Raw genomic sequence first — 288,358 nt, 5'->3', positions numbered from 1 at the left:
CACTATAGTCTATATTTAAGTATCTACATCTCGATACATCTCCTTTACACTCGTATTGTGAATGCCAAATTAGGGTTTGGGATATATGGTTACCTGTTCTCGTAGTCTTAATGCATACCTCACAGCTAGGAGTGTCGGTACCTCTACCTTCCTGAATATAAAAACACATATAAATAAACACTATCAAAAGCACATCTTTCGCCGTCATCCTCAGTCTTCGTCCGTGCGATGGCGCCTCAGCTTCCAGGATGTGAGGGGCTGCAGGGAATGGAGTTCTGCTCATCTTCACAGGTGTCCCTTCGAGACTTTCCTGGCTTATACACTATGTGATGGTAAGCGGACAGGCTTTATTATGGCCTTCTCACTCACACCTGTAACAATAAAATTTGTAATCCACAATAATTCCTCGTTACTCCGACTGAGTAGTGCGTTTTAACCGGATCTTGCAGGGATTCTCTGGATCTGCTGTAACTTGCCAAGAATCGACTGCTGCTGGTTTAACCCTGGAGTGATGTATCCACGGAGTCACTTCTGCTACTTTTATTGCTGTAGGGGTAGACAAAAGAACAACATAAGGACCTCTCCACTTGGGCCCTAACGGTACATTATTCCACTCTTTAATCCACACTTGATCTCCTGGATGATAACTATGAACAGGGGGATAAATATTCACAGGTAATCTATCTTGTACCCATTTCTGTACCTCCTCCATAGTCTTACCCAACTCTACAACCTGCTGCCGGGTAATTCCTTCTCCCAACTGACTCAAGTCCCCCCTTAAGTTACCAAGTACGGGAGGTGGTCGCCCATACATGATTTCAAAAGGAGAGAGGCCCATCCTTCTGGTAGGGGTACTGCGGATTCGCAATAAGGCTATAGGTAAGAGAACGTTCCACTTAAGTTGGGTTTCCTGACACATTTTAGCCAACTGGTTCTTTATAGTTCTATTCATTCTCTCTACCTTACCAGAACTCTGGGGTCTATATGCAGTATGAAGCCTCCACTTTATACCAAGCATATGAGTCAGTTGTTGTAGGCACTGGTGAACAAAAGCTGGACCATTGTCCGATCCTATAGAACAGGGTAGTCCATATCGGGGTATTATTTCTCGTAGCAGGAATCTCACAACTTCTCCTGCTTTCTCTGTACGAGTAGGACATGCTTCTACCCAGCCTGAATAGGTGCACACAATTACCAGCAGGTAACGATGTCCACCCGATTTAGGCATCACTGTAAAGTCTATTTGTAGATCGGACATGGGGAGTCCCCCCATAAACTGAACTCCTGGTGGCTTTACTGGTCCTTGTCTTGCATTATTCTTAGCACACGTTACACATCTGCGTACAATGGCCTGAGTCAAGTTGGACAATCTTGGTATGTAGAAATGTTTTCTAAGAGATTCTTCAGTACTGTCTCTCCCAGAATGTGTCCCGTTGTGATAATTTTGGACAATTTCTACCGCTAGCGATGCTGGTATAACTATTCTTCCATCTTCTAGCTGATACCACTTGTTCTCCAGATACTTTCCCGGTTCAGTCTTTAACCACTCCTCTTCTTGAGCTGTATAAACTGGAGTCCATTGGGACAGTGGAGTTGGTATAAGAGCAGCTATATGCCCTACATACTCCTGTCTTCCTGATTCAGCAGCACGCTTAGCTGCACTATCTGCCATCCGATTTCCCTTGGTTACATCACCATCTCCTCTCAGATGCGCTCGACAATGTATGATACCGACTTCTTTCGGCTCCCACACTGCTTCCAATAGTTGTAGGATTTCAGCTGCGTACTTGATTTCTTTGCCTTCTGAATTCAGTAGTCCTCTTTCTTTATACAAAGCTCCGTGGGCATGAGTGGTTAAAAACGCATACTTAGAGTCCGTATAGATATTTACTCTTAAACCTTCAGCCAATTGTAACGCTCGTGTTAGTGCTATTAATTCTGCCTTTTGTGCTGATGTTCCTTTCGCCAGTGGCCGAGCTTCTATCACCTTGTCTATTGTTGTCACTGCATATCCTGCATAGCGGATCCCTTCTTTCACATAACTACTGCCGTCGGTGTAATATTGAACATCGGGGTTCTGGATGGGAAAATCACGAAGATCTGGTCTACTTGAGAATACTTCATCCATTACTTCCAAACAATCATGTTGACTTTCAGTAGGTTGTGGCAAAAGGGTAGCTGGATTTAAGGTGTTTACAGTCTCTAAATGCACTCTTGGGTTTTCACACAACATTGCTTGATACTTGGTCATACGGCTATTACTAAACCAATGATTTCCTTTGTAATCCAACAACGTCTGTACTGCATGTGGGACTCGTACATAAAGTTCTTGACCCAGAGTGAGTTTATCGGCTTCAGCTACTAGCAGGGCGGCTGCAGCTACGGCTCTTAGACAAGGTGGAAGTCCGCTGGCCACTGCATCCAGTTGCTTAGACATGTAGGCAACAGGTCTTTGCCATGATCCCAAGTACTGTGTCAATACTCCCACAGCCATTCTTCTTTGCTCGTGTACATATAAGTAGAATGGTCGTGTGTGATCAGGTAGACCTAATGCTGGGGCACTCATCAAAGCCTTCTTCACATCTTCAAATGCCGTTTGCTGTTCTTGGGTCCATAAGAAGGGGTCGTGCTCTGTACCTTTGATAGCTGCGTACAGAGGTTTTGCCAGTATCGCATAGCTGGGAATCCATATCCTACAGAAGCCTGCTGCCCCCAAGAATTCTCGCACTTGTCTTCTATTCTTGGGTATTGGTATTTGGCAGACAGCCTCTTTTCTCTCTGGCCCCATAATTCTTTGACCTTCAGAGATATGGAATCCTAGATACTTGACAGTTGGCAAACACAACTGAGCCTTCTTTCTAGACACCTTGTATCCTGCCTTCCAGAGAATGTGTAGTAGATCGTGCGTTGCTTGCTGACAGATTTCTTTTGTAACTGCTGCTATCAACAAGTCATCTACATATTGTAACAATACACACTCTCCTGGGATGGACTCGAAATCCAATAGATCTTGACTTAGGGCTGAACCAAATAGGGTAGGTGAATTTTTAAACCCTTGGGGCAGTCTTGTCCAAGTCATTTGGCGTTTTGAGCCCGTTACAGCGTTCTCCCATTGGAAAGCGAAAATACATTGACTTTCTGCGGCAATTCGGAGGCAAAAGAAGGCATCTTTGAGGTCTAAAACTGTGAAGTAAGTAGCCCCGCCCGGAATTAAAGCAAGCAGGTTATATGGATTGGGTACAACTGGATGTATGCTAACAACCGCATCATTGACTGCTCTTAAGTCCTGCACAGGTCGATACTCATCTGTGCCGGGCTTTTGAACAGGCAGCAATGGGGTGTTCCAGGGGGAAGTACAGAATTTTAGGATACCATACCGTATGAACTTATCCAGATAGGATTGGATGTTCTTCTTAGCCTTCTGCGGAATGTGATATTGTCTTAGGCTCACTGGATAAACCCCATGTTTCAGTTCAATTTTTATTGGTGGAATATTGCGGGCCAGTCCTGGTGGGTTGTTCTCTGCCCAAACTCCTGGTATGTTAAACAATGTCTCATCACTCCTAGGGTTTTGGCTAGTCAACACTGTATAAAGTCGCCACTCTTCTTCCTTTGGTACGGATAAAGTCATAATACCTGAAGGTCCATTAAACTTTAAAGATGTTGTTCCATCTGGTAGGAACGTAATCTGCGCTTGTAATTTGGATAGCATATCACGTCCCAGCAATTGGACTGGACATTCAGGCATATAAAGGAATTGGTGTTTTACTACGTGGCCTCCCAATGTACAGAGTCGACTTTTAAGAACCGGTCTTTCAGCACTTCTTCCAGTTGCTCCTATCACAGTAATAGTCCTTCCAGATGGAGGAGCAACTAGATTAGTCACCACTGAATGTTCAGCACCAGTGTCGATCATGAACGCACTCCTTTTCCCCCCTATTGATACATCGACCATAGGCTCCGCTCGACCAAGGGGGATGGAGCCCGGTCGGTATCAATAGTCCTCCATGACCGTGTCAGCCAATCCTACAAAGTCCCTACCTTCTCTATCGCGAGACCTTTGCGCTGCTGGAATATACCTGTCTTCCCTAACACTTCCTCTGTTCCCATTACTCCCTCTATAACCATTACTCCCTCCGGGACCTCCTCTACCTCTCGCTCTGCCTCTAAAGTTTCCGTAGCCTGCCCTGGGTTGGTCTCTCTCGTACTGCTCTCTTTGCGGACATTCGTTCCTCCAATGCCCTTCTTCCTTGCAATACGCACACTGATCCCTACTCAAAGGCTCCCTACTCCATCTATTATTGCCTCTATCTGGGCCCCGTTTATCTACGCCTGCGATCGCTACCGCTAGCATATCAGCCTTTTTACGCATCTTGCGCTCCTCCTCTTTCTTGCTTTCTGTTTCCCTATTCATATAGACCTTATTAGCTACCTCCATTAGTTGGGAGATTGACATACCTGCAAACCCTTCTAACTTTTGTAGCTTGCGCTTAATATCTCCGTAAGCTTGGCTGACAAAGGCGGAGTTAACCATTCGGGAATTGTCTGCGTCTTCCGGATTAAAGGGGGTGTACAAGCGGTACGCCTCCAATAATCGGTCATAAAAGACACTGGGCGCTTCATCGCTTTTCTGGATCACCTCAACTGTCTTCGACATGTTAATGGCTTTCTTTCCTCCGGCTTTCATGCCAGCAATTATAGCGTCTCTATAGGCTCTGAGTTGAACCATATCAGCACCATTTACGTTCCAATCGGGATCAGTGTTGGGATAATGTGTTGCGGCCCATGCTGCTGGATTAGCTTGGTTCAAAGCACGGGCTCTATCCTCTAATGCTTTAATGGCTGCTTGATTTATTCTTGTCCTTTCCTCATTGTTAAATAAAGTCATTAATAACTGCTGGCAATCAGCCCATGTCGGATTATGTGTCTGTACTATTGAGGTGAACAGATCAGTCATGGCTTGTGGTTTCTCAGTATACGAGGAATTATGGGTCTTCCAGTTTAAAAGGTCGGTAGTGGTGAAAGGGACATATACGAAGACAGGGTCAGCGTGTGCCATTTGACCTGCGGCATCGATATAAGCTGACCCGGGATTTAAGCGAAGAGGCATCTGATAGTGCTTTAATTGTTGGGCACCAGTCAACTGTCGGGTTTGGATGGGGCTACGTAGGGAAGCGTCAGTCATGGGTTCCGGTCGGGGAGATATAGGGTATGGGGATGTGGGAGGTTGGTTTTGGGAAAAGGTAGTGAATAGAACACTTCGGGCCGAGCTAGATGAAGCTTGACCGGAAGTCTGAAGTGGCGCCAAATCAGGATATTCGTTTCTAATGGGGGTGGGTTCTGGTTCCGGAAGGGGAGATTTAGTATGAGGGGGGGTGGATCCTGTACTGGAGGAGGAAGCGGAAGTGGATGAGGGTAATGAGGGAAGGGTTACAGGACTTCCTGTATTTGCGTCACTTCCTCTTACCGGAAAGTAAGGGGGCGGCAAAGGGATCTCGGACTCAGGGGGCGTGTCCAAAATGGGCCTAACACCAGCCCTAGTGGACGAACAAGTCCTAGCTACCATGAGGCGACACTGTTCCTCGTGGCATGTCCGGAGCCATTTTGGCGAGTCATTTACGGCCTGTCTCCAACAATCAATATAAGGAAACTGGCCGTAAAGTTCAGGCCTACCTGATACAGCCACGTGTAAGCGCTGTACCAGAGTTGGATCCAAACTGCCACGTGGCGGCCATGCCGCAACCAAAGTAGGCCACTCCCTAGTGCACAAAGTGACCAAACGTACAGGGGACATCTTAACCCCAAAATCACAAACTTTGAATCCCTTTTTAAAATTCTTAACCATACATCCTAAGGGATCCGGAATCGTTGACTGCGACGCACCCATATTTAACAGTGGAACGTCGTCGACAACGATTACTATACACGCGTACTATTCAACAGTCACACCCGTTTCCTCTGGCAACAGCACCACGTGGTATGGTTACCAAGTGAAACGTACACAATAACAATAAACACTCAGGGAATTCCCATACACACACAGCTGCTACACCAGTCACTATATAATCAATATTATGCCCTTTGGCGTAACTACACAGTCACCCACGCTATAATTCTCTATATACGAATTACCCGTCTATAACACACCCCAGTAACATCGTCTTTTACAAATAGCGGTTACAGTACGGTTAGCATAGGTCAAAGCACAAGTTAAGGTCACAATACAATTATTAGTGGTTATGGTGTTAAACATGCAATGGACGACAATGATTAGTACTTATTATACAGTGTCAGTAAATATACAGGGTTATGGTACCGTGCACTATAATACAGCAACACACTATTAACACTCTCGCTAGACGGCTGAGCTCGCGCTATCTAACAAGATATACACTTTACTAAACAATCATTAACACATTTACAATTCCCAACTAAACTATTGGCCAGTACCTTGAATGGACTACCTAAAACTATATACACCCGTTTTGGTTAGCCACACTGCCCAATCACCACATATACATAGCGAGCTAGAGAACCGAATTTACACAGGCGCCTCTTAGTCGCACTATACAACGAGCTAGAGATCCGAATTTACACAGGCGCCTCTTAGTCGTACTATCAAAAGTCTAGTGGGTTCCAAATTTACACGCCTTCCCACTTAGCCCAGATAGGATGAGAACTAGCGAACCGAATTTACACAGGCGCCGCTTAGTCTCCCGGTCCCTCCGACCTAGCGAACGTAATATACACCCTAGAACGCTAGTCTAGACAAGACACCGGTGTCCGGCTAGGGCTATTTACACCAGGACCCCGCCTGACTAACCAAATCAAACGGTCTGACTAAAGAGCGTTCGATCGAGCGGTGCGCCTTCGCTCCTTCCCTCCGACAGAGGGGGCAGATACAGATTCAAAAACCCCTTTGGGCCTACCGCACAATCGGTATACCCCTAGCGGGTCCTGCCGTCTAAAACAGCAGTTATCTTACCTCCTCGTTCCTGAACCTGAGTTCACACTCATCGACGGGGACACCCCAGCACTTCTCACGTAGAGGCCGATGATCTCCTGGACAACAGACCAGTGGCGCCGAGACGAAGGGAGGTCCACGCAGAAGTTCAGGGGTGCAGCCGTAGAGAACGTGGGCAAAGATAGACCGTCTCACGCCTCTGCCTCTCAGCTACCGTTGAACGATGAGCTTCCCGGCCAATGCACCAAATGATACCGGAGAAACTGACGGAAGCCAAGCACAGAGAGATGGACACAGGTTTCTTCAGGAAGGAAGAGATTCTTTATTGGATCACCGATCGGGACTCAGAGGGACTAGCGTCACCAAAATACAGCAAAGTCTGAGTACTGAATACATAGAGTACATTCCTTATATAGCACTGTAGCTCCTCCCACAATTAACTACACCCACACATACCCTTAACCTATTTAATGAATAGAGTCTAAACTCATCCATCCGGTCTAACCACGTGGCTCATCTGATACAAAGGAGAGGGACGCGTAATTCCAGTTCTTACATTCCTGCACCTGGTCAGTACAGTGATGACAGTATCTTAGCTACGTGTAATTAACCAACTGATACTACAAACACATATACATACATATGCCTTGTGGCAATCTTAGCCTGCTAAACTTGTATTTTACTGGAATTACATCACATGCTGTGTACTAGTACTATGCAAAGAATGCTTTATCACTCTCTGATTGGCCTCCTTCTAGGTTGGGGGCTGCACAAAGAGTCTGTTTGTCAGCCTGGCATGATTGACACATCCCTTCATTATGGGCAGGGCATCGCCAGTGATGCAAGCTGTATCACTGGCAACACCCCCTCAAGACCAACCTACCTTTCCTGAACTCATGAATTCCACTATTGATAGGCATGTGAAAACAGAGTATAGCATCAAAGATTAACACAAGTTTTAGATGATTTTCAATCGTTTATAGAGTTATATCATTTTTACAGAAGTGACATTACCCTATTAATTATTTTTAATGCATGCTTGCAAGGCTACCTTCAGTATAAGTAGACCTTTTTCATAAACAACTTTTAGGGTTATCATATGCAAGAAAATACCAGACAGGTTGTGGACGCTGAATACTTCTATGACCCACAAGGGACTACTTCCAAACATGTGGCTGGCATGTTTGTGGCCAGGGCGGGGTTAAGAATTAAAAACAACTTTAAGATATATAACAAATTTCATTAATAGCAACAGCACACATATTTAGGGAATAGTTTAATTAAGGTAAAAGTGGTGAGTCACAGCATACTGTTTGGTTGAGATGAAAGTAAGAAAAAGCTTAAATAAACAAAGAACTTTAGCTTAAAAATACTAGAATAAATATGTAATAATATACAGTTGATCTTGTTGTTAGTGTACTTATCGAAATCACAGTGTGGCGAAACCGACCTCGCCACGTGTCCTTGGAGGGGGCTGATTGCCCGCCTCTTGCCTTTGGACTATGGACCAGACTTTATGGGAATGTGATACCCCAGATAGCCATACCATGGAGCCTATTCATATAATGAAAGACTATGGGAAAGACTTTAGCTCCATGGCAATTGTACTGTGTGAGTAGGATCTGCGCGCTATTCGGTAGTTTTGTGCGTGCAGATCCCAGCTATCTGGGGATAGGTGAAATGTCTGTGTGTTATGTGTAAATGTGACTTTATGTATTTTAAAGTGTTTTATGTCGTTTTGCAACCATGTGGTTAATGGAGTCTGCCTTTAGTCCTGGGTAATTGGATTACTTCTCCAATTAACTCCAGGGCAGAAGGGAGGAAACCAGGGTGCATTGTGGGGATGTTTTTCTGCCAGCCAGAAAGGAACAAAAGATACTTTTAGTAACTTTTGAACCCCTGGTCGGATTCATGCCATTTTTTAATATGTTGTTCCCCTGAATGGATTGATTGTGGATATGTATTTTTATGTGAATGTGATGTATGGTTTTAAAGTTATGAAAGTTGTGTAAAAGTATATTTTACACTGTATGCATAATGGGATTATGTGTCACACTAAGGGGAGGGGATGTGTGGGAGGTAACATCTATGCCATTGGTTCTTTTATGCCTCCCCCTGGGTGTGGCCTGTATGTGTGAGTTGGAAATAAAAGCCAGGCTGGATGAGCCAGTCCAGAGTTCCTGTTTTACCCTCAAAGTGATGTGTCGTCTCATTATTGGGGGAAGGATTTAATGTATGCTGTTCCAGTTGACTGCTAGGAGTACAAGCCTATTCGTATGGTTCCTATTCAATGGTCTACAGCATTCATACGCTTGGGAGAATTTAAAGGTTTCTCGGATTCGGTGATTATGGTGTCTGCCAGAGTGCTTGGAGTCCTCAGGAAGCACTAGGAGCATCCATTAACGGAGGTACCAAGTCGGGGTGCCAGGCGATCCGTTACATTGGTGGCAGCGGTGGGATGGCATCCTAGTGTGAGGTAAAGCAGCTCGGAGACACAGTTCGTTTGGATTACAAAGGGAGGGCAACGCTAGTACCCGTACAGCGCCCCTATCTACAAAAGAAGCAACGTCGGCAGGGCAAGCATGGCGCCCAGTTACAGTCAACAGGAGTTTGACGCTATGATGAAAATGCTGCTGGCTTTCTTTGGACCAGAACCCCCGGAGGAGAAATACATACAGAGCACAAGGAAAGTAGCGGCAGCGTATCTGCAGGGTCTAGCAGACAAAAAAGCAGCTGAAGGTGTCGTCCTTCCTCCCCAGCGGCAGTCTACGGTTCAGGGAGAGGAGCCAGTTATCCCCTCTCCCCAGCGGCTGAAAGTGTGTAAGGGAGAGGAGTTTGTTACCCCCTCTCCCCAGCGGCAGCTTAGCACACCAAGGGGAGATAGTAAGCCCCTCACCAGCGCAGATGGGACCGTGGTCTCTGCGCCCAAGTTACAGGGAGCTGAAGGGGCCATCCTTGCTCCCCAGCGGCAGGTTACAGTTCAGAGAGAGGAGCTTGTTACACCCTCTCTCCAGCGGCAGCCTAACCCACCAAGGGGAGACCGTACGCCCCACACCAGCGCAGATGGGACCGTGGTCTCTGTGCCCAAGTTACAGGGAGCTGAAGGGGCCATCCTCGCTCCCCAGCGGCAGTGTGATTTGTTGGGAATTGGGAGCCCAGTCTCCATTCCCCAGCGGCAGAGTATCCAGCAGGGAATGGAGAGCCCAGCCCCCTTTCCCCAACAGCAGGACTCTGTGCTGGGAGGAGAGACAGTCGGTCTCCCTCCGCAGAGACTGGAAGTATGTATGGGAGAGGAGATTGTTACCACCTATCCCCAGCGGCAGATTATTAATGTACAGGGAATTGGGAGCCCAGTCTCCATTCCCCAGCGGCAGAGTATCCAGCAGGGAATGGAGAGCCCAGCCTCCTTTCCCCAACAGCAGGACTCTGTGTTGGGAGGAGAGACAGTCGGTCTCCCTCCGCAGAAACTGGAAGTATGTATGGGAGAGGAGATTGTTACCACCTCTCCCCAGCGGCAGATTATTAATGTACAGGGAATAGAAAGCCCAGTCTCCATTCCCCAGCGGCAGAGTGTTCGAATGGGAGAGGAGCTGGTTACCACCTCTCCCCAGCGGCAGCTTAATGTACCAGGGGGAGACTGTAAGCCCCACACCTGTGCAGATGGGACCGTGGTCTCTGCACTTCCAGCACAGGGGGTAGGGACGGTCGGTCCTGCCCCCCCACAACAGGGCTGTTTAGCCAAAGGGAAGACAGTCTGTCTCCAGCAGCAGAGCTGTGTAACTAAAGGGGAGACAGTCGGTCTCCAGCAGCAGAGTTGTGTAACTCAAGGGGAGACAGTCGGTCTCCAGCAGCAGAGTTGTGTAACTCAAGGGGAGACAGTCGGTCTCCAGCAGCAGAGTTGTGTAACTCAAGGGGAGACAGTCGGTCTCCAGCAGCAGAGCGGTGTATTTAAAGGGGAGACAGTCTGTCTCCAGCAGCAGAGCGGTGTAACTCAAGGGGAGACAGTCGGTCTCCAGCAGCAGAGTTGTGTAACTCAAGGGGAGACAGTCGGTCTCCAGCAGCAGAGCGGTGTATTTAAAGGGGAGACAGTCGGTCTCCAGCAGCAGAGCGGTGTAACTCAAGGGGAGACAGTCGGTCTCCAGCAGCAGAGCGGTGTATTTAAAGGGGAGACAGTCTGTCTCCAGCAGCAGAGCTGTGTAACTAAAGGGGAGACAGTCGGTCTCCAGCAGCAGAGCTGTGTAACTCAAGGGGAGACAGTCGGTCTCCAGCAGCAGAGCGGTGTAACTCAAGGGGAGACAGTCGGTCTCCAGCAGCAGAGCGGTGTATTTAAAGGGGAGACAGTCGGTCTCCAGCAACCAGGCTCCAACCAGACTACTCCCGTGGTAGTGCTGGCAACAGGACAGAGTACCGCTGGTCTCTGCCCCCTCAGCAACCTACCAAGGCAGCCTACCAGTCCCCCACACAGCCGTGGTGAGGCACCTGAACCTGGACAAGATTCTCCCTCACCCAGGTGTAGTAACTGTTTATTGTGGGTGGGCTGCTCTGCTGTTTCTGTCTTGTGGGTGGGCTGCTGGACTAACAAGGGCACTGACCGGCAGGAGGTCAAGTACCCTGTTAGTCTGGGGGGTAAAGGGGAGAAGTGTGGCGAAACCGACCTCGCCACGTGTCCTTGGAGGGGGCTGATTGCCCGCCTCTTGCCTTTGGACTATGGACCAGACTTTATGGGAATGTGATACCCCAGATAGCCATACCATGGAGCCTATTCATATAATGAAAGACTATGGGAAAGACTTTAGCTCCATGGCAATTGTACTGTGTGAGTAGGATCTGCGCGCTATTCGGTAGTTTTGTGCGTGCAGATCCCAGCTATCTGGGGATAGGTGAAATGTCTGTGTGTTATGTGTAAATGTGACTTTATGTATTTTAAAGTGTTTTATGTCGTTTTGCAACCATGTGGTTAATGGAGTCTGCCTTTAGTCCTGGGTAATTGGATTACTTCTCCAATTAACTCCAGGGCAGAAGGGAGGAAACCAGGGTGCATTGTGGGGATGTTTTTCTGCCAGCCAGAAAGGAACAAAAGATACTTTTAGTAACTTTTGAACCCCTGGTCGGATTCATGCCATTTTTTAATATGTTGTTCCCCTGAATGGATTGATTGTGGATATGTATTTTTATGTGAATGTGATGTATGGTTTTAAAGTTATGAAAGTTGTGTAAAAGTATATTTTACACTGTATGCATAATGGGATTATGTGTCACACTAAGGGGAGGGGATGTGTGGGAGGTAACATCTATGCCATTGGTTCTTTTATGCCTCCCCCTGGGTGTGGCCTGTATGTGTGAGTTGGAAATAAAAGCCAGGCTGGATGAGCCAGTCCAGAGTTCCTGTTTTACCCTCAAAGTGATGTGTCGTCTCATTATTGGGGGAAGGATTTAATGTATGCTGTTCCAGTTGACTGCTAGGAGTACAAGCCTATTCGTATGGTTCCTATTCAATGGTCTACAGCATTCATACGCTTGGGAGAATTTAAAGGTTTCTCGGATTCGGTGATTATGGTGTCTGCCAGAGTGCTTGGAGTCCTCAGGAAGCACTAGGAGCATCCATTAACGGAGGTACCAAGTCGGGGTGCCAGGCGATCCGTTACACACAGTTCAAGGAATAAAAACATAATTCTAAAAAAGCATTAAAAAGAATTGTGAATATTTTTGATTTCACGTTATAGTGTTTTTTTTTTAGGTTTCACAATAAACTACTGCAGAACTCTGAACTAGTAGTAAAAGGTGAATTTAAGAACGTTATGATCCTTAACAATATGCATGCTAACTAAAATGATGCTACAAGTAAAAGTACTGTAAAAGTATTTCCGATAACCATTTTTAACTCTTAAAAAATGACTGTTAGCAGGGCTGGCGTATGTCTAACATGGCTGCCTTAGGGTACCACACGAGGGTGGGAACACAAAAACTGTTAGTGTGAGATCCAAACAGTATGTGGTGAACAGTGTAGAAGTGTGAAGTTGGAGTGGCAAAATGCATCTTTGTCTATGTAGGAAAAACTCCTTGCACCAGCCCTGATTATATGAATTGTTACAATGAACTATTACGATTTTTCTGGGGAAATTAGGACAAAATAGCCATATTGGCCAAAGGAGCTGATGAGTTTACCAAGGGATGCAATATAAATTGAGAACAGTAGGGGACCATGGACAGAAACTTGGGGAACCTCAACAGAGAGGGGATGAGGAGAAGAAATAGAGCCAGAGAAAGAAACACTGAAAGAGTGCTGGGAGAGGTAGGAGGAGAAACAGAAGAGAGCAGAGTGTCAAAGACTAAGATTACGGAGTATGAAAAAAGTTGTTGATGATCAACAGTGCAACAGAAAGGTCAATAATAATTAGGAGAGATTTAGCAGCAATTGAAATAATTGGATACTTTGATTAGCGTCATTTAGACATTTCAAATTAAAAGTGCGGAATTCAGACTGGAGTGGGTCAATCAGAGAGTTAGATTCAAGGAAGTCGGTCAATCTTGCGTACACTATTCTCTCAAGGATTTTGGTCATAAACATTTGTAGTGAAATAGGTCACTAGGTGGAGGGTTGATACCTCACTCATACAGCTCATTGAGAAGTCTGTTAATGGACAGCCACAGAAAGTATTTTCTGGGAAAGAGGAGGAAGGGGTTAGAGTAGGTGCACATATTAGATCTGCAGCTATAGCAAGAAAAGATTTTCTATAACCCCAAAGTAAGCATGAAAAACTAATTACGAGTATTAAGGCTATCTCTACTTTTTTATTTTAGATATATATTATTATATAGTATTATAGATGCAAAAAATAGATACAATTTGTATCTTGTAATACCTTTTTTATTGGACTAACAGATTTTTTTAATGACAAGCTTTTGGGAGAACCTCCCTTTCTCAAGTGTGAAGCATTTCTGAGCAAGAGGACACATAGAATACAAAGTTGAGTTGTGATACAGGGGTTGTCTTGCTCAGAAATGCTTCAGACTTGAGAAAGGGAGGTTCTCGCAAAAGCTTGTCATTAAAAAATTCTGTTAGTCCAATAAAAAAGGTATTACAAGATACACATTTTATCTGGTTTTTACATCTACATCACTGGACTAATACGGTTGCAATCACTACTTGAACATTATATATATATATATATATATATATATATATATATATATATATATATATATATTATTTTTAATTGGAGTGTTCCTTTAACAACAGTCTATTTTTTAGAGGCTCAGATTGCAACCTTATACTGATTACCCCTAAAGCAAGATACGTTTTGTTTACACAATGAATTCCCATCAACCAATGCCAGTCCTTTTTGCTCCATACCTCCCAATATTTCAAAGGTTGGAAAGACATACTCTGTGTTACTTGCATGCCATTCCCTTATCTTCTCCTTCCTAATTAGTATCCCTAGTGCCGTCCCGTACCTGCATGTTGGTACCCTTGCCCTCTATTCCTTGCATGCCAGTCGCCATATCCTTCCATGGCATATATTGCTCTTTAAAGGACCACTATAGTGCCAGGAAAACATACTTGTTTTCCTGGCACTATAGTGCCCTGAGGGCTCTGGGGAGAGGAAAGGGGTTAAAACTTACCTTTCTCCAGCGCCGGGCGGGGAGCTCTCCTCCTCCGATCCTCCTCCTCTCCTCCCATTCGGCTGAATGAGCACACGCGGCAAGAGCTGCACGCGCATTCAGCCGGTCTCATAGGAAAGCATTATCAATGCTTTCCTATGGACGCTTGCGTGCTCTCACTGTGATTTTCACAGTGAGAATCACGCAAGCGCCTCTAGCGGCTGTCAGTGAGACAGCCACTAGAGGATTTGAGGGCTGGATTAACCCATTTATAAACATAGCAGTTTCTCTGAAACAGCTATGATTATAAAAAAAAAAATGGGTTAACCCTAGCTGGACCTGGCACCCAGACCACTTCATTAAGCTGAAGTGGTCTGGGTGCCTATAGTGGTCCTTTAAATGTTTTAGACCCCTTATTCTGTCCCCAACCCAATCCACTTATCTGCCACTCAATATATGCCAATGCCTAACTCCCAAGTGTCCCTATTCAGGAGGGATTGGATCTATTATGAAACCAAATGCCTCTGCCCACTTTTCTATCATAATATCCCTCTTTTCTAGGAGCTCTATATTGTTGGCGTGTCTGAGTATAAAACAGAGTTCCACAGGAATAATATTCCCAGTAATGTGTCTTTAACCCCTTAAGGACACATGACATGTGTGACATGTCATGATACCCTTATCTGTATGCCTATATTCTTCTCCTCCCCCAATGTAAGTCACTTTACCCTGCTCTCCCAGCATGCCAGTAATCATATTCTTCCATCTTTGCATACCAACATTCCTATTCTCTTTTTATTATCATTATTTGTTATAAGACTTCTGTTCACATGTGGGAAAATTATTGTTTTCTGTGTGGTTTTGCAATAGTCGTATTCCAGACAGCCCTGACTTTCCAAGCAGTAAAATCAATAAGCTACTTTCCTATTCTAGGCATGTTTATCCAATTTCAACAAGACAAGACAGCATATGCACATTTTAGAAAATGTCAAGTTTAGAGTACAAATATTATTTTATCAAGAAATAGGATGTGCATTGGGAAAATGACAATCAAATTATATTGAGCTGTGAGACACTGCCATCTAGAGTAAACATATATGACAATCAGATCCCAAGGCAAACATTGTAAATGGTATTAATACACATTGGTAAATACATCCAATGAATAAAGATAGGAATTATGGCACAACTAATCTGGTTCACTATTATATACAGGATGGCATTGTGAGCTTACTGATCTTGTTAAAACAGATATGCTGTCAACACTTTGACAGCTCTATTGCCTAATGCACCAACTGTAGGGCTGTGATGTAATTCCAGTAAAATACAAGTTTAGCAGGCTAAGATTGCCACAAGGCATATGTATGTATATGTGTTTGTAGTATCAGTTGGTTAATTACACGTAGCTAAGATACTGTCATCACTGTACTGACCAGGTGCAGGAATGTAAGAACTGGAATTACGCGTCCCTCTCCTCTGTATCAGATGAGCCACGTGGTTAGACCGGATGGATGAGTTTAGACTCTATTCATTAAATAGGTTAAGGGTATGTGTGGGTGTAGTTAATTGTGGGAGGAGCTACAGTGCTATATAAGGAATGTACTCTATGTATTCAGTACTCAGACTTTGCTGTATTTTGGTGACGCTAGTCCCTCTGAGTCCCGATCGGTGATCCAATAAAGAATCTCTTCCTTCCTGAAGAAACCTGTGTCCATCTCTCTGTGCTTGGCTTCCGTCAGTTTCTCCGGTATCATTTGGTGCATTGGCCGGGAAGCTCATCGTTCAACGGTAGCTGAGAGGCAGAGGCGTGAGACGGTCTATCTTTGCCCACGTTCTCTACGGCTGCACCCCTGAACTTCTGCGTGGACCTCCCTTCGTCTCGGCGCCACTGGTCTGTTGTCCAGGAGATCATCGGCCTCTACGTGAGAAGTGCTGGGGTGTCCCCGTCGATGAGTGTGAACTCAGGTTCAGGAACGAGGAGGTAAGATAACTGCTGTTTTAGACGGCAGGACCCGCTAGGGGTATACCGATTGTGCGGTAGGCCCAAAGGGGTTTTTGAATCTGTATCTGCCCCCTCTGTCGGAGGGAAGGAGCGAAGGCGCACCGCTCGATCGAACGCTCTTTAGTCAGACCGTTTGATTTGGTTAGTCAGGCGGGGTCCTGGTGTAAATAGCCCTAGCCGGACACCGGTGTCTTGTCTAGACTAGCGTTCTAGGGTGTATATTACGTTCGCTAGGTCGGAGGGACCGGGAGACTAAGCGGCGCCTGTGTAAATTCGGTTCGCTAGTTCTCATCCTATCTGGGCTAAGTGGGAAGGCGTGTAAATTTGGAACCCACTAGACTTTTGATAGTACGACTAAGAGGCGCCTGTGTAAATTCGGTTCTCTAGCTCGTTGTATAGTGCGACTAAGAGGCGTCTGTGTAAATTCGGTTCTCTAGCTCGCTATATATGTGGTGATTGGGCAGTGTGGCTAACCAAAACGGGTGTATATAGTTTTAGGTAGTCCATTCAAGGTACTGGCCAATAGTTTAGTTGGGAATTGTAAATGTGTTAACGATTGTTTTAGTAAAGTGTATATCTTGTTAGATAGCGCGAGCTCAGCCGTCTAGCGAGAGTGTTAATAGTGTGTTGCTGTATTATAGTGCACGGTACCATAACCCTGTATATTTACTGACATTATATAATAAGTACTAATCATTGTCGTCCATTGCATGTTTAACACCATAACCACTAATAATTGTATTGTGACCTTAACTTGTGCTTTGACCTATGCTAACCGTACTGTAACCGCTATTTGTAAAAGACGATGTTACTGGGGTGTGTTATAGACGGGTAATTCGTATATAGAGAATTATAGCGTGGGTGACTGTGTAGTTACGCCAAAGGGCATAATATTGATTATATAGTGACTGGTGTAGCAGCTGTGTGTGTACGGGAATTCCCTGAGTGTTTATTGTTATTGTGTACGTTTCACTTGGTAACCGTACCACGTGGTGCTGTTGCCAGAGGAAACGGGTGTGACTGTTGAATAGTACGCGTGTATAGTAATCATTGTCGACGACGTTCCACTGTTAAATATGGGTGCGTCGCAGTCAACGATTCCGGATCCCTTAGGATGTATGGTTAAGAATTTTAAAAAGGGATTCAAAGTTTGTGATTTTGGGGTTAAGATGTCCCCTGTACGTTTGGTCACTTTGTGCACTAGGGAGTGGCCTACTTTGGTTGCGGCATGGCCGCCACGTGGCAGTTTGGATCCAACTCTGGTACAGCGCTTACACGTGGCTGTATCAGGTAGGCCTGAACTTTACGGCCAGTTTCCTTATATTGATTGTTGGAGACAGGCCGTAAATGACTCGCCAAAATGGCTCCGGACATGCCACGAGGAACAGTGTCGCCTCATGGTAGCTAGGACTTGTTCGTCCACTAGGGCTGGTGTTAGGCCCATTTTGGACACGCCCCCTGAGTCCGAGATCCCTTTGCCGCCCCCTTACTTTCCGGTAAGAGGAAGTGACGCAAATACAGGAAGTCCTGTAACCCTTCCCTCATTACCCTCATCCACTTCCGCTTCCTCCTCCAGTACAGGATCCACCCCCCCTCGTACTAAATCTCCCCTTCCGGAACCAGAACCCACCCCCATTAGAAACGAATATCCTGATTTGGCGCCACTTCAGACTTCCGGTCAAGCTTCATCTAGCTCGGCCCGAAGTGTTCTATTCACTACCTTTTCCCAAAACCAACCTCCCACATCCCCATACCCTATATCTCCCCGACCGGAACCCATGACTGACGCTTCCCTACGTAGCCCCATCCAAACCCGACAGTTGACTGGTGCCCAACAATTAAAGCACTATCAGATGCCTCTTCGCTTAAATCCCGGGTCAGCTTATATCGATGCCGCAGGTCAAATGGCACACGCTGACCCTGTCTTCGTATATGTCCCTTTCACCACTACCGACCTTTTAAACTGGAAGACCCATAATTCCTCGTATACTGAGAAACCACAAGCCATGACTGATCTGTTCACCTCAATAGTACAGACACATAATCCGACATGGGCTGATTGCCAGCAGTTATTAATGACTTTATTTAACAATGAGGAAAGGACAAGAATAAATCAAGCAGCCATTAAAGCATTAGAGGATAGAGCCCGTGCTTTGAACCAAGCTAATCCAGCAGCATGGGCCGCAACACATTATCCCAACACTGATCCCGATTGGAACGTAAATGGTGCTGATATGGTTCAACTCAGAGCCTATAGAGACGCTATAATTGCTGGCATGAAAGCCGGAGGAAAGAAAGCCATTAACATGTCGAAGACAGTTGAGGTGATCCAGAAAAGCGATGAAGCGCCCAGTGTCTTTTATGACCGATTATTGGAGGCGTACCGCTTGTACACCCCCTTTAATCCGGAAGACGCAGACAATTCCCGAATGGTTAACTCCGCCTTTGTCAGCCAAGCTTACGGAGATATTAAGCGCAAGCTACAAAAGTTAGAAGGGTTTGCAGGTATGTCAATCTCCCAACTAATGGAGGTAGCTAATAAGGTCTATATGAATAGGGAAACAGAAAGCAAGAAAGAGGAGGAGCGCAAGATGCGTAAAAAGGCTGATATGCTAGCGGTAGCGATCGCAGGCGTAGATAAACGGGGCCCAGATAGAGGCAATAATAGATGGAGTAGGGAGCCTTTGAGTAGGGATCAGTGTGCGTATTGCAAGGAAGAAGGGCATTGGAGGAACGAATGTCCGCAAAGAGAGCAGTACGAGAGAGACCAACCCAGGGCAGGCTACGGAAACTTTAGAGGCAGAGCGAGAGGTAGAGGAGGTCCCGGAGGGAGTAATGGTTATAGAGGGAGTAATGGGAACAGAGGAAGTGTTAGGGAAGACAGGTATATTCCAGCAGCGCAAAGGTCTCGCGATAGAGAAGGTAGGGACTTTGTAGGATTGGCTGACACGGTCATGGAGGACTATTGATACCGACCGGGCTCCATCCCCCTTGGTCGAGCGGAGCCTATGGTCGATGTATCAATAGGGGGGAAAAGGAGTGCGTTCATGATCGACACTGGTGCTGAACATTCAGTGGTGACTAATCTAGTTGCTCCTCCATCTGGAAGGACTATTACTGTGATAGGAGCAACTGGAAGAAGTGCTGAAAGACCGGTTCTTAAAAGTCGACTCTGTACATTGGGAGGCCACGTAGTAAAACACCAATTCCTTTATATGCCTGAATGTCCAGTCCAATTGCTGGGACGTGATATGCTATCCAAATTACAAGCGCAGATTACGTTCCTACCAGATGGAACAACATCTTTAAAGTTTAATGGACCTTCAGGTATTATGACTTTATCCGTACCAAAGGAAGAAGAGTGGCGACTTTATACAGTGTTGACTAGCCAAAACCCTAGGAGTGATGAGACATTGTTTAACATACCAGGAGTTTGGGCAGAGAACAACCCACCAGGACTGGCCCGCAATATTCCACCAATAAAAATTGAACTGAAACATGGGGTTTATCCAGTGAGCCTAAGACAATATCACATTCCGCAGAAGGCTAAGAAGAACATCCAATCCTATCTGGATAAGTTCATACGGTATGGTATCCTAAAATTCTGTACTTCCCCCTGGAACACCCCATTGCTGCCTGTTCAAAAGCCCGGCACAGATGAGTATCGACCTGTGCAGGACTTAAGAGCAGTCAATGATGCGGTTGTTAGCATACATCCAGTTGTACCCAATCCATATAACCTGCTTGCTTTAATTCCGGGCGGGGCTACTTACTTCACAGTCTTAGATCTCAAAGATGCCTTCTTTTGCCTCCGAATTGCCGCAGAAAGTCAATGTATTTTCGCTTTCCAATGGGAGAACGCTGTAACGGGCTCAAAACGCCAAATGACTTGGACAAGACTGCCCCAAGGGTTTAAAAATTCACCTACCCTATTTGGTTCAGCCCTAAGTCAAGATCTATTGGATTTCGAGTCCATCCCAGGAGAGTGTGTATTGTTACAATATGTAGATGACTTGTTGATAGCAGCAGTTACAAAAGAAATCTGTCAGCAAGCAACGCACGATCTACTACACATTCTCTGGAAGGCAGGATACAAGGTGTCTAGAAAGAAGGCTCAGTTGTGTTTGCCAACTGTCAAGTATCTAGGATTCCATATCTCTGAAGGTCAAAGAATTATGGGGCCAGAGAGAAAAGAAGCTGTCTGCCAAATACCAATACCCAAGAATAGAAGACAAGTGCGAGAATTCTTGGGGGCAGCAGGCTTCTGTAGGATATGGATTCCCAGCTATGCGATACTAGCAAAACCTCTGTACGCAGCTATCAAAGGTACAGAGCACGACCCCTTCTTATGGACCCAAGAACAGCAAACGGCATTTGAAGATGTGAAGAAGGCTTTGATGAGTGCCCCAGCATTAGGTCTACCTGATCACACACGACCATTCTACTTATATGTACACGAGCAAAGAAGAATGGCTGTGGGAGTATTGACACAGTACTTGGGATCATGGCAAAGACCTGTTGCCTACATGTCTAAGCAACTGGATGCAGTGGCCAGCGGACTTCCACCTTGTCTAAGAGCCGTAGCTGCAGCCGCCCTGCTAGTAGCTGAAGCCGATAAACTCACTCTGGGTCAAGAACTTTATGTACGAGTCCCACATGCAGTACAGACGTTGTTGGATTACAAAGGAAATCATTGGTTTAGTAATAGCCGTATGACCAAGTATCAAGCAATGTTGTGTGAAAACCCAAGAGTGCATTTAGAGACTGTAAACACCTTAAATCCAGCTACCCTTTTGCCACAACCTACTGAAAGTCAACATGATTGTTTGGAAGTAATGGATGAAGTATTCTCAAGTAGACCAGATCTTCGTGATTTTCCCATCCAGAACCCCGATGTTCAATATTACACCGACGGCAGTAGTTATGTGAAAGAAGGGATCCGCTATGCAGGATATGCAGTGACAACAATAGACAAGGTGATAGAAGCTCGGCCACTGGCGAAAGGAACATCAGCACAAAAGGCAGAATTAATAGCACTAACACGAGCGTTACAATTGGCTGAAGGTTTAAGAGTAAATATCTATACGGACTCTAAGTATGCGTTTTTAACCACTCATGCCCACGGAGCTTTGTATAAAGAAAGAGGACTACTGAATTCAGAAGGCAAAGAAATCAAGTACGCAGCTGAAATCCTACAACTATTGGAAGCAGTGTGGGAGCCGAAAGAAGTCGGTATCATACATTGTCGAGCGCATCTGAGAGGAGATGGTGATGTAACCAAGGGAAATCGGATGGCAGATAGTGCAGCTAAGCGTGCTGCTGAATCAGGAAGACAGGAGTATGTAGGGCATATAGCTGCTCTTATACCAACTCCACTGTCCCAATGGACTCCAGTTTATACAGCTCAAGAAGAGGAGTGGTTAAAGACTGAACCGGGAAAGTATCTGGAGAACAAGTGGTATCAGCTAGAAGATGGAAGAATAGTTATACCAGCATCGCTAGCGGTAGAAATTGTCCAAAATTATCACAACGGGACACATTCTGGGAGAGACAGTACTGAAGAATCTCTTAGAAAACATTTCTACATACCAAGATTGTCCAACTTGACTCAGGCCATTGTACGCAGATGTGTAACGTGTGCTAAGAATAATGCAAGACAAGGACCAGTAAAGCCACCAGGAGTTCAGTTTATGGGGGGACTCCCCATGTCCGATCTACAAATAGACTTTACAGTGATGCCTAAATCGGGTGGACATCGTTACCTGCTGGTAATTGTGTGCACCTATTCAGGCTGGGTAGAAGCATGTCCTACTCGTACAGAGAAAGCAGGAGAAGTTGTGAGATTCCTGCTACGAGAAATAATACCCCGATATGGACTACCCTGTTCTATAGGATCGGACAATGGTCCAGCTTTTGTTCACCAGTGCCTACAACAACTGACTCATATGCTTGGTATAAAGTGGAGGCTTCATACTGCATATAGACCCCAGAGTTCTGGTAAGGTAGAGAGAATGAATAGAACTATAAAGAACCAGTTGGCTAAAATGTGTCAGGAAACCCAACTTAAGTGGAACGTTCTCTTACCCATAGCTTTATTGCGAATCCGCAGTACCCCTACCAGAAGGATGGGCCTCTCTCCTTTTGAAATCATGTATGGGCGACCACCTCCCGTACTTGGTAACTTAAGGGGGGACTTGAGTCAGTTGGGAGAAGGAATTACCCGGCAGCAGGTTGTAGAGTTGGGTAAGACTATGGAGGAGGTACAGAAATGGGTACAAGATAGATTACCTGTGAATATTTATCCCCCTGTTCATAGTTATCATCCAGGAGATCAAGTGTGGATTAAAGAGTGGAATAATGTACCGTTAGGGCCCAAGTGGAGAGGTCCTTATGTTGTTCTTTTGTCTACCCCTACAGCAATAAAAGTAGCAGAAGTGACTCCGTGGATACATCACTCCAGGGTTAAACCAGCAGCAGTCGATTCTTGGCAAGTTACAGCAGATCCAGAGAATCCCTGCAAGATCCGGTTAAAACGCACTACTCAGTCGGAGTAACGAGGAATTATTGTGGATTACAAATTTTATTGTTACAGGTGTGAGTGAGAAGGCCATAATAAAGCCTGTCCGCTTACCATCACATAGTGTATAAGCCAGGAAAGTCTCGAAGGGACACCTGTGAAGATGAGCAGAACTCCATTCCCTGCAGCCCCTCACATCCTGGAAGCTGAGGCGCCATCGCACGGACGAAGACTGAGGATGACGGCGAAAGATGTGCTTTTGATAGTGTTTATTTATATGTGTTTTTATATTCAGGAAGGTAGAGGTACCGACACTCCTAGCTGTGAGGTATGCATTAAGACTACGAGAACAGGTAACCATATTTCCCAAACCCTAATTTGGCATTCACAATACGAATGTAAAGGAGATGTATCGAGATGTAGATACTTAAATATAGATTATAGTGTGTGCCATTTAGGAGTAGGAGAACCTAAGTGCTTCAGTCCGGAGTATCAGCCTCGTACAATTTGGTTGACTCTCAGGAATGGAGATCCTCAGGGGACCCTAATTAATAAAACGGTGTTAGAATCCGTACATTCTTCGGGTGTTCTGCTATTTGATGCGTGTAAAGCGATATCGAGTGGTAGAAAGCCGTGGAATGTATGTGGGGATCTTAGATGGGAGAGGACGTATGGGTCTAACGATAAATATATTTGTCCCAGTAGCAAAAATAAATATGTAAGTCCTAGATGCCCAAATAGAGATTATAACTTTTGCCCATATTGGTCTTGTGTGGGGTGGGCAACTTGGGGACAGACAGTAGACAAAGACATGATAGTGACTAAGTTGCCGACTAGCCCTTATTGTAAGTCTATGGAATGCAACCCAGTCCATATACTCATTAATAACCCCGACAAGTTCTTAGATAAGTATGGAAATTTATTTGGGTTTCAAATATACGGGACGGGTTTAGATCCTGGGACATTATTGTTTATAGGAATAGAGACTGATACGGTATCCTCCCAGACTCATCAAGTATACCATTCCTTTTACGAAGAGATGAGTATAGATAATAAGATCCCCCATAATGCTAAAAACCTGTTCATCGATTTAGCTGAAAGTATTGCCGGTAGTCTTAATGTTACCAACTGCTATGTGTGTGGAGGTACTAACATGGGAGACCAATGGCCTTGGGAAGCAAAGGAGGTAATGTCCGGTTCTGAGGCAGTTGACCAATTAATATCTACACAAGCCGATTATCATATGAGTGTTAGAGGTAAATCTGAGTGGAGATTAAAGACCTCCATCATAGGTTATGTTTGCATAGCAAGGAAAGGAATAATGTATAATACTTCTGTAGGAGAATTAACTTGTCTAGGGCAAAAAGCTTATGATGATGATACAAAGAATACAACTTGGTGGTCGGCTTCAAATGTCTCAGAACCATCTAACCCGTTTGCTAGATATGCCAATTTAAAGGATGTGTGGTTTGATCTATCCATCACATCTACTTGGAGAGCCCCAGCAAATTTGTACTGGATCTGTGGTAAGAAAGCCTATTCGGAGCTGCCACAGGACTGGGAAGGGGCATGTGTGTTGGGTATGCTCAAACCATCCTTCTTCTTGTTACCGATTGAAACAGGTGAGACTTTAGGTGTTAAAGTGTATGATGTGAATCATAGGAAGAAAAGGGGACCCATAGAGATAGGCGCCTGGGAAGATGATGAATGGCCTCCCCAGCGTATTATAGATTACTATGGGCCAGCCACGTGGGCTGAGGATGGTACCTTTGGTTATAGAACCCCTATTTATATGCTCAACCGTATTATAAGATTACAGGCGGTGGTTGAGATTATCACAAATGAGACATCACAAGCGCTCAATCTTCTAGCGAAGCATAACACCAGGATGAGGACAGCAGTCTACCAAAATAGATTAGCCTTGGATTACCTTTTGGCAGTAGAGGGAGGTGTATGTGGGAAGTTTAACCTAAGTAATTGCTGTCTTCAAATAGATGACGAAGGGCAAGCAATAGCTGAGCTTACTAGCCATATGGTTAAACTAGCGCATGTGCCTACTCAGGTATGGAAAGGGTACAATCCAAGTAGTTGGTTTGGTAGCTGGTATGAGTGGTTTGGAGGGCTTAAGGCAGTGGTAGGTGGAGTCCTACTGATTTTACTGTTGTGTCTACTCCTACCGTGTCTTATACCCTTAGTAGTTAGGTCTGTGCAAAGCCTGATAGGAAGTATAGCAGAGAGGAAGGCTGCTGCACAGATAATGGCGATATATAAGTATAAGGCTCTAGATCAGGGAGAACCAATGCAAGAAGATGAATGTTGAAGATTCACATCATAAGATAAGTCTGGTCTGGTTCATGGTAACCTGAGGTATATGCAAACCAAGGTTAAGTGATGCCTCAAGTAATTGTGAAATATCAGAGGCATCAAAGGGGGGAATGTGATGTAATTCCAGTAAAATACAAGTTTAGCAGGCTAAGATTGCCACAAGGCATATGTATGTATATGTGTTTGTAGTATCAGTTGGTTAATTACACGTAGCTAAGATACTGTCATCACTGTACTGACCAGGTGCAGGAATGTAAGAACTGGAATTACGCGTCCCTCTCCTTTGTATCAGATGAGCCACGTGGTTAGACCGGATGGATGAGTTTAGACTCTATTCATTAAATAGGTTAAGGGTATGTGTGGGTGTAGTTAATTGTGGGAGGAGCTACAGTGCTATATAAGGAATGTACTCTATGTATTCAGTACTCAGACTTTGCTGTATTTTGGTGACGCTAGTCCCTCTGAGTCCCGATCGGTGATCCAATAAAGAATCTCTTCCTTCCTGAAGAAACCTGTGTCCATCTCTCTGTGCTTGGCTTCCGTCAGTTTCTCCGGTATCAGGGCCTTTTAGAAAAACTGAATTGTGGGATAAATGCACTTGAACGTGAGGAGTAGTTAATTGAAGTTTTTAAAGAGACGCTCTAAGCACCAAAGTAATTTCATGAGCAGTTTTGGTATATAGATCATGCATCTGCAGTCTCACTGCGCAATTTTCTGCTGGTCAGGAGTTAAAGCACTTTGTTTTTTATTTTTATAGCACATTAAATTTACATTAGAAGTTCTTATCTCCTGCTCTGGTTAAGTTCAATCACACACAGGGGCTGCTTTAAGCTCAAGCAGGCAATCAAGAGATCAGGAGATATGAAATTCAAAATTAAACACACTAGCAATAAAGGAAGCCGAAAAAAAATATACTATTATTCAGGAAGTGTGTAGAAAGGCTGTGTGAGTCAGGGGAGGTGTGGCTAGGGCTGCATAAACAAAGTGATGAAACTCCTAATTGGCAGAAAAGTAAGCAGTGAGACTGCAGAGTAATGATCAGGCCTGCACTGACCCAATGTCCATGGGTGGAAGCCCACAGGGGCAATCACAGGATCTAACCTGACAGATTTATAAATTCTTTATTTTTATAGTGCAAATGCGGGCAGTTAGACAGATTCACAGTTTTTCACGTGTGATTACTTTGAGACATCTTAGCAGTACAGTACATGTAATTTGAGAAACGTGCACCTTTTTATACTGCAATTAAACATATATTGCGGTCTAGCTGAACCTGCCAGATTTATATAAACACAGTAATAATTCTCCCCTCCTCTCCCCCCTTTGCCGACATCAAGAGCAGAAGGGGGAGGGGAGAAGAGGGGCAATGGTATTGCTAGGTGGGCCAAATGGTGTCCTAAAATTAGCTGAGTCTGATTTTGGCACCCTTTGTTTGTGGACAGATGAATGCCCTTCCCCATGCCCCCACTAGGGTACGAATCAGCACAGGGACATTCTGGCACCCTTTAACCCCTTAAGGACACACGACATGTCTGACACGCCATGATTCCATTTTATTCCAGAAGTTTGGTCCTTAAGGGGTTAAAGGACCAGTCCACACACATAAAGCACTTTACCTTGAATAAGTGTTATATGTGTCTGGAGTCGGTCATATTTACATGCAGCTTATAAAAGTGCCGATTTTAATAAAAGTAGGCACTGTTGTCATTGGGTTCAGAAACAGACCGGGGTGTTCTTTTGCATTGGTTAGGTCCACAGAGGTAAAGAAAACATTGCCTGCTTTCCAGGGCCAGGGCGTGTTGTGGCCGTGACTTAAATATGAATATTAATATTTTATTTAAAATAAAATAATTAAGCAATAAGTAACAACATTAATATTTTTTTATAGTTTGTGGTATTATGGTCGAATATGTGGATAGAAAATACACAAAGCGTTGTAATGTTAAATGTATATTTAATATAATTATAATAACAAGTAAACAATGCTAGCAAAATGTAAGATTACTACAATAATTATACAATATAAAACTACAACATATCCCTTACAATGGGCTATAACAGTTGCTAAATGTTACAATGGATTCATATTACTTAAAACAGAGCTGGTACTACATCTTAGGTTCAGTCAGGTAAGGCAAATAGCCTGATTCCTTCCTACATCTGGGTTTTATTCAGTGTATTCCTAAGTAGGCTGGCCTGTGATGTCACTGCCAGAAGCACATGGCTTAAGGATTCCTACACATTGCCCATAGTGGTGCCTCTAAAGCATTAACCTCATTATGCTTTATTTTATGACATAAATAATTATAATAATACCATTACAGGGCGCAAGAGCAAGGGGCCTCGAAAATCTGAATCCTAAGCCATTGGCACGGGACTCAAATTTTTTGATAACTGCAGCCTACCTCACTCTCCATACTTTCTGACTGCTCAGAACAGAGATGTAGACAGTGCCACCCTCTCGTGATGATGTTCAGGAGGTCTGCATGACTTCCTACTTCCTACCTCCCCCAGATTTCCCAGCGGTCCTGCCACTGATTGGGCAGGTATCCTTCTGCTAGCATCCTGCGGAGTCTGCAGATGAGCCAATGAGCTGCTTTAAAAGAAGAGGGAGGCCCAGCAGCTTTCTCCAAACAAGCTCGGGAAACCTTCTCCTCAAGAGTGTCCACATTCCCACAGCGGGCTCCCTGACCTTATATTACCCAGGTTCTGGGAACAGCCCTGCAGTCCTGTCCTGAAGTAATGTTGTAGTGCAATCTCAGATCCTCTTCCTATGTTTTTCTTAGCGTTGTTGTGTCACTCTATCACTCTAATCCCCTGTCCCACTAGTCACTCTGTCCCTTCCCTGTGTCAGTATTTCACAGTAATCCCTTATCCCCCTAATCCTTTGCCACTCTATCTTCCATCTTCATAGGGTGGGTAGGTTGTTTAATGTTCATGTTCATTATACCCAGCTATTCATTTTATTAAGCTTGCTGTAAATGTGTCTGCAATTTACAATTAAAAAAAAAAGTTACTTTGGCACTATCCCAGATCCCCATGCATATTTTAATTACTGGAGGTTTTTTGGTACCACTCCAACTGCCATTAAAGTGTAAACTCACCTGCTAGTTAGAATTATATTAAATGTACAAAGGGAATTTGTATAGTGCACAAGTAACGTTTTTTGTTTTTATTGTATTGTATGTGTACTATAGTCATTGCTGACACTATTGTCAGCCATTGAATGCAGTTTTGTATCAGACTTGTGTAGTTCACTGAAGAGAAGACATCCATCAGAAAAAGTAAAATGAAGCACAAATGGCTCTAGAAGGTCTTCAAGGCATTCTTGGCACCATAACCACTATAGCTGTCTGTAGTAGCTCGGAGTATTCCTCTAATGAAGCATTATGGTCCTTCCATACATGTTGTAATCTGTGAGGATATTTATAGGGTATTAACTATTAAAAAATTATATTTTTATAAAAAATATCAAAAATTTTATATTGTTATTAATATAAAAAATTTATATTTTGACACTGTTTCCCCTTGATTGATTTAAAGCAAATAATTGCCCACTATTTTAACTCTTTTAGACTCTGGAGTATGTTTATTAGAGGATTTCTGTGACAGTATACCCTCCTGAAGATGGGTTAATACCGCCTGTGGTCCCCCCTTCCATTGTGATTAGCTAAAGAGTGATTATAGCTGCCAGTGATTCTAGGTATCGCCGAAGGGGTAACCGCGGTATCACCGCGGTATCACCCAAACACAAGCCAAGGCTTAGTGAAGAGTGAAGAAGATCTGTTTATTTATTTATACAAAACTGGATAGAGTAGACACACCTATGACACCCCAAAATACAACCATAAACACTCCCATACAGTCAGTGGCGTACACACAATCCATGGGGCTCCGGTGCGAGAACTGATCCGTGCCCCCCCCCCCCCCCCCCGCATTTACACTGTGCGGACCAGGGCCGGACACCTGGTCACAGGGGTTGCAGGGCTGCAACCCCTGAGACCGCAGTATGTATGCCAGTGCATGCAGATACACATACACTTAAAGGACCATTATAGGCACCAAGACCACTTCAGCTCAATAAAATGGTCTGGTTGCCAGGCCCCTCTAGTTTTAACACTGAAGCTGAAAACATAGCAGTTTCCGAGAAACTGCTATGTTTCACTGAAGGTTAATACAGCCTCTAGTAGCTGTCCCACTGACAGCCGCTAGAGGTACTTCCGCGATTCTCACTGTGAAAATCACAGTGTGAAGACACTGAACGTCCATAGGAAAGCATTGAGTAATGCTTTGCTATGGGCGGTTTGAGTGAACGCATGGTTCTTGCTGCGCATGCGCATTGGAGCTGAGAGGCGGATCGGGGCGGATCCCGGCGCTGGAGAAAGGTAAGTGCTGAAGGGTAGAGATGTCCCGAATAGTTCGCTGGTGAATAGTTCCTGGCGAACATAGCTTGCTCGCGTTCACCACAGCGGGCGAACATTTGCGATGTTCGGTCCGCCCCCTATTCGTCATCATTGAGTAAACTTTGACCCTGTACCTCACAGTCAGCAGACACATTCCAGCCAATCAGCAGCAGACCCTCCCTCCCAGACCCTCCCACCTCCTGGACAGCATCCATTTTAGATTCATTCGGAAGCTGCATTCTTAGTGAGAGGAGGGACAGTGTAGCTGCTGCTGATTTAATAGGGAAATCGATAGCTAGGGTAGTGTATTCAGTATCCACTACAGTCCTGAAGGACTCATCTGATCTCTGCTGTAAGGACAGTACCCCAAAAAGCCCTTTTTAGGGCTAGAACATCAGTCTGCTTTTTTTTTTCCTGTATAATCTAATTGCAGTTGCCTGCCTGCCAGCGTGTTAGTCAGGCTCACAGCGTATACTGTGCCCACTTGCCCAGTGCCACCACTCATATCTGGTGTCAAAATAGCTTGCATTTAAAAAAAAAAAAAAACGTTTTTGACTGTAATATAAGAGCAGTCAGTTTCCCTCACACATGTGCGTTTCAGGGCCTGCCAGGGCACAGTGTCACACCAGTGCAACTCATATCTGGTGTAACAGTAGTGTACATTAAAAAAAATAGAAATTTGACTGTGAAATAATAGCAGTCAGTTTCCTTCAAACGTGTGCATTTCAGGGCCTGCCAGGGCACAGTGTCACACCAGTGCAACTCATATCTGGTGTAACAGTAGTGTACATTTAAAAAAAAAAGAAATTTGACTGTGAAATAATAGCAGTCAGTTTCCTTCACACGTGTGCGTTTCAGGGCCTACCAGGGCACAGTGTCACACCCGTGCAACTCACATCTGGTGTAACAGTAGTGTACATTTTTAAAAAAAAAACACTTTTTTGACTGTGAAATAATAGCAGTCAGTTTCCTTCACGCGTGTGCGTTTCAGGGCCTGCCAGGGCACAGTGTCACACCAGTGCAACTCATATCTGGTGTAACAGTAGTGTACATTTAAAAAAAAAAGACATTTGACTGTGAAATAATAGCAGTCAGTTTCCTTCACACGTGTGCGTTTCAGGGCCTACCAGGGCACAGTGTCACACCAGTGCAACTCACATCTGGTGTAACAGTAGTGTACATTTTAAAAAAAAAACACTTTTTTGACTGTGAAATAATAGCAGTCAGTTTCCTTCACGCGTGTGCGTTTCAGGGCCTGCCAGGGCACAGTGTCACACCAGTGCAACTCATATCTGGTGTAACAGTAGTGTACATTTAAAAAAAAAAAAAACTAGAAATTTGACTGTGAAATAATAGCAGTGAGTTTCCTTCACACGTGTGTGTTTCAGGGCCTGCCAGGGCACAGTGTCACACCAGTGACACTCATATCTGGTGTAACAGTAGTGTACATTAAAAAAAAACTAGAAATTTGACTGTGAAATAAGAGCAGTCAGTTTCCTTCACACGTGTGCGTTTCAGGGCCTGCCAGGGCACAGTGTCACACCTGTGCAACTCATATCTGGTGTAACAGTACTGTACATTTAAAAAAAAAAAACACACTTTTTTGACTGTGAAATAATAGCAGTCAGTTTCCTTCACACGTGTGCGTTTCAGGGCCTGCCAGGGCACAGTGTCACACCAGTGCAACTCATATCTGGTGTAACAGTGGTATACATTAAAAAAAAATAGAAATTTGACTGTGAAATAATAGCAGTAAGTTTCCTTCACACGTGTGCGTTTCAGGGCCTGTCAGGGCACAGTGTCACACCAGTGCAACTCATATCTGGTGTAACAGTAGTGTACATTTAAAAAAAATAGAAATTTGACTGTGAAATAATAGCAGTCAGTTTCCTTCACACGTGTGCGTTTCAGGGCCTGCCAGAGTCCAGTGTCACACCAGTGCAACTCATATCTGGTGTAACAGTAGTGTACATTTAAAAAAACAACACTTTTTTGACTGTGAAATAATAGCAGTCAGTTTCCTTCAAACGTGTGCTTTTCAGGACCTTCCAGGGCACAGTGTCACACCAGAGCAACTCATATCTGGTGTAACAGTAGTGTACATTTAAAAAAAACAAAACACTTTTTTGACTGTGAAATAATAGCAGTCAGTTTCCTTCACACGTGTGCGTTTCAGGGCCTGCCAGGGCACAGTGTCACACCAGTGCAACTCATATCTGGTGTAACAGTAGTGTACATTTAAAAAAAATAGAAATTTGACTGTGAAATAATAGCAGTGAGTTTCCTTCACACGTGTGCGTTTCAGGGCCTGCCAGGGCACAGTGTCACACCAGTGCAACTCATATCTGGTGTAACAGTACTGTACATTTAAAAAAAAATACAATTTTGACTGTAATAGATTGAATAGCAGTTAGTTGTCTGCAAGCGTGTGTGTCAGGCCTACAGCGTCTACTCTGCCAACTTCTGCCAGTGCACAGTGCCACTCATATCTGTTGTCACAGTAGCTTGAACGCATAGTACCACTAATCGAAAAAAAAATGACAGGCAGAAGCAGGCCACCCCGCAGGGGCCGTCATGGTCGTGGTGCTGTGATTCCCTTTGGCCCTAGAATAATGCCCAGTGTTCAGAGGCCACGTACCCTGAACTCGAAAAGTTCTGAGGACATAGTTGACTGGCTAACACCGGACATCCAATCTTCTACAGCTTCCGCTCGGAACCTTGACGCGCCATCCTCCTCCAGCTTAGCTTCGGGCACCTCTCAAGTTACCACTCGCCCGCCTGCCGCCACCACCAACACTAGCACCACAGCCGCTTCACTTGATCTGTCAGAGGAGTTATTTACACATCAGTTGGAAGAAATGAGTGATGCGCAACCATTATTGCCAGAGGATGTAGATAACAGGGATATGTCTCAGTCAGGCAGCATTACACACATGGACGTACGGTGTGATGATGATAATGTTGTACCCGCTGCTGCTTCCTTTGCTGAGTTGTCAGATACAAGTGAAGCGGTTGATGATGACGATGCGTCCGTGGATGTCACGTGGGTACCCGCTAGAAGAGAAGAAGAACAGGGGGAAAGTTCAGATGGGGAGACCGAGAGAAGGAGAAGATGAGTTGGAAGCAGGGGGAGGTCATCGCAAGGAGCTAGTGGCACAGTCAGATAGCATGCATTGGCACCCGGGGTCAGACAGACAGCACGCCAATCAACGCATGCTGTTGCCACCACCAGAATGCCGTCATTGCAGAGCTCAGCAGTGTGGCATTTTTTTTGTGTGTCTGCCTCTGACAACAGCGATGCCATTTGCAACCTGTGCCAAAAGAAACTGAGTTGTGGGAAGTCCAACACCCACCTAGGTACAACTGCTTTGCGAAGGGACATGATCGCACATCACAAACACGTATGGGATCAACACATGAGTACAAGCAGCACACAAACTCAAAGCCGCCATCCTCCTCCTGGTCCAGCATCTTCAGCCACGTCAACCACTGCTGTCCTCCTTGCCCCCTCTCAACCATCCGCCACTCCGTCTCTCGCCTTGAGCAGTTCCTGCTCATCTGCCCACAGTCAGGTGTCTGTCAAGGACATGTTTGAGCGTAAGAAGCCAATGTCACAAAGTCACCCCCTTGCCCGGCATCTGACAGCTGGCTTGTCTGAACTCTTAGCCCGCCAGCTTTTACCATACAAGCTGGTGGAGTCTGAGGCGTTCCAAAAATTTGTAGCTATTGGGACACCGCAGTGGAAGGTACCCGGACGAAATTTCTTTGCACAAAAGGCAATCCCCAACCTGTACTCGATTGTGCAAAAGGAAGTAATGGCATGTCTGGCACACAGTGTTGGGGCAATGGTCCATCTGACCACTGATACCTGGTCTGCAAAGCATGGTCAGGGCAGGCATACCACCTACACTGCGCATTGGATAAACCTGCTGACGGCTGCCAACCATGTAACTGGTGACACCGCCACGACTTGCAGGCAGGCCTGCTGCCACCTCCTCTACTCCTCCTACTCCATCCTCTTCCATAACCTCCTCGGCTGAGTCCTCTTCTGCTGCTGCGTCTTGCTCCACATCAACGGAACCCCCCTAGCTCCCCAGGTACTATTCCACATCCCGGATACGGCAGTGTCACGCCTTGGGGTTGACTTGCCTGAAAGCAGAGAGTCACACCGGATCAGCACTCCTGTCCGCCCTGAACGCACAGGTGGATCAGTGGTGACTCCGCACCAACTGGAGATCGGCAAAGTGGCAAAGAAATTTGTTGGCGGCATTGAATTTGGGCATGGCACATGTGTGTAATCTGATCGTACAACGCTTTGTGCATAAGTACCCAGGCTTACAAGACGTCCTGAAGCAGGCCAGGAAGGTGTGTGGCCATTTCAGGCTTTCCAACACGGCCATGGTGCACTTTTCAGATATCCAGCGGTGAAACAACATGCCAGTGAGGCACTTGATTTGCGACAGCCCGACACGTTCGAATTCAACACTCCTAATGTTCGACCGCCTGCTCCAACAAGAAAAAGCCGTTAACGACTATTTGTATGACCGTTAATGACTATTTGTTACTGGACGCTCATGCGCAATGCCTGTAGGCTCATGCGTCCTTTTGAGGAGGTGACAAACCTTGTCAGTCGCACCGAAGGCACCATCAGCGACATCATACCATTTGTTTTCTTCCTGGAGCGTGCCCTGCGAAGAGTGCTGGATCAGGTCGTAGATGAGCGTGAAGAGGAAGAGGAAGAGTTGTGGTCACCATCACCACCAGAAACAGCCTTATCAGCATCGCTTGCTGGACCTGCGGCAACGCTGGAAGAGGATTGTGAGGAAGAGGAGTCAGAGGAGGAATGTGGCTTTGAGGAGGAGGAGGAAGACCAACCACAACAGGCATCCCAGGGTGCTCGTTGTCACCTATCTGGTACCCGTGGTGTTGTACGTGGCTGGGGGGAAGAACATACCTTCAGTGAGATCACTGAGGACGAGGAACGGGACAAGAGTAGCTCGGCATCCAACCTTGTGCAAATGGGGTCTTTCATGCTGTCGTGCCTGTTGAGGGACCCTCGTATAAAAAGGCTGAAGGAGAACGACCTGTACTGGGTGTCCACGCTACTAGACCCCCGGTATAAGCAGAAAGTGCCTGAAATGTTACCGAATTACCGCAAGTCGGAAAGGATGCAGCAGTTCCAAAATAAATTAAAAAGTATGCTTTACACAGCGTATAAGGGTGATGTCACAGCACAACGGGAATCTAACAGGGGAAGAGGTGAAAGTAATCCTCCTCCTCCCACGACCACGCCGGCAAGGACAGGACGCTTGACAGACGTGTTGTTGATGGAGGACATGCAGAGCTTTTTAAGTCCTACGCATCGCCACAGCCCTTCGGGGTCCACCCTCAGAGAACGACTCGACCGACAGGTAGCAGACTACCTCGCCTTAACTGCAGATATCGACACTCTGAGGAGCGATGAACCCCTTGACTACTGGGTGTGCAGGCTTGACCTGTGGCCTGAGCTATCCCAATTTGCGATAGAACTTCTGGCCTGCCCCGCTTCAAGTGTCCTGTCAGAAAGGACCTTCAGTGCAGCAGGAGGTATTGTCACTGAGAAGAGAAGTCGCCTAGGTCAAAAAAGTCTAGATTACCTCACCTTTATTAAGGTGAATGAGGGATGGATCCCAAAGGGACTGACAGTGGGCGATACATTCGACTAAAAAAGGCCTGATGAGGGGCACGTAACAGGGATTAAACTGATAAGAATAGTACTACTTAACACACCACTCCTATCTGGTGGTACATTAGATTACACGCGCAGTGCCCCAAATTTGAAGTAGGAGGACCAACAAAGCATCTTTTTCCATCTCCCGGTTCCTAAAATCGATGCCATATACACGTCCCCTGATAGGGGACGTAACAGGGATAAAACTGATAGGAATAGTACTACTTAACACACCTTATAATAATGCAGAGAGAGGCAACGCAGAGAGAGGAGTCTGAAGAAGAGGAGTCAGAGGAGGAAGGTGGCTGTGAGGAGGTGGAAGACCAAACACAGCAGGCGTCCCAGGGGGCTTGTTGTCACCTTTCGGGGACCCTTGGTGTTGTACGTGGCTGGGTGGAGGAAGAGACCTTCAATGACATCAGTGAGGACAAGAAACAGGACATGGCTAGCTTGGTATCCAACCTTGTGCAAATGGGGAGTTTGCGGTTGTGCAAATGGACTGTTTGCGGTTGTTTGCGGTGCGTTAAACGGAGAGTTTGGTCTGTCACTGTGAAGCGGGCATAACCCTTACACTACCTGATTGATACAACATCATACCTGATGTTTTAAAGCACGTTATTCCAAACAATTTAGGAATGTTAGGTGATTTATGCCCTTTATGGATTAAAACCAGACTCTGCATCAACTATGTAATTTTCCATGGGAGTTTTGCCATGGATCCCCCTCCGGCATGCCACAGTCCAGGTTTTAGTCCCCTTTAAACAACTTTTCCATCACTATTGTGGCCAGAAAGAGTCCCTGTGGGTTTTAAAATTCGCCTGCCTATTGAAGTCTATGGCGGTTCGCCCGGTTCGCCCGTTCGCGAACATTTGCGGAAATTCGCGTTCGCGAACGGAAAATTTTATGTTCGCGACATCTCTACTGAAGGGGTTTTAACCCCTTCAGCCCAGCGGGAGGAGGCCACAAGGGTGGGGGAGACCTAAGGACTATATAGTGCCAGGAAAACAAGTTTGTTTTTCTGGCACTATAGTGGTCCTTTAATGACAAACATTCAGATACACATAGAAAAGATACAAAAGAGAGCGCATATACCGTATTTATCGGCGTATAACACACACTTTCTCTCCCTGAAAATAGGGGGAAAATTATGGGTGCGTGTTATACGCCGATAACACATATTTACTTACCTGTCTTGAAGCGTGGGCCGGTGTTCAGCGCGCACCGCGGTACTGGAACTTCAATTTCAGGTTCCGGTTTCCGGCGGGACAGAAAGGAAGTGTGCAAACTTCCTTTCAGTCCCGCCAGAAACCGGAACCTGAAATTGAAGTTCCAGTATCGCGGTGCGCGCTGTGAAGCCGGCCCACGCTTCAAGACAGGTAAGTAAATATGGGACAAGAGGGAAAGTGCACTAGGGGACACTATGGGAGGGGGGGGATACTATGGGAGGGGGGGAAGAATACTATGGAAAGGGGGGGAAGAATACTATGGAAAGGGGGGGAACACTATGGAAAGGGGGGGGAACACTATGGAAAGGGGGGGAACACTATGGGATGAGGGGGGAACACTATGGGAGGGGATGGAGAATACTATGGGAGGGGGGGAGAATACTATGGAAAGGGGGGGACACTATGGGATGAGGGGGGAACACTATGGGATGAGGGGGGAACACTATGGGAGGGGGTGGAGAATACTATGGGAGGGGGGGAAGAATACTATGGAAAGAGGGGGAACACTATGGGATGAGGGGGGGAACACTATGGGAGGGGGTGGAGAATACTATGGGAGGGGGTGGAGAATACTATGGGAGGGGGGGAGAATACTATGGAAAGGGGGGGAACACTATGGGAGGGGGTGGAAAATACTATGGGAGGGGGTGGAGAATACTATGGAAAGGGGGGGAACACTATGGGATGAGGGGGTGAATACTATGGGAGGGGGGGAAATTTCCTGGAATTTCCTTCTGAAAATGAGGTGCGTGTTATACGCCGGTGCGTGTTATAAGTAGATAAATACGGTAATAAATAAAAACCTGCGTTATCGCTAATATATGATCTGACTAGATCACCTCTCGTCCTTCATAGCAATAAAGATATAGCGAGGTAATAGAAATAGTACCCAATGTACCCTCTAGATGTTAGCAGCTGAAACAAAAGAGAGAATTTTCCCAAATCCTATATTTAAATGCTAATCGATATTGTCAGCGCTTAGAAGATAATCCCCTTGAAATGTAACAAGGGTGCACACATTTTAAAAATGTATCTTAAAAACTGTAACAAAAAAACAATATGAATGTCTCTAAAAAGTCCAAAGTCTGTTCAATTAACATATAAGTTCCTTTGTCGGAAAGTCCAAATTCTTATTGTAGCAAATGAGGACCCAAAAGTGTACTGGAAATTCCTTAAGGCAAAGAGAGACAAATAAATATAGTGCAACTCTGTAATATTTATTGCCCCAGTACAGAAGAAAATCCCCCCAATACAGGAACTCTTACAAAAGTAAAATATGGTACTTATCACTAAGGACCACGCAAAAGGCTCTAGTAACTGCTCGTTCTCCTGAAGTCCCACAGGATTGTCCGGTTCCCCAGAGGAGACAGCGTCTGCCTCGTGCACTAAGGTGATAAGTACCACATTTTAATTTTGTAAGAGTTCCTATTTTGGGGGGGATTTTTTGTTAGTTTTTAAGATACATTTTTAAAATGTGTGCACCCTTGTTACATTACAAGGGGATTATCTTCTAAGCGCTGACAATATCGATTAGCATTCAGATACACATACAGACAAACAGATACCCATGCAGACCAAGAGATACACATACAGACCCACATACAGGCACACACATACACACATGCAGACACACACAGAGATACACATACATACACAGACACACACAGACAGACCTACATACACACTCACTGACAAACACATATACACTCTCACTAACAAACACACTCTCACTAACAGACAAGCATACACACACACACTCACAAACAGACACACACACACTCTCACGAACAGACGCATACACACTAGTTAACAGACACACACATTTGCTGACAGACACACACTCAGTGACAGACAGACATACACACTCACTTACAAAACATACTCTCACTGGCAAACACACACTCACTAACAGACAACAAACAGACTCACTAACAGACACACACAAACTAACACACTCAGTAGCAGACACACACACAGTAACACACTCACTGACACACACACACTAACACACATACACACTCATATTTTTTTATTTTTTTATTTAATCCCGCAGCCTCCCTTGGGAGTGCTGAGGTGATTCTAGCTTTCCTTGGGGTCCAGTAGGGCTGCTAGGCGGCCAATCACTGCAGGCAGCAAGGGAGCACCGATCCTCCTGTTCAGCTCCCTCGCGTGCCGCTTACTGATGCTGGAGTGACGTCATATTCCAGCTCTAGCATCATTGCGGTGAGCGCAACGGAAGCTGGGCAGAGAGAGCTCAGGGGAGAATGCTCCCTCGCGCACCCATCCGCCCGCCCACAAAGTGACGCCACTGCCACCCTGAGGTGGCCAGCTCCTGGGCGCCCCAGGAGAATAGGCTGGAAAAATGCGGCCGTGGCCGCACTGGCGTACATACCCGGGACGCAGGGCAGCTCCGACCCCTGCGACCGCGGTATGTACGCCAGTGCATACAGTAATCATAAAAGTGCATTGTCATCGTGACTCAGCAATATTTACAATAACAGGCAAAATATGCATAAATCAGTCCTAAATCACAACATCAGGTATATCTTCCGAAAGGTCTATTCAGAGCCTCCCTTGTGTCCAAAAAGCGCTCGGATCTAGCGCTGGCTAGACCAAATTAGGCGGATGGTATCAGTTTAGCGATATTCGGCTAGCGGCCTGTTGCAGACCCTGGGTAACCCGGTTGGTTACCTCCGCTATTAATAAACGAACAGACCCATTTCCCCTTCAGTAACTGGATGACACACAGTTCCACAGTGTGCCAGGGGTACAACAACAACTTTATGGGCCACATGCAGCTTTATATTTTCCCCATGCAAGGGGTGTAACACACATGAAGACAATGTCCCCTCCCATGGTCCTCCCCCACCCAGGGAGCCGTATAACGGAACTGGAACCCCAGTCCCTTTGGCCCCTGTTCCCGCCACTCAGTGTCCCCTCCCAGGGTCCTCCTGAGTTGCCAACATTCCAATTGATTGGTGTGAACATTCTAATGGATACCGGGGTGGTCCTCGTTCGGGAACCGAACGAGGTGGGAAGCAGTCCGCGAATGCTCTCCCTGGATGGCGTTCATCTAAAAAACAGGCTGCCACCCAGTCGAGGCACTCGCCGAGGCTTTCCTTGCGGTTTGTGGTTTTGACACCTCATTGCAAGGTGCAAACGTTCTAAATAAGATTTCATGGTGGTCCCCATTCAGGAGGTTAATGAAGTCCCATTCGTGGCGGTACTCCCGAATGGGGAGTAGGCAGTTCTACAGTTCTACAAACACAAAGAATGAAACACAGGGTCTAGTTGGGAAAAACACACAAAAGGGATGTCAGTACCATAACACATATTGCAGGGTAACCGGGGCAATTCAGGGGGTTCTGCTACACGCCTGATCCGGCGTCCAGTTCCAGGAGTTGGAGCAGTTCGGCTTGGTGATTTCTTGAACTGTAGGAAACTCAGGTTCTATACGTTGATTCCCCACGAGCTTGGTGTCATTAGATGCCTCACAACCTATACGCCAATCTGGTCAAATAGCACTTTAATCCATAAACCAGAGCCGAAAAGCGCTGTGTTCACAAATTCACCGGTTTGGGGTTTCCGACTGAGCGGTAGATGAGTTACAGGTGGTTTCGGATATCCTCCGCTCCCACCCCCTTTTCCTGTATTGGCTAAAAAACATATAGCGGACACACCCTGATGCTTGGGTTCATCACAATTTGTATTTCACACACTAATTACAACTGATTATAAAAATATAATTTATTGTGACAAATAATTAATAATATGTAACCTGCATGACAATATTCAGTGAATATTTAGGTATAACAATAGTTTAAAATATGGATACAGTTATGGCAACAAATAACCACAATAAAGATAATTTCTAAATCACTTAAGGATGATGAGATTCTTAGTCTACATAGAAACTATCCACCAGTATACTTATGCAAATATTAGTACACATTTTCAAGACACATAAATAATAGCTTATTAGCAACAGTATCCAGCAACATAGATTAATTTCCAAAGAAGTTACATGCAAAAACTACAAATAATTCCTCTAGAATTTAATTAACAACTATTTTAACTGCAGCAATCTTGCAGGAATCTTTCAGCTCAGCTTAAGAATTCCTTTACATCCAGAATGTAACAGAGGGCATTAGCAGCACAGCTCCAAGTCGTAAAAGCTAGATGCTGACAGGCAGTTAGAATCAGCACAAAGAGAGAATCACGCAGCACCAAGTCGTAAAAACTAGATGCTGACAGGCAGTTAGAATCACACAGAGAATCACACAGCACCAAGTCGTAAAAACTAGATACTGACAGTTTGCTAGAATCAGTACACAGAGAATTAACTCACTCACTGCTGGCTACAATTGTCACAGACTAAACACTTAAGCATTGCAATCAAAATATACAATGTTTCTCACACAAAAAGTCAACTTAACTATTTTCTTTTCCGTCCAGCAATCAAAAGAACATTTCTAAGTTCTCAACACTGCAGATATTTTCTGATTAAATATTAACTATTCTTAAATTCAGATAGGTCAATATCTCTGGATAATAGCTTGATATGCTAAACTTGGCAAATTACCAGTGAATTTATAGGATTATCTCATTCAGCTGCAGCCTGAATTTAGAATGATATAAATGCTAAATATGATTTAAAAAGTAATTAAATCTGACCAGCATTATACAGGTGTATTTCTTTTAGTAAAAATTAATTAAATTAACCAACATATTTACCAGCTTTCTTGGTAGAAAATTATTTTGTGGGTTGAAGATATAATCCCATAGATGGTGAATGCTAGAGAAAGAATTAAGTAGAAATATAGATAGTTCTGTTATGGCTAACAAATAAATTTAACTAAGCCCTAGCTCAGTTGGAAAGACAAGAGTGTTAGAGTGGTGTTCCTTTGTCTGGTGTGATCTGATGATGCTTTGATGATCTCCTGAATTCCCTATTTCTGAATCTTGCATCCAACCTTTAAATCACACTTGGATTTGGCACGCTAACAGTGTTGTGTTTTCATTTTTAAAGAATTCTTTATCTTGAATTTCTTAACGTCACCTTTTTAAAGTGACAAATGGGATTAGGTGTGTGTACCTTCTTCTAATGATTGCCTTATAGATATTCATCAGTAGATGGAGTTGTTGCATCACAATAAATTTTCATCACTAATTCCAACTACCACTTTGTCAACTTGTCTTATGTCTATGGCCAATCCAACAAGAATGAATGTCATACTTCAAGAGATATTTGTAGACTACCAATCTCCTTTTTATGCCATAAAGTATCTTTTTGACAAGTCTAGAGTTTGGTTCAACTCACTCTTACAATGGCGTCTTATAGAAGTCCCATTGAATTGGAAAAGTAAAGTTAATTATTGCCAGGGAGTATCTCTTTTTGATAATTCTAATCTGTGTCTATTTTTTTATCAGTTACACAGTTTTATTGTATGAGCTAAGTATGTCTGTACTATTGTACTATTGTAATATGTGACAACACATGTCTTTTACACACATTTAGCTGCTAGTTTTAATAATAATAAAATCTTTTCATTAGGTTCTACCTATGAATATATTAAAATTATTAGTGTAGGTACTATTTGTATATAATTAAACATAATAATATGGTTAATATATACACTGAACAAAATTATAAACGCAACACTTTTGTTTTTGCCCCCATTTTTCATTAGCTAAACTCACATATCTAAGACTTTTTCTATGTACACAAAAGGCCTATATCTCTCAAATATTGTTCACAAATCTGTTTAAATCTGTGTTAGTGAGCACTTCTCCTTTGCTGAAATAATCCATCCACCTCACAGGTGTGGCATATCAAGATGTTGATTAGACAGCATGATTATTGCACAGGTGTGCCTTAGGCTGGCCACAATAACCAAAAAAAGGGCACGTATACTTCCTTACATACCATACTCATCCCCTACCACCAATGTACTACATGTATAAAAAGCTGCGATAATAAAATTACACTCAGCTCTGCAGGTCACACGAGCTCTAGTGATGACCAATCTATCCCCTATTTGATACCCTCACCGGTGACCGCCGGATCATAAGCCCCTAGGAGCCGTGACAAATGAATTACACCTGGGGACTAGGATTCTTAACCTATACCCTAGGGGTAGACACGAATCTCCAACTCTTGTCACGTTGACACTTAGCTTGCCTACCTGAAAGGTGCGCAGGCAGTTCTTCTACATTGCTTAAATACAAAATTCCATGTTCTTTTATCTCGCATACTATACTAACTTTTGTTAAGTTTCATTTAATTTTTACCTTTAAGTGCAGTTTAAAATAGCTAAATACTACAAGGCAGGAATGATCTTGAAAGATCACTCGCTTTACATATAGTCTCAGGATACTTCATCTCCTACAGAAACCACACCAGGGATCATATCGCTGATTGCTAAATTACTCTGTGTATACTATGTCTTTCCATATAGTGTTGTTGAATGTAAGGGGTCTGAACATTCTAGAGAGGAGGTACGCTGGGGTTCCTCTACTAATGATTTTACCTTCTACTCCCACCCCAGCGGAACCTATACACGTATAGACTCGGTATACATACCACATAGATTCCTACATCTGATCCACAAATCATACATAGGACCAATCACCTGGACCGACCACGCCCCTGTTCATGTCATTATGAAACTACCTATACGTGGAACTGGAGACTCAATGAGTCCTTACTCGATAGCCAACAAGCTAAAACACAACTACAGGAATTGATTCTAAATTACTTCCACGAGAATCCCTCAACAGACACCAGACCACAGACCACCTGGGAGGCGCACAAATGTGTAATAAGAGGACATCTCATTCAAATAGGGGCTAGAATAAAAAGAGAAAGAGAGTCCAAAATCCAAGCCCTCCTCACGGACATACAGGCCCTAGAGAGCGCGCATAATGCTGACCGGGACCCTAACACACTCAGGAAACTCACACTTACGAGAGAAGAGCTCTCTAAAATCTTACATCACAAAGCCAAGAGAGCCCTGATACTCACACAACACTCTTTCTATGCACATGGGAACAGAAGCGGCAAACTGCTAGAAAACGCACTACGACAAAGGCTAAACAAGTCATATATACCCAAAATAACTGACATACAGGGTAAAACACACCAGTTGACAGATGACATAGCTAAATCCTTCCACCAGTACTACGCAGCACTATATGGCCTTGCAGCCCCCAGAACGACAGACACCGATAGACATGATTATATACAAAAACACATAACGAGCAGATTGACTCCCAAAATGCATGATTCGCTCAATAACCCATTCACATCCCAAGAGCTGATTGCAGCAATCAAAGCAGCCCCCAATGGAAAGAGCCCAGGCCCGGATGGGTACTCAAACAAATATTATAAAATATTCACCCCCCAACTGGACCCACACATGCTGCAAACATTTAACTCACTGACGTCAGGATCTACTTTCAGCCCCCAGGCGCTGGAAGCCACAATCACTCTGACCCCAAAGCCAGACAAGGACCACACTGAATGCAGCAACTATAGGATAGCAACTATAGATCTCCCTCATCAACAATGACATTAAAAAATGTTATCGTATGCTAGCCAACAGACTCAAACCCTTACTAACGAGATTAATACACCCAGACCACGCAGGCTTCACCCCAACAGAAAAGCAAAAGACAACAGCATCAAAATAATCAACATCATACATAAATCAACAGCCCAAGAAAACCCAACACTGCTCATCAGTATAGACGCCATAAAGGCATTTGATAGGGTGGACTGGGCCCTACTCTTCGAAGTGTTGGAGGACATGGGGTTTGGTGACAAGTGGATGATGTGGGTCAAGGCACTACACTCCCAACCACAAGCAAGGGTGCAGGTCAATGGCACATACTCCGACCCTCTGCTTATTCTTAATGGCACGAGGCAGGGTTGTCCACTCTCCCCCTATTATTTATACTGACCCTGGAACCATTCCTTAACGCGGTAAGGTCAAATGAGAACATACACAGCATTCAAGGTAGACAAACCCACTACAAGATCTCGGCTTACGACCTCCTATTCACCACTACAGACCCGGATACCTCCTTACTCCACCTACTATTCGAGTTATCAAATTACTTGAACGTATCCAACTTTAAGGTGAACTATGATAAGAGTGAGATACTCCCAATAGCGATTGCAGACCAAATGTTTACTAAAATTAAAACGACATTCCCCTTCCAAATCGCCCAACAAACATTATATATCTATCGATCAAAATCACTCCATGTCTATGAGACATATACACCCTAAACTTTCCACAGCTACTCCAAGCTCTTAAAATAGACACCGCAAAATGGAACAAACCACACTTCTCCTGGATAGGCAGGATAAACATTAGTAAAATAAACACCCTCCCCCGAATGCTCTACCTGTACCAACACCACCCATAGAAGCCCCCCCCCCCTGTTTTTCGCCTCAGTACGGAAGTGTCAGGATCGGGACAGGGATCCAACACGCAGCGTACAAACAGTAGCCAGATACGTATACCGGACCTTAGAATGGCCGGACTAACGTAAGTAGTACTGAGAGAATAGTCAAAGACAAGCCGAGGTCGAGGGTAACAGAAGACAGGAGAGCGAGAGACAAGCCGAATCAAGGATACAGAGGTAAGCAGAGTAGAATAAACAAGCCGGGTCAAAACCAAAGGGGATAAGCAGAATACAAGCACTGAGTGACTAGAACAAGCTAGAACCACGACAGGGCAATGAGCTGGCGAGAGAAGCTCCGTTAAATACCCTGTTCAGAAAAGTAACCACGCCTCTGAGGCGTCCTGATTGGTCCTGCAGCACTTGACTGACAGGTCGTTCCGGTAGTGTCCTGACGTACTTCTGGACGTGATGCTGTAAAAGGCAGTCACTCCCTCGCGGCCGGCTTTGCACGACCGGATAGACCGCGAGGAAGGAAGCCATCAGACCGTCCGGATGGAGGAACTGCTAAGTCTCTACCTCTTTCGGAGGTAGAGACCACAGGTACCCTGACAGTACCCCCCCTCTCAGATACGCCCACCGGGCGGAAGACACCAGGGCGAGAAGGGAAGCGAGAGTGGAACGCCCTGCGGAGACGGGGAGCATGCACCTCCTCCTGAGGTACCCAACTTCTCTCCTCAGGACCATAACCCTTCCAATCGACCAGATACTGCAGTCTCCCTCGGGAGACTCGAGAATCAACGATGGAATTGACCTCATACTCCTCCTGACCCTCCACTTGCACAGAGCGAGGAGGGGCGATCGTGGAGGAGAACCTGTTACATATTAGTGGTTTTAGCAAGGAAACATGAAATGAATTCGGAATGCGTAAGGCATTAGGCAACGCTAAACGATACGCAACTGGGTTAATTTGAGACAGTACCCTGTAAGGTCCAATATATCGAGGAGCAAACTTCATGGACGGCACCTTTAACCGAATGTTTCTAGTACTTAACCATACTCTATCGCCTGGAACAAACACCGGTGCTGCCCTTCTACGTTTGTCAGCGTGTTTTTTAACCAGCATGGAATTGTGCAGGAGGATTTGTCGAGTCTGATCCCACAACTTCCTTAAATTGGCAACATGAATATCCACCGACGGTACCCCTTGAGAAGAAGACTCCGAAGGAAGGATGGAAGGATGAAAGCCATAATTCAAGAAAAAAGGGCTAGACTGCGTAGAATCACAAATGAGATTGTTATGTGCAAACTCCGCCCAAGGAATCAAACCGACCCAATCGTCCTGGTGTTCAGAAACGAAACAACGTAAATATTGTTCAACTTTTTGGTTAGTGCGTTCAGCAGCTCCATTGGACTGAGGATGATAGGCAGAGGAGAAATTCAATTTGATGCCTAGTTGGGAGCAGAAAGATTTCCAAAAACGGGAAACAAATTGGGAGCCTCTGTCAGAGACAATTTGGGAAGGTATCCCATGCAAACGGAAAATCTCCCTAGCGAATATCTCCGCTAATTCAGGCGAAGATGGGAGTTTAGGTAAGGGAATGAAGTGAGCCATCTTAGTAAATCTGTCCACCACAGTGAGGATAACAGTCTGCTTTTTAGAGATAGGCAAATCAACAATGAAGTCCATAGCCAAACAGGACCATGGCTTTTCAGGGACCTCTAAAGGATGCAGAAATCCGCATGGGAGCGAATGAGGTTGCTTAGTCTTGGTACAAACCTCACATGCCCCGATGAATTCTTTAATATCTTTACGTAAGTCAGGCCACCAAAAATCTTTAGAGACCAGAGCATATGTTTTGCGGATGCCCGGATGCCCCGCCACTTTGCTGTTATGGAGACAGCGTAGCACCTCCAGTTGGAGAGTGGCAGGAACGAAGTGTCGATCCCCAGGAGTCTGTTTGGGTGCCAAATGCTGAGACTTCATGATCTCGGAAAGCAATGGAGAGTGAATCCTAAGATTCGTGTTTGCGATGATATTTCCCTTAGGAACTATGGAGGACAGGACTGGTTCAGTTATAGTGGATGGTTCATATTGACGAGACAAAGCATCGGCTTTAGAGTTCTTAGAACCAGGTCTATAAGTAAGTACATAATTAAAGTGAGCGAGGAACAAGGACCAGCGAGCCTGTCTGGCGGATAAGCGCTTAGCCTCCCCAATATAAGACAAGTTCTTATGATCCGTTAATATAGTAACAGGGTGTAATGTCCCTTCCAGTAAATGTCTCCACTCCTTTAAAGCCTTAATGACCGCTAACAGTTCCCTCTCCCCGATGTCATATCTGCTCTCAGGCCCAGATAATTTCTTAGAGAAGAAACCACAAGGGTGTAACGGTTTATCCACCCCTAACCTTTGAGATAGAACAGCCCCAACTCCTGTCTCAGAGGCATCGACCTCGAGCAAGAAAGGCAGAGTCGTATCAGGATGAACTAGAATGGGAGCCGAGGCAAAAAGTTCTTTGAGAGTCTTGAAAGCAACAAGAGCCTCCTTAGACCAGACCTTAGTATCAGCCCCTTGTTTGGTCATGTTGGTAATAGGCGCAATGATAGAGGAGTATCCCTTAATGAAGCGCCTATAGTAGTTGGAAAAACCAATAAACCTCTGGATAGCCTTGAGTCCTTTGGGCAAAGGCCATTCTAAAATAGATTGGAGTTTTTCAGGGTCCATTTTAAAACCTTCCCCAGAAATCACGTACCCAAGAAAGTCTGTCTAAGACTGATCAAAACTGCATTTCTCCAATTTGCAGTATAGACCATGTTGCAGAAGTTTGTGTAATACCTTTCTGACCTGTTTATGGTGAGTCTCAATCTCCTTAGAGTGTATTAGTATGTCGTCCAGGTAAACAATAACACAATCATGTTGAAACTCCCTAAGTACCTCATTAATCAAATCTTGAAATACTGCAGGAGCATTGCAAAGTCCAAATGGCATAACCGTGTATTCGTAGTGGCCATACCGGGTATTGAATGCCGTCATCCACTCGTGACCATGCTGGATTCTCACCAGATTGTATGCCCCTCTAAGATCTAACTTGGTGAAGATCTTGGAGCCCTTAAGACGATCAAATAACTTGGTAATCAGTGGGATAGGATAGGCATTTCTGACAGTTATTTTATTCAAGCCTCGATAATCGATACAAGGTCTCAGCGTGCCATCCTTTTTCTTAATGAAAAAGAACCCAGCCCCGGCCGGAGAAGAAGACCTCCTAATGAATCCCTTTTCTAAATTCTCCCGAATATACTCCTCTAGAACCGAGTTTTCCTGAACAGACAAAGGATATACATGGCCCCTCTGAGGCATCGTCCCTGGTAAAAGCTTAATCTTACAATCAAATGACCTGTGTGGCGGCAAAGAATCGGCATTCTTCTTGTCAAATACTGCCTTTAAGTCTAGGTAAAGGTCTGGTATTTGTCTTTCTGTGAACTGAGTAGGATTCTCTGGTATGTTAATATTAGCTAAGGGAGAAACCTTGCTTAAACACCTATCCTGGCAGCCCTGGCCCCACGAGAGTATCTCCCCTAACTCCCAATCAATAATAGGGTTATGTTTCTTCAACCATGGGTACCCTAGAACTATGGGAACGGAAGGGGACGAAATGAGCATAAGAGATAAATTCTCCACGTGTAGGATACCAACATTTAAATCAATGGGTATGGTTTCACGAAAGATAACAGGGTCTAGTAGTGGTCTACCATCTATGGCCTCAACGGCCATGGGTGTCTCCCTTAGCTGGGATGGGATGTTGTTCTTAATCGCAAAGGCCTGGTCGATAAAATTCTCCGCAGCACCGGAATCTATCAATGCCATAGCCCTTACTACTTCCCTCTCCCAAGTCAAGGAAACTGGTAGCAGAAGCCTGTGATCTTTATAATTAGGAGTAGAGGACAAAATAGAAACACCCAAGGCCTGTCCTCTAGAGAGACTTAGGTGCGAGCGTTTCCCGGACGGTTAGAACAGTTCGAGAGTAAATGACCTTTGGCTCCACAATACATACACAAACCCTCTCTTCTTCTGTACTGTCTTTCCTCCTCAGAGAGGCGGGTATACCCTATCTGCATAGGTTCAGGAAGCAAAGATACCGTGGAGTCAGGACTTGGAAAAGAGGGAGCTAACCTAAAAGAAGGTCTCCGGTTCCTCTCTCGAGTGTTCTGTCTCTCTCTTAAACGTTCATCTATACGAGAGATGAACGAAATTAAATCTTCTAAATTCTCAGGGAGTTCTCTAGTAGCAACCTCATCAAGGATTACATCAGATAGGCCATTCAAAAATACATCCATATACGCCGGCTCGTTCCACTTGACTTCTGACGCCAGAGACCTGAACTCTAGTGCATAATCCACAAGTGTTCGGTTCTCCTGTCTCAGGCGCAACAGTAATCTGGCTGCATTAACCTTTCTACCTGGAGGGTCAAATGTTCTTCTAAAAGCAGCTACAAATGCGTTATAGTTATATACTAATGGGTTATCGTTCTCCCATAGTGGATTGGCCCATCTCAGAGCCTTCTCAATAAGTAGGGTGATAATAAATCCTACCTTTTCCCTATCTGTAGGATAGGAGCGAGGTTGCAATTCAAAGTGGATACTAATTTGGTTTAAAAAACCACGACACTTCTCAGGCGCCCCACCATAGCGTACTGGGGGGGTAATGCGAGAAGAAGCACCCACTGTGGCTACCTCTAAACCTGAACTGACAGGAGAAATAGGGGTATTACGTATCTCCTCTGGTGGGTTATTGGCACGAGATAATTGTGCCTGTAGCGCAAGTGCCATCTGATCCATTCTGTGATCCATGGCTTCAAACCTAGGATCAGGAGAAGCAAGCTGACTGTTTGTACTTGCAGGATCCATTGGCCCTGTCGTAATGTCAGGATCGGGACAGGGATCCAACACGCAGCGTACAAACAGTAGCCAGATACGTATACCGGACCTTAGAATGGCCGGACTAACGTAAGTAGTACTGAGAGAATAGTCAAAGACAAGCCGAGGTCGAGGGTAACAGAAGACAGGAGAGCGAGAGACAAGCCGAATCAAGGATACAGAGGTAAGCAGAGTAGAATAAACAAGCCGGGTCAAAACCAAAGGGGATAAGCAGAATACAAGCACTGAGTGACTAGAACAAGCTAGAACCACGACAGGGCAATGAGCTGGCGAGAGAAGCTCCGTTAAATACCCTGTTCAGAAAAGTAACCACGCCTCTGAGGCGTCCTGATTGGTCCTGCAGCACTTGACTGACAGGTCGTTCCGGTAGTGTCCTGACGTACTTCCGGACGTGATGCTGTAAAAGGCAGTCACTCCCTCGCGGCCGGCTTTGCACGACCAGATAGACCGCGAGGAAGGAAGCCATCAGACCGTCCGCATGGAGGAACTGCTAAGTCTCTACCTCTTTCGGAGGTAGAGACCACAGGTACCCTGACAGGAAGATATTCACCGATTTTATATGGTTTGGCCGCAGACCCAGACTGTCATTCAGTACCCTTACAAGGCCCAAAGACAGGGGGGACTGGAACTACCCAACCCCTTCCAATACTTTTTATCCACCCAATTCACCAGAATATGGGAATGGTGCCGCAGGGATAGCCGCAAACAGTGGAAAACACTGGAACAAGAGTGGGTAGAGGTGCCGCTGGCCTCCATACAGTGGCAGAAAAAGGTGGCACCTTCCGGTATCTGCCCCAAGCCACACCCCACTATAAGCCCTCTGATGCATTTATGGAAGAAATTTGCCCACAAATACTACCTGATAGGAACTACATCTCCGCTACTACCTATATCCCACAACCCAGCATTTCCAGCTGGCATGTGAGGTGCTCTATGGTCCGAGCCCATACAACTCCCCTATGTAACCATAATGGATGTGATGGATAGGGGGAAAATCAGACCAATCACGGAGCTATCCCCAGAGGGCAGCCAACATTCATGGACATGTTCTGGTATCACCAACTTACCAAATTCATATCAACAACATGGAACAATCCTGTATCAATACCCCCACCTCATTTGAGACCCTGTGCTCAGAGCCCCACATCATAAAAAGACCACTCTCCACACTTCACTCACTCCTACAGGACTCGGCCTGCAAAACCCTGCCAAAATTCACGGAGAACAGACAGAAATACTCAAACCGCTGGAGTGATCCAGGCTGGCCGAGTATACAACTGGATATGATAGGAAAATAAATAGAATAAATGCAATCTAGTAGAAACACCAATAAATAATAGTAAAAAACTTGCCTAAATGGCTCACCTCTATGTATATCAAGTGATACCTAAGTGCCTACAGAGCTCCATATAGTGCTAACTGGCTAATGACTTTATTGAGTAGAAGAATGGTCAAGTCCAGAGCTAGGAGCGTAGAGAGTAGGTGTATGTCCTTCGACTGACATGGGTATCTGGGGTATGGTCACGAAAGTATAACCTCAGACGGTTCTTATGCCGTGTAGCTGGTGAATGACTCTAACTCTTAATAGTCTATAAGTATGCAGTATCAGAACTGTAGTGCACTGAGTCATAGACCAAGCTGGCATATGGGGTAGCATATAGCAATTCCTTGTATGTAATGAAAGGAAGGAATCTAGCATATGGGAGGTAGTAAAAATGTCCCCCTAAATCAATAGCTAGGTAACTGTAACGCTAAACAAATAATGGTTGCAGTATATACACTGGAAACCCCAACTTATTGTTTCTGTGAGAGAGAATGCTCAACAGACAGTTAAAAGTGACCAAAACCCCAAGTAAGAAATAGAGGTGAAAGAGACAAAGATTAAAGTGGCTCCATGTGCAGAACCATACTTAGAATGTTGGTTGCCTGCACATGGTGATAGATAGCCCTAAGTGAAATAAAGTGAACGAAAAGAGCCCATAGAGCCCGACGCGCGTTTCGGTGCTTGCTTAGATGCACCTTCGTCAGGGGCTAATTTGAGACTGGTTCATAGTATCCTTTTGTATGTATTCAGGTCTCAGTAACTTAGAAACTGACCAATCAGACAACCGATATCGAGCGCCAAAAATACCACGTGGGCATATGTTAATGACCTGGATTGAGCCAGCCAATCAAATGCCTTGTATTCTGACGTTTTTCCAAGTCCGTTAACCCAATATGTGCCGAGAGGGAGTCATAGGTACATAGCTGCTAGTGTTGCAGGAGACATGTGGAACTGTAGCAGCTTAGCTTAGCTACAGTTCCCTCATAGAGTATCAATATTAACTCTCTTTGATATCTCTCAGCAGAACTACTACGGATTCAGCCGTACTTGAAACAGTGTGTCTGTTTAGTACGTCGGCATATGGTAATGAGCTGGTCTATTTCAGCCAATCATAGGCATTATGTTCCGACGTTACTCCGGCTGAGTATTAACCTGTTAGGTGCTGAGAGGGGATCGGATGATTCCAGTGTGTTGCTGATGTGGGATCCCTTTGGAGCTGTGATGGCTTAAAATCGCCACTGTTTATAAATCCAATATCGGGTGTCCTTCACTTAGACATTTACGCAGCTTGCCGGCTCCGGGTTCAGCCGTATGGTAGAATGTTGGCCGTTTGGTTTACGCAGTACATATGGGTAATGGTGAAATAGTGTGGACCAATAAAGTATATTAACGGTGTACTGTTACTCCATAGATTCCTTGAAATGCTATATGGTTACTCTAAACCCCCACTCGTTCATGAGGTGGATGTTGATATTGTGCACCTCTAGACAGGAATGGGGAAGAATCTATATAGTACAGATTATGGTCATCCTAATATATTCCATCTATGGGAGTAAAAAGGATATCTGATCACCTGTCTCCTGGCATATTACCGATAATTCTTGGGTTATCACTTTGTACTTAACCCATTGTGTGCCGAGAGGTAGTCAAGGAACAGAGCTGCTAGTGTTGTAGGAGGCATGTAAAGCTGTAGTAGCTTAGCTTAGCAACAGTTCCCACATAGAGTATCGATATTCACTCTCTTTGGTATCTCTCGGCAGAACTACTACGGATTCAGCCGTAATTGATACAGTGTGTCTATTTAGTACGTCGGCATAAGCTGATGAGCTGGTCTATTTCGGCCAGTCATAGGCATTATGTTCCGTCGTTGCTCCGGCTGAATAATAGCCTGTTAAATGCTGAGAGGGGATCGGGTGACCCCAGTATGTGGCTGATGTGGGATCCCTTTGAAGCTGTGACGGCTTAGAATCGCCACAGTTAATAAATCAAATATCGGGTGTCCATCACAAGGACATTTACGCAGCTTGCCGGCTCCGGGTTCAGCCGTACGGGTAGAATGTTGGCCGCTTGGTTTACGTAGTACATATGGGTAATAGAGTATATTCATAGTATTTTATATAGTATACTGTTGCTCCATAGATTCCTTACAATGCCATATGGTTACCCTGATCCTCCACACGTTCATGAGGTGGATATTTGATATTTTGCACCTCTAGACAGGAATGGGGGAATATCCATGTAACGGATCACCTGGCACCCCGACTTGGTACCTCCGTTAATGGATGCTCCTAGCGCTTCCTGAGGACTCCAAGCACTCTGGCAGACACCATAATCACCGAATCCGAGAAACCTTTAAATTCTCCCAAGCGTATGAATGCTGTAGACCATTGAATAGGAACCATACGAATCGGCTTGTACTCCTAGCAGTCAACTGGAACAGCATACATTAAATCCTTCCCCCAATAATGAGACGACACATCACTTTGAGGGTAAAACAGGAACTCTGGACTGTCTCATCCAGCCTGGCTTTTATTACACTAATCCACATACAGGCCACACCCAGGGGGAGGCATAAAATAACCAATCACATACATGGTTCAGCCCACACATCCCCTCCCCTCAGATAACATTAAACTCAATTATCCGGTACACTTTTTCAGCCAAGTTCTGGATGTACCCCAAAACCCGGGGGTACACCTTTAAATCCAGCATCGCTGGATAGCCCTTATTCAGGGGGACAACATATCCAAAATTCAAGTAATTCGGATGAATGGTTCGTGAGATATGGGGTTCCAAAGATTTGACCGACCGCATGGGTAAAGTATCCGAAAACAGTTCCATGCATTTTGGCCCTGCGGTCGGTCACAAACAAGGGAATGAAAACAGGCGAATTGCCTGTGTTATAGAGCCTGGAGAGGGTTTGAATGAATTCCCTTGTTTATGGGGCTCTTTCTACCGAACGGCGGGTCATTCGGTAGTTTCCATACGAATTTCTGGAAGTATGGAGGTCTCAGCGGTGTTTGCCTAGTCAAGTGTCCGATTTTAGTTCCAGACACTCGACGGCAAAACACCGCTGTTCGGTAGTTTAAGATGGCCGCCGCCACGTGTTTGTTTCCCGAATGGCGGCCACCCAGAGGACAAAGACCACACTGCACTGATTGCCAATTACCTGTTTGCAACATTGTTGCAAACGGTAATTGGAGGCACACTCATTCCTGGGTGGTCTGGTTGTTCGGTAGTTTCACTCAATATACTGAATGGAGTGATTCTACCGAACAATCAGAATGCTGCATACAAATCACCCAGGATAAACTTAACACATCTATAAATACATATATAATATTACAGGCAGTACACTTGAATATGCTTCACAGTCTTAAAGGGACAGTAGTCCCAAAAGTCCCAATATGTCCATAGATGCTGTTAAAAGGGCCAGTAGCAGCAATATACAGTACAATATGCCCCAAATAACCCAGGGGCCATAGTCAGTAGGTAGGAGGCTAGCAAACAGGCTTCTCCAGGGCCCAGTGGCGAGGTTGGTTTCGCCACATTTCTCCCCTTTTCCAAACATACTAACAGGGTACCTGACCTCTTGCCGGTCAGTGCCCTTGTTAGTCCAGCAGCCCACCCACAAAACAGAAACAGCAGTACAGTCCACCCACAATGAATGGTTACTACACCTGAGTAATGGAAAAACTTGTCCAGGTCCAGGTGCCTCACCCCGGCTGTGTGGGGGACTGGTAGGCTGTTTTGGTGGGTTGCTGAGTGGGCAGAGACCAGCGGTACTCTGCCCTGGTGCCAGCACTACTACAGGAGTAGTCTGGTTGGAGCCTGGTTGCTGGAGACCGACTGTCTCCCCTTTAGCTGCGCAGCTCTGCTGCTGGAGACCGACTGTCTCCCCTTGAGTTACACCGCTCTGCTGCTGGAGACCGACTGTCTCCCCTTGAGTTACACAGCTCTGCTGCTGGAGACCGACTGTCTCCCCTTTAGTTACACAGCTCTGCTGCTGGAGACAGACTGTCTCCCCTTTGGCTAAACAGCCCTGTTGTGGGGGGGCAGGACCGACCGTCCCTACCCCCTGTGCTGGAAGTGCAGAGACCACGGTCCCATCTGCACAGGTGTGGGGCTTACAGTCTCCCCCTGGTACATTAAGCTGCCGCTGGGGAGAGGTGGTAACCAGCTCCTCTCCCATTAGAACACTCTGCCCATTGATGATCCGCCGCTGGGGAGAGGTGGTAACAATCTCCTCTCCCATGCCTACTTTCAGTCTTTGTGGAGGGAGACCGACTGTCTCTCCTCCCAATTCAGTGTCCTGCTGCTGGGGAACGGAGACTGGGCTCTCTATTCCCAAAAAATCACGCTGCTGCTGGGGGGTAGGACCAACTACCTCTGCCCCCTGCAACTCAGCCTGCCACTGGGGAGGGAGGACGCTGCTCTCCTCTCCCTGCACTTCACACTGCCTTCCCGGCATATCACTCTGCTGCTGGGGGGTAGGACCAACTACCTCTGTCCCCTGTAACTCAGCCTGCCACTGGGGAATGGAGACTGGGCTCCCAATTCCCTGCAATTCACACTGCCGCTGGGGAATGGAGACTGGGCTCCCAATTCCCAACAAATCACACTGCCGCTGGGGAGGGAGGACGGCCCCTTCAGCTCCCTGTAACTTGGGCGCAGAGACCACGGTCCCATCTGCGCTGGTGAGGGGTTTACTGTCTCCCCTTGGTGGGTTAGGTTGTCGGTGGGGAGAGGGGGTAACAAACTCCTCTCCCTTACACACCTTCAACCGCTGGGGAGAGGGGATAACAGGCTCCTCTCCCTGCACCGTAGACTGCCGCTGGGGAGCAAGAACGGCACTTTCAGCTCCCTGTAACGCACACTGCCGCTGGGGATCTGGGCCGACTGCCCAGCATCCCTGTAGGGCCGGTAGAGAGACCGCAGTCCCATCTCCACCTGCCATCTGTGGGTCTTCCCAGGACCAATCCGTGAGGCCCCGCAACATTTGTGAGTAAGGGCCCGGTGGAGAGACCTTGGTCCCATCTCTACCTGCCTGTTGTGGTTCCTCACAGGACCAGTCTATGAGGACCCCCACTTCGGGTTCCTCCCGCCGCCTCAGGGAAAGACGGCTAACCTCCTCGGATGCAGCCTCTACTCGGCTGCTGTACCGCTCCTGCTGCTGAGCATACTTCCTCTCTTTTGCCAACCGGAATTCTCGGTCCAGCCTTGTGTTTCGCTCAGCCATGACCTGGTTCCAGATCACCCGGCGTGTCTCCATGGGTATATCATCCCCATACTCGGCCACTCGCTGCCTCACCTCGGCCAGCCAATCATCTCCAGAGCCAGAACCTTCCATACTTGTCTGCTCCCAGGGGCGCTGCACGACTGCTAGCGTTGCCCTCAATTTGTAATCCAAACGAACTGTGTCTCCGAGCTGCTTTACCTCGCACTAGGACGCCATCCCACCGCTTGCCACCAATGTAACGGATCACCTGGCACCCCGACTTGGTACCTCCGTTAATGGATGCTCCTAGCGCTTCCTGAGGACTCCAAGCACTCTGGCAGACACCATAATCACCGAATCCGAGAAACCTTTAAATTCTCCCAAGCGTATGAATGCTGTAGACCATTGAATAGGAACCATACGAATCGGCTTGTACTCCTAGCAGTCAACTGGAACAGCATACATTAAATCCTTCCCCCAATAATGAGACGACACATCACTTTGAGGGTAAAACAGGAACTCTGGACTGTCTCATCCAGCCTGGCTTTTATTACACTAATCCACATACAGGCCACACCCAGGGGGAGGCATAAAATAACCAATCACATACATGGTTCAGCCCACACATCCCCTCCCCTCAGATAACATTAAACTCAATTATCCGGTACACTTTTTCAGCCAAGTTCTGGATGTACCCCAAAACCCGGGGGTACACCTTTAAATCCAGCATCGCTGGATAGCCCTTATTCAGGGGGACAACATATCCAAAATTCAAGTAATTCGGATGAATGGTTCGTGAGATATGGGGTTCCAAAGATTTGACCGACCGCATGGGTAAAGTATCCGAAAACAGTTCCATGCATTTTGGCCCTGCGGTCGGTCACAAACAAGGGAATGAAAACAGGCGAATTGCCTGTGTTATAGAGCCTGGAGAGGGTTTGAATGAATTCCCTTGTTTATGGGGCTCTTTCTACCGAACGGCGGGTCATTCGGTAGTTTCCATACGAATTTCTGGAAGTATGGAGGTCTCAGCGGTGTTTGCCTAGTCAAGTGTCCGATTTTAGTTCCAGACACTCGACGGCAAAACACCGCTGTTCGGTAGTTTAAGATGGCCGCCGCCACGTGTTTGTTTCCCGAATGGCGGCCACCCAGAGGACAAAGACCACACTGCACTGATTGCCAATTACCTGTTTGCAACATTGTTGCAAACGGTAATTGGAGGCACACTCATTCCTGGGTGGTCTGGTTGTTCGGTAGTTTCACTCAATATACTGAATGGAGTGATTCTACCGAACAATCAGAATGCTGCATACAAATCACCCAGGATAAACTTAACACATCTATAAATACATATATAATATTACAGGCAGTACACTTGAATATGCTTCACAGTCTTAAAGGGACAGTAGTCCCAAAAGTCCCAATATGTCCATAGATGCTGTTAAAAGGGCCAGTAGCAGCAATATACAGTACAATATGCCCCAAATAACCCAGGGGCCATAGTCAGTAGGTAGGAGGCTAGCAAACAGGCTTCTCCAGGGCCCAGTGGCGAGGTTGGTTTCGCCACATTTCTCCCCTTTTCCAAACATACTAACAGGGTACCTGACCTCTTGCCGGTCAGTGCCCTTGTTAGTCCAGCAGCCCACCCACAAAACAGAAACAGCAGTACAGTCCACTCACAATGAATGGTTACTACACCTGAGTAATGGAAAAACTTGTCCAGGTCCAGGTGCCTCACCCCGGCTGTGTGGGGGACTGGTAGGCTGTTTTGGTGGGTTGCTGAGTGGGCAGAGACCAGCGGTACTCTGCCCTGGTGCCAGCACTACTACAGGAGTAGTCTGGTTGGAGCCTGGTTGCTGGAGACCGACTGTCTCCCCTTTAGCTGCGCAGCTCTGCTGCTGGAGACCGACTGTCTCCCCTTGAGTTACACCGCTCTGCTGCTGGAGACCGACTGTCTCCCCTTGAGTTACACAGCTCTGCTGCTGGAGACCGACTGTCTCCCCTTTAGTTACACAGCTCTGCTGCTGGAGACAGACTGTCTCCCCTTTGGCTAAACAGCCCTGTTGTGGGGGGGCAGGACCGACCGTCCCTACCCCCTGTGCTGGAAGTGCAGAGACCACGGTCCCATCTGCACAGGTGTGGGGCTTACAGTCTCCCCCTGGTACATTAAGCTGCCGCTGGGGAGAGGTGGTAACCAGCTCCTCTCCCATTAGAACACTCTGCCCATTGATGATCCGCCGCTGGGGAGAGGTGGTAACAATCTCCTCTCCCATGCCTACTTTCAGTCTTTGTGGAGGGAGACCGACTGTCTCTCCTCCCAATTCAGTGTCCTGCTGCTGGGGAACGGAGACTGGGCTCTCTATTCCCAAAAAATCACGCTGCTGCTGGGGGGTAGGACCAACTACCTCTGCCCCCTGCAACTCAGCCTGCCACTGGGGAGGGAGGACGCTGCTCTCCTCTCCCTGCACTTCACACTGCCTTCCCGGCATATCACTCTGCTGCTGGGGGGTAGGACCAACTACCTCTGTCCCCTGTAACTCAGCCTGCCACTGGGGAATGGAGACTGGGCTCCCAATTCCCTGCAATTCACACTGCCGCTGGGGAATGGAGACTGGGCTCCCAATTCCCAACAAATCACACTGCCGCTGGGGAGGGAGGACGGCCCCTTCAGCTCCCTGTAACTTGGGCGCAGAGACCACGGTCCCATCTGCGCTGGTGAGGGGTTTACTGTCTCCCCTTGGTGGGTTAGGTTGTCGGTGGGGAGAGGGGGTAACAAACTCCTCTCCCTTACACACCTTCAACCGCTGGGGAGAGGGGATAACAGGCTCCTCTCCCTGCACCGTAGACTGCCGCTGGGGAGCAAGAACGGCACTTTCAGCTCCCTGTAACGCACACTGCCGCTGGGGATCTGGGCCGACTGCCCAGCATCCCTGTAGGGCCGGTAGAGAGACCGCAGTCCCATCTCCACCTGCCATCTGTGGGTCTTCCCAGGACCAATCCGTGAGGCCCCGCAACATTTGTGAGTAAGGGCCCGGTGGAGAGACCTTGGTCCCATCTCTACCTGCCTGTTGTGGTTCCTCACAGGACCAGTCTATGAGGACCCCCACTTCGGGTTCCTCCCGCCGCCTCAGGGAAAGACGGCTAACCTCCTCGGATGCAGCCTCTACTCGGCTGCTGTACCGCTCCTGCTGCTGAGCATACTTCCTCTCTTTTGCCAACCGGAATTCTCGGTCCAGCCTTGTGTTTCGCTCAGCCATGACCTGGTTCCAGATCACCCGGCGTGTCTCCATGGGTATATCATCCCCATACTCGGCCACTCGCTGCCTCACCTCGGCCAGCCAATCATCTCCAGAGCCAGAACCTTCCATACTTGTCTGCTCCCAGGGGCGCTGCACGACTGCTAGCGTTGCCCTCAATTTGTAATCCAAACGAACTGTGTCTCCGAGCTGCTTTACCTCGCACTAGGACGCCATCCCACCGCTTGCCACCAATGTAACGGATCACCTGGCACCCCGACTTGGTACCTCCGTTAATGGATGCTCCTAGCGCTTCCTGAGGACTCCAAGCACTCTGGCAGACACCATAATCACCGAATCCGAGAAACCTTTAAATTCTCCCAAGCGTATGAATGCTGTAGACCATTGAATAGGAACCATACGAATCGGCTTGTACTCCTAGCAGTCAACTGGAACAGCATACATTAAATCCTTCCCCCAATAATGAGACGACACATCACTTTGAGGGTAAAACAGGAACTCTGGACTGTCTCATCCAGCCTGGCTTTTATTACACTAATCCACATACAGGCCACACCCAGGGGGAGGCATAAAATAACCAATCACATACATGGTTCAGCCCACACATCCCCTCCCCTCAGATAACATTAAACTCAATTATCCGGTACACTTTTTCAGCCAAGTTCTGGATGTACCCCAAAACCCGGGGGTACACCTTTAAATCCAGCATCGCTGGATAGCCCTTATTCAGGGGGACAACATATCCAAAATTCAAGTAATTCGGATGAATGGTTCGTGAGATATGGGGTTCCAAAGATTTGACCGACCGCATGGGTAAAGTATCCGAAAACAGTTCCATGCATTTTGGCCCTGCGGTCGGTCACAAACAAGGGAATGAAAACAGGCGAATTGCCTGTGTTATAGAGCCTGGAGAGGGTTTGAATGAATTCCCTTGTTTATGGGGCTCTTTCTACCGAACGGCGGGTCATTCGGTAGTTTCCATACGAATTTCTGGAAGTATGGAGGTCTCAGCGGTGTTTGCCTAGTCAAGTGTCCGATTTTAGTTCCAGACACTCGACGGCAAAACACCGCTGTTCGGTAGTTTAAGATGGCCGCCGCCACGTTTGTTTCCCGAATGGCGGCCACCCAGAGGACAAAGACCACACTGCACTGATTGCCAATTACCTGTTTGCAACATTGTTGCAAACGGTAATTGGAGGCACACTCATTCCTGGGTGGTCTGGTTGTTCGGTAGTTTCACTCAATATACTGAATGGAGTGATTCTACCGAACAATCAGAATGCTGCATACAAATCACCCAGGATAAACTTAACACATCTATAAATACATATATAATATTACAGGCAGTACACTTGAATATGCTTCACAGTCTTAAAGGGACAGTAGTCCCAAAAGTCCCAATATGTCCATAGATGCTGTTAAAAGGGCCAGTAGCAGCAATATACAGTACAATATGCCCCAAATAACCCAGGGGGCATAGTCAGTAGGTAGGAGGCTAGCAAACAGGCTTCTCCAGGGCCCAGTGGCGAGGTTGGTTTCGCCACAATCCATATGGTGCAAATTAAGGTCATCCTAATGGATCCCATCTATGGGAATAAGAACGATATCTGATAACCTGTCTCCTGGCATATTAACGATAATGCTTGGGTTTGCACTTTGTACTGTTATATTACAGTCTTGGATATAGAGGTATCGGAATGCTATATAGCAGGGCGGATGGTCATAAGACCTAGAGATACAATACTTCTGATAGTAGAGATAGAAAAATAATAATAATAATAATAATAATGATAATTATGTCTTAATATTTACAGGTATTTACAATATATACATATATATTACAATTTGGTAATAGTGAGGATTAACAAAGCGTGCTTAAAAACTGGATATAGGGTATATAGGTGTAAAGCCACCTTTAGGAAATGATACGGATCATTGTATTGAGCATGCGGGACAAATGCCTGAAGGTACACAGGGAAACCAGTGTCAACTAGTGAGAGGAGCCATCTCTCTTCCCTTTATTAGTGGAGATAGTTCTCATATAAAGGAGGTATAAGAGAAGCCCTCATTAAGCCCATTTGGGGACAGGGTTTTTAATGTGAAAATCCAGTAACTCTCTCTTTGGAGAAGTTTACTGTCTATATCACCCTTTCTGGGACCTAGCTTTATCTTTTCGATTCCGTTAAACCGTAGGCCATGTGCTGAGCCTCCGTGTCTTAGTTTCAGGTGTCTAGAGATGACTGTATCGACTTGCCTGGTGGGGTTCACAGAGTTCACATGTTCGAGAATCCGGTTTTTAAACGGTCTAAAGGTCTTTCCTACATACTTTAGATCACAGCTGCATGTTAGAAGATAAATCAAGCCTGCAGTTTGGCAGTTAAAGAAAGTCTTGACCGTGTCTGGGTGTTTGTGGAATTCGAAAAGGTTTTTGAATTTCTGCGAATAAACTTACATGCCTTACATCGGCCGCATTGAAAAGTGCCTTTAGCTGGGGTTTTCAGCCATGTGCTTTCCAATTTAGGTAGTGAAAGGTGGCTGGGTACCAAAAGGTCCTTGAGGTTGCGACCTCTTCTGGCTGTAAGTGATACATGTGGAGTTAAAACTTCTTTGAGGTGTTGGTCTTGAAAAATGAGGGGCCAGTATCTGCCTAGTATCTGTTTTACTGGGTCCCAGCCAGAGTCAAAAGTGCCAATGCACCTGATTATGTTTTGAGGTTTATCTTTCTTGCGATTGTCTTCAAGGAGAGTTTCTCGTTCAGTCATTAGAGCTCTCCTATAGGCGGATTTAAGACACCTGTTCGAATAGCCCTTTGTTTTAAACTGAGATCTTAGGGCCTTGGCTTTACTTTTGAATTCCTCAAGAGTAGAGCAATTGCGTCTAACGCGCAAGTATTGGCCTACCGGTATGCCTTTCTTTAGAGTGCTGGGGTGATGGCTTTGCCAGTTCAGGAAGTTATTAGTGGCTGTGGGTTTCTTGAAAAGGGTAGTGGAGATATGATGTTCATCTTCTATGGTTTGTAGAGTCAGATCCAAGAAATTAATCTGTTTACCGCCCATCTCATGTGTAAATTTGAGGTTTAGATTATTTATGTTGAGTGCCTTCACAAATTCCTCAAAGCATTCATTGGAACCTGTCCAGACAATCAGCACGTCATCTATGTACCGCTTCCACATTTTAATGTGGCCATGGTAGTCTACAAATTCTTGACCAAAGACAACGTTATGTTCCCACCACCCCAGGTGGAGGTTTGCATAGGAGGGAGCACAAGTTGTCCCCATAGCAGTCCCTCTCACCTGGTGGTAGTGGGTGCCTTCAAAGAGAAAGTAATTGTGCATTAGGATAAATTGTAGGAGTTGCAGCACAAATTGGTTGTGGTCGTGTAGAGATGGATCTCGTGTCTGGAGAAACCATTGTGTGTTGTTGAGGCCTATCTTATGGGGGATGGAGCTATACAGCCCTTCTACATCTAGGCTACAAAGTTTCGCCTCAGCAGGTAATGTCAGGTCATTCAGTGCTTTTAAGGTTTGTTTTGTATCCCTCAGATAGGATGGGAGGGTCTTAACTAGTTCACTCAAGATACGTTCTACGTATATACTGCAATTCTGGGTAAGATTATTATTGCCCGATACTATGGGTCTACCCGTTAGTATTTTTTGTTGTTTGTGTATCTTGGGCAGTGAATAAAAGGTGGCTATGGTGGGTTTTTTATTGAGCATAAATTTATATTCGTCCATATTTATTAGTTCATTCTGAAGGGCTTGGTCAAGGATGTTTTTCAGTTCTAAGTAGAATCTTTTTGTAGGGTCAGCGGGGAGTGCCATATAGGTGTCCTTATCGTCCAGTATTCTGTGCACCATTTGGACATATTGGGTTCTGTCCAGTATCACCAGGTTACCACCCTTATCGGATGGTTTGATGATAATCGTCTCATTCCTTTTTAGTTTGCCTAGTGCTTTGGTTTCAAGGGTACTCAAGTTATTGGGCTGTAGACTGGACTGGGAGTCCGTGCCTAGTGCCTCAATTTCTTTGCAGGACAATTCTACAAATAGGTCTATATATTTGTAATCTGGTATATACGGTGTAAACTTGCTTTTTGGTTTTAGGTTGGTAAATGGTGCTACCTGTGTACTGGATGGATCATTGTTGTTGAGAAGCTCTACCAGGCTGTCTAGCAAGTTCATGTCTCTATCTTCTAAACCCAGTCTTGTTGCTTGTTTGGTTCTCTTAATACAATGGTATTTATGAAGAGCTAGTTTCCTAGCAAACAAGTGGATGTCTTTTGTCCAGCTAAACTTGTCGAATATAGGTGTTGGAACAAAGGACAGACCTTTTTTCAATAACTGAGTTTCTGGGGCGGTGAGTTGGTAGGAGGATAGATTAATAATTTGGCTCTCTTGGGTCAATATGCTTTCCTCCGTTGGAAGCCTCGAGTACTTTTGCTCCTTGTGTTCCTCTGCGGTTTTGCGTCTTGATTCGCTCTGGCTAAAAAATTAATCCCTTTCTTAAGGATGCTTTTGGGATTAGGTTCAGGAAGGGCAGAGGCACTATCAGAGCTGAGTTCTAATTCAGAGCCACTCGTATCGTACTCTGAGGTGGAGAATTGATCAAATTCTACCCTTCTACTTTGTTTAGATCTCTGATATATATTCCCTGTTTGGAAGTCTTTATTGTCTCTTATAAACTTAGAGTTTTGCGGGTTTTGATGGTAGATTGGAACCTTTCCAATTGATTTTTCAGTTTGATTTCTAGTTGTTCAAAACTACTCTCGGTTTTGAAGGTTTCGATTTTCTCTACCTCCTCATCCACTTCTTTATTGATTTTATCTAGTCTTTGTTTTTCGGATCTACATAGGATATCCATAAACTTGCGGGAACATGTACTTGCTGCCTCCTCCCACTCTTTAATAAATTCAATCCCTTCAATGTGAGGCCCTGGTATATTTTGGACTCTCAATCCCCTTGGTATTAGTTCTTTATTCAGATATTTTTCAAGAGAGGCGACCTCCCAGCCGGCCCTAATCTGTTGTTTAAACAGGTATGTAAGATGATTAAATGCTGAATTAATGTTAGTATACGTAACACTTTCATTCAGGTGCCCTTCGGAGAACACTGAGTCAATGTCTGTGTACCATGCTTCCCTCGTGGCTTTATCTGATAGAAATCCAGCCATGCTAGAGCTACGCTTTAAGGTGATGGGTATTGAAACCCGGTATTAAGTAAATATAACAAAAATTCCACCTGTGAGGATGGGTCCAAACGATAGGAACCGTTTCACTGGTGGAGGAACACCTTAATGGACACTCCAGTGGTGTCCTGGGGCTTAACCCCTATAGCTTCAAGAACAGACAGAAATACTCAAACCGCTGGAGTGACCCAGGCTGGCCGAGTATACAACTGGATATGATAGGAAAATAAATAGAGTAAATGCAATCTAGTAGAAACACCAATAAATAATAGTGAAAAACTTGCCTAAATGGCTCACCTCTATGTATATCAAGTGATACCTAGGTGCCTACAGAGCTCCAAATAGTGCTAACTGGCTAATGACTTTATTGAGTAGAAGAATGGTCAAGTCCAGAGCTAGGAGCATAGAGAGTAGGTGTATGTCATACGACTGACATGGGTATCTGGGGTATGGTCACGAAAGTATAACTTCAAACGGTTCTTATGTCGTGTAGCTGGTGAATGACTCTAACTCTTAATAGTCTGTAGGTATGCAGTATCTGAACTGTAGTGCACTGAGTCATAGACCTAGCTGGCATATGGGGTAGCATATAGCAATTCCTTGTATGTAATGAAAGGAAGGAATCTAGCATATGGGAGCTAGTAAAGTCCCCCTAAATCAATAGCTAGGTAACTGTAACGCTAAACAAATAATGGTTGCAGTATATACACTGGAAACCCCAACTTATTGTTTCTGTGAGAGAGAATGCTCAACAGATAGTTAAAAGTGACCAAAACCCCAAGTAAGAAATAGAGGTGAAAGAGACAAAGATTAAAGTGGCTCCATGTGCATAACCATACTTAGAATGTTGGTTGCCTGCACATGGTGATAGATAGCCCTAAGTGAAATAAAGTGAATGAAAAGAGCCCATAGAGCCCGACGCGCGTTTCGGTGCTTGCTTAGATGCACCTTCGTCAGGGGCTAGTTTGAGACTGGTTCATAGTCTCCTTTTGTATGTATTCAGGTCTCAGTCAATTAAAAACTGACCAATCAGACAATCGATATCGAGCGCCAAAAATACCACGTGGGCATATGTTAATGACCTGGATTGGGTCAGCCAATCAATTGCCTTGTATTCTGATGTTTTTTCAAGTCCGTTAACCCAATATGTGCCGAGAGGGAGTCATAGGTACAGAGCTACTAATGTTGCAGGAGACAGGTCTTCTGGGAGACCAACCAAGAGGAGAGCGGGTAAGACAACTTGAATACCTCGTGGAAAGGGAACTGAGCCCCAGCGACAACCTAACCCACCAAGGGGAGATGTTAAGCCCCACAACCGTGTAGATGGGACCATAGCCTCTGCATCTGCACCACCGGGTATAGAGACAGTCTGTCCTGTTCCCCAACAGCAAGGCAAAGTATTTGAAGGGGAGGCTGTCGTTCTTCCCTTACCACAAGAGAGGGTGTCGCAGGGAGAGGAGCCTGTTACCCCCTCTCTCCAGCGGCAGTTTACGGTTCAGGGAGAGGAGCCTGTTACCCCCTCTCCCCAGCGGCTGAAAGTGTGTAAGGGAGAGGAGTTTGTTACCCCCTCCCCCCAGCGGCAGCTTAGCACACCAAGGGGAGACAGTAAGCCCCACAAACGTGCAGATGGGACCGTAGTCTCTGCTCCTACACCACTGGGGATAGGGACAGTCGGTCCTGGTCCCCAACAGCACGACAAAGTATTGGAAGGGGAGACAGTCGTTTTTCCCCTACAGCAAGAGAGGGGGTCGCAGAGAGAGGAGCCTGTTACCCCTTTTCCCCAACAACAGCGTTGTTCAACCAGGGGAGAGGGCACCCTGGTTACTTTTTCCCCAAGCCATGAGTCTACAACTGGGCACAAGCGGCAGGGGGCCATATGGACAACTACACCCTTTGGAAACGGCCGGCCGACTATCAGAGCCCCAGAACGAGTGGAGGTCTGGAGTCTGGATAGTCTTAATGGGAAAGGGGAGAAATGTGTCGGAACCCGCCTTGATACTGGGTATTGGAGGGGCCTGGCTGCCTGCCTCCTACCTGCTGACTATGGCCCCTGGAAAATTGGTACGTTTTAAGAACTGTATTTGGGCCTAATGGATTGTATAATACTGTTCCTAGCCCTTTAAATACTTTGGGGAAAGATTGGTACTTTTTTATATGGCACTTCGGACACAGTCGAAGCTGTTGAAGCTGTCGAAGTGCCGAAGTTACCGAAGTAGTCGAAGTCGTCGAAGTGGCCGGCATCAGACAAAGGACCATGTGGTTGGTGGCCATTTAACTTCGAACACCGCCGACCCTTACCATCGACTCCACTTCGACACTTTGACTAAAGTCGAAGTACCGGCAACACTTCGAACGGGACTTAGTCGTTTTTATGCAGGAAATTGACCGACCGCACAGCCCAAATCCAAGGAACTGTTTTGGGCAAGAAAATGTGCTTGCGGTCGGTCATAAAAGAACTTCCGTGTAACTTTTGATATACAGGAGGGATTTGAACGATTTTGAGAGTGTTCCTAATTGAAGTAGGCTGAGTAAGAAAATGTATGTTTTATGTTTGTGACACGAATATTGTAGAAGTTATAGATATTGTGTAAAAAGTATATTTTAAACTGTATGAATAATGGGATTATGTGTCACACTAAGGGGAGGGGATGTGTGGGTTGCACCCGTGATGCTATTGGATATTTTACACCTCCACTGTGGGTGGTCTTATATGTGTGAGATGGAAATAAAAGCCAGGCTGGATGTGCCAGTCCGGAGTTCCTGTTTTAACCCTCAAAGTGAAGTGTCATCTCATTATTGGGGGAGGATTTATTGCATGCTGTTCCAGTTTGACTGCTAGGAGTGCAAACCTATTCGTATGGTTCCTATTCAACTGTCTACAGCATTCAGAGGCTTGAGAGGATTCATATGCTTCTCCGATATGGTGATTGTGGTGTCTGCCAGAGTGCTTGGAGTCCTCAGGAAACGCTAGGAGCATCCTTTTTTTTTTTTTATAATTCTTTATTTTTGGTTTTGTCAATGACAGATATAATTGCGATATGCAGTTACATGGCTTACGCAGAAGCCGCAGTATCATTCAGGCGGTTTATAAGACATTCCGTTAACATTGTTTGCATTAAACACCTGTCATTGTTTTTCAATAGTACAGTAAGAACAACACATATAACTTAACATGTAACTCTCAACTGTATATTTAAGTTGCCATCGTATTGTGGTGGCTTTGAGGTGTTGAACTTATAGGCTGGGTTACCGGTGAGCTCGGCCTAGGATTTGGGAAAAGGTAGGTAAAAGGCAGGGAGTAAAAAGGAGGGGGGTGGGGTGGGGGGAGTTCGTGAGGGGGAAGGGGGTAGTCTTGGACGTCTCTTGTGGTTTACTAGTCGTCTATATAGTTATCCCATGGTTCCCACACCTTAGTGAATGCTTTCATAGAGCCTCGTATTTGGGTCGTCAGTTTGTCCATGAGGTGACACTCTTTGATCTTGCTAATTACGGTAGTCATTGGGGGAGTGGTAGGCTGCAACCACGTTTGGGCTAGGGCCTTCCTAGCTGCTAATGCTATCTTGTTTAACAATTGTTGTTCTGGTCTGGGCCAATCGTCGAGGGGTCTGGCTAGGAGGAATGTCCATGGGTTTAGCTCTATCGGCCTATGTAAAATCTGTGTCATTAGCCTTTGAATGTTTTCCCAGAAAAGTTTAATTGTGGGGCAGTGCCACCACATGTGTGCGTAAGTCCCTTTTTCTCCGCAGTTGCGCCAACAGAGATCCGTGGGTGTTCTTTTCATGTGATATAGTTGGACCAGGGTAACGTACCATCTGAGCATCGTTTTATATGCCTGTTCCTGCATCGTGACGCAGATGGATGTTTTAGCATTGGCTTCCCATATATCCTGCCAGTCTATTCCCTCTAAGGTTTCTCCCAAGTCTGTTTCCCACTTGTCTGTGTATTGCAGGTCCCCCCACTCCCGTGTGGTGGAACAGAGGTGGGAGTAAAGTTGGGTTATCATGCCTTTTTGGTATCGTTCCGCTAGGCAGATGCGCTCAAAGAAAGTCGGAGTGGTTTTAGCGGCAGTTTTCACCGTCGCTTGGGTCGCATAGTGTTTAAGTTGTAAATATCGAAAAAAGTCGGCTGGGTTGAGGGTTGATCTGGATTGAAGGTCTGGGAAGGAGACTATCGTGTCGCCCACATATAGTTGGTACACTCTCTGGAGGCCGGCATGCTCTAGACCTTTAAAGTCCCAGGGTCTCATGCCAGGTGTGAAAGCCTTATTACGGTATATAGGGGTGAGAGGGGAGGTCGTAGTGGTTAGTTCATATTTGAGGGCTTGAGTGTCCCACAGTTGGATTGAGTTGGTGATGGCTGGGCACGCTGTCCTCGGGAGCGCTCTGTGCTCCTTTGGTGTCCAGATGTAGAATTGTGGGAGATCGGATCTCATTAGTGCTGATTCCAGATCTACCCACCTTCTAGTCTCCGGGGGGGTATGCCATAAGGCTATTTGAGCCATCTGTGCGGCTATGTAATAGAAATGGAGGTGGGGTAGACCCAGACCTCCTCTCGTTCTGGGGCGATATAGATGTAATAGAAATGGAGGTGGGGTAGACCCAGACCTCCTCTCGTTCTGGGGCGATATAGAGGAGTATCCTTTAACGGAGGTACCCAGTCGGGGTGCCAGGCGATCCGTTACATTGGTGGCAAGCGGTGGGATGGCGTCCTAGTGCGAGGTAAAGCAGCTCAGAGACACAGTTCGTTTGGAGTTACAAAGTGAGGGCGACGCTAGTGTTCATACAGCGTCCCTGTCTACATAAAGATTTGGGAAAATGGGGATAGTCTGGATAGTCTTAATGGGAAAGGGGAGAAATGTGGCGGAACCCGCCTTGACACTGGGCATTGGAGGGGCCTGGCTGCCTGCCTCCTACCTGCTGACTATGGCCCCTGGAAAATTGGTACATTTTAAGAACTGTATTTGGGCCTAATGGATTGTATAATACTGTTCCTAGCCCTTTAAATACTTTGGGGAAAGATTGGTACTTTTTTATATGGCACTTCAGACAGTCGAAGCTGTCGAAGTGCCGAAGTTACCGAAGTGGTCGAAGGCGGCCATTTTAACTTCGAACACCGCCGACCCTTGGCGGCCATTTTAACTTCGAACACCGCCGACCCTTACCATCGACTCCACTTCGACACTTTGACTAAAGTCGAAGTACCGGCAACACTTCGAACGGGACTTAGTCGTTTTTATGCAGGAAATTGACCGACCGCACAGCCCAAATCCATGGAACTGTTTTGGGCAAGAAAATGTGCTTGCGGTCGGTCATAAAAGAACTTCCGTGTAACTTTTGATATACTGGAGGGATTTGAACGATTTTGAGAGTGTTCCTAATTGAAGTAGGCTGAGTAAGAAAATGTATGTTTTATGTTTGTGACATGAATATTGTAGAAGTTATAGATATTGTGTAAAAAGTATATTTTAAACTGTATGAATAATGGGATTATGTGTCACACTAAGGGGAGGGGATGTGTGGGTTGCACCCGTGATGCTATTGGATATTTTACACCTCCCCTGTGGGCGGTCTTATATGTGTGAGATGGAAATAAAAGCCAGGCTGGATGTGCCAGTCCGGAGTTCCTGTTTTAACCCTCAAAGTGAAGTGTCGTCTCATTATTGGGGGAGGATTTATTGCATGCTGTTCCAGTTTGACTGCTAGGAGTGCAAACCTATTCGTATGGTTCCTATTGAACTGTCTACAGCATTCAGAGGCTTGAGAGGATTCATATGCTTCTCCGATACGGTGATTGTGGTGTCTGCCAGAGTGCTTGGAGTCCTCAGGAAACGCTAGGAGCATCCTTTAACGGAGGTACCCAGTCGGGGTGCCAGGCGATCCGTTACACAAACATTGGCCCATTCTTTTGGAGGATGAAATCTTAGGCCCTATACACCCTAAAAAAAAACAATATAATTTTTAGAAAAGGAAGGGATTTTAAAAACTATTTAGCACCCAGCACTTTTCTGAAGAACCAACCAAAAGGCCAGCCTAATAAATCTAGGGTTGGCTTCTATACATGTGGACTGTGTGAAGCCTGTAAATTTTTACCAAGCAAAACGTTGTCCTTTCAAAGCACCTCTACAAAAGATAAATTTAAAATAAAAAAAATGTTGCCTGTTCTTCCACACATGTTGTGTACCTCCTAACTTGTGGGCAGGGCCGGTGCAAGGATTTTTGGCTACACAGGCGAAGATGCATTTTGCTGCCCCCCAAACAAAAAAATGCATCTTCACCTTTGAGTCTCGTAGCCCCTTTTTGATTTTCTTACCCTCTTTAGTGCTTCATATCCCCTCTCTTTAATGTCTTGCCCTTTTGTTTCTTACACCCCCTTTAGTGTGTCTCTTATAACCCCTCTTGTTTATTTCTTACTTCCCCACGAGCCACATTCTATGTCTATTTCTTCCCCCAGCCCCTTTTTGTCTCTTTCTCCCATACAAACATAGATAAATGGGCAAAAATACATATATGCACAAAGACACAAAAATAGAAACACACAATCATACAGGCATACAGACCATTATTTAGGCACTCAGTGACAAAGATATACAGACACACAATCAAACAAACAAATGCATACAGACAGTCAAACAATCTACACTTACAGGTAAACTCATATAAATGCAGACATAGTCATACAGAGACATACAGACACAGTCATACAGAGACATACAGACACAGACATACAGTCATAGAGAGACATAAAGACACAAGCAGTCACACATGCAGTCACATGTACATATTTACATCTCAGGCCAGCGTTTATGTATTTGAATGTAAGCATGTTTTTGTATACAGTATGGAGTATGTTTATGTGAATGTAGGGGTGTGTTGTGTTGACGTTTGAATGCAGGGGTGTCTTTGTATGTAGTGTTGGCGTTTTACTGCTGAGATGTATGCACATTTACACAAACATTGCCACAAACACTGCGATACACATACACACATACATATATATATATATATATATATATATATATATATATATATATATATTATATATACTGGTACATATACAGATACACAGATTGACAACATACACACACACACACACTGACACACACAGACACAGTGACAGACATGCACACTGACATACAGATACAAACACCTACACACAGAGACATACAGATGCACATACTGACAGACATACAGATACACACACAGTCACACACTGACAGACATACAGATACACACACACACATTCACACACTGACAGACATACAGACACACACACAGTCACACACTGACAGACATACAGATACACACACAGATACACACACACATACATATGCTAATCATATATACTTTTATAGCCACCCTCCTGTTTCCTACCTTTTGGGTGCAGGAGGGTGGCTTCCCTGGAATCCAGTGTGAAGATGTGGCTGAGGTAGTTGGGAGTTATGGGCTGATCTCCTCTCCCAGCCCCTCCTCTCTGCTCTCCCACGCAGCTCCAACCATGTAGATCCGGAGGGGGCGGTATTTCCGGCTCCTGCAAGGAGCCAGCCGGGCTGTGTGCTACGCGGGGAGCAGGGATATGACGTGTTCATATCCCCGCCCCCTCCACACAGTCCGCGGCATGATGCAGGAAGAAAGGCTGGTCTGTGGGGATGCTGCCGCCGCCGCTCGGTCACGCTACAAGAAGTGACCGGCAGGAGAGGAGTGCTGTGTGCTTCTCTCCTGCCGGTCACCCGGACATTTGCGCCCCTGGGCCGGAGCGCCCTAAGGCGGCCGCCTGTGCCGCCTTCTGGTAGCGCCGGCCCTGCTTGTGGGTGCGGTGCACAATATGTTGGAAGAGCAGGCAGACAAGCAAAGGGGCGTTTTCTTGAACATTCTAATAACATTAGAAGACATTTACACACACATTCAGTCCCTTATCATTGCAATCAATGTCCATCCTTTGACCCACATAGGTTATCTGTCACTGTCATCGAACAAGTACATCTAGATGACAGGGGGGGGGGGGAGAGATTATGAACAATTAAGAAGAAGGGAGGGTTTTTGGATATATAAACTCCAAACCATGCAACTTAAGGGCTTGAATGTTGATTTCGACTTGGTGTATTTCTTATAATTTTTCAATTTTTTTTTTATTTTTTTTTATTTATGTGCAACGATTTTATTTTTTATATATGTTTTATTACCTAAATAAATTTTTTGGTCTTATATATTATAATGGATTAAATCACTCTTTTTTATTTTTATCATTTATATTTAAAAATATATGTAAGTATATTTTCGTTGCACATAAGGTTTTTTCTTGACCAAATTTTATACTGGTTTCTCATTGTGGCGAAACCAACTTCGCCACTGTGAACTGGAGAAGCCTGGTTGCTAGCCTCCTGCCCAGTGATTATGGCCCTGGGAGATTGGGCCCTTTAAACACAGTGTTCGCCCCTTTAATTATTATGGGAGAAGGATTGGCACTTACTAGAGGGCACTTCGGATGCAGCCGAAGTGCCGAAGTTGCCGAAGTGACCGGCATCGGACAAAGGACCACGTGGCGGCGGCCATTTTAACTCGAACACCGCCGACCCGTACCATCGACTGCACTTCGACACTTCGACTAAAGTCGAAGTACCGAACACACTTCGAACGGGACTTAGTCGTTTTTATACCAGGAAGGGACCGACCGCACAGCCCAAATCCATGGAACTATTTTGGGTAAGAAAAGGTGCTTGCGGTCGGTCATAAAAGGACTTCCGTGTAACTTTTTATTTACTGAAGGGATTGGTATGATTTTTGAGAGTGTTTATGTTTAAAGTATGCTGAGTCTGAATATGTGATTTTTATGTGGATGCGATGTATGGTTTCAAAGTTATGAAAGTTGTGTAAAAGTATATTTTAAACTGTATGCATAATGGGATTATGGGTCACACTAAGGGGAGGAGATGTGTGGGATGTAACATTTATGTCATTGGTTCTTTTATGCTTCCCCCTGGGTGTGGCCTGTATGTGTGAGATGGAAATAAAAGCCAGGCTGGATGAGCCAGTCCAGAGTTCCTGTTTAACCCTCAAAGTGAAGTGTCGTCTCATTATTGGGGGAGGATTTATTGTATGCTGTTCCAGTTTGACTGCTAGGAGTGCAAACCTATTCGTATGGTTCCTATTCAACTGTCTACAGCATTCAGAGGCTTGAGAGGATTCATATGCTTCTCAGATTCAGTGATTGTGGTGTCTGCCAGAGTGCTTGGAGTCCTCAGGAAACGCTAGGAGCATCCTTTAACGGAGGTACTCAGTCGGGGTGCCAGGCGATCCGTTACACAGTATTACACTATTTTTGTGCCTTTGTATAACCCTTTTGTAGATACCCTGCTGTTTGAATTTATATTGAGGTTTTTAGAGGATTTCTTTTTATCTACTAAGTGGTTCTAATTGAAAGGATAAACACCGTTTTCAATTCTATATGTGTGCAATACACGAGCACTGCACTTTTTGGTGAAATTAATTTTAAGTATTGTACTTATAAAGTACTGTCTAGAGTTGCAGAATCTTTTGACTGATAAAACCTCAGAAGATTCTGATATGGATGGAGCACACCTTTGTGAATAACTTACAATCTTGAGATCTACCATGACATCTAGTCAGATTCTAGAATATCCAGTTAAAAATGTGTTTGCTCCCAATGTCTCTATTGCACTTCACATACTAGTGACATTGCCGATATCTGTTGCCCCTGGTAAGCAAAGCTTTTCAAAGCTGTTAATAAATAATTATTTTCAGTTCTCTATGTCACAAGAGGAATAAGTGGGACTTGCAATGATATCTATAAAAAAAATCGAATTGCACAAAAGCAAGAAAGGTTACGTTTTTATAGACTACCATTCTTATTTTGTTGTGTGCAATATCTGTTGAAGCACTTTACACTTTAGGTAAATTCAAACTGATAGAGCACTTGCAGAATCCTAAAGCGTAAACTTGAATCATTCCATAAAAGTTATAATTATAGTATTGTTATGTATGTTAATGTTAAAGCACATGGATTCTAGTTGCACGGATTCATGCAGTTTATGTAATAGTTACTAGTTTTGCATTGATACTGCCTATTTTAGAATAGCAATGTTTGTTTTAAGAATATTTTGAGTTCTTACCCTAAGGTTGTTTTATTTCCCCCACTCATTCATATAAGGGAGGTATCTGGACATCTTGGAGTGAAAATCCATTTAAATGGAAGCATATAAGCTGTATTAGTGTGTGGCGAAAGTAAACTCGCCACTGGTTTTTGTAGAGGCCTGCTTGCCAGCCTTTTGCCCTGTAACTATGGCCTCTGGGGTGTATTGCCTTTTAAAAACACTATTTGTGCATATTGGGGCTTAGCACAATGCCCCTTTCAAACATGTGGCGGCGGCCATCTTAAATTGTCCAGCAGTGTTTTGTCGCCGAGTGTATGGAACTGTTTTGGGCATGGAACCATGTGCACGGTGGGGCAAAAATAAGACTTCCAGGAAATTCCTGAACCCCTGAACCGATCTGGGTGATTTTGGGATATGTTGTTCACCCAGATCGGAGCTCTCAGGGGATGTGACTTGTGGGGATATGTTGTATTTTGGGGTACTTTTGGGGGTTTGTAAAAATGTATGTTTTTTTCTGTTTAGAGTTAATTGAGTTAGCCCATTGTCTTTGTTAATTGTAGATTATGCTAGCTTTAGTGTACCTATAATCTTAATTTTATTAATGACAGGAGGCGAGTATTTGCTTAAGTCTCTCTTTACTAGAACTCCACAGCAGCACAGAAAAACAACCAATAAGAAAAAAGTTAGGTACTATAAAACTCCCCTCCCCATGCATCATTTCCTCTTTCAAGCTGCGACAAAACAGAACAAAAAGCAGAAGCAATGAATACAACAATGTCCACCATCCGAGAAGAACTGTCAAACCAGGTAGCGATGAAGGACTGTAAACTGAAACGAGAGAAAAAACAGAATCGAAAGGGTTGGTTAGCCAATGAAATGTACTCTGAACAAAACATGTAGTCACCCATTGTAACAACCAAATTCACCTTAATATGTAGATATCCCAACCCTACATATGAAAAACAGACATAAGAAACAAGTGACAGGTAGCAGAGACAACAAGCAGAGTTGCATACGTCCCTGATAAATCTAAACTATTAACATTAAACAAGGGAGTGACAAGAACAGGTGGGAAATACTCGCCTCCTGTCATTAATAAAATTAAGATTATAGGTACACTAAAGCTAGCATAATCTACAATTTTATAACATGACAGGAGGCTTCGTATTTGCTGTTTCAACGCTCAATTCGCCAATCCAACGCTGTTTGTGTCGCTGGTACCTATTCCAGGAGATCTCAGAGTAATCCTAATCGGACTTAACAACTGCGATAAAGGACAGAAGACGGATCAATGAAGATGCCAGTCGACAAAGCATCTCAAACACGGAAAAAAACACCATCCGCCGGTAGATCCATTGTACGTGGTGTTGCGATCTGTTTCCTAGCAGTCGGTCCATGAGCCGGCAATCTGACCTATCAGCCATTTTCCTGTAGTTGTAAAATATCGAAGGTCATTAGCGGACTTAGAGCCGCGAGAAGAAATTGCCACCATGTCTCAACTCTTGATCTGTAAGGTGGCCCCTCCGATCGTGCCAGGGTCATCCGGCGATGTGGCCTTGCAGGTAGATCTCCAATCTCAAGGAGTGCGCCTAAGTCCACCACCAATATCACAATAGAACCGGGTAGGATCTTTCGTTCCCTCATGACCTACCCGGTGAGAAGTCTCATCCTAGAATAAATAGTATGCAGGCAAGAGTGTGGTCAAACCCGCCGTATCTTAAGTGATTCCAATATATCAACTGGACTGTGTAATCCTCGTCTGCGGTAGAGAAAAGACTCCAAAAGGACGTCCATTCAGGGTTCTGAACTGAACTCGTGTGGATGAACTGTGGTCGACTAGTCTGGAAATAGAGAATCCCAGAAATATTCAAAGGCATGGGAAGCGTAAACCAGAGTGGAGATTTCCATCCAGATATGTCATCGTCTAAGAGTGAAAGATGTACGGATCCAATGGTGATTGGGACCTGGAAACCACGAAGAGTCCTCACGTGCTGTAGTGAGAGAGTGAAATAATCCGAATACCCGTAGCACGATCCAGTTCCATGCCAGACCCGTCAAAATTCGTGTAGGGGTTCCTGGTATACACGTCACCTACAAGATGGGTTATAATATAGCGAGACCCTTAGGTCCCCGTACCCCTGACTGTCCAGGCACGTAACTCCCAGAGTAGACCCTAGGACAAGGGACCCGGGAATGTGAGTTTGATAATTGAAGTCAAAGTCTCCCTATAGAGGGGTACCTCCCTTCTTAGCTTGGAGCCCCGTGAACACCTAGCGTTCTCCAATGCGCAGGCAAGGCGTAAAGTCCCCTCGCTCATGACAGGCGACTCCAGAGAGCAGATATAGTGAAAAAGAAGGGTCCAGCTTTGGCCGTCCGAAACATGTGATGACCTGTTAGAGAATGTCGGCAGCCCCGTCTGAGTCTGCCACCATCCTGAGCCATACTCCAGCGGTAGGACGTGACCCGACTTTGGTGTCTGTGTAGGAGTTGGGGCACACCAGGTACCGCCATAGAGACTCGTAGGTCTCCTTGACGGTAGTTGAAAAAGTGGGTTAGTGAGAATCCAAAACAAAACGGCTCCCTTGAGGGATATATAGAGTATAGATGGAAGGCCCACCATCTCCGAACCCTGGTCACCAGGTATGTGCTCCGAGGAGATGGGGCAGTACTGCCATCTTATCCCAAGATCGTAATGACCGGGGAACTCAAGACAACCGGGGTTTCCAGTCTTACCATGCAATCCATGCATACGGTTTACCTTCAGACCGTGTAGTACGCCTTCTCTAGTCTTGTTACCTGAGCAAGACAGAACCCGTCTGCTCCATGAAGGTCTCCGTATCTCCTGCCATCTTGATATGAGAGAAACTGTCTGCGCAGCTTGTGCGCAATGGTCTGGATATCCAAAACTGAAAGCAATTCTCTGATATATATGGTGCAGAATATATCAAAACCTGTACTCTCGTACTACCTGAGGCTCATCCGTTAGCCCTACCATCTCCAGGAGTGCGTGTGAATAAGTGGGAGTCTCCCACTGTATACCTCTGTGGGTATTTCTCGCGTGTGGTACAGTGGTCCGGGTCCAGTCGATCCATTACCGGAGATAATATAGAGGGATCCAGTCTAAATATGTATACCTTGCATGACCAGGCAGTCCTCCATAACGGGATCAGTAGCACGGACAACAGATCTAATAGAATGCCGGAGGGACGCCCCTCTATGCAGTCATCGATGTCTTGTACAGGTACAAGCCTGAGTGATGAACAAAAGGGACGGCACCGTAGAGCGTCGAGCGTATGAGAGAGCCGCGCCCTCTAATAATGTGATCAAACTCCATGATAGCGTCCGGTTGATAGCCTGTACGGGCCGCACCCGTGAATAACCACACAGAAGAGTCTACATCCGTGACCGGTTCTCTTTATGGGAAAGTGTCACCCCAAACATGTCCTCTGTATCCAGCTCAGTATCTGGCTGAGGTTGAGGGAGGGCTGCGCCCTCTAATAGCAAATCAGTGTCCGGGTCTGTATATGAGAGGGGTTCGCTCTCTGTTCCTGAAAATAAAATATCCTCGGATCAAGGTGATGGAGGGCCGCACCCTCTTGTGAGCCAAATTAGAGTCCCTAGAGACTTGGGGTGACCAACTGCAGGGTACACCAATTACTAATATCAGCATAAGGCTGAGGGCAACCTACGGAAACAAAGATGGAAAACTACCAACTGACCGTCCGGATCCCGTGCGCGCGCGAGGGGTCCAGGATGACCGTTGGTAGCCTGAGGAAAGCTGCAGACGTTCTCCGCAATCCACGAGCGCCTGGGAGGTCGGAGGAGGTCAAGTCAGGCCTCTCGACGACCCGAGCGAAAGGAAAAGGAAGCCACAAAAACAAAAACTAAAATAAATAGCGGGCCGGAAGGCAAAACAAGAAAGCCCCACTGAACAGGGCCAGGAGCTAACCTTACGCAGGAATAACTACCGATACCTATATGGATACCTGGAGGCAGATAGAGAGTTAGTTGGTAAAGACAAGGAAACACCGCGGTCCCCTGTAGGTATCTGAGTACCGGTCCTTGTCTGTGCGAAGTTCTCCTTGGAGACGTGCCGTCGCCGGTCTGGTGTAAACCGTGGATGTGTGCCCGGGGTCTTTAAAAGAAACCTTGCCCTTCAGACATGAGGTTTAGGGCCTTCACCCTTCCCACCGCACTCAGATGGTCGTATACTGGTGTCCTCTTGGACAGTATGGCAATGGTGTGTGCCTGGACACCTGCCTATCTCCATGACACTGGTGGGTACTGTGTTTTCCTCAGTGATATTCCCAGAAGGGCACAGGCCCAGCAGGCCAAACGAATGGACACAGAATAGTTGGCCAAGCAAATAGGCACAGACATAGCAGGCCATCAATTGGGCACAGACATAGCAGGCCGTATAATTGGGCACAGACATAGCAGGCCGTATAATTGGGCACAGACATGGCAGGCCGTTCTAATGGGCACAGACATAGCAGGCCGTTCTAATGGGCACAGACATAGCAGGCCGTTTAATTGGGCACAGACAAAGCAGGCCGTTTAATTGGGCACAGACAAAGCAGGCCATTTAATTGGGCACAGACAAAGCAGGCTGTTCTAATGGGCACAGACAAAGCAGGCCGTTCTAATGGGCACAGACAAAGCAGGCCGTTCTAATGGGCACAGACATAGCAGGCCAATCAATGGGGCACAGACATAGCAGGCCAATCAATGGGGCACAGACATAGCAGGCCAATCAATGGGGCACAGACATAGCAGGCCAATCCTGGTTGTGTATTATTATATTATTATTAATATGTTATTTATATAGCGCAATCCAATTCCGCAGCGCTTTACAATGGGTATTGAATGAGTAATGGGGACCTCTAAGTTGGGTAGAGTTCCAAACAAATCGTAGATCCTCAGAGCATCCTGTGACATAGGGCCCCCCAGACTCCAACCCTTTTAGACAGCATAATACTGTGTTAATAACATATAACTGGGACTAGTAGTCCCTAAATGCCCAGCAGGCAATAGTGGTCTAATGGGCACAGACAAAGCAGGCCGTTCTAATGGGCACAGACATAGCAGGCCAAACAATGGGGCACAGACATAGCAGGCCAATCAATGGGGCACAGACATAGCAGGCCAATCCTGGTTGTGTATTTGTGGCGAAACCAACTTCGCCACTGTGAACTGGAGAAGCCTGGTTGCTAGCCTCCTGCCCTGCGACTATGGCCCCTGGACATATTTGGGGCATATTGTATTTTATTGTGCGACTGCTGGCCCTTTAAGTACAGTGAATGGTATTTTATTGTACTGCTGCTGGTCCTTTAAGAACTGTCTGGGGACATATTGAGACTTTGGGTAACAATACCCTTTAAGACTATGGCCCCTGAAAACGTATGGACTTTTATTGGTGTGTATGGCCCTTTAAGAACCGTCTGGGGACATATTGTGACTTTGCTGAACAATGCCCCTTTAAGACTATGTCCCCAGACCTGTAAAATAACTTGTTCCTGGCTTTCCCCCACTTGGTTCAGTAAATAGGGCTTACTGAACCAAGTACCACACAGGCGGACCACCCAGAAGTTAAAGTGTGCAGGCAATTTACCTCCCAGGCTGTGAGGTTACTGCAGGTTAATTGCACGTGGCGGCGGCCATCTTTGTTCAGTCGAACGCGGTCAGCGGTGTATGCTAAAGATTCTGTGGAACTAAAATCGGCTACACATTTTACCGAACACCGCTGACCCTTACCTTCTCCCATACGGAACTTGCAGCTCCAGAGACTAAGTCCCGTTCGAAATGGGACTTAGTCGTTTTTTCGGCATGAAATTGACCAACCGCACAGCCCAAATCTATGGAACTGTTTTGGGCAGGAAATTGTGCTTGCGGTCGGTCATAAAGGACTTCCAGCTAACTTTTGATCCACTGGGGGGATTTGGCTGATTTTTGGAAGGGTTTATGTTTGATGTATGCTGAGTCTGAAATTATTGAAATTGAATGTATGGTTTTAAAGTTACAGTGTGTGTGTAAAAACTGTATTTTTATTGTATGTAATAATTGGTTTAACTGTTTATCTGAGGGGAGGAAATGTGTGGGCTGCACCAGATGTGTGATTTTATACCTCCCCCTGGGAGTGTCCTATTTGCATGTAACCTCAATAAAAGCCAGGCTGGATGAGCCAGTCCAGTGTTCCTGCTTAACCCTCAAAATGAAGTGTCGTCTCGTTCTTGGGGGGAATTGGATTGTAAGCTGACTGCCAAGAGTGTAAGCGGATTGTATGCTTTTCTTGTTCAGCTGTTCCAGTTCGGAGTGTTATTTCGTATCCAGATCGGGAGTTTGGTGTTCTGCAGTAGCTGTGCCTGTCTCTCAAAAAGGGGATTATCGCCTAAACTGATTTTTCCCCTTTTATGCTGAAACGGTCCGTTACAGTATTATTATATTATTATTAATATGTTATTTATATAGCGCAATCCAATTCCGCAGCGCTTTACAGTGGGTATTGAATGAGTAATGGGGACCTCTGAGTTGGGTAGAGTTCCAAACAAATCGTAGATCCTCAGAGCATCCTGTGACATAGGGCCCCCAGACTCCAACCCTTTTAGACAGCATAATACTGTGTTAATAACATATAACTGGGACTAGTAGTCCCTAAATGCCCAGCAGGCAATAGTGGTATCCCAGTTGTAATAGGTATAAACCGAAAATGTTCCAGTGATAACTGCGTCCATTAAAACGTGATGTAGTGATCAATACATAATAACTGAGAATAGGGTATGCACATGCACATCAGTCAGATTTCTTCATCCATAGTATGCATCATCAGCATGCTTCCAGAAGGTTATATTACCCATGGTATAACTTCAGGAATAGGGCAAAAATAATAGTCAACTCAATGCACCGTCTTATTGAGCTTGGAAGGGACCACCTTCCAATTCTACAAGTCACAGAATCTGATGGAATTGAATCAGTGTCAGCATAGACTGGTCTCCCATACCAGTTTGAGCCATGTCTGCTTAGCTTTGTAGATTTGCCATGGACAGAGCAAAGCATGCTAGAGGAGTTTTCTCTTTGACTGCAGAGAAGGATTAGGCACATATCTACTGTGTATAAGCATATGCACCAAAGAACTCTGGATAATAGTGCAATAAGCAGGTTATCACCTATTTGTTTTAAAACAAAAAAACCAACTGGTAGCAGAAAACTAATTCTGCTTATCCCTGAGCTCACTGGCAGACTGGCTCTGCATGCATAATGTTACAGAGCCAGAATGCCAGCGAGGAGAGCACCGCAGTCCGACCACCGCTTCTGGAGGAGGGGCTGTGAGTAGGTGCACCCTCCTCTCGCCGGTCGGCTGCACGTGGCTCCATGAAGAAGCCGGCCGAGGCGAGGCGGCCACGTGTGACCGCGAGTAACCCCGGGCGCCCAGTGGTGTATCCTGGTTTTGTGCTGCCCTAGGCAGGACAAAACTCAGGCGCCCCCCTCCCACCCACGCCACCCTCACCCCACCCGCGCCACCCCCACGAACCCTTCCCCCGTCCCGCCTTCTAAATACACACACACACACATTCACTGACAAATACGCATACACTAGGTAACAGAAACACACTCACTAGCAGACACACACACAGTCTAACAGACACACACACAGTCTAACAGACACACACTTACAGACACACACACTGACATACACACACACTAACACACACACACACACAGACCCACACACATACAGACATACACACACACACATACAGACATACACACACACATACAGACATACACACACACACTAACAGACACACACACAGACACACTAACAGACATACACACACTAACAGACATACACACACTAACAGACATACACACACAAACTAACAGACACACACACAGACCCACTAACAGACATACACACACTTACAGACATACACTTACAGACATACACACACACACACACACACTAACAGACATACACACACACACTAACAGACATACACACACACACTAACAGACATACACAGACATACAAACACACTCAATCACTCACATATTTAATACATTTTTTTTTTTTTTATTTAACCCCCCCAGCCTCCTTACCTTTGGGAAAGCTGGGGGGGGGGGGATATCTGTCTCCCTGGTGGTCCAGTGGCTGCTGGGAAGTGCGGGTAGGTGGGCGGCCGGCGAGGGAGCACTTCCTCTGAGCGGTCTGCTCAGCTCCCTCGCGCGCCGCAGAGTGATGCTGGGAGGCGGAGCCGGAATATGACGTCATATTCCGGCTCCCAGCCTCACTCTGCGGCGCGCGAGGGAGCTGAGCAGACCGCTCAGAGGAAGTGCTCCCTCGCCGGCCGCCCACCTACCCGCACTTCCCAGCAGCCCGCCGGCCGCCCAGCATGCCTTGTTAGCCGCAAGGCAAACAAGGCATTTGCCCTGGGCATTTGGGGGCGGCTTTTTTTGCCGCCCCCTGAAAAATGCCGCCCAAGGCAAATGCCTTGTTTGCCTCGCGGCAAATACACCCCTGCGGGCGCCGGCATGCTCACACTGGAGCTCGGGGAGACAGAGGAGGCAGCCAAACGGCTAGTCTCTTGCCTCCCCGAGCAGAGCGCCCGTAGCCCGCGGGAGGCTAATAGAAGGGCGCTAGGGAGTGGGGGGGGGGAAGGGAAGAGGTGCAAAACTGAAAGGATCCCCAGGAAACCCCCCTAAAACCACATGTAGGAAACATCCCCAATAACAGGGGGAGCAATGAGGAAAAAACGGGCAGTAAGCCCAAAGCCACTAAAAAACAAACTAAAATATATAAATAATAAATATAAAAATTAAATACAGTATATACATATAAAAACAAGAAATATAAGACTAAATATAATAAACATTAAATATATAAAAAGAAAATAATATGATATATAATAAATAACTAGATACAGTATATACATATATAATATATAAAAAATAAATACATAATATGGTAACTGAATAATATAAATATAAATCATAAATAAGTCATAATAAAACCCAAAGCCACCAACTATAAGCAGGAGGCAGTGGTACTCTGACCTGTACTGTCTGCAGAGCAGCAAAGAAAGAGGAAATGATGCATGGGGAGGGGAGTTTTATAGTACCTAACTTTTTTCTGATTGGTTGTTTTTCTGTGCTGCTGTGGAGTTCTAGTAAAGAGAGACTTAAGCAAATACGAAGCCTCCTGTCATGTTATAAAATTGTATCACAGGCAGAGGGGAGGGATTGTGTACATTATCTGGGAATGTTTAACTGTACAATACTGTTTTGATTGGTTTTGTGACTTTGTGTCCTGTGCTCCACAAGGTCCACCTGGGTGGTAACCTTGTGGGGAAAACTGTATAAAAGACAAGAAACCCTCAGACCTGCTGAGTTCCTGTTTTACCCCATAACACAGAGCCTCCTCTAATGTGTGGGGGAAAAGGCTGCATCTACACTGGGGGATTGCTATACTCTGTATACTCCCCTGGGGTATAATCACTAAGCTCTTTTAAGAGCTTGTTCCTGCTACTCTCTCTTGCAGGAGAGGTTCACCCACTGGAACCTGGAGCCTTGTCGTAGGTCCAGGGTGGGTAGAGAACGGCGAGTTCCCAGCCAAGCTGCGGCGGTTCGTGGGATCTGCAGTGCTTTTTGGTGTCTGGTGAGGTGCTGATGGTCCTTGGTAAGCACTAGGAGCATCGATTGACGGAGGGTCCGTCACAGTGTGTAATCCCTGATAAGGCTCATGGGCATTAGTGAAAAGTACCCATCAGCCAATTAGCATTAACTGGAAGTACATGACATCTAGTGAGACTAAGCAGGAGACTAGATGTAGTTATATCAGTCAAACTTTAGTAAGTACCGTACTCAACTGATACTAATATCTTCCTTTCCAGTAACATGTGAACACCTTTGCACAATTTCACACTCTTTCATTATTTTTTCATTGTTTGTAGTTTTATAATTTAGGTCTGTCGAATAAATGCTAAAAAAAAAAAAACTTTACAAAACCTCAGATTGTTCTTCTTTTTCTCTAAAGAAAATTTTTTTAAAGGAAAATTCTAACCACCAGAACCTCTATAACTTAAGGGAGTCGTTTTGGTGAAAAAAGCTTTTTCCCTGCAGTCTGACAAATGTAAACATTGCCTTTCCTATGAAAAGGCAGAGTTTACATTTGACAAACAGATCCAATATAACACCAAAAAGTGAAAAATAAAAAATGAAAGTATATATAATGATACTTAGCTAGGAATAACAAAGAGAACTATTCGGGATACGGCTGAATAAATCTACAAAGGGACATAAAATAAAATATATAGTGTAATACAGTAAGTACACAGAATTGTGCGTCAAACAAAAAACAGTTTGTTTTTTTCATGCAGGCTCTGTCAATCATAGCCAGGGGAGGTGTGGCTAGGGCTGCATAAACAGAAACAAAATGATTTAACTTCTAAATGACAGTGAATTAAGCACTAAAACTGCTTTATTTAGCTAAAGTAATTTAGGTGACTATAGTGTTCCTTTAAAACAATTTACAATGTAAACAACATGTAAAACAAACATCCAAAATAGTTTTATTTGCCTACCCTGAAGAAGTTTGTCTAGAACGAAACGCGTAGAACCTGTTGCTGCTTCTTTTATCCTATTCTTTACGGTGACTGGTCACTTTTTTACCAAATAAATCTACTGGGTTTTTATAACCCTCATCTGTTGAAGTCCTGTGTCGGATCTACTGCTTGGAGGTGGAGAGAGGGATCCTCAGCCCCCCACAATTTCGGGGGAGGTACCTTAAGAGAGCTTTTATTCGTCTCCATACACTATATTTTTTATTTTATGTCCCTTTGTAGAGTTTACATTTGGCCCAAGGACATCTATAGTGGCTGTCAATCAGTCACTCACTACAGGCATTTCTTATTATGGCCCTGTATCTTTGCAAGACCAGGCATTACTATGTCTCTCTGATGAGATGTTGATTATCAGTAACTGTAATCTCAGCTAGGGGAGAATGGCAGCTATAGCAAAACCGACACAATGTGAGATAAGAGAGTTAAATTACATTATCTCTTAAAGAGGGGGCCCTGTACCTAAAGGGACACTATAGTCACCAGAACAAATTCAGCTTTCTGTAGTTGCTCTGGTGAGTATAGCCAGTCTGTGCAGGCTATTTGCTGTAAACTAGGGCTCGACCGATATTGATTTTATTTTAGAGCCGATACCGATAGTCTGTGAACTTTCAGGCCGATAGCCGATAACTTACCGATACCGATATTCTGTACATTTACCATTTTGAAAAAATAAACTATTTCTACACAAATGCTGTTAACTGAACATGTTTATTATTTATTTGCAAATCTTTTTTTTTTTATTAAGGTAAATGCACAAAATATACATGCCAGTCACAATTTTTTATGTTTTCAGGAATATATGTGTGTGTAGTGGATGCAGTGAGATTATTTGATTAGTGAATGCAGTGTGTGTGTGTTTGTGTAGTGGATGCAGTGGATGTCTGTGCAGTGGATGCAGTGTGTGTGTTTGTGTAGTGTGTGTATAGTGAATGCAGTGTGTGTTTGTGTAGTGTGTATAGTGAATGCAGTGAGTGTTCGTGTAGTGTGTGTATAGTGAATGCGGAGTGTATTTTTGTGTAATGTGTATACAGTAAATGCAGTGTGTGTGTTTGTATAGTTGATGCAGTGTGTGTTTGTGTAGTGTGTGTGTATATAGTTAACACAGTGCGTTTGTGTAGTGTGTGTATATAATAAATGCAAAGTGTGTGTTTGTGTAGTGTGTATAGTGAATGCAGTGAGTGTTCGTGTATTGTGTATATAATGAATGCAAAGTGTATGTTTGTGTAGTGTGTGTGTGTATAGAGAATGCAGTGTGTTTGTGTAGTGTGTGTATAGTGGATGCAGTGTGTGTTTGTGTAATGGGTATATAGTGAATGCAGTGTGTGTTTGTGTAGTGTGTATATAATGAATGCAGAGTGTGTGTGTTTGTGTAGTGTGTTTGTGCAGTGAGTGTTTGTGTAGGTATGTAATGTGTGTAAAATGGGGTGGGGGCATTTTTATTTTTTAAAGTTTTTTTTTTTTTACATGTTTTAGTCCCCCCTCGCTGCTTCTTACCCCAGCACACTCTTACTTCCCTTCCAAGCAGCTCCCTTCATCTCCCCTGTCTAACTCTCGTGGCCTGCGTTCCGCGCGGAGCATTGCCATGGTAACCCGTGGTGAAGCTCTGACGGTCACGGGACTCGCGAGAGTTAGACAGGGGAGCTGAAGGCAGCAGCAGGGAAGGAAAGTAAGAGTGTGCTGGGCCCCCCAGGACCCTGATGGCGACCCTGGTCTGCATTATCAGCAAAATCTGTATATTGCTGAAAATACAGAATATCGGGCAAAAAGGCAGTGTTTACATTGCTGCCTAGGAACACCTCCAGTGGCCACTCCCCAGAGGGCAACTAGTGGTGCTTCCTGGGTCAGTGCTGATGTTTAGCATCCCTGCTGAATTTTCCCCATAGAGATGCATTAATTCAATGTATCTCTATGAGAAAATGCTGATTGGCCTGGGTGGTGTTTGGCTCCGCACCCCACCCCACCTCCATTTCTGACATAATCAAAATTGATCATGCCAGTCAATCCACTTATTTCTATAGGAAAACATTGTGATTGTCTGAGATCATCAATTCTGATGTCAGCCACAGAGGCGGGTCAGGGGCAGAGCCAGCACCAGGGGACCCACACACCACTGGAAAACAAGGTATGTTTTAAACTTAGTTAAGGGGATGCAAGGGGCCTAAATTGTTATTTTAACACTAAAGGATCAGGAATACACGTTTGTGTTCCTGACCCAAAAGTGTTCTTTTAAGTACCTCTAACGTTCAAAAAAGAAACGCTAAAGTTCTCATTTTAAATGACATTTAGCTATTCTATAGTTAAAGGAGCACCATAGTGCCAGGAAAACAAAATTGGTTTTCCTGGCACTATGTAGTTCTTAGGTACCCCCCCACCCTCAAAACCTCTTCAGCCACTTACCTTTCTCCAGCATCGGGCTCACTCGGCGCTGGGGAACTCTCCTCCTCCTGCCGACAGCCACTAGAGGCTGGATTAACCCTCAGTGAAACATAGCAGTTTCTCTGAAACTGCTAGGTTTACAGCTGCAGAGTTAAAACTAGAGGGACCTGGCACCCAGACCACTTCATTGAGCTGAAGTGGTCTGGGTGCCTATAGTGGACCTTTAAGTATTTTGTATGCTTGTGAAAATCTATATCCTTTACTATCCTTTTCTACACTATATAAAATAATACTATTATATTTAAAATTACAATCTAGAATTTTTTTTGTCACACCTCAAAAACATTTTGTTAAGAAACAGCAAGAAATATGCTGACATATTTTTGACAAATGGTAATAAATGAATACTCACAAGGAAATATACACCCAGTTTAAGATGGTGTGCAGCTCTCTAAGATTATAAAAGGATATTTTTAATTTTATTTTTTTCTCTCTTCCTCTTCCCCTTTTTTGGAAGGGAAGGGTGATTATAAAGATAAGGATCACGGTCACCGGTCACTCTTGATAGCTATATTGTCCCACCAAGTGTCATTATTTTGACACAAATACCGAGATATGGTAATTTAAGATACCATAATACAAAGACATAGATGGTTCCTGGGGGACGAGTTGAGAGACAACCTCCCAGGAGTCAGGTTGTGTCGGGCCAGACTGGGATTATTTCCCATAAGGTTGTTTTTGGTCTATGTGATATGGACTATTTGTGTTTTATGTAAAGCATTGCAATTCACTTGAGGACAGTGGCATTATTACTTTATGATTTGTAATGGTAAAGATGATCTCGGTTAATGTCCAGGGTCTAAACTCTCCTAATAAAAAATATCTGATATACAATTATATGCTAACAAATAAAGTGGAAGTAGGTTTCTTTCAAGAAACACATTGGACAGATATGGATAACCATGGTTGGGGTGGATCGAAATTCCCTACAGTGATTCACGCTTTATTAAGTAGCAAAAAAAAAAGAGGAGTGGCAATATTTTTTTCCCACACATTAAAAGTGGATATTATGCACTAAGTTAAAGATAAGGAAGGTAGATATGTTATAGTTTGCTGTAAATTAAATGAGATACCTTATACGTTGACAAATATATATCTCCCTAATGATTTTCCTGCTCCAAAATGTTTAGTTTTAGTTTTAGTGGAATCTATTAAAACAGGTATATGTCTGGTAGCTGGATTTTAATAGTGTATTAGACCCGGCACTAGATAAAAAGACAACCTCAATATTATAACATCATAAAAGAATAGATAAGTTAGCGAAATCTATTAAGAGAAATATGATTAATTTTGACTATTTTGATTTATGGAGAACGCTCAATCCTGATTCATTGGAGTATACGTTTTTTTCGCGTGTACATCTGTCTTACTCTCGAATAGACATGGTTTGGGGTAATGCAATTGCATTAACAAATATTAAATATTTTAAGATCCTTGATAATACCTGGTCAGACCATAGTATTAATATGTGGGAGATGAAAAACCAATGGATCAGGATTAATCGTGATACTTGGCGTATAGATCAGTGTTTCCCAACCCAGTCCTCAAGGCACACCTACCAGTCCAGGATTTAGGGGTGACCCAGTTGTGTCTAAGGTGTTTTTTCTTTTTTTTTCTAAAAACACCTTAGCCACTGCTATGTAATCCCTAAATCCTGGACTGGTAGGTGTGCCTTGAGGACTGGGTTGGGAAACACTGGTATAGATGATAATTTGTTAAAATCTAAGATTAATCTGGATTTATTGGATAAACAAATTGAAGATTTTTTTCTTGTGAACAATCCGAATGATACCTCACATATAAATAACTGGTGTGCATTTAAATCTACCATGAGAGGTAATATAATAAGTATACAAACAAGATACAAAGTAGAAAATAATAAACTTCTTCTGACGCTTCAAGAAGAATTAAACAAGGCCTCAATTAAGAATAAGCAGTCTCCCTCTAAGGAAAATGAAGGTGATGATGATGAAGGTGAATACTTGGATGAAGGTGAATACTTGGACCCCCAAAAAATAGGAGAGAGATTTAATAAGTATTATGAGGCTTTGTATAATTTAACTCCTTCGATAGCAATCGAGGAGGATTAGCTGAGTAAAATTGACACACCTAGTATCACGGTAGAACAAATAAATAAGTTAAATGCTCTTATCACAGTTCAAGAAGTGGAGGAGGCAATAAGTAATTTAAAAGCAGATAAGACCCCAAGTCCTGATGGTTTTGCAAATTTATTTTATAAATCCTTCAAAAATCGTATAGCTCTGCATTTAACTAATATGTTTAATGAAATAGCGTCGGTAGGTAAATTTCCCACCGAAATGTTGAGAGCAAATATCCTCCCAATCCTTAAGCCAAACAAAGACCCTTCAAAAGTGGAAAATTATAGACCTATTTCGTTAATCAATACAGACGTTAAGATCTTTTCATCAGTTCTGGCCCATAGATTAAAGGGAGTCATGACTAACATCATAAAAAAACTATCAAATTGGTTTTGAACAGGGGAGAGATCCAGTAGATAATTCCAGAAGATTGGTAGATTTAATAGACGCAGCTCGAATGAAATGAAAAATCTTTATTTCTATTGGCAGTGGATGCCGAGAAAGCTTTCGACAGGGTCGGTTGGTTTTTTTTAAGGAAAACTATGGACAAATTTGGTATACGGGGATGGATGCTTAATGCAATTCTTGCGTTATATGAAGGTCCAACGGCAAGAACAGTGGCCCCAAACATATGTGCAGAGTGGTTTACATTAAATAATGGAACGAGACAGGGTTGTCGTTTGTCGCCCACTTTATACATTATGACAATGGAGATCCTCGCTATCAATATAAGAAATAACTCCCGAATAAAAGGTTTTAGATATAGAGATAAAGAATTCAAACTTAATCTATATGCAGATGATTTAATTCTGACCTTAACCGACCCTGTCGAATCCCTCGGTGCCCTGATGGAAGAGGTAAATAAATACAGTTTGATTTCAAACTATAAAATAAACGTAACTAAATCTACCTTCTTAGCTATTAACATCTCAAGGGAATGCAGATTCCATATAAAAGAAAGATATCATTTTAATTGTAATAAAAATAAACTATCTTATCTGGGAATAATACTTACTGACGATTTAAAAGATACGATGCAAACAAATTTTATAAAAACATTTAGATCAACTCTCGAGTCATTAATAAAATGGAGACAAGTTGAACTATCCTGGTGGGGAAGAATTAATCTGATCAATTCGTATTTACTCCCCAAATGGTCCTATCTCTTTCGTATGATCCCCCTGAGAATGCCCCAACCATGGTTAGCTATGATACAACGAGATATAAACAATTTTACATGGAAAGGAAAAAGGCCAAGAATGAATAAAAAACTTTTGATGCAGAAGAGTAGGAATGGAGGTATAAATTTTCCAAACGTGAATATTACCTATTTAGCTAATATGATGTTCCATATACCGTATATACTCGAGTATAAGCCGACCCGAATATAAGCCGAGGCCCCTAATTTTATCCCAAAAAACTGGGAAAACTTATTGACTCGAGTATAAGACTAGGGTGGGAAATGCAGCAGCTACTGGTAAATTTCTAAATAAAATTAGATCCTAAAAAAAATATATTAATTGAATATTTATTTACAGTGTGTGTATAATGAATGCAGTGTGTGCGTATGTGTGTGTTTGTGAGTGCAGCGTGTGTGTATGAGTGCAGTGTGTGTATGAGTGCAGCGTGTGTGTATGAGTGCAGCGTGTGTGTATGAGTGCAGCGTGTGTGTATGAGTGCAGTGTGTGTGTGCATGAATGCAGTGTGTGTGTGCATGAATGCAGTGTGTGTGTGCATGAATGCAGTGTGTGAATGCAGTGTGTGCAGGGCCGGTGCAAGGATATTTGCCGCCGTAGGCAAAAAAATTTTTGCCGCCCCCTCCCCCCCATATGTCCTGACTTCCCCTCCTCCTCCCTCAGTGGTCCTTACCTCCCCACCCCCGTGTTCCTTCACTCCCCCCCCCCCAGTGGTCCTGACTCACCCCTCCCCTAGTGGTCCTTACCCTCCCCTCCCCTAGTGGTCCTTACTTCCCCCTCCCCTCCCCTAGTGGTCCTTACCCTCCCCTCCCCTAGTGGTCCTTACTTCCCCCTCCCCTCCCATAGTGGTCCTTATCCCACCCCCTCCCTCTCATAGTGGTCCTTATCCCCCTTCTCCCTCCCATAGTGTTCCTTATCCCCCCCCATCCCTCCCATAGTGGTCCATATAACCCCCCCCCTCCCTCCCATAATGGTCCTTATACCCCCCCTCCCTCCCATAGTGGTCCTTATCCCACCCCCTCCCATAGTGGTCCTTATACCCCCCCTCCCTCCCATAGTGGTCCTTATACCCCCCCTCCCTCCCATAGTGGTCCTTATACCCCCCCTCCCTCCCATAGTGGTCCTTATACCCCCCCTCCCTCCCATAGTGGTCCTTATACCCCCCCTCCCTCCCATAGTGGTCCTTATACCCCCCTCCCTCCAATAGTGGTCCTTATCCCCCCTCCCTCCCTCCCATAGTGGTCCTTATCCCCCCCTCCCTCCCATAGTGGTCCTTATCCCCCCCTCCCTCCCATAGTGGTCCTTATACCCCTTTTTTTTTTATTATTAATTTTTTTTTTTATTATTTTATTTCTTTTTTTTTTTTTCGTCCCCCCTCCCTGCTTGATATATGGCAGGGAGGGGGGCTCTCCTTCCCTGGTGGTCCAGTGGCAGTTCAGTGGGGGGGAGAGGGGGGCTGGCAGAGCTGTACTTACCTTTCCTGCAGCTCCTGTCAGCTCTCTCCTCCTCTGCGCCGTCCGTTCTGCTCTTCTGTCAGCTCCCAGTGTAAATCTCGCGAGAGCCGCGGCTCTCGCGAGATTTACACTGGGAGCTGACCGAGGTGCTGAACGGACCGGCGGAGGAGGAGAGAGCTGACAGGAGCTGCAGGAAAGGTAAGTACAGCTCTGCCAGCCCCCCTCTCCCCCCAGTCTGTATTATGGCAATGCAAATTGCCATAATACAGACTCTGACTCGAGTATAAGCCGAGTTGGGGTTTTTCAGCCCAAAAAATGGGCTGAAAAACTCGGCTTATACTCGAGTATATACGGTATATAAGACGCAACTCATAAGCTCTGAGGAAGAGGGCTGGTATCAATTAGAAATGGAGATGTCAGAAACGGAAAAATTGTATCAACTGATTTGGTTAACTAAACGAGATGAAAGAATTAAGAAAGTTTGTTCTTTAAATAATTGTTTGAAATCAATCTTGCTGTAATGGAAAAGGCTGAGGATTAACAGCGGAATAGATAACAAAATATTGGGAAACTCTAACTTTAGTATTATACAGCTAAGGATGAAAGATATTAATACAAGTGAGTGGACAGGAAAAGGTATTATTTATATAAACCAAATTATATCAGGAGATAAAATTAAGTCATTTGAGAACTTGACACAAGAATTTTTGCTACCTAGGAAGGAGTGGTGTAACTACTTAAGAATTAGAGGTTTCATTAAACAATTTTTGTTAGTTCGACCTATAGAGGGTACAGAAAATCTGACCGCTTTATTAAAGAATGAGAAAGTACCGCAAATGGCCTCAAAAGCAAGAAGTGCTCTTCTTCAAATTGAAGCACCAATTACGAATGTAAATATTCAGAAATGGAGCAAAGAACTAAATGTACAGATTTTTAAGACTGAATGGGACCAAGTATTAATGCAAACAAGTAAAATAGTTCATTGTTTGAGTCTTCTTGAGGTACTATTTAAATTAATGAACCGCTGGTATTTAGTCCCCACCAGAATGACTAAAATGTATACCTCCAATTCTCCAATGTGCTGGAGATGTAATTAAATGAAGGGGACTTTTGGACATATTTGGTGGTAATGTAGTAAGGTGAAAAATCTGTGGTATATGGCCTTTGAGACATTGGAATATATCATAGAGGGAAATATCCCTAGAGGCCATCATAATGGTTTATTCCATTTAAATCTACAATCACTTCAATTTAAAGAAAACTGTATATATGTCCACTTTGTGGCAGCGGTAAAAATAATAACTGCAAGGAGTTGGAAGAGTAGTGTGAATTTTACACAGGTCCAATTATACTCACAAGTCCAATATCAATTAACTATGGAGGCCTTGGGATACCAGTCAAGTAAAATTAGAGATGTCAGTAATTTTTGGAGAAAAAAAATGGAGAGTATAGATACACAAATCCCTGGACAGAGTAATTAGAATCACTTTTTTTTTTCCTTTCTTTATCGGTCCATTGAATAAAAGGTAATGAAATAGAGGGTCCACTGTTATTCCCCAAGTGGAATATGCAATGCATGTTAGTGTTTGTTTCTGTAATGTGAGTTATGTCAATTATAGTAATGAAGGTACATGAAGTCAACTAGCCAATATTATGGTGCTCTATATGCAAGTAAGAAATCGGGCTGTTTTAAATGGTTAACCCCTTAACGCCGTTACGGCGTTCTATGCCGTCGCGGCTTTAAAGCCGTTGCGGCGGCATAGAACGCCGTAACGGCTTGCAGCCCAGGAGGTCCGGCGGTACTCACCTCCGCCGCGATCCTCTTCTGGGGGGCTGCCTCAGAGCCCAGGCAGCCCCCCCACGGCAAATCAGGCCCCCGGGGGCCATGTGATCGCTCTCAAAGAGCGATCACATGGCCCCCTATAGCTGGCTGTGGATCTGCCAGCAGGGGGCCTGTCTGAAATATCAGACAGTCCCCCTGCTGGTGGGAAGAATTAAAAAAAATAATTAGACATGTGTAAAATGAAAATAAATGCATTTTTATATATATAATATATGTATATATATATTATATATAATATATATACATATTATATATATATGTAACGTCATGCGTAATGTATTTTAATAGTAATATTAGTATATATATTAGTATTAAAATACACTTAGAGTGACGTTACATATATATAATATGTATATATATTATATATATAATAGATATATACACATATATTATATATACGTATAATTACAATAATAAATAAATAAAATTATTAAATAAATAAATAAAATATTTAAACAAAAATTTAAAATAAATTATATATTCATATGTAATTTTATTCTAACTGTATTTTGTTATTAATATATATATATTGGTAACAAAATACACTTAGAATGACATTCTATATATATCTATCTATATATAAAATACAAATAACCGCAAATATATATAGAGAGATAAATACATATAATTACATAAAAGATTACATTAGTATACACGTAGAATTTAAATACCTATAAATGCATATATATTAAAATTCTACGTGTATATTTAAGTAATCTTTTAACATAATTATGTCATTTGATTAATTAAAATTTGATTGACATGCCTGACAACACAGGGAGAAAGTGCAGAGAATTTAATTTGCAAGCACTATATTTGACCCTGTAACTCTCCAAGACATCATAAAACCTGTACATAGGGGGTACTGTTTTGCTCAGGAGACTTCGCTGAACTCAAATATTACTGTTTAAAACTGGTAAATTATATTACAACGATGATATTTTAAGTAAAAGTGAAGTTTTTTGCATTTTTTACAAACAAACGGCACTTTTATGGACTATATTATTGTTGTAATATGTTTTACTGTTTTAAAACACTAATATTTGTGTTTAGTGAAGTCTCCCGAGAATAACAGTACCCCCCATGTACAGGTTTTATGGTGTTTTGGAAAGTTAGAGAGTCACATATAAGGCTTGCATTTCATTTTTTTCACATTGAAATTTGCCAGATTAGTTATGTTGCCTTTGAGACCGTATGGTAGCCCAGGAATAAGAATTACCCACATGATGGCATACCATTTGCAAAAGTAGACAACCCAAGGTATTGCAAATGGGGTATGTCCAGTCATTTTTAGTAGCCACTTAGTCACAAACACTGGCCAAATATTAGTTTTTTGCTTTTTCACACAAAAACAAATATGAACGCTAACTTTGGCCAGTGTTTGTGACTAAGTGGCTACTAACAAAGACTAAACACACCCCACGTTCAATACCTCGGGTTGTCTACTTTTTCACATGGTATGCCATTATGGGGGTAATTCTCATTCCTGGGCTACCACACCGTCTCAAAGGTAACATTACTAATCTGGCAAATTTCAATTTAAAAATGGAACATTCTATATTTGACCCTGTAACTTTCCAAAACACCATAAAACCTGTTAATGGGGGGTACTGTTGTACTCGTGAGACATCGCTGATTACAAATATGTGCATTTTTTTGCAGTAAAACCGTATTATGACATTTACAGCTAAAATGTGAGGCGGAACTACAAATTTTTAAAAAAAAATGTAACATTTCTCACAGTTTTTTTAATTTTATTCATAATAAATTAGGTTTCATATATAAATATTTGATATGGAATGAAAGCCCTGTTTCTCCTGAACAAAATGATATATAATAAGTGTGGGTGCATTTAATATGAAAGATGGGAACTACGGGTGAACAGACATATAGCGCAAATACCAGTTTTTGTTTACGTTTTGTTTTGATCAGAACGTGCACTATTGACTCCGTCCTGAAGGGGTTAAACACAATGCACTTTGATATTAGAGAAAAGGGTTGGTTAAAATATTGGCATGTTTGGTGATCATGTTATGTTAGATGGATTAATTTTATGTGATAACATTTCTGTGTACAAGAGAAGTGACTTGGAATATTCACTATTGGGAATCTTGCAATATAACAATTATATATGTTATATAATGTGAAGAAATTTTTATTTTTTTTTACTATTGTGGATGGAAATGTTTTGTATATGTGACAAATAAAAATGAAATAAATTGTGAAGAAAAAAAAAAAAGAAACAGCAAGAAAAATGTATGGGAGACAGCAAAACGCACCTTCGCCTGTGTAGACAAAAGTCCTTGCACAAGCCCTGCTGTCTTCCCCCTTCTCAATGAGCAGTAATATAACTAACTTGGAAGCACAGATAAGCCTTTCCCAAATGCTTTTCTCAATGAGAAGCCTCTGATTGGAGTATTTCCAAGCTCACACTCAAAATATGAGGGGAGGGCTTGCAAAATATGCAGAAACAAAAATGAGTATTCAAATGGAATACATCTTAGTTTGCCATGCATCCACATCAAGTAATATTTCAGGCACTGGGTACACTGGACGTAGACAACAGGCACTTTATTTGTCAATTATGTGCTGCTATCCCCACTGTAAAATACTACAGGACTACAGACTATGTTGCCGCCATATACATTCTTATGGTGTTATGCGCATTCGTGTCTCTGTATGGCTTCGATGTACTGTTCCTTAGCAGCAGCCAGCTCAATTTACAGACCCTTACTCGGTCTCTCTCACTAACAGCTGCCGGGTACGTGACGCACGCTTGCTTCCTCTCCACGTGTGCCATTGCGGAAAAGGGGCCCTCGGCCCTAAATGCTGTGTCCCGAGATATTGCCCGACTCCCCTCATTATTAATTTGTATTGTTTTTGTCCATCTCATTTAGCCGTTAATATCCCTGCATATCAAATCCTAACTTTCTGGCATTCCTTCGCTCTCACTGTTTCGTGTCTCTTAAAAAAAATCCTGAATAGCTTCCTTACATGACAGGCGGATAGCAGGGCAGCCCGATGACGCGCTAAAGCCGTGGATAGGACAGTGGAGGGGTCCTTTCCCTTGCCAGCCCGGCAGGCTGTTGCTGCTGTCAGTTGCCGAGTGAGTGAGGGGGGGAGAGAGGAGATTACCGGCTGTGTCTGGGGACCGGGGAGTGTAACACCGGCTGACTCCGAGGCTGTCCTCCCCTCCCAAGGCCATCTAACACCTCACATCTTCCAACGGAGCCGCCGATCCGCCATCGGAGTCACTGGGCCTAGCGGAGCGCAGACACTGCTAATATCCTGCATTATGGAGTGTGACATGCTGGAGAATGACGTGTTGGAGTCACTGGAAGACCTGGGGTACGGGCTGTGTGACAGGGCAGGTTACATTATCTGGGGGGGTGTACGGGCTGTGTGACAGGGCAGGTTACATTATCTGGGGTGTACGGGCTGTGTGACAGGGCCTGTTACATTATCTGGGGTATGGGCTGAGTGACAGGGCCTGTTACATTATCTGGGGTATGGGCTGAGTGACAGGGCCTGTTACATTATCTGGGGTATGGGCTGAGTGACAGGGCCTGTTACATTATCTGGGGTATGGGCTGAGTGACAGGGCCTGTTACATTATCTGGGGTATGGGCTGAGTGACAGGGCCTGTTACATTATCTGGGGTATGGGCTGAGTGACAGGGCCTGTTACATTATCTAGGGTATGGGCTGAGTGACAGGGCAGGTTACATTATCTGGGGTATGGGCTGAGTGACAGGGCAGGTTACATTATCTGGGGTATGGGCTGTGTGACAGGGCAGGTTACATTATCTGGGGTATGGGCTGAGTGACAGGGCAGGTTACATTATCTGGGGTATGGGCTGAGTGACAGGGCCTGTTACATTATCTGGGGTATGGGCTGAGTGACAGGACCTGTTACATTATCTGGGGTATGGGCTGTGTGACAGGGCATGTTACAGATAGAGCAGGGCTTCCTATGCATGGCCCCTACAGCCCAGTGATTGATAAAAACTGGCATGGCAGCTCTTCTGGGACAATCCTAATCAGTTCAAGCTATGTGGCTTATAATATTATATTACGCATGTTTGGTCCTCCATGCCCTTTGTAACTGGGGTATATTAGCAAAATGCAAAAATAATGCTTTCCTATGGACGCTGGCGCTGAAACTCACAGTGAGAAGCGCGGAGGTGCCTCTAGCGGCTGTCAATGAGACAACCACGAGAGGCTGGATTAACCCATTTGTAAACATCAAAGTTTCTCTGAAAGTGCTATGTTTACAGCAGGCCGGGTTAACCCTAGATGGACCTGGCACCCAGACCACTTCGTTAAGATGAAGTGGACTGGGTGCCTATAGTGGTCCTTTAAAGTTTACATTTATCTGCCATTTTGACCCTTTATGCCAGCTGCTATCTTGGAAAATACTCAATTTCCATGCTGCAATGCTTTCCTTTTCAGATTTTACTGACACTGGATGTTTTCATGCAGAATGTGAGGACGTCCAGCATCAGTTAGGCGGACAAACGTTGCATAGCAAGCAGGAAGTGCCTTTAGTGGCTGTCTGACAGCACTAGAGGCAGTTTTAGTCCTGCAATTTAATTATTACAATTCCTCTAAAACTACAATAACTTCCATTGCAGGACTGAGGGGCACAGGGACATTGCATCCAGACCACTTCAATGAGCTGCATGGTCTGGGTGATTATAGTGTTCCTTGAAACAGAATGTGCAAAAAAGGATATGTAAACATTTGATCTTTCTTTACAGGAAGTATTTAGGAAAGCTGTATAAGTAACATGTAGGGAGATGTGATTAGGGCTGTATAAACAAAGTAATTTAATTTGTAAAAGGCAGAAAATTGAGCAGTGAGAATACAGAGGCACGATCTGTGCACCAAAGCTGATTGATTTTAAACCTGGGTTACGCCGTGCGCCACTCCACCCTCCACTGCAATCATCGGAGAGTGGGAAGTTTCTAAGCAGGAACTTCTGTTTGCTCTCCTTATCTCATTGATTTAGAAAACTCTGGCAGTGGAGGCCAGGAGTTGACCCCGGGTAAGACTCTCTACAGTAGAGGGCACCATGAAACTCCTGGCACCATAACCTTTACAGAAAGTTAATCTTGTTATGGTGCTTGGAGTGTTTCTTTAATAGATCATTTCAAAAATAATAAACCATGTAGAGTATAATGAAGATAAATTTACCATTTCCTGATTTACAAGGTAGGCTTGCATGAGATATTTTCATGGTTAATCACTAAGCTCTGAAATACATTGAGTTAAAAATTGATTTGCAAGATTTAGGCCAAAATAGGTGATCTCAAACTTTTCTTGAACTCTGCTATGTCATAGCTTGACTATACCATTTGTACTTATTTTTCCTAGAATTCTGAGTTTCATGAGTAAACACCATTATTTGTCAAATACTTTTTTAAGAATAACATTGGCTGATCTACCCATAATCGCAACAAAAATTATTTAGAAATACGGCTTTCATTAAGCCTGTGCTGATCAAAAGTTTCTATTCCCTAAACTTCCTCAACTCCCCTACATTTGGTTGTTAAAGGATCCCTTTAGGCACCAGACCCACTACAGCTTAATGCATTGGTTATGGGGCAAAGAGCCTGTCCCTGCAGGCTCAGCAGTCTAAACACTTCCTTTTCTAGATTTGTGCACACATCCTTTTCAGCAGCACTGATCAAATTAAATGCCTGTCAAACTATGGATGAATTAATTGGTTCGTTCATATCTACCTTGCACCCAGTCTTAAAGGTTTAATCCAATGAAAACCATTGTTTTCCTAAGCAAACATAAGTAAACAAAATTAGGAAAAGAAGCTAAAACCTATCCCTTTTCGATTGCTGAGGTCAAATTCTCCCCTCAGCTGATTGTCCCTTGGCTGACTTCATGACCTAGCTGGAGGAGGAAGACATTCTAGGGGGTGCCTCTATTGGCTGTCTATTGCCAGCATGCTGGCATCAAATGCTCATTTTGCACAGAATTAATATTCGTTGGTAAATGACTCTCAATGAAACTGCTGCAGGTATAGTTACACTGCCAGCAGAAGATTGGTTGGTTACTCTGTGGTTGCAGTGTTTCTTACTGAAACAGACAGACATACTCATATAAACACCAGGCACCATGACCACTTCTCTGGAGTGGGTGGGGATCTTAATATTCGTTGGTAAATGACTCTCAATGAAACTGCTGCAGGTATAGTTACACTGCCAGCAGAAGATTGGTTGGTTACTCTGTGGTTGCAGTGTTTCTTACTGAAACAGACAGACATACTCATATAAACACCAGGCACCATGACCACTTCTCTGGAGTGGGTGGGGATCTTGGCGTAACCCGTTAATGTCAAAACCTACTGAAGTGAAAAGTCAGCTATACAAAGTAATCTGTGTTAACAGGCGCTTAAAATAATTTCCAAAATAAGGTGCTCTTAGTGCAGCAGCTCCCACACAAAAAATAGGAACTCTCCAATCCTATTATAATACAATACAATAAATCCACTATATACACAACCAATATGTGATAGTGAGAGTGTGTAGCGCTTAGTAATTAATCACTTACTCCCCAGCAATTTCTTAAGGGTATGTAAGATATCTGGGTAGTATTCGATCCGTTTGTTGTATGTTCCTCAAGAAAGAACAAAAAGAAAACAGGGAAAATTCGCCCTGGTGTTGAAATCCTTATAACTTTTGGTATCAGAAATAAAGGTGGAGGTATTCTTCTCACCTGAGTAAGAGCCCGTAACCTGGCTCTAAGTGTAATGGCCCGTGAGTCCTTTTTTAGGGATGACTCCTTCCCCCTTTCAGCAGGATAGAAGATGTACCAGATGCATGTAGCTCAATAAAGATTTATTCATACAAACATTTAAAACCATTTAAAATACATACAATATCCTGGTAGTTGTCCAAAACGCGTTTCGCCGATCTCACTCACCAATTGAGAAAGCCGAGTGAGATCGGCGAAACGCGTTTTGGACAACTACCAGGATATTGTATGTATTTTAAATGGTTTTAAATGTTCGTATGAATAAATCTTTATTGAGCTACATGCATCTGGTACATCTTCTATCCTGCTGAAAGGGGGAAGGAGTCATCCCTAAAAAAGGACTCACGGGCCATTACACTTAGAGCCAGGTTACGGGCTCTTACTTAGGTGAGAAGAATACCTCCACCTTTATTTCTGATACCAAAAGTTATAAGGATTTCAACACCAGGGCAAATTTTCCCTGTTTTCTTTTTGTTCTTTCTTGAGGAACATACAACAAACGGATCGAATACTACCCAGATACCTTACATACCCTTAAGAAATTGCTGGGGAGTAAGTGATTAATTACTAAGCGCTACCCACTCTCACTATCACATATTGGTTGTGTATATAGTGGATTTATTATACTGAAAAGTCAGCTGTTGCCCCCTTTAATATATCTAGATCTGAAAATTCTGTTGATGTTGAAATATTAAATTATTTATTTAATCAGTCATTTATAATTACTACAAAAATTCACAGCTATTCCCTTTATATAATGTCAGTTCTGGCAAGTCACCTGTAATGAAAGGGTTCATTTTGGTAATATTTTTTTTCTTTTTCTTTCTTCCTCAGCTATAAAGGTTCACTAATGGATGAAGGAGCCTTGATCCAGGCAGCCAGTCAGGGAGCCCTTTCTCCAGAATATACCAAACTCTGTGCGTGGCTGGTGACAGAGCTTAAATCGTTCAGCAAACTAGAAGAAAACGTGGAAGCCACTAACAGTATGTTTTTTTTTAAACTTTAATGTCTCTCCAAAAAGCACATTGTAATGCTGCAAAATCTATGACTGCAAACAAATAATTAGGCACATGGGAGGTCCTAATGTAATTACCTCCCCAAAAAGCATAATGTGATGCTGCAAAGGATCTTACTGAAAACAAATAATTTGGTGTATGCAAGGTTCTAATGTACTGGTTGTTTTAACTTGGGTTGCACTTATTGAGGAAAAAAGCTTGCAAAAAAAAAAAAGATAGACTTTCTATTTAGATCTTTACATTTTTCCATGCAGAGCAAAATCCTTAAAGGGAAACTATAGGCTAGGAATGCAAAATTGTCTCCGCCTTCGCTCCACCGACGTCAGCTGACCTCATGCACAGCGAGCCCAGTTGTATAACCCAACAGAAAAGCATTGAATAAATGTGATTTTAGCTGACACTGGACGTCCTAATGCATAGTGTGAGGAAATCTAGTGTCAGTTAGGCAACCAAAAGTCACCTAACAACCCGGAAGCACCTCTAGTGGCTGTCTGGAGGGGGAATTAGCCCTGCAAGGTAATTACTGCAGTTTCTCAATAACTTTAATAATTAACATTGCAGGGTCAAACTGACGGACAGTGCAACCAGACCACTTCAATGATTTTTCTTGGATAATTTCCTCTTATTTGTAATGCAAACAATACAGATTCCTTGAGAAAAGCACTGAAGTTGCATCAGATATTGCTTAGGAGCAAAAAGCATCTCTTACAGCTTAATTGTGAGACTCTATTTCCATGTTGTTTTAGCCCTCGATGCAATTTTGCTAGGCAAAAACTACATCCACATCCTGTATGGCATTGAAAAATGCAAAATCTCAGATGTATCTCACAGTTTATAATGAAAATATTGTAAGTTTGTTCAAGCTGGGTCCTCATTATCTAGTGTCAAAATTTGTAATAGTTTCTCATTTGCTGTTAAAAACCCCTTTATAATATTGTGAAGTGTGGCACAATATTTTGGCATTATATAAATATTATTGAAAAGGACACACTTTTTTCATGGATATGGATATAAATTATGTCTAATTTACTTGAGTAAATTGCTTGCAGATATACATTGCACATAAATGTTCAAACACAGGAGAATAAAATATTGCAGATAATGTTCTCTACTAGGTCTAAATCAGCCAGTGAATTTGTATTTTACTTTTAGAATTTGTATTATGTTTTTGGTGCCATATATGGTAAGTAAGATTGACCTTTAGATCCTCTTTTCTTTAAATGAATTATGCAGATTTGTCAGTAGTTATGATAATATTGTAACTTTGTCTCACTAGTTTAGCAGAAATAAATATATCAATATACCTGTCATTTGTTGCATCAGCTGGTATAGAGTAAATAAACAAAACGTCCCTGTAATGGAACGCTGATCTCTCACAGACTATTTCTGCTCGTAATCCTAGTGTGGCTCAGGAACCCATAAGTAACCCAGGAGAACATCTACAGTAATCAATAAAATAATCCAATAGAGTAGCAGGCACGATCAGTAATATAATCCAGCAATATCCCATCACGTTTCCCAATAACTGGACAACACACCGTATCAGGAGCAGAACTAGGACTTTTAATCAAACACTCTGCTTTTATGCACATTCTTACACAAGAGGACTGCCCATAGGGTTTTGAAGAACAACCAATCAATACGTTACAACACAGCTAAACACTCCCATTCATGACATCCGAAATCCTCCCCTTTGCCTGTGATACAATTATCTCAACACAATAGACTAACTTAATTATCACAGGCAGAAAATATACAGTTTTTACAAAATATTAATAACTTCCAAAATATACATGCCATTCACATAAAACATACATTTTCAGAATCAGCACACTTGAAATATACACGTACTCAAAAATCATGCAAATCCCTCCAGTAGTTCAAAAGTTAGTCGGGTGTCCTTGACTGACCGATTTCACACATGAAAAATGTCTAAGTCTCATTCGAATGCATGAATAGGCCCATTTGTGCAAATAGTAGAGCATCACCTGGCGTTCGAATTGTCGAACGCACTTCGACTTTAGCCGAAGCGTCGAAGTGGATGAGAAGGTAAACTTCAGCGGTGTTTGTGCTGTCGAGTAGCTGATTTCAGTTCCACGAAATTAACTGCAAAACACCGCTGATCACATGCGAATGAATTAAAATGGCAGCCGCCACGTGTTCGTCTGTTGAATGGTGGCCACTTCGATTACTTCGGCACTTCTGCTACATCCGAAGTGCCATAACAAAGCTGCAGGTCTTTTCCCAAAGTACTTTAAAGGGCCAGAAACAGTGCAGTACAATACACTATGCCCAAATACTGTCTTTAAAGGGCAATACCCCCAGGGCCATAGTCACATGGCAGGAGGCGGGCAAGCAAGCCCCTCCAAAAGCTCATGGCAAACTCTCTTAAAGGAGTGAGTTTGCTACAGTCCCCTTAAGGACGGAGGATGGAAAGACTCCGCCTATCACTAAAATTAACCCCAGACTACCGCGATCAGCATAGTTAGAAGTTAAAAGTAAAAAACGAGTTACCAAAAAATAGTTTTTTTAAAAAAGGGGGGAAAAATGCATATTACCTCTACACTTGGTACAAGCTAGCGAAAAAATGATCTCACCTAAGGCTAAAAAAAAAAAAAAAAAAAAAAAACAACTGTGGGGGCATGAACCCTTCAAAACCATCAATGGAAATTCACACTTAAAAATCTGAAATTGTCACGCCTCTTTTACAGCACTGTAACTTTACAAAATAGTATCTGTCATACATTGGGTATATTGTTTTGCTCAGAAGAGGTAACTGAGCATAATTTATGGGATTTTGTGACAGTGGCAAGTATCAATGTACGAAATATACAGCAAAAATGCAATACGTATGTAAAAATGGCGGCAAGTTAAGACTATATGCCATATAGGATACCCTGGAATGTCTGCTTTCTCAAATGGAAGGCCTCTGTGCAGGGCTGGATTTAGATAAAAAGAGGCCCTAGGCTATTCCACTTATGAGGCCCTTTCACCTCCCATTTTTAAGTTTGTAAATTACATGAGAGACAATAAAATACATCATTACTGTGATATATATCAATATGTTAAATGAAACATGTTGTGATTGGTACTAACCTTTATAAAAAATGTGGCACGGATAATACATTAAAAAAAAAAAGTCGAGATGAGGAGGGGGGGTGATTGTGAGAGGGGGCGGGTGATTGTGAGAGGGGGCGGGTGATTGTGAGACGGGGGCGGGTGATTGTGAGAGGGGGCGGGTGATTGTGAGACGGGGGCGGGTGATTGTGAGAGGGAGGGGGGGTGATTGTGAGAGGGAGGGGGGGTGATTGTGAGAGGGAGGGGGGGTGATTGTGAGAGGGAGGGGGGGTGATGAGGGGAGGTGATTGTGAGAGGGGGGTGACTAAAAAAATTACCTTAAATCCCTGGTGGTCCAGTGGGGGCTGCCTGATGATCCGGTGGCCCTCATTTCCGGTCTGCAGCTCCGCAGAGCTGCAGACCATGGCTCTCGCGAGACCCAATTAGAGCGTTGCCGTGGTAACCCGCAGCAACGCTCTGATTGGGCAGTGCACGCGAAATCCATGGTCTGCAGCTCTGCACATTGCGGAGCTGCAGACCGCCGGTCTCTGTGATCGCGGCAGGAGGGGCATTGCAGTTTGCCCCGGGCACCCCCCTAGTAAGTGGCACCCAGGGCGGACCGCCCCCCCCCCCACTCCCCCCTTAGTAAGCCACTGGTCATATCATATGCGTAGAATTTCTCCTTATTTTCGGTTCAGTGTTTTAGTGTTCACTGTTTTTAGAATAGTGTAATTTAAATTTTGCTAACAATTTGAATGTAGGCCCCTCTTGATCTTGAGGCCCTAGGCTGAAGGCAGAGCCTATAGGAGCCTATAGGAAAATCCGGCCCTGCCTCTGTGGGGTTATTTGACCAGGCAAATTGCTATAATGCCACAAAATCAGACAAAGGCTCATCAAATCCATCTATGAAAATTCTAACTATAGAAACTGAAATTGTCTGGCCTCTTATATTGCATTGCAGCTTCACAGAATAGTGGCACAGGCATATAATGGGGGAATCGTACTCTGCTGATGTAGCTGAACACAATATGGGGTTTTGCACATAAGCATTATGAAATCCACATTTAAAAAAAAAAAAAAAAAAAACATTGTTAAATGCGTGTATGTAGAAAAAAACTGGGGAAAAAACAAAACAATTACTACAATATTTAGCAGAGATTGGCGGTGAAATGGCTGTAAAAAGTGTCAGACAACCTTGGGTAAATAGCCTTGATGTCCTGTTTTATATAAATATATACTTTTGTGTGGCAATTTTGTTTTCTGTGATGGCTATTAAACTTTCAAGACAAACATACCAACTTCCAAGTTGTTACACATTTAAATGTTATTTTACTCCTTGTATTTTGTGACCTGTAACTTTCAAAATAAACTGAAATCCTACACATAATATGTACTCTATAAATCAAGACACATAAATTGATTTAGTTTTAATTACTTTTCCTAAGCTGAACATAATATGGACACGTTATTATTGCCCAAACTGTTTGGTTTTTTTTTTGGGGGGGGGGGGGGGGTGGCCATTATTATTTTGCTTTTTATATATATATATATATATATATATATATATATAATAAATGATCATTTATATATGTATATGTCACATCAAATTAAAGCCCTTTTTGTCTTCTAAAAAAGAAAGGTATATAATATGTGTTGGCACAATAAATGAGAGAGATGCAAATTGCAGGTGAACACAAACCGCAAAATGTGCAAAAATTGCTTGTGTCCTTAAGTGTATGTCCAGCTTCTGAAGCTGCATCCTTAAGGGGTTAATCTGTATCTGTCGTGACAAAAACAACTTCATCTTAAAGGGACACTATAGTCACCAGAACAACTACAGCTTATTGAATTTATTCTGGTGAGTAGAATCATTACCTTCAGGCTTTTTGCTGTAAACAGGCTTTTCAGAGAAAATGCTGTGTTTACATTACAGCTTAGTGATAACTTCACTGGCCACTCCTTAGATGGCTGTTAGAGATCCTTCCTGGGTCATGGCTGCCTAAAATACATCCAAACATTCAGTGTCTCCTCCCTCTGCATGCAGACACTGAACTTTCCTCATTGAGATGCATTGATTCAATTAATCTCTATGAGGAGATGCTGATTGGCCAGGGCTGTGTTTGAATTGTGCTGGCTCTGCCCCTGATCTGCCTCTTTGTCAGTCTCAGCCCAACATATGGGGAAGCATTGTGATTGGATCAGGCTACCACTTCTGCTGATGTCAGTGGGCAGGTCAAATGGAAACTGGGACAACGTAAACCGCTCCAGACTTGAATACAAGTAAGATTTTACTATATTTAGGGAGGCATGAGGGGAACAGGGGGCTAGATGGTGGTGTTAACCCTATAGGGTCAGGAATACATGTTTGTGTTCCTGACCCTATAGTGCTCCTTTAACCCCTTAAGGACACATGACATGTCATGATTCCCTTTTATTCCATAAGTTAAGGGGTTAAATGTGTGTACTATTTTTCATCTGGCATGATGAGATTGTGCCTTCAGAATTGTTGGCACATGTCTCAGTTAGTCTAAAATCTAAGATTAAAAAAACAAAAAAAAACTGCTTCCTTCACCTGTTACGCAATTCTGTCTGTACCATTTCAGAAGGCTTTGCTCTGCATGCCTGTTATCAGGGAAATGAACATCTCTGGGTGTCCCTCCTGCTTGACTTAAACCTAAAGGAAATCAATGCCTACAAGGGGAAAGGAAAGGGGGCAAGCTCTGTGTGAGAGCAGCACCAGCAGCAGAGAGAATGATTTATTGCAACAGCTGTGGACATTCAATTTGAGACTGGGCAAAGAGAGAGAGATAATGTCAACTTAAGTGTATGGAACTTTTAATCTGTTAATGGAAAACAAGTCTGCTTTCAAAACGAGGGTATGCAGGAGACGTGCGTCTTACAGCAAGTGTAACAACCACTGAAAACATGATTAATATTTTCAACAGGATACAGGGTTAATGGAAACAAACTAAAATAGGAGCTTTTACTATTATTAAGGGAATAAACACTCCGTTGTATAACGTGTCAAACCAGCTGGTTAATAAGCCTATATCTGTGCAACTAGTCCTGGGCACGCAACTAAAAATATCTCTGGATGTGCAGTGTTTCAAGCTAAATCACTTCACACCCAGACTCCTACCACCATGACCACTTCAAAATATCAGTAGTGGTCATGGTGGTTAGAGAAACCTTTTAAGTCATCAGTTGTAAGAGACTAAAACAATTGTAAAATAAGACAATCTACATGGGCATAATAAATCGATAACCCAAATGGTGATCCAAAAGAGACATCAACAAACAAATCAATTTAGGACTAATCCCACTATTGTCGGAAAAAGAGTGCAACCAGATGGGTCCTACTCTTGGCCCAAAGTGGTTATTACTGCCCACATCCCAAGAATGTTTTGCAGGAATATTCAGGTGTTTGCAAAGGTGAAGGATGCCTTTGTTCTCCACTAGAATAACTCTAGGAAATCCCCAATTTATGAAACACCCCACCACTTTTAAACAATGTGTGACAGCCCGGAAGGTTTGTCTCTAGCAGAGTGTATAGCGGAACAGGTCAAGCAAAAAGTGGGTCTAGAAGACTCAAAGGCTTTTGTGATTTTTCTCTTCAATGCAGCCATGCATGCCCTCAGTCTTATCAGAGATGGAGCCAAAGTAACAATAATATCGTGAGGAACAGTGGATGGTGCTGTGGGAGATTTAGCTATACAATCGGCCACATCAAAATTTAAGGTCTGACCTTTTTATGAGGTAGTATAGATGAAACAGGTTGCCTTATGTATTCAGGTTGTTCCCCTATTGTTATGTCATCTATGCAATACCACTGATCTGATATTTGGAATGCTGCTGCATGTGCAAAATTGTTAGGGTTGTTGTTTGTTGTGTTTGCCATAACTGTAGATCAAGTGTCCTCCTCTGTGGTTTTCATGCTTTTCGGAAGTGTATGCAATTTGCCAAGTCAGTAGTAATGTTTAGTAAAAGGTCTTGAATGTCCCTTTTAGTGGCTGAAGAACTTCTAGAGTTACCTGTGGGAGCCATCTTTTGCCTACCATCATGAAAGGATATTGCCAATGTCTAAGAGTTTCATTTTTTTATTTCTCTTATCATAATCTCCAAGGTTCGATATAAATAATAAACACTAATATACATGCCCGCTGTGCTTAGGAGTCTTTCTGCCCTCTGCAAATGTCTATTTTTAAATGCTTTGGGGTGACAAAACAGTCACACACACTGACAGGACTGCAAGCGGTTATAAAGTACTTGCAGGACAATTAAGTGATTGCCTAGTGCGAGTTTGATTGCTGAGGGGGCTGCAGGGGTGACAGAGCAGGCACACACACTGACAGGACTGCATACTGCTAAAATGCTTGCAGGGCATTGATGTGATTGCCCAGATGAGTTAGATTGACCAGCAATCGATCGGATTGACCCAACATGGCAACTTAACCAGCTTTAAAAAAAAAAAAAAGTTCACAATTTTTTTTCCCACAATGTAGTCATTGAGTAACCCGCCCATTGTTTTTATTAGTGATGCGTGTGATGTCCAAATGCGTACACTTTGCAGGTAATTCTACAGTGATTATAAATAATAAAGAATGATAATAAGCACAGAGCTCTCCACATAGAAATACTTACATGGCTTTGATCTCTATCCTCAAATTCCTGCACATGGTTCATTTAGTCAGACCAATGAATGACCCAGTAAGGCTTTAAGGACAACGATCCTTCTCTCTAACACAGAGGTAGGTTTTGTGTTTTTTTTTTTGTCTTTTTAAGTATATAAAATATTTTACTTTTTTCTTTCTTTCTTTTTCTAGAAGAAAGTCTAATTAGTTCAACTTGTAAGGGGTGTGAACTTAAAAAAAAACAAACCCTACTTGCCTAAGAGACTGAATTGTTCGTCATGATACTCTACATGTGCTGACACAAATAATTTCATTTAGAAACTTAGGAGACCTAGCGTAGACCTGGACATTGACAGGGTTATTCACTTAACTTTGAATTGTCCCTAATTAATTCTGCATAAAGAAAAAAAGAAAACCAGACATGTAAAAAAATCTCCAGCTTGGCAATAGTCACAACTGGCTTTTTTTTGTTTAGTTTTGGATTTCATTTGCAAAATTTGGGACTTTTGTACATTGCCCTTTGTCCTCTTTCATCGTGTGTGTGCTGGCTGGGTGTAGAGGCTGTGTGTGCTAGGTGTAGGTTGCGGTAATCGCTCTCTTGTGGTCCAGCGCTCATTAGTGAGTACAGGACTGCAATTGAACAATTACTGTTTTTTGCTCCTGCCGGAAATTTAAATCACACTCCGTAGCCCACTACTGTGTTAGGCCTGCTGTTTGCATGTTGCAGATCCTGTCTGGCACATAAAACTGCTGGTCCCAGGTGTCAGATGATAGGAATTATGTAGGGAGTGTGATGTGTGATGTATGCTGACTGCCTGGCTGTAGTGTGTATGCTCACTATCCTTGGCAACTTTACTCCCTGAAAAAGGTGTGATCTCCCCAAAAATTCAATAAAATGCTATCTTAGACTGGATTTAATTTTGTGCCATAACCTATATAGTCAAAACAACACAACTGTATATTTTACAGATGTGGAATTTTCCATGTTATTCCGGTGGTTTTTTTCACACATGCCAATTTTAATCACTGTTCAAGCAAAGTATTCTCAAAGTTAGTTTTGCTGTTATTGTTTAATAATGGGCATTGCACACGCCTTTGGCACAAATGTCATGTAAATATATATTTTCGTGCTGTATCTCAAAGTAATATCTTGACTGCTTTACAAAGAATATAAAAATTTTTATTTTGTCACAGGCCCTGCTGAATCGGAAGGATTCCAACTAGAAATGAGCGGTCTTTTAACCGAAATGAGCTGTCCATATGCCTGTCTAACATCAGGAGAAGTTACAAAACGCCTCCTGGACAAAAGAAATTGTCTTCTCCTGCTAAGTAAGTCCAATGCATGAACTGTAATGCACTTTGTCAGCCGCCCACCGACCCTCACAAATCCGTAAACCGGCTGCTCCCCTTCCTCCCTTAGCCTCAGCAATACAGGAGATGGCCTCCCCCCTCCCTCTGTCAGCCGTCTGCCTGCCTCAGCCCTCTGTGATCAGACTGCATGCCTCTGCTCTCAGGCAGCCAGTCACCTCGGCTCACAAATCTCAGGCGCCAGGACAAATTTCTTGGTCGCCATAGCGACCTGGTGCCTGAGATTTGTCGAGCTCTGGTGTAAAAGCACAGGATTTATTATCTAAGGTAACTCCAAATATCATAACCACTAAAGCCCATTGTAGCGGTTATAATGTTAGGAGTTCTCTGGCGCCAATCCTCAGTAATGGGCCAAAGGTTTGCAACAGTCTGCCCTCTTACAAGGTCACACTGGGTGCCGAGCCTTTTTCGACGCAGCCTGGACTGTCTCCATCAAATGCCAATCCTGCTCCTCATCCTTTGCCTTAGAGTACTCTTTGTCAATCATTGACTAAAAGCGTTTTGACTTTAGCCAGCCCAGAATTCTAGTTCAGGCTGATTAATGATGCTGCTGGGGATGGAATTAAAAATATATCTGTCTGTGCAATGTTTCATACTAAAATGCTGCACATACAGGCTACTTTCACCAGGACCACTACAACATGATGAAGTGGTCATGGTGCTTGGAGTTTTTAATGAGCTATATCACGTGAACAGATTTTAAAAGAGACGGCAATGCCATCTGAATTCTACATGAAGGGAAACAGTTGTTAATCTGATCAATAAGAATTTGTTTTTTTCCCCTTGTTTTTGTAGCGTATCTCATTTCTGAACTCGAAGCTGCTAGAATGCTTTGTGTTACTATGCCTTCAAAGAAGGAGAAGGATGGTGGTGGTAGTGAGGTATTTGTCGAACTCAAGAGCATATGCATGACACTGGGAATGTCTAAACCTCCTGCCAACATTACGATGTTCCAATTTTTTAGTGGAATTGAAAAAAAGGTAAGAGGGTGGTGCGGCTGCGTTATCAAAGTGATTTAACTCCTAAATTGCAGAAAAATTTACTTTCAGGTAAATGTTATGGGGTTGGTTGGAATAAGAAAATAGACTCTTATGTACATGTACATGTATTAGTCTCAGGTGAGTTTTAGTTAATGTGAAACAAAAAGTGGAAAACAACATCAATTAGCGTACAATATTGAATACAACCTGGATACAGTGACCAGAGTAATAATATTCTGTATGCGAATATTAGGAAATCTAGGATAATAAGAAAATACAAATCAAAGCATAATACTGTTTAGAATAAATCGTGAGAGAATGGAGTTAGTATTAAACTCACAAACAAAAGTGAAAATCAGGCTTCTCACCCCCCTGGGGTATGTATGATGATAGGAAACTTGATAGTAGATTCAAATGTGTAAATAACCTCAAAGAAATGGATAAAAGGAGCCATATATGGTGAAATACGTAAAAAAGTAACAAAGCGTATTTATTAGTTGCACTTACAGACAAAGAAGTGTAGTAGGCATATCTCCACTTCAAGTGGAACTCAGCTTGATGAGTAAAAAACAGATTCCAACTTGTATAGATGTGACAAGCAGGGAATAATAAAATGCATAAAATAATACAGGAACAACAAAGAGTCCTTTATCCAACGCGTTTCGTCCGAATAAAATAACAAGGACTTCTTCAGGGATATACCGGGGGGTGAGAAGCCTGATTTTCACTTTTGTTTGTGAGTTTAATACTAACTCCATTCTCTCACTATTTATTCTAAACAGTATTATGCTATGATTTGTATTTTCTTATTATCCTAGATTTCCTAATATTCGCATACAGAATATTATTACTCTGGTCACTGTATCCAGGTTGTATTCAATATTGTACGCTAATTGAAGGTGTTTTCCACTTTTTGTTTCACATTGTATTACTTGGTGTTAGTGAGGTACACCTGGGATCCTTTCAATTTAGCTTACGTTTATTCATGGTTAGTGTGTATACTATCTCTTTTTCACTCGAGTTTTAGTTAATGTTGCCTTTACAGAGAAAAACCTTTCCATAAGCATATCAGATTGGTATTGCCTATGCAGGCTGATAAACACAGCAACTCCAAGTAATTATTTTGTCCTAAAAGGACAAATATGTTACATATGACTGACCATCCTGCTTGCACTAAAAGCATGTCTAAGTTACAATTTAGTGCCTTAGAGGTAGAATTCCGTAGTTAAAGCTAGACAGTAAACTAGACTGTGTAAACTAATGGTAATCTCAGTGTGGTTGCTATCAAGTTTTAGAGCATTTCCGCTCATCTTGTAAAGAACGGAACTGTTTTGTGGGGCTAAACTACATATCCTATAAACCTCTGTTGAACCCTGGCTTCCAGGATAAAAAAGAGCCCCATAGAGCAGAGTGAGATGCTCCTGATTGAAGTATCTCTACCTGGTGTGGGAGTGTTATACTAGAAAGTGCTGGAAGGCCCACTAACAAATGATTCTCCCAGGAATTTTGAATATATATATATATATATATATATATATATATATATATATATATATATATTTTTTTTTTGTGTATTGTTTGTAATTGATTTGATTCTTGTTGCAATAGTTATTTAAATGCATTACAAAATACTGCATTAAAATATAAGGTGTCAATTTCACCCCATAGTTTTCTTTCAAATATATTAAAAAAAAAAATAGTAGTTCTTAAACTTTTTCTTTTTTTCCCTCCAACAGTACTTTTCCTTAGTGTGGGTGCTTAAATGGGCTCTCTAAGTACCATAGTCACTACAGCCTGTTAGAGGTTATGATGCCATTATAGCCCTAGTGTTGTCTTTTGTTCTGTTTTTACCCCTTAAGGACAGCGGGCGTTCTATGCCATCCCTTTTGTGGTGGCTCTAAACGCCGGAAGGCAGCATAGAACGTCCCCGCAGATCCCACGCCGGTGGTCGCGATCCTGGGGTCTGCCTAGGATCTAAGGCAGCCCCCCTCTGCCTGATCCGGTCCTCCCGGGCCATGTGATCGCGGGGTCCTCGTGATTACATGGCCGGAATAGCCGGCTTATGCAGTGTCTGCAGGAGGACTGCCTGAACTCTGTGTCTACCTAGAGCCTGCAAAAAAGTTTTGAAAGTTAAAATAAAGTTTTAAAACGTTTCTAAATTAAATAAAAAGTACTTAGATCATATATATAACTTAATTCCTACTTTCCGTAATTTTCTCTTCCTGGCCATGGCAGCAAGGGATGTATCTACATACAACGAGGCAAACAAGGCATTTGCCTAGGACTGCAATTTCCAGGCGGGTGTCAAAAAGCGCTGTTCCCAAATGCGCAGGCAAATACCTTGTTTGCCTAGTTTTATGGGAGCCCAAGAGCTGGCCAGCTGGCCACCTTTGGGGTCCCCCGGAGCAGGTGGCCAGTTAGTTCCCGGGCAGGCGGCGAGGGAGCACTTTCCCCTGACATCATATTTCGGCTCCCGGCATCACTGAGCTCAGGGGAAAGTGCTCCCTCGCTGAAGACGTCCGGCCGTCTTCCTGCCCAGCAGCCCCACTGGACCCCAGGTGAAAAATCCACCCAGCTATTCCAAAAGTAAGGAGGCTGGGTGGGTTTAATTATTTATAAAAAAAAATTATAATAATTGTAAATGTGTTAGGAGGAAGTGTGTGTGTGTCAGTGAGTGTTATGTGTCTGTCAGCGTGTGTCTAAATGATTGTATGTGTGTCAGATTGTGTCAAATCAGTGAGTGTATGTGTGTGTATGTCAGTGTATCTGAGAATGTGTGCTGGTCCGTGTGCGTGTGGGTCTCAGTCAAAATGTGTGTAAGTTAACAGGAAGTGGTGGATACGTTTAAATTAGGGGGTGCCCAAGATCTGTCATGCCTAGGGCAGCACCATTTTAAAATACACCACTGATGGCAGCACAACAATGGGTAGCTCCTCCCTTTCCCTAATTAGACAGGAACCTAATTAAAACAGAAGGTGTAAGTGACCCCTTCTACTCATCCCACCCTCAGTCTTGTTTCCAGCAATATTCCAGGGCGGGATCTTTGTGCTGCCATGGCCTATGACCAGGAAAAGAAAATGACGGTAAGTAGGACTACATTTTCCTCTTTCCTGGCCATATCCATGGCAGCACAACAATGGGTAATACTCAAGCAATAACCAAGGGAGGGAAGAAATACACAAGACTTCCAAAATATGAATGCAAATTGACAACACTCCTCATAAGGACATTGGAAATGGAAAACTGATTGCCCACTATTGGCACATTAGCAAATTGACCAACTCAAATGTATCAAAAAAAGTCTGAAAAGGGGCGGCGTGGCCATCCGCTGAGCAACCTGGCTGCTTAGGAAATTGCTTCGGCACCCGGGCTCTCTCAATCCGCTATCAGAACGCGGGGAAACCCCTCAAACTACACCATGTCGCAGCCCAAGTGGAAAAAGAACACCCAGAAAGCGGATAAACTTACCAAAAATCGGCGGCAGCCTCTGAAACCGACCGGAGCATAAACCAAGATGGCGCCGACGGGTTATCGGCGGGAAGCATTCAGCAGGCTGACTCCCATCAAGGAGAGCAGGAAAACCTGACTAAAGCACACTTGGAGGATGCATTAAACATCATGGCAGAAAAACTAGTGAAAACCTGGCAATCCTCAATAGAACTACTTTGGAAAGAAGTACATGACATCGGGACCAGAACAGCGCACGTGGAACAATGAGGTGGCAGACCACGTGGCGGCCTTAGAACACAAAGTGGAGGTCATGGAAGCCCGCATGGCGGACGCAGAAGACCGGTCGCGGAGGAACAACCTCAGGCTGCGGGGTGTCCCAGAAACTGTCCTTCCTTGCGACCTACAAACCTATGTGCGAGGCCTCCTTCGGGCGTATGCCCCTGACATACCCGTAGACATGCTTCTGGTGGATAGAGTACACAGGGTCCCCAAAATTAGGAATTTACCAGACAATGTACCCAGAGACATCCTCTCAAGGGCGCATTACTTCCACATCAAGGAGGCCGTGCTGCGCGCCGGCAGGAACAGAGCGGAACCCCCAGATGAATTTGCAACGGTCAAAATCTTGGCAGATCTTTCCGCAGCGACTTTGAAGCGCAGAAAAGAATTTCATGCAATCACCGAAGAATTGCGACAAGCTGTGATCAGATATCGCTGGGGATACCCAACCAAGTTATTGGTCACTAAAAATGGAGGACTGACAATTATTCATACACCCGAAGATAGCGTGAAACAAATGCGCGAATGGGGACTTATGAAAGACTCCACACACACGCCAGCAAGCCCAACTGGTCGTCTAATACCAGAATGGCGTCGAATTCCGACGAAATCGAAGCTGCCCTGAGATCTGGCAGTATGGAACCCGCGTACTGTTACAACCTGGGAACACGTGAGATCAATAGAACACCCTGAAATATTGCTTAAAGCTCAATGTTATAGCCAAAGTCAATTGCTTCTGATTAGCATGTTGTTGTTATTGTTACTGCAAATGTTTATGTGTAAATCGTTTATTTACCTTGAACCACACATAATGTCCCCGCCTGACTAAGGTACAGACAAGCTTACCCCCCTCGGGAAAATACGGCATGGCCTATACTAAGGCGAGGACAGGCCCCACAGTTCAGCCACAAGAACAGGGACCCCACTAACACCCCCCTGAAGTATTGCTTAAAGCACAATGTTACAGCTTCTGATTGGCATGTTGTTACTGTTGTTACTGCAAATGTTCATATGTAAATCGTTTATTTACCTTGAACCACACGTAAGGTCCCCATCTGACTAATGTACAGACAAGCTTAACCCCCTCGGGAAAAGAAGGCATAGCCTACACTAAGGCGAGGCCAGGCCCCACAGCTAAACCACAAAAACAGGGTCCCCACTTATTGAGGCACCACGCAGCGCCCTGGATACTTCCTGCGGCGCCTTCGAAGAGGCCCAGCTACCAGCACCCCCAAGCGAGATACCCCAGGTTCAGCTACCCGCTTGTACACCCAGCGGGACATGCAACTATATCCCCCCCTAACGTTCTGATATTTCTGAAAACGTGACAATATGAGAGCCCATTGGCCACACTACCCTAGCGTCCGACCCCCATGGCACAGAGCCACAGTGCGAAGACCCACAGTTGGGTCACTTTGTATATACTTTCTTTCACACTACCTCCTATCTCCTTCCCCTTACTACTCCTAACTCCCAGGCTACAAGCTACGGTCATACGACTGCCCAACAGGCGGCACACTGATCAACCGCTACCTACCAGGCTACCAACTATAGGAATCACGAGTCCACATACGAGCTATCTCTACCATAACGCCATAACATGAGAATATATTCACATAATAGTAGAGGGTTGAATACTCCCCACAAAAGACGCATGGTAGGAGGCTAGGAAGCATAAAGCAGATATCATATGCCTCCAAGAAACTCACTTTGTCACCTCCAAGGTGCAAACTTTGGTATAAAGGACTATCCCCACCAATACCATGCCACACACTCCTCAAAATCGAAAGGAGTATCGATCCTTCTTCATGCTTCTCTAACCGTAGAAATCTTACGAGTTAAAACAGACAGTCAGGGGAGATATGTGATGCTGCAATGCCTACTTAATGACTCCCCATATGTCGTAATTAGCTTCTACAGTCCAAACGTGCACCAACGTAATTTTTTGCATAAGGTATTATCTATGATTCCAGACCACCAAACGGCTGCCACCATACTATGCAGTGACCTGAACCATCCTTTAGACCCCAATATGGACACCACGTTAAATCCCACAGCCCCTAGACAGGCAACACTAAAAACACAAAGGAAAGCCCTAAATAAACTGCTGGGGGAATACGGACTTTATGACTCATGGAGAATGTACCATTCGACCGAGAAATCTTTCTCCTACTATTCGGCGGTACATAAATCCCACTCAAGAATAGATTTCATTTTTCTTGCAGGCACCCTTTTACCCAAGGTTACTGATAGCGATATTGGGGACATCACCTGGTCGGATCACGCCCCGACCATAGTAGAGCTCACTGGAGAATACCAGCACAGGGGGCGACCACCATGGCGCCTTAACGACTCACTACTCCATGACCATGCCTTCTCTCAAACACTAAAAGATGCCCTACACACATACATCCAAACAAATGACACCCCAGACATACACTCAACAACGCTATGGCAAGCCCATAAGGCGTGATAAGAGGCTTGTTGATTAGTCGAGCATCTTATGTAAAGAAAAAAGCCCAAGAGGAATATCTGAAATTGTTGCACACTTTAAGAGACTCTACTGCGGCGAATATAGCAAACCCTACCCCGCAACAGGCACAGGTAATCAAAGACACCACGACACAACTCAACAACATAGCACTTGCAAAAACTGCACACATACTACACAAACTAAAACAAACTTCATACTCCCAAGGTAACAGAGCTGGTAAACACTTAGCAACCTTACTGAGACAAAAACAATCCAATCCCAAAATACTCTACCTACTTACAAATAAGGGAACTAAAATCCACAACCCACAGGACATTAACGACACTATGGCAACCTACTACCATTCCCTATACAACCTCAAAGACGATCCAGACTTATACCAACCCACCTCCTCAGACATACAGGACTTCCTCCAGCAAACCACACTACCGTCACTTTCAGCCCAACAAAAAAACACTCTACAAAACCCAGTCACGATACAGGAAATCCAACACTCCATCTAATCCCTCCCTCACGGGAAGTCACCGGGACCAGACGGCCTGACAAACTCCTATTACAAGTCACCGGCTGCATCCCTTGTTCCTCATCTAGAAAAGTCCTTTAACCATATTATAACAACCGGCCAGATACCCCAGGAAATGCTTATGGCGCATGTAGCCACACTGCCAAAGCCGGGCAAACCCCCGACCAAATGCCAGAACCTAAGGCCAATATCCCTCCTCAACACAGACTCTAAACTACTAGCCAAAATATTCTCAAATCGTCTAGCAAACCTCATACTGACCATAATACATAAGGACCAAGTGGGCTTTGTCAGTGGTAGACAGGGAGCAGATGGAACCAGGAAAGTTCTGGACTTGCTAGGGGGGAGGCGCGGAGGGGGAACCCAATGTGTGCTTTTATCGCTTGATGCAGAAAAAGCCTTTGACAGGCTGCACTGGCCCTTCCTCCGTGCGGTCCTCAACAAATATGGCTTTCCTGAAAACTTCCTAAAACTGGTAGAGGCACTATATTCCAAACCAACTGCGAAAGTTACGAACGGAGGTTTCATCTCCAAACAATTCAACATAACCAACAGAACGCGGCAGGGATGCCCGCTTTCCCCTCTCTTATACATTCTGTCCCTGGGGCCGCTCACACAGCTCATCAGGGACAACCCGAACATACACGGCATCACCAAACAAGGCAAGGAGTACAAACTCACAGTTAGCGGATGACGTGCTCCTAACGTTGGAGCAACCACATATATCCTTGCCAAACTTCCATTCTATCCTATCCCATTACAGCAAATGCTCACATTATAAGTTAAACGTGACCAAAACCCAAGCAATGGGCATAAATATTCCCACAGATGCATTAGAGATCTTACGCAGCTCCTTTAACTACGACCGGAGAACCGACCACCTCAAATTCCTAGGAATTAACATCACACAGACACCAGCCCTACTATATAAAACAAACTACCAAAAAACATTATCCGATATAAAAACACTGTTAACAGGATGGAAAGGTAAATACATCTCGTGGTCAGGCAGAATAGCTGCGATCAAAATGATTATTTTACCGAAACTGCAATATTTATTCAGAACACTGCCAATAAAATTACCCCCCCCCCCCCCCCCCGTTTCCTTCAGGAAGCACAACAAACACTAATGGAATTTATAAGGGACAAGAACAAACCACGGATAACGAAAAACACATTATACCTGCCGTGGGAGAAAGGAGGGATGGGTGTACCCAACTTAGACAGCTACAACCGTGCAGCCATCCTGGGCCCACTTTTAGCAGCATGCCACCAAACTCACCCAACTCCATGGGAAGAGATAGAGACATACCATGCAAACAACATCCCCATAAACATTTTGGCATGGCTCCCAAAAACCCACAGACCACCGACGAGCGTGAAACTTCCAGTCAAAGCACTGACACTACACTTTTGGGACACACACTGCCGCAAGGTTGATTGGATAGGTAAAACATCACGAGCCACGCCCCTAAAAACACTACAATACATAATCCTCAATTTCAACCACACATTGTGGCATGAACATGGTATCACGCACCTACACCACCTCCTACAAGATCAGGAACTTAGAAGTTTCAAGGAACTACAAGATTCCTACCACCTCAATGCACAAGTCTCCTTTTCCTATTTACAAATAAAGTCCTGGTTCCACAAGCAAACTACGATTGGGACTGGAAATGTACAGGAACCACAGCTGACGGCGGTAGAAAAAATATGCCTACGCCTCTCGCCCCCTAAAAAAATTAATCTCTGAAATCTATCAATCAATACACACACACAACGATCATACAAAATTCTCTTTCACAACTGCATGGGAGAAAGAATTAAAATATAACCTAACTCCGCAGCAGTGGAAACACATTCTAAAGGCGCACAACACCCTTTCTAAATGTTCCTCACACATGGAGCTCTCTCGCAAAATCCTATACAGGTGGTATTTAGACCTACTCGCATTAAAGCGGCGCACCCCCAAGCATCTGACATATGCCGGAGATGCCAGCAGCATAAAGGCACGATTCTCCATATTTGGTGGACTTGTCCCATCCTAGCCCCATTCTGGGACGCAGTTTACACCATGATTCAAGAGAGCACAAAAACAATATTACCCAGAACACCCGAAACATACCTCCTCCAAATATTTCCAAAAGGTATGAGGTGGAAGCAAAAATACCTAACATATCAGATACTCATGGCGGCCCTTGGTACTTAGTAGACACTGGAAATCACCTCTTCCTCTGCCAATCACCGACTTTACACAGCTATTAGAAACTACAATGCTATATGAAATAGCGGCCAGGCGAACCCCCCTTCCAAAGAAGGACTGGCGAGAGGCATGGGACGATTGGCGCCAATACATGGAGCGCATAATCCCCCCCCCCCAAAAAAAATGAACGGAGTTGCAGATGGCTAAAGCATGTATCTGCCAACCGACAGCTGTGTTCCTTAAGGCATGAACCAATGTACACACATGTAGAAAAACGGTACTGAAAAAGGTCAGTGTAAGCCACTCCACGCCTGGGAGTGACACCTACTTCCCCCCCTCCCCCCCCTCCCCCCGTTACCCCCACAACCGGTTTCCACCTTCACCCAGAGGTATCCTAGATCGGGAATATCCAAATCACCAACGCCATACCTGAAGCAAGCATGACCTAGTTTGTTGAACTAAGTACACTAATGTAGCATGATTCTCCAGATGGAAACTGTGTTTTCAATCTGTATATTGCAAAACGCACATGTATTACTGACAACGAGGCGCCACTGGGTGTGCTCATACCACTATACTAAGTATATGTAAGCATTCCACTGTTTTCTAACTATTGCCCTTTTCCCCCACCCCATCTTCTTTCTGTATCCCCCAAAAGATCAATAAAAATTGTCAAAGTAAAAAAAAAAAAAAAAGTCTGAAAAAATGTTTCACCAGGACATTTTCTTGTTTCCAAGAGCATACCAGGGAAGTTACTTTTAACCAATTTAATGGTACTCCTTTTATCTACCTAAAAGGATGAAGGGCTGAGGGGAATTGAACCTGTGACCCCCAAAGGTGTACAGATTTTTCTGACAGAGCTTTAGTCCACTGAAATATCTCACCAGACATACACATAGGTGACAGTAGCAATTTTAAAAGGCTTAACAGAGGCCTAGGAAAAAGTGAATCCAGCTTTTATATTAAAAGGCCCAACAGAGGCCTAGGAATAAGTGATTCCAGTGGATATATTAAAAGACACAGAGGCCTAGGAATAGGTTTAATTGAATTCAAATTAGCAGCAAACTCTTACCATTTAGATAAAACCGATGAAGGGTAGAAGAAGTTATATCCATATATATGCTCTGCATGTGCCTGACCAGCCCAGCCTGCAACGCCTTAGGGCACAGCATGAAATACGGTGATGGCATAATCTTGCTCCCTCTAGGGCCACTGTAAGTAAATCCATGAGAAAGTACAAGATAGAGTTGTACTTAAACCCTTTTAGCGATGGAATGCTAGTCCATCTCACATTAACTCTTTCAGCGATGGAATGTTAGTCAATGTCATATCATTCTTGCAACCAATATGCTCTGTATGTGCATGCCCAGCCTGCTACCCCTTGGTCACTGCAGGAATTATAGTGATGCCATGATCTTTCTACCCCATCGGGTCAAGCAAGTAAAACCCCCGGTCACTAAAGGGGTATCTTCAGGGGGTCACCTTTGCACAGGGCCGTGTACTGAAGACTTACCAAGGGAGAGATGCTGAACTCCCTTGAGGCAGAAGGCAACAACCCTCAGGTAAGCCAAAAAGAAAAATTATCTAGTCTTAGAATGACTAAGTCTGTCCTAGTGTTAGGACGGGAAGAAAAGGACTGAGGGAAGGAGGGGTTACTTATACCTTTTGTTTTAATTAGGTTCATGTCTGGTTAGGGATAGGGAGGAGCTATCCATTGTCGTGCTGCCATGGATATGGCCAGGAAATATATATAATCTAAGTACTTTTATATAAACATACATACATCATTATAAAAAGTGCATTTTAATATATATATAATTATATATAAATATTAAAATACACTTAGAATGACGTTAATTTTATATATATATATTTCCAAAAGTTCCGTGCACTGCAGGCTGTACAATCCCAATCCTTTACATGCTGGGTGCTGGATCCAGGTCATCCACATATAGATAAATTCAAAGTGGTGGTCCGCACTCTGTCTCCTTAAAACATAACTTTTATTTGTTCACATAAAAAGATGCCTTGTATAATCAACGTTTCAGTCCTAACGTTTCCTCAGGAGGAAAGTCCTGATCTGGGACTGAAACGTTGATTATACAAGGCATCTTTTTTTCTTTTTATGTGAACAAATAAAAGTTTTATGTTTTAAGGAGACTGAGCGTGTGGACCACCACTTTGAATTTATATATATTACAAATCAATAACATGGAAAAAAAAATTATACCCGTTTTAAATTCGTTCTTATTTTTGATATTAATATGCATATGTATCTAGATCAAAATACATTTAGAATGACGTTATAAATACATATATATGTGTGTGTGTGTGTGTGTATGAATGTATATATTTAAATTCTACAAATATATTTATATAATAGTTTTAGATAATGAAGTCATTTTATTAAATACAATATGAGGAACCTGTCTGGAAACCCAGACACAAAGTCAAGAGAATTTGTCTTGCAAGCCCTATATTTTACCATGTAACTTTCCAGAACACCATAAAACCTGTACATGGGGGGTACTGTTTAACTTGGAAGACTTCGCTGTACACAAATATTAGTGTTTCAAAACCATAAAACATATCACAACGATGTTATTGTCAGTGAAAGTGCAGTTTTTTTGCATTTTTCACACACAAACGGCACTTTCACTGATGATATTGTTGTGATACGTTTTACTGTTTTGAAACACTAATATTAGTGTTCAGCGAAGTCTCTGAAGTCTAACAGTACCCGCCATGTACAGGTTTCATGGTGTTTTCAAAAGTTACAGACTCAAATGTAAGGCTTGCATTTCCTTTTTTTTTTTTACATTGAAATTTGCCAGATAGCAAGTGTTTGTGACTAAGTGGCTACTAAAAAAGAATACTATCATGGGGATAATTTTCATTCCAGGGCTACCGTACGGTCTCAAAGGCAACATGACCAGTCTGGCAAATTTCAATGTGAAAAAACTGAAAAATGTACTGTGCTATATTTGACTCTGTAGCTTTTCAAAACACTATAAAACCTGTACATGCGGGGGTGGGCTATTGTGCTTGTGAGACTTTGCTGAATAGAAATGTGTACTTTATTGCAGTAACCGCTAACAGTATTATGACCTGCACAGTTAAAATGCCATGCAGAACTAAAAAAAAAATTCAAATATTCTTAATTTCTCCATTTGTTTTTTCAATTTTTTTCATATTAAATTGTTTCATATATAAATATTTGTGAAATTAAAGTCCTGTTTCTACTGAACAAATTATATATATATAATAAGTGTTGGTGCATTTAATATGAAAGAGGTGAATTTTGGTTGAACAGACAGCGCAAATTCAAAGCTTTGTTTACGTGTCCTTGGGCATCTGCAGCCTTACCAGTCACTGTTTATATTGCTAAAAGCAGAAATTAAAGGTCTGTGCAGGGAATGTCAATTCAGTCTTCATTTGGATGACATGCATTAGTTGGGCACATTGGTATGATTATCCATTGAATGCTGTCCACACTTGGATACAATTGATATTGGTAATGAGGGACCATTGGTTAGTATCAGATCATTCGAAACTAGGTTCACGCAAAAGAGGGGGGAATAGCATTAAGGGCATACCTGTAACATAACCGCTATAGTATGTTCGCTGCTTAGAGTCCCTTTGAATGTTTACATTAAACCCACTGTTTTTGCAGTAACATATTAATCACAGATACATTAATACCTCTCTTTGCAGTTGAAGGAGACCTTTTTAAAAGTGCCACCTAATCATTTAGGAAAGCCCCTCTTAGGCAAGACATTGGGCCCTTCTCATTGGGTGAGTAACATTTTTTTTTTTTTTTTTTTTTGCTGATTTAACAGTTTAATGTTCAGGCTAGTCTTATTTGTCTTTGTTACTACTGAATATTCTATAATTATACAGCTCAGTGGCTATTAAACTTGGTCAAAAATAAAACATTTTTACGAGGTGATGGGAAAATCACCAAAAAAATCGAGATTTGTCATGTTTAACTTGGTTTTCTTTCTTCTTCCCTAGTATAGCTACTGCAATGCAAACTTTCACGACTGCCCCACCATCTATACTTATACATCTATACTTATAAGGATATTCACTAAAGTGAGAACTGCTGTGAATTTCAAATTTAAAGGGACACTCATCAGAACTACTTCCTACTTTAAGGCGTTTGCCATTTTATAACAATGTTCTTGTGATGGCAACCATTCTTCTGGCCCTTCTGCTTCCTCCTCCAGCACTAGCTTAAATGCAGAAAGCCTATCATTGGCCTCCCATTTTGAAAATGCTTTAGAAAAACAACATTAAAAACACTCACATTGATTATATTGTTACAATGGCACCTGTCAAGGGTGGAATATATTAGGCAGCAAGTGAACAGTCAGTTCCTGAATTTCATGTGTTGGATGCAGGAAAAATAGGCAGGTGAAAAGAAGTCTTGTAGGGTGTGCCCTGTATGCAACTTACCAAAATGGTTAGTACCTACCAGAAGTGGTTACGTAAGGATAACTGGTGAACCTGCATCAGGGTCATGGGCATTTCCCAAAAAATACTTTTTAGATGGCCATTCCCCCCCTACCTTAAAATGTGATTTTGTCTGCCTTTTTCCAGCGCCACTTGGGTCTCCTCGTGGCTGGTTCCACCCCCTTGGCTAAGATCATTGAACTTGATTATCTCTGCTAATCCAGTGCTTTCCCATAGGAAAGCATTGGGAGGTTATTGCACATGCGTGGCAAAATGCTGCGCTGCTCCAGTCAGCACCTCTTAATAAAGATGCATTGAATCAATGCATCTCTATGGGGAGCATTCAGCGCCTCCATGCAGAGCATGGAGACGTTGAATGTCAGTAATGCACATTGTGACGGCCACTTGAGGTGTTACTTGGCAGTAATGCCAACACTGCCTTTTCTCTGTAGACACCAGAACAATTACATTAAGCTGTAGTTGTTCTGGTGACTGTAGTGTCCCTTTGAGCGAAATCATGCTCCTCTTCTGAATATTATTAAGTCGCTTTATGTACGTGTTAATAAATAAAAAAGGAAATGGTATTGCAAAAATGAAATGCTTTTGTTTCTCTTTCAGTTTGCCAGTTTTTATACGCATCATATATTTTCACTGGTAATTAAATCACTGCTCTTTGAACCTAACAAATAGAAAATAATCTTTACATTGACCTTGGTAAAAGTTACAGTGTTAATGTCTCGCCTCGTTATAATAAGCTACATGATATATATTGCCTTTACTATTTAACAAATGTACTTGTATGGCACATACATCTTTGTTTTAAATTAAAGAGCATGCAATGTCACCTGTTTGTTAAAGGACCACTATGGGCACCCAGACCACTTCAGCTTAACCCCTTAAGGACCAAACTTCTGGAATAAAAGGGAATCATGACATGTCACACATGTCATGTGTCCTTAAGGGGTTAATAAAGTGGTCTGTGTGCCAGGTCCAGCTAGGGTTAACCTTTTTTTCTATAAACATAGCAGTTTCAGAGAAACTGCTATGTTTATATTAGGGTTAATCCAGCCTCTATTGGCTGTCTCATTGACAGCCGCTAGAGGCGCTTGCGTGCTTCTCACTCTGAAAATCACAGTGAGAAGACGCCAGCGTCCATAGGAAAGCATTGTGAATGCTTTCCTATGAGACTGTCTGAATGCGCGCACGGCTCTTGCTTCGCATGCGATTCAGCAGAGAAGGAGAAGAGCTCCCCGCCCGGCGCTGGAGAAAGAGGTAAGTTTAACACCTTCCTCCCCGTAGAACCCGGCGGGAGGGGGACCCTGAAGGTGTTTTCCTGGCACTATAGTGGTCCTTTAACCCCTTAAGGACCAAACTTCTGGAATAAAAGGGAATCATGACGTGTCACACACGTCATGTGTCCTTAAGGGGTTAAGCTAGTAAATGTATAGATTTTAATTTAAAGGAACCCTATAGGCACCCAGACCACTGCAGCTCAGTGACGTGGTCTGGGTGCCATGTCCATGTCACTTTAATCCTGCAAGTGAAAACATTGCCATACTGCAGGAATTGGTGATGTATACTTTGCAGGGTTTAAATTACAATTAGATAAACAATGCAAACACAAAATTCTTACAAAACATGAATGTTGTACCTTAGCATTATACCTAGGTAAAGAGAGTTTAAATACCTATACTGGCACTACAAGGATATAAGGTAAGTAAATCTATGTGAATTTCTCACAGAGTGGGAGGGGGCGTGGAACAGCAACTTCTAGATAGAAATTTTGTACCTGCTCTTTCAGTTATATGAGCAGAAGCATATCGGTATGACTGGCATAGAGTTGTGGAAATTCATACTTCAGGGGGGTTCTCCTGCTCTCCCTCAGCTATCCTGCAGGGGGTTGGGAGTACTACTGTGCATGGGGAAGTGTCCTCGTGCAGCGAGTGTCTCTATACAGATGGATGTGACCAGAAGGTGGGTAAGGGATTCATTAGAATGATTTACTCAAAGGCAAGCAAAATCAACGTTTCTAAAGAAAACAAATACTGTATATAATTTATGTTTATGCTATATTTACAGGGTATCACATAAAATGTGACAAGCTTTTTGTCAGCATTAAACAGATAGGTTAAGGGGAACAGGCACTCAAAGTGTGTAGCTAGGTGGAGGACTTAGAGGTTAGTGTCCCAATACCTCACACATGAAAATAATGGGTAACCAGATAAGAAGAAGTAGGATATTCCACCACAGTGCACTCAGCAACGTTTCGACTCTACTAGCAAACCTGTGTTGACACAGACCCTGTAGGCTTGAAAAATTGCGGCGTCCACTGTTGTGGAATACATATCCTGTTACCTGCTGTTGTGGTAACAATTTTATTTTCGTTGTCCGCACTAAGCAGAGTTATCCATTTTAAGTTATTTCAGAGCCTTTGTTTTTGCATTCTAACCTGTTGAACCCCTTAAGGATACATGACGTGTGACATGATTCCCTTTTATTCCAGAAGTTTGGTCCTTAAGGGGTTAAAGATCATCATGTGTGACTGTTGTTCATTTTGCTCAAATGTCACATCCTTTTGCAGTATTTGATCTGAGGGGATTTTTTTTTCTGCATGTTCCTTGCTATCATCTGATGCAAGAACAATGATTGCCGTTGGTTATTGCTTAGGCTTTGAGCTAACTATGATTGCTCAGGGTTATTATTTAGGATTTGAGCTATCCTAGATATATTTGTGACCCACTAGCATGTTGTCTAGCGCAATTTAAATTAAACATTTGTGTAGTTGTGAGTGTTTATATATTTGATTGCCAAAGACATATCCAGAACTTTTTAACCTATAGAGCCAGAATCGCTTCATACAAGAGGGAAAAAAAAGAGCCCAATTTAGGAGCTGGCTAGTATTCTTATTAAATTATACATGTTGTCAAAGTAAATAATGGTTCCTTTAAGCACTCGGATTTATTAATTTGTAAAGTCAGACAGACAGTTGCAGCAAGTAACGTTTTTCAATCTCGGGGCTTGTATAGCACATAAACTTAGTAAGTCCTGCTTCAAAGCCTGACGGGGAAGAAAGAAGATGAAAAATGAGAGAATAAAGGTTTTTGGTAGTCTATGCTATTCTCCTGGCCAGCAACTGTTTTTGTTTCTTACTGAATAATCACAACACTTTTCTGTTTGTCTTAACTGCACTAGGACTCATTTGTCATGAAATGATTTATTACTAATAAAAAGACTCTTTGCTTCTTGTTAATGGTCTGTGACATACTAAATTACACTGTTCTAATACACTGGTACTGTGTACTGTTGCCTAATGTTTGTCTTCTGATTATCTAGGAAAAAATTGAAGCAATTAACCAAGCCATATCCAATGAATATGAAGTGCGCAGAAAAATGTTGATTAAACGTTTGGATGTAACAATACAATCATTTGGTTGGTCCGATCGCGCTAAGGTAAGTCTTTGTTTCACAATACTGCTTTTTATTGTTTTCATTTGCAGACTTCCTGGTTGGTTTGTAACAATGTAAGTTTTATTAAAAAAAATAATAATCTGCCAATGACACATAAGACACATTTGAGCCCGCATGTGAGCCATTGTTGTCACCACCCCCACCCCCCCAACATTACAACCAAACAGTCAATCATACTAAAAAATTGTGCAATGAGAACGAATGCCATGCTTGAACATGTTACACCTTTAATGCTTTATTATGTCTACTACTGCTCGCTCTGCAATGGCAGAACAATTGTGACTAATGCATATGAATAAGCTGTAGTTGTTCTGGTCAGTTTAGTGTCTCTTTTTAACTTTAAAATATGGAAGCCGATTATCAACTGATTTCTGAGTTCTTATTTATTGTTTTCTTATTTTTTTTTTTTTTTTTATTTCTTCAACTTGGAACAGAGCCAGACTGAGAAACTTGGAAAAGCATACCAGCCAAAGAGGGCTTTATTGGCAGCGAAAGGCTCAATTTCTGTGGCGCATCTCTTAGCAGCCCGCCATGACTTGTCAAAGATTCTGAGAACTAGCAGCGGATCAATCCGGGAGAAAACTGCCTGTGCTATAAATAAGGTGACTTATCTCATAAACTGCTTGACATCTATGTTCAAATAGGAAAATATAAAACTAATAGTTATATTAATATCAAATGTTTAAAACTTTATGAATAGCCATATCCGTCAAGAGATACAGATGCAATATAACAAACCCTTAAGTTAGCTTGTCATTTCAAAATTCTGTTGAGGTATTAATAAAAAGTTATTACCGGGCACAGCAGTATTATATTTTGTTTGACATATATTTAACTAGGACAATACTTACAGTTTCATGTACAAAAGCTATATCTACATTTTTCCCATGAGGAACTACATACCTGCCATTGTAGCTACATGTAAAGGACTTGCCCTCAGACCAGACCTTGTTCTGAAATGACAACAGACTTGGAGGTCCAGAGCACAACAGAGGTAGGCAAGTATAAGTATAGTTTGCACATGAGGTAGCAGTTTCCTCAACCTTGCGATCGTGTTCCCATGATACACTTGTTGGGAAGCCTGCATATTGTGACAAGTTGTGCTCTCCAATGAGTTGCCAAATAAAATAATTTGGGACCACAAACATGTATACATCGCCTGGCAATGAACTGTTTAAGGAATTAGAGAATAGTTAAGTTAAAGAGTAGTTGCTAAGGGTCACTGTTTACAAAAAAAAAAGCGAGAGCTTACACCTCTTTCCCATTGCGTTGGCTGGCAGACACGAGAGGACAAGGGCAGGACTGGGGGATGGAAGGAGCTGCTGGTGTGACAGATAAGTTTTGCCCAGAATTTACATTAGTCAGTCCGGATCTAGAGTGACTGCTAATAGCGCTGCCAAAGAAGGATTTTCACCTTGGGCAGCAGGCTGTTTAATCTTCCTATGTGCAGCGCTTCATAGTGAAACTCTGTAGATACATACTGCAGGTGCTTTAGCTGAAATTATGAAGTGGTCGTATTGCTTGGAGTAACCTTTTAAGTGACATCATAAAAAAAAAAAGTAAAATAGCTGTGTTACTAAGGGGAAATATGTAAATATGTATTTAAGACAGAACATCTTCTAAATGAAGCCTGCACCGTGTAATAGTAGTATTGGTCCAGTATTTCCTGGTTTAGTTCGCTCAGAAGAGCTAAACTCAAGAGGCAGCAATTGCCCAGAGCACCTGTCTTGGAAAGATTTCTCAATGAGCTGCCTATGACTGGACAGCCATAGAGTCTGAGACAGGCTAGAATAGGAGAACTTGCAGAGGACGCAGATAAGAGACCTGTTCCTTTTGCAAATTGTTTTTAGATATACGCCCAATAAAATGAATGCATAATCAAAAGCATAAATTTTTTTCATTTTGGTTATGTCTACTAAACAGCAATTTTTAAAAAAAACTATTTTTTTTGGAGTAGCATGTCCCTTTTAAGTGATAAAGAAACCGCTGCATTGGAACAGGAACTTTGTTAACAAGACAAGGAAGGTTGCTGAAGACCGTTTAATGTCAAGTCATACTCCATTGCTCCTTGCACAATTGCAGCTGGAATTTGGGAAATTGATAAGAATGAGTGGTTTCATCAATGCTGTGAAGTAGAGGCAGGTACTTATCCATCTTACAGTACCATTAGAGAGGCTCCAAATTGATTCTACAACATGCCCAAATATACAGCCAAAGTTATTAATACTTATCTTCAGCATAAATAAGAACAAGGAGTCATGGATTTATGATATGGCCCCCTACAGAGCCCTGATCTGAACATCATCAATTCTATCTGGGATTACATAAGGAGACAGAACTGAGGCTGCCTAAATTCACAGGAGAACTTTGGTTACTTTTCAAAGATATTTGGAACAACTTAGAGTTTTTTGCAAAACTGTGCAAATGTACCATTTAAAGATGAATGAGTACAGCAACATATATAGACTTGCCTAGATTTTGTGTTATATTTTTGGTTAGTTATTATGAGTAAGCAGCATGTGCAGCAGGAATTGTAGAAGTTATTTACTACCTGAATCTTAACTAGCGACTGGGAAACGTCCTTATTTTTATTTTACTACCTGTATATACATTTCTGTCTATCATGGTTTTTATGTGATATTTGTCAGTTGTGTTGAATGATAACTAAACTAAGCATGGCTGTGATTGGATGGCATCCTTGGCTGAATCTATTCATATTATAATCCATTTTTGTGTTTTTGTTTTTTGTTTTTATCTGCTTCTTTTATAGGTATTAATGGGAAGAGTTCCAGACAGAGGAGGCAGACCAAATGAAATAGAACCACCTCCTCCAGAAATGCCTCCCTGGCAGAAGAGAAATGATGGACCACCACAAGGAGGCAGCAGAGGGGGAGGAAGAGGTGGATATGAGCAGTCATATAGTGGCAGAGGAGGCTATGACCAAGGTGGTGGAAGAGGAGGCTATGACCAAGGTGGTGGAAGAGGAGGCTATGACCACAGTGGTGGGCGAGGAGGTTATGACCACAGTGGTGGGCGAGGAGGTGGTCGTGGGAGTTATGACCATGGTGGCAGAGGAGCTAGAGGAAGTAAAGTTCAAGGAGGCTGGACAGACGGTGGTGGTAGCAGTACAGGAGGCGGCTTTCACGATGGTGGTTATCGAGATTCTGGCGTTCAAACTGGCGGCTACCAAGGTGGTGGTGGAGGAGGAGGTTTCCAAGGTGGATATCAAGGAAGCAGTGGAGGATATGGTGGCTACCAAGGGTCGTCCTATTCTGGAAGTGGATACCAGGGTGGAGGTTATCAACAAGACAACAGATATCAAGACGGTGGTCACCCCAATGACAGGGGAGGCAGCCGTGGAGGTGGGAGAGGGGGCCGTGGTGGTCGTGGTGGAAGAGGAGGACAAGGTGGAGGTTGGGGATTACGAGGTGCCCAAAACTATAACCAGGGCGGTCAGTTTGAGCAGCACTTTCAACACGGAGGTTATCAGTATAACCAGTCTGGCTTTGGACAAGGAAGACACTACACTAGTTGAGGTTGTTTAAGCTTAAATTTCAGTAGAGCTCAGGTAATAGGAGTGACAGCCTGATGACATAAGTTACTGTTTTAAGGCATCAGTTATAACAGGATATCTTTCTGCTTATGAATGCAACAATATAACCTGATGCATGTCTAAACCTTACAAAGTCAAATGATGCTTCCCCATATGATTTTTCTCCTTAAGAAGTGAAATCTGCAGTGATAGCCTTATCCATTGTACCCACCTTTCATACAATCCAGTACTGCAGTCCACATGTATTGTACATCTGAAGCGCTCTGAACTAAATATGTCGGACAGCACATCCAGTCTGTAGCAGTAATTGATAAGGGCAGGGCTCTTAAGTAATGACCAATACAAAAAAATATTCAGTAATAGTTTGCAAAGGATGTCCTTTGAAATATTTAGTTCATGACATCCTGGCTTTATGCCATCAACTGTTTAGGGTGTCTTAGTCGATGAAGAAGACTCATAGTTTGCCATTGATGATTTAGATGAAACAAAGCTTTTGTGCTTCAATCTTGCGCCTGATAAAGAAAAAAGGACCCAAACTCTTTCCTTATGGCTTTTTTGATAACTTCATATCAATGATGAGTTGAGGAATTCCTTAAAGTCTACAACAAAATTAATTTCATGAGTGAGATTTAGTGTTTTATGGAGGTCAGTGCTGTTCCACACTGGTTAATGTTATGTGAGCTCTACTGCATTTTCTAGCCTTCTTTTGCCTCTGGCAATCCACGCCATATTATGCCCTAAGGGTCCTAAATGCTGCTTTGGCAATAAATGGTTACCAAGTTACATTTTTGAATTTAATCTACGCTTAGATTACATTTAAAAAGGAACATACACTTTGACCGATCTAATTAACAGCTGTGGTCTAAAACTACTTGAAAATACTTTGGAGTAGATAATTCACCTTTATCATTTGCGCATACCTTCATGCCACTGATTAAATCAAGTGGTTGTTTTTGTTCTGTTTTAATTTGTGGTGCGCACTTTTTTTCTTTTAATTTTTCTCTTTATTTGAGGAAATGCACTACTCTTTGGGCAAAAGGAGTTTATGTCCAAAGTTGTCCTTTATAAATGCTGCAGAAACAAAGCCTGTATGGGTTTGCGGTTTATAATAAAGCCTTTACCAAGAGCCTCAAGATGCTTTGTGTTGGGTTTACTGTATACAAAAGCATTGTTAAGCTGTGAAAGAAACCAGTTGAAGGTGTGCTGTTTGTATGAAAGGTGAACAATAAAGTTCCTGTGTGTTTTTTGCCTTATTTATTTATAACTTTTTGTTGCTAAAATGTCCATGGTGTAGTTAAATAGCTAAAGGCAACAAATTAATGTTTTGATTTGGTTAATTTTATTGTTTTGTTTTAGTTGCTCTGCCTTGTTTGCTGGGATGGGGGTTGTTTAATGTTTGTTTGCTTTCTTTTTCTTTTTTTTCTTTAGCAGTGAGACTTCTCACTGGGTCTAATCCTTCCTTTGTGAAGTTATCTATCCTGATTACAGTTGTCATATCTTTGAAGAACATTGAGGACACTTGGCGCATGTATTTAGCTGCTGACAACAGAACACAACTAATATATCAAAGTATTGATTCTAATTCTGTCAGAAGCACCTAGAGGCTGTTTGAAACACTAGCAGATGTGAGCATTGCTAAAGGTAAACGGTGCAATTCTCAGAAACCGTACTACCTTAATTTGTAAGGCTGCAGGAGCAGCATCTATGCCATAAAATCACTTCATTAGCAACATTGGTGCTTAGACTCGCTATAATGTTCATATGTCTTTTTAACAAGTGTGTAGATCTACCCTTTGGCTCCTTTCAGGCAATTGGAAACTATTTCTGAGCTGGCTAGATCACTTTTAACCAAGTTGAGTTAGGCTTGAAGTCTCATTTTCATCCAAGCAGCGAGAGCAAGGTCACATACGGCGTAGGTTTTTTTTTTTTTATATGTCAATGCTATATATATTTTTTTCCATTTAACTAGAAAATAAAATATCCATGAGTTTAGAGAATGCAATATTTACAACCATCAAATTGTGTAGTATTTGGAAAGAAATGCTTCCATTTTGGAAACTTAGATTGTTAAAGAGTTACTCCAAGCCCTTTTTGAATTCTTCATTTGTATGTATGTACTAACAATTCCCTATTGGGAATATTTATTTTTTATTCCCATGCCCCCTCCCCTTCCAACTGTATTATATGCCTTGAGAATGAAAAGACAGAGTTAAATTGGATTAGAGTTTTGTGTAGTAAATGGCTATATAATGGCTATATAATACTCTACATTATTCAGTGTGGTTTTTTTTTTACCTATGAAACTTCAAAATATTACAAATCGGTATGCTAAATTGTGAGATTGGGAAATAAATCTAACTGCATTACTCGGTTTATCACATTACTAAATGTTTAATTTGCTTTTGCAATTTCAATTTGTTCCAACTCAAACGTGTATTTTTGTTTTTTAGTTTTTAAAGGGACACTCCAAATTCCTAAAGTTAGCTTGTTGATATACTTTGTGAGAAGAGTGTATCCTCTTGTTAAATGATGGGGCCCGGGAAAAGGTGCAGATTTTAGTCTAAATTGCTACTTTTGTAAGTCAACCCTGTTATGTCTTTAAGGCTGTCAGTCTGACTATAGGTCCTGTTATTTCATGGTTTGGTTAGCTTGGTGGAGCTAGACTCAGAGTTTGGCGATTGCCTATAGTGTCTGCCTTGTAAAGACTTCTCATTGGGCTACAAAGGGAAGTCTGTTTGAACAGATACAAAAACCCAGAACTGGGTTAGAAGAGGAGGGCTTACAAAGCCTTCAGATGTGAAATCCACAGCTTTTGCAAGTGTTTTTTAGGTATACCCACAATGGAAATAATGCATAATTAAATACATGTAGTTTTAATTGGAGGTATATTTACTTAACAATGAATTTTTATTTTTTTATTTGGGCTATGAAGTGTCCCTTTAACTTACCTTTAATTCCACACTGCACTGGTCTCACTGCTGCCACTTGCTTCTGTGCTTGGATGAGATGTTGCTATGTTTCTATGTTTCTATCAGCAGTGATGATTATCTCAACTAATAGAGTGTACTCTACTGAGAAGCGTCATGGGACGCACTGTGCATGCACGGTAATAAGCAAGCTGTTTCAGTCAGCATGTCTTCATTGAGATGCCTTCCCAGCATTATCATCAAGCATCACTCAGGCAAAGTTTGCATGACCCGTAATAGGAAGCACAGCTAATGGCTGTCTAAAGGATATGCAGCAGGATGCGTATAATTACAGTTCTGCCCTTTCAATGAAAAAAAACCAAAAAGCAATGTTTATATTTGTCACACTGCAGGCGTCAATTTTTATTTCTGCAATACCTTTAAAATTGCTCATTATCTCCGTCACCTTAAATTTTTAGTCTATCCTTCAACTCACTTGAAAAAAGACATAACTGCTCACTGGTAAATAAAAACAAAAACAAAAAAAAACTCCCATTTCATGTACAAATCAGAAAATATCAGTGTTTAGTAGATATAACCCCAACAAAATCATGCCTGCATTTTTGCTGCATGTTATCATTGTGTGTACATCTAAAAGGTTCTTATCACGGCAGCCTTGCTTACACTGAAGAAACGTTCTATCCTTTTCCATGGAAACCTATAAACCCTATACGTTTTAGTTAAGTAGGTGCTTTATGAATGTTCAGAATCCTATAATTTTGTATAATGGAGCACTGATTTTAAATCGGACATTGAATACATCTGGGCAAATTGCTGCATATGCGCTTGGACTGACCAAATTCCAACCGGAATTAGCTTTAGGAAATATAAGGATTGCCGTTGCTTGTTGGGATTTGAGAATTTTCACAAAATCTAGTGTTTAGTGAATTTCAGTAAAATTCCAACCCAGTTTTAGTATTTTTCACATGCTTGAGAAAAAGGCATAGGTATTGCTATCAATCCTCCAGCTGTCACCAGTGACCTCGTAGAAAAAAAAAAAGGGACTGGCTATTTAGTCTCCCGTGGGATCCTCTAAAGACCTCTGTTCTACTCATGCATGCACACATATACAGCACCAACATCGGCTCTTGGTTGATTAAGTGCCAGAAGCTGAAGCCAACCCAGCAGAAGAATCTGGAGACAAACATGAAGGACCTATTAATGTTAAGTAAAACGTATCTTTCCATGCATCCTCCGGCCACCTCACAGCAAGTGGAGCAGTCTTTGTAAATCAAGACCCCAGAAGGTAACAGAGTAACTTTAATATTGGGTGCTAACTTAAAATTAAAGAGAAAATAAAAAAAGCAAGAAGACATTTTACCAAGGTCAAATATGGATCAAATAATCTTAAGTAGGTCATCTGGAAGAGCTTGCTGTGTCTGATGTAAAGATGCATTTCATGACTGGTGGTTCTGTAATCCCTAAACTTTTCTCAGCTTTATGTAGCAGATGGAACAGCTAAAGTGCATTTACAAAACGAAAGGCTCAGTGGGGAATTGATTCTCACTCAAGTGTTAATGTCTAAGTGTCTGCACAATATGACTCCAGGATAGTGAGGTGCATTTATTTTGTTTCTGTTACAGGTCTTTTCACTGTACTAAATGTATACTAAATGCATTTAAATATTTTAGTTTGGGATTTCACTATTTTTAATGACTCGTGACATTCCCAGGAGATCAGCTGCAGGGTATCTAGTGTGGACCTTTTACATGTTGTGTAGGCCTAAAACATTCATTGTGTTGCAGGAAAGTTGAAACAAATATACAGGAAACTATTTGTATAACAGGAAACTTGCTTCTATAAAAAGGTTAATCATCTTATTATATTGATAACAAAAAATGAAGAAAAATAGTCTAATCCTGACTATAACTAGTCACACTGTAAATCCTGTATGTCAAACAACAGGGTGCTTGAAACAATATTGAGAATCTCGGTGACAAAGGGTTCTCTAGCCTGCAGGTGGCTCAGAAATAGTTGTCACTCCCCTATGCTTTGATTCTCATGTGGATTATAATTTTTTTGGTCATTGTGATTCAAGGTCAAATAAGTTTTGTTTCCCATGATGGCTGCTAAGCACCATGGTGAACAAAATTTACAAATATCTGCAGGGCCATTGTTAACAATCAAATAGATTGTTGACAAGTAAACAAGAGTTGAAGGCTATTACGTCTCTAGCCCTGCGCCATTTGGACAGCACTAGCATTGTCAAGGCATGAAACCCAATCTCTAAACCTTTACTCAAAATAAATGGATAAGGAGATTACTTATCTAATGAATTATTAAGACACTCAGCCACAATTTCGTATAGGTTGTGGTCATTAAAGGTAAAAAAGTTGCATGTGTCTTTACGAAGTATCCATTACATATGGGAATACGGAGTCCCTCCAGAGACTAAACCTTCAATGTCACTCAACAAATAACAACAACTATCTGTATCACATTTATAATATAAAGAGCCTTCAAAATGGATTTGTCTTTCATGCCAACAAGGGATTAACATTAGAAAATTCTCTACCCTGGATGCCACACATCCCAACATAGGAATGAATGTGAGCTATCCATAAGCAAGGAATAATGAGACACACAGAGGGGCTGGGGGGGGGAGGGAATAAGGCACATGGGGGGCTAGGGAAAAAGACACGAAGGGTTCCCCCGGGCAATTTTCGCACCTGGGCCCAGGGATTTCTAGTTAGGCCTCTGCACTAAATGTTGATGCTATTCACAGATTAAGTGGGAAGTAAACAAAAGAGGGAGAAACAGTAAAAAATATATATTTATTATATAATTTTAAAATATACAAATACAGAATCTTCGTTCTATTGGTTGTTTTTTTACTTCCCCTACTCTTTTTCATTCTATTTGTTGTTTTTTCTCACTTATTCTGTGAACAAAACGGTGAAAGAAAATGCTATTAGTGTAACAGAAAATATACATAATATTTACATTAATAGTTACATGTGAACTAACATTTCATGTGTATGTCATGTTTGGTGTTTTACACAATAACTCACATTCTGGAAGCCATTTATGAATTATGTATGTATTTTGCAGTACATTGGCAAAGTTTTGTACTATTTTCATTAATTTTCTTTTTTTATTAATGAAATTCAGATTGGCAGAACTGCAATATGGCCAAAATTTAGAATGTACCAACTTTTTTATTTTTTGGACAAAGTGGTTAAGTCAATCAGCACAAAAAATATTCCTTCCACAAGGCTAGAGATTAATAAATATGATGAATGGTGTGTAGTGTTTTGCCTGAATGTACCCAGATTACAATGTAAAAAATGATTCATGGCAAACTAAATGATATTTGGAATTAAGTAAATAACTCTGTTAAGTATCAATTGTCTAGCTTAATTTCTTTTGACAAATATGGTTACTATACATTATAACAAATAGTCTACTGTTAAAATACTAAATAAATAATTGGGTAGTTCCATGCATTCGTATCCATGTCCAAACATGGCACATCACACACCTACCACATGACAATTTAAGATAAATATTTTATCACACCATGTAGAATTATCTAAATTAAGTTAAGACCGTAAAATACAAAAGTTATAGTAACATATTTAATAATAACAATGTGAAAACAAACACCATGCAAGACTGGTATTCAATAAATAAATACAAAGTTATATTATTGAACATAGTTCCAAAACCTTTCTTTACAGCTTTGTTAGTACAAAATTATGTCCTTACATATTTTGTGGTTCTTTCAATATGGAAGCATAGACCTTGCCGTTATACTAAAACATATAATTTTAAAAAGGCCAATATCAATAAGATTACAGCAGCTTTACAACATATTGACTGGCGTAAAAAAAAATACGGAGGATAAATGGACTATCTTCAAACAAATATTAGAACGGTACATTTCTCAGTATGTACCATTGGGTAATAAATATAAGATAAACTAACTGAAACCAATGTGGCTTAGTGGGAAAGTAAACAAAAAACATTAAAAATAAGAAAAGGGCGTTTAAATTGGGAAAATCAGAGGCATTCCATATAAGATATAAGGAATCCAATAATAATGCATGCAAAAAAAAAATGGCTAAATTAGAAAATGAGAAAGTGATCGCTAAAGAGAGCAAAACTGTGATAAGTAGCACCCGTCAGGTTTCTGTTTTGGGACTGCTTCCATTTAACATATTTATAATTTGATCTTGAAACAAGCATTGAAAGTCATGTTTCCGTGTTTGCAGATGACCTCTCTGTAGCGTGAGCAGATATTACTTTGCTGCAGAGCGGTTATGATAGTATGGGGGACTGAGTAACCAAATTGCAGATTACATTTAATGTAGATAAATGCAAAGTTATGCACTTTGGAGTAAAGAATGCACAAGCAAGCATAAACATTAGTGAACTAAGGGTAAGAACACACAAGAAGGATTTGGCAATTGCTATAGACAAATTTGGCAGCAATGTCAATCAGCAGTTGCTAAGGCCAGTAAAATATTGTAATGTATGAGAATTAAAACATTAATTTTTATATATGAATGTGTATATATAATTCTCATACATTGATGTATGAGAATTAATGCATAGATGACAATACATGAATGTCATATATTGTCATGTATGCATTAATTCTCAAGATGAGAATATTTTTTTGCCTCATTATAAATACTGGTAAGACCGCACCTTAATTATGATGTGCAATTTTGGGCACCTGTTCTTAATAAGGATATCATGGCACTAGAAAAAGTGCAGAGGTGTGCAACAAAATTAATAAAATGAATGTAACATTTTAGCTATGAAGAAAGGATAACAAATATAAATCAGTCTAATTTAGAAAAACGGCACCTCAAAAGGGATATGATAGCATTATACAAATATATTTGTGGTCAATACATACCATTGTTTGGAAATTTATTCATAAACAGAAGTATACATAGGAAACAAGAACACGCATTTAGATTGGAAGAAAGGAGATTCAGTCTTAGGCAAAGGAAAGGGTTTTTTTACAGTACAGACAATAAGAATGTGGGGGGGGTTTGCCTTCTTTTGGATCAACAGCAAAAACAGATCTGAGAAAGACTTGATGGACTCTTTTCAACCTATGTAATATGTTAAGTGCATTTGGTACCTATAAACAATTAAAATACACTCAATATTAAAGTTAAGGGACCCTGAGGCAATAAATAACTGGTCTGAGTCATTATTTTAGGTGTCATATACCTGCATAGACCGATCCTCACCAACACTAATTTACAATATTATGGCTGCTTCAATGACCTAGTCAAAGCTATTACATGAAAAATACCCACAGTTATTTACACTCTACACTATATTGTCTACAGAGTTTTGTTTACAGGGCTGGATTTATATTGTATATCAAGCACATTACCCTGAACATCCAAAATCACTTTGAGTGGAGCACTTTAAACCCAATTCATATACATATATAGTGCCAAAAATGTCACTGAAATGTGAACACTCTTACAAAGTGCAAAATCTCAAAATTCAATAAATCGAATCACAATAGTATTAAATCGCACCTAAAGTGCTAAACATTGTATTCTGAGTGTGAACACAATTCCTAAAAAATTAATTAGCAAAACATTTAATATACTCTTTGTTAGAATAGACAATATATTTGCAGTAACACATTCAAGTGCAAAAAGCTTTTTCCAAATTTCTTAATATACAGTTGCAATAAAAAGTATGTGAACCCTTTGGAATGATATGGATTTCTGCACAAATTGGTCATAAAATGTGATCTGATCATCATCTAAGTCACAACAATAGACAATCACAGTCTGCTTAAACTAATAACACACAAAGAATTAAATGTTGCCATGTTTTTATTGAACACACCATGTAAACATTCACAGTGCAGGTGGAAAAAGTATGTGAACCCCTAGACTAATGACATCTCCAAGAGCTAATTGGAGTGAGATGTCAACCAACTGGAGTTCAGTCAATGAGATAAAATTGGAGGTGGTGGTTACAGCTGCCCTGTCCTATAAAAAAACCACACACCAGTTCTGGGTTTGCTTTTCACAAGAAGAATTGCCTGATGTGAATGATGTCTCGCACAAAAAAGCTCTAAGAAGACCTATGATTAAGAATTGTTGACTTGCATAAAGTTGGAAAGGGTTATAAACGTATCTCCAAAAGCCTTGCTGTTCATCAATCCACGGTAAGACAAATTATCTATAAATGAAGAAAGTTCAGCACTGCTGCTACTCTCCCTTGGAGTGGCCGTCCTGTAAAGATGACTGCAAGAGCACAGCGCAGACTGCTCAATGAGGTGAAGAAGAATCCTAGAGTGTTAGCTAAAGACTTACAAAAGTCACTGGCAAATGCTAGCATCCATGTTAGCGAATCTACAATACGCTAAACAATAATGGATTTCATGGGAGGATACCACAGAGGAAGTAACTGCTGTAAAAACAAAACATTGCTGCACGTTTAAAGTTTGCACAAGAGCACCTGGATGTTCCACAGCAGTACTGGCAAAATATTCTGTGGACAGATGAAACCAAAGTTGAGTTGTTTGGAAGAAACACACAACACTATGTGTGGCGAAAAAGAGGCAAAGCACACCAACATCAAAACCTCATCCCAACTGTGAAGTGTGGTGGGGGCATCATGGTTTGGGGCTGCTTTGCTGCGTCAGGGCCTGGACGGATTGCTATCATCGAAGGAAAAAGGAATTCCCAAGTTTATCAAGACATTTTGCAGAAGAACTTAAGGCCATCTGTCTACCAGCTGAAGCTCAACAGAAGATGGGTGTTGCAACAGGACAATGACCCAAAGCATAGAAGTAAATGAAGAGAATGGCTTAAACAGAAGAAAATACGCCTTCTGAAGAGTCTTGACCTCAACCCGATTGAGATGCTGTGGCATGACCTCAAGAAAGCGATTCACACCAGACATACCAAGAATATTGCTGAACTGAAACAGTTCTGTAAAGAGGAATGGTCAAGAATTACTCCTGACCGTTGTGCACGTCTGTTCTGCAACTACAGGAAATGTTTGGTTGAATTTATTGCTGCCAAAGGAGGTTCAACCAGTTATTAAATCCAAGGGTTCACATACTTTTTCCACCTGCACTGTGAATGTTTACATGTTGTGTTCAATAAAAACATGGCAACATTTCATTCTTGTGTTATTAGTTTAAGAAGACTGTGATTGTCTATTGTTGTGACTTAGATGATGATCAGATCACATTTTATGACCAATTTGTGCAGAAATCCATATCATTCCAAAGGGTTCACATACTTTTCCTTGCAACTGTACAATGTGCTAAAAAAGTGTTGTGCTACAACCACAAATATATGTGCAAATAGTCTTTAGAGTTTTCCTCTGAACCAAATGGTAAGATATAAAATAAAAATAGAGTGCACCTTAATTAGGTAATATAAAAGAATAAATTCAGTAATAGGTTTTACTCACATATACCAAAACCTTAGGGCAGGCTCACTTCTAGCGTGTTGGTGTCTATTTTATTGGGGACACAGAGCCCTTGGAATGCAGCTCCCACGGTATCTTCCAATATAGGCTAATATATATTTAACAATAGAATTAATCTATTAACAAAAACCTTTTATAATAAAATAAAAAGCACAGAGATAAACCTTATGGATACCGTGGAAGCTGCATTCCAAGGGCTCGGTCTCACCCAAAATATAGACACCAACATACTAGATGTGAAACAGTCCTAAGGCTCTGGTACACATGAGTGGAACCTATTAACTTTCACCTTTTATTATCTAATTGTGCTGCACTATATTTGCTCCTATATTTGTGTTTTTTACTGTTATATAATTTGCTTCAGAGGAAACCCTGTAAAGTTAATCGGAGGAGAGGAGTTATCCCTGACTGACCCCACTACTTGTGTCCTCGAGCTATTTTAGGTATCTATTAAATGTTAGTGGGCACATTACAAGGTTCAGAATACATCATTTATATATACAAATATGTTTTGTTTGTGCTATCTGCACGATTGTATGTTCTTTTCCTCTTGTTCTGCTGATTAAGAATAACTATATTCAAGGGTATTATATTTATCTATAGTTGTAATTGAACGTTGAAGCCTATTTGCACATATATTTGTGTTGCTGTGCAATACTTTTTTTTTTTAGCACATTGTAAATTAAGAAATTTGAAAAACTTTTATGGTTTTTGCACTTATTGCATGTATAATTACAGTTTTTGTGCAGGTATCGCATAATGCAAAGCTTATTGAATATTATACCAAATATTTTTTTGGTTCATGTGCATTAATATTATTGTGATCCACATTATTGAATTTCGCACTTTGTTGGTGATTTTCCCACTAGGCATAGCAGAAATCTGAAAAACAGACCCAAGCCTGATGGAGCACCTACTCTGCCTGTTAAAAGCTCCTTCCCTACCTCCTACCTGGTGACTGCTGACTCTGGGGTTGCTGTATTCAGTGTTAGGGACACATTTTACACACTAACTACTACACATACTCTACGTGCGTGCGTGAGTGCGTGTGTGTGTGTGTGTGTGTGTAAAACAGTTTTTATTATATTTGAACTGTCACTTTTGTTTTATTTTTCCATTAGTGTGCTAGAGGGAAGTTGGGACATTTGAGAATTCTATGCCGTACATCTACCTAAATGTGTGATAAATCGGCAAACGAATTGATAGTAACTATCATGCCTTTTTTATTAAAATGGGTTTTTTTGGGATTTATTTGAAATTCTGTTTTGTACAAAATCCATGTATGACAACTTTTCTTAAACCAACACTAGAGTCACCAAAACAACTTTAGCTTAATGAAGCAGTTTTGGTGTATAGTGCATGCCCCTGAAGTCTTAATGCTCAATTCTCTGCCATTTAAATCACTTTGTTTCTACGGCCCTAGTCACAACTTCCTGCATGTGATTTACACAGCATTCCTAAATACTGTAAAGTGAGATCTAAGTTTTAGCCTTCCTTTATTGCACAGTCTATTTAATTTAGGATGTCCTATCTACTACACTGTTAATAGTCTGCAAGACCTTGCAGAAGCCTCAAACCCCTAAAGTAAGTTAACGTCTGATTGAAAATAAAACCAATTTTTTCATACAGGCTGTGTGAGAGATGTGGCAATTTAACTCCTAAATCACAGTGAATTGAGCAGTGAAACTTCAGATACATGATCTATACAGCAAAACAGCTTCATTAAGCTAAAACATTTTTGGTGGCTGTAGTGTTATGCCATGTATATGGCAAATTAAGGAAAAATCAGCATAACTGATGGTACACCTCACATTGATGGCAGTTATCAATTAATAATGACTAGTGATAGGCAACTTCATACATAAGGTACAAAAGATGCATAAAGGCTGGATGGTGCTTATGTGCATGAGAAAAAAAAGATATGTGGAAGATTCCTCGGACTTCATCTGTCTTACAGGATTGACCACCACTTTGTATCCTTGCACATGCACCAGTGTACTGTAAAGACATTAAAGGTGATGCAACTGTCATGAAGCCAGGCTGTCAAAAGTTGTAGAAACACGCCGACAGTTCTGTCATATTTCATATGTCTGAAATACTACTTCAAAAACACAATTATTCTCACATACAGTAGGTGTGGTAAGAAATATAAAAATGGTCAAATATAGGTAAACACCCACATCACATTAGTATGAGTGTAGTTTGCTTAAAAAAAAAAAAAAAGGGGAACAGAATGGAAAAGGTTTCTACATTTGAGCATAATGCCTGCATACAGTAAGTACAATTAAATCATATATTTCTAAAATAAAGATACGTTTTATAGCGACCTCTGTAATGCTAAAATAATACTAGGTGGTACAAGAGGGACAATTCATTCACTCTTATGCTATAATCTATGAACCTTCCTTTAAAGGAATATGGGTGGAAGCTGTCATTTTCGGGACATTTGCAAGTATAATAGGTAGGAGTAGACTGGTTTCTAGCAGACACATTTAATATTCTGCAAGCTGGGAACCATTTCTGTAGTATAATAAAGGTAAGTGATGCCTTGTGTACTAAAGTTTGTTTTGAAAAGCAAATGAAAGAGTTAAAAAATGCGTTCACGTGATTTTGGTAGCAAATGGGTTAAGTATCAATGTCTCACCTCCTGCTGCTCACTTGAAAATATATGTGCTTCAAATAAAATCCAGCCCCAATTACTGAAATAAAACAGTCTTTATCATGGCTTATTGTTAAGCAATTGTTTTAAGAAATAAATACAATAAACACATTTACACTCAAACACAGTAAAAATAAATGTAAGTAGTGGCTCAAAGTACTCAAAAAATAGTTTTTGAGACTCATATAGTCTTCTCGTATTTTAAAGTTTATCATATGTGGCTTAAGGAGAAGAGCAAGTCTGTGGTTTAGCAGAAGTAGTGCATATCATCTTCAGGACTATCCTGGCCTCATGTTTTAATTAAGATGTATGACTTTGGAGATCCCATAAGACGTTGGAGGGTTTTTTGATGATATTTCCAGTAGTATGTCGTCTTCAAAATTAGAAATTCAAGGATCAACTCTCCTATAAAAAATAAAACTTAATTATTAAATGGGCACCATTACATTATAAAGTGCTATTTTCACACAGGGGGAATACCCAGATTTAGGATTGATTCTTGTCACATGTATACTCCCCTTCCCACCTTAAACATTTGACTTATTTATTCTTTAACTGAAGGAGGTTAATTTGCTTATCAGACAGTTAGAGCCTAACAAGAGATTTGGTAACTATCCATTTTACTTTCTATTTCTTTCAGTATCTCTGGGGTCATGATTTGTTATACAGCATACATTATTCTACGTTCGAAATAAATGAATGCAATTAAGAGAGCAGGAGACAATACATTCTAAACTAAACACTCTGTGCAATAAGGAATATTACATTTTTTTTAAAGCTCTTTTCAGGAAAAGTATAGGGAAGCCATGTGAGTCACAGCTAGGGGAGATGTGGTTACATAAACCCCTGAAGTGATTTAACTCCTCAATCGCAGAAAATTGACAGTGATACCCACGCCCGGACTGGGAAAAAAATTTGCCCCGGGCATTTTTTAATCACAGCGGCTCACTGAGAGGGGGACGGGGCCAGGTAAGGTGTCTTTTGTCATCAAAGTGAGCATGTTGGTTCAATGCTCTTCTAGGGCAGACCATACACAGAGCTCTGCTGAAGAGCTGTAGCATGAGAAAAAAGGCTCTGTATTTGTTATGAATAGCAGAAGTAAATTTAATACCATGCTTGCGCTGTGTTTGATTGAAACTTTTCTCTGGTATCTCCATAAATGGGATACCAGGAGACAAAAATGCCAGGAAAGAGTATTGTGCATGTGTTTGAAGCCTACTGGTGGGATTGTGTGTGTACAGAGTGAGCTGATTGTGGTGTGGTATTGTATAAATAGGTTGGTGTAATGAACCCTGATGTAGTAGCTCTCGGTTAGTTTGTTTCCACCCTAACTGCTATGAGCATGAGTGTTTATAACTCGCAGTTTGGGTGTCCGTTTGTCTATTCCTCCAGATCAGGTATAGCTTTCCCAGGAGATTCTCCCAACGCAGTGAACAGGTACCCAAACATCAGCTGAAACTTGATGAATGGTGTAGCAAGACTGAAGCTTTATTGGTGCCACACTGACTTTTATACAATTCACCATGCAAGGGTACTCCCACAGAGTACCTTGTGGGAAACTGGGACACAAAGTTTACAGCCAATGACAATATATTGACAAAGTGTGACACTCCCAATACAAACAGATAATTCCCTCCTCTCTGCCTGTGAGATAATTGAGTCAGCTAGCGTAATAACTCAATTATCTCCAGGCAGAAAAAAACATATTTTTCACAAAACTTAGAAAGTGCCCTAAAACACATAGCATCCTCATATCCCCTAATAGCCCTGATCTGGGTGACCAACATATCCAAAAATCACCCAGATCAGTTCAGGGGTTTTTAAATTTTATGGAAGTCCCATTTGGACCGACCGCACACAAGGCTCCTGCCCAGAAACCGTATTTTGAAAAGTCACAAAAACGAACTAATGCATGAACGGAACCCCCTGGCTCATAGTAGCGATCGTTCCCCTGGTTTGGGAACTAAACTAACGAACAGCACTCTGCTGTTTGGGAAAAGGAAGCAGGCGTTCGTGTAGTTTGACTGGTGTTCGGGAAGTCAAGTGTCCAATTTTAGTTCCAGACACTAGACGACGAGGCCCTGCTGCCTCCTATCATGCAAACAAGATGGCCGCCATTTTCTCTTGCACGTGGCGTTCGGCTATATGAGGCCACATAGGGAGAGCGCTTACTTGATGGTTTCCTTTGAACATAATGAGCCTGGGGAGTGGTTGGTGGTTCGGTAGTTTTGAAACAACCGAACAAACAAAGTTAAACTGGGTAAAACATACGAAATACTGTTAGAAAAAGTCTCGGAAATGCTGGGTTTCCTTACAGTTGGTTTCAGTGTTTGGTGCTGTAGAGAGTGTGTATGTAGGGGACATAGTGTGTATAGGAGATGTAGCCAGTGTGTGCAAATGGGCTGTAGTGTGTGTAGGGGTTATAGAGAGTGTGTGTTTAGAGAATGTAGTATGTGTTTGCTTACAAAGAATCTAGTGTGTGCATGTCAGGAATGTAGTGTCTGTGTGTGTGTGTGTGTGTGTATGTGTGTGTAGGGGATCTAGTTAGTGTTTGTTTGAAGGACCCAGAGTGTGTATAGGAGATCTAGTGAATGTGTGTGTAGAGGATTCAGAGTGTATATAGGGAGCTAGTGTGTGTACGTGTAGATGATACAGAGTTGGGTAAAGGATCTAGTGTGTGTCTGGAATATAATGTATTTAAGAGTGTAGTATGTGTGTGAGGGTGCAATGAGTGTGTGAGGAGTATGTATACATATATGCTTTAGTATACATATATGCCTGAAAGTATAGTGTGAGTGGTGCAGTGTGTTGGGGGAGTGCTGTGGGTGTAATGGGTGTGTGTGAGAGGGGTGCACTGTGTGTGAGGGGTGTGCTGTGTGTGTGAAGGATACTGTGTGTCAGTGTGGGAAGAGCTGTGTGTGTGAAAGGGGTGCCGTAAGGGTGCTGTGTGTGTATGAGAGTTCTGTGTGTGTATAAGTGAGGGATGCAGTGTGTGTGAGGGTGCTGTGTGTGAGAGTGTAGTTTGTGTGGGTGGGTGCTGTGTGTGAATATGTTTGAAAGAATTGTGTGTTGGGGGAGGCAGATTAATGTCAATATATATGTATTATTTTTATTTTATAAAGAAAATTAATAATTTGTATCCCCCGCTCCCTTCTTACCTTATACCTGGGGGGGGACCGTGCTGCAATCCATGGTGGTCCTTGTGTAGCCTGCGGGGCTAGAGTTCCCTCTCGCGAGACCGGACTGTTGCCATGGCAACGCTCCGACCCCACAAGAGGAACCCGGTGGAGCAGCAAGCTAGAGCTCCTCTGGGTCCTTTCCATCCCTCCCAGCTCTGCCTTTGGGCTGGTGAGGGAGATATTTGAACTGTCCACTGGCCCGTCATGGAATACAGCAGGGCCGGCGCTCGGATAGCGCGGGCCCTGCATAGACGGGCCGGGGAGATCTTGGCCAGTCCGGGCCTGATGATAATGCAAGACCATGATCTGAACATCAAAACCAAAAATAAGTTAAATAGTTTTTTGTGTTTAGAGTGGACATTAAACTATTTAAAATATCTGGTCTCAAAACATAACAGATGTAATAGACAAACTATCCCTATGGTTTTGAATAACATAGTTATATTATATGTCAGTAAATTGATACTCTGGAATGACATTCAGTATTTCTAAAAAAAATACTCACATCTGTATTATTAATGTCCTCTTTGACTTCTGTTCCATTATGATCTACAATATTTTCCAAGATTTGTACTTCCATAATGTTCATATTAGTGTGCATGTTTGGTTTTTCGTTTTCCCACTTAGCAAAACCCTTGTTTTTTGTAGACTTTCCATAGAACTTGCATTTCATCTTTGGAAAAGTATGAGAACCAGTGTCACTCCAGCCAGAGTCTGGCCACAGAGGATCTGTCTGTGTTGCTTGACTGGTGGTCGATCGCTGTAGACGTACTGAAATCTTTCTTGAAGATCCAGTAACTAAAGTAATAGCTCGTCCATCAAGATCTTGATTTTCTCTTCCAGTAGATGGGAATTCAAAGACTTCATCTTGAGCTACAATTTAGAGGTTCATTGGTTTACTAAGTTATCTGCTTCTAGATATGTAATTAAAGTTCTACACATTATTGAGCTCCAAACCACCTGCAGAGGTTGCAAACTTACCAATAACTATAGATTTGTAAGAGATATTAAAGGGTGTAAAAACCAGTTAAACATGAAAATTTTAATAAATCCCTGGTATGTTTTTGACCCCTTAATGACCATAATATACTCTAAATGTCATGATATAGCTGCATTTCTTTAAACATATCACCAACAGGTCATTTCATACTGTGCTGCAGAGCTGGACTGGGACAAACATTTGGACTAGGCATTTAAGGGAAAAGCAGTCCAATATGGGAAGGGCCACTTTGGCCACTGAGGGAGCTGTGTTTTCTCTGCTCTGCTCCCTCGTAGGCTGTCTACTGATGCTGGGAGCTGAATTATGATGTCATATTCCGGCTCCCAGGATCAGCAAACGGCGCACGAGGAAGCAGAGCAGAGAAAACACAGCTCCCTCACCACATCTGACAGGAACTCTGCTGACCGACGCACTGAAGCCCCACTGGACCCCAGGGACAAATCCACGCCAGCTCTCCAGGTAGGGAGGCTGGGTGGACATTTAATATTAATAATTTGTGTGTGTCTGTAAGTGTATGTGTGTGTCTGAATGTGTATGTGTCTGCAAGTGTATGTGTGTTTGAGTGTGTCTTTAAGTGTATGTGTCTGTACGTTTATGTGTGTGTGTGTGTGTGTCTGAGCGTGTATGTATGCATTTGTCTGTAAGTGTATGTGTGTATGTGAGTGTGTGTGTCTGTGAGTGTATGTGTGTATCAATGTCTGTCTGTGAGTGTGTGTGTCTGAGTGTATGTGTGTGTGTCTGTAAGTGTATGTGTTTGTAAGTGTATGTGTGTCTGAGTGTGTTTGTGAGTGTGTGTGTGTTTGTGTGTGTCTGTAAGTGTATGTGTCTGAGCATGTGTGTGTGTCTGTAAGTTTATGTGCATGTAAGTGTATGTGTGTCTCAGTGTGTGTATGTGTGTCTCTACATGTGTCTGTATGTATGGGTCTTTATGTGTGTGTGTCTGCATGTATGTGTCTCCATGTGTATCTGTTTGTCTGCATGTGGGGGGGGGGGGGCGGGGATGTGTGGGGTAGGAGGTAGATGTATGAGGGGTCCCAGGGCAATTTTTGCACCCGGGCCCCGTGGCTTCTAGTTATGCCTCTAGCAGTGGTGCTGGTTATACCTGTATGATTTTCTTGTGTGAAAAGGACATGTGTGGATTATGTCACTGAACCGGTGTGTCTGGGTTTGCATGTGAGGAACTGTAGATGGCTGTGCTGGGGGTATAATGGCTGTGATGGTTGGATTTGGGCAATAATGTGAGGAATAGTTGGTGTGATAAGGGGGAGAGGGGCTTTGATGGGGGGTAGGAGCTATGATAAAGGGGATGAGAGCTGTTATGAAGGATAGGTGTTTTACTGGGGGGCGATGATGGCTGTGATGGGGATAGGGGCAATTATGTAGGGTTTAGGGGTTGTAATATGATCATGTGGGTATAGGGGCAAAAGGTGTAATTGTTGGGGGGTAGGGGTTGTCTTGGGGTATAGAGGGGCTGTGATGGTGGGAGTAGGGGCTGTGATGGGGAGATAGGGATTTTGATGGGGAGATATGGGGGCTTTACTGGGGTGATGGGGACTATGATGAGGGTTATAGGGACTGTGATAGGGGTAGGGGCAGTACTGGTGGCATTGAGGTTGTGGTGGGGATAGGGGACATGTGTGGTGGAAAGAAAAAAAAATATTAAAAGCATATTCCCTTTTTCTTGAGACATACCATAGGCCAGGGTGGTGGGAATCCTGTTCCCTAGAGATGTGCTGCTTGGTCTGCAGCTCCAGTGGGTGCAGACAGCTCCAAAAGGTATTTATATCTCTAGTATGGTGAGCGTTTGTGGGTATAATGCAATGCATGGTATAACCTACAGCATGCTATGCCATTTTGTTCTGTGTAAAACATGTATCTCCTCTCCTATCTCCAGAACACAAGCTGATGTGTAGAATTTCAAAGACTGATGGTTGGATGCCAGGGAGCTGTGTGTGCTACTTGATAATGTAATTTATACGAAACGCATAGCCATATTGTGTATCTTGAGCCATACCTGCATGTTATATGTTATTCACTGCCATTTTTGCATCTATTCCTTACGAGGAACTAAAATATTTGAAGTTTTATACAAACCAGTTGATGTTGTACTGTTGATGGTGTACACTGAGGATTGACTACATATTTTGGGTGGTGCCAGAGTGAGTACTTGTAAAGTGAATTCTGTACGATATTGAAGTGTTTAAGAATTCTATTTCCATTTTGGAGACTGTTTACCTGTACTATCAGGCTTGCAAGCATAACTGCATCTCGGGTGTGAAAGACATGCTTTATGGTTTCATTTTTTTTATGTGTGTGCTACTGAACATATACAAGTTTAGGGTCATTTTAGAAACAAGACTCATAACTGAGAGAAAAAAACATGGAATAACAGCTGGAGACGGGGGAGAGAAGAATGAATACCCTCCATAACAGCAGGAACTTTGCATGAAACTAAGTAATTTCCTATTAAACTTTCAACACGACTAACTGAACTCTTCTGAGAACAGAGACAGAAATGTATAAAAACAATATTTTTTTTCATAAAATCACTTATTTTTTTAATTTTACCTGGAGCTAGAGATGGACTGCTTGGAAGGGAGCCATGGTTGCTCCCTATTGAGGTGCCTCGGGAGAGTTTCCTACATGCTAACACTAGTAGCTCCTTGCACTGCTTGTGACAATTAGCACCACAATCTGGGGAAACAAGTAAAAATATATTATTGCACCTATTTTGTATTTAAATATAAGCCATCAAATTGTCATTTAGTATATGGAATATGTAAAATATTTAATAACTTGAGAAACATAAGTGTAAAAACTCTTCTAGAAGAACAGGCATAAGACATCAGAGACACCAACAACTTTGCTATAGTAACCAGATATGATATTTTATAAATACTCCATATATAACTACCCAATATTTTTTTTATAAAGGGGTTGTAAATATATTTTCTCTTTTCCTATCATGGTAACATAACCATGATAAAAGTTTTTTTTACAATATTCACATATTTGTAGTGTTAGATTACGAACCCAACAAGCCTGGTAGTTATTATTATAGAAGGCCCAAATTATAGACATTCATAGATAAAATTCATAACACACACCCATACCTCCCAAGTGTCCATGATGTGGTGGAACATCAATTTGTTACCTGTGTCCTGCCAACCTGAGATATTTATTTGATTATTTTCTGCTTGTCATGAACACAAAATAAAATCCATTACCCTCCACCTTGTAACCCATGAAATCTATAGGTGAAATGTTGTGACTTCTACAAGGATGTATTTAATGGTTTTTCATGCATTTAGGCACATGACTGTATAAAAATAAAATCAGCATTGCTCCATACAACCTTCTATAAAGCATAACCTTTATTGGAGCACTTAAAAAACAATAAATATAAAAACCACTATAATATAAAAACCACTAGGACATGACAAATAGAACAAACTATTTGAGGGTATGTGTAGGTATATAGGTATGTGTAGGTATATAGGAAATGTATTTTTTTTACGTGTATATTAATATCATTTATGTGTATAAATGATCTTTTGCCGACCTAACTCACAAAAAGGGTTTTGGGGTGCAGAGTGGCACGCAGAAATCCTGCACAGATCTGGGGAGGGGTGGATAGATAGATAGATAGACAGACAGACAGATAGACAGACAGATAGACAGACAGACAGATAGAGAGATGAAAGCTATTTTGAGTGTGTTGAAATTTCAATGCAGTCAAAATATATGCATGAGACATAATATGGACTATTTTGTTTTGTGTGATGCACAATAGATGCCCATTGCACCCTATTACTCATGAGCAAAATTGAAAGATTCTGTTTTGCATGCTTGCACATTCATGAGAGTACAGTAGTGACAACAGCTACTGGCAGAGGTAGTATGGTAACAAAAAGATAGAGGAATAACTCCATGCTTCCCCTTTAAACACCTCCACACAAGCAGACATGTCATCTTATGGGGTCTCTACAAGAAATGCAAAGACCCCAAAAGTGACAGTGCATCACAAAATGAGTGCATGTTAAAAGATCTGTGCATGTGTAAAATAAAGCTGGATATTTATCTTTTCATGATGTGTTGCAAGATAGCATGCACACAGTAAGCACAGACACAGCATAGTTACCTTTGCATTTGTATCCTTGTTTGATTATACCCCAAAGCTGAAACAAAGAGCAAAGTTTACAAAACCAGTAAGAGAAACAGAATAGCAAGTCATAAAGAAGGAAGTAGCAGTAGCTATATCACATAAACAGGACATTACAGTACATAACACACTTCCTGGCAAGGAGAACTATAATGCCCATGGGAAGTAGCAGCTTGTCATTCATTAAGCAAAGCTGATATCCCTTTTTAAAGTCATCATAGAATGAACGCTTGTTTGAGCAGGGCCTTCATTACCTGCCAGAAATACCCAATTTCTATAATTGTGAAGTGCTGCAGAATACGTTGGCTCTAATAGTAAACATGGGTGATCCTACAGCAGGTGATTGACTACAAGCTTCGGCAAATCTTAACTATTCTAGCCAAAGTGCTTCTTTAAAGGGTCACGTGTAATACGTTTAAAATAATAAGATTGTTTTTATATTTTAAATCACCGAAATAAAATATTCAATCTATATGCTCTATGTGTCTTTGAAAGAATTACTATGTAACATGTGCTATCGGGGCTCATAAGACCTGACACCTACAGCCTTTGATTACCATCATCTGTACTTCGATTATCATAGCAGTCAATAGTTAGATTAACTTATTGAATTGATTTATTTACTATTTTTGGGTGGCTGGGGTTTCGGGTTGCTTATCCTTCTGCAAACTACGGCGAGAATATACCGCTTATAGCACATGTTACATAGTAAGTCTTTTGTTGCATTTTGCAGGGGGTCACTGTTAGGGAGCTAGATTAGCCACTATTAATGATAGGTGCCCTTGAATGCACAGATGGGCATTTAGATATCTATCAGATGGACTGTTTGAGTAAACATTGGCTCATACTAGCACTAACAGATAAAATTTATAAAATCTCCAGCACATTTTCATCTCCAAAAAAGCTTGGAGTTTAGCAGACCTTTGAAAGACACCTCATTAAGTTGTATTTGATCATTGCCGTCACTCAGATATAACTGTTTAGGGGATATTCACCTGTTTCTGGGTTTACCCTTTGGGTTTCTTTGTAACTGTTGCTAATGAATTTTTAGTTCGGATACCTTGAATTTCTGCTCTTCATTTTTGTTACTAGCATCTTTATTCTTTATTGCAATATATTGAGTTACATAGTATCCACCTGAACCTTGTATCGCCTTAACAGGAAACTTATATGTACTGGGAATATATCTCATACTTAGGTCTGCTAACATTGACACTTTGTCTATTGATTTAATACTAATTTTATACTCTGTAATTTTTCTCACGTTCCCTCACCACACATTTAGGTTTATTTATAAGGATTTTTGTTTTCTATTTAAACATTTGTTTTTCCAATTTTACATATTTTATTATTAAAAGTTATGTTTTAAGATAATTTGTCTCTTGCTAGGACTTGATCTCGATACAGGACAGTGTGTTCTTTCCTCTTTATTTACATTCCTCAACAAGGGTTGTTTAGATATACACAATGTTATTCACTTCACCTGTCAGTGGTTTTAATGTGGTGGCTGATCAGTTTATATGCATCAATATTCACTTTTTTTTAGTTTGTATTATTTTCTTCATATTTAGATCTTCGATTAAGGTCTAATCCTTTTTTTTTGTAGCTGGTTATTTTCTTTTTACATAGATAATTATTACATTTCAAACTTTAGGTCAATATAACTGATGTCTTAGGCCTAAAAATTGTAATTCACTTGGAATTCCTGAACAACTCTTCTACTGTCACTTCCAGAACCTATATATATTTGTAAACTTATAACAAACTTCAAGAAGCATGTTTTAGATTGTCATATAAATTGTGTTTCTCAATTATTTATCATTCCAATAAATTGATCTCTTTAACCCCAGAGTTTAGTGTATAACGCGTAATGTAATTATTTGTAAATAGAATATAGCCCCTAAGAAAAATATGCATTACACGTCTACACTTTTCTATTTCAGAATTTCCTTCTAGAGTTTACCACTATTCCTTTCAGCAGAATTGTTAAAATATTGGAACTCCTGCTTTTAGCAAAATACAAGTCATTTTAAACGTTAAAACACATGTAAAAATTACATTCAAATGGCGGGCAAGGGTTAATGTGAGTTAGAAGTCCTTTATTTGAATAAATGTGTAAATAATTATATTTATCACAGACTATGGTGTTTTAAACAGAGGTTTAAGACTTCTCATTTCAAAAAGCTTTATTAGACTTAAAACCACGACAAATGTATTCAAATTAAATAAATGATCCATAAAATTAGATGGACTTCTTTAATAGTTTGTGTACTTAAAGGAACACTCTGAGCACCAATACAACTAAAGTACATTTGACAGGTTTTCCTCACATGAATAATATGTTTCTTAGTTTACTTAAAGGACCACTCCCCACCCCAAAAGCACTTCAGCTTGCTGAAGTGCTTTATCGGTGAGGAGTATCAGCACTTTTATAAATTAACTGGGGAACTCCCCCTGGCTGTTAATCAAACAGCCAGGGAGGATTCCTTCCTACTTCCATTAGCTCTCCTGAGCTAACGGAAGTGGCAGTCACGCTCTACTTGCCTGCCTCCCCACCCTCCCTCACAGACTTCAGATCAGCTTGACAGCTTCATCCCTCCACATGCGACTGGGTGTGTGTAGTCCGGTATACGTACACGCAACATTGTGCATGTGCCTGCACGAGCCTCTGATTGGTTATTTCCTTGTGAAGAGACTGAAAGTCTCCTCCGGGAAAAAGGGAAGGGACTTCCAAAGGCTGCAGTCAGAAGAACTGCAGCTTTTGTAAGCTATTTTAAACTATATTCCCAATGAATACATACATGAAAATATGCATGCACGTGTTCATTTGGGATATATCTACTAAACTGTAGTTTTTTTGGTGGGGAGTTTGGAAGTGTGTAGTGGTCCTTTAAAATAAACAAATGTTTTGTAGCTTTCTGCAGAATAACTCAATCCCCTTAGCCATTTGTTCAGTTTTCACAAAGCATCTTCCCTATTGGAAGATAAATAGTGTAGCTCAGCCAATGAGAGATCCGTGTAATCTAAGCTGCTGTCTTGACTACACTCTCACTGCCAATCACTGTCCTCTTCTTATCTGTAAAACATTTTAAAGCATTGCTAAGGGGACAGAAAGCATATAATAAGAAGCCAGTAATTGGAAGTGGGGCAGAGTCATGTCAGCAATTCAGCTCACACTGATCTCTCTCAGTGGTTAATAATAATCAAGTTACTTTGCACAAAGAGGAAGGATGACTAAAGAGGCAGAGTAACATTTCAAAAATCTGCAAAAAAGTTTTTATATTTAGCATAACTAAAGAGATTTGAATGTTGACAAAAATATATATTATGAACAGGAGGCCAAAACTATCACCTCAAAGCTTTTTTTTTTTTTTTTTTTATAAATACAATAATAATTTCCTTGAGTTTTAAAAAGGAAATATTATTTTTAATGAAAATGAGAAAAATGCATCCCTGCCTCGGGTCGAATACTGTTTGAAAACCAACAATTAGTCTCTCTGGTCTTTCCTGCTTCTGTGCAGGGATTGAAACAGGGAAAACCATAGAGCCTAACTGTTCATTTTCAAACAAATGTTAAAGTGCAAGTATATGGCTAAAGGATCATGGCATATACTAAAAGCAGGGATGAGTTTTCTATTTTATTTTAATTTTTACATATTTTACATATACTTCAATTAAAATAATAAGGAGAATTGAAATTATAATTACTGTAATTTTCTAAACCTGGCTATTTCTCATGGCAGCATCACTTATAGAAAGCTTTGCCTGAGAACCTATAACAGGGTAGGAAATTTAATTCAAATTAAGACTGTATGCATAAAAGGTTCCTGTTTTCATGCAACAGTCAATTCTAAAGCAAAGAACACCTGGGAGGGTAACTTGATGCTGCCATGAGAAATAGCCAGAAAAAGAAAATTATGGTAAGTATGATTTACATTTTTCTTATTTATGGCTAATCATGGCAGCAGCACTTATGGGTATTACCCAAGCTGAAACTAACAGTAAAGGGTAAATCAAAACAGTCAAACAGCATATGCTGCAAAAAGTAGAAATTTTATTAAAAAATAACAGAAGATAATACAATTCTACTAAAAGATGTAGCAGGTGAAGCCATATCCAGCTTATAGTGTTTAATAAACATGACCAATAAGAACCATGTGGCTGCCTTGCATATATCATCAGGAGGAAATTTGGGCCCAATTTGCCCAAGAAGTTGCTAATGACCTCATAGGATGAGCTTTAATCTTTGCTGGTGGAGTTATTATTGCGATATGCATCTGAAATAACTTGCAAAGTTTTTAGTTTGTCTTGAGGTAAGGCTTTTTTGGATTGTTCTTTTGCTACATCAGATAGGCATTTAATACAGCAATTCTTGCCTTCCTGAGCTTAATCTTTTCCTTTTGTTTTCTAGGAGATCGATCCTGACTTCTACTTGGGCTGTAAAGATATAAGCAGAAGGCCATGCATAATATGTTTGGGTGCTTATGCACTCTTTTAGTTCTCATATGTATATTATTTGGCTCATATTGTTTCTACAAATAGAGTTTCTGGAGGCAGTGGGAGAGGCCATGCTACAATAAAAAAAACAAAGTAACATTAGAATGTATGATAATTTCCTATTAAGAATAAGACGGAATTATCCCATGGATAACGGACCTGAAAGATAGCAGAAAATTGTCAAAGCAGCCACTGGCGAATTTCAACTGAATTACAATCGAATTTAGATAGGACCGCAACTAAGTACCTTACCATCGACTGGACAAAGGCAAAACTGAGATCTGTTAAATTTAAAATTTATCGCATGCACATGGGAACCCAGTAAAAAGCAAACAAACGTCTGCAGGTCCATCGAACGCATGTAGAAAAATCAGAGAAATCCCCGGCATCTTAACTAAAGAAGCCATTAACAGAATCGTCCCTCTTATCGTATATTTGGAATAGAAAACCTAGCAGAATTAAATTGTCCACACTTCAAACACCTGGAGTTGGTGGAGGTATGGGTTTTCCAGATTTTATTAAATATTTCCAAGCCACCAATGCAGCAGCCACATTCAAATTTAATCTTAATTCAGATTTCCCATAATGACCTGAGATGGAAGCTGCAAAAATTGCACCATTTTCATAAAAAAAAAAAAAATTATGGATACCTTCACCTTATAGACGAAAATAGTTGAAAATGTTCCCATCGACAAAAACAACTATCAGAGTCTGGAATGTTCTATTTCAAAAAATTAAACCATCATAATTGTAGCCAAGAGCATCACCTATTTCAGTGCTCAGAGTTGCCATTCTAGATTTTGATGTAGGTTATTGGTCAAATCATTCAGTAACACATATCGAGAACCTAATATCTTCAAATTCCTTTCTTGCCTTTTCAGAAATAAAAAACAAGTATAATTTAGATAATGTGAATGAGAAAATATATGATGTTATGATCGAAACAATAGTTAATAAATGTAGTTTCTCCTATCTTAAAATGAATATGTCTGTTATAGAAAAAATTTACTATTCAGATCCTGATCGTAAACACATGATTTCCACCTATTGTGAATTACTTAATGATAGAGGAAATGTAAAATTAGACTTGATGATTAAGTTGAAAAATTAACTGGGAAAGGAGTTAGAAACAACAGAATGGTCAAATATAGCAATGGCCTTAAAAGGTGTTTCTCAATGTGCTTCTCATTTGGAATCTCATTTTAAAATTCTAAACAGGTGGTACCTCACTCCATCTAAGTTATTCAAATTAAAACGATCTCACACTAACAAATGTTGGAGGGAGTTTGGTCAAGTAGGCTCTTTATCTCAATACTAAATTGAGAAATTTTTGGAAATCTATACATTCTCTGATCATACTCTTAGATTAATCGATAATTGACGTAACCCCTACACTTTACTCTTTCAAAAAAACTCCTAAATAACCTATATAAACCAACATGAATAATATTAGGACATATATTAATAGCAGCCACCATGGATATCCCCAGACATTAGAAAGCACCCATGATTCCAGACTTGAAGGAGGTTTTAAACTCACTCTGTGAAAATATGAGATACAAATTATAACTAAGAATAACATCTGAAAACAATATTATCTTAGGACATGAATGGGAAGAATTGGAAAAGATGGTCAGACGACTATATCATTTGTAGGCATTGTCTCACCTTACCAAATATAAAGAATTGAAATGTCATATTCAGCTTATGACATTTAAAGATATCTTTAAAAAAAGTTTTTAAGACTTTATTGTATTTCTTGAATTGTAAAACCAGATAAATATACTGTTCATTTTCCCTAGTTAATATTTTTTATAATGTATACTATGACACATGTTCTTTTCTTTTGGAAATGTTGTATCACAATAACTTTGAAAATATGGGACATGGCTTGGGAAATCTGTAAGTGGAAACTCAATTTAAACAAATTAAATTATTGTATGTGCTGCTCTTGTATACAATATGAACAATAGTTTACCTTATTAGTAAAATGACAGAAACTCCAGGTGGGGGAACATATAAAGAGGGACTTATGGATTTTTGCCCTTATTCAGATAAATAGACTAACCAGTCTAATTATGCATTTTACTGTTCCCAAGCTGAACAAGTATATTTAATCCCACGTTGTAGTACTTATCCTAGTTAATCCTGTTAAAAACAGGCTATTTACTGGGATCTTCATACAAAGAGAAGCTGAACTTTTTTTCTGGGAGTCCCATGGTGCACATAAGAAGGTGGCCAAAAAGGAAAATATACTTGGAAAAAATGTTCATGTTTGTCTGTGTGAGGACAGAAAAAAGACTGTCGACTGTGGCACAAAAGGAAAAGGGACCTTTTAAATACAGTCCTAATTTTAATTCTATTTCCTGTTATTGGTCCTGGGGCGGAGCTACCCATAAGTGATGCAGCAGGAAATCTATTTTCCTTCAATACTTGAAGAAAGAATTATTAGGATATAGATATAAAAAAAACTGACATGACAGTTGTCCTTTAACCCCTTATTGACAAGACCGTTTCTCAATTATCTTACCATTAAGGACCAGGGCTGCTTTTACATTTCTACGGTGTTTGTGTTTAGCTGTACTTTTCCTCTTACTCATTTACTGTACCCACACATATTATATACAGGGTTTCTCACCTTTAAATGGTCTTTCTAAAGATACCATTATTTTCATCATATCATATAATTTACTATAAAAGGTTTTTATAAAATATGATGAATATATTTAAAAAAAACACTTTTTCTAACTTTGACCCCCAAAATCTGTTATGCATCTACAACTGCTAAAAAACACCTATTCTAAACAATTTCTTAGCTGATCTTAGCTTTTTATGGCAAGTTATAAGGCTATAAGTACAAGTAGGGCATTGCTGTTTCAAAATATATATTATTTTATAATGTATCAATAGTGACATTGTAGCACTGTTATCTGTCATACATCTCTGAATCACACCTCACATGTACATATTTTTTTAAAGTAGGCAACCCAGGGTAAAACAGTACCCCCTTGTACAGGTTTTAGTGTGTCATGTAAAGTTACAGGGTTAAATACAGTGCTAGCAAATTCAATTCTCTGGAATTTCGGCCTGGGTTGTCAGGCAGGTCCCTCAAATTGCAATTAAATAAAATTACTTCATTATGTAAAAATATTACATAAATATGCACATAGCATTTAAATATATATACATATTTATATATTTGAAGTCTACAGGTATATTTATGAAATCATTTCTGCAATTCTGTATATGGATATATATATATATATATATATATATATATATATTTATTTCGTATTAAATGTATTTATATATATACGTAGATATATATATATATATATATATATATATATATAATTTCATTCTAAGTGTATTTTGAGAGTAATATATATATATATTAATATCAAAATACAGTTAAAATAAAATTGCATATAAAATAAATATATATTTTTTACATTTTTTTATTATTTAATTTTTTAAAATTGTTATTATTTTATAATAATATATATATATATATATACAATATTTATATATAGTTAGATATATTATACATCTACGTGTGTAATTAAATTATATATGTATATATATTTTATATATATATATATATACACACACGTGTGTAATTAAATTAATATATGTATATATTAATATAAAAATACACTTAGTATGACATTATATATATATAAGATATATAGATATATATTATATAGATATAACATATGTATGTATATTATATATATTTCCAGGCTAATCATGGCAGCATATACACATGGGTTAGCTCCTACCCTTACAGCCAATAAGACAGGATTTAAACAAATTCTTATAAAGGAAGATCCAGAGATGAGCCCTCAGTCTTATTCCTGTCCTTACAGCCTTTAGGAAGGGAGCTCCTTAGCTCCCTTTGGAAATTAAGTACACTGTATACTTTGAACTATTTTAAATTACTTTATAGGTCTTGGTACTTTCTAGGTCTCCTTAGCTCCCTTTAGAGATTAAGTACACTGTATACTTTGAACTATTTTAAATTACTTTCTAGGTCTCCTATACCGTTTTGCATTCATACCAGGACCTGTCCTGGGGTACCTGAGACCTATAGGGGACGTCCTGGCTTGGATCAGGGTGTCCTTCACTCCGTCCTCCATCCTCCCAGCTTGGATTGCCCGGATCGCGGAGAGGACACTGGCGCATGCGCAATGCGCTCAGATCGCTTTTTGGCGACAAAATGCAGTTTGGGTAAGGTCGCGAGGTCGCGGCGGCCATCTTTACTATGGGCAAAACCGAAAATGGCAGGTAAATGGACGAAAATGCCAGGAATAAGGTTAGTGTTCAGCAGCTACTATTTAAAGAGACCTGGAACTCGAAGGAGGTTGGTGTGGTAACTATACTTGTGCAGTTTAAAGTTGTATTAGCTTGGAAAGAAACAAGTTAGGACTCTGGAAATTGGTGCCAGGATGTTTCTATCTTTTTGCCACAGGTTTGTGTATTTTATATATATTTACCCTCCTCTGTGAATTTATGGGATTTAATCTGAGAGAATTATTTTATATTTCTTTGTTGTAGTAGCCCATTATGAGCTCTCCTAGTAGGAACCCCTTACCCTGTTCGGATGAATCCAGGTGAGTAGGGGTCCATTTATTTTATATATTACTTTATATAGTAGTTTATTCTTCATCTACTAAAACGGTTCCTTGTATCACTTTTAGTAACGGAGAACAATCTGTTACATCTCCCCCACGTAAGAGGAGACAGAAGTCAGACCCCTGTGCAGGATGTGATGGAAATGGCGATGGAAGGCAAACATCTGTGCCTAAACTGTCTGCAGAATCCAAAGATTCCTGGGTCAAAGCAATAATTCAAGGAGGTTACAGGTTAGAATTCCTCAGAAGACCCAGGGGCGACTTCTTCATACCCACAGGTCTGCCCAAGGACAAGGGCAGAAGCAGGGCTCTGGGAGACTATGTTCAGAACCTCAGGTCCCAAAGGGTCATCGTTTCAGTTTCGGAAAAGGAACGATTCCAGGGTCACTATTCACCTCTGTTCTTAGTCCAAAAAGACAAGGACAAGTGGAGACCTATTCTAGACCTGCGGAGAATAAACAGGAGACTACTAGTCAGATCCTTCAAGATGGAGTCCATAAGATCCATCTCCCTAGCTATCCGGAAGGCAGATTGGCTCATAGCTATAGATCTAAAGGATGCCTACTATCACGTCCCAATAACCAAGGAACATCATCGTTTTCTCCGATTTGCAATAGGAGAAGACCACTTTCAATTCAGTGCACTTTCATTTGGCATGAGCACAGCACCCAGGACCTTTTCAAAGGTATTAGTCATTCTTATAGAAAGATTGGGGATTCAGGGAATCTCTCTGTTTCATTATCTAGACAACCTACTATTAGTAGCACCAAATGTCCAGATGGCAGCACTACACAGGCATTTTGTGCTACCAGAACTGCATCGATTCGGCTGGTTGGTGAATCTACAGAAGAGCAGCCTCATTCCATTGCAGAGGATTATGTTTCTGGGGGCGAATTTCGACACTCTCCAGAAGTCCATCTCTCTTTCACAAGAAAGGATACGGAGGATTTTATGCTTCATCTACAAGATTTTACACCTTCGTATGATAACAGCAAGGAAATACTCGCAAACTTCTGGGCAGTCTAACTTCTTCTATAGGACTAGTCAGGTGGGCCCAGTGGCACCTCAGAGTTCCTCAGAGGTCATTCCTAACCCAGATCAAATGGCGGGTTATGGATTGGAATCAACCCTTGAAGATCTCTCCGTTGGTAAAAATGCACCTGGCCTGGTGGTTAAGAAAAGAGAATTTTGAAAGAGGATTCTCTTTGTTAGAACCCAATTGGGTCCTATTGACGACAGATTCCAGCGCTCATGGCTGGGGTGCCCACTGTCAGGACCAGATGACTCAAGGTCGATGTGAAATGTTTTGGAATTACGTGCCATCCACAGAGCTCTCATACACTTCAAGGGGATCCTGAAGAACAGGTGAATACGAGTCCAGTCCGACAACCAGGCGGCAGTAGCCTATATCTCTCATCAAGGCGGAACTTGCAGCCGACTGTTGATGAGGGAACTACAACCCATCATGTGTTGGTATCAGAAGAATATTCAGGGTATTTCTGCAGTACACCTCCCAGGGGTTCAGAATACCATGGCAGATTACCTGAGCCGTGTGACAATAGACAAGAGCGAGTGGCATCTAAGCCCTGAAGTATTTCAGAAGCTGTCTTTAATCTGGGGATCTCCACAGATAGACCTCGTGGCAACTGCCCAGAACACACAGGTCGAACCATTCTTCTCAAGACTGGTCGATCACAGAGCCAGGGGTCAGGATGCTCTATCCCAACCTTGGAGGTTCACTCTGGCCTATGTGTTCCCTTCTATACCTCTCATATACCCAACTCTGAAGAAGATTCAGAAGGACAAGGTAGAGGTCATCGCTATCCTCCCATTCTGGCCCCCTCGGCCCTGGTTCCCTATGGCGAGACGGATGAGTCGGAAACCCCTGAGGGAACTGCCAGTCCAGGCAAATTTACTATCCCAGGGACCGCTGCTACACCCAAACCCTCTAACCCTCAAGTTGAGGGCTTGGAGATTGAGCGGGAAGCTCTGATGAATGCTGGCATGCCTGACGTGGTCATCAGAACTCTCCTGAGATCACGTAAGATATCAACTTCCTTCACATATTATAGGATTTGGCAGGCCTTTGTTTGTTGGGCACAAGAACATCAGGTGGTGATTAAACCCCTGGCCTAATCTTCAGTGCTCTGTTTAATTCAGGCTGGCCTTGATAAGGGCTTTAGCTATAACACTCTGAAGGTCTATGTATCAGCTCTATCTGCTTTGTTAGGTACCCGATGGGCTCTAGAACCATTGGTCATACGTTTCTTTAAAGCAGCAATGAAGATCCGGCCTCCTCTTAAGGTATTTCTGCCGGCATGGGACCTACCTCTGGTCCTGAAGGCCATGACTAGGTCACCCTTTGAACCACTTGACCAGGCTTCATTGATGGTACTTACTCGAAAGGTACTCCTGTTGGTCACAGTTACCTCTGCACGAAGGATATGTGAACTCCAGAAATTTCCCTTGAAACACCATATACAAGGGTACTTCAGGACCGGTTGGTCCTCAGACCAGTTCCGGAATTTCTACCCAAAGTGATTACACTTGAACCAGGAGATTGTGCTGCCATCCTTCTATCCGAATCCCTCTTCTCCAGAAGAAGAAATTTGGCACACTCTGGATGTGGTTCAAGCATTGTCTCTCTACCTGGAGAAGACCAGCCCCTTCCGGAGATCGTCCAGACTTTTTGCATTGTCTATTGGCCACAGGTGGGGTGAAGCTGCCTCTATCTCTACGTTGAGACAATGGGTGGTATTGGCCATCTCAAGTTCTTATAAGTACTTATCGCTGCCGGTTCCTACTGGTATCAGGGCTCACTCTACTCGTGCTATCGCAGCATCTTGGGCTTCTGTGGAAAATGCTTCTCCAGATGATATTTGTAAAGCAGGCACTTGGTCTTCAGTGACCACTTTCATCCAACATTACAAGCTGGATGTTAAAGCTACAGTGGACTCTCATTTTGGTCATCAAGTCCTTAATTCAGTTCACTCCTCTCGACACTCGTAATTTGTATATGTGTATTTATCTTCATTAAATCTTTTTTGCATCCATTATGTCTCTTGTTTCCCTCCCTGTGAGCTTGGGTAGTACCATGTGTATATGCTGGAAAATGTATTCATACTTACCGTAATTTTCTTTTCCTGGCTATTATTCATGGCAGCATGTACGGCCCGCCCTTATGGATCTAGTTCTTCTGTAAGCGCATGTTAACTGACTGAGGGACTCATCTCTGGATCCTCCTTTATAATAATTTGTTTAAATCCTGTCCTATTGGCTGTAAGGGGAGGAGCTAACCCATGTGTATATGCTGCCATGAATAATAGCCAGGAAAAAAAAAATTACGGTAAGTATGAATACATTTTCCATTATATGTATAATTATATTTTGATTTAATAACATTTTTATTTTATTTTACAGATGCAGTGAGACTGCTTGTCAGTTTAGGCAGTCCCCCTGCAGGCAGCACTATGGACGCCAATTACGGCCATGTGAATGCTCTTTCAGAGTGATCACATGGCCCGTGGGGGGCCTAATTTGCCGAGGGGGGACTGTCTGGGCTGTCAGGCAGTCCCCCCAGACCTGGAGCAACACCGATTGCCTGCGGGGGAACTGCGGTGATCGGATAAGTCATAAGGGTTTTTGTCCTTAAGGGGTTAGGTTTTGTAGATGCCTGGAATGTCCTTATAGTAGTGTGAATAGTATGACTGTGCATACACTATACACTAATAAGGTTATTCACAAACCACTGAATTGTAATGAATTAAAATCTAAATGCAAAACAGAGGTTAAAAGAGCAAAGCTGTGACTATAGCTGGGTTGAAATTTTTTTTCCAGATCATGTGTCTAGCCTGAATTTTACCATTCAGATTGTAATTCAATACAATTGGGAAATTGCTGATAAAACTTCAGTCTGTTCAGGAAGACCACACAAGAGGATTATGCCAGCATTGCATAAGATTGCATACAAGCTCACATCTACTTCATTTTTGTGAATGATTGTGGGAAATCTTTTTTTTGTGGAAACTGATTGGAAAAAGTTTGAGAAACACTTCCTAGGAATTACCATTGAAATTCTTGCAATAGCAAGAACCACCTACTATCCCAACTGAAACCCTGAAATGGTTAAAACACATTTAGAAAACTTACAAATCCAGCACAGTGCTCACAGAATGTTGGTTTCAGATATGTCATCTCTTGGAAGTTGTGAATGAAGCCAGGGCCCATTTTACAATGAAACTGAGATTTAGCCCTTAAAAAGTAGGCCATCATTTCGTCCTTGCTGATACGGCCATCTCTGTCAATAAAAAAAAGAAACAACCTTTTAATAAAATTTCAACTTATATCAATATTAAGAAGTTGGAAACGTTATTTTGTTATCGAACGGTCTCTAAGGTTACTTCTGTTGCTATCTCCCTGCTTGATGAATCTAGGATCATCCCTCATAAATTGATCAATATTTGGGAGAGGGAATTAAATTTAGCGATTCCTCTAAAGGACTGGCTAGTTTCCTTAATTAATACAAACAAATATATACATTGTCTTAATCTGACTGAATGCCACTTCAAGGTAGTACATAGATGGTACTTTACTCCAACATGATTGACAAAAATGTATGTGACATATGATTCCACTTGCTGGAGATGTGGCACATACCCGGGCACATATACTCATATATGGTGGGACTGCCCACTAGTCAAATCGCTTTGGGTATGGGCATTCAATATCTTCTATATAGTAACACTTATTAAATTCAACAATACTCCTGCTACTGCCCTTCTACATTTGAATTGGCAATTAAAGTCGCATAAATATATTTGTTTTGCTACTCACTGCTTTGTTGCAGTTAAAATTATTATTGCCAGACAGTGGAAGACCTCCAATTTATTCCAGAAATCCCGTTTGATCGACCAAATTAGATTTCAATTAACAATGGAAAAAATATTATAATAAATACAACTGTTTCCTCCAAAAAAAGTGAATGGTATTCTGACTGGCTTCAAAAATTCTCCAACATTTAATTGTAATATATTTCTGGTTTGGTTGTTCCTCTCCATTCATTTCCAAATACATAAAAATATATATAATAACAATAATTGGTTTCAATCTGGGTGATCTCAGTATTGTAATATAGTGATAAGCTTGTTTTTACTAGGCTTTGATACAGCATTAGGAAATCCTTTCTGCTCTTGTAAAGGTGGTGGCCTATCTTTATTGTCCTGTTCTGGTTACTATGTGTATTTGATATATTTTGTACAAAAGGGAAGACTCTATAGCAAATGATTGATATCAAATGTTTGTCTTTACTATATTAATTGAACACATTTTGTATTGTTACATGTCTATGAATTCTTTTGATACAATGGAAAAATCTCTAATAAAAATTTATTCAAAAACAAAACAAAAAAACATATCAATATTAGCAGTTCAGTGTGCTTCATAACAGAATAAAATCCTAAATATTTGAAGTCATTTCCTGCTCTTTTAAACAATTGCATTAAACATAATACATAGGATTAGATTTGATGATGTTGTCCTACATATAAAGGTTTAATGAGGTGTATTGTCAAAATTGACATCATTTCAGCTGTTTGCAATGAACAAATCGAGCAAAAGCAATTAGAACAGCTCAATACAATGATTAGTTTAGGTGGTTATCCCAAATTCAACTGAAAATGACACATATAATGACTTCTCCAGTCTCAAAATTATTCAGTCCCCTGAATAGAATCCCTCACAACAGCACAAATATGCAAAACGGGTGTTGTCTCAAGCACACCTAACCAAGGACTTTATTAGTTGCACCAGGTGTGCTTGAGCTGGAACACTTGAAATACTTGTACTGACTAGGGATTTGTTGAGTTTCATGTTCGACTGCATGTTAAAAAACATGGCTAAGTCAAAATAATGGTCCACAAAGTTAAGAGAAGAGACCATCACCCTTTACAAACAAGGAACAGGATACAAAATAGAGAAAATTTATGCCAAACTTACCGTAATTTTCTTTTCCTGGCTATTTCTCATGGCAGCATCACTTATGGGTAGCTCCTCCCTTAGCAGTCACAGGACAGGAATTAATTAGATTAATTAATTAGACTGATAGGTATAAAGAGTCCCTCCTCCCCTTACACCACAGTCCAATTATAAAGCTGAAAATAAAAAATGGGCGGGAACCCTGATGCTGCCATGAGAAATAGCCAGGAAAAGAAAATTACGGTAAGTTTGGCATAAATTTTCTCTATTCCTGGCTAATCATGGCAGCATCACTTATGGGTAATACCCAAGCTCACAAAATTAGGGTGGGAATAAAATTATGATAAAACACACAGAACAAATTATTATGCTATGACTGAATTTAATATCAACGGGACAAAGAAACCGTAGACAAGACACTCTTCCCAAATGAGGTGGAAGGAGCATCCACATCAAGTTTGTAGTGTTTCATGAACGTCATCGGGGAAGACCAGGTGGCTGCCTTGCAAATGTCATCGTATGGAACCTCTGCCCAATTAGCCCAGGAAGTTGACAATGCTCTGGTTGAATGAGCCTTTATCTTCAGTGGAGGAGAGCGATCTTTATTGAGATAAGCCTTTCTGATTACAAGAGCAATCCAACGCTTCAATGTAGATAGAGAGGCTGCCTCACCTCTCCTGGCCCCTGAAGGCAAAACGAAAAGCTGGTGAGTTTTCCTGTAAGGAGCAGAACGTTCAAGGTACACAGACAGGCAGTCCATAACATCCAAACGATGCCACTTGATCTCCTCTGGTGAAGAAGGATTGGGGTAGAAGGATGGCAGGACCACCTCTTGAGATAGATGGAAACGAGAGACCACTTTAGGCAGAAATGCTGGATTAGGTTTCAGGCACACCCTATTGTGGTAGAATTGGAGACAAGAAGGCAGGGTGGAGTAGGCCTTGATCTCTGAAATTCTCCTAGCGGAAGTAATTGCTACTAAGAACAATGTTTTGTAAGTTAGGAGGACAGCATCCAAATTCTCAAGAGGAACGAATAGATCCTCAGACAGGTAGTTGAGAACAAGCGGAAGGTCCCAAGGAGGGGTAGTGGATCTCGAAGGCGGTCTCAACTTGAAAGCTGCCTTGAAGAACCTGGAGATCAATGGGTCTGATGACCAAGAGGTGTTGCACAAAGCTGACAGGGCCGAAGACTGAACTTTAAGAGTGCTGATGCTAAGACCCTTATCCAGACCTTCTTGCAGGAACTCCAAGATTTCAGTGTTGCGAGGGCGTATTCTATGGTAGCATGAAGACGTAGAAGCCTTCCTTGAGTGTAAGAGAGTATTGACCACTGCTTCTGAAAGGCCTAATTGTTGAAGTCTTTCTTTTTCAAGACCCACACCCCCAATTTGAGGCGTTCCGGATGAGGATGGGATATTGGACCCTGCGTTAGCAGATCCTTCAAAACAGGCAGGGGCCGAGGCTGTTCCTGGCTCAGCGTTGACAGTAGGGGAAACCACGGCCTTCGAGGCCAAATCGGGATTATGGCAATAACCGTTTTCCCTTCTGCCCAAACTTTTCTCAGGAACCTGGGTATCATGGGTAGGGGAGGGAACGCATACCCCAGATCGAACGACCAAGGAAGAGATAGAGCATCCTGGCCCAGTGCCTGACTCTCTGGGTGGAGGGAGAAGTAATTCTCCACCTGGCGATTCCTGAACGAGGCCATCAGGTCGATCTGGGGCATGCCCCACCGACGGGTGATCCAAGCAAAAACTGACTGGTGAAGTTTCCATTCTCCCGGGAGAATTTCTGATCTGCTGAGAAAATCCGCCGCTACGTTCTCCGAGCCTGGGAGATAGATAGCCTTCAGTCCCTGGAGATAGGTCATGGCCATCACCATTAGAGGAGCTAGCTCTTTTAAGAGCCGCTTGCTCCTTGTGCCTCCCTGGTTGTTTACATAAGAGGCCACCGCTCGGTTGTCCGTCTTGATCAACACCCAGGAATTCCTGATCTTCGGAAGGAACACCTGAATGGCCTTGGAAACAGCTCGCAGTTCTCTTAGGTTCGAGTGGAGCCGACTTTCTTCTCGAGTCCACCACCCCTGAGTCCATGAGGAATCGAGGTGGGCACCCCAACCAGAAGAACTGGCATCCGTCGTAATAACGGTCCACGGAGGTTCTTCCAAGGGAAAACCCTTTGCTAGGTTCTTCCCGTTCCTCCACCAGTCCAACTCTCTTCTTACTGGCAGGGGCAGAGAAATTTTCTGATCCCAATCCGTTTTTTCTCTGTCGAACTGGAGAAGAAAACAACTCTGTACAGGGCGAAACTTCCATTGGGCCCACTTCACCAAACCTATCGTAGACGTCAAAGAACCCAGGAGACTCATGACTTCCCTTGCCGAGGCCTTTCCGAGAACCTGGAGCTTCTTGACTTTGTCTTGTAACTTCATGACCCTCTCTGGAGACAAAAACACATGAGCAGAAATGGTATTTATCACCGCTCCGAGGAACACGATGGTCTGAGATGGAATCAGGGAGCTTTTTTCTATGTTGAGAAGCCACCCGTGATCTTGCAGGATGTTCATTGCCATTAATGTATGATGCTCCACTATTCCTTGTGAAGGCCCTACGATGAGTATGTCGTCCAGGTAATGGAATATCTCGATACCTCTCATCCTTATGACGGCAATCAGAGAGACAAGGACCTTCGAGAAAGTCCTTGGCGCTAAGCTGAGACCAAACGGAAGCCCACGGAACTGGAAATGTCTTCCTAAAGCCCAGAACCGAAGGAACTGCATGTGATTGCTATTTACAGGGATTTGGTAGTAGGCGTCTTTTAAGTCTATGGAGGTCATCCAATCTCCTGGTTTTACGCACTTTAGGATACTCTGTAAGGATTCCATTTTGAATGTCCTTACGTCTAGAAAGGCGTTCACTCCTTTCAGGTTCAGGATGAGACGCCACTTTCCCTGGGGCTTTGGCGCCAAAAACACAGTGGAATACATCCCCTGGAATCTTTCGTGAGAAGGGACTTCCTCCAACACCTTCTGTCCCAACAGAGTGGAAATGCAAGTCCTCATGACCCTTCGTTTGACACCTTCTGACACTTTTGATTTTCTGAAATGGGCAGCACATGGACGAGAGGAAAATTCTATCCTGTAGCCTTCTTTTATGATTGAGGTGACCCACTCGTCTGTGACATTTGCGGCCCACACCGGGTAAAAGAACTGCAGTCTTCCACCCACCGTACCCGGATGGGCCCGAGGACCTTCAGAAGGTCTTCCCGGAGGTCCTGGCACCTCTACCTCTGGAAGCCTTATTGGAAGAGGAGTGAGAGAAGGACTTCCACGAAGAGTTCCTGGAATACTCCCTTCCGGGCTTGTAGCTTCTACTGTCCCGAAAGGACCGATCCTTAAATCGCCTGGATTTCCAGGAGGAGGAAAAACCCTTTCTGCTGACTTGTGGAAGAAACGCTTTTTTCCCATCAGCCGCTTTCTGAATGGCATCCTCCAGGATCTTACCAAACAGGAGGTCCCCTTGGAACGGTAGACCACACAAGGACGCTTTGGAGGCATAGTCCGCCCCCCAGGAATGAAGCCATAAAGCCCTTCTGGAGGCCACCGATAGGGCCATACCTTTGGTAATCATGCGAGTGATGTCCAGGGAGGCTTCAGAGCAAAATTCAGTAGCAAGGCTCAAATCCTTGAGACTTCCCAGGAGATGTTCTCTACGGACACCTTGATCAATATCTTCCTCCAAATTAGCGAGCCAAACTCGTAAGGCCCTGGAGAGAGTGGTCAGCGCCACTGCCGGATGAAGGGCGGAGCCTAGCGCCAGATAGGCTTTAATTAGGTCACCATCCATACGCTTTTCCATAGGTTCTCTTAAGTATGCCATGGAGTCTATAGGAAGCGTGGTCTTTTTAGCCATATGGATCACTGCGGCATCAACCTTGGGAACCGAATTCCAAAGGCAGCAGTCCATGGTAGAATAAGGATAAGTCCTTGTGAATTTGTTTTTCAAGGTGGACTTCCTCTCCGGCTTATTCCACTCCTGAAGGATCATGTCCTTTATAGAGGAATGCACTGGGAACGTTGGTCTATTAGGTTTCAAATCCTCAAAAAACCTGTCAGCCTCTCTCAATTCAGACTTTTCTTCCGTGAGGCTAAGAGTGTCTCTGAGGAGGGTAATAAGCCGATCTACAGATTTAGAGTCCAGAGACCTGGAGGCATAGTCAGCCTCCTCCTCCCCCTCATCAGAGACCTCCCACAGGTCCGGATCCTCCCCAGAGCTGGAAGACTGAGGTTCCGCTCTGCGTCTCTTAGGAGGGCCACCACATCCCGTGGTAGACTTAAAGCCCTCAGCAATTGCACGGGAAATCCAGAGCTTAAGGTCATCCTGCGGTGAAGTCTTACTGTGGACATTAGCCGCCTCCGACAAGCATTCCCTGCAGAGGTTCCTTCCAGGTGGAGCAGGTGATGAGCAATTAATGCATTTATTGGACTTTTCCCTTGATTTCCTCGCTGGGGAATCCAGATGCTTGCTGGGGCTGAAATAAAGCCATATATGACATATATTACAGGCTTAGTTTGGCACTCTTTTTAACAACCCCCCCAATAGAAAAATTGAATGGCTCACCTATGTTTTCTAGAGAGGGATCTTGCAGAGGCAGAGGGGGAATCCATACTACAAGGGAGAACCAAAGGGAAATTCAACACACAATACCTAACCAAAAGGTCATAGCAGACTGACCAACAGAGAGAGAAAAATAAAATAAACCTTAAACAAGAATTATCAGGAATCCTACCTTATAATGACACAAAAGTCCTCCAGGCAGCCAAGAAACAGCAAAGGGCGAACTGCAGGGGAGCCAGGAACGAGATCGCTCGAACAGCTGATGCAGCGCACAATCAGACTGTCAGAATCTGCCAGTTTAAATAGAGCCGGGGAAACCATCCGGTCCGCGCATGCGCAGACCGCTGGAACGCACGCCGTGCGTTCCAAACGCTCGCGGCCAAGGAAAATCACTTCCGGGTTCGCCGGATCCGGCCGCGAGCACCAGCCTGTCTGCTGGAACGCAAACTGTGTCCCAGCCTGCGACGTCCGAACCCCCAGGAAGCCCCAGGCAGTCGGGGAATAGTCCCATGGGCCAGAAGGCATAGCCACAAATCCAGGAGACCCCACAGGGAACCGGACAACACACCAAACCACAGGTAGGACCACTCCAGGGCCCCATAGTATGGATTCAAAGAACTGCCAGAAATAGGTGCGGGGGGGGGGGGGATTTTGGACCCCAATTAAGAGGGGCAAGCTGATAACAAGGGGAATTTTTAAGGAAGACCAACCCCATCAGACAAATAGAAAACCAGTGTCTCCCTCAGAACACCTAAATCCCACGCAGCGGTTCAGTACTTACACAGAACCTGACCCAGTTAGTCCTGCTCATGCAGGCTGTTTACTGGGGCCTTCAAATGAAGAGAGGCTGAACTTCATTTGGAACGAACCCACGACAAACGCAGGAAGGTGGCCATAAAAGAAAAAGTTAAAAGTCCTGTAGAACTTGCTAAGGACAGGAAAAAAGACTGTGGTGTAAGGGGAGGAGGGACTCTTTATACCTATCAGTCTTATTAATTAATCTAATTAATTCCTGTCCTGTGACTGCTAAGGGAGGAGCTACCCATAAGTGATGCTGCCATGATTAGCCAGGAAAGATAGTGAAGGCACTGAATGTTAAGTTTACTGAGAAACCATTGGAACTATAGTTGGCAAGTTCAAAGATGATGGAAGTGTGGTTACACTACCTGGATAGGTTGTAGGTAGGTAAGTAGGTAGATAGGTTGTAGATTTGGTTGTAGGTAGGTTGTGAAAAACCCTCAAGTGACAACAAAAAACCGGCAGCAATACTTGGTAGCAACAGGCACTGGGGCTTCAGTGGGCACAGTACGGCACATACTAAACGCAAAAGATTTCCATGCCTGACCTCCAAGATGTACGCCCCTAATGACCCAAAAGCACAAGAAAAGTCGGCTCAAAATCATATAAATAAGCCAACGAAGCTTTGGGATTCTGTTCTGTGGAGCAATGAAACAAAACTGGAACTTTTCAGCCTAATGGATCAGCTGTATATCTGGAGGAAGAAGGATGAAGCATATGCTGAAAAGAACACTCTGCCTACAGTTAAGCATGGTGGTGGCTCGGTGATGCTCTGGGGCTGCTTTGCATCCTCTGGCGCTGGAAACCTGCAGCATGTGGAAAACAAGATGGATTTATTGAGGTATCAAGAAATTATAGAAGAAAACATTGTGTCATCTGTGAGGAAGCTGAAGCTTGGGTTTCATTGGACCTTCCATCAAGACTTGGTTGCAGAAGAAGTCCTGGGAAATTCTACAGTGACCATCAAAGTTACCTGACTTGAACCCCATAGAAAATCTGTGGTGGGATTTGAAAAAGGAAGTTACAGCACGCAAACCCAAGAATATTTCAGACCTGGAGGCCATTGTTTCCTCTGGAATGCTGCCAGAAGCTGGTGTCTGGCTATGCATCTCATTTACAGCATGTCTTATCAGAAAAAGGGTGCTCTACTAAGTACTAAAGATCCTTGCCATGAAGGAATTGAGTCATTTTCAGTTGAATTTGAGGAAACCACTTGAAGCATATGTTTTGTTGAGCTATTTCAATTGTCTTTGTTTTATTCAACTGGAATTCAACTGGAATTCCTTTCAGTACTACAACAAGTTACACAGTAATCTAGATTGAAAAAAAAAAGACTCAAGTCCTTCAAGTTCACCTTCTCACACATGTGTTTATGTATAATAAATGTTTTCTTTTTCTATCTGTCCGTTACTGGAATTAAAGTTTTCTATTCTCACATATAGCGGCATATTGCAAAATCCCCTGTATTTCTATGTTTTCCCTTCATTAACTATTTAGTTGCACAAAGTTTTCAAACAGCTTACACAGTGTTGGATGGAACATCCCCCATAGATACATATCTAGGCAATAAGGCAAGTTAGCTGCAGCATTGGTTGTTCTAACAACCTTCAAAGTTTTCCCACAAGATTCCCCACAAGGCAACCTGGGCAACCACCCTGGGCCCACACTTGAGATAAAGCCATGGGTTGTTGATGGAGGTCTGAGGATCTCCATTAGACATGCATTTTCTTGTTAGCAGACAAATATATTTTCCACATGAGTGCGAAGCCCTTATGGCTTCATATTATTAGAGGGAGCAGTACTCCCACTGTCATTGAAGAGAGCTTGTTATAAGCTGGATCGGGTAATCTATTTGCCAATCACAGTCACTGCATGTCTGGTGTATAACCCTCATTGTGGTTGTGGAAAGTTGACTACTGATTTAATGGAGGAAATGGTCATTGGCTACTATTAAAAACAACCTGACAGCATGCCCTGAATTATCTGAGGCAACTTTGAATTGGTAAGAAAGTGGAGAGCAAAGAGTGAAGTATTGTATAGGTGGTTTCATAAATGCGAGTCTGCATCGTAATCGTCCTTTTATGTATGGAGACCACAGAAGACCCTTGTCAGTTCTTCACAATTCTCAGTTAGCTGAGTAACCTTGTGTTATTTTCATTAGAGGTTCAACAATGTTATAATTGCAATGCACAGTAGAAAACAGACAGATCATTCACAGTAACTTACTGATCCTTGTCCAGAACACAGAAAGAGTCCAGAAAAGGAAAGTTAGCAGCTACACTCTCAAAGTCCTCTTGAGAAATATATCCATCATGGTCGTGATCATAATTCCTAAAGACAGACTACAGCATACATAAATTAAATTTTCACATTGCTTTACAACAAGACACGTGATGTAACATATATATTTACTTGGCTAATATCTAGTTTACAGGTCAAAGGTAATATTTACTGCACATTATTTAGAAACCATTATGACTTGTCCTTTGGACAAAAAAACGTACTGGAATTTTGTAGCAATAGTACACACAGAGTCATGTGAAATATGGAATAATAAGAACATCCTACTGGATGCTCCTTATCCAGCAACGCTGCTATATTGCAGTTGACAAACATGCTCACTTGTTTCATGATATATTGATAAGACTAGATTGATTGTCACTTGGAAATGTTTCTTCTTTATTGGCACTAGCTTATAAATGTGATTATTATGCTGTTTAGACAGCAACAATACATTCTATAGAACTGCATACACTGATTAAAGGGGAAAAAAAACTATACTGTCAGGCTTATATATGGCACAACCCAACTGAGATCATCCCATAAGGCAAGCTATTAAGCTGTATCTATTTTCAGTCTTGCATCTCAAAAACATCAATAGTCTGTTGATAAGTATTTGAGAAATGCACTGATAACTTTACAACGTTTGCACATTGAAAACAGACTCAAGTCAATACATCACATGGAAACATGACATATTCAGTGTGGTGATTTGCAGTCACATATAATTGCCACAAACCTTTGTGCTTATTTATGGGGTCATTAAAAATGATATTTTTTTTATTCCTACTCTAAGCAATGTGAAGTTGTTTCATAAAAAGGAATACATTTTTGTATTTTATTTTTACATTTTACTATAATTAACCCAATGTTGTATCCTCCTTTCCTATTACAACTTGACAAACATCTAGAATTGCTTTATATGTTTTTATTTACAGTTTACATTTAAATTTATATTTATTATGTAGCGTTCATTTTGAATCCAGTGAACTGATGGTAAGTTAAGGATACATCTAAAAACAATTGCACCAAATTAAATGGCAAATTATCTTAAACAGGTCTAAAAAGACTGCTAGGTCATTTCAGTATAAAATGATGGCTAGCTCACCTCAACTAATTTGCGTATATGCTTGTTAATAATAGTTGGATCAGGTTTTGTTGTGACTCCCGATGCCCAATCCAGTGGCACAACTGGTTTGTTAGGTGTTGTTGGAGAAGTTGGCTGTGGTAAAAAACAAATACATTTGTATAAATTAGTCTGCATATTTATGGCATATAAAACGTGTTTTAAACAAAATCAAAATAAGAATTGATGGATTCCTTTACTAAAAGGTGGACAGGTAGAGAATGTGCAGAACATTAAATATGTGCAATTTGTTTTGGCATTCCTTAATTTTTACATTTCAGTTTTTTAGCGAATAACTCCGTAATTTATGGGATGGCCATAATTAGGGATACCAAATTAGTGAGTTATGTAGTAAACAAATGAAAACGGCTTTCTTAATTCAGATTTTTCAGCAGTTTTGCAGATAAATCCCTAAACTCGTACCCTTGTATGGAATTGACATGATAGAGGGTAGCTAATTAGAGCACTGTTTAGCAGATGGCCTCCTTATTTAGTAATTGGTATTTTTATGGCAATCCCATGTAAACATAGCTAAGTAAGATCACAATCAAGAAAGGGCACTTCCTAATTTTAGTCTCTCTGCAGTTTAGCAGATAATTACCTAAATTGGCACTATGTAATCTTGTGACTTCAACCTTCATTTATTCCTTGTAGGTAATGATAGGTGTCCAAATTTAAAAAAAAAAAACTAACGTTTTAAAATTCTAGATAAAATTCAGTTCACCGAATCAACATTTTCTGAATATTGTATGTAGTTTGAAAATTTACAAAATGAAACAATTTTTTTTACCTTCGTGCACATCTCTAGAAAACATCTGTTTTGCACCTTACCCTTTATAGTTGTTGGCTAACTGATAGCTATTTCTGGACTAAACATAAGCAACATACTATTGAGAAGGGTAAATGGTGGGAACCTCACTCAATCCCAGCGGCCATGGGTGCTCCAGAGCAGGACCAGCAATCCCAGGATAGGTAGAGAAAAGAGACTCACAGGCACTCCGAATTCAAGCCGCAGGCAGTTTTATTGTAGCAAAATGTAACGCATTTTGCTACAATAAAACTGCCTGTGGCTTGAATTCGGAGTGCCTGTGAGTCTCTTTTCTCTAAACATAAGCAACAGTGACATAACATTAATTTTCTTGCAATAATTATACAGCATGTCTTCAAACTTAGAACACTTTTTTCTAATCCTTTTCCCTGCAATATATATCCAATTTGGGGGTTCATTAACTCATTTACTGAGCTAATCCAGCTTTTCATCCTTCAAAGGCCCATAAAATCAGTATCATTAAGTTGAGTAATATTGACATTTCTTTATCAGTGACAATCAGGTAAAATACAAAAGCGTACTCAAACACTAAAGTGAGAATTCTAATGACTTTTAAATTTGAAGTCAAGTTAGCTGGACTTGAAGTATAGCTGACTTAGAGAATGTTTCCAGTTTGGCTATTTTACCTTGAACTGAAATTCACTTAAAATTTGCTCTAGTCAATAGATCTGTAAGTACTTCTTAGTACCTTTGAAGAGAAACCTGTACTTTAATATAGAATCAATCTAGTAAAAGTCAAGGCAGAACATCAAACAAGTTTAATAATTGAACTCTTAAAGGACCACTATAGTGCCAGGAAAACAAACTCGTTTTCCTGGCACTATATGGTCTTTGGGTCCCCCCCACCCTCAGGGTCCCACTCCCGCCGGGCTCTAAGGGGAGGAAGTGGTTAAACACTTACCTTTCTCCAGCTCCCTCAGCGCTGGGGAATCTCCTCCCTCTTTGGCTGAATGCGCATGCGCGGCAAGAGCCGCGCGCGCATTGAGTCAGTCCATAGGAAAGCATTCTCAATGCTTTCCTATGGACGCTGGCGTCTTCTCACTGTGCAAATCACAGTGAGAAGCGCGGAAGCGCCTCTAGCGGCTGTCAATGAGACAGCCACTAGAGGCTGGATTAACCCATATGTAAACATAGCAGTTTCTCTGAAACTGCTATGTTACATAGAAACATAGAAACATAGAAACATAGATTTACAGCAGGCTGGGTTAACCCTAGATGGACCTGGCACCCAGACGACTTCATTGAGCTGAAGTGGTCTGGGTGCCTATAGTGGTCCTTTAATCAAAACTTGCAATAATGCAAGTATAAAACAGTATCCACGTAAACATGTAGGCATATAACACAATATTGATATATACAGGTATGTCTGTATTAAAGAAAATATTGACTGTAAGTAAGGTAAGAATGCGTTTAGGTGGTTGTAAAATGTCAGTATTTATTCAATGGTGTCTTTAAATAAATTGCTATGACTAAAAATTTAAAAGGTCATTGCACACTTTTTGTACTATTATATTGACAGTTTGTAAACAACTAGCCATTTCTATTCAGGTTATTGCTAATATGGGGATGAAATATACTGAAGCTGTTGAAACGTAACATTATTATGTTTGGTTGAGTGTCAGATTGACTGATGTCCTTAAAACCTAATATGACCTTTTATTCTTTTCAGTATTCAAAATATACCTTTATACAAAAGGGCTGTTAAACTAGATATCTATATGGACCAAACATTTGTCTAGGGTCTTCTCCCTATGATTTGTCCACATGGTTTCATCATCATATTATTGTACTTTTCCAGCCCACCCACATAAAGAATGAAGGTTAACTGTTTAGAAGAATCCTGATGAAACAGGTTGCAATGTGCTGGTCTGTGATCATTTAAAATCAGACATTGTACAGCAATGCTCTAAGGCTCTAAGGTAGAAAACCTTCTGCACACCCTTTCCCTCTCTGTTAGGCTTTCACCCAATCTCCCTCCTTTCAAAAATCTTTGAAAACTTACTTCTTTAGGAAAGCATATCAATTAACCCCTTAAGGACCGGACTGTTTTTGCGATGTTGTACATTTGCGACCAGGCATCTTTTTACACTTTTGTGGTGTTTGTGTTTAGCTGTAATTTTCCGCTCTCTCATTTACTGTTCCCATACAAATTATATATTGTTTTTTTTCAGGACAAAAGGGGCTTTCTTTACATACCATTATTTATATAATCTCATGTAATTCAATTTTTCAAAAATGAAAAAATATGATGAAAAATTGAAAAAAATACATGTTTTTTGACTTTTATGTGAAAAATCTTTTACTCATTTAGAAAAGCGAATGAATAAAAACTGCTAAATAGATTCAAACTTTTGTCCTGAGTTTAAAAATACCCAGTGTTTACATGCTTTTTGCAATTTTTTTTGCATGTTATAGGGCTATAAGTACAAGTAGGATATTGCGGTTTCAAAACATACATTTTTAAAATGTATCAATAGTGACATTGTAACACTATTATCTGTCATAAATCGCTGAATAACACCCCACATGTACATATTTTTTTTAAAGTAGACAACCCAGGGTATTCAATATGGGGTATGTCCAGACTTTTTTAGTAGCCACATAGTCGCAAACACTGGCCAAAGTTAGCGTTCATATTTGTTTGTGTATGAAAAAAGTAAAAAACTAAATTGAACGCTAATTTTGGCCAGTGTTTGTGACTAAGTGGTTACTAAAAAAGACTGGACATACCCCATTTGCAATACCTTGGGTTGTCTTCTTTTGCAAATGGTATGCCATCATGGGGGTAATTCTCATTCCTGGGCTACCATACGCTCTCAAAGGCAACGTAACCAACCTGGCCATTTTCAATGTAAAAATATTTGACCCATATATTTGACCCTGTAACTTTCAAAAACGCTATAAAACCTGTACATGGGGGGTACTGTTATACTCAGGAGACTTTGCTGAATACAAATATTAGTGTTTCAAAACTGGAAAATGTATCACAACAATTATATCATCAGTAAAAGTGCTGTTTGTGTGTGAAAAATGCAAAAAAGTAACTTTCACTGACAATATCATCGCTGTGATATGTTTTACTGTTTTGAATCACTAATATTTGTGTTCAGCGAAGTCTCCCGAGTAAAACAGTACCCCCCATGTACAGGTTTTAGGGTGTCGTAGAACGTTACAGGGTAAAATACAGTGATAGCAAATTAAATTCTCTGGACTTTCGGCCTGGGTTGGCAGGCAGGTCCCTTAAATTGCAATCAATAAAATAACTTAATTATGTAAAAATATTACATAAATACACACGTAGAATTTAAATATATATGCATATTTATATATTTGAAGTCTACGTGTATATTTATATAATTATTTATGTAATTTTGTATATGGACATATGAATAGTTCGTATTCTTTTTATTTATTTATATATACATAGATATATATATATATATACAATGTCATTCTAAGTGTATTTTGATATATATATATATATTAATATCAAAATACAGTTAGAATAAAATTTCGTATAGATATATAATTTTTTTTAAATTTTTATTATTATTTTTACATGTTTAATTTAATTTAAATTACTTATTATTTGTATTTTATAATAATATATATATACAATATATATAGTTATTATATATATTATATATATACGTGTGTAATTTAATTATAAGTGTATTTTTATATTAATATATGTACATATTAATATAAAAATACACTTAGTATGACATTATATATATGATATATAGACATATATTATACCTATATAATATATGTCTATATATATAGATATAATATATATCTAGACATATATTATACCTATATCATTTTTTTTTTTTATTAACTTTAACTTTAATTTTTTTTCTGATTTTACACTGGCAGGGAGACTGCCTGTCAGCACATACAGTCCCCCTGCAGGCAGACACATGGACACCTATTGTGACCATGTGGTCGCCCTGTTGAGTGATCACATGGCCACAGGGGTCCTAATCTGCCATGGGGAGACTGTCTGGGCTGCAGGCAGTCTCCCCACAACGGGAGCACCGCCGATCGCCGCCGGGGGAACGACGGCGATCGGGTAAGTAAATCTTAAAGTTAGGACGGTTCAGGACCGTCAGCGGTCGGCAATGGAAAAATGCCGATGACGGTCCTGAACCGTCCTGCGTCCTTAAGGGGTTAAACTGTGAACAGCTTTCCCTCCCCACACCCTGATTCCTCTCTTGAAACTGTCATCAAAACAAAACACTAAGCCTTCAATGAATATTATCCTAGCAACCTACTTTTCTACCCTACCCTTACCTTTTGTGTCACTATACCCCACTCCTTCTAGCATATAAGCTCATTGAACAGGTCCCTCAATCCCTCTGTTCCTGTGCATCCAACTTGTCTGGTTACAAATACATGTCTGTTAGTCCACCCATTGTACAGCGCTACAGCACTTGTTGGCGCTTTATAAATAATAATAATAATAATAATAATAAGGGAATTAGTTACAGTTTTAAAGCTAATAGTTTGCAACATTTTGTTAACAGAAAAAAGTTTAAACAATTCTAAATCCTCTAGTAAAAATATATATATATTAATACAGACTTGAGAATGAATGAAATGCTCTTCAAGGCTTGCCTGGTAATGTGTATAATTGTCTTTCTCTTATTGCATGATGGAGTATGACAGATCCCACACATATTTTTTATTTTTATTTTTAATATTGTATTTCCCTATGAAAATTTCTGTTATTTTCTGTAGCACTAAAATTAATTTAACAATTCCACACATGTCCCATTAGGTTTCATTTTGTAGCCTATTTGGCACTGCATCTCTTGTTGGACTTTATGCCTAATCTCAGGTGTGGTATTAATGACAAAAATGCAAGCTTTTCTTTGTTTACTGCCAAACCAGACAATAAGTATGGAAAGGCATTGTGGTTTCCAATGGGTTCTTACTCATCATTCACCTCCAGTTAGAGGTTTTTTTGGGGATGTAATATGCCTTTGCTAGAATTTCAAATTGCCTTCATTTTGCACTGATACCAAAACATAATTAAATGAAAAAACAACAAATTGCAAATCGCTCAAGTAAATTAACTCCAATGTTTTCCATTGAGCTCACAACGTCTGTGTTGGTTGTGTCTGTCTAAACTTGAATATTGTTCCTTTGCATATCATCTATGTTATCTTTAGATATTATAAATGGTTTCCTCTTTTTTATGATAATTAAACACCAAAATAAGGGTATTTAAAAAAGTATTTGGACCTTGCCCTGTAATTGCTTGTGATATATAAATTGTGCTCAGAGCTGCTCTTGAAGAAGTTATGGTAAGACATCGTCTCATGGGTAGACCGACTGATATTTTTAATATTGTCATTTGTATTCCTATCTAATACTAAGAGGGCTTGCAGATTTTTGATATCTCACAGATGTATTTTGTTTGAGGTATTTTTTGCTTCCACTCAACCTTATGCAAAGCACAAACTAAAACTCAACAAGTCTGACCTTGTTTCGGATGACATATGATTGTTTACTATTGACCCATACTTATATTAACATATGGGTTTGTAACGCCAATAATATCATTGTCCAACTGTTTCTATAATTTTTAATAGCGATCCCAAGCAACTAAGAAAAAACTACACGCATTACCTTTGCATCAGAAAAATGCATGTTTAATGACAAGCAAACATTTATAAAAAATATTCAAAATGCACATCTTACCGATTTAGGATTTCTTGGCTCAAGCACTAACGAAAGCTTGTAGATATCATCCTCAGTGTGATACAAATCAAGTGATAGCTGTAGAAGATGTTAGAAGATTAGTCATACAAAATTATTAAATTATTTCAGAGACAACAGGTCTATTCACTAAAGTGGAAATCCAAGCAAATTTAAAAAATTAAGGCCAGATTAGCCAAACTGAAAGCATAGCTATTTTACCTTAAATTGTAAAGTCACCTTGAATTCCCTTTCAATTCTTACTTTAGTATATACCACTGTTAGTGTAACTTCTATTTTGAGTAAAATATTAATTCCAAAGAAAAGTGACTCCCAAGCTGCACTATTATGAGGCTCTGCAAATCCTATGCTAGATTGTTAAAGATTTCACACACTTGGGTAAACTGGAGAGGTGTCTGTCACTAGAATATAAATATTTCTAAGATCTATATCATCAAGGCTTGTCTATTTTTCACACAAATTAAGTAAACATGTGTATGAAATATTATATTAAGAATAACTACACTAAAATTACCACACATTACATACTCTCTATGACATTTATTTCATTTTTGTAATGAACAAATTTAAATTATGTTACCAATTTTTGTAGTCATTTAAATGTTTGATCAATATGATTTTTACCTTAATAAACAAGGTACTTGTTTCTATTTTCATCACATTCGTCATTATAATGTTTTACCTTGCTTTCTTTTGACATATTCATAAGATTATATATGTTAGGTTTAGTAGTCGACGGAGCCCTCTATGCAAACATAATCAGGAAGGCAAAAGTTCATGTCAGGCAGCTCAGGTTCTTAAACGGTTAAACAGGCATGGGTCAAATACCAGAAATCAGGTGCACTGCACCAGAGGAAGCTAACACTACTATAAGCACAGTAAGATTGAACAAGGAGGGACAGGAGGAATGCTGTTAAATAGGGGAGAAGAGGCATGCCCTCCACATAACTCCCACCTTCCACACACCCCTTTCCCTTCCCTCTCCGGTGAGCTTCAGAAGGCACTCATCCTCAAGTCTCTGCCCATCCGCCATGCCTTCGTGCAGGGGCTTTCTCCTCTGATTCACAGACTACAAAGGGGATGCCGGCTGCTTCAGATTAAGAGAAAAATATCCACCGCCAGTTTGAGATGGCGAACAGGCTGTGATAGGAGAACAGAGAGGCGTGTGTTGGCACTGTGTCTCCAAAAAGAAAGGGTAAGATGCTGTTAAGGAAGGGAAAGGTAAGGTAAAGAACTTTCTCCTCTTATTCGTGGGCCACAAAGGGGATGTGGCACCACTTCAGACTGAGAGAAAAAGACCTGCCACGGTGAACAGGCTGAGCAAGGAGACCAAGGGTGCGTGTGTCAGTGCAGCACCTCCGGAAAGATAGGGGAAAACGCAGCGAGGAAGTGCGAGGTAAGATAAAGGGAGAGCCTGGGCCTGACAATATATTATTATTTTCATTACTGTTATTATTATACTTTATATAAAAAAGTAAAAAACTGTTAACTGTAAATATAATGTCAACATAGTATATAATTACTTGTCTGATCATATACATACCGTTAATAGATTAATTAAGTCCATATTAGTCTCTAAGTGGTGCGATGCACTCTGAAGTGACACCAGTTCATTTAGTGTAACATATAACTGTTGCATTTTTACAATGTTGACTTTATTTTCATCTACCCAGTCAGGAAAGACCACATGGACAGCAATCAAGTCTTTTAAGTGAACCCCTAATATAGGGATCTTGAACCCTTCACATTCTGCAAAGGCTTTACGATAATTACAGTAATTCCCATTGGACGAGACCAGCTCAGTCATTTCATTCCATATCTGCAATTAAAATCAAAAGGACGATGTTAGGTAATTTTTCACTAGTGATCATACATGTGAACTTCAAATCCACTACACCCACCCAATTACTTAGTGTGATGAGAACTTCAAAGAACAGATTTTTGCACTATGGCTTATATCCATCCTACTTTTCGGCATAAAATACCTCCATTTACATCTTATACTTGCATCTCTAAAGTATGAAAAAAGAATAGATACATATGATCACAACACAATGTTGATAAATCACTGTATTACCTGGACATATAGGTAGTCATACTGATATGATAGAAATATATCAAAAAATGTGTATAAGGTACCTAGTATCAGGTGAATATTTATGAGGTCAGTTAGAGATGAAAAAGAAACTCAAAAGAAAAATAATGATACAAAAAAAAATCAATAATAATAGTTAGATAACCACCTAATAAGGTATGCTCCTATATACAAATAAATAGTATATAAATCCATAAAAATAAATGTTAATGTCATATAAATATTATGAGCTTTATTTGTGTATGTATGGCTCCTATTATCTAAGAACATAACCCTAGGAATTTATATGCTAAACTAAGTCCACCTCTTATGGTATAAATCATATATCTGTCTGTGTGCAAAACCAGTAGAAAAATGCCTCAGAGGATAGACACTGTCAAATAGTCAAGTAGGGAGAGGGGAGGAAACATAAATGAAAGATCAAAGACCAGCTGAAAAAAAAACGCTGGCTGTTAATATTAATTTAAATAGCCTCTCTCCCTGGTAAACTGACTAGATAGGTATAGGAGCAAAGAGAAAGGATAAAAGAAGAAAACTTATGATAGCATCTTAATCAAAAAGTGATAGGCAAACATTGCCGTGTCCAGTGCCCATAAACCCTATAGAACGCCCGACGCACGTTTCAGTGCTTAGTGAGATGCACCTTTTATCCTTTCTCTTTGCTCCAATACCTGTCTAGTCAGTTTACCAGGTAATGCCAAAGATATCATTGTCCAACTGTTTCTATAATTTTTATAGCGATCCCAAGCAACTAAGAAAAAACTACACGCATTACCTTTGCATCAGAAAAATGCATGTTTAATGACAAGCAAACATTTATAAAAAATATTTAAAATGCACATCTTACCGACTTAGGATTTCTTGGCTCAATTGTTTAAATTAATATTAACAGCCAGCGTTTTTTTTCCAGCTGGTCTTTGATCTTTCATTCATGTTTCCTCCCCTCTCCCTACTTGACTATTTGACAGTGTCTATCCTCTGAGGCATTTTTCTACTGGTATTGCACACAGACAGATATATGATTTATACCATAAGAGGTGGACTTAGTTTAGTATATAAATTCCTAGGGTTATGTTCTTAAATAGTAGGAGCCATACATACACAAATAAAGCTCATAATATTTATCTGACATTAAAGGGACACTCCAGGCAGCCCTTTTTACTCACCTCGTTCCAGCGCCGGGAGCCGCGTGAAGCAGCTCCCCCTATTTCGTCAAAATTATGAAATAGGCGGGCGCGAGCAGGGAGCAATCAAACGCTTCCATTTGGAAGCGTCATTGCTCCCTTGTGCACTTTGTGCAATTTGAAAATACAGTGTTTACATTAGATTGCCTGCAGGGAGATATAGATCTCACCTGAACAACTACATTAAGCTGTAGTTGTTCAGGTGACTATAGTGTCCCTTTAACCTTTATTTTTATGGATTGTTATATACTCTTTATTTGTATATAGGAGCATACCTTATTAGGTGGTTATCTAACTATTATTCTTCATTATTTTTTTATTTTTTTATCATTATTTTACTTTTGATTTTCTTTTTCATCTCAAACGGACTTCACAAATATTCACCTGATACTGGGTACCTTATACACATTTTTTTATATATTTTTATCATATCAGTATGGCTATCTATATGTCCAGGTGATACAGTGATTTATCAACATTGTGTTGTGATCATATGTATCTTTTCTTTTTTCTTTTTGTATATTGGGGTTAAGCCCCTACAGACCCCTGGAGTCTCGATTTGGTACTGGAAATAGTTGGTTATACCTGGACGCTATTTGTTTTATATAGCGATAAGGGCACTACCCACTGTTTTCTATTTGTTCGATCTCCAAAGTATGTAATATTTGTATATACTTTTTACATAATACTTTTATGCTAAGCCTTATATTGCATAGATGTACTTGGAGTAGACATTATCACTTACAAAGTAGTATCAGTTGGTACTTCAGTGCAGCATCAGCCAGCGCCAGACTAGACAAGCAGGACTACATTTGTAAATTATCAAAGTGGCAGCAGTCACATGGAAAAATCGCATCATGTAATGACTTATTTAAAACCACATAATAAGAAATAATCATCAGTTTCCAATTCATATTTGCAAAAAGAAACACCATAGTTATTAGCAATTACATGTATACTGTTTTAATGCCACTGCGAATATCCCTCCTTTTGACATAGTTTAGTTAGTGATGTCCCGAACTGTTCGCTGGCGAATAGTTCCTGGCGAACATCGCTTGGTCGCGTTCGCCACGGACGGTGAACACATGCGCTGTTCGGTCCGCCCCTATTCGTCATCATTGAGTAAACTTTGACCCTGCCTGTACCTCACAGTCAGCAAACACATTCCAGCCAATCTGCAGCAGACTCTCCCTCCCAGACCCTCCCACCTCCTGGACAGCATCCATTTTACATTCATTGTGAAGCTGCATTCTTAGTGAGAGTAGGGACAGTGTAGCTGCTGCTGATTTGATAGGGAAATTGATAGCTAGGCTAGTGTATTCAGTGTCCACTACAGTCCTGAAGGACTCATCTAATCTCTGCTGTACGGACAGCACCCCAAAAAGCCCTTTTTAGGGCTAGAACATCAGTCTGCTTTTTTTTTTTTTCTGTGTAATGTAATTGCAGTTGCCTGCCTGCCAGCCTGTGTGTCAGGCTCAAAGCATATACTGTGCCCACTTGCCCAGTGCCACCACTCACTCACTGGTGTCACAATAGCTTGCATTTAAAAAAAAAAATAAACTTTTTTGACTGTAATATAATAGCAGTCAGTTTCCTTCACTAGTGTGCGTTTCAGGGCCTGCCCAGTGCCACCACTCACTCACTGGTGTCACAATAGCTTGCATTTAACAAAAAAACAACTTTTTGGACTGTAATATAATAGCAGTCAGTTTCCTTCACGAGTGTGCGTTTCAGGGCCTGCCAGGGCACAGTGTCACACCAGTGCAACTCATATCTGGTGTAACAGTAGTGTAAATAAAAAATAAAAAAAAAAATACAATTTTGACTGTAATAGATTGAATAGCAGTTAGTTGTCTGCCAGCGTGTGTGTCAGGCTCACAGCGTATACTATGCCCACTCGGCCAGTGCCACCACTCATATGTGGTGTCACAATAGCTTGCATTTAACAAAAAAAACCTTTTTGGACTGTAATATAATAGCAGTCAGTTTCCTTCACGAGTGTGCGTTTCAGGGCCTGCCAGGGCACAGTGTCACACCAGTGCAACTCATATCTGGTGTAACAGTAGTGTACATTTAAAAAAAAAAAATTTGACTGTAATAGATTGAATAGCAGTTAGTTGTCTGCCAGCGTGTGTGTCAGGCTCACAGTGTATACTGTGCCCACTTGCCCAGTGCCACCACTGATATCTGGCGTCACAATAGCTTGCATTTAACAAAAAAAAACCTTTTTGGACTGTAATATAATAGCAGTCAGTTTCCTTCACTAGTGTGCGTTTCAGGGCCTGCCAGGGCACAGTGTCACACCAGTGCCACTCATATCTGTTGTCACAGTAGCTTGTACGCATAGTACCACTAATCAAAAAAAAAAATGACAGGCAGAGGCAGGCCACCCCGCAGGGGCCGGCGAGGTCGTGGTGCGGTTATTCCCTTTGGCCCTAGAATAATGCCCAGTGTTCAGAGGCCACGTACCCTGAACTTGAAAAGTTCTGAGGACATAGTTGACTGGCTAACACAGGACACCCAATCTTCTACAGCTTCCGCTCAGAACCTCGACGCACCACCCTCCTCCAGCTTAGCTTAGGGCACCTCTCAAGTTACCACTCGCCCGCCTGCCGCCACCACCAACACTAGCACCACAGCCGCTTCACTTGGTATGTCAGACGAGTTATTTACAAATCAGTTGGAAGAAATGAGTGATGCGCAACCATTATTGCCAGAGGATGTAGATAACAGGGATATGTCTCAGTCAGACAGCATTACACACGTACGGTGTGATGATGATGATGTGGTACCCACCGCTGCTTCCTTTGCTGAGTTGTCAGATACAAGTGAAGCAGTTGATGATGACGATGCGTCCGTGGATGTCACGTGGGTGCCCTCTAGAAGAGAAGAAGAACAGGGGGAAAGTTCAGATGGGGAGACAGAGAGGAGGAGACGAGTTGGAAGCAGGGGGAGGTCGTCGCAAGGAGCTAGTGGCACAGTCAGACAGCATGCATCGGCACCCGGGGTCAGCCAGACAGCACGCCAATCAACGCATGCTGTTGCCACCACCAGAATGCCGTCATTGCAGAGCTCAGCAGTGTGGCATTTTTTTTGTGTGTCTGCCTCTGACAACATCGATGCCATTTGCAACCTGTGCCAAAAGAAACTTAGTCGTGGGAAGTCCAACACCCACCTAGCTACAACTGCTTTGCGAAGGCACATGATCGCACATCACAAACGCCTATGGGATCAACACATGAGTACAAGCAGCACACAAACTCAAAGCCGCCATCCTCCTCCTGGTCCAGCATCTTCAGCCATGTTAACCACTGCTGTCCTCCTTGCCCCCTCTCAACCATCCGCCCCTCTGTCTTTCGCCTTGAGCAGTTCCTGCTCATCTGCCCACAGTCAGGTGTCTGTCAAGGACATGTTTGAGCGTAAGAAGCCAATGTCACAAAGTCACCCCCTTGCCCGGCGTCTGACAGCTGGCTTGACTGAACTCTTAACCATGTAACCTGTACTGGGTGTCCACGCTACTAGACCCAAGGTATAAGCAGAAAGTGCCTGAGATGTTACCGAATTACGGCAAGTCGGAAAGGATGCAGCAGTTCCAAAATAAATTAAAAAGTATGCTTTACACAGCGTCTAAGGGTGATGTCACAGCACAACGGGAATCTAACAGGGGAAGAGGTGAAAGTAATCCTCCTCCTCCCACGACCATGCCGGCAAGGACAGGACGCTTTACAGACGTGTTGTTGATGGAGGACATGTGGAGCTCGTCCTACGCATCGCCACAGCCCTTTGGGGTCCACCCTCAGAGAACGACTCGACCGGCAGATAGCAGACTACCTCGCCTTAACTGCAGATATCGACACTCTGAGGAGTGATGAACCCCTTGACTACTGGGTGTGCAGGCTTGACCTGTGGCCTGAGCTATCCCAATTTGCGATAGAACTTCTGGCCTGCCCCGCTTCAAGTGTCCTGTCAGAAAGGACCTTCAGTGCAGCAGGAGGTATTGTCACTGAGAAGAGAAGTCGCCTAGGTCAAAAAAGTCTAGATTACCTCACCTTTATTAAGATGAATGAGGGATGGATCCCGAAGGGACGGACAGTGGGCGATACATTCGACCAAAAAAGGCCTGATGAGGGGGACTACTTAACACACCACTCCTATCTGGTGGCACATTAGATTGCACGCGCAGTGCCCCAAATTTGAAGTAGGAGGACCGACCAAGCATCTTTTTCCATCTCCCGCTTCCTAAAATCGATGCCTTATATTCACGTCCCCTGATAGGGGACGTAACAGGGATTAAACTGATAAGAATAGTACTACTTAACACACCACTCCTATCTGGTGGCACATTAGATTGCACGTGCAGTGCCCCAAATTTGAAATAGGAGGACCGACCAAGCATCTTTTTCGATCTACCGCTTCCTAGAATCGATGCCTTATATATACGTCCCCTGATAGGGGACGTAACAGGGATTAAACTGATAGGAATAGTACTACTTAACACACCACTCCTATCTGGTGGCACATTAGATTGCACGCGCAGTGCCCCAAATTTGAAGTAGGAGGACCGACCAAGCATCTTTTTCCATCTCCCGCTTCCTGGGTGGAGGAAGAGAGAGCTTCAATGACATCAGTGAGGACAAGGAACGGGACATAGCTAGCTTGGTATCCAACCTTGTGCAAATGGGGAGTTTGCGGTTGTGCAAATGGACTGTTTGTGGTTGTTTGCGGTACGTTAAACGGGGAGTTTGGTCTGTCACTGTGAAGCGGGCGTAACCCTTACACAACCTGATCGATACAACATCATACCTGATGCTTTAAAGCACGTTATTCCAAACAATTTAGGAATGTTAGGTGATTTATGCCCTTTATGGATTAAAACCAGACTCTGCATCAACTATGTAATTTTCCATGGGAGTTTTGCCATGGATCCCCCTCCGGCATGCCACAGTCCAGGTGTTAGTCCCCTTGAAATAACTTTTCCACCACTATTGTGGCCAGAAAGAGTCCCTGTGGGTTTTAAAATTCGCCTGCCCATTGAAGTCTATGGCGGTTCGCCCGGTTTCCCGTTCGCGAACATTTGCGGAAGTTCGCGTTCGCGTTTGCGAACCGAAAATTTTATGTTCGCGACATCACTAAGTTTAGTCTTTAAAAATCAACTAACATGATGGACACCTGAATAAACTTGTACTACTTTTTTAGTGCTCTGGCAGATTATTCAGAATACTATTTCTTCATTAATTATGTTGTAACATTAAATATTGTTGCTTCCGTTTTACTTTATACACATTTCTATATTTTGATGTACTTATATTACCTTTGTGACTTCTGTACAGAGGTGTGAGTGGGTGTCTTTGAGACGAGATATGGAACTATGACTCAATCCACCAACTACAGCCATCAGAGTGTTGAAATTTTGTAGGTCCAGTAATTTCTGCAGTAAAAAATTTAGTACACTTTAATACGATTTCAAAATATTACTAATGTTTAAAAAGATTGTATGACAAGCAAATGGATCTATTTAAAGAGGTCTAACTGTAGACTGGGATGAAATCATTTTTATTTCTCATATTTACTAATGGCAAATGTGGTTACAATTTGTATATTTCAATCATATAAGCATATCTTGCTCCGCATTGTTATACCAAGCATTGGTAGCAGGCTGGTCTGCAGCAGGTAGTTGAGCTATATTATATTCTACCTAGTCTGAGAAAGCTGCTCTTGATGTGCTCGGACTGGAGAAGATGGATATGATGCTTTCAGCGCCATGAGAGCAGCTTTCTTAGTCCAGGTAGAGAATAATGAGGCTCCTCTAGTGCAGTCCACGATGCCGTGCTATAGAAACATAAGAGAAGGGGATAATAAGAGACACAAAAAGGGAGGAAAGTAGACATATGTGGGAATACGAGACATTACAAGGGGGTAAGAACAGAATCAATCCTGGGTGGGCAGGGACTACCCAAGTTCTCTGTAAATAGGAGGGACATCCCTCTTGTTAGGTCCCACTTCTCAGATCAATGCCAATGGTAGAGGGAGCATAACCTAAAGAAGGGGGGTGTGACCAAACTGATGGGCAGAGCCTAGCACTGCACAGCCCACCTATCTACAGAGCACCTGGGTGGCTTACACACACCCAGGATCAACTTTCAGTAAGAGCCACACTAGGGAGTGGAACAAGACGCAGTAGTGGGAATTGAGATATGAGGAAGCATAAGAGACACAAGAAATTGTGTCAGAGACAAAACAGGGGAGAGAGGAGATAATATACACAAAGGGGGTATAATAAACAATTCAGGGGTGGGAGGGGCACGGTGTCAACATATATTTTCTCCCCAGGTGCCAAGGAACCTAAGTATGCCTCTGTTACTCAGTACCATACTGTGTCTACTTTAAAATTGGTTCGCCTCTTGCCTTTAATACAATTTAGATTATTTCATCACCAAGGCTAGAATAATCATTAATTCTCATATGCAAATTCTTATAGAAAATATAGGATTTGCATATTTATTAAACACCAAATTTCAACCTAACTCATTCTGAAAATGTTCAGTAGAAGTCAAACTCACAAAATAAATCCACCTTTTTTTGCAGAAGGATCTAAAGAATCCACAATATTGGCCAATGGCAGCACTTGCAGTCACAAGGCAATGGGTTTACATATATATATATATATATATATATATATATATATATATGTTTATATTTCCTGGCCATATTGATGGCAGCACAACAATGGGATGTGCTACCCCTCCCATCCTCAGTATTTTTGTTCCTGTCCTATCCCTAGGACAGACAGGGTCAGTTTTTTAATTTTCTCTTACATTTTTCATTTCTCATTTTATTTAAAGTTTTTCCTTTTTTATATACTGTAATTTTGCCCTTTTCTATAAGTTTGGGCATGTCATCCAGATACATTAATGAATTGCCTTTCTTCTCATTAGGAATCCTTTCATCAAGTTCCTTGAGTGTCCTGTAAGTTTTTACCATATTTGCGGCATATTGGCTGCATTTTGGTTCCTTTTTCCTGTTTTCTGAGTACTTCTGGTGCCATTTTCGGTGTTCAAGGCGCGTGACCACGCATGCGTGAGTCTGGCAAGGGCATCAGTCCGTCGTGGGTGTTGGCAATTTTCACGCATGTGCACGGCGTCCGCTTTCGCGCATGCGCGCAGGGACCGTTTTCGAGCATGCCTAATAGCCTTTTTTTTTTGTGCACAAAAAATTACAAACAACCTTGGAGCGCCACAACAGCGGTTTCAAGGTATAGATATCTTCAAGATGCAGTCCATGTCGTGGATTTTCAGGCACATTTTACATTTTTATAAGAGTTTACAGAAGTAAGTGTGTATTTCAAAGATTAATAAGCGAGGTGACGCCAGTGTGATAAATAAGCATTAAAGACACAGTAAGTAGGTTAACATATTAAACAAGCTGAGGTAACAGGATACTGTGTAGTGCTAACTGCTGAGAGCATGTTTGCTGGATGTACGGAAAGATTTGAGTGATATGCTATATCGATAAGCTCAACTAATAAGCATGTAAACATCATTTTAGGTATATACAAACACTACACGTCAGGCTTACTGGTTGCCCCGGCGGACTTAGCTTTAAAATAGGAGAATACAAGCAAGTTAAGCAATCTGGGGAGAGACTAGCAAGAAAAGTTTAACCCTCCATTAGTGTCTGCGCCGCTCTGCTAGGTCTGGTGTTAGGCAAGTTTAGTAAAGTGAGAGGATAACAAATGCTTAATTATTGATAGGAAACATGAGTTGTGTCACATGAGTAAACAGATATGTATGCTAAACAGTTAAAGTCTGGTCATCTGCTGGAATGAATGTAAGTGGTCTGCCTGAAGGTATTCCCGTACCGGGTGAAAGCATCTCTCTCATCCCATGTCCGTCATGGTCAGACTGGGTGCAGGCGTGTACAGCAGAGAAAAACGTCAGGCTTAAGATCTACCCGTCATGTATCAGGTAAGGCAAACGAGAGGCTATTCAAATTGACATACAGACTGCCTGTAAATTGAAAGGCACAGGCTTATTCAAGGTTTGTCTGTTGCATGAGTCAGTAACAAAAGTAACGGTTAATTCAAAGGGCTAAGCAAATAATAAACATAACCGTGTCTTTGGGCAATATGGCCTCCACAGGGGTCCAGCAGATCTGGTAGCTCTGGCGTGACTTGTGCAGCAGAAGGTAAGTCCGCGCTTAGCCTACTCCCAACAACGGGAAGTGCAGAGAACCTGGAAGGTAGTAATCGGCATGTGTGCCTGCTGGTTGGTACCCGGGTGGTCTGCTTCTCCCACTCCAGAGATATACAAGGGTTGATCGTGTCTCCCATGCGTGGATGCTGTGGGTGGTTCGGGCCGGGTCCCTGGGAGGATTGATGGGCTGTGGGTGGGTTTTGTCGCTGGTTGTGTTGCTGTCGGTCCCGGGTAGTCTGCTGGGCCTTTGGGGTTGTCCAGCGGCCTCCTTTTTACTTTCGTGGGTGCGTGTGCGTGTACCCGGGTTGGCGCGTTCCGTCTCCCGCCTGTACGCTTGTCGATGCTTACTCGGGTGGACGCTTGAAATGCCTGTAGTGGGGTAGCATAGTGGCGTCTGCGGGTTGCCGGGCGGATCCACAAGGCCATCGCCCGGGCAGCTGAAAGGCTGAGCAAACCCCTGCTGCGCAGCAGCTTGTAGAAGGCTGAGCAGAGCCAGTCGAGGGCCTCTAGGGAGGAAGGCTGTGAACGGTTGCTCCTGGCTCCACTCTGTAGTTTTTGGTGAGCGGCCATCTTGGACACACTCTGACTGACTCGCGCCTCTTCCGAGTATGTACGCCTGCTCGCTCGTTGTTGCCGTTTGCCCGCTTGTCTTGCGGGGACCGGGACGACCCCCACTGGTCCAGAGGGGGGGTGGGGTTAGATTAGTTGTGGTTGCTGGGGATTCCGGTGTCAGAGAGAGCGGACGCCTCTCTCCGGCTTCAGCTCCCGCAGGCCTCAGATTGCTTCTCGGTCTATGTGCCCCAACAGGCTTCTAAAGGGTGTCCCCCGATTCCTCCGTGCACCCCCGACGTGGGTGGCACACCTTGGGGTGCCGTTGGGCTGTATAGCCGTTGATATTGCTTTTTGTTTCGCTCGCCCGCCAGGAGCTCTTTCCCTGCACGTCTGTTCGACTTGGCGGTCAAGCTCCGCCCCCCTAATAGCCTTTTTATCCCGGTTTTCAATGACCATTCTTGTAAGGCTCTAGTCTAGACACTGTATTAAAGCCACAGTACTGCCTGAAATAGACTTGCACAAATTCTACAATGGTGAGCATAGGCGTGCGCACGGGGTGTGCCGGGTGTGCCTAGGCACACCCTAATCCCCGTGACCTGCGCTATGTGCCTCCCTCCATGGGCCTGTGAGGGAGATCAAAGATCTCCCTCACTGACCCACAGACATGGAGGGAGGCAGGAGAGGAACCGGGGAACTCTTGCCAGCAGCTACGCCGGGTTCCTCTCGCGAGGTCGGATCGTTGCCACGCTTACCGCGGCAACGCTCAGATCTCGCGAGAGTGAACTCTAGCCCTGCAGGCTGTGGGGCTTGAGTTCACTCACCACTCACCACTCACCACTGGACCACCAGGGATGGATGGCAGCACGGTCAGCACGGATATTAACTAAACGGCCCCCACATCCCCATACATTACACACAAACATAAAGCACACACACACATACATCACCCTTACACACACAGCACTCACACTAACAGCACCCTCACACACACACATACATCACCCTTACACACACAGCACCCTCACACACACACTAACAGCACCCTTACACACACACTAACAGCACCCTTACACGTACACACACACACTAACATCACACACACACAGCCCTTACACACACAGCGCCCTCACACACAGAGCGCCCTCACTCCCACAGCGCCTGCAAACACACACACAGCGCCCACACACACACAGCCTGCACACAAACACAGCGCCCACACACACACACAGCGCCCACACACACATACAGGGCCCACACACACACACAGCGCCCGCACACACACACACACACAGCGCCCGCACACACAGCACCTTCACACACACACAGCGCCTACACACACAGCACACACACACACACAGCGCCCACACACACAGCGCCCACACACACACACACACAGCGGTATATGTGTGTGTGTGTGTATATATATATATATATATATATATAAATCTTCAAAAAGAGGTTGCTCTCCGGATTTAAAACAAACTTTTATTCGTATAATTTAAAAAATTACCATAACAACCAACGTTTCGGTCCCCGCTCGGGACCTTCTTCAGGGTCAACAGGACACTAAGACAACATACATATACTGGCAATATATACCCCATAAATCAATCAATAAACTCACCCAGGTGGAATTCAGATCGTTCACGCCGGCATCACAAACACAAGGGGAAGCCTAATTACCTGGGCAACCAATTACACAAACACACCTCGAGTGGAATTAATACTGTGAACGGAATAAATGTAAAATTGTGCAAACGGCTAGTAAGAGGTTATACATTAGATATAACCTACATAGTGCTATCAACAATTATGGAACTAGATTTAGATTGAAATAATCGTGATCACCATAACAGAATACATATAGTAAAGTGCTTATTAGAATATAGAAAGTGTCACTTATCTTAAAGTGATAAAGTGCAAAAGTATCAATAATATATAAAATGTTACATTATGTATATATGAATATGCACTTTAACCCCTTAACACCGCAGCCAAATGTAGAAGTTGTGAACGAAACAAAACGTAAACAAAACCTGGCATTTGTGCTATATGTCTGTCCAACCGTAATTCACCTCTTTCATATTAAATGCACCCCCCCTTATTATATATAATTTTATTCAGGGGAAACAGGACTTTCATTTAATATCAAATATTTAGCTATGAAACATAATTTAATATGAAAAAAAATGGGAGAAAATAAGATTTTTTTAGATTTTTTTCGTTCTACATGACATTTTAACTGTCAATGTCATAATACTGTTTGCTTTTACTGCAATAAAATACACATATTTGTATTCAGCAAAGTCTCACGTGTAAAACAGTAACCCTATGTACAGGTTTTATGGTGTTTTGGGAAGTTGCAGGGTCAAATATAGCGTGTTACATTTGAAATTGAAATTCGCCAGATTGGTTACGTTGCCTTTGAGACTGTATAGTAGCCCAGGAAATAAATTTACACCCATAATGGCATGCCATTTGCAATAGTAGACGACCCAAGGTATTGCAAATAAGCGATGTCCAGTCTTTTTTAGTAGCCATTTGGTCACAAACACTGGCCAAAGTTAGCGTTCGTATTTGTTTGTGTGTGAAAAATGCAAAAAACGCCAATTTTGGCCAGTATTTGTGACTAAGTGGCTACTAAAAAAGACTGGACATACCCCATTTGCAATACCTTTGGTTGTCTACTATTGCAAATGGTATGCCATCATAGGGGTAATTTTCATTCTTGGGCTACCATAGGGTCATAAAGGCAACGTAAGCAATCTGGCGAATTTTAATGTGAAAAAAATTAAACACAAGCCTTATATTTGACGCTGTAATTTTTGAAAACACCATAAAACCTGTACATGAGGGGTACTGTTGTACTCAAGAGACTTCGCTGAACACAAATATTTGTGTTTCAAAACAGTAAAAAGTATTGCAGCAATAATATCGTCCCTGTAAGTGCTGTTTGTGCGTGAAAAATGCAAAAAACGTCACTTTTACTGGCGATATCATGGTTGTAATACATTTTACTGTTTTGAAACACTAATATTTGTGTTCAGCGAAGTCTCCCGAGTAAAACAGTACCCCCCATGTACAGGTTTTATGGTGTCTTGGAAAGTTATAGGGTTAAATATAGTGCTAGCAAATTAAATTCCCTATACTTTCGGCATGGGTGGTCAGGCAGGTCCCGCTAATTGTAATTAATTAGGATACCTAATTATGTAAAATTATTACATAAATATATCTATAGAATTAATATATGTATATATATACATATGTGTATATATACGTATATATATATATACCGTATATACTCGAGTATAAGCCGAGTTTTTCAGCACATTTTTTGTGCTGAAAAACCCCAACTCGGCTTATACTCGAGTCAATAGTCTGTATTATGGCAATTTGCATTGCCATAATACAGACAGGGGCTGTGGGGGCTGGCAGAGCTGTAACTTACCTGTCCTGCAGCTCCTGTCACAGCTCTCTCCTCCTCCGCGCCGTCCGTTCAGCACCTCGGTCAGCTCCCAGTGTAAATCTCGCGAGAGCCGCGGCTCTCGCGAGATTTACACTGTGAGCTGACAGAAGAGCTGACCGGACGGCGCGGAGGAGGAGAGAGCTGACAGGAGCTGCAGGAGAGGTAAGTAACATCTCTCACAGCCCCCCTCTCCCCCCCACTGAACTACCAATCCCACTGGACCACCAGGGAAGGAGCCCCCCTCCCTGGCACGCTAGCAAGCAGGGAGGGGGGACAAAAAAATGTAGTAATAAAAATAAATAAATAATATACCAAAAAAAATGAAAATAATAATAATAAAAATAGTCATAAAAAAAATAATATAACAAAAAAAAATTAAAAATAATAATAAAAAATATATTAAAATGCCCACCCCCCACCAAGGCTCTGCATCACACTCTGCATCACACACACACACACACTGCACTCATATACACACTGCATTCACACACACACACACACTGCACTCATATACACACTGCACTCACACTGCATTTATACACACACACTGCACTCATACATACACTGCACACACTGCACTCATACACACACACTGCATTCACACACACACACTGCACTCATATACACACTGCATTCACACACACACACTGCACTCACACTGCATTCATATACACACTCATATACACACTGCATTCACACACACACACTGCACTCATATACACACTGCATTCACACACACGCACTGCACTCACACTGCATTCATATACACACTGCATTCATATACACACTGCACTCATACACACACTGCACTCATACACACACTGCACTCATACACACACTCTGCAAATAAAAATTCAATTAATATAATTTTTTTTAGGATCTAATTTTATTTAGAAATTTACCAGTAGCTGCTGCATTTCCCACCCTAGTCTTATACTCGAGTCAATAAGTTTTCCCAGTTTTTGGGGGTAAAATTAGGGGCCTCGGCTTATATTCGGGTCGGCTTATACTCGAGTATATACGGTATATATTTTTTTTTATATATTTTTATTTATATATAGGTATATATATAGTGATATATACGTATATATTTATGTATATAGATATATATATTATTTCGTTCTACGTGTATTTTGATATAAATATATATATATATTAATATCACAATACAGTTAGAACGAAATAAAACACATCTATATTTTTTTTAATATTTTATTTTTAATTATTTTTTTTATTTTATTTTTTTACGTATTTACATATTTATTTTTTTATATTATTTATGAATATATATAACAATAATTATATATATATTTAATCAGTATCAGTCTACGTGTAATTTGATATTAATATATATATATATAATTATATATATATTAATATTAAAATACACCTAGACGGTGTATGTGTGTGTATGTATATGTGTATATATATACTTAGATCATATATATATAATATATATATATATGATCTAAGTATAAATTTTTTTTTTTACACTTATTTAACATTTATTTTATTTGATTTCAGCCAGCAGGGGGACCAACTGTCATTACAGTTGGTCCCCCTGCTGGCAATGCCTGAGCCAGCTATACCGGCCATGTGATTGTGAGGTCCTCGCAAGGACCTCACTCTCACATGACCGGGAGGGACCGGAGGAGGAAGATGTGCCGCGGGGGGGCTCCCTGGGAGTCCCCCCAACCGCGATCGCCGGCGTGGGACCGCCGGCGACCGGGTAAGTTACTAAAAACCGGAGGGCGTACTATTACGCCCTGCGGCGTTTAGAGCCGCTTTTAAAAGGACGTAATAGTACGCCCTCCGGTCTTAAGGGGTTAATATAATAGTAATTTAGGTTCTTAACATTTTTGATACTTTTGCACTTTATCACTTTAAGATAAGTGACACTTTCTATATTCTAATAAGCACTTTATTATATGTATTCTATTATGGTGATCACGATTATTTCAATCTAAATCTAGTTCCATAATTGTTCATAGCACTATGTAGGTTATATCTAATGTATAACCACTTATTAGCCGTTTGCACAATTTTACATTTATTCCGTTCACAGTACTAATTCCACTCGAGGTGTGTTTGTATAATTGGTTGCCTAGGTAATTAGGCTTCCCCTTTACACGCACGTCATTGCGCACGTCTGGAGGTGGAGCACGCATCGGGATGCGTGCGCACACCCGGAAGTGTTTGTGATGCCGACGGGAACGAACTGAATTCCACCTAGGTGAGTTTATTGATTGATTTATGGGGTATATATTGCCAGTATATGTATGTTGTCTTAGTGTCCTGTTGTACTTTTGACCCTGAAGAAGGTCCTGAGTGGAGACCGAAACGTTGGTTGTTATGGTCATTTTTTAAATTATACGAATAAAAGTTTGTTTTAAATCCGGAGAGCAACCTCTTTTTGAAGATTTGTATGCCTTGGAGCCTTGGTGATGCGCCCGGTGCCTTCTCTTTGAGCGTGAGTGCAGGGGAATATTGCTTTTTTATATATATATATATATATATATATATATATATATATATACACGCGGCGTGTGTGTTTGTGCTTTAGGATGCACACCCTTATACAATAGGCTGCGCACGCCTATGGGTGAGCACACTGGATGCAGGCATGGCACATTACACTGGCACAACACATTGCACAGCATGGTATGCACAAAGGATGCAGCACATTGCACAGCATAATATGTACAACACTGTAACCACTACAATTAGGTTTTTGCAATGTACAAATTAAGGTTTGAGCCTCATGGTTAACAAACCTATTGGCCTTAGAAAGTAAAATTGCAGAATTATATTACTGTTATTTTATGAGAATTGATGCTGTCAGTTTGCTCTAAATTTCTACTGAGAATGCTAAAAGCATTGGCAGTAATTCAAGTATCTGTTCTGGAAGGAGTTTTTATTCTCTGTTACGTCATCATTTACTGGTTGAGTAATTCCAAGGGCATTTTTTGGCACTTATGGTATATTTCACTTTTAAAAATAAATAAATAGTTTTTTCCATCTAATATTACATCAATTACAGACATGGAAGCAGATTCTTAAGCCTCTAATACAAGGTTACGCTCTAAGAGCCATAGGTAAGCCATTCCTCATTTTTTCACTTTTTATTTTTTCTCAAACAAAAGAGAGCAGGTAAGCAGTTATACCCTATCATGATAAGTCTATGGGAAAAAAAGCTGCTGGATCATCTAACAGGAAGTCCCACAGAAGGATCCTTTACAAGACAGGTGTTAAGATTTCACTAGAAAAGAAGTGTCTTGAGCAGCTCGTCTGGAAGCAGCAGAAAAGTCATTTTCCCAGAAATAAGTGGCATTTTGGGCAGAGGCCTCCACTCCATCTTCCATTAAAGGGTTGTCTACTCTGTTAAAGCTCTCAAGCTACAATGGAAGACAGGCCTAAGAAAGAAGGAAGAACCGATCAATCTTCAATCGAAGTAGGAAGGTCCAGAGGTACTCCAGCTACCACAAATTCCATATCCATAGTGTGGGATTAGTCTCCAGACTAGCAGAAGGAATTGGTTCAGCGCATAGGAGAATATCCTTGGAAACCACATAAAATAAGCATTGTTGCCAAAGGAAAGGATCATATTTGGACAAGTTCTCCATCTGCTGGGTTATAGCAGTCAGGCAAGCTTTAGTATCATCTGGTATACATATGAAGAAAGATCAGTTGCAGATACAAGGCCAGGTTTAGGGGATCTTGGTATCTCTTATTGAGTGCCTTAATCACTGAGTGCAGACATGGTCTGGAGATGGTAATCACTGGATTCAGAATTCTTTGGCAGTCTTTCTCAGCTGATCGGAAAAGGATCCAGGAGTAGTGTGCCCATCAGGCGAAGTCTTTCAGCTAATAATGGGAAAGGAGGCATTTCCCAAATAGAGGCAATAGCATATCACAAATATAACTTATTTATTGGAGTTGTAAATTCGTACATTATTATTTGGAGTCTGTATATTTCTTCTTCCACCTTTGGTTTTTGCTTGGGTATTACTCATTTTTGTGCTGCCATGGATATGACCAGGAAAACAGAAAATGTGTTTATACTTACTGTAATTTTCATTTCCTGGTCATAGATAATGGCAGCACAAAGATCCTGCCCTGGGATATTGCTGGAAACAAGACTGAAGAGGGATAGGAGGGGGTATTTATACCGTTCTTTTTAATAGGTTCCTGTCTGATTTTGGATGGGGAGGAGCTACCCATTGTTGTGCTGCCATGGCCTATGACCAGGAAATGAAAATTACGGTAAGTCATTTTTCTTTTGTATATACATACACATTATTTTTATTTAAATAAAATCATATAATATGCATTTTATAACATAAAGGTTTATGTTTAAACATAGCGTACAATGTACACTGAAACTGAGTTAATAATTTCTCCATAGGAATATGTTATTCTTTTGGTAGTGATAAAGGATTTTTGCATTGTAGCTTTGTTTAAACCAAATTAAAAGGCGGTATGTGGCCAATTCTGATAAATTATTATATATTAAAAGCTTTTGATTATATATTTCTACCATTCAAGTGAATTCAGAGGCTGTTTTTCTCACATTCTTTCATAATTCAGAACCGAGGCGGTCAGACTTTATTAAATAAGCCCCAGTGGACTTAAAGTACAACAGGCAAGTCAATGCAAAGTCACTTATAACAAATGATTTACAATGACTAAATAGAGTTAGGTATCCTAAAGATATGCATGTCAGATCGGGTGCTTTTGATGCCTCCAGCAAAACGTGTACAATATGTACATTGATGAGCCACATCAGCAAATAAACAGCCAGAAACAACTCAAAATACATGATTATTATTTAAAAATAACCTACCATACTGGGGTGTAGATGGAAAAAGTGCTGGGTCACCTCATTGTTAGGGGGTAGATGAAACTCCTTTTTTGTTTTGTTTTTCATGAAAAAACTTTAAATGAGGTTAAACAAGGAGAATACATTAGAAGTATAAAATTACCTGTGCTACATTGATATACTTGGTGATAACTTCTGCTCTTTGATGTGGGGTTGGTTTGCTAAGAATCATGAGCTGCACCCACTTAGAGATACCATTGAACAAAGCGATGGATCTTTCCAAAGTTGGATTATTTTCTAGGCACCCATGAATAACATAACTCTGGTAATCTGTAAACTAATTACAAATATGCAGATTAACACAACTATAATAATTTTAAAAATAAACAGAAACAATAATTAAAATGTGTTGGAAAAATGTGTTAGATGTGGTAGTGATAACCTCAACTTCTCTCAGCCAATGAGCACTGTCCTGCATCGACCAAGATTAACTGTAAGCTGGCTCCATATTAAAGGGGTAACACAGGCTGCAAAGAAATGCCCTGGCATTGCATAACTGCACATAGTGAATTAAAACTGCAGAAAATTCTACTGCTACGGTGCTGCACCATTTCCTTTGGAAGCCAATGCCAGATAGCTCACAGCAGTGTACATATAATGCAATAGAAAACGGGAGTCACTGACAGTCCTGAGAGTCAATAACAAGTCCTTTAAAAAGCATAAGTGAATGGGGAGTTCAATATACTATTATATTTCTGTTGATGTCACTCTATGGAGGTTACATTATTGGAATTGATACCTTCAAAGCAAAGTACACGCCACTCACTAACATTACCTATTCATTCATTTCTGCTTTGTCAGATTAACCTCTGAATTTTACTACACAACAGGAGGCTTCATATTTTGCATAATCTCTCTTTACTAGCTCCACAGCAGCAAAGAAACACATAGAAAAAAAGAAACAATCACAAGAGAGTAGGATGTACAGGAGCTATGATGACCTAACCACTTCCTCTTTCTTTGCTGCTCCATCAAGCAGACAAGTCAGAGTATTACGTTTCTCCATTACTTTATGTTTCTATTGCCTCTTTTGAGGTTATTTCTGTATTTTTTATATACTTTGCTGTGTTCTTGCTGTGCTTCTGTGCTATGTACAGCTGTGTTATTTATTGTGTTATTATTGGTTTCTGCCCTCTCCCCTCCTTGCTCTCACTTCTCTGGGGCTTGAGGGGCTTTTGGGTCTTACTGGGGTTGCATGTAAATGTTTAATTAGGTCATTTATATAGGCTGTTTATAGGGATTTCACCCATAACCTTGTATTAGCTCAATGAAGTGGTCTGGTTGCCAGGTCCCCCAGGTTTTAACCCTTCAGATGTAAACATAGCAGTTTTTTACATTGCAGGGTGAATCCAGCCTCTAGCGGCTGTTCCTGACACTAACGTGATCCTTTAACTATTAGAGCATTTATTATTATTATTATTATTATTATGTTGTTGTTATTTATATAGCACCAACAAATTCCGTGGCGCTTTACAGTGGGTGGACGAACAGACGTAGTTGTAACCAGACAAGTTGGACACACAGGAACAGAGGGGTTGAGGGCCCTGCTCAATGAGCTTACATGCTAGAGGGAGTAGGGTAAATGCACACATTTAGGCTGGAAAAAATGAGATTTTATCTAAGGCAAAGAAAAGGTTTTTATACAGTAAGAGCAATAAGGATATGGAATTCTCTGCCTGAAGAGGTGGTTTCGTCAGAGTCACTACAGATGTTTAAACTGCAATTGGATAAATACTTACAAAAACATAACATACAGGGATATAATTTCTAATTAGTGGGGTAATAGCTGCTTGATCCAAGGAGACATCTGACTGCTATTTTTTGGTCAAGAAGGATTTTTTTCCAAGTTTGTGGCAAAATTGGAAGCGCTTCAGACTAGGTTTTTTGCCTTCTTTTGGATCAACAGCAACAACATATGTGAGGAAGGCTGAACTTGATGGACGCAAGTTTCAGCTATGTAACTATGTAACTATGTAACACAAAAGGTAAGGATAGTATTAGACTAATGACAGTTGCAAGAGAGGAATCAGTTGGGAGCTATTAACAGTTTAATTGATACGCTTTTATGAAGAAGTGGGTTTTGAATGATTTTTTGAAGGAGTGGAAACTGAGTGAGCATCTAACGGAGGAGGGAAGTGAGTTCCACAAGAACGGTGCAGCCCTGGAGAAGTCTTGAAGGTGAGCATTAATGGATGAATGGATTAATGCTCTCTATCTGGACTGTGACCTGCACTCAACGGGTAAGCCCCCTACTGTATTTTTACTGCACTGTGCTACTGAATGGAGACATGATGTTGCAGCCTCTGTTAACTGCTAAACAGGATTTCCAGGACATACTGCTTAGTTACTATCTCCCATAACCTTTAATTAACAGTTTGAGCACAAATTAGTGCTCTCAGTCAGAGCTGTGGCCAGCACTCAATGGTTCAAACCCTGTGCACCTGGGGTGAGCCCCCTGCTTTATTTATACTACACTGTGCTGCTGAGTGGATACATGCTGTTGCAGCCTCTTTTAACTTCTGGACAAGATTTCCATGACATATTGCTTAAAGGAATATCTCCCATTACCCTATCATGGCCATTGGAGGTAACTAAAAACCTCCATAAGGATTTGGGGAAGAGCACAGTTAACTTTTTTCATTTTTTTTACTGTATGTATTTGGGCTACTGCCCTCCTCCATCCAGACTATCTTCCCAGACCCGCTATCTTACCGGGACATACAGCGCTTCCTGGTAAGGTTTCCTCAGGCGAACCCCTACGACCATCTGAACTTCGTTCTGGAGTCTGATACCAGCTTGTGGGGCTGCGGTGACAACCTGCGAGAAAGCACCGATGGAAAGCGTGTGCACAACTCAGGAATTATCCCTCCACATTGAATACCTGGCATTCCTAGTGGGGTCCTTCACTATTTGCAGACTGGTAAAAGAGTTCTCCATTTGTTGCATCCTACTCCGGATTGACAGAGCGACGAAAGTCAGATATATAATTTGCCTGGACAGAGCCAGCTCCCGTCTCCTATCAGACATCATGAAAGGCATCTTTGATTTCTGCCTTCCTTGCAGGATCTCCTCAAGGGCGGACTAACTTCCGGGGGAGACATATCTCAACACAGATTGGTTCTACAACCTTCAGAGGGACCGCCAGAATTCAGTGTTCTTCAATTGGCTGCCAGATCCAGAGTGCACAATGATGGTGGCATTCCTGCCAGCTTGGCCTCCCCGGGGGCATATGCTTTTCCCTCCTTCACAATGATTGCGAGGAACACTGCCTTGGCCATCAGTCAACCTTGTCAACCTTGTTTCCCGGACCTTCGCGAACTGGCCGGTGAGGATTATCTCCTCCTACATTCATACCCAACTTTTCTCACAGACCCAAAGGGGAACCCACATCTTCTATTCCTGGAGGGTAAGCTGACCATGGTGGCCTGGACTTTTTCTGGGTTTCTTGGCAGATCGGCGGACTATCGCAGGCTGGTAGGGACCTCTTAGGAGACTCGTGGGCCCCAGGGACAAGACAATGCTGCCTCTCCATCTGGGCATTCCCGGTCTGGTTGGTGTTTGGAATCACGATCCATTATGTGGTGAGTTCGGACGGTTCAACAACACTTGCCCCAGTCTGGGGACTCCCGATGGGCAAGGATCCTCTTGTGTACCAACAACCCAGTGACATCCACCTCCGGCTTATGAGATGTGGAGATCGTTCTCCGTTTGTCTATATGACTGGGCATCTACTGACGGACTTTTATGCTTTGTCTGGTGTTTTTTCCATCTTTTACCAGATGTTCGGGTGTTCACCGTGGATGTTTTTCCTTATTTCCCAACGGTCTATATCTCTCGTCGCACTATTCGGGTTCTTCCTTTCTCAGCGTTAAAATTGCAAAATATGAAGCCTCCTTTCATGTTGTAAAATTGAAGATTATCCGAGCTTTAGTGTACAAATAATCTTAATTTTAGTAATTTTAGCAAGAGGTGAGTTTTTTTCCCACCCTGCTTTGCTATCCAACCCTTTCTGTTTGCTTTCTTTATATGTATCACTGGTCTAAGGTAGGTTGGGCTCTTAATGTTTTGTGTTTACATGGATGATTTTATTTCCACTGGTAAGGAATTGTCATTGGAGTTTTATGTGATTGTTATTCAGTTGTCAGATTGTAGTTTACAAATTACTACTATGGAATAATGTATACTGTGTGTTACTTGGATTTCCATGTTCATTACTATGTGTCTAAACCTGTCACACATTCATTTGATTCATCCCTGAAGACATTTTGGTTGTTTGTGTGGAATTCATGGGAAGTTTGCTCCTTTAGTTATTGTTATGGCTTGTTATATGTTTGCTTCTGCATGATGTCACTTTCTGAAAGAGGAAGTGATTAGGTCACTATACGTCATGTACAGTCTACTCTCTTGTGATTGGTTCTTTTTTTCTATGTGTTTCTTTGCTGCTGTGGAGCTAGTAAAGAGAACTTATGCAAAATACTCGCCTCCTGTCATTACTAAAATAAGGTTATTAGTGCACTAAAGATAGTATAATCTTCAATAGTATAATGATCCATGTATCAGTCTCTTCAACTTTAGCAACAATGACTGATGTGGATTTAATAGACGTGCTATTCGGACATTCGGGTACTTTCGAATGTCTGAATAGATTAATGGACGAATTCTCGAATTGTCGAAGTCCCGAAGTTCCGAAATTACCGAATTTCCGAAGTGTCGAAGTTCCGAAGTGCTGAAGTTCCGAAGTTGCCGAAGTTCCGAAGCACAGTATTGCCTAAGAACTAATATACTTACCCAGTGGAAGAATGAAGAATGTTACACTGTATACAATTTTAAATAAAAAGTATACAAACATAGCCAGGATTCAGCTGTAAGCATTTGCAACACTTACAACAATCAAGTAACATACATTCATATAAAATGTAAGTTACTTAGCCTGTCAATGTAATGACCTTAATGAATAAGTAGATAACTCCCTAATTCCCACGGTATTAGGGAGCTATCTACTAAAAGGCTGAAAGACCCAAATTGGTCTTTCAGCCAAATTTACTAATACTAAGTAAAGATTATTTAGTATTACTAAATTATGCCCCTACTCGCTATACCACAAGTAGGGGCATGTCTATTAAACAGTGCGCACCTATGGCAAAAAAAATGCCCCCCCCCTGAGCGGTGGGTGGGGGCCCTAACTACTAATAAGGGGGGGCCTAATGTCCTCCCCCCTGGCCCCCACCCCTTAGTGGTGGGTGGGGGCCCTAAATACTAATATGGGGGGGGACCCCCCCCGGCCCCACACCTGAGCGGTGGGTGGGGGCCCTAAATTAGAATAAAGGGGGGACCTAATGTCCCCCCTGGCTCCCAACCCCTGAGTGGTGGGTGGGGGCCCTAAATACTAGTAAGGGGGGACCTATTGTCCTCCCCCTGGCCCCCTGAGTGGCGGGTGGGGGCCCTAAATAAAAATGTTACCCCCCCAGGTGACTAGGGGACCCCAAACCAATAGTGACCCCTGTAACGGATCGCCTGGCACCCCGACTGGGTACCTCCGTTAATGGATGCTCCTAGCGCTTCCTGAGGACTCCAAGCACTCTGGCAGACACCACAATCACCGAATCCGAGAAACCTTTAAATTCTCCCAAGCATATGAATGCTGTAGACCATTGAATAGGAACCATACGAATAGGCTTGTACTCCTAGCAGTCAACTGGAACAGCATGCAATAAATCCTTCCCCCAATAATGAGACGACACTTCACTTTGAGGGTAAAACAGGAACTCTGGACTGGCTCATCCAGCCTGGCTTTTATTTCCAACTCACACATACAGGCCACACCCAGGGGGAGGCATAAAAGAACCAATGACATAGATGTTACCTCCCATACATCCCCTCCCCTTAGTGTGACACATAATCCCATTATTCATACAGTTTAAAATATACTTTTTACACAATATTTATAACTTCAAAACCATACATCACATTCACACAAAATTACATATCCACAATCAATCCATTCAGGGGAACAACATATTAAAAAAATGGCATGGATCAGACCAGGGGTTCAAAAGTTACTAAAAGTATATTTTAAAACCCCTAGCTTTCCAGGGCCTTCTCTGTGCTGGAGAAGTAATCCAATTATCTCCCAGCACAGAGACAGACTCCATTAAGCACATGGGGACACAAAGACAGTAAAACACTTTAAAATACATAAATTCACCTTTTACACATAACACACAGACATTTCACCTATCCCCAGATAGCTGGGATCTGCGCGCACAAAACTACCGAATAGCGCGCAGATCCTACTCACACAGTACAATTGCCATGGAGCTAAAGTCTTTCCCATAGTCTTTCATTATGAATAGGCCCCATGGTATAGCTATCTGGGGTATCACATTCCCATAAAGTCTGGTCCATAGTCCAAAGGCAAGAGGCGGGCAATCGGCCCCCTCCATGGACACGTGGCGAGGTCGGTTTCGCCACAATCCCAAAAAGTCCCAATATGTCCATCGATGATTTTAAAAGGGCCAGTTGCAGCAATATAAAGTACAATATGCCCCAAATAACCCAGGGGCCATAGTCAGCAGGTAGGAGGCTAGCAAACAGGCTTCTCCATGGCCCAGTGGCGAGGTTGTTTTCGCCACAACCCCCCTCCCAGAAAAAAAACTAATCCCTACCTACCCCCCTCACCCTAAAAATAATGAGAGCCTCCTTATTAGTATTTAGGGCCCCCACCCACCGCTCAGGGGTGGGGGCCGGGGGGAGGACAATAGGTCCCCCCCATCATTTTACTTTAGGCCCCCACCCGCTGCTCAGGGGTGGGGGTCAGGGGGGGCAATAGGTCCCCCATTTAGTTTAAAATCCCCCACTCGCGCGTCGTGGTTGGGGGCTCGGGAGGTGGGACCCTTTTATTTTGCTCACTGTTTAATAGACATGCCCCTACTCACAGTAGGGGCAAATTTTTTACTTAGTATTAGTAAATTTGGCTGAAAGACCAATTAAGGTCTTTCAGCCTTTTGGTAGATAACTCCCTAACACCGTGGGAATTAGGGAGTTATATACTAAGCAGCTGCAAAAGAAGTCCCAAAATTCTGAAATGCCGAAGTTCCGAAATTCCGAAGTGTGGAAATGCCCAAGTGCCGAAGTTGCCCAAGTTCCGAAGTGACGAATTGCCGAGTCCCGAATTGCGAAAGTCCCGAATTTTGGAATGCCGAACCGAACCGAAAATGTTTCCCATGCACATGCCTAGTATTTAACTTATGTGTAACTTATAACTGGGGGACTGGGCACTCAAATGGCAGATGAAATTTTATGTTGAAAAATGCAAAGTTATGCACTTCGGCGTAAAGAATACACAAGCAACCTATACCCTTAATGGAAGCTAATTAGGGATAACAACACACGAAAAGGAATTGTTATGGACAACAAACTCTGCAACAATGTGCAATGTAAATGAGCAGTGGCTAAGGCCAGTAAGGTATTGTCATGCATGAAAAAGGGCATTCATTCTCGGGATGAGAATATAATTTTGCCTCTTTATAAATCACTGGTAAGACCACATATTGAATATGCTGTGCAATTTTGGGCACCTAAAGAAGGATATTATGGCACTAGAAAAAGTGCAGAGGCGTGCTACAAAATTAATAAAAAGGAATGAATATCAGCTATGAAGAAAGGTTAACAAAGTTAAACCTATTTAGTTTAGAAAAACATCGCCTGAGAGGGGATAGACATAGGACACGAGGTCATGCGTTTAGACTGGAAGAAAGAAGATTTTGTCTAAGGCAAAGGAAAGTTTTTTTTACTGTAAGAACAATAAGGATGTGGAATTCTCTGCCTGAATAAGTGGTTTTATCAGAGTCCATACAGATTTTTAAACAGCTACTAGATGCATACTTGCAAAAACAGAATATTCAAGGATATAATCTTTCAATGTAGGGTAATAATTGCTTGATCCAAGGATAAATCTGACTGCCATTCTGGGGTCAAGAAGGAATTTTTTTCCTAGCTTGTTACAAAATTGGAAGTGCTTCAAACTGGGTTTTTTTTTTTTTTGCCTTCTTTTGGATCAACAGCATAAAACAAATGTGAGGAAGGCTGAACTTGATGAACGCAAGTCTCTTTTCAGTTATGTAACTATGTAACTTTGGCAACACAGATTTTTGTGATGTAAACTTTCCAAGAAGCCCAGTTATAGTATAGGTTGTGGGAAATATAGTTTAACTGGGTTGTCAGGATAATTGTTACTGGAATACATTTGTAAGGGATTACATCTCTACTTGAACATACAAGTTAAATTTTCTACTATGTAAATTACATACAAAGAAAAATCACAAACAAAATTAGTGATAATATTAATACTAATCCTTACGGATATCCTTCGGAATGCTTTATACTCCAGAAATGTCAGATGCTCTGCTAGTTCTATGGGCTCCAGATGGTCAAACAGAAGGCAAACCTTCCCCTTCTTTGATGTTTTTTTCCTCTGTGTGACTCTTCGCATCCAGTCATATGACGGGCTGCAAACAAAAGTGACAACACATACAATCACCATTCATCAACTAGTCCCAGAAACCTTGTACATTTTGTTCTCAAAGTACACTCTTTTCCAGTCATTGGGTCTGGAACAATAGATTCAACATTAATAATATGACTTAATTCTTTCTAATAAAAAGAAACAAACAAAAAACAATAACGAATAACTATTCTGCAGGACTTTTATTTCCACTTTTTTTAATATTGTATTTTATATAATTTCCATTAAGTATTATACAGTGATCATTATATGATATGTTGATAATCCCCATCTTGGTCATGTGATATAATTAAGACTGTTTATTAATATAATGTTTATATCAATTAATATGCAATTGATTTCTTACAACTATGTATTTATGGTTGATTGTGGTGGACATAAGGAATGTGTACAGTATTATGTTTGAAGTATTTGATAACTTCTGAATGCAACATTTCTACAGCTTGTTTCATTAGTAAAACTATTTCATGAATCTACTTTAAATTAGCACTATTCTTAGTCTCTTTTACTGTTTAATACCTGTTATAACTGTTAAATATAGTACTACATATTATACTTGTTCTAATAAAACCAATACAAGAAAACATAGTATAATGTTATGTAACCATCTCAAACCCACGTCCAGTGTCTGCTGGTGAAGTTTAAAGAGTTACTCCAACTAAAAGCAGTGTTTTATTAAAATACTGTTTTTGGTGGTCGTAAGCCTTACTGGAATGTCCCACTCTGCGGGAAAAAAAATCTAAATACAAACAAAGAATAAACTTACCCATGATCCCACACCGAGATCTCCCTGCAGCCAATCCTCCTTCAGTAATGACATCCCAGAGGACTTGATGGGCATGGAGGGGAAACCTTGGGCATATTTTTCCTGCATGCTATCAATGCTAATGGCAGACTCCCACTATGCACAGAATTAACATTAGTCATCCCGTAACTCTCACTCCAAGCTGGTTAAGAATGCTGGCAGAGGTGGAGTTATACATCCAGCAGCAAGGTGCTTTAACACTGTCTGTGCAGAATTTCAAACTGAAACTAAAGTGGTCCTAGTGCTTGATGTAATAGTGGGGATAGTGGGGAGCTAGATTCTGCCCTATGACTTATTGGGCTGTGTCCACTTAAAGGACCACTCTAGGCACCCAGACCACTTCAGCTTAATGAAGTGGTCTGGGTTCCAGGTCCCTCTAGCATTAACTCTTTTTATTATAAACATAGCAGTTTCAGAGAAACTGCTATGTTTATAATAGGGTTAATCCAGCCTCCAAATCCTCTAGTGGCTGTCTCATTGACAGCCGCTAGAGGCGCTTGTGTGATTCTCACTGTGAAAATCACAGTGAGAGCACGCAAGCGTCCATAGGAAAGCATTATAAATGCTTTCCTATTAGACCGGCTGAATGCGCGCACAGCTCTTGCCGTGCATGCGCATTCAGCCGAAAGGGAGGATCGGAGGCGGAGAGGAGGAGGAGAGCTCCCCGCCCGGCGCTGGAGAAAGAGGTAAGTTTAACCCCTTCCTCACATCAGAGCCCGGCAGGAGGGGGACCCTGAGGGTGGGGGCCCCCTCAGGGCACTATAGTGCCAGGAAAACGAGTATGTTTTCCTGGCACTATAGTGGTCCTTTAACCCATGTACTCAACTCTAGATCCAATAAGGGTACTGTTCTGCATCAATTACCAATTAACTAATTCCCTTTTTTTACCATAAACCTAAAGATACACAGATTTGGGAAGCAACAATTGCTTTAAAGAGAAGATAGCATAATAAGTAACATTAAAAATCCTGTTAGATCAGAAGAGTAAACTAAGCATGCTTGAGGAATCTGTACTCCAATATTGAGACTTTTTTCAAAAATGTCTCAAATGTTGACAGGATTAGTTTTCAGCCTTTCAGCAGCAACTCAAGCAACAAAGCAATTGGTGGGGAAGGAAGACACTAAAAAGGTTACTCCAACCTTCTGTAAAACTTTATTTTTGTATTTTGTAAGTGTCTTAAGGTGTACCTGTCTCATATTGTCCTCCTACCCCTGTTTTTTTTGTCTAAAACCTTGTAAAATAATGTGACTGTTTATCTTGAATCCAGTGCTGGGCCAAATTTTACAAGAGCCTCTTCTCGCGTAATCCAACATTAAGTTCATCAACCATACCCTGTCCGAGGTCCAATCAGCTTCTTCTGATAGACAATCACTGAATCCAATGCTTCTCTATCAGATGCAGTTAATGCTGCACCATATAGTGTGTATATGGGGGCAGTGTGTGTGTGAGAGGTACAGTCTGTGTTAGAGGGGCAGTGTGTGAGGCCTGTAGTCTGTGTGTGAGGGGTACAGTATGTGTGTGAGTGGTGTAGTGTGTGTGTGTGTGTGTGTGTGTGTGTGTGGAGTGCAGTGTGTGTGAGCGGTGAAGTGTGTATATGAGGGTTGCAGTGTATGTTTGTATGTGAGGAGTGCAGTGTGTGTGTGTGAGGGTTGCAGTATGTGTATGAGGGGCATTGTGTGTGTATTGGGGTCAGTGTGTGTGAGGGGCGCAATGTGTATGGGTGGAGTAGTTTGTGTGTGTGTGTGTGTGTGTGTGTGTGTGTGTGTGTGTGTGAGGGGTGCAGTGTGTGTGTATGTGTTAGGGGTGCAGTGTGTGTATGAGAGGGCAGTGTGTTTGAGAAGTGGTGTGTGTGTTTATGGGGGGCAGTGTGTGCATTGGGGCAGTGTTTTTGTGTGTGAAGGGTGCAAGGGCAGTGTGTGTGTGAGGGGTGTAGTGTCTGTGTGTGTGTGAAATGGGTGCAGTGTGTGTATGGGGGGGCAGTGTGTGTGTATTGAGGGTAGTGTGTGGTGCAAGTTGCCTGTGGGCCACACACTTCTCATCAGCCCATAACATGCCAAAAGATATGATTTAATTTTTATATTTAACAAACACTTGGGAAGTGCATGCCCCTATTGACCACCCTTCACTGTGTAAGGCCACATAATGTTGCAGCACAAAATTATTCTGTCTGTTTTTTGTTCCTCACTAGCTCTGTCTATAATTACACTACTAAATTTTTAACACATAAAACTATTTACAGCATTAGAAAACTTTACTTATTTTTTAAATTGTTATTAATAAAGTTACTTACATGCTTGAAATGTCTATAAGATGAACATGTTCTTCATAACCCAGCTGGCTTGCCAGTTCTCTGAATTCTTCTGTCAGTCGAATTAAACCCAAATCCAAATTAAACTCTGCAGGGAATTCCAAAATCCAGTATCTACAAACAATATAAGAGTTACACTTCATGTCCTCACAAAACTCAGCATTACCAAAACAAATTAAACCTAGAGGTTTATTCATGATGGACTCATCTGACTTAAACATGATACTGTAACAACAGCAAGACTGATTAGTCTTCTTGCTCAAAGGGACACTATAGGCACCTAGACACCCAAGGTGCAGTGTCCCTGTCACACTTAGTCCTGCAATGTAAAACATTGCCGTTTTAGAGAAACTGCAATATTTACATTGCTGTCTTAAGACTGCCCCTAGTGGCTGTCTACCAGACGGCCACTAGAGGCACTTCCTGGAGTTTCACAGAGTTTGACTTTGTGATCTTTGAATCAATGCTTACCTATGGGGAAGGCCTAACGTGTGCACGGAACTTGCCATGCATGCCCATTAGGTCCCCCTATCAGTTGATATTGGAATGGGCAGATGGACATTGTCTGGAATCAGATAAGTTAATAAAGAGTTATTTAACCCTTTGAATCGTTGGTGGCTGGGGCAGAGAGACACGTTAGTGTTAGGAATACATCTTTGTACTAAAGTGTTCCTTTAAGAGGTTTTATCTCAGGGGTCAGGTTTAACTAAATTCAGCTCTTGAGCCCCATCCCTTGGCAAGGCAACAGTGTCTCACCTTAGCAAAACTCAAGGTAGAATCACAGGAATGCTCAGTTTTCAGTTCACCCTGACTCATGCTGGAATCGATTTGGCCTATGTTTGGCATAGATTTCAAGTATAAATAAATTGGGCCTCTGTTGCATTCAGTTGGTTTTCTAAGTATTGTAAGTGAAAAACAGTATTATTTTGTGTTTTATAGAATGTTGTATTGCTCTTCTTTATAGCACTGAATGAATAAAAAATATTAAGATGAATAACAACATTTCAACCTCCTAAAGCTCTTATTTACATCACTAAACTGGGTATTAACTACCATAGAATTTGAAGGACTAGTAACTAAACTAGGAATTGTCAAAAACAAACAATGAAATTGCAAACGTTAGATAAAAATTGTGTATTTTTTATTATTTTTCAGCAATCACCTGGTCTGCAGTTCTCACTGTTTGTTTATTAAAGCTAGTAATAACGACAGTCTTCATTTATACTCACTCATAATAAAACTTAAAGGAACACTATAGGATCAGGAACACAAACATGTATCCCTGACCCTACAGCGCTTAACCCACCATCTATTCCATGCTGGACACCCCTTGCCCCTTAAATATAGTTTAATCTTATATTTACTCCAGTCTACTGCTGACTCTGCAACTGATCTGCCTGCATGGTTGACATCATCAGATGTGGTCTTCTGAGCCAATCACAATGCTTTCCCATTAGAAAGAATTGGATTGGCTAAGCATGTCAAGGAGGCAGATCAGGGGCAGAACCAGCACAAGCTAAACACAGCTCTTGCTTGAATCAAAGCATCTCTATGAGGAGAGTTCAGTGTCCATGCAGAGGGTGGAGACACTGAATGAAAACGTTCTAATGCAGAAAGAGATGAACGACATGATAAATGTGAGGAAGGAGAGCAGTTAATTTTTGAGAGTGCGGCACATTGTGCAGCACTTCCACAGGAAGCACCTCTAGTAGCCATCTGAGGAGTTGCCAGTGGAGGTATCCCTAGGCTATAATGTAAACACCGCATTTTCTCTAAAAAAGCTGTGTTTTAAAGTAAAAAGCCTGAAGGGAATGATTATACTTGCCAGAACAAATACAATAAGCTGTAGTTGTTCTGGGATCTATGGTGTCCCTTTAATTAAAAGTTAGGTATTCAATTATCAAATATCAAGGTACAATGTGTTATCCATTTGAAGTACAATGTGTTATCCATTTGAAATACAATGGGATTTATTAATTTAAACACAGAATTGCTTATAGAATTTTTATAGTTTGAGTTTTGGGCTTACATTTAATATTCACTTTAACCCCTTAACCCCTTAAGGACACATGACATGTGTGACATGTCATGATTCCCTTTTATTCCAGAAGTTTGGTCCTTAAGGGGTTAAGGACACAACATGTGTGACATGTCATGATTCCCTTTTATTCCAGAAGTTTGGTCCTTAAGGGGTTAAATTCACTTTGAATTCTCACTTAAATGAATAGCTTTCTATCTTTATATCCCAATATATTGAGCTAATTCTGGTGTGTATTTTATTGCATTTTGGAGAGATATAAGAATGAAAATCCCAGAAAAGCTTGATTCAAATCCATTTTATAGTATTTAAAGGGACACTCCAGGCACCCAGACCACTTCTGCTCATTGGAGTGGTCTGGGTGCCAACTCCCACTACTCTTAACCCTGCAATGTAATTATTGCAGTTTTTATAAACTGCAATAATTACATTGCAGGGTTAACTCAAACTCTAGTGGCTGTCTACTTCCGCATTGATAACAAAGATTTTCTTTGCTAGAGCGTCGCTGGACGTCCTCACGCTGTGAGAGGACCTACAGCGTCGCTCAATTCCTTTTAGGAAAGCATTGCCGTGCATGCGCATTAGGTTTCCTCAGCCGGTGGGCGGGATCAGTCTCGCCCACCGGCTGACGCGATTACTGTGAGGAGCGACGCCGACCCAAAACCACCGCCGAGGGACATCGGCGGGGTCTTAGGTAAGTGACCTGAAGGGGTTTTCACCCCTTCAGCTACCTGGGATGAGAGGTGGGAGGGAGAGGGTACCTGCAGTGCCAGGAAAACTGATTGTTTTCCTGGCACTGGAGTTTCCCTTTAATATAAAAACTACCAACGGTAGCAATGTACTTACCTCATAAAATGACAAGTCTTTAAGCGTAAGTCAGCACAATGTTCTCCACTAGCATCTTGATAAGTGCAAATGTTAAAGAAAAAATGTCATACTCTTAAGAATTAAAAAGGTTAATACTTCATAACGTGATTTATATGTACCGCTTTCAAAATGAAAAATAAAAACAATAAAAAACAATGAATGTCCTGAGCATTTTCATCCTGTCCATATATGTCCAAATATCTCACAGCACAATTAACCAGAAGGTCCATCTAATCCCCATAACCACTTATATAATGTCCCACAGCCACTCGTATCATGCAACTGCTCATCTCCCTACCTTTTAGGAGATAATGTAATTTATTTCTGTAGCCCTAGCCATACCTATCCGGATATGGCTCAAGCAGCCACCCAACACACTTCCTGTAAAATGAGAGAACCAATCAATGGTGAAGATTTGGCAGATATTTCAAGTATAATAGAATATTATTACAATATTATCTGATTATTTTAAATGATTTGTGAACTCATTACACATGTGTGCTTTATTTTATGTTTATTTAATTTATTGTAATTTTCTTTTTTATAAAATATTCTATATAGTGATTATGTACATGAATATTTTCTTTATTATTGTTGTTAATTCTGATTGGCTTCTATGCACCAATATTCCAATGCTATTCTTTGGTCGTAAGAGATTATTGTTAAGTGTTCCTATTTAATTAGGCTTTATTGGTGTGCGGTAATATAACAGCGCTTACACCCCTTTAATCCTCACCCATTATCCAATGATTGAGGGTGGATTGACCACATGAAACACATGATGTTGTGGAGGTCCTGTCATGCTGAGGTGCTGTTTCTAGATTTAATTTATATTTTTGATATTTTCTAAATAAAGTGACTTTAATGGATATTTAGACCATGCTCTTTTTCTTCATGTGCTGCAACACTAGAAAAGTCTCTTCATAAAATGTTGTCCAATCAGTGGTCCCCCTCCACAAGCCTCCCACCCACCAGCATTGTGTGAGAGCTATATTGTAAATAAATTGGTGGAACATCTGTCACTGGTGTTTCCACAAGTCCCTACCTTCAGTAGGGTTGGGCTGTTTAATAACGATTGAGAGTTGGACCTGCCATTGGCTCCTTATTAATAAGGATACCCTCCAGTACTCCAGTGCCAGGGATCCTTTTCTCCTATAATTCCTCTATACCCATGTTGTTTTCCATAAACTTAAATAGGGCAACCAAATGGCTAATATCACAAGCTGTATTAGATGCAGCCATGATGTTTAATATTTGGTATAAAAAAAGCCAAGCCCTGTACTTGCTCAGTGATTTTAAGCAAGACCCAGGATTGCATGAAATTAAATGTGCTCATTCGGTTAAAATAACCAAATTTCAGGTAATTTGCCTATAAAATATGCCTTGAGAATTGCTTATATTAACTGAATTATACAACACTTAAACAATTCAATACTTTGTTTCTGTGCTCTCTATATGCATACTACGGTACAAATAGCAGAAGTTATAACAAAATTTGACAGACAGCCAACAAGGATTTAGCTAAATACTGGAGTGTGGATCTCTACATTTAAACATCAGACATCACAAAGGTATTGTTGTTAAATATAGAGAGTACTGATAAACATCATGTCAGTTCCTCTTTAAGATTTTTTTGTGTATATTTATATATATTTGTGTTTATTTGTATATATTTACACATTGACTGCCATAGAAGACTTTTTTGTTTGTTTTTGTAATTTCAGGTCAGTAGAGGTTACATATTGTTAAAAACATCTTATTTTCATCCACCTTCATAGTGAGCTATCAGTTCATATTGTTATCACTAGCCATGAGTTAAACAAAGGATATATTGATTGAAGTTTGCCGGCCAGTTCAGTAGAAGACAAATACCACCGATGCATTAACAAAATAGTTCTCGGCAATGAGTTGTTGTTGTTGTTGAGTTCACCTTTCTCATCTGTCAAATGCAAACAACTGAATAAATAACAATTAAGTGTGTTTAAAAGTTTCTGATATATGATTAATGCCAACTGTATTCTATCCCATAAAAGAAGGGTGGATGTGGAATGGGTCTGTAGGGTGGATTCCAGTGACTGGTGATGCAACTTTGAATGGACTTTTACAAAAACTTGTAAAACCAGAATATCAGTGATACTGGCCTGGCACACTTTTAAAGAGCTCTGTAACAGACTGAATGCCCTAAATGATTAGAATTTTTCCTGAATACCTATCACTTCCGGTTTTATCTTAAAGGGTTACTCTAACCACCATAACCACTTCAGTGATTTGAATTGGTCATGGTGGTAGGAGTTAATATGTGCAGTGTTGCAGCTTGAAACACTGTACATACAGAGATTTTGAATTGTGTGCTATGGCTAGTTGCACTCCCAGAACATGTTACATTAGATTCTGGACTGCCAATGTCAATTCTGTGCATATTTAACATCTGTAGTCAGAGAGCTCCTTCTTCCTCTCTCCTCTTCCCTCCTCCTTGCCACTCCTCCCTCCCCTCACCAGCCTGGAGCATATGCATGTGCTCTGAACTGGTCAATTGGTCCAATTACAGGCTACTCTATGAGATGCCTGTGATTGGACCGCTGGAGTACCAGCTGACTTCGAGGCACTGGATTAATGTAAATTTAAACCTATTTTTGCAGGTTATTACTGGAGGTATGTCCAATAGGGTATTTAGAATGTAAGTCAATTTGATTTTAATTGGGGTTTAAGTAACCCTTTCAAGTACTCTTACAAATACTTAGGATCTAGCCAAATAGGTAAATACAAAAGAAAATGATGTTACATATAAAATTTAACATACATTAATGGAGCATAGCATTTTTATATAAACATTGTTATTGGTATTTTTGCAAATTAAATAAAGAATGCTTCCTATAATAGCAATAAATAAGTACAGTGGAAGGCAAAAACAAAACTTTGAAATTAACTTTACTAATATATTTGACCGTTCAAAATTTAGCAATTTGAGTATTTTAGATGTGATAGTCTCAGTGTGAATCGTGAGCCCCTATTATAAATAAGGTGTAAATGTTTAACTGTTATTTTAACATTTCTAGTTGGAATTTCACACTGCATTTCTTTGCATTTAGTTAAATCCACGTACGCCCACCTGACAAAGGAAATTAAATAAAATGATCAAATGAAATGGCAAAGTAAAGAATAGATCTGAATTACGAGACCCTGTAGCTACATCTTTGCAGAAATGGGATTTTAATGTTTAAACCAAAATATCAATCATAATAGAATGGTACATTACACATTTGATGAAGTGATCATGCCTCATGACATTTTGAAACCAAGAGAGGTGTGTGAACAAGATCCTGCCAGCATTGATCCATGTCACATCTTCAGAAATATGATATGCATAATTAAATTATAATAGTTTAAAATAATATCACCGTACCAAACATCCCAACGCACGTATAGAGGAGTTCATCCAGAGTAGCTGCTTTTCGGAAGGCAGTGGACCCCATTGTTGTTCAGTCATTGAAGATGCAAAACATCATATTTAAGATGAAAATGCAACTGTGCTTTGTTAAGAAAACCTTATTTAAGCCCGATTGGTACTGTAGGAAAAACATAAAAAAATTGTGAAATGTAATTACAAGCTTTCTGTACAGTGCTTTCTAATATGTGGTAAACCCACGCTTGAATTAGCTACCAGATTTGGAGATTTATTTTGTCGTGAATTCGTCTAAACTCTGAGCTGAAATATATTTGAATCATGAACCAAGCTCATCACACAATAGATGAGCAACTTTGTTCTGCTTCATGATTCGGAATTCCGTTCAAGACACCAAAAAAGAGGTGATCCATGGGAAAAAAAGATGATTGATGACTTGGGGACAGTCAACAAATGTTGATTTTATTCATAGCGTAATTGAAAAGAGGCTAACAGAGGAAAAATAGAAGGAACAGGGAAATAAAATCAATATTTAAATATTAAATATTTAGTAAATATATTATAAATAAATACAGATTTCTTTTTAAAATGCTCCTTCTCTTTTCCCTGTTTCCCTCTATCTGTTACGTTTTCTCACTTGATCTGTGAACCAAATTGAGGACAAATGTACGGACATCATTGTATTGTAACAGATATATAATGTTTATAGGATGAATATATTTTGCGGTAAATATGTCTATTGTTGCTGGCACTTGATAATTTAATATTCTAATGAGGTGCTGATACCTGGGTAACCTCTCAGCTCAGTACCCCTAATTCATCAACACAAGGATATATAGTATCTATGAGTGCAATACTATCTTTCTTTTTATATTTTGCAATACACTAATTAGCTCCTTTTCATGGGTGAAATTAACCATCCTATGGCTGAAATTCGTCCGTCCTGTATTTTATTTATTTCTGACAAAGAAGTTTTACAGAAACATGTTTTTTCACCATGCTATTAGCTGCCATAGTGTAAAGATATATTTAAAAAAAATTCCGTTTTTTTCCTCACAAAGGTAATTTCATACAAATCAATGCTATTGGTAGAATGACATCATCATTGCCTTAATCTATAGTTATGTCATCGCAAACTGTTGTAAAATGAAAGCTGCAGAATTAGAGATCTTAAAATGAATTCAATGGCTCCAATGCTCGAAAGAGCCAAAATGTTTTCTTCTTCCAAGAAACCAGAAAAGCTTGCAACAAATTGAATATTACCATTATAAGTTGTTAAAGGGCAATTTCCAGCTATTCCAGTGTGTCACCACAAGATAATCTGTTTTTAAGTTCCTTTGATAATAATTAATAATGGTTTCTAAGTAAGATTACACACAGTGATTTGCTGAAACATATAATTATTTTGAGTACATGCAGAGAAGAAGCATTTGTTTTGTTGTAATATAATTCAGTCATAGCTTTGATTGAACATTTAATTTTTAAACGAATTATCAAAATTTGTATTCACAAAGAAAAGGTACTCCATATGAAACATAAGGTACAGTACATAATGTTCTTGATTTAAATTCTAAAAAAAACAAAGAACACTTTTTTAAAGGCTTGAAGTGCAACTGTCGTGCAAAAATTGACACGGTGACAAATAACAGAAAATAAAATTATATGTATATAATGTACTGACAATGCATTGCTTAAATTTAATTATACTTTTAATAATCTGACCATACTATTGTCATAAGATAGAGGTACAACTGTGTCAGTGATGAGCAGCTGTGTGCGCAGCCCTCCAAAACAAACAGACAGCTTGCCAGAATTCTTAGAGTGACAGATAATATTATAATACAATACGATTCAACGGGATAATGTGTATGTTTGTAACAAAAATAGAGAATAAGAGAATTTTGAGAACGGACAAAAGCTTAGAGAAACTCAATAGCTTGCCTTTTGGTAAATCCTCGCTCAGGTCTCAAAATATTTCTCAAACTTGATGTTGTGGCAGGCGAACTAGAAACCACAGGGCCTGGGTGCGAAATTTGCCCTGCCTCCCCCCCCCCCCATACGTCCTTCAACCCCACACACACATGCACACTTGCATGTAGACACACACATACATACATACACACACATACACACAGAGAACCATACATACAGAAATGTAGAGACACACACAGACACACACATGCACTAACAAACACATACAGATTATCTACAACCGATTTATTCCTCATCCCGAGAAAGAAATGAGGAGAGCTTTTAAAAGATTGGCTTTGTAAATTTGATGCAATAAGTGTGTTTTTCTTTAATACCTTTTCACCCTCTACCTCCAAAGAGGTAGCAGCACTCACGGTCCAGATAAAAAAATCCAAATTTTATTAAAGCATATTTAAAATGATCAACGTTTCAGTCCACTACACGGGACTTTCCTCAAGATCAACAGTTCTGAGTTCTGTTGATCTTGAGGAAAGTCCCGTGTAGTGGACTGAAACGTCGATCATAATGGCTGGTGTAAATACTCCCCTTATGGCTCCGCCCTACCCAGCATGCTAGCTGTCACTAACTTCCTGTGGCTGCTATGCCTACCTCCTGGCTCTGTCAAGGCCTATTCCTCTTAGCTGCGCTGATCCATTGGCTACATAAATTAGCTATTAGACTTGTGCAGGGTGAAGAAGTTATGTTCTTTTGACTTTGGCAGCTTTTTCTTCTGGATGGCAGAATTTAGTTATTGCTGCTGTTCAGCTCGGCCTGAATTTTGGTACTTAGGAAAGCAATTTTGGCAGTCAAAAAAGCAGGAAAAAATGGTGCCTATGACTGTGCTGCCATGCAAAACAGCTGTATTACTGCCTAGTCTAATGGCTATGCAATATCAGCCATTTTTTTAATGCCAATTCTGAGTTGCCAAAATTAGATTAGTGTATATCTGGATTGAAAAAAAAATAGAAGAGACAGAACTTTTTTTTAGATATAATGGTTGATTGTAATCTTTTCCTTTTGTAATCTTGACAATCCACTCACTCCTTCCACCTTCACACAAAACACAGTATTTATCAGCTTCTCATAACAATATCGTGAGAGGCAGCAGGCATTGCAAGACTCATTGCAAGGCAGGGTGAAATCATTAAAATGAAAGTCTTTGAAAAAATGATGTGCCACAGCAGTAGTAATTTAATTTCAGTATGTACTTGTTTATTTGTTTGTTTGTTTGTTTTGTGAGGTGGATGAACAAAGGGATGACCTGTCCCAAACTGGATTAACTGTGGCTCAAAGTTTCTGTTAAGTCCCTAAATTGAATAACATCTGACTCTAGATTTCTATTATTGTTCAATCCTCATACCCCAGTGGGCAGTCAATGCTGAAGGAGTAGTGAGAAAATAGACAATGGATTGCCCTCTGCTGTTCTAAAATTCTTTCCAGCATGTCTAAAGTGAAGTTCCACTGTTACCTGACATCCTATCATAGAGGTTTGTGGGAAGCCTTCTTTCCTCTTGCTCTAGCTTCAAGAGTTGGCTAGCCCAACATTAGAGTGGAAATGCCCAACAATCCTTCTGCAATGTTCAAGTATGTTTTACAGTAAGGTTGGACCTCATCCACTATCACCCCCATACAAAAGCTCCAAGTTCAAGAGTGGGCAAGTGGACACTTCCCTGGGATGATGAGCAGTCCATGTTATTATGTTGTTATATTTTTATACAATCTGCACTATCTATTTTTCCTTTTTATTTGAGTGGGCAAGAAGATTTACTACTTTATATCCAGAATTGCATCGCTGGAGGTCCTTCATACTTCACTAGTTCCCTAACACTAAGGGACATACGCCTGAATTCATCTTAATTTTGTGAGTTTTCTACCACCCCCACCCTCTATATGTGTTAATTGTATTAAACTATTTTTATATCTCTCCCTATAGATACATATCTAAGGCAGAGCACATCAACACTATACAGTTTGTATTTTCCATTATTATCACTTTGTGGTGAATAACACAGTCCTTCCCTTTGGTTTTTTTTCTTTCTATTATGTTTTACAGTAAGGTTGGACCTCATTCACTATCACCCCCATATAAAAGCTCTAAGTTCAAGAGTGGGCAAGTGGACACTTCCCTGGAATGATGAGCAGTCCAATAGTCCCTATTCAACCTGCCTCTGTTGAAGACTTACATTATCCTCAACATCCCCCCTGCTCTGCCTAAGGGTGGTAGTGGTGGAGGAGGTACTGCTGCTGCTAATGTTGCTCCCCCCTTTTTTAAAATGTATATCATTGTAGTGGATTCACCATGCCTCATTTTTGTGTTATGTACTGCAAACTGATTTCTCATTTTCAATACTGTACCCAGGGACGTTTTAGCCACGAGGCAAACAAGGCATTTGCCTTGGGCGTCATTTTCCAGGGGGCGGCAAAAAATGCTGCCCCTAAATGCCCAGGGCAAATGTCTTGTTAGCCTTGTGGCTAACTGACATGCTGGGCGGGCGGCGCTGGTGAGCGGGCTGCTGGGCGCTGGCGGACGGCTGGCGAGGGAGCTCTTCCTCTGAGCGGTCTGCTCAGCTCCCTCGTGTGCCGCAGAGTGAGGCTGGGAGCCGGAAGATGACGTCATATTCCGGCTCCCAGCCTCACTCTGCGGCGTGTGAGGGAGCTGAGCAGAGTGCTCAGGGAACGTGCTCCCTCGCCAGCCGCCCGCCAGCGCCCAGCAGCCCGCACGCCAGCGCCGCCCGCCCAGCAGCCACTGGACCCCCAGGGAGAAAGAGGGGGTTAAATAAAAAAAATTTGTTAATGTGAGTGAGTGTGTGTGTGTGTGTCTGTTAATGTGTGTGTGTGTCTGTTAATGTGTGTGTGTGTCTGTTAATGTGTGTCTGTTAATGCGTGTGTGTCTGTTAGTGAGTGTGAGTGTGTCTGTTAGTGAGTGTGTGTTTGTTAATGTGTGTGTGTCTGTTAATGTGTGTGTGTGTGTGTGTCTGTCTGTTAATGTGTGTGTGCCTGTTAATGCGTGTGTGTCTGTTAGTGAGTGTGAGTGTGTCTGTTAGTGAGTGTTTGTCTGTTAATGTGTGTGTGTCTGTTAGTGAGTGTGTGTCTGTTAGTGAGTGTGAGTGTGTCTGTTAGTGTGTGTGTGTCTGTTAATGTGTGTGTGTGTGTCTGTTAATGTGTGTGTGTGTGTGTGTGTGTGTCAGTGTGAGTGTGTCTACCTGTGAGTGTGTGTGTCTGCTAGTGTGTGTCTGTTAATGTGTGTGTGTCTGTTAGTAAGTGTGTGTCTGTTAATGTATGTGTGTCTGTTAGTGAGTGTGAGTGTGTCTGTTAATGTGTGTGTGTGTGTGTGTGTGTGTCTGTTAATGTGTGTGTGTGTGTGTTAGTGTGAGTGTGTTTGCCTGTGAGTGTGTGTGTCTGCTAGTGTGTGTCTGCTAGTGAGTGTGTGTGTGTGTCTGTTAATGAGTGTGTGTGTGTCTGCTAGTGTGTGTCTGTTAGTGTGTGTGTGTCTGTGTCTGTTAGTGAGTGTGTGTGTCTGCTAGTGTGTGTCTGTTAGTGTGTGTGTGTGTGTGCTAGTGTGCGTCTGTTAGTGTGTGTGTGTCTGTTAGTGAGTGTGTGTGTGTATCAGTGTGTGTCTGTTAGTGTGTGTGTGTCTGACTGTGTGTGTATGTTGGTGTGTGTGTTTCTGTTAGCTAGTGTATGCGTATCTGTCAGTGAATGTGTGTATTTAGAAGGTGGGGCGGGGGGAAGGGTTGGGTGGGGGTGGCGCAGGGGGAGGGGCCAGGGGTGTATCCTGGTTTTGTGCTGCCCTAGGCAGGACAAAACTCAGGCGACCCCCTCACCCCCACCCCCCCGCCACCCCCACCCAACCCTTCCCCCGCCTTCTAAATACACACACACTGACAGATACGCATCCATTAGCTAACTGTTAGCTAATGGATGCGTATCTGTCAGTGTGTGTGTGTGAGTGTATGAGTGTGTCTGTGTGTGAGTGTGTCTGTTAGTGAGTGTGAGTGTGTCTGTTAGTGAGTGTGTCTGTTAGTGAGTGTGTCTGTTAGTGTGTGTGTCTGTTAGTGTGTGTATGTCAGTGTGTGTGAGTGTCTGTTAGTGAGTGTGTGAGTGTGTCTGTTAGCTGCTAACAGACACACTCACACACTCACTAACAGACACACTCACACACACTGACATACACACACTAACAGACACACACAGTCAGACACACACACACACTCTAACAGACACACTCTCACACACACACTCTAACAGACAAACAGACACACTCACACTCACACACACTAACAGACACACTCACACACACTAACAGACACACACAGTCAGACACACTCACACACACTCTCACACTCACTAACAGACACACACACACACACTAACAGACACACTCACTAACAGACACACTCACACACACTAACAGACACACACAGTCAGACACACTCACACACACTAACAGACACACACACACACACTAACAGACACACTCACTAACAGACACACACTAACAGACACACTCACTCACATTAACTCATTTTTTTTTTAATTTACCCCCCCAGCCTCCTTACCTTTGGGAATGCTGGGGGGGTTCTCCCTCTCCCTGGGGTCTAGTGGGGCTGGCGGTCGGGCTGCTGGGCTGGTTGCTGGGCGGGCGGCTGGCGAGGGAGCACTTCCTCTGAGCTGTCTGCTCAGCTCCCTCGCGCGCCGCAGAGTGAGGCTGGGAGGCGGAGCCGGAATATGACGTCATCTTCCGGCTCCCAGCCTCACTCTGCGGCGCACGAGGGAGCTGAGCAGACAGCTCAGAGGAAGTGCTCCCTCGCCAGCCGCCCGCCCAGCAACCAGCCCAGCAGCCACCAGCCCAGGATGTCTGTTAGCCGCAAGGCTAACAAGGCATTTGCCCTGGGCGTTTGGGGGCGGCTTTTTTTGCCGCCCCCTGGAAAATGCCGCCCAAGGCAAATGCCTTGTTTGCCTCGCGGCAAATATGCCCCTGGGAGGGGCGTCTGAGTTTTGTCCTGCCTAGGGCAGCACAAAACCAGAATACACCACTGACTGTACCCTGCCTGCAACAGTACTAGTGCAACACTCAGTGTAGCCAGAAGATGCTTGCAAATTCCAAAGCACAAGCAGTGACACAGAAGCACACTGCAAATCAAATAATCTTGATCATTTCAGCAGTGCAATACATTAGCCCACACCCTTTGCCTTATGGCTGATGAAGATTTGAAGGTTTTGCATTGGTGGCTAGTGGCAACACTAGCCTGTATGATAGCACTTGGTTAAATAATTACAAAGGAAATGTTGATGGTAGTGATACTGGAGATTTTGACGATGGTGGTATTGGTAATGGTAGTGATGGTGACTTTTGATGGTAGCATTTTCAGGAAGTGAGTCACATGTACAATTGAAAGCAGGTCTGTGCTGGATGATGCTATTAGAGATGAACTTGCAGATGGTGGAGAAGTTGAAGGAGCAGCGGTGGATCTACCATGCACGTAGGGCCACCTGATGGGTATTGCTGAAAATAGGCCCAGTTTGACACAGCAGCCATTCAACAGTACACACTTTTACATTGGCAGTGTAGGAGGACTGGAGTGCAGGTTGCCCATGCAGGAAGGAGAAAGGAGGGCACAGGCTGCAAGGAGGGAGAGAACAAGGAGAGAGAGCTGCTCCAGCCCCATACTCCCATCAGCCTCAACCAGCAGAAGGACCCCAAAACCTTGCAAGCCACCCTCATGCACAAAAAAGGTATGTTCACAGGAGGATGGCTAACAATCTAAAAATCATGACACACATCATTTATGCGTGTTTGTATGTGTCAGTATGTATATGTGTGCCAGGGTATGTGTATCTGTGTGTTAGGTTGTATTATGTTCCAGGGTGTGTATCTGTGTGTCAGAGTGTGTATATGTTTTAGTGTGTGTATGTGTCAATCTGTATCTGAATGTCTGTGTCAGCGTGTTTAAATGTGTGTATCATAAGATACAAACACACCCCTTCATTTAAACACCAATACTACATAAATACGTAAACCCAAAATTAAAAGCCAACACTGCATACATTTACACCTATGCAATCAAACACATAATATACATACAAATACACCCATGCAATCAAACACATAATATACATAAAATCCCACCCCTGTATTAAAACACCAAAACTTTATACAAACATCCCTTCATTCAAACACCAACACTACACAGTAAAGCACACCTGCATTTAAAACACAACACTACACACAAACACAGTCCTGCATTCAAACGCAAACACAACACACAAGTACACCACTGCATTTCAATGGCAACAGTTCATACAAACAGCCCTATATTCACACACACACACACACACACACACTTTCTCTCTCTCTCTCTCTCTAGCTCATGGTAGAAAATATTTTTGGACTATATCTCCCATAATGCTCTAACAGCCACAATGTTGGCAAAGCATCTGGGGATATGTTGTTTATAACATCTGGAGTATCAAATATTGCCTAACCCTGCTCTAGCTGTTGCGGAAAATACTGGGCTGCTGCCTATTCTTTCCCCATGCACCTCTTCTAATTCTGCTGGCTTGTCATACTCATAGTTGACTAGCTCCTGGACCAAAGGTAAAAGTGCTATGTTTGCAGTGGCGGGAGAAACAGATGTCTCATGCCCGGATTCATCACCTTCACCAACACCCCACATTAGGTGTCGTACTCTGTGCTAAGTCTTTGCTAAAAAGTGACACTGATGACACAAAAAGTCTCTGCTGCACTCTGTCTTGGTTGCTTCCTGGAGTAGATTCCAAGAAGTTCTATCACTTGCCTTAACTGTTGTAGGAGGAGCTTCAGTACAGTGGAAGAGGCAGCACAAGATGTTGCAGCGTGAAAAGGATGGGAAAAAACAATTGCTTCTTGGGTGTTGAATCAGGATCAATGAACATGCTGCTATTCCCACTGTCCTAATGCTCACTACTACTAAAGTATAAATAGGTCCACTCCCTCCCTATCAGGTGTTTTTTTTTCCCCCCTGTTGTTCAGAGACGTTTGGAAGGAGTCTGCTATAGCAGCTCATAGGTTTTTATTTTATGCTAATAGAATGCACCATAGAGTGTAGAAATCCAGGAGCTAGATCAATAGAGAGGATAAATTTACAAATACAAAATACAGAAGTAAACATAGACAGAGAAAAAGTGTCAATAAAATAGATAAATAAGGAATAAAGGTGCATGGCATGGAATATTATAATGTTGAATAACCTTTATTAGGGTACTTTCATATAATGACCAGTCCAAATATATAAGCAAGTCCAGAGTATCACTAAAATCCAAAATCTTAAATAGGTCTATTATGAGTCCACAATAGATTGCAAATCATATAAACATAAATAGTACTTATAGCATAAGGAACCTAGACCCTGCTTGCGAAAACAACGCAGGGTTGGTAGTACTTATGGCTTAATATACTTTTATAAATAAAAGATAGAACGATGGCAAACCAGAGCAAATTAGTACAGGGAACTAATTGCTCAAAACTAGAACCAGTGATAATATCACTATTTCTCTAGAACTGTGATATTATCACTGGTTCTAGTTTTGAGCAAGTTAGAAACAAACCCCTTGTTATTTTTTTCCTTTTTTTTCCTCCCTTTTTTTCCTCTTTTTCTTTTTTTTAATTCTATTTTTTTTCTATATGTATGTATTTTAGGTGCTGTGTGTGAGGTACTGTGTGTATGGCTGACGTGCTGTTGTGTATGTAAAGGGTGCAGTGTGTGTTTGAGGGGGCAGTATGTGTGTGAGGGAGCAGTGTGAGGCTGTGAGTGTGTTTGTGAGGGGTGCAGTGTGTGTAAGGCATTTAATGTGTGATGCAGTTTGCAGGGCCGGTGCAAGGATTTTTGGGTACATAGGCGAAGATGCATTTTTCCGCCCCCCTCTAAAATTAACATCTTCACCTATGTGCCTCCTAACCAGCCCCTCCCTCTTCCCCGTCCCTTAGTGTTCCTCTCCCCTCTTTTCCCTGTCCCTTGGTTTTTCTCTCCCCTCCCCTCTCTGTCCCTTGGTGCACCCCCACCCTCTTAGCGGTCACACTCCCCTTCCTGGTGTGCCTCTTACCTGTCTTGTAGCGTTGCGGAGCAGACCCTCTACAGGAGCTTCAGTTTTCTGTACCTGGCTGGACTGACAGGAAGTGCTCTCTCAGTGAGCACCTCCTCTCAGTCTGGCCAGGTACAGGAAACAGAAGCTCCTGTACTGCGCTCTGCTCCGCCACGCTACACTCAGTGGTGTATACACACTAACAGCCACACACACTCAATGACAAACACACAGACGTCACTGACAGACACAGACTCACGGATCTGACACACACTCATTCATTGACAGACACACACTCAATCACAAATATACTCTCACTGATTTGACAGACACTCACAAACACACACTCATACACTGACAGACACACACATTCATACAATCATTCACAGACACATACACACACTCACACATAGACAGACACACACACACACTCACAGACAAACACATACACAAACACACACACACAGAAACACTCACAGACAAACACATACACAGACACACACTCACAGACAAACACATACACACACAGACACATACACACACTCACACATACACAGACACACACACTCACAGACAAACACATACAGACACACACTCACAGACAAACACATACACACACACTGACAAACACATACACACACACACTGACAGACACATACACACACACTCACAGACACATACACACACACTCACAGACAAACACATACACAGACACACACACTCACAGACAAACACACACTCACACATACACTTTCAGACACACACTCACAAACACATACACAGACACACACACTCAGACAAACACACACTCACACATACACTTTCAGACACACACACTTTCAGACACACACACTCACAGACACTCACACATACACTTTCAGACACACAAATTAATAATAATATCCACCCAGCCTCCCTACCAGTGGGGCTTCAGTGCGGCGTGCGGCAGCGTTCTATGAGAGGCGGCAAGGGAGCTCTAACCTGTCTGCTCTGCTCCCTCGCAGGCTGTCTGCTGATGCCGGGAGCCGGAATATGACGTCATATTCCGGCTCCCGCAGAATCAGCACACGGCGCGCGAGGGAGCAGAGCAGACAGGTTAGAGCTCCCTCGCCGCCTCTCATTAGAACGCTGCCGCCCGCCGGGGGTCCAGAAGGTGACCTGGCAGCAGGGAGCGCTTCCCTCCTGCCGGTCACCAAAATCTTGCGCCCCCAGAGCCGGTGCGCCCTAAGGCGGACGCCTGTGCCGCCTTATGGACGCACCGGCCCTGGCAGTGTGTGTGTGTGCGGGGTACAGAGTGGCGGAGGGGTACAGTGTGTGAGAGGTGCGGTGTGTGTAAGGGGTGTAGTGTGTGTGAGGGGCGCAGTGTGTGTATGTGTGGGGCAATGAGTTGTGTTTGTAAGTCATACAATGTGTGTGTGAGGGGGCACTGTGTATGTTTGTGTGTGTGTGTGTGTGTGTGTGTGTGTGTGTGAAGGGTGCATAGGGTCTCTGTTGTGTGTGGCTGGGTGAGATAATGTATCTTAATGTGTGCTCCTCTCTTCTTCTTACCTTTGGACAGGGAGGGGGGACATAACGCTGCAAACCCTGGTGGTCCAGTGGTGGCACGTTTAGTTTAGCCTGCAGCTCCTTTGGCTGCATGTTGTCTTCTATCTTCTTGCAAGAACAGTGTGTGTAGCCAAAGTTTTTGTAGGCCCAGCCAGGACCTCTAATCCTTTAAGACGCATGCATATATGCAAATGTTGCCTCCCTGGATACCCCTATTAGTGATTGGGGGTCTGAGCTAACTCTGTGCCTAAGGGTATGACAGTGATACACTGGATACATGAGCCCAAGTCAGGGCTAAACTAACCTCATACCCCAAAGATCCAGTAAACAGTACTTGGGTATGCCTCCTTTATGTGTACCACCACGCCCGAGGTCTGTTTTAGGCCTTCCTCCCAGTGATGCCGAATGGCATATGGGGTGCATAAGGAAACCTCTAATTTAGGCCAAGGGTAGTCAACCACTTTTGTATCTTTGTTCTTGGTAAAATTTCCTTACCGCCCACCATTGCCGTAGATTTTTTAGCACACGTGCTGCGAGACTAAATATTTGATATATGGTTAGATTTCCGTGTGAGGGGATAGTGGGTGTGAGGGGTGCAGTTTGTGGGGAGCAGGGATTGTGAGGGGTGCAGTGTGTGTGTGTAGGGCAGTGAGTGTGTGTGTGAGGGGGTAGTGTGTGTGTGAAGGGTGCAAAGGGTCTCTGTTGTGTGTGGGTGGGTGTGATAGTGTATCTTAATGTCTTCCCCTCTCTTCTTCTTACCTTTGGACAGAGAGGGGGGACATACTTACTTGCAGGCTGACTCTCCTGTCCTCTCGTGAGCACAGCATTGCCACAGTAACGCTCCGGCCAGCCTGCTAGCATGAGGAACACACTGCCTCCTGGGTCCTTCCCCCACTCTTATGGAACTAAGTGCCAACAAGCTGGTGAGGGAGATCGTTGTTCTCCTCACTAGCCCTAGAGGGCTCTTAGCAAGGTCTGTGCCACAGAACCCACCAATGCCCATCCTGAAATCCTGAATTGCCCACTAGTGAGCAGTAGGGACCAGGTTGATGACCCCTGGTTTAGACCGTCTGTTCAAATCTCAATTTGCCACTGAAATAAAGGCCTGCAGCAGTAAATCTATTTCCATTGTTCTTTCGATTCAGATGTAATGTGTTTAAAAGCTTAACTCAAAATTAAATCTGCACAGACCCCTGTTCCAAAGTATGTGGCATTGATTACTGCTAACCTGTGCATTTTAGAATGATTTGACATCTTACCTGAGGTAAACCAGGTGCAGTTCCTCACCTCCACTAGAGCTGGAAGCAATCTGTCTGAGCTAAACCCTGCAGGAAAGGAACTTTTACCTGAGGAACCCAGCTAAGAAGTCGTTTACTAATAATGGGGTGTGGAGGACATAGCAGTCCTGGCATCATAACAACTGAAATGTACTGTAGTGGTTATGGTGCTCAGAGCATTCCTTTAATTACAGCTGCCTCAAGTAATATGCAAATGTCCATCAAATGTGAAACAGGACATTTACATATGTAAACATCTAACCAGGATCCATTTATCTAACAAGCAAGACAGCGAGGTCTTTATTAAAGCCATGTCTAGTTTTTGTCACTATTTTTTTTAAACTGCAAACCAAGGCCTTGATTTAATATTTTTGGATGAACTTTTAAAGAATTGTGTTTTCCAAAATACTACACTATCATAAATCATATGAAAATATTAACATATTTTTTGAAAATATTACATTATTGAAAAAGCTTATTAAAACATATTAAATTGAAGCCTATGTCTGAGTTGCCCTCTGCTTACAACTAAAATATGTTAAGGAATGTAAAGAACTATTGTGTAGATGAGTGTTTGCCTTCAATAACAGCTAATGTGGCATTTCAAATATTACAGGCATATGAAGCACATCACAGAAACCATCACTGCTAAACAAATAGGGGGAGATTTATCAAGGCAACTAAAAAGTGCTATCTGGGGCAAAGTGTAGTAATCAACATGGAAACCAATAGAAGTATCTTGCCATTTTATACCCAAAAGTAGCACCTATTTAGCCTTGATAAATCCCCTATGGAGTGAATACAACATCCATGCTTAATTCTTTATTTCTTTATTTCTCTTTCTATTAAGACTAATAGTGGCCTAACTCACAAACATAAGTATGCCAAAGAGTAAAACTAAAGATAGATTATATTTAGACTCCTTAGAAGTGGCCAGGCTTAATGCAGTGGAAATAATAGCAAAGACCCATTAGGGCAAAGCGCAGTCAGAAACAAGCTGAGATGAGATCGGGCAGCGTCAGAAGGTATTCTGAATCTATCTTTCTTTCTTTCGCACCTGCTACAGCATGCTCAGGAAGATGAAATTAGGATACTCTTTTGAACATAGCAGTTTTGTGTTTGTGGAACCGATTTAAAAAAAATGTGGGTTTAAGTTTGCGTATGTAGTGAAACATAGCTTCTTACATGTAATTAGTTATCTTAATTTGAGCAATAGTTTTTCTGTTGGTAGAAAGTCTTTGATGCAAGCTGCCATTCAGCTGGTTGACTGTTGTTCCTTTGTTGTAGTTTTTCATTGGTTTATCTGATGGAACTGTTTTTTTTAAATTTTTATGATTGTTCAAATAGATAGTTTTTTGGACTGCTGTTTCCAAGTAATCTTTAAAATACTACATGTAAACAATTTAACACCAACAAAAGCAATAGATACACATCTATACTGTGATCCTTGTGATCTTCATTATTGTTTCTAATCTAATGGGTCCCAAGAATTTATTTTAGGGGTGTTAATTAAACTTTGGGGTAAGTGGAGAACTGAATTAGGACATTTTATAAAAAATAGCTGAAGAAAAATGTTTTTGGATTTGTTTACCAGATGTTTTTTACTTTCCAGATTCAGTCATGTTACACCAACACAACTGAGGAAATACATGTCCAGAGGCGGCTCCCTAATTAGGCGATTTAGGCAGTCGCCTAAGGTCTCGCACTGATGGAGATGCCTAAATCGCCTCAGGGCAGACTACCGAGGACCCGACCCAGGAGGGGGCCCGGCGGCTTGCTCATAATGCCGCCGGGTGCGCGGCCCCTCCAGTCAGTCTGCCCGGGAGAGAGCCAGCCTCCTGTCTGCAGCTCTGCTGGGAGTGAGCTGCAGACTGAAGTGTCTCGCGATCTCCCGCCTGTCAGAGCATTGCCGCAGGTTACCATGGCAATGCTCTGACTGGAGATCGCGAAACTTACCACGTGGTCTGCAGCTCGCTCCTGCTGGACCATCGGGGAGAGAGGGCACTCACTGGACCACCAGGGAAAGTATTTATTAACCCCCTCTCCCTATCACAGCCTCTCCCCCCCACCCCCTGTTACTACCCCTCCATTCCCCTACCCCCTGTTACTACTCCTTACCCCCTGTTACTGTCCCTCCTTCCCCCTTACCCCTTGTAACTGCACCTCCACCCCGACCCCCTCACACTGCCCCTTCACCCACCTACCCCCTGTCACTTCCCCTCCATCCCCCTACACAGTCACAGCCCCTGCAGCCCTCTTACCCTCTCACAGCCCCCCTACCATGTCACAGCCCCCACACCCACCCTGTCACAGCCAACCATACATATTTTCACAGTCCCCCCCACTCTCTCACAGCCCCCCCAACCCTGTCACAGCCCCACCAACCTGTCACAGTCCCCCTTACCCTGTCACAACCCACCTTACTGGCTGTGGAATGACAGCCCCCCCCACCCTGTCATCCCACAGTCACCCACACACCCTGTTACCCCTCCACAAACACCCTGTCACAGCGCCCACCCACACACCCTATCACAGCCCCCTCCACACACCCTGTCACCAAACTCACACACTGTCACCCCCACACGCACACATTTTCACCCCATACACTATCATCATTCCCAAACACTTTCATCCCCCACACACTATCACCCCCTCCAACCATACCAAACTCACCTGCCCTTGCTTTACCACAATTATCACATTAACCCCCCCTCAACACAGACTGATTTCTAAACATATTTATTGTAGTTTAAAGACACATTAATGTAAGTATTATTGCCGTGAAGCTCTGTTATGCAGTCAGACACACCACAATATTAGGTACCGGAATAATATCCACTACTATGGGTGGACATTTTTTATTTTTTTTTAAATCTTTATTTTTGTTGTGCATGGTATGACAGTAGGCTTATTCAGCCATGATGATAGTCGTAAGCGGAAACAGGCATAACATTCAAAGCATGGCATACGAATATACTGCACAATTTTTTTTTAAGTGTTGTTGAGAAAAAGCGTTTGTACAAGTATGGCATAGAGATGAACTACAAAGTTTCCACAATAGTCATAGCAGCTTGCATCAACATATATCAGCATATGATGGAGTTTAAACAGTGGCATGCATAGTCACACAAGTTTCTCTCTATATTTATGCAGGGTACAACAGATATCAGGCATTGTCTAGCTAAACAAAACATCCAACTTAACTTTTACGATAAGGTACTGTAATATTGTAACACGCTTGGTATGATTTAGGGTTTCTATGTGAGGAACCAACAGAGTAGTATGTTTGGCTTGGAAATATAATTTGCTAATAGTGCTAGACAGTGCTGCTCGGTTATCTCGAGTGTGAGGGAGGGGGGGGATGAACAAGGGATGTATATTTCCTACGCTTCATGGAGGGAGAGGGGGGACAGGTTGTCATTAGCTGGAGAACATAAGGCAAAACAAGCATGTCCCTAGTCAATAAGGCAATCGGGTCCGGCATATCAGGTACTTCTGGCGTGACCTGTGCAGCAGGAGGTACGTCCGCGATCAGCCGACACCCATCAACGGGAAGTGCAGAGACCTTGGTAGGTGAGTTGCAAAGTCCCACAGCGCCGTCCGAGTGATCTGCCCTCGGTGTGGAGGCTTGCACATGTAAGCACTGGTCAGCTGTATCGTCCCTGATCCGGGCTGTAACGCAGGTTTGGTATTAGCTGGGTGTGTGCCGGTTTGCCGTTCGCCTCTGCTCGTCAGTCTTGCCTTAGTGGAGCCGGCGGTGCGGTGAGCGGGAGATGACTTTGGGCTCCCGTTTTGATTGTGGTGCCATGTTGGTTGTGGGCATCTGTGGCCCTGAAGGGTGGTGGACGGTCCGCCGGAGCTTCCCGTGGGTGGCTGTGGTGCCTTTGCATGGCTTCCAACAGGCCGCTTTGTGCGGGTAATGCCCTTTCGTCGCTTCGTCTGCTGAGTTCCAGTGCCCTGCACGCTCCTCCGCATCGGCAGCGCTGTGCATGGGTGTCCCGGCTGCTTTTTAGGGGGTGCGCTATGACTCTTTGCTGGTGAAGAAGGCATCGGTCTGGGATGTGAGCGCCTTGCCTCCATTCGTTCCCAGAAGCGCAGGCAGACAGCATCAAATTTAGCCTTGAAGGCCGTCGCCCATTCCTCAGCGGTTTGCTGCTGCAGGTCAGTAGCCCCACCGTCGGCCATCTTGGCTGGGCCTCGTGGGCCAGACTGTGTGGTGTGGCGCTGAGTTGCGTCCCAGAGGTGGGTGTTCGCCATATGCTGGTGGACCAGGATAACCCCCACCGGTCCAGAGGGGGGGGGGACTGGGACCCTTTCACACCGAAGTCCTCAACCGTGGCTGGGGGAGAGCGGCCGCCTCTCCCGCTCCCACCTGTCGGGCAGGCCTTCGTCGCTTGTCCGGTATAATTTGCTCATTTCACCGCTTGATGGATATCATTGCCCTCCGCTTGATGATCCCTGTCTATTGCTGGGTCTTTTGACCCGATTAGTCTCCGTTTTGGACGGGAAAGGTGGCTTTATTTTCGGATTTGTGCCGGAGCTCCTGAGGTTGTCAACCACTCGGCTCTGCGGTCAGGCCCCGCCCCGGGTGGACATTTTTTAATGGATGCTTGCAAGCATCCAGTGTTCCACTTAATTTACCCATGGTACAATACAGAGTTTTTTCTTAAAAAATATTACAGGAATGGGTCAATTTTTTCACTTAACTCTGGCTATGTCTGATGATGCATCAGGCATACTCTTTGCAAAACAACCTTGAAATGTGTGAATAGCATTTTGAGGGTCATAATCATGAGCAATGGGACCATAAACTGCACCTTTCTGTAAAAGTTTTTACTATCACATATAATTTTCAATTATTCCTCACACTGTGTCGTGTCTTTATTCTAGGTAGGTTTCAAATGTTTGTTTTCATTATATAGACTTCTAGACTTCCTTTTCTGAGTGTTGCAAAAGAGTCCTACACTGATATTAGTATGAACATATAACTCCACTCAAAAATATTATAGGTGCCATTGAACATTTAACAGTGCTGGCTTACAATAAGCTGATTTGAAAGAAACAAAATGTAACATTGGTTTGCTTAGTTTAGTTAAAATCAGCTTATTCTAAGCACACTCAGTAGCGATCCATTTTGCACAGTAAACTAAAGTAGCATAAGGTTTTTCGTTTGTTGTTTTGTATGGTGCCAGTCTGAGCTTGATTATGACATAGGAATTCTGTTTCCATAAAATCCCATCACATTGGTGTGCTTTTAGAAAGTGGATTAAGTAGCCAGCACAAAGACTTGCTTATGTGCTCTGATTTTTAAAATGAAATGCATTTTGGCTTTGTTTGCTTCAGTGCACCTAAAATCAGTTGTTTTAAGGTGAGCTTGTATTTTGTTGGACAACAAAAATATTGTGTGCTGTTTGCTCAAGTGTTCAAACTCCTGTTCATTATGGAATTCTGCTTAAATGTATTGCCCTAACAGGGACCCAATTTCCTTAACATGAATCTGAAGCTGTAATTCATTAAAGATCCTGCTAAATAATCATGATAAAAGTTGCAGTGTTGATATATCATTGATTGATCTATGGATCTAAATAAAGACAAAGATCAGGGCCAGGGGGGCACCTTTAGGCGACTTAGGCAGTCTAGGGCACACCGGCCCGGGTGGGGGGGTGCCTGATTTGAGTGACTGGCAGGAGTGTAGCCCACAGCGCTCTCTCCTACCTGTCACTCAGGGTAGCGTGGCTGGGCGGTACGGACCACGGTACAGGAGCATCGGTTTTCTGTACCCGGCCGGACTGACAGGAAGTGCTCACTGAGAGAGTACTTCCTTTTCAGTCCAGCCGGGAACAGGAAATAGAAGCTCCTTTACTGTGGTCCGCGCCGCGTCCACGCTACAAAGATAGGTAGGAGGCACAACAGGGAGGGAGGATAACACTAAGGGGGTTCTTGGAGGAGGGAGGACCACTAAGAATGGGGGGGGGTCCATTAAAGGAGGGTGGAGGACCACTAAGGGGTTCTGGGAGAGGGAGGACCATTAAGGGGTTGAGGGGAGAGGGAGGACCACTAAGTGGTAGGGAGGGAGAGGGAGGGCCATTAAGAGGGGGTGTGGTAGAGAGAGGACCACTAAAGGGTAGGGGGGAGAGGGAGGATCACTAAGAGGGGGAGGGAGGACCACTACGGGGGGAGTGGGAGGACCACTAGGGAGGGAGGGAGAGGACCACTAAAGGGGTGGGGGAGTGAGAGGACCACTAAGGGGATGAAAGGTAGGACCACTAAGGGATGGAGGGAGGACCACTAAGGGGTGGGGGGCCACTAGGGGGTGAGAGAACCACTTAGGGTGGAGAGGGGGGAGTGGAGAGGACCATAAGAGAGGGGGAGATCACTTAGGGACAGGGAGGGGAGAGGAACACTGAGGGACAGGGAAGAGAGGGGAGAGACCACTAAGTGACAGGGGGCAGGGGAGAGCTCTAAGGACAGAGGGGACAGCTCTAAAGGAGGGGAGGAGAGAGCACTAAGGGACAGAGGGGTGGGGGAGATCACTGAGGGACAATAGGGGAGGGGAGAGCACTGAGGGACAGAAGGGGAGGGGAGAGCACTAATTGACAGGAGGGGAGAGCACTATAAAAACCCCTATCCTACCACACAAACACTCTCTTTCAACTAAACAATGCATACTTACACATACACAGAAACACACAATGCATCCCTACACACACACACACACACACACACATACAAACACACATACAATGCATCCCTACTCACACACAAACAGACCGAAACACACAGAACATCCCTTACGCACACACACACTGCTTCTCTTACAGACACACACTGGATTACATTACATACACAGAAACACACACTGCATCCCCTATACAAATTGGTATCCCTATACACTACATTCCATAAGAACACACACACATTATATCCTCTACAATAACATGTAACACATCCCCTACACACATACACTCCACTCCCTGTGAGCAAACTCATGGGTGGGCCATGCAGATGGACTTACGGGTGGGTGGGCCTTGTAGGCATACTCACGGTCAGGCCATGGGGGCCCAGACCTTAAGCTGTGTAAGGGGCCCCAAAAAATGGAGCTGCTTCCTGTTCGTTGATTTTTGTGAGAACTGTTACAAACAGTCTCCAGAAATCCTCTTCTATACCAGACCAGTGGAGCCAGACTGCAGCCTGAACACATCATCATCCTCTTTTCCTCATCTGGTGGTAAGTAAGCAATCCAGTATATTATTAGTGGCACTAATCTCTAATTTACCTCACATTAAAGGGCCATTATAGTCACCAGCACCACTACAGCTTAATGTAGTGGTCCTGTTTTCTATAGCCTGTCTCTGATGGCTTTTTAATGTAAACACACTGCCTTTTCAGATAAAAGACACTGTGTGCAGCACTGGTGTTGGCCCATTGTGATGTCACACGGTGGGCAGAACATATGGGGGAGTGGCAAATTATTGTTTGCCTAAGGCGGCAAAAATCCTTGCACCGGCCCTGACAAAGATCAACTAGCGTGCTACAGAAATAAGTGACAAATAATGAGAAATTGATCAATTAGGATATCCTCTGACCGCAGTTGAATGAACAATCAGAAAGCAAATCATACAGCTAATACATTGCAAAATAAAAGGCTATCCCTGACAATGCGGGGCTCATAAAATTAAAATACCAAAAAATAAACTAGTATTCACTACTGCAAATCTCAGAGGAAAGACATAGGATAAAGAAATATCATCAAAAAAGCAAAACATGTTTTAATAAGTACCAAATAAAGACCCATCTGGATTCTGCTGGAAAGAAAGATAGATCCCAGCTATTGTACAGTTTTAGTGGTCACTTAAGAGCTTTCTAAATATAACATTTTGGCAAAAGCTCAAGGTGCTACATGTAAAATGAAAGTAACACTTTCCACTCATCACGACTAATCATCCCTAAAATGAAGTGTGATGTGTCAGCATCATGCTACAGTGAGGGAAAAAAGTATTTGTTCCCCTGCTGATTTTGAATGTTTGTCCACTAACAAAGAAATGATCAGTCTATAATTTAATGGTAGGTGTATTTTAAAAGTTAGAGACAGAATAGCAACAACAACAAAAAAAATCCAGAAAAACGCATGTCAAAAAGTTATAAATTGATTTGCATGTCAATGAGTGAAATGGGTATTTGATCCCCTATCAATCAGCAAGATTTCTGACTCCCAAGTGTCTTTTATACAGGTAGCGAGCTGAAATTAGGAGCACTCTCTTAAAGGGAGTGCTCCTAATCTCAGCTCGTTACGTGTATAAAAGACAGCTGTTCACAGAAGAAATCAATCCGGTTCCAAACTCTCCACCATGGCCACGATCAAAGAGCTGCCCAAGGATGTCAGGGACAAGATTGTAGACCTACACAAGGCTGGAATCGGCTACAAGACCATCGCCAAGCAGCTTGCTGAGAACGTGACAACAGTTGGTGTGATTTTGTGGAAATGGAAGAAACACAAAATAAGTGTCAGTCTCCCTCGGTATGGTGCTCCATGCAAGATCTCAATGGAGTTTCAATGATCATGAGAACGGTGAGGAATCAGCCCAGAACTACACAGGAGGATCTTGTTAATGATCTTAAGGCAGCTGGGACCATAATCACCAAGAAAACAATTGGTAACACACTATGCCGTGAAGGACTGAATTTCTGCAGTGCCCGCAAGGTCCCCCTGCTCATGTACAGGTCCGCCTGATGTTTGCCAATGACCATCTGAATGATTCAGAGGAGAACTGGGTGAAAGTGTTGTGGTCAGATAAGACCAAAATCGAGCTCTGCCGTGTTTGGAGGAGCACATTAAGTTAGAAGCACATTAAGGTCCTGGAGGGGTTAGCCAGTCTCCAGACCTTAATCCCATAGAAAATCTGTGGAGGGAGCTAAAGGTTTGAGTTGCCAAACGTCAGCCTTGAAACCTTAATGACTGAGAGGAATGGGACACAATCCCTCCTGAGATGTGTGCAAATCTGGTGGCCAACTACAAGAAATGTATGACCTCTGTGATTGCCAACAAGGATTTTGCCACCAAGTACTAAGTCGGTGGGGTCAAATACTTATTTAACTCATTGACATGGAAATAAATGTATAACTTTTTTTAATTTTTGGGACGTTTTTTTATTTTATTTTTATTATTATTCTTTTTTTGTTATTCTGTCTCTCACTATTAAAATACACCTACCATTAAAATTATAGACTGATCATTTCTTTGTCAGTGGACAAACGTTCAAAATCAGCAGGGGATCAAATACTTTTTTCCCTCATTGATCCTTATTAACAGCAAGGAATATTAATTTTATCAGGTGGAGGGTGTAACACATCATATTACAGAACACAATGTAAGTAAAGTTTAGGAGAACATTTTACTTTATGTAAGACAATAATTGAAAGTATGGAGCCAGAGACTTTTGCATACTGAAAATACACTCATGTATTGTTAATATATATGAGAGTTAGATTCACATTTCTGAAATTATCTTTTTTTTTTTTTAATTGACATTTCATTTGCCAAACACAACAAAAACTCAATTTGATGATGTCAGGCCTTTCATTTCATGTATGTATTAAAATTTCCAGGTCAGCATTTCAATTTCATTATGTTGGGCACTACATGCTTCATTTGATATTGTCAGATAAGCTTTCCAAATGATTTAATATTTTGGCTAAACTTTTAAAATAGTTTACTACTATGAGAAATATTAAAATGGCATAATATTTTGATATTTTAGATTTATTGATATTTTAATATATAATTTTTTTTATATTTTAATATATTGATAAAAAATATTTTAAAAGTTAATCGCAAAATATCAAATCATTTGGAAAACTTATCCAACAATATTAAATTGAATGCCTACATTTGACACAATCAATCTTTTCCTGTAGTATACTTTTGATCACTAATAAATAACAAATATAGCAGTGCAGTAGGATTGATATACATTTCACCATGCATCTGTTCAAGTCAAAAGAACAAACTGACAAGGGCTTAACAGAAGATTGCCCAGACGTACATGTAAAAACAGTCCAGTAATCCACAGCCTCCAATATCATTATCGAAGAATAAGGGAGGTGGAATTATTATGTTATTATTATTATGTTATTATTTATATAACGCCAACAAATTCCGCAGCACTTTACAGTGGGTGGACGAACAAACATGTAGTTGTAACCAGACAAGCTAGACACAAAGGAACAGAGGGGATGAGGGCCCTGCTCAATGAGCTTACATGCTAGAGGGAGTGGGGTAAAGTAACACAAAAGGTAAGGATAGTATTAGATTAATGACAGTTGCAAGCGAGGAATCAGTCGGGCGCTATTAACAGTTTAATTGATACGCTTTTATGAAGAAGTGGGTTTTTAATGATTTTTTTAAGGGGTGGAGACTGGGTGAGCATCTAACGGAGGAGGAAAGTGAGTTCCACAGGAACAGTGCAGCCCTCAAGTAGTCTTGAAGGCGAGCATCAGAGGTAGGAGTACGGACAGAAGATAGACGTAAGTCTTCAGCAGATCGTAAGGGCCTAGACGGGACATACTTGTGTATTAGAGAGGATAGATAAGTGGGAGCAGCATTATGTAGAGATTTGAAAGTGCTTAGTGCGTAAACCAGCCTGAAGCGGCTCTAGTAGAGAGTTGGACTCAAGGTGTCAATCTCTCATACACAACTCTTTCAAGGATCTTGGATGCAAAAGGCAAGATGGGGAGGGTAGTTGGATGGGGAGTTAGGATCAAGGTTGAGCTTCTTTAGTATTGGGGTTATAGTTGCATGTTTGAAGGGCGATGGAAATATGCCAAAGGAGAGAGAGAGATAGAGAATTTTAGTGAGAGGTAGAGAAAGAGAAAAAGACAGAGTACGGATGAGATGCACGGGAATTGGATCTAGGGAGCAGGTGGTGGGGCAGGAGGACTGTAACAGAGCAGAAACCTCTTCCACTGTAGCGGGTGCGAATGAACATAGAACAGCAGGCTAGGGGAAGAATTGTAAGGGGAAAAAAGGAGAGATCTCTTCCCTGATTGTAGAGATCTTGTTAGTGAAGTGAGTTGCAAAGTCTGAGGTGGTCAAGTTAGTAGGTGGAGGAGGAACAATTGGACGAAGAAGAGAGTTAAATGTGTGAAATAATAGTTTTGGTTTAGCCGGAGAGTGTGGTTATGAGGGTATTATAACACCATACTTATTTTGAAAAAAATTCTTCAGCAACTTTCCAATGCTCCACTCGCCAACAATTAACAGGAGGTTCGTTGTGGAAGAGTCAGCCATTTTAATATCCATACATATTAATCGCCATAAACTATGCTGAAGTTATGTAAAGAGGGGAACAATCATTGTGGACATCTAAACGTATTAACAAAGGGAGCTGAACTTGAAGCTCTTTTTTTTTCATTTACAAGCGTTGATATAAAAGCTAAGTATTTATTTACATGGCAGCCAATATTTCATTGAAACCCTTGAAATTGTGACATATCTAGATAAGGATATATTTATAGCAACTGATGTGTCTAGCTTGTTTGAAGTGGTACCACATGATTTAGGTATGCCTGAAATAAGGAATATATATTCATTTCATGACCACTATAAATATCCTGCTGGACCAAAATTTTTGGACTTATATAAACCTTTATTTACTTTATTTCTGTTTTAGGAACAAGTTTTCTATCCCATTAAAAGGAACCTCAAGTTGATCAATGGTGGTTCTGTCATATTACAGTTATCACAAGTAGTGTAAACAAATAATTTTATGGACATATATTAACTAAATCATATGCTAAAACTGCAGATTATGTATTACTATATAAAAATAAATAATGTATTAACATGGTGAGAGAGAAGCAGATAATATGAACAAAATATTTCCTGAAGGCCACTTTCCTTAACTCCTTAAGGACCAAACTTCTGGAATAAAAGGGAATCATGACATGTTACACATGTCATGTGTCCTTAAGGGGTTAAAGGGAAAATCTAAGCTCTAAAAAATTTCATCTTAATGCCATAGTTGTAGTGCACAAAGTTTTGCCGTTTATAAAGCATTGCCATTTTGAATGGCTCTTCCATTTTTAGTGAAGGCAATCGCCTTCTCAAAAGATAATGGCCCGCAATAAAGGTAAGTTCTAAGATAATTTTTCTTTATATTCTAATTGTGTTAGGAAAACAGTGGGGTGGGGTAGTAATCTAAAAAAGAACAGGAAAAAATCTAATGTTATAAATACATATGTTTCATTTTACCTTAAGCGGGTTCATTTATATTTTCTAAAATTAAAATTTTAAGGGACAACAACCAAGGACAACTTTTTATATAAAGTAGTTACTTTTTAGCAGAATTTTTTTTATATGCCAGAATCTTTATTTCCTAACAACTGACTAAAACAATCCAATATTTACTATTGTTATACATGATTTGTAATAATTCTAAAGCATATAAAGCAGAAGCACAAATACAAGAAATTATTAATCTATTATTGGAACGTATATATTTTTTTACAGGTACAACTGCAGAAAGCAAAAAGCACAGAACAGCATTAGATAATTTGTGGCATAATCTTTTAGATTCAGTACAGTACTGCAACTAGTACAATTATCATAGCAAAATAATGTTGGTATCCATTCCAGTGACAACTTTCCACCAAACTAATTTCCAAACATTATGTTTGTGGATTCCTTAACCCCTTAAGGACACATGATGGAAATATTGCGTCGTGATTCCTTTTTATTTTCTTAAGGAGTTAATAACCAGACTTTTTTTCAATTTTCTTACCGTTAATGACCAGGGCTAAATTATTTTTAAAAGTTTCTAACATTTCTAAATTTTCCTGAGTTTAGAAATACCCAATGTTAACATGTTCTTAGCTTTTTTTTGCAAGTTATAGGGCTATAAGTACAAGTAGGACATTGCTGTTTCAAAATATATATTTTTTAAATTTATCAATTGTGACATAGTAACACTGTTATCTGTCATAAATCTCTGAATTACACCTCACATGTACGTATTTTTTTTTTCACAGTAGACAACCCAATTTTAACCACAAGATCTAGGATAAACATGATATTCACACTCTCTCCCAACTACTCCAAGGCTCCTGCCTCAAAGGGTTCTCAGATTTGCAGTCTGAATTCAACCTCCCAAACATTGCCCACTTTCCGTATCTACAACTGAAGTCCTGGATCACACCAAGACTATTACCACACACAACAGGAACACTAGAGCCACTACTATCAGAAGCTGAAAACATAAGCTTTAAACTAAAACCAATCTCCTTAATTTACGCATCAGAGCATTCCAGATCTTGTTTAAATTAACTCTTTTAAAAAAGCATGGGACAGGGATATCAATACAACCTTTACTGACCCCCAATGGAAAGAGAGGCCCACAAATCACTGTCACTGTATTCGACTCACATTGAACTATCCCGCAAAATACTATACAGGTGGTACCTGGTCCCCACGCGCTTGAAGCACAGCTTCCCTAATGCTTCGGATGTGTGCTAGAGGTGCCAGGGGGACATAGTATATATTGGTATGAAGTAGCAAACCTGATAAAATGTTGCATTAGGGGCCAAACTACCTCTTCACCCCGAAACAGTTCTCCTTATGTTGTTTCCAAAACAACTTCAGAAAAGCCAACAGTATCTTCTGTACCATATTACCATAGCAGCCCTTGTAGTAATAAGCAGACTGTGGAAAGCCTCGCTCCCCCGTACCAGCAACAGTAGACACTAACAAACAATATAAACTCTTGGCCAGACGCTCCCGCCCATACGCCAAACACTGGTACGTGGCGTGGAAACCGTGGGAGACCAACAAACCCAACCGAAGTCTATCACCCCCTCCCTAGCTCATGAGTGCTGAACACATAGGCACAACGCCACCGGCGTGAAGACTGGTATAGACTCGAGACTCCAGGTTATTTCCCCCTACCCTCCACTCACCCATGGACCATCTCTTGCTACATACGCATTACCAAGCCCACCACAGAGGATCCCACAGACGCAACCTGTACTGAGAAATGCCCCTCATGGTGCTTGCAATCCCACAGGTTTGAAGTGGTCACCCCTGGATCGTGTTATTTAACCCTCAGGGCATTATAGTGCACAGAAGGTATATCTGCTTGGAAGGGCGTCCACGGAAACCTAAACAGCACCTGTGGTGCAACTTGAAGTGCGATGTATGATATCCCTCCCATAACATCCTTTTGCCCTTATGTGTCCCCTTATCGAATGAAAAAGGTCCATTGTAATATCTGCGAATAGTACACACAAGACGAAAACGCAAGCATCGAAATGTGATCATGCAAAGGCACCAATATGTTGATAAGGCCCTTCCGACGGGTGGGTACCTAAATTCCACACCACGTTGCAAATCATGGAACATGACCTTGAAATGTTTATTGCATACATTGTACATTCTGCTTTTACTGTACCAATCGAACATAATATGTCAATGTAGAATGGACGTACTGTGTTACATTTGAACTCCCTCCTCCCTTTTCTTTTCTGTAGCCCTCATTTTGAACTATGACAAAATAAAACTTGTCAAATTGAAAAAAAAAAAAGAAACCCAAACTTTAAAGGTTACTCCAACCACCATGACCACTTCTGCTTTTGGAAGTAAATCAGTTGGAACTTTCTCATGAAAGAAAAGATTATTTCATAGCATGTAATACGTTTGTAGAACTTGGCATTTGTGTTATTTCATATAGAGGCCAGTGTATGTCACTTCTAATAAACATAATGAGTCATTTAAAAAAGGGAATTCCATTTAATGACACAAGTCAAATAATATGTCAATTAGCCAACAAACTTATCCTCCCTTTTAAATAAATCAATGTAATCCTCTATTTTTTTTTTTTTAATTCTTTATTTTTGCAGTGCTTAGATTAATATACAGGCTTTTAAGGACATCGCAGCATGACAGAGTATGTATACAAATACAAAGAGTAACTTAGTATGTTGAAGGTAATGCACTTTTTTTTTGTAATAGTAAAACAATCATTATGCACAACCTGTCAGAAAAATAGATGTAATTTACTAAAAAAAAAAGGTGTGTGGTAGCAAGCAAGAGAGCAGAAAGTATATAAAAGTAGAGTGTAGGCTGTAATCTTTTTCTTCTGTGTCTTTTTTCAGTTGATTGATATATACGTCTTTTGTATATACATAGTCTTGGGTCAAAGGCTCGCAACATTAATATACGTCTATATTAATGAAAAGTACTAATACGCAATCTGACTTATGGTTTCTTTAGGTTTATTCTTAGTTACTGATACATAATAAAACAACAAAGGATGTTAGATGATCATGGATGTTCAAAAGCAGATGGTAATTGCTGGACTCCTGACGGGAGAGTTACATCATTACACAGCCGTACAGAAAGAAGAGCCGAGAGAGAGAGAGACCTCGTGTCCCTTTGTTCAGTTACTATATAGATGTGACCATACTGATGTCAGAGTATAACTTTAGCCATATAAGGACAAGACCCCCAATCCACATTCCAGAGTTCTCATACAAGAAAACCTTGTGACTTATTGATACCATCTGTTACTTATGTCAATCCAGACATCCATACATAATCAATAGAAACATAGAATATGCAATATTCTACATAGGCTCCCAAGAGGCCCCCCAATCATGTTAAAAACATAAGCCGAGCAGGGATAAAGAAACATAAACAAACAGACATCTGATTATATGAAAGCTGTGGACACTTTTCTAGGGTGTCATGTCTACTGTGAGATCATCCCATGCCCTGCTAGGCCCCATCATGGATCCTCCACGGGGTCTCAAAAATAAGTGGCAATTGGGTAGGGCTTGTGTGATCATCGGGTGTCTCACAGCCCGGTGTAATTCAGGAGTTGCGTCTGCCTCCTGGTCCCTGAAGAGTTGTGGAGTATTCGCACCATTTAGGACTAGGCCTGGTAGAGGCTGTCCTCGAGTCGCACGGTCTGACATTGTGAGTAGTCAGTGTTAGTCCGACCTCCCAGCACAGCGGTACTCAGGAGTCCCTTCTGCTTTGCCCATAAAGACTCGAGAAGTCAATGCAAGCGATGCAGGATGTGATATCTCCGCTGGATGTGGAGGAGTATGCTGCGTCCGTCATCTTGTGAACGATGGAGTAGTAGTTGACTGTGTAGCAGGTATGCCGTGCACCCTCAGGATTGGTAGGGAGCCCCCAGGGAGTGGAGCAGGATCACCTCCGCTGGTCCAGAGGGGAGGAACGAGGTACCAGTCGGCGGCACCAGTTGGGAGCAGAGATCAGCTGCTTCTCCTCTCCCCCAGCCTCACTATGCCGCTAGGTCTGTTCACTGTCCTCCAGCAGCGTGGACATCCAAGGACATCAAGACACATTTTGGTGGCATGCCAATAGTCTCAGGAACACCACAGGGTGAGCAAGTGTCATCGATGTGGGCACAAGTTGTAGCAATAGCTGCTCTCATTAGATTATGTGCCAGAGCTCAGTCAGAATGCTTCAGTCAGGCCACACCCCCAATTCTCTTTCTTTTTTGATTCTTTATTTTAATTTTTTATGCTAAATTGTAAATTGTAGCATAAAGCCACAATAAAATGCTAATTTATCCGAAATAGAGACATTGGTGTGTGCTAGCTCCAATACACAGTATAAGGGTATCATTTTCTTCCTCGTCATCCCCTTCTTACCATACACTGACTGTGTTGTCTTCTTTTAAAATTATACAGATTCAACAGCTTTTCTTAACAACTTCTATTATTCATTATTTATTATTAACAAGGACTTTGAATGGCCAACTCCTAGCCTGTCTTACTTTAAAAAACCTTCACTTTGTTTGTATAGTGTGACCTCTGATGCCACATCTTGCAGTAACAGCAGATTATAGCACATTGCCACAAGTACCCAATACACTGATTAACAAGGAAACTCTTCTAAAATACACATAAAACATACACGTCTTTATTAGATGTTAAACCATAATGTAAAAAATGCTGTACCTCACCTAATTAATTTTCCAATTTGTAAACCTCTGCAGCAGTCATCTACTTCATGGCAACTGTTGTCCTTTGGGCCTATATGGGGCCCAGTGAATAGGTGCCTTTTTCATGAATGTGCGTATGGAGGTCATAGATTATAAATGAAAATGATGGTATATATATATATATATATATATATATATATATATATATATATATATATATATATACAAAAATAGAAAAATCTGGCATTCAATCTTTAGTATTTGATCATCCCAAATACCTCATGGCCTATGTCAAATACTGCGAAACAATCATAGAGTATTTGGAATGGATAGCCATGTTGGGGATATTTTTATAACCCAAAAACATTTTATTTCCCATAGGCCATGCTTCATGTCATGGGTTGTGGGCTGTTTTGCCACTGGTGGTAGCCCACAGATGAGTTTTCTAGTCAAGAAACTCATAGTACTCAGTTCACACACTAACTAAACATAATCTGTGCTTTTTTTTCATTCAGACTCATTTTTTTTTTCATTCAGACTAAAAATAAACCACTTTAAGACCATGCATGTATACAAATTAAGTGAAAAGTGTACCGAAGGATCAGGGCTTAAATATTTAAATAAAGGCAGCACACCTAAAGGATAGGGCTCCCTCACAGGCCCTATAGGTATATAGGTGTAAGGAAGTAGAAAAAGGTGGCGCCACAGAGATAATATGTACAATTAAATATAAAATATAAAATATAACAGTTCAAAAAGAGTCCAGTAAAACCTTAGGATTAGAGAAAAATCACAGTTCAATCTGAGGTAGAGACGTCTATGGAATAGTGGGATCAAGGGGTTTGTGGGATCCGTATGAAAGAGAAAAGAAAATATAATAGTGCATCAAAACCCAAATAGCTGGCAGCCAATAAAAAAGGTCTATATGGTATTTATACAAATTGAAAATTGGTGACTTTTGGTTTTAAGCCTACAATTTTAGAGGAAATGGTTGGTATATTCCTTTTGTGATTGTATTAGCATATCCATTAAGTGGTTTTGAGGGGGTAAACATTAGTTCTGTAATATTATTTGTATGCTAATGGTTATCAAATATGTGACCAATTTGAATGCAATTTTGGAATGCATAAGTAATATGTGGTCACATGTGTATTTAAATCTGTGTAATCCAATTTTCCAACACATTTTTGCGGTTATTTTTCTCTACCACAGTAAGATGACCAGTTGCAATTAAGTTACAGGGTTATTCACTGTTTTTTAATGGGATTTTTATCATAGGATAGGAACCCCATAAACACCTCACCCCAGCACACACTTTAACTTTATTGCACATACTTATACACACACACACACACAAACACACACAATACAATTACTTTATTTAAAATGCCTTGTGTCATTAAAAGGGATTTGGCTGACTGCTCTCCTGCTAATATGTAAGTTGTTCTACTGTTTTTGTTTTTGTCCTTAGTAAAAGTGCTTCCAAGTTAGTTTCCTGTTTTTACAGCATTATGCAGATTATGATTATTTTTAGGCAAGTATTATCCCAGCGTGAAGTTTGTTTTTGGGTTTTTTCAAATAATTATGCATTTTTATTTCTTTTAAATGCATTGGTGATTTGTACAAATCTGTTGAAATGAAACTGCAATTACAGAAACATTACAATGCCAATTGTACATAAGCACAGGGGCTATACTTTTTGTTTTTGTGCATGTATATGAATTTTTGTTTGTAATTCTTAGGTAAAGGTAAGCAATCAACCACTGGGCAGACTTAAAGGGACACAATAGTCACCAGAGCAACTGCAGCTTAATGATGTTGTTATGGTGTCTACTACCTGTCCCTGAAGGCTTTTTAATGTAAACACTGCGTTTTTTTTTTTTTTTTTTAAATTCTTTATTTTTGCGTGCTTTGTGAGACAAAGGTTTAGTAAGACATTTCATGAGGGATATTCAACGGTCTATGACGCAGCATAGATGAAAATGTCATGAGAAAACATTGCACATTTTTATATTAAAGCTACAAGATGGTTTAACAGGCTAGATTCAGCGTTGGAAATGTTTGAAAGCATGCTTGGTAACTGTGTGATAAATGGTGGGAGACTTTAAGAACAGGTCAGAGGGACACGCTGACTAGTGTGTGGAGGTATATGGTAGCATCGTCTAGAAGAGAGAATGCAGTGTTGGTTTGTTATTAAGATCTGGTGTTTGCTTAGAGCATGGCCCTTGGCATGTGGGAGTGAGTAGCTAGATAGACTGGACACTGTGGTACTGTCTCAGGGAAGAGCAATGCCCAGTGTGCACATATAAAATTATATAGGACAGAATAAGCCAGGCAAGTCTGTGTGTCTATGGGGGGTGTATGCTTGTAACGAACCCAGTCCCAGAAATGTTGTGGGTGTTCAGGATCCGTCCCCATGACCCGCAGGACCCCGGGATCAGCCGATGCCGGATCTGCCTTGTCTCTGGAGCTGGATACTCCAGATCAGTGACGCTGGGGTTAGGGAAAGGCCCAGTATGGTCGAAGCAATGGCGTCAAGTTGGTTTGCTGGCTGCAGCCATGCAACTGGATGAGCCCAGAAGAGAGTCCAGTCCCAGTACAGCTGTGGAGGCTGCGATGCTTCAGGGCTGAGCGCGGGCCGGCTGTACTTTTCGATGTGTAAGGTTGATGCTTTCCCGGTCAGCAGTTTAGTATCACGTCCCGCTGTTAGCCGCATGTGGTCATTAGACGCTCTCGGAGACCCAGCCTTGGTTCGGGTTACGTGTCGTCTGTGTCTCGGTTTTCTCCGGCGAAGTGAAGGGTTGTTGCGTCGCCATTTTGGGGACTCTGCCGAGGCCGCGGTTGTCCGCTGTGGTCGCATGACTGGCAGTGAAGGTGAGTATACTTTCGGCTGCTCGGAAGTGGCGTGATGCCTCCTTTTCTCCAGATCTTGCCAAAATTTACTGAAGATCCTGTCGAGTCTGGCTGTTATGTCGCATTGCTCATTAACAGGATCTTGGTGCCACGTGGCGTCCGCCATGTTTGGTTTCCCCGCAAGTCCTGTGTTCCCGCTCTCTGTGTCCAGTATAGTAGGTGAGTCTCCCACGGGTGGACCGGGATCACCCCCGCCGGTCCGGGGGGGGGGGGTGTCGGGGCGCTCTCAGCATTATCAGGGCTGTTGTACCGCTCTGGTCTGGGAGATCGGCCACCTCTCCCGTCCGTCGCGATCAAGGCCCGTGTGCCTCTGTCCCGTTTCCAACCTCCGCTGTGGGCTGCGAGGAGGTCGGGGTGCAGGTGAGTCGATGGCTTAGTGTTTTCCTCCGCTTAAACTTGCTAATAACGGCTGGTATTGCCCGAGTAGGAGAGGAGCTCATGCAAGATGCGACTCTCCACCATGGCAGTCAGGCCCCGCCCCCTCTAAACACTGCGTTTTGAGAGAAAAGGCAGTGTTTACATTATTGCCTAGGAACACCTCTAGTGACCGTCACTCAGATGGCCACTAGAGGTGCTTCCTGGGTCAGTGCTGCACAATGTGTCTCCATTAAACGCTCCTGATTTAATGCATCTCTATGAGGAGATGCTGAGTTGGGCAGCATATTTTGCATGTGCAATAGCCTCCCAATGCTTTCCTATAATAGATGCAAGGAGATTGAGCAGGGGTGGAGCAAGCCACCATGAGACCCCATAGTGCCAGTAAAAAGGTTTATACCTTTACATTTTATAACTTTTTAACCAGGAACATGGGGGGCCGGTCACCTAAAAGGCAGTTTCCAAACTGTAGTTTCAGGAATACATGTATGTATTCCTGACACTATAGTGTTCGTTTAGGATTGCAGGTATAATGATAAAACTATTTTGGTAGACACTAAAACTAAACCAAAGTGACTAAAGTCCAAGGGAATTTGTGTAGATAAATTATTTGATTTCTGATTCAAATGAATTAACTTAAGGCCCAAGGCTTCATATTTTGGATAAGTTTTTAAAATGATAACAATCTGCTAGTATTTGTTCAAATTATTTATTTGCTGAAGTCACCACTAAAATCTTTGGGAATTTCGTAAATTAATAATTTGAAACACTTTCTTATCACATTGTAATAATTTGAAAAGCTTACAGTTGTGCTCAAAAGATTGCAAACCCTGGCAGAAATTGTGAAATGTTGGCATTGATTTTGAAAATGTGACTGACCATGCAAATTTTTTTATTTTATTGAAGGATAGTGATCATATGAAGCCATTATTATGACATAGTTGTTTGACTCCTTTTTAAATCATAATGATAACAGAGATCCCTCAAATGTTCAAAAGTTTACATACCCTTGAATGTTTGGCCTTGTTACAGACACAAGGTGACACACACAGGTTAAAATAGCAATTAAAGGTTAATTTACCGCACCTGTGGCTTTTTAAATTGCAATTAGTGCCTGTGTATAAATAGTCAATGAGTTTGTTAGCTCTCAAATGGATGCACTGACCAGGCTAGATACTGAGCAATAGGGAGCAGAAAATAACTGTCAAAAGACCTGCGTAAGAAGGTAGCGGACTTTCCAAAAATGTAAAAGTATATAAAAAGATATCCAAAGCCTTGACAATGCCAGTCAGTACTGTTTAATCACCTTTTAAGAAGTGGAAAATTCAGAGGTCTCTTGATACCAAGCCAATGTCAGCTAGACCAACAAAGATTTCAGCCACAACTGCCACAACAATTGTTCGGGATAAAGAGAAAACCCCACAGGTAACCTCAGGAGAAATATAGGATGTTCTGGAAAACTTGTTTCATGGAGCACAATAGGACAATACTTGAACATAAATGAGCAGCATGGTCGAGTTAACAGATAGAAGCCTTTACTCTGCCAATGCCACAAAAAAGCCCGGTTACAATATACCCGACAACACCTTGGCATTCCTCACAGCTTCTGGCACACTGTAATTTGGAGTGACGAGACCAAAATAGAGCTTTATGGTCACAACCATAAGCGCTATGTTTAGAGAGGAGTCAATATGTCCTATAGTGAAAAGAATACCATACCAACTGTGAAGCATGGTGGTGGCTCACTCATGTTTTTTGGGGGAGTGAGCTCTAAAGGCAAGGGAATCTTGTTAAAACTGATGGCAAGATGACTGCAGCATCTTATCAGAAAATACAGGCAGACAATTTGCATTCTTCTGCACGAATGCTGCGCATGAGTTGCTCTTGGACTTTCCAGCATGACAATGACCCTAAGCACAAGGCTAAGTTCACCCTTCAGTGGTAACTGTCGGTAACAGCAGAAAAAGGTTAAGGTTCTGGAGCGGCCATCAAAGTCTCGTGACCTTAATATCATCGAGCCACTTTGGGGAGATTTCAAAGGTCCCAGAATCAGGATGCCGGGGGAAGTACAGGGAGTAAGTATTGTGATTGCATCACTGGCTCTACCCAAAAGGGGCAGACCTGCACAGAAAGATGCAGGTGTGGATCTGTGTGGAAAGGGGCTGTGTCCATCAACATTTCTAGAAGGTCAGCCTGGGTTGAATACATACTAGGCTACCTGCCAATCATTTCCTCATTGAGGGCCTTACATGCAGGGAGCACTGTTTTAGTGTGACAGGACTCGAAAATCTGGACTGTTCCACCAAAATGGGGATAGCTGGAAAGCATGTTATACAAACATATTAAATTGAGGCCTACATTTTGAACCCTGTGCCACAAATAAATTACTGCTTTAGGAAAAAAAATATTATTGTAATACAAGATACAATATGCACTGCAATAAACAAATGATGGAACGTTGCAACACCTAAAGCAACCAATAATATATTCAGAGCTTCAGAGACAAAGGATTGTGCCTGGGGCAATGAGAAGAGTGGCATATGATATCAGCACCTAGACTGAATGAATTGATGGGAGAGATGGGAGAGTGTAGTCAGCCACTTTAGTTTGGAGACAATTAGATTTAATATGACCCAGTGTTGTCACTGCTCATCACCAAAAATAAAAACTACAGCCTGAGGAGTGTACTACTCTTAGAGTAATTGATCTACATACTTGAATTCTACAATGGGATGAAGATCAAAATTATCTGTGATGGATTCCACCAGCATCCAGGCTTAATGTTCTCCATGAACTGGATAAATACAAAGCTGGATAAATATAGTGTAAACATTTTGCACAGCACTACTTACAACTAGAATGACAAGTAATGAAGAGGTATGTGGATTTTTACTAGGCATATACAGTGTCCAATATTGTATTTATTTTTTATTTTGACAGGCTGTGATTTTACTTACATACACTGAATAGTGTGAATTTCCTCTTAAATTGTATAATTTATTTTTATTTTGTTAAGGAACTTTAAATGTCATTTAGGTAAAAAAAAAGAAGAGATGCACTTTTCACAGGTAACAACTGTTAGCCCGTGTACTGTGAATAGTCTTTACCCTGCTGTACACTAGGGATCACATACTTGCAGCTGTCATACATCTTTCTGGATTTCTTGGTCATTTCTCTAACATGCCACCTGTGTATATTTGCCATGTCAGGGAAAAGTCCAGAGAAAAAGGTAGTACGAATATTGTATAGATTGCATGAGTACTGCAATCTGACAGATTCCAAGAGCCTGGACCATGAAAGAGAACAATCTTAGAGAGAACATGGAAAGTGAGAAAAACATTGGGACAACCAGATGGTTTTGTGTAGACTATGAGGAATAATAGTTACAGCATACTTCTGAAAGATAATGAATTGAGAAAAAGTTAAAAATAGATTACTGTTGACCTTTGGCTACTTCTTCAAACTTTACACAACATTGGCCTTTTAACACTGTGCTTTTCTAGTTCACATCTTATCTTTCACAAATGTCCATTTAGTGTCTTCTCTTCTGGTGCCAACTGCTCCCTTCCAAGACTCTCAATTGAAGTTTACCTAGTTTATACTACCTCTAGGCTACTTTATTAGCCACCTTTGAATTTCAGTATCATTAATAGGCTGATGACCCTCTCCTCACTTGATCTCAGCATTATTAAAGGGACACTATAGGCAACCAGACCACTTCATCTCTTTGATTTTAACATTTCAGGGTTACGAAAACCCCTAGTGGCTGTACTCCAAACAGAAACTAGAGGCGCATTTTATTGATTCACAGAGTTTAACTCTGTGAAACAACATTGGAAATCCTCACACTATGCATAATGATATCCAGAATCTTCAAAAATCCCCATAGGAAAGCATTGTTTCAGTGCCCATAAGGAATCCCAAATGCGCATGCACACTAGGTGTATGCACATTAGGATACCCCATCAGCATGACATCACTGGAAGAGGAGACTGATCCACCTCCAAGGGACCTTCGCACTGCAAAGAGATAAGTGAAAGAAAGGGTTATTAACCCTTAATTCGCCGGGCAGTATTGGGCTTGTAGTTACTTAAATTTCTTTACTTTAGTCTGTACTGCATGCTGGCGCTAGGCCTACAGTATCTTCCTGGCTTACTGCTACTCTCACACCTCACTCCTTTGACAATCATTATATTGGCTTTCAAAACTCAGGATCCAAAACTGTTAAATTCCTCAACAATGCCTCCCCTCATGATATTTCTTAATTAATAAATACATCACTTCTCATTCCTTTCACTCTAGAATTGACCTTATCCCGTCCTCTGTTCAGTCCCATATTGGTTAGTCTCATCTATAAGATTTATTCTGATCCTTAAAGAAGTCACTGAAACATATCTTTGTAGGAAAGTTAACATCTCCCTGGGTGTTTCGAATGCCATAACAATAGCTCTCCTGTCCAAACTTCACTTATTTCCATAGTCCATTTCACTCTCCCTTCCTCCGTTCTATGTTTCCTCCCCACACAGCTTTTACAAACGCAGCAACACCCAGGTATTATATGCATAGCATAGCTGAATTAAAACAAAAAATATATTTCTAATGAAAAATAGGCTACATGACATCATCAAAATCAGCAAAAGGTAGACAAACCCCTAGGTCAAGGGTAGGCAATACCACTGACAACAACCCACATACATACAAAACCCCTTGAGAAGCACCACACATGTAAAATCTCAAATAGCACATCCACACATGCACACAACACTACACACACAATTCCACAAACAGCCCCCATCTACTGTCCACATTCAAAAACGATACATTGCCCACATACTTAACACACAATATCACAAACTCCTTATGCACATGCACAATATAATGCAGTCCATATACATACAAATGCAACCCTACAAAGCATCTGCAAGTATCCATTCATGAAACAAGCAGAATAGAGCAACATGCACACATGTCAATTAAAAAAAATAAACAGATTTAGCACTCCAAGGGACTTCAAATTCTTGTTATGGCACAATATGCTAAAAAGTTACCTCCCTGCCCTAGGTAGTCCAATCATAGCTGAATGATATTAGGAAAGGAAATCACTAACAACAAATAAATCCATAAACCATGGATGTAACATAAAAAGAAAGTAGGAAATATACACAGTGTATAATAAAAAACACTAGGTGTCTGACCCCCTGAGTTTTAAAAGAGAAAGCAAAGATGAAAAATATAAATAAATCATAAAAAATAATAAAAGCCCCAAAACTGTCGACAATACTAGTCGGAATAATAGGTTATAATCAATGCAAAAGTAGAAACAGTTAGCTAGCATGTGTGACTATGTATAAAAGCGTATTAGAGAGTAAACACAGTAATAAAAAAAAAATGTCATAGAACGTAGCAGTGTCTATCAGTCTACACAAAAATACATCTGCTTCAATGAAATGGTATGTAGGACAAACCTAGAGCAATCGGGCATTAAATACAAACGTGTACAGAGAAGATAAAAAATCAGTCAACATGCAAAATCATGTATCATCAAGAAAACAATGTAACAGATCAATTTCAATCAAACCCTAGGAGCAATAAATACAAATAAAAACTATGTGCTATGTATGCAGGGATTTTCTGGAATTATATTTTTTTTCACCTATTGTCTTCATTTGAAAGACCTTTCATGAACCAAAGATTAGGTGGGGCAGACATTTTAAAAAGCATTCTTGTAACTGCACCCATTATGTTGAAAGGAACCTTTAAATGTACATTTAACCCAATTAATTTAAACATTTACAAACATTCCCAGCCATTGTACACCCGGATAACAATCAAATTAAATTATTGTCTGCTTCCTGCAGAATGTTTCCACAATCATCTATTTAAATGAACTTTCAGACAGGGGCGTTTTATCCGCAAGGCAAACAAGGCATTTGCCTTGGGCGGCATTTTCCAGGGGGCGGCAAAAAACGCCGCCCCCAAATGCCCAGGGCAAATGCCTTGTTAGCAAGGCTGCCGGTCGGGCTGATGGGCTGGGCGGGCGGCTGGCGAGGGAGCACTTCCTCTGAGCTCTCTGCTCAGCTCCCTCGTGCGCCGCAGAGTGAGGCTGGGAGCCGGAATATGACGTCATCTTCCGGCTCCCAGCCTCATTCTGCGGCGCGCGAGGGAGCTAAACAGAGCGCTCAGAGGAAGAGCTCCCTCGCCAGCCGCCTACCCGCCCGACCGGCAGCCACTGGACCACCAGGGAGAAAGAGACCTCCCCCCAGCATTCCCAAAGGTAAGGATGCTGGGGGGTAGGTTAAATTCATTATATTATATTATTATATATATTATATATATTCTATATTATATATTTATTATATATTATTATATTATATATTATTATATTATTATATTATATATCATGTATTATATATTATATATTATTATATTATATATTATTATATTATTATATTATATATCATTTATTATATATTATATATCATTTATTATATATTATATATTATATATCATTTATTATATATTATTATATTATATATTATATATCATTTATTATATATTATTATATTATATATTATTATATTATATATTATATATCATTTATTATATATTATATATTATTATATTATATTATATATTATTATATATATTATATTATATATTATTATATTATATATTATATTGTATTATATATTATATATATGAGAGTGTGTGTGTCTGACAGTGAGTGTGTGTGTCTGACAGTGAGTGTGTGTCTGTTAGTGAGTGTGTGTGTGTCTGCTACTGAGTGTGTGTGTGTCTGCTACTGAGTGTGTGTGTGTCTGCTACTGAGTGTGTGTGTGTCTGCTACTGAGTGTGTGTGTGTCTGCTAGTGAGTGTGTGTGTCTGACTGTGTGTGTGTGTCTATTAGCTAGTGTATGCGTATCTGTCAGTGAATTTGTGTGTGTGTGTGTATTTCGAAGGCGGGACGGGGGGGAAGGGTTGGGTGGGGGTGGCGCGGGGGGGAGGGGGGGGAAGAGGGGCGCCTGAGTTTTGTCCTGCCTAGGGCAGCACAAAACCAGGATACACCACTGCTTTCAGATAGTAACTTTCTAGCACTATAACTGTAAAAAAAGGTGTTTTGTTTTTTCTTAATGAAAGTCACTTCAGCTTCAATGTTAATAACTCTTAAAGGATTATTCACTAAACTGTAAATTGTCGGGAATTCTGAGGAGAATTGCAAACTTAAAGCCAAAATAAATTACTTGCAAAACAGTTGAGGATTATTGATAAAACAATGAATTTTGGTGAATTACGTGAACTAAAGAAACACAGAGGGCTGAATCAAAATGGCAATAGCTACACATGAATGTAATCCTCACTAAATGTGGACAGACCGGAAGCTGTAGATCTCCCTCGTGGGTCAATGTGTTGTCCTACCATGACAGGCCCAACGCTATGTATGATGAGAAGTGGGGATGCTGCAGGCTGCTGTAGGTAAAGCTCCTCAATGGCCTCCACCTCCATGCTTGCTCAAGCTCCTCTTGCATTATTGAGTAAGGCTCTGCGTGAGTAAGTGTGAGTGTGTCTGCATCGGTCAGCAGTGGCAGTTCTATCGTAGCAACGATATGTATCCCCAGTGAAGGCGGTCAAAGGCCTTCTCTGCGTCCAGCACCAGAGTAAGGCCTGACAGTTTGTTAGTCATCATAAGTTCAAGTAAGTACAGTGCTCGTCGGGTATTGTCCTCCACCTGTCGACCCGGGACAAACACCACCTGTTCAGGTAAAGTTATCTCAGGCGGTAGGGGTCCCAACCTATGGGTGATCACCTCAGCGAACAGCTTTGTGTCTGCGTTCAGCAGAGATATCGGGCGATAGTTCGCACAAGACGTAGTCATGTTCCCTGGTTTTGGTATTGGGACAATCGTCACCTCTAACAATGCAGGGGGTATTCGTCCAGTGTCAAGGATGTGGTTAAAGAGGGTGGTTAAATGAGGAAGGAGCAGGTCTTCAAATGTCTTATAGTAGTAAGTGGAGAAGCCATCAAGGCCTGGGGCTTTATGTTTAGCTCTAGAGACTTCTCCATCGTGATTGGACTATCTAAGTCACTAGCCTGGCCAGTGGAGTTCTAAGGAAGATCCACCCCATCCAGGAAGACAGTAATATCTGAGTGTGTCAGTTGGTATTGCAAATAAGCTGAGGAAAGATTGTAGAGCCACTCGTAGAAAGCAGCATCATCTACGATCATTTTAGGATTAGTCAGTTTGACTCCAGCCTCAGTAAGCAGGCTCAGTATTCTTGCTTGGGTGGCCTTACTTTTAAGTGGCATAGCTAGGAGTTTACCTGCCCTATTTCCCTGACTGTAATATTCACATCTCATTTTACGGAGTGCCCTTTCTACCTGCTGAAGCTGGTGAGTCTCTCTCAGTCCTAAGTTTGCGTAAGATCGTTTGGTTGATATCTGTAGGGGTCACCTTATGCTATTCTTCTGCCTTCCCCAACTCTTAAGCAGCATATCACCTTTAGCAGACACTCTCCACTCTCACTTAAGTTGGGCCCCCATTTTAATCAGTAACCCCCAGACAACTGCCTTATGGGCAAGCCAGGTTGTGGGTATATCTTAACCATTCCCGGCACCCTCTTTCCTGGTTTGGTGGGGGATAGTACCACAAGAACCCCTTTTTCCATGGTCGCAGTTAGTTTAGGGAATCTCATGAATGACATTTAAACAGTAAAACATAAAAAGGAAATCAAAACAATAGTATATACAGAATAAAGACCATTTCAGCATCATGTAGAGACCAGCCAAAAGAGCATTTCAGCATCATGCAGCGACCATTCAAAACATTGGTGCCACCGCTGCTCGGTGCGGTCCTGGGTGGGGGTGTCTTGGATACTACTGAAAACTCAGCAACCCAACAGGGCCTTTTTGAAGGCAGGATGTGGTGATTGCCTATTAGGGGTGTAGGGTAATTCCTTAGGGTGCCTCAGGCCTGCGTGTCCCGGTGGGAGTTAGCTGCTACCCTGCGGGGGATTTCCAACTACCAGCTCTGGGAGCACCTCTCTGTTACATCTATCCAAGGAAGACATCTCATCGTTAGTTAGTGAAAGACAAAAAAATTGCAGGGGTTAAAGATGCATGTAGACGGGGTGGAAGAGGTCTTAGGTGGCCCAGGTGTCCAACGCACTGAATTTCCAGGCTTGAGAGGTGTAAGCGGTTATAGAGCTTCCAGCAGCTCTAATGGTATTGCAGCGATGGATGTTTTGGTGCAAATCCTCCTCACTGCTGGTGGCATGCCGGAGACCACCGGGTAATCGATCCCCCCGGAGTGATCACTTCTGGGCTGCTCCATGTGGAGACCGGCAATGAGGCAGAGCATCGGAAGCCATCAGGCAGGCTTCCGATGCTCTGCCTGTACTGAGTGCCTCAAAAAAATAGTTAACATTTTTTTTTACAATTTAACCCCTACCATCCTTCCCTCTCTCTCCCCATGTACTTACCGATCGCCGCCGTTCCCACGCCAGCGATCGGTCTTCTTCAGTCTTCTTCTTAGGGGGGACTGTCTGGGCAGTTCCTCCTCTCCAATTTAGGACCCCCAGGGACCCCCAGGGACTGTGTGTCCACAGTACTGCCAGCAGGGGGACTGCCTGAACTGACAGGCAGTTCCCCTGCTGGTGGAAAAAGTCTTAAAAAAAAATTGAAAAAAGTTAAAATATTATATATATAACGTCATACTAAGTTTATTTTTTTATTAATATATACATATATTAATAGAAAAATATACTTAGAGTAAAATTGAACACGTGTGTGTGTGTGTATATATATATATATATATAATAACTATACATAGTGTGTGTGTGTGTGTATATATATATATATATTATAAAAACAATTAAAAATAAATAAACTGTAAAAATTATTTTAAAAAAATTATATATAATATATATATATATATATATAGAGAGAGAGAGAGAGAGAATTAAATTATATATTTATCTATGTATTTCCCTTTAATGACCATGGGCGTCCAACAAAAAAATGGTCGTTAAGTACCGCGGACGTACTTAGTATGACCGCGGCAAATAGGAGCCTTGGACATTTTAAGTCTATAGGCAAAAATATATTTTTTATTTTTAACCCCTTAAGGACACATGACATGTGTGACATGTCATGATTCCCTTTTATTCCATAAGTTTGGTCCTTAAGGGGTTAAAGAATATTTGTGCATGGTATACTGAAACTACAGTGGGTGGGTGAAAGAGGACTGATTACCCCCTAGTGTTTTAGGGACATTTAGTGTTAAATAAACTAGATACCCCCTGACCCTGTACTTATGTGTATCTTAGGATACAGGCACAATATATATATACAGGGTCAGATATATGTGACCCAATGAACCAATGACCAAATGAACCATCCAATTATTCTAAGTCCCAACCCAATGCCTATGGCGATGGAAGAAGAAAAAAACATTGGCTTTACATGTGGACTATAAGAAGAAGAAAACATTGGCTTTACATGTGGAGAAGTCAAGGCCAAGTTATAATAAGCTCCCCTATTCTAGAGGTCACACTATGGGAAAGTAGAGGACATCCATACCATCCTTCTCACTGGTATCATACCCAGGGCCGGATTAACATAGGGGCTGATGGAGCTGCAGTTCCAGGCCCAGGCCCATGGAATAGGCCCATTACTCTTAGGTTTGCCACCTGACTGGTATTTCACTGGTTTGCCATCTGACTGGTATTTGAGGCTGCCTGGCCGTGCCAGTATTGCAGTAATACCGGCAATACAAATGCAGGTATTTTTCTCAGAATAAATGGAGATTACTCTGCAATACCAGCACCGGCCAGTAGGGGTCACTATGTGTGGAGAGAGGCAGGGATAGGAAGTTACAGCATATCCCTGCCTCTCTCTACTACTTACTGATCCGTGGGGGAGCAGCAACACAGCACAGAGTCCAGACAGCAGCTCTACAGCTCAGGTTAGAGAGGGATGGGGGGGAAAGGCAGCAGGGACACATGGGGACACTGAGACACTAGGGGACACTGAGATACTAGGGGACATATGGGGACACTGAGACACTAGGGGACACAGACACTAGGGGACAAATGGGACACTGATACACTAGGACACATGGGGACACAGACACTGGGAGACCTGGAAACACTGACACTTGGGGACACTGGAAAACATGGGGACACTGAGACACTAGGGGACACTTGGACACATGGGGATGCTGAGACACATGGGGATGCTGTGAGACATAGTGACATTGGGAGACACTGAGACATTGGGACACGGAGACACTATGTCCCCATTTCTCCCAGTGTTCCCATGTCCCCCATCCAGTGTCGCTAGTGTTTCAGTGTCCCCAAGTCTCCCAGTGTCTGTGTCCCATGTCTCTCAGTGTGCCCAGTGTCCCATAGTCTCCCGGTGTCCCCATGTCTCTGTGTCCCTAGTGTCTTAGTGTCCCTAAATGTTTCAGTGTATCCATGTCTCCCAGTGTCTGTGTTCCTAGTGTCTCAGTGTGCCTAGTGTCCCCATGTCTCCCAGTGTCCCTATATGTCCCAGTGTCCCCATGTCTATGTCCACAACTGTCCCCATGTCTCCCAGTGTCCCCAAGTGTCTGTCTCCCAGCCAGTGTCCTCAGTGTCCCCTAGTCTTCCAGTGTCCCCTAGTCTTCCAGTGTCCCCTAGTCTTCCAGTGTCCCCTGGTCTCCCAGTGTCTGTGTTCCCATGTCTCTGTGTCCTTAGTGTCTTAGTGTCCACAATTTGTTTCAGTGTCCCCATGTCTCCCAGTGTCTGTGTCCCTAGTGTCTCAGTGTCCCCATTTCTCCCAGTTTCCCTAAATGTCTCAGTGTCCCCAGTATCCTAGTGACATGGGGACACACTGAGACATTGGGACACTGGGAGAAATGGGGACACTGAGATACTGGGAGACTAGGGGACTGGGCGACATGGGGACACTGGCACTGTGATACATAGGCACACTGAGTGACTTGCGAGACTGAGACACTGGGGGCAATCCATCTATACAGCAGAAACTGTGAGTAGTTTGTTGGTGATTTTACAGAATTTTCTCTGATGTCACTCCTTGTGATTATACAAATGATTAAGGCTGGTATTTTTTTCCAAGAAAGGTGGCAACCCTAACTACTCTTCACATACTCTTGCTTAAAGGAGCACTATAGGGTCAGGAACACAATTAGGTATTTCTGACCCTATTATGTTAAAACCCCCACCCTGGCCCCTTCTTGCCTCCCTAAGTATAGTAAAATATAACTTGTCTGCAGCTTCTGGCTCTGCCTCTGAACTGACTGTCTGCTGACATCATCAGAAGTGGTGGTCTGAGCAAATTACAATACTTCCCCATAGGATTGGCTGAGACTGTCAACTAGGCAGATCAGGGGCAGAGCCAGCACAAGTCCAACATAGCCCTGGCCAATCAGCATCTCCTCATAAAGATAAATTGAATCAATGTATCTGTATGAGGAAAGTGTCTGCATGCAGAGGGTGGAGACACTGAATGGCAGTGCTGCACACTAGGCAGTACTGCCCCAGGAAGCACCTCTAGAAGCCATCTAAGGAGTGGCCAGTGGAGTTATTTTCTCTGAAAAGACAGTGTTTACTGCAAAAGGCCTGAATGGAATGATTCTACTTACCAGAACAAATACAATAAGCTGTAGTTGTTATGGTGATTATAGTGTCCCTTTAAGTTTGGAAGCTTAAGAGGGATGTATGTGAATAAAACTTGTGTGGACTGGCTGACAATAAAATTAGTTTAGGTAATGCAGACGTTGGTCTCTCTAGCACTGTGGCATGTCCCCTTTCTTCTACACTCACTACATACACCTTTTCTCGGTCTCAGACTATATACCAGGAGCAGTGCCGGCCTTAGGCCTGTAGGCGCCCTGTGCGAAAAATCTTCACGGCGCCCTACTCTGGCCACAAGCCCTCTTGGTCCACATCCTGCCATTAATATTGCTAACCATTTAAAATCTCCTTATTAATCCCCCACAAAAAAATATATTAAAAAGCTGTATCAAAATACAAATTTTACATAAGTGCAAAATAAATATAGCTCTATATAGGTGTCTCCCATTTGCAATTAAAATGAGAAAATAATAAAGATTTATTCATCTTTTCCCCGCGCCTCCCCCAATGTCATGGAGGAGACATTGCCTACCACACCAATGTCCAATCCAATGCTTCTCATAGAAGACAAGCAAGTGTTGCACAGGCAGTAAAATGTTCCCATAGGAAAGGATTGAATCAATGCTTTTCTATGGGGCTCCTGCATCACGTGACCAGGTTTTACTCAGTCAGAGCAGCGGAAGCACCTTGAGTGGCTCTTATACTGACTTATTGCTGGACTTAACACAGCAATTTAAATATTGCAGTATCTCAAAAACACAGGCCCATGCACCCAAACCACTTAATCTCAATGGTCTCAGTGACAATAGTGTTACTTTAAGTAAAACTGTGGTGGAATCTCGGTAAAAATAAATTTAGTAGGCCGAGATTACCACGTGGCATGTGTACGTGCATATGCTGACGTATCGATCAGTTGGTTGCACGAGGCAAGATACGATCAGTAGTGTACGGAGCATGTGCAAGAATACAGGATATAGTATTCCCCCTCCTCCATTGTGCTGGACAAGCCATGCGGTCAAGCAGGAAGTTAATTCTTATTTGTATTGATTGGTTAAGAGAATGTGCGGGTGGAGCTTAATATGGGAGGAGTTATATGCCTATATAAGGAGCCTGCACTATTGTCCGGGGCTCAGACTTTGCTGTATTTTGGTGACGCTAGTCCCTCTGAGTCCCGATCGGTGATCCAATAAAGAATCTCTTCCTTCCTGAAGAAACCTGTGTCCATCTCTCTGTGCTTGGCTTCCGTCAGTTTCTCCGGTATCATTTGGTGCATTGGCCGGGAAGCTCATCGTTCAACGGTAGCTGAGAGGCAGAGGCGTGAGACGGTCTATCTTTGCCCACGTTCTCTACGGCTGCACCCCTGAACTTCTGCGTGGACCTCCCTTCGTCTCGGCGCCACTGGTCTGTTGTCCAGGAGATCATCGGCCTCTACGTGAGAAGTGCTGGGGTGTCCCCGTCGATGAGTGTGAACTCAGGTTCAGGAACGAGGAGGTAAGACAACTGCTGTTTTAGACGGCAGGACCCACTAGGGGTATACCGATTGTGCGGTAGGCCCAAAGGGGTTTTGAATCTGTGTATCTGCCCCCTCTGTCGGAGGGAAGGAGCGAAGGCGCACCGCTCGATCGAACGCTCTTTAGTCAGACCGTTTGATTTGGTTAGTCAGGCGGGGCGCTCTGGTGTAAAATAAGCCCTAGCCGGACACCGGTGTCTTGTCTAGACTAGCGTTCTAGGGTGTATATTTTGTTCGCTAGGTCGGAGGGACCGGGAGACTAAGCGGCGTCTGTGTAAATCCGGTTCGCTAGTTCTCATCCTATCTGGGCTAAGTGGGAAGGCGTGTAAATTTGGAACCCACTAGACTTTTGATAGTACGACTAAGAGGCGTCTGTGTAAATTCGGTCCTCTAGCTCGTTGTATAGTGCGACTAAGAGGCGTCTGTGTAAATTCGGTTCTCTAGCTCGCTATATATGTGGTGATTGGGCAGTGTGGCTAACCAAAACGTATGTAGATTGTTTTTAGGTAGTCCATTCAAGGTACTGGCCAATAGTTTAGTTGGGAATTGTAAATGTGTTAGCGATTGTTTAGTAAAGTGTATATCTTGTTAGATAGCGCGAGCTCAGCCGTCTAGCGAGAGTGTTAATAGTGTGTTGCTGTATCATAGTGCACGGTACCATAACCCTGTATATTTACTGACATTGTATAATAAGTACTAATCATTGTCGTCCATTGCATGTTTAACACCATAACCACTAATAATTGTATTGTGACCTTAACTTGTGCTTTGACCTATGCTAACCGTACTGTAACCGCTATTTGTAAAAGACGATGTTACTGGGGTGTGTTATAGACGGGTAATTCGTATATAGAGAATTATAGCGTGGGTGACTGTATAGTTACGCCAAAGGGCATAATATTGATTATATAGTGACTGGTGTAACAGCTGTGTGTGTACGGGAATTCCCTGAGTGTTTATTGTTATTGTGTACGTTTCACTTGGTAACCGTACCACGTGGTGCTGTTGCCAGAGGAAACGGGTGTGACTGTTGAATAGTACGCGTGTATAGTATTCGTTGTCGACGACGTTCCATTGTTAAGTATGGGTGCGTCGCAGTCAACGATTCCGGATCCCTTAGGTTGTATGGTGAAGAATTTTAAAAAGGGATTTAAAATTTGTGATTTTGGGGTAAAGATGTCTCCTGTACGTTTGGTCACTTTGTGTACTAGGGAGTGGCCTACTTTGGTTGCGGCATGGCCGCCACGTGGCAGTTTGGATCCAACTCTGGTACAGCGCTTACACGTGGCTGTATCAGGTAGGCCTGAACTTTACGGCCAGTTTCCTTATATTGACTGTTGGAGACAGGCCGTAAATGACTCGCCAAAATGGCTCCAGACATGCCACGAGGAGCAGTGTCGCCTCATGGTAGCTAGGACTTGTTCGTCCACTAGGACTGGTGTTAGGCCCATTTTGGACACGCCCCCTGAGTCCGAGATCCCTTTGCCGCCCCCTTACTTTCCGTTAAGAAGAAGTGACGCAAACGCAGGAAGTCCTGCACCCCTCCCCTCATTACCCTCATCCACTTCCGCTTCCTCCTCCAGTACAGGATCCACCCCCCCTCGTACTAAATCTCCCCTTCCGGAACCAGAACCCACCCCCATTAAAAACGAATATCCTGATTTGGCGCCACTTCAGACTTCCGGTCAAGCTTCATCTAGCTCGGCTCGAAGTGTTTTATTTACGACCTTTTCCCAAAACCAACCTCCCACATCCCCATACCCTATCTCTCCCCGACCGGAACCCATGACTGACGCCTCTCTACGTAGCCCTATCCAAACCCGACAGTTGACTGGTGCCCAACAATTAAAGCACTATCAGATGCCTCTTCGCCTAAATCCCGGGTCAGCTTATATCGATGCCGCAGGTCAAATGGCACACGCTGACCCAGTCTTCGTATATGTCCCATTTACCACTACCGACCTTTTAAACTGGAAGACCCATAATTCCTCGTATACTGAGAAACCACAAGCCATGACTGATCTGTTCACCTCAATAGTACAGACGCATAATCCGACATGGGCTGATTGCCAGCAGTTACTAATGACTTTATTTAACAATGAGGAAAGGACAAGAATAAATCAAGCAGCCATTAAAGCATTAGAAGATAGAGCCCGTGCTTTGAACCAAGCTAATCCAGCAGCATGGGCCGCAACACATTATCCCAACACTGATCCCGATTGGAACGTAAATGGTGCTGATATGGTTCAACTCAGAGCCTATAGAGACGCTATAATTGCTGGCATGAAAGCCGGAGGAAAGAAAGCCATTAACATGTCGAAGACAGTTGAGGTGATTCAGAAAAGCGATGAAGCGCCCAGTGTCTTTTATGACCGATTATTGGAGGCATACCGCTTGTATACCCCCTTTAATCCGGAAGACGCAGACAATTCCCGAATGGTTAACTCCGCCTTTGTCAGCCAAGCATACGGAGATATTAAGCGCAAGTTACAAAAGTTAGAAGGGTTTGCAGGTATGTCCATCACCCAACTAATGGAGGTAGCTAATAAGGTTTATATGAACAGGGATACAGAAAATAAGAAAGAGGAAGAGCGCAAGATGCGTAAAAAGGCTGATATGCTAGCGGTAGCGATCGCAGGCGTAGATAGATGGGGCCCAGATAGAGGCGATAGTAGATGGAATGAGGAACCTCTAAGTAAAAATCAGTGCGCTTACTGTAGGGAAGAAGGGCATTGGAGAAATGAGTGCCCGCGAAGGGAACAGTCTGAGAGAGACAGACCTAGGACAGGTTACGGAAACTTTAGAGGCAGAGCGAGAGGTAGAGGAGGCCCCGGAGGGAGTAATGGTTATAGAGGGAGTAATGGGAACAGAGGAAGTGTTAGGGAAGACAGGTATATTCCAGCAGCGCAAAGGTCCCGCGATAGAGAAGGTAGGGACTTCGTAGGATTGGCTGACACGGTCATGGAGGACTATTGATACCGACCGGGCTCCATCCCCCTTGGTCGAGCGGAGCCTATGGTCGATGTATCAATAGGGGGGAAAAGGAGTGCGTTCATGATCGACACTGGTGCTGAACATTCAGTGGTGACTAATCTAGTTGCTCCTCCATCTGGAAGGACTATTACTGTGATAGGAGCAACTGGAAGAAGTGCTGAAAAACCGGTTCTTAAAAGTCGACTCTGTACATTGGGAGGCCACGTAGTAAAACACCAATTCCTTTATATGCCTGAATGTCCAGTCCAATTGCTGGGACGTGATATGCTATCAAAATTACAAGCGCAGATTACGTTCCTACCAAATGGAACAACATCCTTAAAGTTTAATGGACCCTCAGGTATTATGACTTTATCCGTACCAAAGGAAGAAGAGTGGCGACTTTATACAGCGTTGACTAGCCAAAACCCTAGGAGTGATGAGACATTGTTTAACATACCAGGAGTTTGGGCAGAGAACAACCCACCAGGACTGGCCCGCAATATTCCACCTATAAAAATTGAACTGAAACATGGGGTTTATCCAGTGAGCCTACGACAATACCACATCCCGCAGAAGGCTAAGAAGAACATCCAATCCTATCTGGATAAATTCATACGGTATGGTATCCTAAAATTCTGTACTTCCCCCTGGAACACCCCATTGCTGCCTGTTCAAAAGCCCGGTACAGATGAGTATCGACCTGTGCAGGACTTAAGAGCAGTCAATGATGCGGTTGTTAGTATACATCCAGTTGTACCCAATCCATATAACCTGCTTGCTTTAATTCCGGGCGGGGCTACTTACTTCACAGTCTTAGATCTCAAAGATGCCTTCTTTTGCCTCCGAATTGCCGCAGAAAGTCAATGTATTTTCGCTTTCCAATGGGAGAATGCTGTAACGGGCTCAAAACGCCAAATGACTTGGACAAGACTACCCCAAGGGTTTAAAAATTCACCTACCCTATTTGGTTCAGCCCTAAGTCAAGATCTATTGGATTTCGAGTCCATCCCAGGAGAGTGTGTCTTGTTACAATATGTAGATGACTTGTTGATAGCAGCAGTTACAAAAGAAATCTGTCAGCAAGCAACGCACGATCTACTACACATTCTCTGGAAGGCAGGATACAAGGTGTCTAGAAAGAAGGCTCAGTTGTGTTTGCCAACTGTCAAGTATCTGGGATTCCATATCTCTGAAGGTCAAAGGATTATGGGGCCAGAGAGAAAAGAAGCTGTCTGCCAAATACCAATACCCAAGAATAGAAGACAAGTGCGAGAATTCTTGGGGGCAGCAGGCTTCTGTAGGATATGGATTCCCAGCTATGCGATACTAGCAAAACCTCTGTACGCAGCCATCAAAGGTACAGAGCACGACCCCTTCTTATGGACCCAAGAACAGCAAACGGCATTTGAAGATGTGAAGAAGGCTTTGATGAGTGCCCCAGCATTAGGTCTACCTGATCACACACGACCATTCTACTTATATGTACACGAGCAGAGAAGAATGGCTGTGGGAGTATTGACACAGTACTTGGGATCATGGCAAAGACCTGTTGCCTACATGTCTAAGCAATTGGATGCAGTGGCCAGCGGACTTCCACCTTGTCTAAGAGCCGTAGCTGCAGCCGCCCTGCTAGTAGCTGAAGCCGATAAACTCACTCTGGGTCAAGAACTTTATGTACGAGTCCCACATGCAGTACAGACGTTGTTGGATTACAAAGGAAATCATTGGTTTAGTAACAGCCGTATGACCAAGTATCAAGCAATGTTGTGTGAAAACCCAAGAGTGCATTTAGAGACTGTAAACACCTTAAATCCAGCTACCCTTTTGCCACAACCTACTGAAAGTCAACATGATTGTTTGGAAGTAATGGATGAAGTATTTTCAAGTAGACCAGATCTTCGTGATTTTCCCATCCAGAACCCCGATGTTCAATATTATACCGACGGCAGTAGTTATGTGAAAGAAGGGATCCGCTATGCAGGATATGCAGTGACAACAATAGACAAGGTGATAGAAGCTCGGCCACTGGCAAAAGGAACATCAGCACAAAAGGCAGAATTAATAGCACTAATACGAGCGTTACAATTGGCTGAAGGTTTAAGAGTAAATATCTATACGGACTCTAAGTATGCGTTCTTAACCACTCATGCCCACGGAGCTTTGTATAAAGAAAGAGGACTACTGAATTCAGAAGGCAAAGAAATCAAATACGCAGCCGAAATCCTACAACTATTGGAAGCAGTGTGGGAGCCGAAAGAAGTCGGTATCATACATTGTCGAGCGCATCTGAGAGGAGATGGTGATGTAACCAAGGGAAATCGGATGGCAGATAGTGCAGCTAAGCGTGCTGCTGAATCAGGAAGACAGGAGTATGTGGGGCATATAGCTGCTCTTATACCAACTCCACTGTCCCAATGGACTCCAGTTTATACAGCTCAAGAAGAGGAGTGGTTAAAGACTGAACCGGGAAAGTATCTGGAGAACAAGTGGTATCAGCTAGAAGATGGAAGAATAGTTATACCAGCATCGCTAGCGGTAGAAATTGTCCAAAATTATCATAACGGGACACATTCTGGGAGAGACAGTACTGAAGAATCTCTTAGAAAACATTTCTACATACCAAGATTGTCCAACTTGACTCAGGCCATTGTACGCAGATGTGTAACGTGTGCTAAAAATAATGCAAGACAAGGACCAGTAAAACCACCAGGAGTCCAGTTTATGGGGGGACTCCCCATGTCCGATCTACAAATAGACTTTACAGTGATGCCTAAATCGGGTGGACATCGTTACCTGCTGGTAATTGTGTGCACCTATTCAGGCTGGGTAGAAGCATGTCCTACTCGTACAGAGAAAGCAGGAGAAGTTGTGAGATTCCTGCTACGAGAAATAATACCCCGATATGGACTACCCTGTTCTATAGGATCGGACAATGGTCCAGCTTTTGTTCACCAGTGCCTACAACAACTGACTCATATGCTTGGTATAAAGTGGAGGCTTCATACTGCATATAGACCCCAGAGTTCTGGTAAGGTAGAGAGAATGAATAGAACTATAAAGAACCAGTTGGCTAAAATGTGTCAGGAAACCCAACTTAAGTGGAACGTTCTCTTACCTATAGCTCTATTGCGAATCCGCAGTACCCCTACCAGAAGGATGGGCCTCTCTCCTTTTGAAATTATGTATGGGCGACCACCTCCCGTACTTGGTAACTTAAGGGGGGATTTGAGTCAGTTGGGAGAAGGAATTACCCGGCAGCAGGTTGTAGAGTTGGGTAAGACTATGGAGGAGGTACAGAAATGGGTACAAGATAGATTACCTGTGAATATTTATCCCCCTGTTCATAGTTATCATCCAGGAGACCAAGTGTGGATTAAAGAGTGGAATAATGTACCGTTAGGGCCCAAGTGGAGAGGTCCTTATGTTGTTCTTTTGTCTACCCCTACAGCGATAAAAGTAGCAGAAGTGACTCCGTGGATACATCACTCCAGGGTTAAACCAGCAGCAGTCGATTCTTGGCAAGTTACAGCAGATCCAGAGAATCCCTGCAAGATCCGGTTAAAACGCACTACTCAGTCGGAGTAACGAGGAATTATTGTGGATTACAAATTTTATTGTTACAGGTGTGAGTGAGAAGGCCATAATAAAGACTGTCCGCTTACCATCACATAGTGTATAAGCCAGGAAAGTCTCGAAGGGACACCTGTGAAGACGAGCAGAACTCCATTCCCTGCAGCCCTCACATCCTGGAAGCTGAGGTTCCATCGCACGGACGAAGACTGAGGATGACGGCGAAAGATGTGCTTTTTATTGTGTTTATTTATATGTGTTTTTATATTCAGGAAGGTAGAGGTACCGACACTCCTAGCTGTGAGGTATGCATTAAGACTACGAGAACAGGTAACCATATTTCCCAAACCCTAATTTGGCATTCACAATACGAGTGTAAAGGAGATGTATCGAGATGTAGATACTTAAATATAGATTATAGTGTGTGCCATTTAGGAGTAGGAGAACCTAAGTGCTTCAGTCCAGAGTATCAACCTCGTACAATTTGGTTGACTCTCAGGAATGGAGATCCTCAGGGGACCCTAATTAATAAGACGGTGTTAGAATCCGTACATTCTTCGGGTGTTCTGCTATTTGATGCGTGTAAAGCGATATCGAGTGGTAGAAAGCCGTGGAATGTATGTGGGGATCTTAGATGGGAGAGGACGTATGGGTCTAACGATAAATACATTTGTCCCAGTAGCAAAAATAAATATGTGAGTCCTAGATGCCCAAATAAAGACTATAACTTTTGTCCATATTGGTCTTGTGTGGGGTGGGCGACTTGGGGACAGACAGTAGACAAAGACATGATAGTGACTAAGTTGCCGACTAGCCCTTATTGTAAGTCTATGGAATGCAACCCAGTCCATATACTCATTAATAACCCCGACAAGTTCTTAGATAAGTATGGAAATTTATTTGGGTTTCAGATATACGGGACGGGTTTAGATCCTGGGACATTATTGTTTATAGGAATAGAGACTGATACGGTATCCTCCCAGACTCATCAAGTATACCATTCCTTTTACGAAGAGATGAGTATAGATAATAAGATCCCCCATAATGCTAAAAACCTGTTTATCGATCTAGCTGAAAGTATTGCCGGTAGTCTTAATGTTACCAACTGCTATGTGTGTGGAGGTACTAACATGGGAGACCAATGGCCTTGGGAAGCAAAGGAGGTAATGTCCGGTTCTGAGGCAGTTGACCAATTAATATCTACACAAGCCGATTATCATATGAGTGTTAGAGGTAAATCTGAGTGGAGATTAAAGACCTCCATCATAGGTTATGTTTGCATAGCAAGGAAAGGAATAATGTATAACACTTCTGTAGGAGAATTAACTTGTCTAGGGCAAAAAGCTTATGATGATGATACAAAGAATACAACTTGGTGGTCGGCTTCAAATGTCTCAGAACCATCTAACCCGTTTGCTAGATACGCCAATTTAAAGGACGTGTGGTTTGATCTATCCATCACATCTACCTGGAGAGCCCCAGCAAATTTGTACTGGATCTGTGGTAAGAAAGCCTATTCGGAGTTGCCACAGGACTGGGAAGGGGCATGTGTGTTGGGTATGCTCAAACCATCCTTCTTCTTGTTACCAATTGAAACAGGTGAGACTTTAGGTGTTAAAGTGTATGATGTGAATCATAGGAAGAAAAGGGGACCCATAGAGATAGGCACCTGGGAAGATAATGAATGGCCTCCCCAGCGTATCATAGACTATTATGGGCCAGCCACGTGGGCTGAGGATGGTACTTTTGGTTATAGAACCCCTATTTATATGCTCAACCGTATTATAAGATTACAGGCGGTGGTTGAGATTATCACAAATGAGACATCACAAGCGCTCAATCTTCTAGCGAAGCATAACACCAGGATGAGGACAGCAGTCTACCAAAATAGATTAGCCTTGGATTACCTTTTGGCAGTAGAGGGAGGTGTATGTGGGAAGTTTAACCTAAGCAATTGCTGTCAAATAGACGACGAAGGGCAAGCAATAGCTGAGCTTACTAGCCATATGGTTAAACTAGCGCATGTGCCTACTCAGGTATGGAAAGGGTACAATCCAAGTAGTTGGTTTGGTAGCTGGTATGAATGGTTTGGAGGGCTTAAGGCAGTGGTAGGTGGAGTCCTACTGATTTTACTGTTGTGTCTACTCCTACCGTGTCTTATACCCTTAGTAGTTAGGTCTGTGCAAAGCCTGATAGGAAGTATAGCAGAGAGGAAGGCTGCTGCACAGATAATGGCGATTTATAAGTATAAGGCTTTAGATCAAGGAGAACCAATGCAGGAAGATGAGTGTTAAAAGATTCACATCATAAGATAAGTCTGGTCTGGTTCAAGGTAACTTGCGGTGTAAGCAAACCAAGGTTAAGTGATGCCTCAAGTAATTGTAAAATATCAAGAGGCATCAAAGGGGGGAATGTGGTGGAATCTCGGTAAAAATAAATTTAGTAGGCCGAGATTACCACGTGGCATGTGTACGTGCATATGCTGACGTATCGATCAGTTGGTTGCACGAGGCAAGATACGATCAGTAGTGTACGGAGCATGTGCAAGAATACAGGATATAGTATTCCCCCTCCTCCATTGTGCTGGACAAGCCATGCGGTCAAGCAGGAAGTTAATTCTTATTTGTATTGATTGGTTAAGAGAATGTGCGGGTGGAGCTTAATATGGGAGGAGTTATATGCCTATATAAGGAGCCTGCACTATTGTCCGGGGCTCAGACTTTGCTGTATTTTGGTGACGCTAGTCCCTCTGAGTCCCGATCGGTGATCCAATAAAGAATCTCTTCCTTCCTGAAGAAACCTGTGTCCATCTCTCTGTGCTTGGCTTCCGTCAGTTTCTCCGGTATCAAAACTACTTGAATTTGTTGTTTAAACGGTAAGAGAAAAAACTATATATAGCAAATGGTCTATTTAAAAAAAGGATGCACAACAACACATACTCTCGCTCACTGACACACACAATCACAAGTACACATAGAACCACTGTCAGATGCACTCATGACGCATACAATCAATGACACAAACACTGATGTGCACTCACTGACACAAACACACAGAAACGCATTGACAGGCATACACTGAGCAAGCACTCACCAACACACACACTCACTGCTACACACTGTCACAATCATTCACTAACACACATTGACACAAGAACTCACTGACACACACACTGAGCAAGCACTCACTGACACACACTGTCACAATCATTCACTAACACACACTGACACAAGAATTCACTGCCACAGGCATTCACTGTCACAAGCACTAACTGAAACACAAACACACACTGGCACAGACCCTGGCATAAACACTGTCACACAGACACTGAGAGTTGTACCTTATGACACACACAGACACTGGCATACAACAGCTTACAAATGCATATATCCACTGTGTGGTTTACAGAGACATTAGTTTGGCAGATCCTACAGGATTGTAATGGTTGGTGCCTGGCAGCACTGACAGAAATGGGGCACTAACAGACAGTTAATAGATATATCAGATCATAGAGTACTGACCTGCAGCAGCCAATAGCTCCATCCTCAGCCATGCTCCCAGACAGGATTAGTTGATCTACAGGGTGTCACACAGCAGCAGGGGAAGGAAGGCTGTGAGGTGATGGCACTCCTCCGAGGGGAATCTACAGGCAGCACAGAGGCCATAAAAGTGGTCAGTGCTGTAAAATGCCAGACTGGCAGCTAAGGACAGGAGGGAGGGGGTCGGGAGGAGCATGCTTGGTGGATGAGTGAGGAGCTGTCAGATTGGAGAGTGAGTGTCTGCTCCCTTACTGACTCCTCCTCCTTAGCTCTGCAGCCACTCACAGCTCATTTTAAACTGCATGTCTCTTATCAGGAGCTGGGAGTTCACGGAAGCCAGGCATGCCTGTGATCTGTGTGCTGCCTGGTTACTCCCCCACGGCTCTCCTCTATATTAACCTCCTAAATGCCGCAGAGACTGCAAGGGAAGGATTAGCAAGCCCTAGTGTGCAAGCTGTGTTGGCTGCTCCGCGCCCCTGTTGCCATGGCGCCCTGTGCGGCCGCACAGCTCGCACACCCCAAAGGCCGGCCCTGACCAGGAGCTTCTGCCTGCTAGTAAGAAGGTAAGGAGACAAGTGGACATGTGAGTGCAAGGGGACAGTCCTTAGAAAGCATGGAGTGAGCACATCATTAGACACATTTATGTCAAGCTCAGGGTGCTGCCTGCATAGTATGCCCTTAGTTGGACAGCCTGCAGGATTGGCGGGCAGCCTGACATGCATGAATGTCAGGCTGTCCTTCAAATTTTTTGGACAGACATGCCCCCTTTTTGGGAGGTATGACTGTTTTAGTGTTTTTGGTCAATAAGATTCCGTAATTAGGCCCATCATAATTGTCAGCACCAGGCCCACTGGGCTCTTAATCCGGCCCTGATCATACCTAGTATTGCACATGGCAAAAGAAAATAGGATCAGCATCCCTCCTGATTATAGAAGGTCCTGATTCCTACTGTTCTGTTTGTGAAAAATATCAAGTAGGGACCTTTTACAGTTGATGTAGTGTGCTCATTTATTTAAAAAAAAAAAATTAAGCATTCTGTGCTTCCCTCAAAAGGGCAAACTTCCTTGGGGGAATTGTTGTTAACTGGTGAACAGCCAGCAACGTACATATCGCGGTCGCAGGGGTCGCAGCTGCGATCGGGCCCGTCACTCCAGGGGGCCTGGCCGCCCTGCAGACCCCCGCGACCAGGTACCAGCTGCCACTTTTGTGGCCACGGCTCGTGCGGAAAACCGCTGGGGCCGCATGTTAAGGGGTCCATCGGGTGGCCCATGCTGTCTGGGCCACCCGATGGAGATGGATTGTAAGGGGGCCCGGTCAGCGCTGGGCGCTTTAATAGCGCGACCAGGCCCCCTGTGATGACATCACTGCTGGGAGGAAGTAACTCTCCGGTCACTCCTCCCCGCTATCAGAGCCCGCGCGGGAGGAAGCAGGAAGGAAGAGGGAGTCAGAGTGGGAACTCTGACTCCCTTCAGGCTGAGCCCCCACTGGACCCCAAGGAAAGTCACAAAAGGTAGGAAACAGGAAACATTTTGTGTGTGTGTGTGTCTGTATGTGGGTATGTGTATGTGTGTCTGTGTCTCTGTATGTGTGTGTGTGTCTGTGTCTCTGCATGTGTGTGTGTGTCTGTGTCTTTGCATGTGTGTGTGTGTGTCTGTGTCTCTATGTGTGTGTGTCTCTGTATGTGTGTATGTGTGTGTGTCTGTGTCTCTGCATGTGTGTGTGTGTGTGTCTGTGTCTCTATGTGTGCGTGTCTCTGTATGTGTGTATGTGTATGTGTGTGTGTCTGTGTCTCTGTGTCTCTGTATGTGTGTCCGTGTCTCTGTATTGTGTGTGTGTGTGTGTGTATCTCTGTATGTGTGTATGTGTGTCTGTGTCTCTGTATGTGTGTCTGTGTCTCTGTATGTGTGTTTGTGTCTCTCTGTATGTGTCTGTGTCCCTGTATGTGTGTGTGTCTGTGTTTCTGTATGTGTGTGTGTGTGTCTCTCTGTATGTGTGTGTGTGTTCGTGTCTCTGTATGTGTGTGTGTGTCTCTGTATGTGTATGTGTGTTTGTGTCTCTGTATGTGTGTGTGTGTGTGTGTGTCTGTATGTGTGTGTGTGTCTCTGTATGTGTGTGTGTGTCTCTGTATGCGTGTGTGTGTCTCTGTATGTGTGTGTCTCTGTATGTGTGTGTGTGTGTACGTGGTGTGTGTGTGTGTCTCTGTGTGTGTGTGTCTCTGTATGATGTGTGTGTCTGCATGTGTGTATGTATGTTTGACAGACCCCTCTGTCTTGGAACTATGTTTTATATTCCATTGCCTTTGTCTATCTTTCGGTTAATTGTCTGTCCGTACCCTCCATTCACTTGTTTCACAAACTACCGAATAAACTACCAAACGATTGACCACCTGGGAACTTGAGTGTGCCATCAATTGACCTCCTAGAAGCTGCAGTTAACCGCAGCTTAATTGGTGAGCATTGGGAGGTTGCTGTTCATGTAACTCCCACGTGGCGGCAGACATTTTAAAGTCCTGAACGGCCAGCGGTGTTCAGCGCCCAAACTATGGAACTGAAAATGGACACTATTTTGCACGAACACCGCTGAAGCCGCTGACCTCCCTTCTCTGCCATCCAGCACACGAACGTTGGTCCATTCGGTACTTTCCGGCATGAATAGACGCACCCCAGATAGCCATCCCATGGAGCCCGTTCGTATACCGAAAGACGATGTGAAAGACTTTGGCTCCATGGCAATTGAACTGTATGCATAGGATCTGAACGGCATTCGGTAATAATGTGCGCTCAGATCCCAGCTATCTGGGGATACATTGAAAGTGGGCATTCGGTTCGTGAAATTTAAAGTTATTGATGTTATTGCATTTTTATGTTCAGGTACAAAATGGAGTTTAGCCTCTATCCATGGAGATAATTGGATTACTTCCCAATTATCTCCAGGATAGAGAGGAGGGTTTATCTACACCAAAGGGCCACTGTGATTGGCTACTGTATCCGTATTGTCCCAGTCTTCCATCTGGTCCCTAGGGGAATGTCCACCAGGTGGGAGACCTGCATAAATACCGGGCTGGTAGCCCTAAAAAAAACAGATCTCTGCTTAACCCTCAATACGGAGCTTGGTCTCATACTTGGGGGTATTGGATTCGTATAAGTTACTCGTTCGGCTGTTTGATTCGTGAAGGATTTCGTATGGTTCCTGTTCGGCTAATTGGGACAGCTGTTAGCTGCTTCTTCATTCAGAAAGGGAACGTCCTCAATGGCTTTTAACCCTTTTTATGCCTGGGGGTGCTGTAACAGTATGTGTCTGTTGGAGGGGGTGTCTGTCTGTATGTATGTGTTTGTGTCCATGTATGTGTCGGAGGGGGGCCCACGGATCGGGGGAGAGAAGGGAGGGAAGGGGAGAGAGACGAGGGGGGCCCACCGGGGCCCCATGGGTTGTGTGTACACCACTGGGAACAGCTCATTATTTGCAGGAGATAGACTTAGAATGATAGTATTTCAAAGTTCACAAACATGTGTGTAATGTACTCATCTTTGTCCTTGACAATTAAATAAAAGGTACAAGTTGAAGTTACTAAAGTAAATATATCAGAATTGGAATGCACATCAGTGCCAAGATTCTTATTTTTTTCCAATGAAACTACACATATGCATATATAGCTATAGGACAGGTAGTCATGTGTGTAATATATAGACATATCATATGTTTTGACAAGCCACCCAAATAAGTAAAAACGTGTCTGCCAAGATAAGACACCTGTTTCACATCTAGGCGGTAGAGTAGACCCTGAACGTAACATTATTTTTTCCACTCAGAGACATATAGATCATTTATATAACACTGATCACAAGGTCATAAAGTACTGACATTTGTGTTTAAATCAGTTTTCCACATTAGCTATAGAATTATATTACTCTCCTTAAGAACAAAAGAGAGAATGCATATTATCCTATTTATTGTAGTATTTACATTTTATTGCACTGATCACATTATTTAATTTATTTGGCTCAAATCTTTATGTTGTGTTTCACTCCAGTTTCGCATCCAGGAATAGTTAAATTGGACTTTCGATACATTGTTTATTTGAAGCCAGAATATATCTTATGCTGGTATTTTTTTTTTAAATTCCAGAGATGGCTCTGCATAAGTTGATTTGTTATGGCTGCCACACAATAAGGTTAAAAGAACTTCTCTTCTGGTATCATGGTTAACATGATAGAAATACCAGATATATAATCTGAGAAATGTACAATACACAATGGTGATTGGTTTTCTTTTACAATTATCAAATCGTGGCGATAAACACAAGGAGCCTTCCTGTGTTCAGGGATTAGTTTATTGGGCTACTTGTGGAGTAAAGTCACTTTCTAGTACTGCTGCATCTACTAAAACCAAACAACAAGCTATCTGTGCAATATTTCCTTAAAACGAAACATAATGAATAATATGGTATTTTTATCCACCTTGAAAATGAAACTCTGAAAACTATAAAGTTGACCTTTATTCGTACACAAGAGCTCCAGGCAGCTGGATCGAAATATATACAATGTATAAATTAATCAATAGGCAACGTTTATCTCATGAACAACTCAACCATCACTTATTATTACATTACTCTTTTGACCATGGACATGAAAGGTATCTGTTTTTGCGCAGAACATTATAGCATAATGTAATTACCTCTGACAAACGTCACATCTCTACAGTTGTTCTCTCCCACTCATAAAACAACTCTAGAAGCAAGTTTATATATTTCATACCTTCTGGGTCTGGTCACAGGGGTAATGTTACTATTACTAGAGTTCAACAACTATACAGTCTGTTCTACACTTAGCAGTCAACTTCATATTTTCACATTTCCTTACTAATACAAACTTGTGCCATCCATTATCTCTGATGACAGAGTTGGAAATGATAGTACATTTCACTCTCAAAGGTCAAATATATGAAACTGGTTTGACTGAATTAATGTCCAATTATTTCATTTACAACTGTGAATTCCCCCAGGTTTCTTAAAATCGAATATAAATATTTTGATTAAAGAAAATGAAAGACTGTGCCCATTAAGTAAAATTACCATAACCACTACATTAAACTATCATAGTTATGGTGCTTGGCATGTGCCTTTAAGTGTAATCCAGGATGGATGGATATTACCATCACCTTTTGTTACTTTGTTGTGAAACCAATAAGGAATAGTAAGAACTCTACCTCCCTGCACTAATATCTTTTCTCTCATCCAATGAGATGTCTCATTGACACTTTCAACTCTCCGGCACCTCTGACCTACTTCTTCTCATTCACTCCATAAGATCTCCAACAGATCTATGCCATCAGAAATCATGTTGTATCCATAAACACAACAGTTCCTTGAAATCATCCCTGTGATTATTATCAATATAAAATCTTTATATATATATATATATATATATATATTCTGCGTTCAACAAAATACAAAAAAAAGTAAATAGATACGCTAACAAAAGTATATTAGAAAATAAAAAATACAAAGAGTTTACACTACTTTATAACAGTGCTGCTGTTTCCTTACCCTTAGAGTTGGTGAGACCCTATTTATCAGTGAGTCACAAACATTCAGGGATGCAGCCTCTTCCTCTTTGAACAATGCATAAGGCATTGTGTTTCTGAAAATGTGTGGCTTTTCTTAAAAATCTTACAAATGAACCCAGCTGTTTTTATTTCCACTAAGTTTCTGTTTCTATTAAATTTTCAGGGACAATAAATTACCATACCGCTCCTCAAATCATTTTTTCCCCTAAATTAAACATTTCCATATTTTTTAATTATTTAAACATGCTCTTCAATTTCTATTGTGTGGAATTTCACCCAAAGACCTTATTGACTTAATTTTCCATTATTCTCAACTATCCAAAATGAAGTCAGTGACAGCATTACTGTCTATAACTGGTCTAGCTGGCCTCATCTAATATAGGTTTAGCAATGCGATGCTCAAAAAGGGTGTATTTTCCTTTAAGAAAGTAGTGTGCAAAAAAGAATGGGTGTGGCTATCACAATGGTGAGTGCATGTAATAGTTGATGTGCACTAAACTATTATACTTTTTTGTCACTGAAATATGATATCTAATTTAAAAATATAAAATTTTGAAACATCACAATTGAATAAAGAAAAATAAATGTTGAAAAAAATGGCAAGATAAAAAGCAGCTGATTATAAATAACAAATATCTAGTATGTCAATGTTTTTGTAAGCATAATCATAAGACAGTCTTAAGGATTGGTAGCAGCATGATTAGCTAAGAAAACCTCATATGACTTGTCAAGAATGCATAAAATTCAGAAAAGTGCCCAGAGGTATCGTTAAGAATGTGTAGCTGAATATACTTCACAAATAATACTGACACAGTTCATGATTTTTTAAGCTGCAAAAACCACGGTGATTAGCAATGTTACTTTTTTATTATTTTGTACATAATACTAGTGTGACTTGGCACGCTATGTGATTTCTAAAAATACACATAGATCACAGTCAGTACTATTGTGGTTAGTGCATCATTATTGTATGGTAGCTGTCTTCTTTCTTAAGCTTTTACCTAAGTTGCAGTCTAACATACATACTTAAAATCTCAGCATAGCAAGCAAGACTGCTGATAAAACAAGATACGGTACATTACAGGAAATGTAACAATAAGAAAACAATCATCATGTAGATAAGTGTGTCTGTGTGTCTGTGTGTGTATCCACAATCTTGTGCGAGAGGCTAGTATTGAAACAGCAGTACAACAAAAAGTCTGAATTACTTACTGTATTTCTCTCTGCAGAGGTATTCCACAAACATCCTTATTACTTGTTCATTTGCCAAGTGCCTGTGCACGAAATGAGCAGCTGTTTCCTTTGAGCTAGTTCTGTGTCTTACCCAGTCACATGCCCCTCCTCTGATAAACCTAGAAGCAGACGTAGCCAGGAGGTCAAAAAATTTGAGATTCCTTTTTTTTTCCCCAAGAGTTTTTAGAACTACAATGTCATTTTTAAGGCTGTGTTAAAAACCGGACAAGAGATGGAGAAAGAAATATATACCTACAAGTGAGAAACGGTAAATACAACACCTTCCTAAAGAGCACAATCTATAAATAAATTGGCACACTGGCTGCATGCTAGCGTGGGGGTCCCGAGGACCTATAAACTTCCTTTGATTTAATTACAACATATCACTCATCTGCCTTTTCCTATTCCGTTACCCCATGTACATCAGGAGGCAGTTAAAAGTTAATTTCTCATCTTTGTGTAATGTGTGTTTTTAGCAAATAAACACAAATATGTAATGTTCAAAGACCAAAATAAACCTACAGACTGCTTCCTTCATCTTGTCTTTGAGTCATTATTGTACTCTCAGACATGCACAAGAATATCTGTCCCTATGGGCGATCACGTGAAATAACTGTTATCAGAAGGTTTTGTCCCAGGATAATCTTGCACATTACATTTCCTTTGCATATACACTTGATGTTAAAGTACTGTCTGGCCTCCATTTACTATTGAAAGTTCTATTTTTTTCTGGAGGAAAAAAAAATGCGACAAACACTCACAAGCTCAGTTCCGCAAAAATAAAAGTGTTATTTAGTTAGCGCCTCCTAGGTACCTTGTTCAAAATGAGGCCCCACACAATAGTGCTCTTTTGGTCATATATACAATGTGGATTAACAATAGAGTTGTGCAGGGTATAAAAAAATCTGTTTCTTTTTCAAAAAGCCCTGTGGATTTTTTTTTTTTTTTAAATT

At 42.1% G+C, this 288,358-nt stretch overlaps 2 protein-coding genes across 2 annotated transcripts; one reads left to right on the top strand and one right to left on the bottom strand.

The window, feature by feature from the left end:
• Positions 1 to 97,867: 97,867 nt before the first annotated feature.
• Positions 97,868 to 134,334, top strand: FAM98A (family with sequence similarity 98 member A). Its single transcript, XM_063443115.1, has 8 exons — positions 97,868 to 98,179; positions 102,436 to 102,584; positions 111,500 to 111,634; positions 112,469 to 112,653; positions 125,320 to 125,400; positions 129,394 to 129,510; positions 129,963 to 130,130; positions 132,299 to 134,334. Exons 1-8 carry the CDS (start codon positions 98,127 to 98,129, stop codon positions 133,061 to 133,063), a joined length of 1,653 nt encoding a protein of 550 aa, XP_063299185.1. The 5' UTR covers positions 97,868 to 98,126; the 3' UTR covers positions 133,064 to 134,334.
• Positions 134,335 to 146,260: 11,926 nt separating this feature from the next.
• Positions 146,261 to 287,453, bottom strand: RASGRP3 (RAS guanyl releasing protein 3). Its single transcript, XM_063443118.1, has 17 exons — positions 287,385 to 287,453; positions 223,275 to 223,437; positions 221,702 to 221,810; positions 219,851 to 219,913; positions 216,949 to 217,080; positions 213,688 to 213,835; positions 205,432 to 205,605; positions 193,551 to 193,667; positions 186,504 to 186,779; positions 184,943 to 185,020; positions 178,387 to 178,500; positions 177,225 to 177,340; positions 167,759 to 167,906; positions 154,458 to 154,494; positions 152,885 to 153,010; positions 149,822 to 150,189; positions 146,261 to 146,542 (listed from the first exon to the last, which is right to left on the bottom strand). Exons 2-17 carry the CDS (start codon positions 223,342 to 223,344, stop codon positions 146,534 to 146,536), a joined length of 2,085 nt encoding a protein of 694 aa, XP_063299188.1. The 5' UTR covers positions 223,345 to 223,437; positions 287,385 to 287,453; the 3' UTR covers positions 146,261 to 146,533.
• Between the last annotated feature and the right edge of the window lie 905 nt (positions 287,454 to 288,358).

Source organism: Pelobates fuscus, chromosome 2 (assembly GCF_036172605.1).
Source record: "Pelobates fuscus isolate aPelFus1 chromosome 2, aPelFus1.pri, whole genome shotgun sequence".
Classification (NCBI taxonomy): Eukaryota; Metazoa; Chordata; class Amphibia; order Anura; family Pelobatidae; genus Pelobates; species Pelobates fuscus.
Note: the sequence above shows the minus strand (reverse complement) of the source record. Positions and strands in the feature narration are given on the sequence as shown.

Bases quoted from the DNA above. Each gene is read 5' to 3' on its own strand.
- FAM98A (XM_063443115.1), top strand. From the start codon at position 98,127: ATGGAGTGTGACATGCTGGAGAATGACGTGTTGGAGTCACTGGAAGAC. The intron at 98,180-102,435 runs GTACGGGCTGTG...TTTCTTCCTCAG, and splicing joins GAGTCACTGGAAGACCTGGG to CTATAAAGGTTCACTAATGG. The intron at 112,654-125,319 runs GTAAGAGGGTGG...CTCTCTTTGCAG, and splicing joins TTAGTGGAATTGAAAAAAAG to TTGAAGGAGACCTTTTTAAA.
- RASGRP3 (XM_063443118.1), bottom strand. From the start codon at position 223,344: ATGGGGTCCACTGCCTTCCGAAAAGCAGCTACTCTGGATGAACTCCTC. The intron at 178,501-184,942 runs GTAAGATGTGCA...TTTTTACCACAG, and splicing joins AGCCAAGAAATCCTAAATCG to CCAACTTCTCCAACAACACC. The intron at 177,341-178,386 runs GTGAGCTAGCCA...TGTATGCTGTAG, and splicing joins ATATACGCAAATTAGTTGAG to TCTGTCTTTAGGAATTATGA.